Below are 288,358 nucleotides of genomic sequence, written 5' to 3'. Positions count from 1 at the left end.
CCCATTTTAACATTCCAAAAGAGGTTCCCCATACCAATGTGTCCATCTTGTCAAGTTCAGGTCTATCCAGCCAAAAGTCATTCATGTGTATGGTAAGAGTTACTTGATATTTTAACAAAGATAAATTGATGAATGGCTTTTTGTATTTTTGCCTGTTTCATCTATAAAGAGCTTACATTATATTTTAATAGCTTCAGCCTGCTACAATAATTTAAAGAGCCTTTTGAAACTTGTAACATGCCACGTCCAACAGGATCTAGTAAAAAAATCAGTAGTTCAGAATCCAAAAAAGCTCATTTAAAAGTTTCATTACCGCCAATACTTACACTTCAAAGACACCAATAACCAACATGTCATTTCTTCCTACTGCAGAATTTAATAGGTTATTACCTTCTGGTATCATCCAAAAGCATAATTAGGATGCTATCAGTAAAATGTATTTTTTAATAAGAAATATTAAAAGTAATGATTAAACTATTAAACTAAATGATTAACTAAATATGAAAACTAATGACAACTAACCATCTTTTATCTTTCCCTATGGTTTATCTTTTCTAGAATATTATATAAATGAAATCCTACCATATTTGACCTTTTGACCTTGCCCATTGTCAGTCAAATCAAAATTTCAAACTTCTTGTTCTATGGGCTTTCCAAATCTAAATTCTTACAATTCTAAATGAGTACGGAGACAAAACAGACACTACATACAACTTCCAAAATCCTCCCTTTTATCCAATTTTAATTTTTGCACCGACTTCCAAGAAATCTTTTCAACTGAAACCAAAATTCCATACACATTACGTCAATCATCAATTGATCAGTCATCAGTCTAAGTTAACAGAAGGTGAGTTAGTATTAGGAAGCTACACAATTTGCACCAAAGATTGTTTAAAGCTCCTTTCATTAAATGCAGTTTACAACAATTCACAGGCTTCAAAGTTCACCTTGCCAATATAGAGTCAATTATCAGAAACCATGAATGCGATCAGGCTTTTCTATAAAGGTGGTCCCAAGGGTGTAGAAACCGTTCATTTGTTTAATGAAGGCAATGAGGAGCCCAAGAGCCTGAGCAGAGTCATGCAGAGGAGCGCTGACCACAGGCCCTCTTCCGAAGGAAAGCTTTCACCCAGAGATGTCGTGACCTGGCCTAGACGAGGTCCCTGGGGATGCGAACTCAAGGTCGGGCGCACAGGGCAGACGACTCCCTGTCGCCCCCTGCACCTCGGGTGGGTGGGCAGGAGGCCCCGTCAAGGTGAGGCCCCTCTGAGGTGGGGCGCCGCCAAGGCACAGGGACAGGCTGGCCAAGCGGTCCTCTTCTGCTCCTCCAAGGGACAGAGGTTGGGCTCCCCCGCCTGGTGCAGCCCGCCAGCAGCCCCAGCGCCCGACCCCATCTGCCGCCCCGGACACCACGCTCCCGCCATATGTGGCGGAGGTCTCCACGCCGAGCCCGCTGCCCACCGCCTACCTCAGCGCTGCTCCTGCCCAGTGCTCCTCCACACTGCAGAAAGGAGAGCTCCCCATGCTGAAAATCCTGGAGGAAGGATCCAGAAACTTCCCGAGCCCCCCACACAAACTCCAGTGGCCACCACTTCCGCATCAGGGACTCCGCCCCCAGTGCATGCGCCCCAGGGATTTCCAGCTCACCGGCCCCTCTGCCACTCTGAGCACTGGTCCTGCGCTTGCGCGGGACTCTGAGGATACAATAGGAACCCTTGAGGTGGGGGCACTGGGAGGGGTGTCAGGGATTGGGGACCGAGGTGTCCATGAGATGGAGAGCAGGAGCAGGCTGACGCCGTGCAGCCCTTGACTCTGCTCTCCATGGATGACCTTCAGCTCCTGGAGAGGTTCTGCTTCCCTTGAGGTGGCTTTTCCTGTCCTGAGAAGCCCGTTACATGATCTAACATCTGTTTATAAAAGAACAATGACATCCTTAACACCCAATGTGTTGTGTCTCCAGAATAATTCTCTGCTTCCCCAGAAGATGAGACAGGGAGCAGCTGGGACCGGGTTCTGACCAAGGAAGGAAGGATGCTGAGGGCACAGCTGACTCTCCTCCACTGGCTCCTTCCCCTGAGCCATGGACCTGATGCGGCAACAGCGCTGGGGACTCCTGCAGGTGACAATGCTCAAGTGTTTGCCCATGGTATTACATTTCTTATGGTTTAATGGTTAAAACGGGGCTAGCTGTCAGTTTTTCAGACAATTTCATTTGCAGAAATGTCTTTGGACAAAGAAGTTTGTTTTCTTCATCTCTGATTTTTAAAATCAATAACAATAATTAAAATACTTATTTTCTTAATCTCATTGGCATGCAAAAACAAAAAAGTCACTTGCATTTCACCAAATTGGCCACATTTTCATTAAAACTTTGAAAGTATTGCTAATTGAGTTAAAGAAAGCATTTGGGAAGAACAATTAACTTCAGATTGTATCTTCCAGTCTGAGTTTTAAAATGGATCGTCCAAAGTACAGATTAAATTAGTAATTTTCTGAGGAGTTTTAGAGTAAATGTTCATGTCGCCTTCATCAAATAGGTCTGGTGATTTAAATGAAGGTTGAGCTAAAGATAAAAGTTTTCAAGAGACTGAGAAATATTAGGTAAATGTACTTAAAAAAAGGTGCAAATTAAAGTAAATCTGCCATTATCCTCTTTAAAACAGATTCAGAGTAACATTATTGTCAAGGTATAAGAAGGGATTGAAATGTTTTATAAAAACAATTCACTTCTAAAGGACCTAATGTAACATTCTAGAAGTCTCCATAGTCTTTCACTCATCTAGATTTAAATTGTTCAATTAATACTTTAAAGACTAATGAATCTGAGAGCAAAATATTCAAGGTCATTGTTTAATTGTTTTTCATTGTTGCAAAGTAAATGGGTATGAAGTGTGGCTAAAATCCAAGGTCTTGAAGAAGAAAAATATATAGAACTTATTTATCACTCTCACAGTGTGTCCTGACTTAATCCTACACATGTCCCAAGAATAAAGCCTCAAGGAATTCCATTATGTTATTAGAAATGACATCTTTCATTCACCATGAATATTCTCTAATTAATTCTCTAGCTAGTAATTATGTTCCTGATGCAAATAGGCAAGTAAAAGAATGCGTGCCTGATTAAATTGGGTTCATAACATGTATACATGGGAGACACATGACAAATGGAGTCTCTCAAAAGAATGGCAGAGATGCTCCTCTTAAATACTATCTTCAGATAAGATAAAGGAGGATGTTGGGGGTGGGGTTTGGGATGTGAGACTGGCAGAAGACAATTCTCATGGAGAGGGACATGTAAATGTTTGTCTGAACCAACTCTCCTGCACTGGGCTCTGGTCCTGAAGGGACAGCAGGGAGGTGACCAGGAACAGGCCTCGCAGTGGTGGTGCCTTCCCCGGGGTGGCATGGGGATGCTGGGGGAAGGGGGATGGTGTGTGACATGGCACCAGCGGTGGAGGCAGCAATGCAGAGGTCAGGGATCTCTCTTGCTCTCTCACTCTCTCTCTCTCTCTGCCTCTCTCTCTCAGGGACATGAGAAGAGGAAGTTGGCACGGTCTGCACCCCTCACATACCTCTCTCATGGGCCCTTCTTTCTCTGGCCACTATGGGAGCCCTGCGGCCTTGGGTTTAACCCATGAGGCCAAGGGCACATGCACAGCCACCGGGCCTATGGGGGGGTTGGGGGTCCTCAGTGAAGGCCCCACCTGCCCACGAGGCCTTGACACGGTGACACCACCTGAAAATAAAGCAAACACATATAAGCATATGTAGTTTTAAAGGGAAAAGCACACAACTAAAAGAATTGAGATCATTAAATACACTATTCTATTTGTTTATGTGTCAAATTACTGATAGGAAATAGCCCAGCGTAGTGATAGTAGAATTGATCAATTTCGTAGAGAGTTCTTTTAACGGATGTTCGTATCTTGTATTTTATATCATTGATTAGGGTAATATTTTCATCTTTTTCTTTCCTAGTGTCTCCATCAATCAGCCTTGAAGTGGAACTGAGTACATGCTTTTCAGAAGCAGCATCATTCTCTACTCAGCCAGAACATTGGGCCTGACAATAGCTGGATCCAGCAAAAAACTGCACACTCTAGGCGATGTCGTGTGGAGATGTGCCTGGCTGGACTAATAGTCACGTGGATATGATTTTTAAAAAAATCTCTCAGAGCTTTCCCAAAATCAAATAATATTCCTAAGTTGCTTTAGTAGACGAGACATTAGTTAGTGTCTTTTTAATTTCCACAGAAGCTTTTTTTATGTTACTAAAGAAAGTAAACATTATGTCTTTTTTCTTGTTACCAAAATGGACTTGGTATTAAAAACAAGAAACCTACAAGAAAGGAAACACTCATATGGAATAGAAATTGTGGGTGGCAATTGCTACTTTTTTATATAAAATCATGTTTTATTTATCTACAATTTCTCTCAACTGTGTTTTTGAAAATAGTATTAGAAATTACCAGTAAGAAGAGAGTGTGCTCCCTTGAGTGTGGTCCAGTAGAAGTCAGGTGACTCAGACTTGAGTTCTAGGCCCAGGTCTGTTTCTGGTTAGTGTGTGACAGTGTACTTAGGCTCTCTGGAATGTAGTATTCCTTTCTATAAAATTAAAGAATTTGATGATTTTTGAGAACTTTTCCAAATATTAAATGACATCTCTTTTATATTTTTTATAATTTTATTTATTTATTTTTCCCCCAAAGCTCCAGTAGATAGCTGTATGTCGTAGCTGCACATCCTTGATGTATGTGGGACACGGCTTCAGCATGGCCGGAGAAGTGGTGCATCGGTGCGTGCCCGGCATCCAAACCTGGACCTCCAGCAGCAGAGCGTGTGCAGTTAACCACTAAGCCACAGGGCCAGGCCTGACTTCTCTTTTAAAAAACAGAAAGATCCTTCTCAAACTTATACATTATCAAAATTTTTTCTGAACTTTCACTTACCAAGAACAACTGATGTCCCTTCAATTATATTGATTGAAAATAAATATCATAAAAGTATAAATTTGGTAATCTAATAAATGAATTAGCATAAAAATGAGCCAGGAAAAAATTTATGATCAATCAAGATATTACACTATGAAAATATTACTGTTTGTTACAGTACATAAAGTTATGACACTAAAATAGTATCTTTTTGCAGTTTGTAAGTTTATATTGTTACTCATTTATCACTATTAATTCTATTATGTTTTACAAGTAATAAAATGTCTTGAAAGGAGAGAACAATAAAACAGCAACCCTGCATTACTCACGAAAGTTGTGTTCCCCCTGGAGGGAAAGTGAAGATACAACATTGGTCAAGTACTTTATTTTGTAATCCACTGGTGCCTTTCAAAAATATAGCTATTATTGTAAGAGTAAAGATATTCTTTTTTTTATAATTTTATTTATTTATTTATTTTTCCCGCAAAGCCCCACTAGATAATTGTATGTCATAGTTGCACATCCTTCTAGTTGCTGTATTTGGGATGCGGTGTCAGCATGGCCAGAGAACCAGCATGTCAGTGTGCTCCTGGGATCAAAACCCGGGCCGCCAGCAGCAGAGTGCACACACTTAACCTCTAAGCCACAGGGCCAGCCCAAGAGTAAAGATATTTTTAAGAATAGTGCCACAAAACAGGTTTTCCCAGCTACTTTTTGTCAGAGGTGAGACAGACATTAGGCTGGGGCACTTGAAGAGGCATGGTGGAGTCAGCTGAGGGTGATTTAATTACTGTGAGATGCTTAGCCAATAGCGAATAAGACGGAGAAATACTAAAAAGAGGTAAAGGGAAATAAAGTTGGAAATAATTAAGAAAAATAGTGCCTTCAAAATATCCTCTCATTATTTTCATAGCTTTTTTTTTTTTTGAGGCATGACTAGAATAGTATGTTAGATTTTTATAAACCCTTTTCTCCTGGGCTTATATTACTGAGTTCTTCATTATTTATGATAATGCCAAAGAAAACCTGGACAAAAGTATTCTGTACTATCAACAAGCACAAAACATGTACAACATTGCTCTATATATTAAGAGTCCAGCTGTAATAGTCAAGACATATTCGTGTGTGTAAAATTATAATGATTTTCTTATTTTCTCCAACTGTGAACCATGTTAAAATATATAGTAATAAGCAGAAAACCTGAAAAACTAGGTGATTTAAAACACCTGTTGTTACAGCTAGGCCATTCAAGGGTGAAATTAATTTCAATTTCACACTTCTCCTTTCCTTGTAGGCAGTGAAATGTCTGGAAGACAGAAAACACATAAAATTAATTGAGAGTTAACAGTATTTGGAGGCAGTTGAGGTTAAGCACTCAACAATGATGTCTCTTACTTCAGGAGCCATTGACTCTGTCATAAGTTTACTTTATACACGGGTTCTATTCTTAGATTATTGCTGTATGTTTCTTAGAAGAGAGACAGGGCAGGAGAATTAACTATCAATCTACTGTGCGCCAGTTCCTTTACTGTATTCCCTTATGCAATTCTTACAGTAATCCTTTAAAGTAACTGTTATAATTCATATTTAACTGATAAAGAAAACCATGTTTACAAAATTGATCAAGGGTAAGAGGGAAGATCTGAACATCAGTCTGTTGGGCTTATGCCTTGTATTCTCTCCACTGTGATAAAAATGGTGCTTCAACATGGGTACTCACAATCTGGCTATTTAATACCGGCTCCTGCTGACAGCATTGGATGAGATGAGATGAGAACTTTGTTTCCAAAGTTATTCTATTATATTTAAACTTTACTATTTATGAGTAGGATGTCAAGATATGTTTTAGAGGCATAGAGAGCAACTGATTAGTTCACCTACACATTTTTCAGGTTTACTATAACTTTCGTGTGCCACATTATGTGAACTTTACCAATTTTAATGCTTCACTGTTCCGTTTTATAAAACTCTGAAATTCACTTTTCATGTAAAGCACTTTGCTGCTCTCTTAGTCACTAGATGGCAGTTCTGTATCTCTGTAAATTACCACTGCAGCAGGAAATGAAAGATCTTAAGCCAATTTGCTCTGTACAAATGATGGACATAGGAGGACTTCTGGTTCATCAAGACTGTCTGTGTTATTCCGTGGCTGTAACGGGGATGTCCAGGACTGCTTAGTCAGAGGCACGAAGCAGAGTCAGAAAGCATCCTCTAAGCTCTTCTTCAGATGTGAGTCCCGGCACCTGTCTTCTCACCTGAGCACATTGGAGTTTATTGAATGTGTTCAGACTCTTACTCTCTCCCTGTACTTAATAACTCTGGGAGTTCCATAGCCCTAGAGAAAACACATGACACATAAAGCCTTTTCTCAACTAAACAGAGTTGAGGGCTACAGTGTTGTCCGAGAGTTTGATGCTTAAAGAAAATACAGCTGGTGCTCAGGAGGAAGGAAAGAGCATCAGCTACTCCTGAAGGGCTCTTATTGATGCTCCTATGGAATGAGCAAGTTTAAAATAAAACCACATGGCTTAAACCTCACTAACTGATTGTTTTATTTTCAAGTAATATGCTCTGAAAATCTGCTATGTCTAAAAAGCTATTTCATAAAACTGAAACAGTTCTGTTTTTTATTCTCTGGTATTTGAAATACTATTAAAACTGTAAATCCTTTAACATTCTACAATATATAAATAGGCAAATATCAATTACATTCTCTAAAAATGTGTGCTCCCATGTTAAAGTTTAATATATAACAGCAAAATTGGTTACCACCCAATTTTTAACTCATTTTTTGCTTTTGAAATTACATATGAAACTTGTATTTTGAAGTATTTTCCTAAAACTCAACATCTTTCTGATATAAATAGACTAGTTGAAAAGTAACTAGAATAAAGTTAGATCATTAAAACTTTAGCTTTGTGTAAGAATTAATAACAAGAGGCAGTTGGGTCTCTCCACGTTATGATAATTATTAATTGTGAATAGCCACATCTATTACAAAGTGGTGAATAATAAAAAGAAATTAAACAATATCAGCACTCTCTCACCCCACAGGTACAGTTTATATGCAAATAAATTCTCAAAGGTCAGAAAAATGCCTATGATTTCAGATAACTGGTAAAATACTATCTCATTCCAGTTTTAACCTTCTTTGAAATTGACTTAAAACTCTTCTCTTAGATTCCTGCTCTGATCAGTGCCCCCAGGTCCCCTCAATGCCTCATTTGATTGCAAACTTATCTGAGGAATTGAATATTCTTTTCCATTTGTTCTCTTTAAGGTATCTGTGATAGTGCTTTTTATGCAATGACCACTTGGTACAATTCAGTATTAGTTTCAGAAACATCTTTAGTTAGGAACAAATCAAGGAAACAGATGTGAGGAATGTGGGGATGCCTAGCTGATGGTGCTTCAGGGATTCCTCACGTGAGTCTTGCCATAGAAAAGTTTAAAGAGTAAAGCAGCATTGGTCAGTTCAAAAGTGTGGGGTGAACATAATTCTACATAATGATGGAGACGTAAAAACAAGAAGCCACTTGAATTTCGTTGAAAGGTATTAGACACATCAAAGGGCTGGGAAAAAAACATTGTTTAATGTAAGTTCTTTCTAAACTCTAAGGCAACAAGTAATATGAATTTACATGTTAATTATAAACCACAAAACAACAATTCACAAGACAAGTAAACAACTAAAGTAGAAACCAGAGTAAGAAAAATAGAGGTTAAAGCAGAGATGGAGAGTGGTGGTTGGGGTCAGAAACCATGGCTTAGTCATCCTTGAGGTCTCCCTCAGACTCTGATCATTCCTAGTGCTCAGTAAACAGTTTGACCCCATGAGCCTGGGGAGGGCCAAAGTGAGAGGTGGTTGGGAGGGGAGACAATGCAAGGATACCCTTGCGGAGGCACTGACATTGAAAATCAGTGACATTTTTGCCAAGGTGTTTACCATATTCAAGATTATTCTGGAAAGTTAAGGATTTTTCTGGAATGTACATTTTCATTTTATGGAAACTCCAACTAGCCCAGAGAAAGATTTAGACATTTTAGCTTTAGAAATAGAGAGAGGGGCCAGCCCGGTGGTGCAGCGGTTAAGTGAGCACGCTCCGCTACAGCGGCCCCGGGTTCAGAGGTTTGGATCCCGGGCGCACACCAATGCACCGCTTGTCGAGCCACGTTGTGGCGGCATCCTGTATAATGTAGAGGAAGATGGGCACAATTGTTAGCCCAGGACCAATCTTCCTCGGCAAAAAGAGGAGGATTGGCATTGTAAGTTGGCTCAGGGCTGATCTTTCTCATAAAACAAAAAAAAGAAAGAATGAGAAACTTTTTTGTCAGTTTTAATAATGAAAACCAATTAGCAACTGGGAAACAGTTACAATTTGAGATGAGAATGTGAAGAAAGAATTAGACGTCACATGTTTTTGCTTTTCTCTGGGGCAGTAAGTCTTGCAAGGGGAATGAAGTTCCATCTTTGCTCTATTGAGTTTGAGAAGGTGTAAAATTCATTTGTGCTGGGCAACACTGTTGATCTGTGGAGAAAAACAAATGGTTCAAGCAGCTGATCTAAAGAAATAACTGAACTCATAAAAGTTTTAGCTTATAAAGTGTGCTATAACTCTATTTAACTTTACTGGACATCCATTGACCTCTATGTGCAAGGTATTTGTGGTAGGTATCGAAGGAAATATAAAGAATTATAAGGTTCCAAGCTCCTCCACATACATGAAATTGTTTGCAAGATATAATTTGATTCTGTCAAGGTATTTAGTGTATGTTGTATTACAGAACCTTAAAAAAATGAGAATGTTATCGAGAAATTGTAATTAAGGACAGCTTCTTAGGAGAGGTGGACTAGATCAAGTCCTCAAAGGGACCACTTTTGAGCAGGTGGAGGGAAGAAAGAGTGAGGATTTCAGATGGGAGAAGAGAGGAAAGGTACAGAAGTAGAAAGGAACATGGCATTTGGGCATGGGGGTGGGGAGGCCATGACAGGCACAGTCTTCCCGTGACTGAGAGGCAGCTCAGTTTCCTCCTGCAGGAGCCCAGCACTGCTTCCCACCTCCTGGTCTCCTCCACCTGCAGACTCCGTGCTTGAGTCAAGGCCTATCTTTTTTATTTTTTTGTGAGGAGATCAGCCCTGTGCTAACATCTGCCAATCCTCCTCTTTTTTTGCTGAGGAAGACTGGTCCTGGGCTAACATCCGTGTCCACTTTCCTCCACTTTGTATGGGATGCTGCCACAGAATGGCCTGCCAAGCGGTTCGTCGGTGCGCACCCGAGATCCTAACCGGCGAAGCCTGGGCCACTGCATTGGACCGCGCACGCTTAACAGCTTGCGCCACTGGGCCGGCCAAGACCTATCTTATCTGGATCGCTGCCTAGTCTTCCAACAGGTCCCTTTCCTTCAGTCTTAATTTCTTCTAATCTTTCCTTCACAATGCCTCCAGAGTTACCTTCTAGAATCCAAATTTGCTTAATTCTGATATCTGCTTAGACTCCTTCAGTGACTGCTCAGAGCGTCCAAGAGAACATTCAGACTCCTGAGCTGGACACGCAGGCTTTCTATTGCTGTCCTCATCTTTAACCTCATCACCCACTGTGTCCTACATGTTCGCTTTCTTCCATCCTTAAAAATACCCCTATTTTCTGAAAGCTTTAGCATCCTTTATATCTGTCTTTTTATATGTGTTTCTTCTGCACTCCTACCCCCTTTATTAATCAACTTAATTCCTATTTCTTGATCTAAACTCATATCAAATGTTCCTTCCTCTTGGAGATATTTCTTGAGAGGTCTCCATCTAGAGTCCCATTTTGATGTCCCCACTCTGGGACCCTGTACTTATTTCCTTTTCCATAACTGTTGTTTTATTTTTGTCTCATAGACAGTGAGCTCCTTAAATCTGAGACAATCCTACTTCTTGATAAATAAATGGCAAGCAACAGGATACATTGGAGCATACGAGGAAGCCATTTGGTGTAAAACTAATTGGGCCTGACCTTGTTTTTTTTCCTTTTCCCCAAAAGGGGCCTGTAGCCTCTGTTCATCCATTGTATATCTGCTTTAAGCAATTAACGTGTCCCAAAGACAAAAGCAATGCCCTTAAGGTTTAAATGCAACTTCCCCCACATTATCATTTCCTTAAGGATAAGCATTTCTCCACAGGCTAGGATTTGATTGCTGCGCTCATTCCGGTCATTCCGTGACCACCAAACTTGAGACAACAGCCACACCCACGGAGACAGCAGACCTGATATCCACAGTGTCCAACAATTCCCGTGCCAACAGGTCAGTGTCATGGCTATTGTAAAAGGGACATTGCAATCACATGTGGTACATGCTCTTTGATGGTATATAACCACGCTGTACACCCCACTTCTTTGGAGTGCTCCATTTCTTTGTGAAAGGACTCTCCTGGGCTATATGATCCTCAAAGCTTGGCTCATAATAAACTCACCCCAATTTTGATTTATTGGTTGGTTATGGATTATTTGCGACAACATTCTATTTGTCCCTCCAGTATCTAAACACTGTACCTGACACCTTTGGTGCACTCAGAAAATGTTTGATGAGTGAATAAGTATATATGAGACCACACAGGTTGGATCAGAAGGGACATTTTAGAGAGTGTCAGAAAATTCGCTCACATTCCTACCATAGTGGTTGAGGCTGTGGGCTTTGGACTAGTTTGTCTGGACATCAATTCCAGTTATTCCACTTTTAACTGGAGAAACTGTGGAAATATTTACTCTCTGAACCTTAGTTTCCTCATCTATAAAAAGGGGCTACTGAAAACTCCTGTCTTGTAGGGTTTTAGTGAGATTTACATGCATTAACTTATGTAAAGTACTTAGAAGATCTCCTGGCACATAATAGGTACTTAAATGTTAGCTGTTATGTTATCATTATTGCTCTTATATATAAACAATATTCTGGTTTTGAAAATATGCTTTCATAATATAGTTGATCCTCATTATTTGTGGATTCTGTGTTTGCACACTTGTCCACTAGCTAAAATGTACCAGCAGCCCCCAAATCAACACTCTCAGGGCTTTCATGTCCATTTTAAGATATACACAAAGTGGTGAGAAATTTGATTCACTCCACGTGCATGTTCCCAGCTGAGGGGGAACAAGGTGCTGCTCTGCCCTCTTGTTTCAGCCCACATTGTAAACAAGTGTCCTTCTTGCAGTCTATTTAGTGCCTCATTTCTTATCTTTTTGTGCATTATGTTGGTGACCTTGCCATTTAATATGTCCCCCATGTGTAGTGCTGCAATGCTGCCTGGTGTTCCTCAGGGCAAGAGGCTGTGACGTGCCTTTACTGAGAAAGTATGTGTGTTCGACAAGCTACTATCAGACACAAGTTACAGTGCTGTTGGTGTGAGTTCAATGTTAATATATCAACAATATATATTAAATAAGGTGACTTTAAAGAGAACACACAGAGAACAAGGTAATGTACTGACAAGTTGAAGAAAATGTGTCTAAGGCTTACAGGAACCTAACACTGCATTTCCCGTAGGAGCAGTGGGTCATATTCACTGATTCAGTGTACACAATGACCTTATAGAATGTCACACTGTGCATAAAGAGAATTGACTGTATCTTATGTAATCCTCACATATTCCTTTATAGCAGGCCAGGTATGGAACAGGGTGTCCACATTTTACTATTAAAGTAAGGCTAGCAAAGACCTTGTGAACCAAGTGGAGAATTTAAAATGTCTTGTGTTCAGCATAAGAGTCAAGAGTTTTTGAGAGAGGAAGATCTATGATGCACTGATGATTAACGAACAGTTACCTGGCAAGAGAATGTGGTATTCAGAGGAAGAGGGAGAACTGACCTGGAAAAGAGAACCAGCTGTTAAACTCTCCACGTATTCCCATTGCTAGGTGAGGAGAATCAGAGCTAAGGTGCTGATGTGATAAAGGAAAAGTAGCAGCCAAAGGATAAAACAATGGATTTGGTAATCATATATAGGGTGTAAATCAGGCTGTGGTTCTCAAAGTGGAGTCCTTGGACCAGCAGCATCAGCATCACCTGGGAACTGGGCTGAAATGCCAATTGTCAGGTGCTGCTGCAGACCTGCTGAACTGGCAAGTCTGGGGTGGGGCCTGGCAATCTGTGTTTCAACAAGGCCTCCAGGTTCTTCTGGTGCCCATCAAGTTTAAGAACCAATGAATTAGGGGCCGGCCCTGTGGGTTGGCAGTTAAGTGCGCACGCTCCACTGCTGGTGGATCAGTTTCGAATCCTGGGCGTGCACCAAGGCACCGCTTCTCCTGCCGTGCTGAGGCCGAGTCCCACATACAGAAACAAGAAGGATGTGCAGCTATGACACACAACTTTCTACTGGGGCTTTGGGGGGAAAAATAAATAAATATAATCTTCAAAAAAAAAAAAAGAACCAATGAAATAGAAAAACGATTCCAGCACATCGTGATGTCCAGGTAAGCTGCAAGGCAGGGAGGTGGTATTTGTTTGGAGGATAAGATACATTTTATTTTTATTTTTTTTGTGAAGACGATCAGCCCTGAGCTAACATCCATGCTAATCCCCCTCATTTTGTTGTGGAAGACTAGCTCTGAGCTAACATCCACTGCCAATCCTCCTCCTTTTATTTTCCTCCAAAGCCCCAGGAGATAATTGTATGTCATAGTTGTACATCCTTCTAGTTGCTGTATGTGGGATGTGGCCTCAGCATGGCCAGAGAAGCAGTGTTTCGGTGTGCGCCCGGGATCCAAACCCGGGCCGCAAGTAGCAGAGCGTGCGCACTTTACTGATAAGCCACGGGGCCAGCCCAAGGTGCATTTTAAGTTTCAAGAAATAGTAGTTCAGCATCTGTTTCATCGTAAGTATTCCAGAGATGCCATTTTAGCTCTCTGGTGTGAAGCTCTTTTGTCCACAATATGTTCTACTTTAGAGAGCCCTTGGTAAATTATTTACCACTTCCCACATGTTCTGAGAGTCTCTTCTTTCTTGAAATCCCCTTTCAGACTTGAAAACGTACTTTATTTTTGTGCATAATCTCCTCTATTTAAAATCTGGATATCTCTTCCTGTAGGATCCTGTGTGGCACATGTAGCCTTACTGTAAATTTGGAATGCCATTGATTTGTTCCAAAACCTTTGAATGTTTTAGAACTTAGAACCTGATGAATAGAGAATTTATATGCTTCTGTTTAGGAATCATATTTTTCAGATGTCTAGAGGTATCCCAACTTGCCAGTAATGTGGCTTTAGGTTTAGCAGAACTAGAAAATCTGAATATACTAGAAAATGAATTACATCTCTCATACTAACATTTACAAAATAAGGGATCACAATGTTAACTTACCAATAAGCACTTTCTATATTCTAGGCTCTATATAATGCTTACATAATAAACATGATAAAGTTTCAAAGAGGAGCCAATTAACATTTGAGCAAAAGCTTGACTTGAGTGTATCGTGGCTTCCTTTTTGACAGTTGTAGCCTTAATATTATAGTAATGTTTTCTTTTTCTGGGAATCAGATAATCTTGTTGTTGGGGGAAGAGGGAGAATCTCCCTCTGCCCTTTCCCTTAAGGTTCTTATTGCTGGCCAAATAATTAACAAGTCATGTTAGCAGGAGAAAATAATACCAAGTTCAATAACATGTATACATGGGAGAAACTCAGAAATGAGCAACTCATCCCTCTGTCTAAGCTGCCTGCTTAAGTATTGCAGTTAAAGGCAAGGAACGTGTTGGGGATGGGTAGTGGTCTGGGACCTCAGAGGGCAAGAGGCAACTCACATGGAGATAGAAATGCAAATGTTTGCCTGACAACTCCTCTCAGGGTCATCTATAGATAATGTGGTCAGGGAGAGATAGAGTTTTTGATATAAGGGGCTTAGTGTCTTTCCTGTTGTAAACTCTATCCTACATTATATTTACAGCCATCATGATAATAACTCCTTCCTGAAACAGATCTTTTGTTTTAAATTCTTTAGGCAGTTTGGGATGGGAAACTCAAATATTCTTCCTGAGTTCTCTGAGTCCTTATTGTCTTCAGCTAGAAATAATCTGCATACCAGAGTGCTGCCTCCTGGGGTAACTTGCCCTGAGCACCATCAGTTCCCTCCTCTGAAACTTCCCTAGAAGTTTCACAGTCCTTTTGAAAATTAAAGACGTTTCATAGTCCAGAAGCTGAGTTGGTAGATTGTTTCATCTCACTGAGCACATTTCTTAGTCCTGATAATAGATAGTTCAATTAAGTACATTTTAGAAGGTGGTGATTCAGCTGGGCTCTCAAGGTTACACCTATATTGTGGAAGCAAGCAATCAAGTATTTAATGGAAGCATTTCTATGTAAACAAAAGAAAAATAAGGTTAATGCTTGGAGCAAGTTGTAAAGCAGTTTCTGAGTTTAGAGGACAGCCAGATAATATTTTTAGATGTCAGCGTCAAAGCAGCTTTTGCAGATTAAAATATCTCTCATGATGTCATCGGGTAATCTCTTAAGTTTATATCAAGTCCATCAGCTTCAGTTTGTAAGGCTTCAGGAAAAAGGGCAGGTTCAGTTTTCAGTGATTCCAAATGAAAATGATGGAAAAAATCAAAAACGTTAGTTTGGACATCTGTAGCCAGATATTTTAGGAGACTAGAAGAAATCAGGATCCAGTCAAGTTAACAATATAAAACAAAAAGCTTAAAAGACAATTAACAAAACTAGGATCTAATATCCGCAAATGTACACTATAGTTTTCACTGAAATATAATTTGTCTTTCTAAAATCACCCTCATTTTTATCAAAGATAGACAAATTAAAACTAAGTAGTTTGCAAAATAAGTCTAGTCCCAATAGAGTTGGCCCAATTATTTACATAAGTACAGCAAGACTAGCAATTGATCACATAGGCTCTTTTAAATCTGCTTTGCTGGAACTTTTAATAAGGAATCTCAGATTGAACTTCAAAGGCCTCTCCAGGCCAGGAAAGCCAAGCCAAGGATTTTGTTATCAGACTTTGTCTGTAATACCTACAGATTTGGGTGAATTCCTCTCTTCCGAGGGTCCCCCAAAATATTTCGAGGTTCCTTGTGCTTGCCAGATAAGTGACATTCTTTACTTATCCTGGTAAGTGCAGCTTGGAACATAAGGATCAGGCCAATATTTCCACGTGGCTTTATTCCATAAAGTCCAATCTTCATTCCTCAAAAGCTGTATGGTTATATCGCAAATATGATGTTCCAGTCACAGCCTTGGTAATATAACCAGTGTTTCCAATTGTGTCCTGTTATAAGGAGAACAGATTCTTATTGAACTTATGCAAATAACTATATTGCCATGAAAACAATACTCACTTACTAAGAGTTTCCAAATTCGAGGGATCAGATAGAGAGAGAAAGATAAATATTTCAATTTTACTTACAAAAATATCATTTACCAAATTGTTATAAGTCATAGCTAGCTCAGGAGAAAAGATAAAAAATTTTCCTTAAATCTAAAAAAACAAAACATTAAAAATTCAGCAATACTTCAAATGAAAAATCATAAAAATTATAATTATCCTTATCAGTTCATTCAGTCCTGTGTAATCTATTCTTGATCCCAATCTTTTTGTTAGCAGCTTCATGAAGATATCAGTCTTTCCATCAGATTTCTGTAATTTCTTACCAAGTTCAGTTTTATGATCAGAAAGTTTGTCAGAAACCTGTACTCCAGCGTAAATGTCAGAGTACTTTCCATGAATTTTTCTGAAGTTGAAACATTTTGCAAAACCATTAGAGCAAAGAAATAAGTCTGTAAACAACAAGACCTCAAAATGGCAATTGAGAGAGAAATTTGGTTAATTTTGTGACATATAACACTTTAAAATAATATTAACCAGAATTATGACTGATAATCAGAACAGATCAGAATTTCAGTAATGTTATACAATTTTAAAACACCTATGTCAATAACACTTTCCCACATAACAACACCTAAGCAGATTTATCATCACTTGTCTGACAATGCTTTCCATGTAATTTAACATACTGAAAAAGCCTAATAAATTTAGTATGTTTGTCCTTGTAGGAAGAGAGCAAATTTCTTTGAGAATTTCCAGGGCCCTTTGAAAATTCTCAAAGAAAAAAAGTAAAAAAAAGACTTTATGTATATGAATTTTGGGGAGCTTCTCAAAAATATAAAACGTTAAATCAAAGAGAGTATTGACAGTCCAAAAAGCTTAATAGAGAGACCTCAGTCTTTTGAACACAGGAAATTATTTTAACAGTTTTTTTTTTTTTCAGACTTTTAGGTAGATTTACACAAAGGTAAAGAAAAATCTTTTATAACCTCTTTATCAAGTTCAAGAAAAATATCCTTTTAAGAGAAATAAGACCAAATTTTAATTTTGTACCAGCTTCCTTCTGATATTAAAACTCATTTACTTAATTAAATTCATTTCAATCTTAGCCAACTTGACCATACAAAAACTGCTTTTCCAGAATTCCTCTTCCACAAACCTATAACTTTCTTTTCACATTCAGAATTTGTCCCATGTCTTGCTTTTCCTTCCTAGTACTTGAAGACAAATTTATCTTTCTTAATCAATCAAATAAAATATCTCCATTCTTTGTTCCTTCTTTATACATCTTACTTTCCTTGTACACAGACATAATTTTCTTAATATTTAGTAGCTTCAATCACATATACTAATTAGAAATTTTAACTCTTAGAAACCCCAATTTGTAAGTAAAAACTAAGTAAACAATTATAAATTTTCTTTTACATTAAGATCTTGTGGCTTCGAAAATTTATAAACACTTCATAACTTCTAGAAATATGTTACTTTATAGTACAGTCTTTTAATAAAACACACGTTTACCAATAGACCCAAAACACCTTTTAGTTTTCCTGTAATGAAAAGCCAAAAGTAGACAAACATAAGGTTAGAAATCAATGTCTAATATCTTATCTTATTTGGAAATGATGATACTCAGTGAATTTTTATCACAAAATTTAGCAAAACTCTAAAGTTTTATGTCACCAAAAAGAGTTTGGAAGCTGTAACCACCATAACACATAATTATCGTTTAAAGTTCACCCAACATTCATCTTTTTCAAAACTATTTAGTTACTTGTTCCCAATAATTATTTAGATTGTCTATAAGACTTCATAGGACAGTAGATAAAATTAGCCATCATTTAAATTACTATTTTTGTTAACCAGTTCTGTAATAGAAATAACATCAGTTTTTTGTACAAAACTTCATGTAAATTTCATCACCTCTTATACTTTTAACCATAGTTATCATTAAGATTTTTATTAATAGGTTTGGGTCTTCTGAATTTGGACAAGGGAAGAATTCCCAGTCAGACATTTTAAAATATACTCAGGCAAAGTTGATGTAACCTCTTTATATAAAATTAGCTCAAACATTCCAACCTTTATAATCTTATTAACACTTACACTTTTACATGTTCTCAATTCAATTGTAACCTGAGTCAAGCTCTTAAGGCTATTTAAATTTTCCCCTTCCTTTTTCTGGTCCTTTTTTAGGTACCAATTAAACAATTGTGTGAGAACTCTCAAAACCTGTTTTTTTCCCCCAATTTAGAAGTTTTCCCAATTCAAAGAATCCGTCCTCTGGCCATTGACTAGTAGGAACTTCATTTGTACATTTATTCCAATAGTGACTCAATCTAATAAGACTTTTCAAGGAAATACCCGGAGGTAACTTTCCACGCTTAGAATAAATCTTTACCGTGGATGCAAGAGGCGTCCCTGGCGAGGGCGCAGATGATGTAGCCCCCAAGATCCACAGAATTCACTCCCAAAGATATTCAGAGAAATTAAAGACCTTCGTTGCACAGGCGGTAAGGATGGTGTAGTGAAAACGGTGTCTCCGGTCTCCCACAATAATGTGGGCCGCCTCCAGTCACAGACCCGCTAATCTGTGACACCGGGCAGACGATACTGGAATGGGATTTTTCCAGCACTAACAAGCAACGACGGTTAAGATGACAAAAGCCCTTATGGACTGGGCCCTTTATGACAAACTTCTCTGAGAGCTTGGCACAGCCAGACAAAGAGACAGTTCAGAACCCCCGTCTACTCTACTGGCCACCAAGGGGCACCCTGGTAAATGCACCATCCGTATGGTGGAGACCAAGGAGAATATTCTCACTTGGCACAAAGCCAAGTTGTCTCAGGACAGAACAAGACAGAAGGAAAAACCTCACCCGGTTTTTTTCTTATGTTCACAATGACAGCTTTAGCCATGCCTTAGGTTTGTCGGAGCCAGAATAATACCTAGGGGGGGTGCCACGGGGTTGGGGACTGTGCTTTACAGACTACCTCGTCATTGCATGGACATTTTCTTGCAGTTGGTGGGGGACCTGTGTCATCTACCCCGTTCCGTGACCTAACTTATCCTGTCACGGGAGTCTCCTGAAAGTGGCGAGCGCCCTAATGGCTCTTAACTGCTCGACCCGTGCCCACCAAATTTGTGGCCTTTTTGGCTTCCAAGATGCCCTTGGCAATGGCCTTCACTTCATGTGCATATTAACCCACAGCAAAGTTTGTCTAAATAGACGACAGTCTGGTGAGACCCGCAAACTCACCAGTCTGTGGGGCTGGCCTGGACAGTAGGCTTATAGGGCCTATGCCTGCATTCTACCCTATGGTATTTCCTTCTTATGACACAGGATACAAAAGACAAAGACAAAAGAGAAAATCAGAGACTATCTCTGGGAGGAAAAGGGATCAAGATCAAAACCAAGAGTACTCTACCAAATGTACCAGCGTCACTAAAAGCACAAGAAACTATTTTCCCAAATATTTTCTCCTGTCAATCTAAATTTAGAAAGAGAAAAAAGTTCTCACCACATCCTTCCACCGGACTCCACAGATAGAGATTCTGGGAGGCTGATGTGGTAAGATGTTTTACATTTTGCTGGCTTTCATCCGGTGTTCCGGTATCTCATCATCTGCAGTAATCCAAGGAGAAGGCAGTTCTTCCAGCCAGAGAACGCAACATGCCAGCCAGTGTAGCCCCACGTTGGGCACAAAAACTGTTGGGGGAGAGAGAGAATCTGCCTCTGCCCTTTTCTTAAGGTTCTTATGGCTGGCCAAATAATTAACAAGACAGGTTAGCAAGAGAAAATAATACCAAGTTTAATAACATGTATACATGGGAGAAACTCAGAAATGAGCAAGTCCCTCTGTCTAAGCTGCCCGCTTAAGTATTGTAGCTAAAGATGAGGAAGGTGTTGGGGATGGGTAGTGGTCTGGGAACTCAGAGGGCAAGAAGACAACTCACATGGAGATAGACATACAAATGTTTGCCTGACAACTCCTCTCAGGGTCATCTATAGATAATGTGGTCAGGGAGAGATAGAGTTTTTGATAAAAGGGGCTTGGTGCCTTTCTTGTTGTAACCTCTATCCTACATTATCTTTGCAGCCATCATGATAATAACTCCTTCCTGAAACAGATCTTTTGTTTTAAATTCTTTAGGCAATTTGGGAGGGGAAACTCAAATATTCTTCCTGAGTTCTCTGAGTCCTTATTGTCTTCAGCTCGAAATAATCTGCATACCAGAGTGGTGCCTCCTGGGGTAGCTTGCCCTGAGCACCATCACCTCCATTTATGAGGATGCACCCATTATATAGATTCTGTACAAAATTGCAAAGATCACTTTTTCCTTTTCAAAATTTGTTTTAACTTTTAATAGTGAGAACCTTAGTGTTGGGTAAACTGCTGCACAATTACTGGAAATGCTGAGAGTCTTTTTGAAAAGTGTAGAAGTCTAAAGATATTGACAAGTATATTTCTCGAATGTCAAGTCCCTTGATAATTTGATAGGCATCTGTCTAGTTGTACCCGGAAGAGATGGAAGATTAAACACCAGCACAGCACACAAGGAAACAGGCTGCAAACTTGAGGGTTTCCCATGGACCACAGAGTGCCTGGCTGACACTTTTAGATTAAATGTGGGCTTTGTCCATAGGTGGACCCTGAGTTGAAAACTTTGCTTAAATGACCAGAGAATAGACCAGGTTTTATATTGATAATAATACATACCATGTAAATTTCTTTATAAATCTCTGAATAAAATAAAAATATATAACCCGCATAGAAATCAACTCTTACTGACAAGCCCCACAGCCTTCTCTGGAAAGCTCAACAGAAAATCTCTCCGCTGACTGTGAATTGCTCTTCTCTGAAAGCCAGCCAACACTTCACTGATAGCCCTGGATAAGGAAGGCCATATATAATTCTTTGAAGTTGTTTAGCTGAATTCAGAACCAAAAATCCTACCTCCAGTAGGCTCCTCTGTGAGAATGGATGGCCGGCCTTTTTTCACAGCCTGAGCAGTTGAGGTTTCAGATGAGATAAATTTCTCTGTTCTCCTAGGATGGAAAAGCTGGACTGTGACATCGATTCAATGTTGAGATTTTGCAGGTAAAGATAGGGTCATAGAGGGGAATAAAGATTTCAGCAAATTGCTCAACAGTGGAAATAATTTAAGAGGCAGATATTCTCTCACTCCAACTTCTCTTCCTTGTTCTCTATCTGTCATATCACTGTAAAAACTCTCTCTATGAGAATTTCAATCTTTTTTCTTTGAAGTGTGTTTATTATCATCTTTACAAATTCTTTGACTTCACCACCTTTCTGACACCACAACATTAGCCATTGAGATATTATTATAGATTCAGTTTTGCAATTTCATCCCCTTATCTCTATTTCCTCTGCCATTTAGTAGTTTTAGTTCCTATTGTATCTTATGCTTGAAAACATTTAAAGCTTACAGTGTGTAACAGTTCCTTATTTTCTCAACTTTTATCTAAGTACCCTCAACTATCACTTTTTTTTAGAAAAGAAGTGAAATACATAACAGAACAATACACTGTACTAAATTGACCACTTATAAAATTAAATTCAACCTGAAATCCCTCCTCACTTAACAGAGATCATCTTTTATAATTCACCATGATTTAGTCTGGGCAGGATCAGTTTATCAATGATTTTTGCTTGTTTTAAACCACATGAGATGAATACAATATAAGGTAAAATTGTTAATCTTGCAGAAGTTGTAGAATTTCCTGATGCTTAGGGAAGATTTTGGTGGAGAACCTGAATCATATGAAAAATAGTTGATTAATTAGCACCTGAGTTTGTTAATTTGGTAAAGATGATGATGATACATACTTGTTGAAAAGATAACTTTGCATATGAGAGTTTTGTCAGAGGCCACTGGGAAAATTCATAATATTCTCAAATACTACAAAAAATGATCATTTTTTCATAAAAGATGTCATACATGATGGCATCATATACTTCTGTCAGAAAATTTGCAATGAAGAAAATTAACACTTCAGTCATTTTAATTCTAACAATTTGTTCATGCTTACTAATAGGTAAAAACTTTTTAGAAATAAAGTGATAAGTGATGTACTTGCTTAATTTTTTTTAGTAAGAAAACTTTTTCATATTTTTAAAAAATATTTATTTGTAGTTATTTTATGCTGAATTTATTCCTGGGTGAAAGACTTTTTTTTAATTAACTGACACCAATTCTCTTCGGACTCTTTCAAAAAGTTGAAGAGGAGAGAATAATTCTAAAGTTATCCTATGGGATTAGCACTTCCCTGATATCAAAGTCAAAGACACTAAGAGAAAAGAATACTATAGGTCAATAACTTAGATCAATATTGATATAAAAATCCTCCATAAAATAGTAATAAACTAAATTAATCAGCATATTAAAATGATTATACAGCATGTTTAAGTGTGATTTATTCCTGGAATACAAGGATGTTTCAATATATGAAAATGAATCAATGTAATAAACCACATTAACAGAATGAAAGAAAAAAAACACATGATCATCTCAATGGATGCAGAAAAGGCGTTTGACAAAACTAAACATGCTTTCATGCTAAAAACACTAAAAAACACCTCAGTGTAAAAGTAAACTACTTCAACATAATAAAAGCCATATATAGAAATCCACAGAGAACATCATATTCAAGGGTGAAGGAATGAAAACTTTTTCTCTAAGATCAGGATCAAGGCAAGAAGGCCCATTTTCACCACTTCTATTCAACATGGTATTAGAAGTTCTAGCCAAGGCAAGTAGGCAAGAAAATAAAGAAATAGCATCCAAATTGGAAAGGAAGAAGTAATATTATATTTGTTTACAAATAGTATCTTATATGTTGAAACCCCTAAAAATTCCACCAAAAATTTGTTAGAACTAGAAAATTCTGCAGAGTAGTGGGACACAAAATCAGCATGCAAAAACTAGTTGTTCTTCTATACATTAATAATAAGTAGTCTGAAAAAGAAATTTAAAAACTTTAGATTTTTATTAACAATAGCATCAAAAAGAGTAAAATACTTAAGAATCAACTTACTCAAAGAGGTAAAAATTCCAATGATGGTTTTCAAAGTTAGAAAAATCTATCCTAAAATTCATATGGACTCTCGAGGGACACTGAATAGCCAAAACAATCTAGAGAAAGAAGAACAAAGTTAGAGAACTCACACTTCCTGATTTCAAAACTTACTACAAAGTAGTAAAAACAGTTTGGTATTGGCATAAATACACCCACTATACTAATGGAATAGCACAGAGACCTCAGAAATAAAACTTTGCGTATATGGTCCAATGATTTTTGACAAAGGTACAAAGACTATTCATTGGAGAAAAGATCAGTTTTTCAACAAATGTTGTTGGGAAAATTGGATATCCACATGCAAAAGAATGAGGTTGGACCTTTACTTTACACCATATACAAAAATAAACTCAAAATGGATCAAAGATATAAATATTAGAGTTGAAGCTATAAAATCCTTAGAAGAAAACACATGGTAAAAGCTGTGTGTCATTGGGTCCAAATGCAATTGTAACAATGATTTCTTTAATATGACTTCAAAGACATAAGTAACAAAAAAAATAACAAATTGGACTTCATAAAAATGAAAAAGTTTTCTGTATCACAAGATACTATCAACAGAGTAAAAAGGCAAACCATGGAATGGTTGAAAATATTTGCAAATCACAAATCTGATAAGGAATTAATATCTAGAATAAATAAAGAACTTCTACAACTCAACAATAAAAAAACAACTCAATTTAAAAATGCACAAAATACTTGAATAGACATTTCTCCAAAGAATATAAAATGAACAGGAAACACATGAAAAGATGCTCAACATCACTAAGTATCAGGAAAATGTGAAATAAAACCACAATGAGCTTCCTTTTCACACCCATTAGGATAGTTACTATCACAAAATCAGAACATAACAAGTGTTGGCAAGGATGTTGAGAAATTGGAACCCTTGTGCTCTGATGGTGAGAGTATAAAACTGTGGAAAACAGTATGGAAGTTCCTTCAAAAATTAAAAATATAATTACTATATGACCTAGAAATTCCACTTATGGGTTCTGAAATAATAAAAAACATATTTATCAGCCTCTGCGTCCAGTTCTTGGCACAGAGCTCCTAAAGTCTTTGTAATTTCCCCAGTGATAAGAACACTAAGAGAATCTTTTGTTCTATTGAGACAACTCTGAGTGGGTTCCTGGATGCCTCCTGAATGGGGGCTGGTCACCAGAAAGACCAAGCCCTGATTAGAAGCGTGGAATTTTTACCCCTAACACTTATCCTCCAGAGAGAGGAGAGGGGCTGGAAACTGAGTTAATAATTGATCATGCCTATGTGAGAATGCCTCCATAAAAATCCCAGGAGAAAGTGGTTCAGAGAGCTTCCAGGTTGGCAATGACAAGGACTGCTTGGAGAGTGGTCCACCTGCAGATGGCATGAAAGCTCTGTGTACCATCTCCATACCTTTCCCTATGCACCACTTCCAACATGCTGTTCTTGAGTTATATCCTTTTATAATAAACTGGTGATCTAGTAAATGTTTCTCTGAGTTTTGTGAGCCACTCTAGTAAATTAATTAAACCCAAGGAGAAGGTTGTGGGGACCTCTGGTTTATCGCCAGTAAGTCAGAAGTATAGGTAACAGCCTGGGCTTGTAACTGGCATCTGAAGTTGAGGTGAGGTTGGGTGGGTGTGCAGACTTATAGGACAGAGCCATGAACCTGTGGAATCTGATGTATCTCTGGGTTGTCAGCATCAAATTGAGTTGAATTATCTGGCGACAAGCTGGCATTCCAAGAATTGCTTGTTGGAGGTGTGGGGAACCCTCCTACATGTGAAAAAGTGAATCGGAGAACACCATTTATTGTTATACACCCAAAAAAGCTGAACGCAGAGGTATAAAGACATATATGTACACCCGTGTTCTTAACAGCTTTATTCAAAATAGCCAGAAGCTGGAATCAAGCCAGGTGTCCATCAATGGATGAACTGACAAAAAAATGTGGTTTATACACACAGTGGAATACTCTTCACCCTTAAAAAGGAAGGAATTCTGACACATGTTATGACATGGATGAATCTTGAGGAATTTATGCTAAGTGAAATAAAGCCAGTCACAAAAGGAAAAATACTGTATGATTCAACTCATATAAGGTACTTAGAGTAGTCAAATTTATAGGAATAGAAAGGAAAATGGTGGTTCCCAGGGGCAAGAGGGAGAGATAACAGGGAGTTGTTGCTTAATGGGCACAAAGTTTCAATGTAAGGTGAAAATAGTTCTGTGGATGGTCAGAGGTTATGGTTACACAATTATGTGACTGTATTGAATGTCACTGAACTGTACACTTAAAAATGGTTAAAATTTTATATTATGCATATTTTATGACCATTGAAAAATTAATTATTTTCAACAAATGAACAAACACTAGCTACATGCAATAGCATGGATGAATATCACAACCATAATGCTGCATAAAATAAATTATATTAAAAAGGTTATATATATTATAATTCCATTTATATAAAATCCAAGAAAGAAACAAAACCGAGGTCTGACTTTTAGTAATGGTGGAGTAGCCTGTTGAACTAACACTCTCACAGATAACAATGATAAAATCTGCACAAAATATTATATATATTTATACAGACTCGTGTGGCTATATGTAACAGACATATAATAAATGTGTATTTGTGTGTATGTATAAATCTCTTCCAAAAGCAAGCAGAACTGAGAGGGAATCTTCCCTTAAATGATGGGAATTGCACCAGGAGATATTTGCAAGCTTGAGTCTTTTGCCTCAAAGCATTCTAAAATCTGTTCATGGCCTACACAGGGGAGAAACTACAGTCTTACTTGTAATGTTAGAGGATGTATTTTTGGGCTGGCAGAGTAGCTGGAAAGTTAGGGGAGAAATTCTGGAAGGGAGGGAGCCACAAAGAGGAAAATCGCAAAATATATATGTAAGTCTCTTCCCCACACACTCCAAATTGGCAGATCTTTGAACAACACACATGCAGGGTAGGCCCCAGAAGGCCTAGTGTAAAAACAGCAGTTGGAAGATGAAAGAACTAAACTAGGATTTCAGCTATGCCCACTGTAAATGAGAAAGGATTGGAATTTCAGTCTAGCCAAGTTGATTCCCTGCTAGAAAAATAACAAAACTCTTCCAAGGAATACAATAGAATCTGGAGCCTCTATACCTATCTTTCATGATTTCCAGTACACAATTTAAAAGAAGCATGAGATTTGAAGAAACAGGAAAATGTAATCCATATGTGACCAAAAGCAGGCAGTAGAAACTCTCCCCAATGTGTTGTAATTATCTGACAAGGATAAGAAAGAAGTTATTATAAAGATGATCATGGTGGTAAAGAAAAATATTCCCATAATGAATGAACAGATGTGGGAACTTAGCAGAGATGTGGAAATTACACAAAAGAGCCAAATAGGAAGATGAAATTAAAAAAATACTTTTGAGTTTACCGGTAGATTAGAAATAGTAGAAAAAACATGAAGATACAGCAATAGAAATTATCCAGTCTGAAGAAAAGAATGTAAAATTTTGAAGAAAAATGAAGAGAGGCTTATGACCTGTGAGATGATTGAGTCCCAAGCTGAGAGGAGAGAGAAAGAAAAATTAAATGAGGCAGAAAGGCAAATCAATAGGTAGTAGCATAAAACTTCCAAAATTTGGTGAAAAATCTAAAATTTCAGATCCCAGAAAGTCAGCAAACCCACAAAATAAAATATAAAAGAAAAGCATACTTAAGTACACGATAGTCAAGCTACTAAAATCCAAAAATAAAAAGAAAATCTTGAAAGCAGTCAGGGAAATACACACATACAGTGGAAGACATTACATACAGGGAGAAATAATGTGAATGATGGATGGTGTACTATCAAAAACAAAAGAGACAACTCAACAACAAAATGACATCATTCAAGTGCAGAAAGAAAACTCAAAAGTCAACACAAAATTCTGTATTTAGCAGAACTCACTTTCAAAAAGGAAGTAGAAACCATAATAAGATACTGCACACCCATTAGATGGCTGAAATAAAAAATAAAATTGCATATACCACGTGCTGGTAAGGACTAGAAGCAATTAGCAATTAGAACTGGGAATGCAACATGATAGTTGCATTCAGAAAACAGTTGAGCAGGTTCTTATAAAGCTAAACATACATTTATTATATGACTCAGATATCCCACTCCTAGGTATTTACTGAAGAAAATTGAAAACTAATTTTTAAACAAAAATCTTTGTGGGAATCTTTATAGCCATTTTATTTATAATTGCCAAAAGCTGGAAATAAACTAAATGTCCTTCATCAAGTGAATGGAGAAAGAAACTTTGTTGTATTGGTACATTATAATACTACTTGGCAATAAAAAGGATAAACTCTTTTTTGTGTGTGTGAGGAAGATAAGCTCTGAGCTAACATCCATTGCCAATCCTCCTCCTTTATCCCCCCAAAGCCCCAGTAGATAGTTGTATGTCATATTTGCACACCCTTCTAGTTGATGTATGTGGAACACGACCTCAGCATGGCCTGAGAAGCGATGTGTCAGTGCGCACCATGGATCCAAACCTGGGCCGCCAGTAGGGGATGAAAGATCCTGACCTAAGTTACTTTGGAAGACAGTGTTTTGACGGGATACTGTAAAACTAAAGTACTGGACAAAAACACTGTACTCTAGGTGGTAAGTTTGTTTTTCATAAGGGTATGGATTAGCAATTCTGAAACTAGTTGACACAGTAAACATATTGTAGCTAACTGGAGTTAAGTTTCTCACTGTTGGTGAAAGAAGTTACAAATAAACAAAAGGAGAATGCTAGAAAAAAACCCAGTGGTGCTGGCTTGGAGTTGGAAATATCAGTATGAATCCATGCCTCTTTTAATATATCTATCAAAAATGATAGATAGATTGATAGATCAATAGACAGATGCGTATACTTGAGTTTATATTCATACATACATTTCCAAGCTCTGCTGAGAGGGACTAGAAGCAGTGACACTCTACTATTAATGAGCACATCTAGCTCCCAGATCTCGTTTTCTAAATATCATTCTCCAATGAAAGGAAACAGATTTTCTTGGAGAAATGGTTAATTCTAGGGCTGGAGATAGAAAACACAAAATGAGCCTGGATCATCTTGTAGTGCCAGAAAGTAGGAAAGTGCTTTAAAAAACACACACACACACACACAGAAAATGATGGGATGTGTCAAAATGAATCAGTCTAAAAGACTTCCCAATGACTCAAGCTGGAAAACTGTGAGCAACAAAATAAATAATGGTAACATTGGATTATTATGCAGAGAATAAAATACATATCCACGCGGCTATACTGATATAAAAAAGATTAAATAAGAAAGAAAGGGAAGGAAGAAAGAAAAAAGGGGGAAAAAAAGAATGAGAGAAAGAGAGAAAGGAAGGGACAAGGAAGGGAGGACGAGGGTAGGGAATCTTCCTCACAGAATTCCAAATAATAAATGCACTGGATAGCATGAAATTGAAAATCGCCACTAGAACGCTACAGTAATAATTACTGTTGGAAAGATTGACTGATGAATGCAAAAACTGTGGAGGAAACTTAAAGAAGAAACAGTACAATTGCAGAGTCTCAAAGCATTTCCTTCCAAACACTTAACTTATTTCTCTTATTTCTTTAAAATACCTATGACTATTTAAAGCAAAAATTGTAACACTGTATTATGGGATTTATAACATGGGTAGATGTAAAATTTATGACAACAATAGCACAAAGGACAGACAGAGGTAGATGGAACTGTTCTGTAGCAAGTCTTCCATATTTTACATTGATTAAACTGGTGAACTATTAAGTCTAGGTAGGCTGTGATATCTTAAAGATGCATATTGTAATCTGGACCAACCAGTAAACATGCAAAGTTGTGTCACTTAAATGCTAATAAAGGAATTAAACAGCATACCAAAAAACGTTTGTACAAGACTGTTCACAGGAGATGACCTGTACGTCCCCAGGAGGAAGATGAGCGCACTTTGGGACATCCACAGAGCACAACGCCCTCGGCCATGCCAAGGAGCAAAAGCTGACACACACATGCTGAGAGAGACTCATCAACCTCGTGCTGAGGGAGGCAAGCTGGACAGAAAACAACACACATGGGATGATTTCAGCCAAGATGAACCTATGCTGAAAAAACCAGAACAGGGGTTGCATCGTGGGAAGGAAAAATTGCTTGGGAAGGAACAGGAAGGAGTTTTCTGGGGGTGATGGAAATATCCTATTCTTAAAGGGATGAAAGTTATATGGGCATGTTTATTTGCCAAAACTGTACGGTTGAGATTTGTGCCTTTCAGTGTTCATACATCTTACTCACCACACACGCACAAAGGCTTAAAAGAATAATAAAGAGAGGTGGGAATGGAATGGCGTGGGATGAAACAAAAATGGCAGATAATTAGTAGTCGTTGATGCTGGGTGATGGGCCTACTATGATGTTTTGCTTATTTTGTATATTGTTTAAATTGTTCTGTAATAAAACACTTGTATAAGAAGACAAACTCGATATACAGTGTTCACTGGTAAGATATCAGTTACCTTTCGGGAGGAAATAGGGAGAAAGGGATTGTCGGGGCCTGAGTAAAGCTGGTGCTAGCTCTTGGTCACACAAGTGTGTTCACTTTGTAATAATTCTTTGAGATTTACGTGGATGACTTCTCCATATATTTCTGTACGCATGTTATACATCAGTAAACATTTTAAATCCTGCATATTTGCACAAAGATACTAACTCAATATCTCAGAATAACAGCAGTGTTTTGTTTTAAAGTGGAACACATTCATTCATGACACCATTAGATGGATTTTAATACGCCCAAGCATCTAGTAATGCTATCACTCTTGCGTGGCTCCTGAGTCTTTCCATTTTTGCCTCAGTTTTGTAAGTGGCATGGATTTCAGTTTTTATTATGCCATCTTTCTCCAGCAAGGTCCACCCCCACCACAATGCTCACCAAGGCCTCGACACCTAACACAGTGCCGTGTTCACAGCATGCACTCAAGACCTGTGGGACTGGGTTGAATAGGAACAAAATGAGGAGCACATGGTGTTCGTAACTTTTGTCTAGGTGCCATATTGTGACTTAGGAAATTGGTAGAGTTTTTCAATAGATTTGCTATGCCTTCTAATTTTTCCTATTTAAAACAATGGGAAATAGGGTCTCACAGTTCTTTCTCTGAGAAAGTCTGACATTTCAGACACAGACTACTGACAATTATTAATGGCATATGACTTTCCCACCTCATCTTAGTGTTAAGTTTTTAATTCCTTACCTTGGAAATGACCTAACTTTGCTTCTTCCAAATCTTGTAGTAATACCGATGCTCTGGAAAGTCAGGCTACGGATATTCTGCTGTTGTGCGTCCTCCCTGCAAAGAAGTGGAGCTGTGCATCCACCAGTCTGAGAAGCGTGTGGTGCTGTAGTATTTGTAGTCAATCAGAAAAGCTAAATGGAAAAACAACTTCAGAGAATTATCACCATAACACCCCACAGCAATAAATTATTTTGTGATTCTTAGGGTATATTTAAACAGGGATATTAAAACTAGTTCCCAAGGATCCAGCCCTATAGTAGAGCAGAAATTGCATATTACCTTCCTGCACAAACTTGCCTAACATTGTGGGATGGACCAAAGGGAATTTTCGGTGTTGTTACCTATGTTAACCAGGCCAAGAGGTCCACACTGGGATAAGGAAGTCCAGTGAACCATCCTGTGTGCAGCATGGGAGAAGGGACATGTGTGTGGTCCCCTGAAATGGCTTAGCAGTCACTTACCAGTGCGCTTGAGTTTCCTGTCTGTGTAATGCAGGAATTGGGGCTGTCCAATGTGATGTTTTCTCCTTTTTATGACATGGCTCAGGGCAGTCCTTCAAAGATTTCTGACGAAGGTATGGGCCCTTCAGCCAGACTGGGTCCAAAGGGAGGATCTCTGCAGCGACCCTGACCACGGGTCCAGAGGGAGGATCATGGCAGCCTGGAGGGATAGGGGGTATGGTAGGACAGGTGGCCTTGAACAGGCAAATTCCAGGATCCCAGGCACCTGGTATTTCCGTTATAGATATTGAATTTACTTTTCAAATACTGACCAGGGAGCTTCCACCAGGGCTGCAAGCAACCTCAGCAATAGCCATGCTGGTGAACCCCACCCCTACCTGAGTACCGGCCTCAAGGGATGCAGCCCAACCACACTGCGCATACTCTGGGAGGTGGGCAGGGCATGGAGAATGGGCGTGGTATAGAGAAGAGGGTGGGATGGAGACTCAGAGGCGTGGAGCCCAGGGCCCAAGTGACAAGGCACAAGTTGGGGCCACGGGCTGTGCATGCTGGGAGCATTTCTCTCTTAACTGCTCCCAGCAGGCAGCCCGCAGGGCTGCAGGACTAGAACTCCCAGGATCCTCTGTGCACAGGGCTGTGCCTAGCCCTGGGACGAGGAACAGTGCAATGTGAGCTTGCCCGAGGGCCAAACCCCCATTGAATCAGGACTCTGGCCCTGCACTCGCTCCAACTGGACTGAGTCCCAGAGGGATGTGACGGGATGAGAGGGACCAAGGAGTTAGGAGGGTGTGCCGGTTGCATTGGCAACCGCGGGCCTGCAATGTGCAACTGCTTTTGTCCAAAATCGAAGCTGGACTCGCACCTCTTCCCAACCACCTCCCTCCATTGCTTGATTCCTCCTCCCACCTGCATGCCTGTGGGTCTTTCCACAGCCTCCTACCTAGTCCAGGGCCAGGTGCTTCTCTAAAGTGCTTATGGGAACTGGCTTGACATCCCAGAAACTTTCCAGTTTGCCTGTTGCCCTCTGCCTTCTCCAGCCAAAGTGCCATCACTTCATCAGCTTTTGGGAGACTTTCGCCCTTGTGGCCCCTCTTGCAAGCACAACTTAAGAGTTTGCAGGGTGGTAACATTGGTTGTTGCTTGCTTTTTTCACAGATGTGGAAGTTGAGGCATCCTTGGTGTTAATCATTGGTTTCCCCAGGATCCACTAAGAGCAGAGGAGAACAAATCAATTCCCAGGCAAGTATCTAGTAGGCCATTTTCACTAACCCATTCCAGTGCAGAGGCCTCTGAAACAACATCCTTAAGATGAGAATAGCTTAAGCATTTTGCCCTTTAGATTGATCACCTAATCTCAGCTCAGGCCTGAGTGGCCAGTCTCTCAGGGTCATGAGTGATGACTCTGATCCTTCAGGAAGAGACCGGTGGTCCAGCTTTGGGAAAGGGATGTTCATGGTAGACAACACCTGGGCAGCATTTGAAACCCGTCAGCTTTAACATCTCTGCTTTGGATTCTGACAAGGTTACAGGATAAACATGCCCAGGGATAGTCAAATGTACCGTATTCTTTAAAAATTGATTAGAGTAGTGAAAGGAACAGAGCATAAATTATCCTGATTATTTGCAAAAGATGAAATGCAAGCATGATCTTCTTGTTAATTTTTTTCTCCTCATTCTCTTGGCTGTACTGTATGCCTGAATGCAGAAACAAAAAATTTGAATTGCCAAGTTATCTTTTCCTGAGATTGGTAAATTAACTTAAAAGTCTTATTGAAACTTGTGGAGGAATGGTTAGCAGCTTTCATGATTCATATCCTCCCTAAAACCCTGGGTGTTGATCTACATGAAAAAAAGTCCTTGTTTACATTACAGGTCCCTATAGGTTACACTTCCGATTCCTGAATGTGAGATATTATCTAACAACTGAAAAAGCTGGTCTTGGAAACTGGACCCTGTCACTATGTGTAGAATTTGCCTCTTTATGAACTAATGACTCGAATTCCTTAACATTTTTGTAAAGAACGAACGAGAAACTCTGCAGTGTCTCTGAATGTGGCAAGACGGGGAATTCTCCTTAGACCACATCCTCGAGTTCTTCTCTCGTGTTCAATAGGCCCAGGTGATAGTCGGGATGGTCAGGTGCAGCGCCACTCCCCCAGCCCCCATTGTTCCATCCTACTCTGGCCTGTGACCTCTTCAGGGGGTTCTGATGACACTCATCCACAAGGGTTGGAAGGAGACATTGTAACATGAGGATATTCATCATCTTAAAACAACGATTAATGGAGAGGAAAGTCTCGGGTTCTGTGTGCTCCGATGCAACTGCTGTTGGGGTGTGGCTTCAGTGACCACTGTGCTCTTGGCAGTCCCCACAATGACTGTCTCAGACATTTGATCTCCTGGTGCAACCACAGCAGCTGTTGACAGAGCTGAGCGCTCATGGTTCAGTGTCTTCCGTCAGATTTTGTGGCTCTGACCCTCCTATGCACGTCCCCTTCCCATTCCTATCTGCTGAGTTGATTGCTTTGTAGTTGTTTCCTAGGAGCCACTGTGTGTAACTGGATTTCACAGTGTCTTCAGGGACCCACCCTCACTACACGAGTCACTGTACAACAGTGACTTATCCTGGTGTAGCCCGTGTTCATCGTCTCCAATGGAGCTATGAAGAACCCTGCTTACTAGAAGCCTCTCTCATTCTCATGCTGCTGGGGCTGCTTATGAAGTTGAGCATCCCGTCTTTGGTCTCATTGCCATTATTCTTTTCATCGATTATTTTGAAGTCGGATATGACTTTGTTAATAATGTGGACACTTGCTGTCACAGGGACTTTTATGTAACTACCCAACAGCTCTTTGAAGTAGTCCTGTGATCCCCATTTTACAGGGGGCGACACTGAAGCTCAGAGAGATGGAGTAGCTTCCTTCACATCACACAGTTTCTTGGTATATTTTGTGTCTCCATCTGGAGCTCCGCTTCGCAGGTGTGCGCACTTAGCTGGTGTTCCAATTTATGCCTCTCTGCCAGTCTCCCCAAAGGCACACGCCCCATCCTGAGTCCATTGTCTGCTTGATGGCAGTCACCCTGCACAAACAGGCTCCGGGCAGGGATTGGACTAGCGGAGCGTGGTCCTCCGGCTTACTCTGGGCAGGTACTAGGTTCATGGCGAGAGCTGGAGCAGTGGAAGATACTGACTGTCACTCACCTGGAAGGTTTGTTATGTAGAAATACTCCACTGACTTTTTGCAGGTGTCATGTCTTCTTTGTCTTCATTGCTCCTCTGGGCTTTCTCCTACAGTCCGTGCTGTGCAGTAACATAGAGTAGAGAGACTGGTGAACATAATGCTGTTGCCCTGCACCAAATGGTCACATCACTCATTTTTCTAATTATGAAACAAATACACATTGTAAAAAAAGTCAAATTGCACTGATTTATGTAGAGTGAAGTGAAACATTCCCCTTTCATCTCCTTCCCTGAAAACTCACTCTCCTACTCAGAAGGGACTATTGTTAAGAGGTTGCGGCTTATTCTTCTGGAAATTTCTTATGAATTTATAAATACACAAAGTTTTTTTAAACATAAATTACATAACTACATCGTTTTGCAATTTGCTGTTTTCCAAACCATATATCATAGACCTCTCTCCTTATCAGTGCACATCACTCTAACTTACCTTTTTAGAAGTTTTAGAGGTATTCCAAAGAATAGGTATACCATGATCTGTTTATATCTTCTTTGATAGCAAAGGGATTACATCCAGTTTCACTATTATACATAATGCTGCTATAAGATCCTTGTGTGGAATTTATTACATTGCTTTCAACTGCTCAATATGCTTTGTTTCCCTTTAATCAGAGACTATGATATATTTTTAACAATTTTATGGGAATTATTTTATAGGGAAATTAATTTTATCACTGAATAACAACATTTATGCGGAAGCTGGACTTCAAGGTCATCCATCTCAGTATTCTGCAGAAAAATCATGAAGCTTAGAAGGTATTATGCTTGCTCCATCACATTCTAACAAGTCATGCTAACAATGTGAGTTGAATCTTTGAATAGCCTATACTCTCTCTGTTCAGATGAAGGATGACTTTTTCTTGTCTTGAAAACTTCTGACTCCAGGGGCTCTCAGTTAGGCTTCAGAGAGGGTAAGATATTGGTGTTGTATCTATTTCTCTTCAGCTGTAGGCTGCGTCTTCTAAAGATCATAGAATTGAACATGGTCCAATTGATATATGTGATTTGGTTCAAAAATTCAAAGTAATGAACTCAACATTGGAATCTATATCTTTTGTTCTTAATAAAGAATTTGCTTTGATATCCTTAAGTCTCTGTGATTACTAGTAAAAACTCACCTATGGGTGAAGAGATGTGGTTCTGCTGGCAATGTCTGGCTTGAACATCCATAGGTAAGCCTGCCACATCTGTAGGTAGGTTAGACTTGACCTCTTGATGACCTCTGCCCTTGGTCTTTGACCTGGGAAAAATAAGAATTTAAAAAGCTGCTGTTATTAGCACTGAATGCTAGAAATGTCCATTAAAGAGTGATTTGGGTTTGGTAAACCAAAGGGAATATAAGAAGAACAAAGTCATTAATATCTCTAAAATTTCAAAAAATTCTAATTTTTAAAAATATAACTCTATGTTTGCCACAGTGTAAACTGTGTATATATGAATGAAGTATCCCTCTGTCCATTTCTTAAGTTGTTTCCATTGATTTGATGGATTTATCTTCTAACCCGGATTCCAAGTGTGAAAGAACCTCTTGGTCCTTCAAAAAAAGGAAACCATTGATATTTAATTTTCTTTTAGCTCGGCATCCCACAGGTTTGAGGAATAAATGATCATGTAATGATACAATGATTTTGAAATCTAATTGTTAATTAGAGAGATGTAAGAGATGATTGAATGGTGGTTCATCACCATGGTCAAGGGTATTGTACACATGGACATGTAAATTAGATTCAGGACGCTGCTTCAGCACCGTGACATCCCTGAGAACCACAGTGCAGGGGGATCTAGGCACAAAGCCGTCTGCCTCGGTCTCCTGGGTTACATGTAGATCCAGGTGTCTTGACAGTGGCTTCAGAGCAGGTAACTTTTATCTATTTCTCTCCCTTCTTATCTACAGTTTCTCTCAAACAGTCCTGACTACCATATTTTAAAGTAAGGCCAATTATAGTTATCTACATGAGTTTCTTGTTCATTATTAGAGAGTGATAATCAAGGATACCATCAAATATCATTCAATTGACCTAATTAAATTTGTTGTACCTTATAATTGATTACAACACTACGTTTAGTTGAACGTTTGATATTCACCAAGTGTGTTAATCTGCTTACAACTGCTATGTGCCTGACTCCTCGTAGAAGTGTTTCTTTGGCCCATCGCAAGATTTTAATGACTCAAATCATCATAAATTAAGATAACGTACTGTCTTTTGGATGATAGGGAGGCATATGGGTCCATTTTGGAAATATGCCCATCTGTCTTTGCTGCCCATGGGAAGTTGCTGGTTACTAGGTCTCCAGGTGGCCTGCACAAGCCCTAGGTCTGTAATAGCTTGGTGCTTCTCCTTATAATTGGGGTAGAAATAAAAGAGATCAGAGAGACTTATTAAAGTTTTGGTTGCATGAATTCTTCTATGAAGACCATCCATGCATATTGTTCTGGATAGCTCTCTGTTCCTAAGACTACTAGATACTTTAAGGGCTTGTCGGGAACTGTGAAAGGTCTGATATTTTACCTTTCCTGCAAGCTAATAAGTTAGCCTACAAAGGTTTTACAGATGCTGGCAAAAGACACGAGACCCATGGGTCAGAGGCAAAGGACTTAATGACACAACCATAGCAATGGCCAGAGTATCAGCATTTGCACTGGTTCACTAAATCTCACTTCCTACAGGGTGATACACAGTGGGCCAGGGGACATGCAGAGAGATGTAATATCTCAGAACCTAAGGAACTCAAATCTTGGATAACGGTCAGGATGGCTGCTAACCTTTGCCCTGAGGAGGTGTTATTTTTATTATACTGGGCAGTAAGTAAATCTACTCTTTGCTCCAGAGGAGGCCACTATTTCTATCTTCCAAGGCTCAAAGCTCTACACACATCCTTGAAAAGATAACCTGGTCTTACTGGCTTTCAAAGATAAGCTTGAATGAGACTTGATCATCATTCAGTTCTTCTGTTTCCTTTATTGGGATTGTGCAAATATGCTCTTTCCTCTGTAAAGTTCACTAACTTTATTAATACATAAGGGATGCTTTTGGTTTTATTTATTAAGTTGAAATTGTCTTATTAGAGGAAATGATGAAACTTTTGTCTATTTCTCCCCTTCCTTCTCCCCAGTTTATCTCAAACAGTCCTGACTATCATGTCTCAGAGTAAGACCAATTATAGTTATTTACATGAGCTTCTTGTTCATCATTGAAGAGTAATAATCAGGCATAACATTAAATATCATTTAATCTACCTAAATAAATTGGTTGTACCTTTTAATTGATTAGAACACTAAAGTTGGTTCAGAGTTTGATATTCACCAAGTGTGTTAATCTGCGTACAACTGCTATGTGCCTCATTCATCTTATCAGTGTATCTTTGGCACATCACAAGATTTTAATGACTCAAATCATCATAAATTAAGATAATGCACTGTCTTTTTGATGACCGGGAAGCACGTGGGTCCATTTTGGAAATATGCCCATCTGTCTTTGCTCCCCATGGGAAGTCTCTTGTCACTAGGTCACCAGGTGGCTTGCACAAGCCCAGGTCTGTAATAGCTTGGTGCCTCTCCTTCTATTTGGGGTAGAAATAAAAGAGGTCAGAGAGACTTATTAAAGTTTTGGTTACATGAAGTCGTCTATGAAGACCATCCATGCATATTGTTCTGGATAGCTCTCTGTTCCTAAGACTACTAGTTATTTTAAGGGCTTGTCAGAAACTGTGAAAGGTCTGATGTTTTACCTTACCTGCAAACCAATAAGTTAGCCTACAACGGTCTTACAGATGCTGGCAAAAGTCACGAGACCCATGGGTCAGAGACTAAGGACTTAATGACACAACAATAGCAGTGGCCATAGTATCAGCATTTGCACCGGTTCACTAAATCTCACTTCCTACAGGGTGATACACAGTGGGCCAGGGGACATGCAGAGAGATGCAAGATCTCAGAGCCTAAGGAACTCAAATCTTTGATAACGGGCAGGATGTCTGCTAACCTTTGCCTTGGGGGGGGTGTGTTATTTTTATTACACTGGGCAGTAAGCAAGGCTGTCCTTTGCTCCAGAGGAGGCCACTATTTCTATCTTCCAAGGCTGACAGCTCTACACACATCCTTGAAAAGACAGCCTGGTTTTACTGGCTTTCAAAGATGAGCTTGAATGTGACTTCATCATCATTCAGTTCTTCTGTTTCCTCTATTGAGATTGTGCAAATATGCTCTTTCCTCTGTAAAGTTCACTAACTTTATTCATACATAAGGGATGCTTTTGGTTTTATTTATTAAGTTGAAATTGTCTTATTAGAGGAAATGATGAAACTGTTACGGGTTGGATCTGAAAGCATGCTTTTCCAGGAAAATTGTGAAAGAAGTTCAGTGCTCACAGAACTTTGCCACAAGGAGCTGATAGCAACTAAAGTGATTTTAATTTGAATAGTGATTTGTGCAACTTTCTTCCATTTGCTTCATCCTCTCTGCTTCCTGTAACACTCATATGGGAATGGGGCACTTTCAGGGATTCACTGAACTCATTTACAATATTCAAATGGATTTGTTTGTTGTGGTTTTTTTATTGAGGTAAAGTTGACATACAACATTATGTCACTTTCAGGGCTACAACGTAATGATTCAATGTTTGAATATATATTGAAATGATCACCACAATAAGTCCCGTTAACATCCGTCCCCATACATAGTTACAAATGTTTTTGTCTTGTGATGAGGACACGGCATATTTCAAGATGCAGAAGAATCAACGATGGTGTCATACTTTTCTATATACAGCTTGATGAATTTGGACATAAGTATACACCCTTGAGACTGTCATCACCATCAAGGCCACAAACATATCTGTCACCTTCCAAAGCTTTCTCTCACCTCCTTTATTACTATCATTCTGTGGTAAGAACTCTTAGTATCTACTCTAGTAGCAAATGTGACGTATGCAATAGAGTTTTGTTAGCTGAAGGCACTACGCCATATCCTACATCTCCAGAACTTATTTATCTTGATAACTGAAACTTTGTACCCTTTGACAATCAGCTCCCCATTTCTCCATCTCCCCAGCTCCTGCCAACCACCATTCTAACCTCTGCTTGTATGAATTTCACAATTTTAGATTCCACATATAAGTATTTGTCTTTCTCTGTCTGCATTATTTCACTTAGCATAATATCTTCTAGGTCCCTCATGTTGTCAAAAATGGCAGGAATTCCTTCTTTTTTCAAGGTTGAAGAATATTCCATTTCTTTATCCATTCATCCATCAGTGACATTTAGGTTACTTCCATATCTTGGCTATTGTGAATTAGCTGCAATGAACATTAGAGTACAGGTATCTTTTTGAGACCCTGATTTCAATTCCTGTGGGTATATACCAGAAGTGGGATTGCTGGATCATATGCTAGTTTTCTTTTTTGGGGGAACCTCCCTACTGTTTTTCATAATGGCTGTACTAGTTTATATTCCCACAAGGGTTCCTTTTATTCACATCTTCACCAATATTCGTCATCTTTAGTTTTTCTGATAATCGCCATCTTAACAGGTGTGAAGTGATAGCTCATTGTGGTTTTGATTTGTATTCCCTGATGATTAGCGATGCCAAACACCTTTTCATACACCTATTGGCCACTTGTATGTTTTCATTTGAGAAAGTCTATTGTGGTCCCTTACCCATTTTTTAAATTGATTTGTCTTTTTCTTATTGAGCCAACACAAAAAAAGGAGAACAAAATTTCCAGGCATTATGGATGCTTCCCAGTTGATGCAGATGTTTTTGTGTTTACAGTGGTACCAAAAGATCATGTTTCGTGCTTTTTCTTCAGCTTGTTATAAGACCAACAGTAGCTGCAGCATGGCAGATAATCGGGATCTTCTGCGTTTGGAGGTTTACAAAATAAATGAGCGGTAAGGATTTTTTTATTTCTCCAAGGAAATTATTGTGATCATAGTCCATGGAATCCAGGATTAGATACGTGTAGGAGAAAATTAAGGTGAGGATTACTGATCTGGCATTACTTCTGATCTTGAGGGACAGGTATTTACTGTATGATTGTTTGAATAAAAATATTAGAGATCAGGAATTTGTGGTGGGTGAATATGTTTTCTGAATTATTTACTTTTGAACATAACCACTTGGATTATGTGAACATCTGGGATATGGGAGTAAGTATTTAGCAGGGGGTGGTTGATAATATCATTATTGATTTAACTTCTATGAACACCAAGTGGTCAATGGATTAAGTAAATGAGTAGACAGAAAACACAGAAATGGTAAGAATTGGGATTTAGTAAAGGACTGGAGACTTACTGTCCTGAGTGGGAGTGCCAGGACTTGTGCGGTTGAGAGTGACAAGGACAAGAAGAGAATAGAATCACACTCAAACAAGGAGGGGGTGTTAACAGGATGGAGGGGGAGAAATGATCTGGAGCAGCCTTGAGTTTTGACCTTGAGCTTTCTGTTCTTGATGCAAATCTGCCTGATGACATCCCGGGACACAGGTCAGATCTATCCCCAGGGGATCGAGGGAGGGTGGAAGTACAACACAGCCAGGATAATTCTCCTAAAAAGGCAGGCTTCCTTTACCATTTGACACACTTTCATGATTGGTTTTGGTAGGGTAAGTGGAAAAGAAGGATGATAAGAAGGATGACAGTCACGTCTTCGCAGACGTGGTGAGCACAGAAGGAGCAGCAGGGGCCTGGCTTCCTGAGGACAGGTTTAGGCTGAGGGCTAAACCCATCGCAACAGCCTGGAAGAAGCTACATTCAGCAGGATGGACTTGCACGGAAGCCAGAGACCTGCTGATGGCACCAGCTCGGCAAATCCTCCTGGAACAGCCCAGCCAACACCATTGTGTCCCATGACCAGGGCCTCCTGCCCAAAAATGGCACCTTGCTGCCCATGGGCTGAACAGATCCCCCTGCTTGTTAACCTGGACTAGACAGACGGGAATATTTCAGAGAAAGTTCAAGTGAGAAACTATCAAACCCACAGCCTGCCCAGACACCCTGACCCTCTCCCCCTCCTCTCTTTCCAGACCCACAGCCGCCACTCTATCTTGGTCATCAGTTCTCTGCTCCAGGACTCGTCTTGGCTATAGAGCTCCTTAAGTTTTTCAGAGCTTTACCTGAGTGGAGGGGAAAGAGGGAAGGATAAATTTAGGGATAATATGCGGAGTCTGAGTGCAAATCCCTTTTCTTTGACAACCCAAGAGATTCAACCTGCCTGGAGGAGTGTTCTCACTGGGCTCCTCTGAGTGCTAAGGTCTCATGGGACTGGGAGGTGACTCTGCTGTTGGTCACTGGGGTCTCCACTCCTCAGCTCTACAGAGCAGCTCTGTTTTGACCACGATGAGTTTCAACTGGCCATAGAGTTCTGTTGTTATAAACACTTGAAGATCTCCAATGTGGCTCAACCCAGTAGCTGACATTTAGGGAAACCGAGTCCTGAAGCAGAACGGGTTCACTAAGGACACCAGGAGACTTAGAGACCAACTACCCACTCCCAGGCCCTGTCCCCAGCATTTGCTGCCTCCCAGGAGTTCCCGGCTGACTGAGGCGCCAATGACAGTCATACAGGAGATCCCTCATTCATCCTGGTCCTCCTAGGGAGAGAGGCCTACTCACAGGGAAACTTCCCCCGATGTGTTCTTCAGGTGGCTTGTGGAGGTTTTCTGCAGAGCAGAGATGACAGTGCGGGGCGAGGAGAAGTTCTTCCAGATCTCGCAATCTTGGGGAAGGGAATAGAATGAGGTGTGAGGTTGGGCACTGGAGCCCTGCTTGCTCTAGCTTCAGTCCCCTTTTATTTAAATCTCCCCTCCTAGATGAGACAGATGTTCAGGGAGCCCCAGAAGGACATTTAGGACCCAGAAAGTAACACTCACAAGGAGGAGGAGTTTAGATAAATCCAGGGAATTAGCCAGGTAGGAAGTGAGCATCCTCCCACTGGGACCTGGAGTCAAGGTCAGTGGGCCCCTGGCAGGAAGGGCCTAGTGACTTGCAGGAGCTTAGACCACACACTGCAATCCTGGGAGCTGATAAAGGTGGAGAGGCAGTTCCCAAGTCCCCAGAGAAGGGCTCCACTGGGCCTCCCACTGCACACCTGGGCCACCTGGACCTAGTGCTCTACCACCCTCGCCCTGTCTTGCGCTGTCATGCTCGGGTCACCGAGGCAGGTGGTGATGACAAGGCTGGCCACCCTTCTGAACTGGTCGATGGTGGCCTGGATGGTGGGTGTCTAGTGCTCACTGCCAGGTTTGTTCTTCTTCTGCCAGGTAGATCCCAGGCACTGAGAGGGCACCACCTTCCAGAAGAGCTCCTGGGGAACAGGGGGAGTGTCATCCAGCATTGCGACAGGCCAGCTCTGTGTCCAAAGCCCCTAAAGTCTGACACAGGTGTCACAGTTTAGAGCTGGAGCTCAGGAATCTCAGGATGTGGCCTGAGCCTTGTGAGAGTCCCTGAGTTTTCTTCTCTGTCCACCGAGAGTACCCAGCACAGGATGACCCAGGACCCAATGCTGACAGGGAAGGTAGAGGGGCATTTGCACCCAGCCCATCCTGGCTAACTCCAAGCTCCAGATGGTAGCTCAACTCTGTTCATGCCAAGGGGGCATCTTCCACCACCCTGATCTCCACTCTCGTCCCACTCCCCATTCTGATGCACATTCCCCCGTGGCAGCTACAACCACTGGCCTTGTCTGTCTCCCTTGTAGTGAAACACACATCAGGTGTCAAGTCCTGAGGCTGTTGAGCCTCCTGAGGAGACGGCTGGGCCACCGTAGACCTGGCTGCACACAATGAGTTCCCTTCCACCACTGATGGGCCAGGCCCTGCCCAGCTTTCCATCTCTTCTACCTCATGGAGCCGGCACAGGCACTCTGTGGAGCAGGTCCTGTTACTGTCCACCTCTACGGTCTGCAGGTGGACAGCAAAGGCTTGGGGGTTCCAGAAGTTGCCCAGATCATATGGTTGGTAAGGGGTGGAGCTGGGATTTGGGCCCAGATCATGGGAGTCTGGATCAGGTCTGGGGCAATGATAGCAGAGGGAAGGCCTATTCCACCCCGCCCTGAGAGCCCAGCTGCTCACAGCTTCCATCACGGTCAACCGCTCTACCACCTGCTTAGGAGGGAAGGCCGTGAGGTTGGGCTTCTTCTCATGCTCCTTAACAGCCACAGGTGGAGACGGACTTCCCACTAGAAATGATGGTCCAGGTGACTCCAGCTCAGCAGCTCCCACTCCTGCTGGAGACGATGTTGGCCCTTGCTCCAGCTCCAACACTGCTGATGGAGGGGACGCTGGCTCCAACGCTAGAAGGGGTGGTGTCAACGCGGCTGTAGCCAGCTCTACCTCCACCACTGCCCACTGCTCTGCTTCTGCCACTGGCTGAAGCTCTGCAGCTAGCGCTACAGTGGGATAAAGAGAAAGATTCACCCACATAGCTGACTTTCCATGTGTCCTTCTAAACACAGGAAAGATCCCACTTCCCTTCCAGGAATATCCAGCCTGCAGTCCCCCTTACCCTCTGCCTCTGCCTCAGTGGCCTCCAGAAGCTCACACTGGGCAAGGGTAAGAGGGTCATGGCAGCTCAGCTCCGAAACAGGCAAGGTTACCTGCGTGTACATCCCCTTTAGCTTGAAAAAGGGACAGCCCCAGTCTGGTCATGCCCTAGTTCTAGTCCAACCTGGTCATCTCAAGGTCCTGAGTGTGGAGACCTTCTGCTCCTGCTCTCATCTCAGAGCAGCACTGGATGGTGTTTGTGGCCTCAGGCACCTTCCCCTTGCCTAGTGAGTTGGTGAAATTGAAACCATTGGTCAGATCCTTGATGACCTTCTTACTGGAGTTCTGCAAAGACTGTTCTGGAGCTGGGCCAGAAGGCATCAGGGGCTGCCTGCACACTGCCACTGGGGTCAACCCCCACGAGAAAGTCTGTTCCTCAGTTAAGGCACAGAGGTACATTCCTGCAAAGATCTGTGGTCAGGCAGGAAAAGAGATAAAAGATCTATGGTTCAATAACATAAGAGTAGAGGAGCTCACCTTCTCATGCTACCAGCCATGACCTGGGCTATGAACACGACAGGCCCACCATGCTTCTGACACCTAACAACCAGCTTCTGCCTAGGAATGACCTGTCCCACGTACCCTGCCTTCTCCCCTCCACACAAACACACACAGACCCACACACACACGGTGAATGGTAAGTGGTGTGGGGCTGATCAGGTGGGATCACAGTTGTGTCCTTGCCTGCACTAGCCTTTCCTGGGCTGCCCCGTGTTACCCTTCACTGCCTCCTGCCAGACGCCCAGAGGCGTCGGGGATGAGGGCTGAGCCAACGTCGGCAATGACCAAAACTTTCTCTTTTGGGGTTTTTTTTGAGCCTAGATCCTCCAAAAGTTGGGATACAACAACAAAATATTTTTTCCTGTTGATTGTCTCCAGTCAAGTGAGCTGGATGGAGGGCTGTGTGTGCCTGGTTACCAGAGTTCTAAGATCTGTTGAGGTCTATGACCAAGGAACTGAGGTCATTTTTCAAGATTCCTTTACCTGGCCCCCTTACCTCAATCAGACTTGTTCAGAGCTGCCCCCTGTGCCCTGGTTGCTAACCCTCCTCCCCCATGTCATCTCCTGAACTGTACACAAGGAGCCTACACAGCCCTAGCCACAGCTCCCTGGAAACCTAAGTCGAGTCTTAGCTTTGAGGAGACAGAGATGAATGTAGACCTCCTTTTTCTTACCAGTTCTTCATCTTGAGAAAGTCCCTGTACTTCTCAGATCCTCCCCAGTCTCTAAACCTGCACCATGGGGATCAGGCTAGAATCTACTTCCTAAGGATGTCACCCGGTGTATATGACATAATATCTATTACCCCTGTGGGCTGGTGTCACATGTACCTATGGCACAAACTTAGAAATGGAAGAAAAACAAGAAGGGGTGACAGGTAGCACAGAACACCACTCAAAACAGGCCTGGATACTAGCAATGTGATATTGGAACAGTCGCTTCCAACTTTGCCTCATTTTCAGGTCAGCATCATGAGGGTTTTGAAACTAATGGAAATTTAGATACTGCCATTCTGTGGCATAAAACCATTCAATTGTTTCCTGTTTAATGGAGAATGCGACCCAAGTGCCTCATCTTGGCCTATGAGATGGGCAATCTCCACAGTGGTACCCAGTAAGCCCCACCCTGGTATAGCCATCCCAGTGGAACCACTAAGTAGTTAGTAACTGGCTTCTTAACATAATAAAAGCCAAAGTGATGGGATGTATTGTCTAAATTTTGACTAAAAAAGTCTCTCACTTCCTCTTACTCCCTCTTTCATGTTCCATCACTCTCTCTCTCTCTCTCACTCTGTCGAATCCCTGTAACTGAGGAATCAAATACCAGTGTTTTTGGGCTGCCCAATGTAGACGTTAGAGAGGAGAGAAGCACGAGATTGCCCAGGCCAACAGACAGAAAGAAACTCAGGCTCTCAGTCCAAACTGAACCCTGAAAGCTAAGAGTGAACTTGGGGGCCAGTCCTCCCTCGGTTAAGCCTCACTTGCAGGCCTCACAGGGTGGTGATGAGGTAAGAGGGAAGAAAGGACTGTGGGAGCTTTCTGCCTGCTCCACCTGGAAGGGTGAGGGCGAGAACAGTGTCATGTGACACTGAGTCCTCAGGAGAACCTGTGAGGTAGCTGGAGTTCTCACACCTTCCAGATGAGGAAACAGGCTCGGGGAAGACTGGCCCAAAGGTCAAGCTCACACCCAGAGTGAGAGTTGGAGTTTGGCTTGTTCTAGAATCTCAACACCTTGGAGGATGGAGTGCTATTGGTACCAGTTGCCTGTAGTCAGATGTCCAGGGTCAGAGGCCAGTGGTGCTGGAGAGAAATGGGGTGTGGGGACTATGGCCTTACTGACACTCTCCTCGACCCTGGCAGCAGGGGCACTCCACGTTTGCCCCCCACAGATCAGCCTCCAGAGAGTGCAGGAGAAGCAGCAGCAGCAGCAGGTGAGTGTGCCTGTGGGAGAGGGTCTCTGTCCTCCCAGCTGGAGGCCCTCATATCAATAGAGGATGCCCCTTCCTCTTGGTGCCACAGTGCCTGAATGCCCCAGGAGGAGGGCCTGGAAAAGCTGGTGCAGGATGGGTTTGTTGTGGGGAGGGCCAGGGACCACACACCCTGTGATTTGTCAGAAGCTGGCCCTGGGAGGTGAGGAGGAGGTGTGTGGTGTTCTTGGGCTGTGAAAGGAAGTGGAGTTGAGGGGAGGCTGCTAAGGGTCCTAGGCTGCTCCCCGTGGGAACCCTGGGGTCAGCCAGGAGGCTGAGGGTGAGGACTTTTCTGGGGAGGGTCTGCAGGGGGCCGACGAGAGCAAGGACTCATCCAACCCACACACCGATGTCACAGAGTGTCATCCCATATCTTGGCACTTTCCTTGGTCACCTGCTGATGCTGCACCTGCTGATGGGTGATAATCTCGAGGTGGGTGCACCTGAGGACCAGGCAGGGAGGACGAGGATCCTGAGCCTTGGGATGGGGAGCCCCCGAACTGATCTCTGAGCTCTCAGCACTTGGCACATCTCCTGTCATAAGAGCCTCTCAGCCACCCCTAGGAGCTGGGGCATCAGGCCCATCTTAGGGATGAGTGAAGAGAGGCTCCACCTGAGACACCCATTCCGGTTCCTCAGGCTGGGGAAGCTCAGAGCTGCCTGACAGCACCGCTGCATGAGGTTTTATCTGAGCTGGACTCAGCCTCTCCCTCCCACGCTGCCCATGGAGGGAGAGAGTATTGGGACCCCTCCAAGTCAGGCAGCACATAAGTGGCTGAGCAGTCTCGTCTGCCTGAGGCCTCAGCCTCCATGTCTGTCAACAGAGAGGGTTGTGCTGTCAGGTCCCTCAGCCTCTCCCCCATGTCCTGCTTCTCTGGAGCCCAAAGCCCGGCCTAGGTCCAAGTCCTGCTTTCTGTGCATGCCCGGCTCCCTCTGGTGACCTGGCAGTAGTGCAACTTGAGAAGGGGTGGGCATAGGGGCCTAGTCAGTCTAGGGGGCTCTGTCTGATGGACTCTGGCTCTCTGCCTTCCAAGGGAATGAGATCAACCTGAGAAGAGGACTGAAGTGAACAGCTGCCACACCCCCTGCAGGGGAGGGGAAGAAGGAGGAAATCAGAGACCCTCTGGGCAGAAAAGTCCCTGGATCCACCCCCTGTATCTTACATTTAGTGGAAGAGTTTGATAACAGAGAAGTGGGAGACTCAACCAATTGGCGGGTGGGTTGAGGGGAGGATGAACTCAAGGAAAACTTCCTGGAGGAGGGGCTGATTATTCCCATTCTGCGAACAGGTAGAGCCTGGATGGAACTGGAGGGAAGGAGGGTTCCCAGGACTGGTCCCCTGCCCCACTTCTCACCACCCACAAGGTCCATGAAGCATACCCCACCCAGGCCCGATCTGAATCCTCTCCTTCCCTCTGGTCCCAGGAATACCCAGTCCTGAGGGAGATCCTGCTGCTCCAGTTGGCCGCAAAGAATGACAACCTAGAGCCCAAGGAGCGATTTGGGGCCTGGTTCCAGGACATGGAGCTACTCAACGAGAATGATAGGTGAGGCCGGGTAGGAGTTGGGTGAGAGCAGGGGTGGACTCTCCCTGTTGGCCAGTCCACAGAGCCTGTCTCCGTGGTACCCCACTATGCCTCAGGCCTTATTGCATGGCGACCTCTGGGACACCTAGACTCCAGCTGCTGGGCAGGCAGTGGGTGGACACCTGAGGTGTGGCTCCTGGTAGGCTCACAGGTATCTCTCTGTACTGGAGCTACAGCCTGTCCTGCCAGCTGGACCCCCAGACCTAGTTGGCCAGCAGATAGTCAAGGATAACAAGAACCCGCCATCATCAGGGTTAAGGGTGAATGAGTGTCTGGGCCGTGGTGACTGAATCCTAGGGGTTCAGTAAAGCTTCGGGCTAAACGTGCCCTTGGGAAGTCAGACAGCTGGCACTGGAAGAAGTGCCAGCCCCTTCCCTGGTTAGTGGGGATACTCCCAGGTCACCCTAATTCCGAAGACCAGTTCATTTCAATATCATTCAGCTCCTCCAGGAGCAGACATGGCCCCCGCCCGTTCTCTTGCGTTTTTAAGGTTGAAGGTACTTTCACAGGCAGAGCAACAACCACTGAAATGTGGGTGTCTTTAAAACAGCATTACCCAGGACAAAGTCGTAACACAGGCAGGGGCTGCCTTTCTCCATTCTTGAGGAACAGGGAAAGTTTTCTGCTTCTCGTTTTGAGATTTCTTTTGACTAAATTTTAGGAACTTCTAGTTTTCTAGTTCAATCTCCGGAATTGCAACAGCCCTATGTGGAGCAAACAATGTAAAAAGATCAAAACTTGCACATTGAGAGGACTAGGCCCAAGGAAGCTCATTTGCATATGGACTAAAGACAGGCAGGACCTAGCTCCTGAGGCCCCTCTAAGGGCTCCGTGTTCACCACTGAACTGGATTTGAATCCTGCTGTGATCCTTGTCCAGGACTCTGAATTCTTTTTCCTGCTTGTTCTGTATCCAGGAGGAAAGATCTGTAACCCAGCTTTTAAGGCTACTACTGGGCTTTGTTCCATAAACATGACTGCTCCCTGTAAACTAGGATTTTCAGCACCCCTGCCTTCCTTATGCAATTCCCTTTAGGGCAGAAATTCCCCAGAAGGCCCCAAGCCTCCTCCCTCGCTTGGCCTTATGGATCCCCGGTGATCTCTACTTTGCCAGTATAAGGAACCATAATCCTGGCCAGTGAGTGACCTCACACTGTCCCTTGCTGTCCAAGGTGACTTCTGAGCCCGGGTCATTCTGAGGTCCATGGTCTTGGACAATCCTCCAGTTTACACACTAAGTGTTGGTGTTACCAACTCGTCCAAATGGGGCAATTGGGCCCGAGCCCATAAACTGTGTCGCCCCTGGGTTTTTGTGTTTTTGTCCCCAGTCCTGTGCTGTTGTTACATTACCACCACCTGCTTGGGTGTGAATACTGTTTGGAGCTTTCAAAGATGAGGCATGACAAGGGTGTGGGGAGATACAGCAGGGAATGCCACTGAACTGATGGTCCATGGACGTGCATGAACACAGCCTTACCAATTAAAATACTGAAATGCTTCCTATCTGGCCGTGAACAGACACTGCTCTGAGCTCGCACCGAGAACCCACCCCATGACTAGGAGCTTTCAAATGGTTACCAAGTGGCATTTTGAACCTCATCCCTTGGAAACACCATGTAAGACAAGGACCAGACGAATCGCTTGGCACTTGTGAGTTATCCCCTCATTTCTGAGGGCTGCAAGTGTCACCCAGACACACAGGCTGCACTCTGTCAGGGAAGTCTTCTCAGGACAAACAGAAGCTGAAAATGAATCCTGGTTCCCGACATCTCAAACCCTTCCTGACACGGCCCAGCCACCCAGGAAAGTGATTTGGTAACAGAAAGACTGGGAAGGCTGTACTTTCCCTCCAAAGAGAAAGAGAAGTGCCAACAGTGAAAGCTTGATCCCTCAAATAGACAATTAAATCCCAACAAGCAGTGGGTTCTTCCAGCATTACTGATGCTGAAAAGATCTCCTTTGATAATAGCATGATCCCCCAACTGCCATGTTCATGTCCATGAATCAAATTTCCAACACATATGGATCTATAAAACTGAGGGAAATCTGGTATTTCCTTAGATGAAACTATGAATTAACATGCAACAGAGAACAGAAAAATGGAGACCTAGAAGTACATATCTAATTTGAGAACATGGACACAAAAGTGCGTTTGAAATAATATTTTGGAATCTATTGGAATATTATACAAAAAGAATAATCCATTTTTAGTAGGTTTTACTGTCACTGTGAGGGGAAAACCTGAATCATCCCGTGACATTGATAACTCGCTGCTGACTTTAAAGTACATATAAATAATATACATAGTAAAGGAAAATGAGAGAACAGCATGAAAAAGGAAGATCTTTCTCTCCTCAGCTGAAACTCAACCTCTCACCTAAGAAAGAAACTGTTGTCTACATTTTATATGTCTCGAAGCAGAGTTTAATAAAAGAAAAGTATCAATATATTTTAAAGTTTCAAGAGCTCAAAGCAAGGAAACATTAGGGATGCTGCCAAGAGACCTCACTGAGGTGCCTGCTCCATTTCATCTGCTGTCAGGATGGCCTTCTTAGACCCTCACTTTCTCTGCCTTGCTAGCAAGTCTGTCCGCCATCAGGGCTATCACCAGTCTCGCTCCTGTGCTCTTCACTGCCCTTTCCTCCTTCCTGATACCTCCACAGTGGAGCTGTGGAATTCACAGATCAGTTCCTGGAATCATCTCTGCCAAATCTGAAGACCAGCAGGCGTGGAAATGGGACCTGGAATGCAGACCACCTGCGAGCACACCTGGCAGGGATTCACATGTGTGACTAGGTGCAAGTTTTTACAACGTTTTGGCAAGATTGAAAGGACTTACGTGTTGTCCCGTGCTGCTGCAGGCCTGGAGTCCTTGCGGTCTCTCGGGCCAGCAGATCTGGTGAGGCTGGTCCAAGTTGTCCTCTCAGAGACCAGTCATTGCCAGGATAGGATGGGATTCTAGTAACTGGCCTCTTGAATATGTCGCTGGACATCCTCAAAAGAATGGAAATGCTTAAACCTGGCTTTGGTTTGGACTGGTTCCCACAGTTACGCTGCTTCCTCTGTGAAGACGTGACTTATCATTCTTCTTTTCCTCTTACCCTATAAAAACAAATCATGAAACTGGGTCAAATGATAAAGGAGGCTTGCCTTTTTAGGACAATTATCCTGGCTATTTTGTACTTCCACCATCCCTCTACTCTCTCGGGATATATCTGAACTGTGTCCTGGGATGTCATCAGGCAGATTTGCATCAAGAACAGAAAGCTCAAGGTCAAAACTCAAGGCCCCTCCAGATCATTTCCCCCCTCCATCCTGTTAACATGCCCTCTTTGTTTGAGTGTTAGTCTATTCTCTTCTTTTCCTTGTCACTCTCAACCGCACAAGTCCTGACACTCCCTCTCAGGACAGTCGACCACCAGTCCTTTACTAAATCCCAAATCTTACCATTTCTGTATTTTCTGTCTACTCATTTGCTTAATCCGTTGAGCTCTTGCTGTTCATAGAGAGGTTAAATCAATAGTGACATTATCAAACACCACCTGTTAGCAACTTACTCCCATATCCCAGATGTTCACATAATCCAAATGGTTATGTTCAAAGGTAAATAATTCAGAAAGCATATTCACCCACCACAAATTCCTGATCTCTAATATTTTTATTCAAACACTCATACAGTAGATACCTGTCCCTCAAGATCAGTAGTAATGCCAGATCAATGATTCTCACCTTAATTTCCTCCTACACCTATCAATCCTTGATTCCATGGACTATGATCACAATAATTTCCTTGGAAAAATAAATAATTCCTTACCACTCATTTATTTTGTAAACCTCCAAACCCAGAAGATCCCGATTATCTGCCGTGTCTCAGCTACTGCTGGACTTATGAAAAGCAGAAGAAAAACCACGAAACATGATCTTTTGGTACCACTGTAAATACAAAGCCATCTGCATCAAATGGGAAGCACCCATAATGCCTGGAAATATTGTTCTCTTTTTTTCTTTGGATCAAAAACAAAAAGGCAAATCAATTTAAAAAATGGGCAAGGGACCAGAGTAAAATTTTTCCAGTGAAGACATAGAGGTGGCCAGCAGGTGTATGAAAATTTGTTCAGCATCACAAATCAGGGAATGCAAATCAAAACCACAATGAGCTATCATTTCACACCTGTTATGATGTCGCATATCAAAAAAACTAAAGATGACAAATGTTGGTGAGGATGTGGAGAAAAGGAACCCTCGTGGGAATATAAACTAGTACAGCCATTATGGAAAACAGTATGGAATTTCCTCCAAAAATGAAAACTAGCCCATGATCCAGCAATCCCACTTCTGGTATACACCCACAGGAAATGAAATCAGGGTCTCAAAGAGATATCTGCCCTCTAATGTTCATTGCAGCAAATTCACAATAGCCAAGATATGGAAGTAACCGAAACGTCACTGATGGATGAATGGATAAAGAAATGGAATATTCTTCAACATTGAAAAAAGAAGGAATTGCTGCTATTTTTGACAACATGAATGCACCTAAAAGACATTTTGCTAAGTGAAATAAGGCAGACAGAGAAAGACAAATATTCCCTTATTTGTGGAATCTAAAATAGTCAAACTCACACAAGCAGAGATTAGAATGGTGGTTGCCAGGGGCTGGGGAGATGGAGAAATGGGGAGCTGATGTTCAAAGAAACACAGTTTCAGTTATCAAGATAAATAAGTTCTGGAAATCTAGGATACGGCATAGTGCCTACAGCTAACAAGACTGTATTGCATACGTTACATTTGCTAATAGAGTAGATATTAAGAGTTCTTACAACAGAATAATAGTAATAAAGGAGGTGAGAGAAAACTTTGGGAGATGATAGATATGTTTGTGGCCTTGACGGTGGTGACAGTCTCAAGGGTGTATGCTTATGTCCAAATTCATCAAGCTGTATATGGAAATGTATGACATCATCGTTGATTCTTCTGCACCTTGAAATATGCCATGTCCTCATCACAAGAGCAAAAATTTGTAACTCTATATGGGGGCGGATGTAATCTGGACTTATTGTGGTGATCATTTCAACATATATACAAACATTGAATCATTATGTCCTATCACTGAAACTAATTTAATGTTGTATGTCAACTTTATCTCAATTAAAAAAACACAACAGACAAAACCATTTGAATGGTGTACATGAGTCCAGTGAATCCCTGAAACTGCCCCGTTCCAATATGGGAATTACAGGAAGCAGAGAGGATGATGTAAGATGGAAGAAAGTTGTACAAAACAGTGTTCAAATTAAAATCATTTAATTTGCTATCAGCTCCTTTTGGATAAGTTCTACGAGCAACGATCTACTTTCATATTTTTCCTGCAAAAACATACTTTCACATCCAACCCATAATAGTTTCATCATTTTCTCTAATAAGAAAATTTCAACTTAATAAATGAAACCAAAAGCATCTCTTATGTATGAATAAAGTTAGTGAACTTTACAGAGAAAAGAGCATATTTGCACAATCTCAATACAGGAAACAGAAGAACTGAATGATGTTGATGTCTCATTCAAGCTCATCTTTGAAAGCCAGTAAAACCAGGCTGTCTTTTCAAGGATGTGTGTAGAGATGTCAGCCTTGGAAGATAGAAATAGTGGCCTTCTCTGGAGCAAAGGACAGCCTTGCTTACTGCCCAGTGTAATAAAAATAACACCCCCCCCCCGAGGCAAAGGTTAGCAGACATCCTGCCCGTTATCAAAGATTTGAGTTCCTTAGGCTCTGAGATCTTGCATCTCTCTGCATGTCCCCTGGCCCACTGTGTATCACCCTGTAGGAAGTGAGATTTAGTGAACCGGTGCAAATGCTGATACTATGGCCACTGCTATTGTTGTGTCATTAAGTCCTTTGTCTCTGACCCATGGGTCTCGTGACTTTTGCCAGCATCTGTAAGACCATTGTAGGCTAACTTATTGGTTTGCAGGTAAGGTAAAACATCAGACCTTTCACAGTTTCTGACAAGCCCTTAAAATAACTAGTAGTCTTAGGAACAGAGAGCTATCCAGAACAATATGCATGGATGGTCTTCATAGAAGACTTCATGCAACCAAAACTTTAATAAGTCTCTCTGACCTCTTTTATTTCTACCCCAAATAGAAGGAGAGGCACCAAGCTATTACAGACCTGGGCTTGTGCAAGCCACCTGGTGACCTAGTGACAAGAGACTTCCCATGGGGAGCAAAGACAGATGGGCATATTTCCAAAATGGACCCACGTGCTTCCCGGTCATCAAAAAGACAGTGCATTATCTTAATTTATGATGATTTGAGTCATTAAAATCTTGTGATGTGCCAAAGATACACTAATAAGAGGAATGAGGCACATGGCAGTTGTACGCAGATTAACACACTTGGTGAATATCTAACTCTGAACCAACTTTAGTGTTTTAATCAATTAAAAGGTACAACCAATTTATTTAGGTAGATTAAATGATATTTAATGTTATGCCTGATTATTACTCTTCAATGATGAACAAGAAGCTCATGTAAATAACTATAATTGGTCTTACTTTGAGACATGATAGTCAGGACTGTTTGAGATAAACTGGAGAGAAGGAAGGGGAGAAATAGACAAAAGTTAGCTGCTCTGAAGCCACTGTCAAGACCTCTGGATCTACATGTAACCCAGGAGATCGAGGCAAAGGGCTGTGCCCCTAGATCTTCCTGCACTGTGGTTCTCAGTGATGTCACGGGGCTGAAGCAGTTTCCTGCATCATGTTTACATGTCCATTTGTACAATACCCCTGACCATGGGAATGAACCACCATTCAATCATCCCTTACATCTCTCTAATTAACAATTAGATTTCAGAATCATTCTATCATTACATGATAATTTATTTCTCAAACCTGTAGGATGCCAAGCTAAAAGAAAATCAAATATCAATGGCTTCTTTTCTTTGAAATACCAAGATGTTCTTTCACACTTGGAATCCTGATTAGAGGATAAATCCATCAAACCAATGGAAACAACTTAAGAAATGGACAGAGGGATATTTCATTCATATATATACATTTTGCATTGTTGCAAAAATAGTGTTACTTTTAAAAAAATTAGAACTTTCTGAAATTTCATAGATATTAAAGGTTTTGTTCTGCTTACACTCCCTTTGGTTTACCAAATCAAACTCACGCTTTAATGGGCATTTCTAGCATTTAGTGCTAGTAACAACAGTTTTTTAAAATTCGTATTTTTCCCAAGTCAAAGAACAAGGGCAGCGGTCATAGAGAGGTCAAGTCTAATCAACCTAGGGATGTGGCAGCCTTAATTATGGATGTTCAAGCCAGACATTGCCAGCAGAACCACATCTCTTCATCCATAGGTGAGTTTATACTAGTAATCACAGAGACATGAGAATATCTAAGGAAACTCTTCATTAAGAAGCAAAGTAATAGGGCCGGCCCCGTGGCTTAGTGGTTAAGTGCTCGAGCTCCACTGCTGGCGACCCAGGTTCGGATCCCGGGTGTGCACCGACGCACCGCTTCTCTGGCCGTGCTGAGGCCGCATCCCACATACAGCAACTAGAAGGATGTGCAGCTATAACATACAACTATCTACTGGGGCTTTTGGGGAAAAAAAAAATAAATAAAAAACTTTAAAAATGAACCAAAGTTATAGATTCCTATCTTGGGTTCATTACTTTGAATTTTTGACACAAATCATATATACAGATTGGACCATGTTCAATTCTATGATCTTTAGATGATGCAGCCTACAGCTGAAGAGAAACAGATACAACACCAACATCTTATCCTCTCTGAAGCCCAAATGAGAGCCCCTGGAGTCAGAAGTTTTCAAGACAAGAAAAAGTCATCCTTCTTCTGAACAAAGACTGTAGAGGCTATACTAACATTCAACTTTATTTATTTTGTTTTTTATTTTTGCTTTGTGAGGAAGACCGGCCCTGAGCTAACATCTACCAATCATCCTCTTTTTGCTAAGGAAGACTGGCCGTGGGCTAACATCCATGCCCATCTTCCTCCACTTTATATGGGACACCGCCACATCATGATTTGACAAGCAGTGCATCTGTGAGTGCCCAGGATCCGAACCCACGAACTTTGGGCAGCCGCAAACCCCGGGCTGCCACAGCAGAGCACGTGCACTTAACTGCTTGCGCCATCGGGCCTGCCCAAACATTCAACTTTAAATTGTTAACATGACTTGTTAGATGTGATGCAGCAAGCATAATATCTTCTGAGTTTCAGGATTTTTCTCCAGAATACTGAGATGGATGACCTTGAAGTCCAGTTTCCCCATAAATGTCTTGATTCAGAGATAAAATTAATTTCCCTATAAAATAATTCCCATAAAATTGTTACAAATATATCATAGTCTCTGACTAAAAGGGAACAAAGCAAATTGAGCAGTTCAATAGCAGTGTAATAAATTCCATACAAGGATCTTACTGCAGCATTATGTATAATAGTGAAACTGGAAATAACCCCATCTCCATCAAAGAAGAAATAAACAGATCGTGGTATTCCTGGTCTTTGGAGTAGCTCTAAAATTTCTAAAAAGCTAAGTTAGAGTGACAGGCACTGATAAGGAGAGACCTCTATGATATATGTTTTGGGAAACAGCTAGTTGCAAAACGATGTAGTTATGTAATTTATTTATGTTAAAAAATACTTTATGTGTATTCATAAATTCATAGGAAATGTCCAGAAGAATTAGCTGCCACCTCTTAACAATAGTTCCTTCTGAGTAGGGGAGTAAGTTTGCAGAGAAGGGGATGGAAGGGGAAGGTTTCATTTTACTCTACATAGATCTGTGTAATTTGACTTTTTTTACAAAGTATGTAATTCTTTCATAATTAGAAAAATGAGTGATGTGACCGTTTGGTGTAGGGCAACAGTATTATGTTCACCAGTCTCTGTACTCTATGTTACTGCACAGCATGGACTGTAGGAGAAAGCCCAGAGGAGCAATGAAGACAAAAAGACATGACACCTGCAAAAAGACAGTGGAGTATTTCTACATAAGAAACCTCGCAGGTGAGTGATGGTCAGTATCTTCCACTACTCCAGCTCTTGCAATAAACCTAGAATCTGCCCAGGGTATGCTGGACGACAACGCCCTGCTAGTCCACTCCCCACCCAGGGCCTGTTTGTGCAGGGTGACTGTCAACTAGCAGACAATGGACTCAGGATGGGCCGTGTGCCTTTGGTGAGGCTGGCAGAGAGGGACAAAGTGGAAAACCAGCTAAGTGCACACACCTGAGAGGCGGAGTTCCAGGTGGAGACTCAAAATGCACCAAGACACTGTGTGAAGGAAGCTAGTCGACCTCTCTGAGCCTCAGTGTCCCCCCTGTAAAATGGGGATCACAGGCCTACTTCACAGAGCTGTTGGGGAAGATACATAAAAGTGCCTGTGACAGGTAGTGTCCACATTATTAACAAAGTCGTATCTGACTTCAGAATAATTGATGAAAAGAATAATGTGATGAGACCAAAGACGAGATGCCCAGCTTCATAAGCAGCCCCAGCAGCACGAGAATGAGAGGAGTTCTGAGTAAATAGGCTTCTTCACAGCTCCACTTTAGAGGACAAACATGGGCTACACCAGGATAAGTGGCTGTTGTACAGCGACTCGTGTAGTGAAGGTGGGTCCCTAAAGATACTGTGAAATCCAGTTACACACAGTGGCTCCTAGGAAACAACTACAAAACAATCAATGCAGCAGTTAGGAATGGGAAGAGGTTGAGCAGAGGAGGGTCAGAGCCACAAAATCTGACGGAAGACACTTAACAACGACGAGCGCCCAGCTCTGTCAACAGCTGCTGTGGTTGCACCAGGAGATCAAATGTCTGAGGCAGCCATTGTGGGAACTGCTGGGAGCACAGTGGTCACTGCAGCCACACCCCAACAGCAGCGCATCGGAGCACGCAGACCCAGAGACTTTCCTCTCAATTAATCCTTGTTTCAAGATGAGGATTATCCTCACGTTACAATATCTCCTTCCAACACTTGTGGACGAGTGTCATCAGAACCCCCTGAAGAGGTCACAGGCCAGAGTAGGATGGAACAATGGGGACTGGGGATTGGCACTGCAATTGACCACACGGACTATCACCCGGGCCTGTTGAACACGAGAGAGGAACCCGAGGATGTGGTCTAACAAGAATTCCCCGTCTTTCCACATTCAGAGACACTGCAGAGATTCTCATCGTTTCTTTACAAAAACGTTGAAGAATTCATGTGTCATTAATTCATAAAGAGGCAAATTCTTGACATAGTGACAGGGTCTAGTTTCCATGACCAGGTTTTCCAGTTGTTTTGATTATATTCCACATTCAGGAATCGGAAATGTAACCTATTGGGGTGTGTAATATAAACAAGGACTTGTTTTCATTTAGATCAACGCCCAGACTTTTAAGGATGACATAAGTCAGAAAAACTGCTAATCATTTCTCCACAGGTTTCAATAAGACTTTTAAGTTAATTTACCAATCTCAGGAAAAGAGAATATGGCAATTCAAGTTTTTTGTTTCTGCATTCAAGCGTACAGTACAGCCAAGAGAATGAGCAGAAAAAAATTAACAAGAAAGTCTTGCTTGCATTTTATCTTTTGCAAATGAGCAGGATATTTTATTTTCTGTTCTTTTCACAGATGTAACCAATTTGTAAGTATACGGTACATCTGACTATCCCAAGGCATGTTTATCCGGGAAACTTGCCTGAATCCAAAGCAGAGATGTTAAAGCTGACAGGTTTCAAATGCTGCCCAAGTGCTGTCTACCATGAACATGCCTCTCCCAAAGCTGGACCACCGGTCTCTTCCTGAGGGATCAGAATCACCACCTATGTCCCTGAGAAACTGGCAACTCAGGCCTGAGCTGAGATTAGGTGCTCAATCTAAAGGGCAAAATGCTTAAGCTATTCTCATCTTAAGGATGCTGTTTCAGAGGGCTCTGACCTGGAATGGGTTAGTGAAAACATCCTACTAGATACTTGCCTGGGAATTGATTTGTTCTCCTCTGCTCTTAGTGGATCCTGGGGAAACCAGTGATTAACCTCACAGATGCCTCAACTTCCACACCTGCGAAAAAGGCAAGCAACAGCCAATGTTACCACCCTGCAAACTCTTAAGTTGTGCTTGCAAGAGGGGCCACAAAGGCGAATGTCTCCCAAAAGCTGATGAAATGATGGCACTTTGGCTGGAGAAGGCAGAGGGCATCAGGCAAACTGGAAAGTTTATGAGATGTCAAACCAGTTCCCATAAGCAGTTTAGAGACGCACCTGGCCCTGGACTAGGTAGGAGGCTGTGGAAAGACCCACAGGCACACAGGGGGAGGAGGACTCAAGCAACGGAGGGAGGCGGTGGGGAAGAGGCACGAGTCCAGCTTCAATTTTGGACAAAAGCAGTTGCACGCTGCAGGCCCGCGGCTGCCCATGCAGCTGCCACACACTCCTAACTCCCTGGTCCCTCTCGTCCCATCACATCCCTCCGGGACTCAGTCCAGTTGGAGCATGTGCAGGACCAGAGTCCTGAGTCAACGTTGGTTTGGTCCTCAGGCAAGCCTTCACCGCCCTGCCCCTCCCCCCAAGGCTAGGCACCGCCCCGTACCCAGAGCATCTTGGGAGTTGTAGTCCTGCAGTCCTGTAAGCTCCCAGCTGGGAATGGTTAAGAGACAAAAGCACCAAGCATGCACAGCTAGGGGACTCAACTCCCACCTGTCCCTCCACCCCTGGCCCACGCCCCTCTGCTTCTACACCCCATCTTCTACCCCACCTCTTCTCTATAAGATGCCATCTCTCCATGCCTTGCCCATCCCCCACAGTTGGGCAGTGTGGTTGGGCTGCATCCTTTGAGGCCAGTACTTGGGTAGGGGTGTGGCTCACCAGCCCGGATATTGGTGAGGATGCTTGAAGTCCTGGTGGAAGCTCCCTGGCCAGTATTTCAAATGTAAATTCAATATCTAAAATGGAAATACCGGGTGCATGGGATCCTGGAATTTGCCTTTTCAAGGCCATCTGTCCTACCATCCCCTCCATCCATCCAGCCTGCCATGTTCCTCCCTCTGGACCCCATGATCAGGGTTGCTGCAGAGATCCTCCCCTTGGAACCCACCCACCTTAAGGGCCCATACCCATCATAAAATCTCAAAGCCACGCCACTTGCCAAATTGAGGCAAAAATGGAACGACCCATGGGGGCCAATCAAGGGTGAGGGAATTACTAGATTCTTGGGAGTATTAAAATCCATCTGATGATATCATGAGTGAACGTGTTCCACTTTAAAACAAAACACTGCTGTTATTCTGAGATATTGAGTTAGGATCTTTTTGCAAATATGCCAGATTTAAAATGTTTACTGATGTATAACATGCATATAGAAATATACGCAGAAGTCATCCATGTAAACCTCAAAGAATTATTACAAAGTGAACACACTTGTGTGACCAAGAACTAGCACCAGCTTCACTCAGTCCCCGACAATCCCTTTCTCCCACCTTCCTCCCCAAAGGTAACTGACATCTTACCAGCGAACACTATAAATCGAGTTTGTCTTCTTATACAAGTGTTTTATTACAGAACAATTTAAACAATATGCAAAATAAACAAAACAGCATAGTAGGCTCGTCACCCAGCTTCAACAACTACTAATCATCTGCCATTTTTGTTTCTTCCACACTCCATCCCATTCCCACCTCACTTTATTATTCCTTTAGTCCTTTGTGTGTGTGGGGGGGGCGTAAGATGTATGCACACTGAAAGGCACATATCTCAATCTTACATTTTTGGCAAATAAACATGCCCATATAACTTTCACCCCTTTAAGAATAGGATATTTCCATCACCCCCAGAAAACCCCTCCCTGTTCCTTCCTAGGCAATTTTGTCCTTCTCCCGAGGAAGCCACTGTTCTTGTTTTTTCAGCATAGGTTCATCTTGGCTGAAATCATCCCACCTGTATTGTTTTCTGTCCAGCTTGCTTCCCTCGGCACGAGGTTGATGAGTCTCTCCCAACCTGTGTGTGTCAGCGTTTGCTCCTCGGCACGGCTGAGGGCGTTCTGCTTTGTGGATGCCCCGCAGTGGGCTCATCTTCCTCCTGGGGACGTGCAGGTCATCTCCTGTGAACATTCTTGTACAAACCCTTTTTGTATGCTATTTAATTCCTTTATTAGCATTTAAGTGACACATCTTTGCATTTATTAGTGGTTGGTCCAGATTACAATATGCGTCTTTAACATATCACAGCCTACCTAGACTTAATAGTGCACCAGTTTAATCAATGTAAAATACGGAAGACTTGCTACAGAAAAGTTCCATTTACCTCTGTCTGTCTTTTGTGCTATTGTTGTCATAAATTTTACATCTTCCCATGTTATAAATCCCACAATACAGTGTTATAATTTTTGCTTTCAATAGTCATAGGTCTTTTAAAGTAATTAACATACAAAACTTATGTATTTTGTGGCAAATGATTTGAGGCTCTGCAAATGTATTTTTTTTTTAAGTTTCACCCACAGTTTTTGCATTCATCAGTCAGCTTTACCCACAATAATTATTACTGTGGTGTTCTAGTGGCGATTTTCTATTTCATGCTATCCAGCCACATTTATTATTTGGAATTCTGTGAGGAAGATTCCCTCCCTCCCTCTCCGTTCCTTCTTCCTTTCTTTCTCTTATTTTTTTTATTCCTCTTTCTTTCTTCCTTTCTTTTTTTTTGTTTTTAAAAGATTTTATTTATTTATTTTCCCCCCAAAGCCCCAGTAGATAGTTTATGTCATAGCTGCACATCCTTCCAGTTGCTGTATGTGGGACGCAGCCACAGCATGGCCGGAGAAGCGGTGCGCGCCGGGGATCTGAACCCGGGCTGCCAGCAGTGGAGTGCGTGCGCTTAACCGCTAAGCCATGGGGCCGGCCACTCTTCCTTTCTTATTTAATCTATTTTATGTCAGTATAGACTCATGGATATTTATTTTATTCTGTGTGCAATAATCCAATGCTGCCATTATTTATTATGTTGCTCACAGTTTTCCAGCTTGAGCCATTGAGAAGTCTTTCAGATTGATTCCTTTTGACACATCTCATCATTTACTGTGTTTTATTTAAAGCACTTTCCTACTTTCTGACACTACACGATGGTCCAGGCTCATATTGTATTTTCCATCTACACCCTAGAATTAGCCATTCCTCCAAGAAAACCTTGTTCTTTTTATTGGAGAATGATATTTAGAAACCAAGATCTGGGAGCTAAGTGTGCTCATTGATACTAGGGTGTCACTGCTTCTGGACCATCTCAGCAGAGCCTGGAAATGTATGTATGAATATAAACTCAGGTATACACATCTATCTATTGATCTATCAATCTATCCATCTATCTGGATATATATATTAGGAGTGACATGGATTCATACTGATACTTCCAACTCCTATCCAGCACCACAGAGTTTATTCCAGCATTCTCCTTTTGTTTATTTTTAACTTCTTTCACCAACAGTGAGAAACTTAACTCCAGTTAGCTACAATATATTTCCTAATGTGTCAACTAGTTTCAGAATTGCTAATCCATACCCTTATGAAAAACAAACTTACCACCTAGAGTAGAGTGTTTGTGTACATTACTTTAGTTTTACAGTATCCCATCAAAACACTGTCTTCCAATGTAACTTAGGTCATGACCTTTCATCCCTACCCATTATGTGTGGCTATGTCACATGCTTGTAATACAGTGAGATTCATTTGTCACTGCATTTCATCTGAGTTCCCCAGCATCCTGATTGATTTTTAAAATTTGCAGAGTATAATTCACTCTTTGTAGTGTACAGTTCTGTGGGTTTTGACAACTTTATGGTCATGTATCCACCTCCACAGTAGCATACAGAGCTGTTTTTTTCACTCCCCAAAATTCTCTCATACTGTCCCTGTGTAATCAACCCCTTCCCCAATTCCATCCCTTGGCAACCACTGATCAATTTTCATCTCTGTAATGCTGACTTTTCTAGAAAGTCATACAAATGAAACCACATACTGTATAGCCTTTTGAAGCGGGCTTCCTTCACTTAGAGAAATACAGCCAAGATTCATCCATGTTGTTGTGTGAATCAAGATTTTATCCTTTTTATTGCCAAGTTGTATTCTAATGTCCCAATTCACCACAGTTTCTTTCTCCATTCACCTGATGAAGGACATTTAGTTTATTTCCATCTTGTGGCAATTATGAATAACATGGTTATGAGCATTCACCCAAAGATTTTGTTTAAACCTTAGTTTTCAATTTGCTTGAGTAAATCCCTAGCAGTGGGATATCTGAGTCATATAATAAGTGTATGTTTAACTTTATAAGAACCTGCTAAACCGTTATCCGAATGCAACTATCATGTTGCATTCCCTGTTCTAGTTGCTCCTTGTCCTCACCAGCGCTTGATATTTGCAATTTTATTTTTTATTTCAGCCACCTAATAGGTGTGCAGAATATTATTGTGGCTTCTGCCTCCTTTTTGAAAGTGAGATCTGCTAAATATAGAATCATGTGTTGACTTTTGGGTTTTCTTTCTACACTTGAAGGATGTAATTTTGTTGTTGATTTGTCTCTTTTGTTTTTGATAATATATCATCCACCATTGACATTATTTCTCCCTGTATGTAATGTCTTCCCCTGTATATATGTATTTCCCTGACTGCTTTCAAGATTTTCTTTTTATCTTTGGATTTTAACAGCTTGACTATCATGTGCCCAGGTGTGGTTTTATTTTGTATTTTATTTTCTGAGTTTGCTGACTTCCTTGGATCTAAAATTTTAGATTTTCTACCAAATTTTGGATATTTTACGCTATTACTTATTGATTTGCCTTTCTGCCTCATTTAATTTTTCTGTCTCTCTCCTCTCTGCTGGGGACTCAATCATCTCACAGGTAAGGCTCTCTTCATTTTTCTTCAAAATTTTTACATTCTTTGGTTCAGACTGGATAATTTCTATTGCTCTATCTTCATGTTTCTTCTACTGTTCCTTTTTATTTTTAATTTTATTTATTTATTTATTTTTTGCCCCAAAGCCCCAGTAGATAGTTCTATGTCATAGCTGCACATCCTTCTAGTTGCTGTATGTGGGACGCAGCCTCAGCATGGCCAGAGAAGCGGTGCGTCAGTGCACGTCCGGGATCCGAACCCCGGGCCGCCAGCAGTGGAGCACGCACAGTTGACCGCTAAGCCTCGGGGCCGGCCCTCTTTTATTGTTTCTAATGTACATGTAAACTCAAAAGCACTTTTTTAAATTTAATCTTCCTATTTGGTTCTTTTTTGTAATTTCCATTTCTCTGCTGAGTTTCCAGATATGTTCATTCATTATGAGAATATTTTTCATACCACCTTGATCATCTTTATAATAGCTGCTTTCTTATCCTTGTCAGATAATTGCAACACCTTGGGGAGAGTTTCTACTGCCTGCTTTTGGTCATATGTGGATTACATTTTCCCATCTCTTCAAATTTCATGATTTTTTAAACTCTGTACTAGAAACCGTGAATGACAGTTATAGAGACTCTGGATTCTATTGTATTCCTTTGAAGAGTGTTGTTATTTTTCTAGCAGGGAGTTAACTTGGCTGGACTGAAACTCGAATCTTCTCTCCTTTACAGTGGGCATCGCTGAAATCCTCATTCAATTCTCTCCTCTTCTAACTGCTGTTTTTACACTAGGCCCTCTGGGGCCTACCCTGCATGTGTGTTGTTCAAAGATCTACTAATTTGGTGTGTGTGGGGGGGAGACTTACATACATATTTTGAGATTTTCCTCTGTGTGGTTCCCTCCCTTCCAGAATTTCTCCCTTAACTTTCCAGCTACTCTGTTAGCCCCAAAATACATCCTCTAACATTACAAGTAAGACTGTAGTTTTTCCCGTCTGTGCCATGTACAGATTTTGGAATGCTTTGAGGCAAAAGACTCAAGCTTGCAAATATCTCCTGGTGCAATTCCCATCATTTAAGGGAAGACTCCCTCTCAGTTCTGCTTGCTTTCAGAAGAGATTTATACATACACACATATACACATTTATTATATGTGTATTACATATAAATACATGATTCTATATAAATACATATAATATTTAATGCAGATTTTATCATTGTTATCTGTGAGAATGTTAGTTCAACAAGCCACTCCACCATTACTGGAAACCAGACCTCGGTTTTCTTTCTTTTTTGGATTTTATGTAAATGGAATTAAAATATATATAGCCTTTTGAATATAATTTCTTTTATGCAGCATTTTGGTTGTGATCTTCATCCATGCTATTACATGTAGTTAATGTTTGTTCATTTCTTGAAAATAATTAATTTTTTAAATGGTCATAAAATATGCATAACCTAAAATTGATCATTTTAACCATTTTTAAGTGTACAGTTCAGTGACATGCAGTACCTTCCCATTATTGTGTAACCATAACCTCCAACCATCCACAGAACTATTTTCACCTTGCACTGAAACTCTGTGCTCATTAAGCAACAACTCCCTGTTGTCCCTCCCTCTTGCTCTTAGGAAACACCATTCTCCTTACTATTCCTATGAATTTGAGTACTCTGCATACCGTATATGAGTGGAATCATACAGTATTTTTCCTTTTGTGACTGGCTTTATTTCACTTAGCATAAAGTCCTCAAGGTTCATCCTTGTCATAGCATGTGTCAGAATTTCTTCCTTTTTAAGGGTGAAAGGTATTCCCCTGTGTGTATACACCACCTTTTTTTTGTCACTTCATCTGTTGATGGACACCTGGTTTGCTTCCAGCTTCTGGCTATTGTGAATAATCATGTTAAGAACACGGGTGTACATTTATGTCTTTATACCTCTGCATTCAATCATTTTGGGTGTATGCCCATAAATGGTGTTCTGAGATTCATTTTTTCACACGTGAGGGTGTTCCCCACACCTCCAACAAGCAATTCTTGGAATGCCAGCTAGTCGTCAGATAATTCAACTCAATTTGATGCTTTCAACCCAGAGATACATCAGATTCCACAGGTTGAGGGCTTAGTCCTATAAGACTGCACACCCACCCAACCTCACCTCAACTTCAGATGCCAGTTGCAAGCCCAGACTGGCTATAAACCAGAGGTTCCCACAACCTCTTCATTGGGTTTGATTAATTTACTAGAGTGGCTCACAAAACTCAGAGAAACATTTACTAGTTCACCAGTTTATTACAAAAGGAAATGACTCAAGAACAGCCTGATGGAAGTGGTGCATAGGGAAAGGTATGGAGAAGGGGCACAGAGCATTCATGCCATATCCAAATGCAGCACTCTCCAAGCCCTCCTTGTCATTGTCAACCTGGAAGCTTTCTGAACCTCCTTCTATTGGGATTTTAATGGAGGCTCCGTCATGTAGGCATGATCAATTATTAACTCAGTTTCCAGCCCCCCTTCCCTCTCTGCAGGATAAGGGGTTAGGCTAAAAATTCAAAGCTTCTAATCAGGGCTTGGTTTTCCTGGTGACCAGCCCCCATCCAGGAGCCATCCAGAAGCACACCCAGAGTTGCCTCAATAGAACAAAAGCTTCTCCTAGTGTTCTTATCAATTAGGAAATTACAAGAAGGTTGGCCCCCTGGCTTAGCAGTTAAGTGCACACACTATGCTACTGGCGGCCCAGGTTTGGATCCCGGGTGTGCACCGATACACCGCTTCTCCGGCCATGCTGAGGTCACATCCCACATATAGCAACTAGAAGGATATGCAAATATGACATACAAATATCTACTGTGGCTTTGGGGGAAAAAAAAGGAGGAGAATTGGCAATAGATATTAGCTCAGAGCCGGTCTTCCTCAGCAAAAAGAGGAGGATTACCACGGATGTTAGCTCAGGGCTGATCGTTCTTAAAAAAAAAAAAAGGGAAATTACAAGGGTTTATGGTCTCTGTGTCAGTGATGATGTCAAAGACAAATATTAGAATAAGAGTTGCTCCTAATGTTCTTATCATTTGGAAATTACAAAGTTTTAGGAGCTCTGTGCCAGGAACTGGAAGCAGAGACTGATAAATGTGTTTTCTATTATTTCAGAACCCATAAGTGGAATTGCTAGATCATATGGTAATTCTATTTTTAATTTTTGAAGGAACTGCCATACTGCTTTCCAGTTTTATATTCTCACCTTTCTTGCACAAGGGGTCTAATTTCTCAACATCCTTGCCAACACTTGTTATTTTCTGATTTTGTGATAGTAACTATGCTAATTGGTGTGAAGATGTATCTCATTGTGGTTTTAATTTGCATTTTCCTGATACTTAGTGATGTTGAACATCTTTTCATGTGTTTACTGGCCATTTTATAACTTGTTTGGAGAAATGTTTATTCAAGTCATTTGTGCATTTTTAAATTGGATTCTTTTATTTTTGAATTGTAAGAGTTCTTTATATATGCTAGATATTAATCACTTATCAGATATGTGATTTGCAAATCTTTTCAACCATTCTGTGCATTGCCTTTTTACTCTGTTGTTAGTATCTTGTGATACAGAAAACGTTTCATTTTGATGAAGTCCAATTTGTTATTTTTTTTGTTGCTTATGTCTTTGGCGTCATAGTAAAGAAATCATTGTTGGCAATGGCATTTGGACCCAACGACATGCAGCTTTTACCCTGTGTTTTCTTCTAAGGATTTTATATCTTCAATTCTAACATTTATATCTTGGATCCAATTTGAGTTAATTTTTGTATATGGTATAAGGTGAGGGTCCAACATCATTTTATTGCATGTGGGTATCCAGTTTTCCAGCACCATTTGTTGAAAAACTTATCCTTTCTCCAAAGAATGATCTTTGCACCCTTGTCAAAAATCATTTGACCATATATGCAAAGGTATATTTCAGGGTTCTCTATAATATTTCATCAGTATATTGTGTGTATTTATGCCAGTACTGCACTGTTTTGATTACTTTGTAGTAAGTTTTGAAATCAGGAAGTGTGTGTTCTCTAACTTTGTTCTTCCTTTTTGTTTTATAATTTTATTTATTTTTTTCCCCTAAAGCCCCAGTAGATAGTTGTATCATAGTTGCACATCCTTCTAGTTGCTGTATGTGGAACGTGGCCTCAGCATGGCCAGAGAAGTGGTGTGTCGGTGTGCGCCCAGGATCCAAACCCAGGCCACCAGCAGCCGAGCACACTCACTTAACCACTAAGCCACTGGGCCGGCCCTTGTTCTTCTTTTTCTAGATTGTTTTGGCTATTCAGGGTCCCTCGAGAGTCCATATGAATTTTAGGATAGATTTTTCTATTTTTGCAAAAAAATCATTGGAATTTTTACCTCTGTAAGTTGACTCTTAAGTATTTTACTCTTTTTGATGCTATAGCAATTAAAAATGTAAAGATTTAAATTTCTTTTTCAGATTACTTGTAATTAATGTATAGAAGAACAACTAATTTTTGCACGTTGATTTTGTGTGCCACTACTCTGCATAATTTATTAGTTCTAAAATTTTTTGTGGAATTTTTAGGGGTTTCAACATATAAGATATTATGTGTAAACAAATATAATATTACTTCTTCCTTTCCAATTTGAATGCTATTTCTTTCTTTTTCTTATCTAATTGCTTTGGCTAGAAATTCTAAAAGCATGTTGAATAGAAGTGATGAAAGTGGGCCTTCTTGCCTTTCTCCTGATCTTAGATAAAAAGATTTCAGTCTTTCACCCTTGAATACGATGTTCTCTGTGGATTTCTATATATGGCTTTTATTGTGTTGAAGTAGCTTCCTTTTACTGTGAGGGTTTTTTAGTGTTTTTAACATGATAGCATGTTTAGCTTTGTCAAACGCCTTTTCTGCATCCATTGAGATGATCACTTTTTTTCCTTCATTCTGTTAATGTGGTTAATTACATTGATTCATTTTCATATATTGAAACATCCTGGTATTCCAGGAATAAATCCCACTTAAAAATGATGTATAATCCTTTTAATATGATGCTGAATTTGCTTTTTGTATCAATATTAATGAAAGATATTGACCTGTAGTTTTCCCTTCTCTTAGTGTCTTTGGCTTTGATATCAGGGTAGTGCTAACCCCATAGGATGACTTTAGAAGTATTCTCTCCTCTTCAACTTTTTGAAAGAGTTTGAAAAGAATTGGTGTTAGTTAATTTAAAAAAAGCCTTTGGACCTAGGAATAAATTCAACATAAAATAAATACAAATAAATATTTTTTAAAAATGTGAAAAAGTTTTTTCCTAAAAAAATTAAAATTTAAGCAAGTACATCATTTATCACTTTATTTCTAAAAATTGTTTTTAACCTAATAATAAGCATGAACAAATTGTTAGAATTAAAATGACTCAAGTGTTAATTTTCTTCATTGCAAATTTTCTGACATAAGTATGTGATGCCATCATGTATGACATCTTTTATGAAAAAATGGTCATTTTTTGTAGTATTTGAGAACATTATGAATTTTCCCAGTGGCCTCTGACAATACTCTGATATGCAAAGTTATCTTTTTAACATGTATGTCTTATCATCATCTTTAACATATTAACAAACTCTGTCAGGTGCTAAGTAATCAACTACTTTTCATATGATTCAGGTTCTCTGCCATCAACTTCTCTAACCATCAATGAATTCTACAACTTCTGCAAGATTAACAATTTTACCTTATATTGTATTCATCTCGTGTGGTTTAAAACATCCAAAAATCATTGATAAACTGACCCTGTCCAAACTAAAGCATGGTGAATTATGAAAGATGGTCTCTGTTAAGTGGAGAGGGATTTCAGGTTTAACTTAATTTTATAAGTGGTCAGTTTATTAAAGTGTATTGTTCTGTTATGTATTTCACTTCTTGTTTTAAAAAAGTGATAGTTGAGGGAACTTAGATAATAAAAGTCGAGAAAATAAGGAACTGATACACACTATAATCTTCAAATATTTTCAAGCATAAGATACAGTAAGAACTAAAACTAAGAAATGGCAGAGGAAATAGAGATAAGATGATAAAATTGCAAAACTGAATCTATATAACATCTCAATGGCTACCGTTGTAGTGCCAAGAAGATGGTGAAATCAAAGCATTCATAAAGATGATAATAACCAGACTGCAAAGAAAAAAGACTGAAATTATTTTTTTTGTGTGTGTGTCAGGAAGATCAGCCCTGAGCTAACATCGTGCTAATCCTCCTCTTTTTGTTGAGGAAGACTGGCTCTGAGCTAAAATCTGCTGCCAATCTTCCTCCTTTTTTTCCTCAAAGCCCCAATAGATAGTTGTATGTCATATTTGCACATCCTTCTAGTTGCTGTATGTGGGACGCGACCTCAGCATGGCTGGAGAAGCGGTGGGTCCGTGTGCGCCCAGGATCTGAACCCGGGCTGCCAGTAATGGAGCACACGCACTTAACCACGAAGCCACAGGGCTGGCCCAAGACTGAAATCTTTAAAGAGAGAATTTTTACAGCGATATTACAGATAGATAACAGGGAAGAGAAGTTGGAGTCAGAGACTATCTGTTTCTTAAATTACTTCCACTGTAGAGAACAAAAAACCAATTTGCTGAAATCTTTATTCCCCTCTATGACCCTATCTTTACCTGCAAAATCTGAGCACTGAATCAATGTCACATTCCTCCTTTTCCATCCCTGTGGAAGAGAGCAATTAAGTTCATCTGAAACCTCAACTGCCCAGCCTGTGAAATAAGGCCGGCCATCCATTCTCACACAGGAGCCAACTGGAGGTAGGATTTTTGGTTCTGAATTCAGCTAAACATCTTCAAAGAATTGTTTCTGGCCTTCCTTATCCAGGGCTATCAATGAAGGGCTGGTTGGTTTTCAGAGAAGACCAATTCACAGTCAGCTAAGACATTTTCTGTTGAGCTCTCTAGAGAAGGCTGTGGGGCTTGTCAGTAAGAGTTGATTTCTATACGGGTTATAATTTTGTTTTATTCAGAGATTTATAAAGAAATTTACATGGTAAATATTACTTATTATCCAGAAAAAAGGTGGTCTATTCTCTGATCATTTAAGCAAAATCCTCCTCTCAGGGCCCAGCCATGGACAAAGCCCAGATTCAATCTCCAAAAGTCTGCCAGGCACTCTGTATTCCATGGGAAGCCCTCAAGTTGGCAGCCTGTTCCCTTGTGTCCTGTGCTGGTACTTAATTTTCCATCTCTTCAGAGTACAACTAGACAGAAGCTCAAAGGACTTGACATTGGAGAAATGTACTTTTCATTATCTTTAGACTTCTACACTTTTCCAAAAGACTCTCAGCATTTCCAGTAATTGTGTAGCAATTTACCCAACACTAAGGTTCTCACTATTAAAAATTAAAATAAATCAATTTTGAAAAGGAAAAAACTGATCTTTGCAACTTTGTACAGAATCTATATAATGGGTTCATCCTTATAAAGGGAGGAAAGATAACAAATTTAACTATTTTGGTTAGTTAACACAGTAAGTGATATACTTTATATATTAACATTTTTGACATTACTTGTATTTAAAGATACTGCTTCAAACCTCTAAATCATTGCATGTGGTAGAGACTACCATCTGCTTTGGCTGAACTATTATATACAGTAAGTCAGCCAAAATTCTTCCATTCCTGTATAATCTTATATGTGGGTGGTAATGGTTAGTTCTTATAGATTATTTGAACACGTGCATATCACAAAATACAAGTGACCACTAAAAATTAAAGTGTTCACCAACTAGAAGATTATCTGATTCCCAGAAAAAGAAAACATTACAGTGACATCAAGGCTAAAACTGTCAAAAAGGAATCCAAGATACACTCAAGTAAAGCTTTTGCTGAAAAGTTAATTGGCTCATCTTTGAAACTTTATCAGGTTTACTATGTAAGCAAGATACTTTCAGAGCCTAGAATATAGAAAGTGCTTATTGCTACGTTAACAATATAATCATTTATTTTCTAAATGTTAATATTACAGATGTAATTAATTTTCTACTATATTCAGGTTTTCAAGTTCTGTTAAATCTTAAGGCCACATTACTGGCAAGTTGGGATACCTCTAGACATCTGAAAAATATGAATCCTACACAGAAGCATATAAATTCTCTATTCACCAGGTTCTAAATTCTAAAACATTCTAAGCTTTTGGAACAAACCAATGACATTCCAAATTGACAGTAAGGCTGCATGTGCAGTACATGATCCTATAGGAAGAGAATTCCAGATTTTAAATAGAGGAGATTGTGCAGAAAAATAAAATACATTTTCACATCTGAAAGGGGATTTCAAGAAATAAGGGACTCTCAGAACATGTGGTAAGTGGTAAATCACTTACCAAGGGCTCTCTAAAGAAGAACATATTGTGGAAAAAAGAGCTTCACATGCAGAGAGCTAAAATGGCATCTCTGGAATCCTCATGATGAAACAGACACTGAATTACTTTTTCCTAAAATTTAAAATGTGTCTTATCCTCCAAACAAATACCACCTCCCTGCCCTGTGGCTTACCTGGGCATGGTGACGTGTTGGAATCATTTTTCTATTTCATTGGCTCTTAAATTTGATGGGCACCAGAATCACCTGGAGGCCTTGTTGAAACCCAAGTTGTCAGGCCCCACCCCAGAACTTCCAGTTCAGCAGGTCTGCAGCAGTACCTGACAATTTGCATTTCTTCCCAGATCCCAGATGATGCTAATGCTGCTGGTTCAGGGACCCCACTTTGAGAACCACAGCCTAACTTACACCCTATATATGGTTACCAAATCCATTATTTCATCCCTTGGCTGCTACTTTTCCTTTATCACATCAGCACCTTAGCTCCGAATCTCCTCACCTAGCAATGGGAATACTTGGAGAGTTATCAGCTGGTCCTTCTTTCTGGCTCAGTTCTCCCTCTTCCTCTCAAAACTACATTCTCTTGCCAGGTAATTTTTCCTTAAACATCAGTTCATCCTACATCTTCCTTGCTCAAAAGCTCAGGGCTCTTATGCTGAACACAAGACATTTTAAATTCTCTACTTGGCTCATAAGGTCTGTAGTAGCCCGTAGAATGTGGACACTCTGTACCCTACCCTGCCTGTTATAAAGGAGTGTGTGAGGATTACTTAAGATACAGTCAGTTCTTGTTATGCACAGTGTGACATTCTACAAAGTCACTGTGAACACTGAATCAGTGAATATGACCCACTGCTCCTACAGGAAATACAGGATTATGTTCCTGCAAGCCTTAGTCACATTTTCTTCAACTGATCAATACATAACCTTTTTCTCTGTGTGTTTCTCTTTAAAGTCACCTTATTTAATATATATTGTGGATATATTAACATTGAACTTAGAATAATAGCACTGTACCTTGTGTCTGAAAGAAGCTTGTCGAACACAAATACTTTCTCTGTAAAGGCACGTCACAGCCTCGTTCCCTGAGGAACACCAGTCAGCATTGCAGCACTACACATGGGGGACATGTTAAACAGTCGAGTCACCAACACAAGGCACAAAAAGATAACAAATGAGGAACTAAATAGACTGTATGAAGGACACTTGTTTACAGTATGGGCTGAAACAACAGGGCAGAGAGTCACCTTGACCCCTCAGCTGGGAACGTGCACTTCGAGTGAATCAAAATTTTCACCACTTTGCGTTTATCTGCAAATGGACATGAAAGCCCTGAGAGTGTTGATTTGGGGGCTACCAGTACATTTTAGCTAGTAGGCAAGTGTGCAGACACAGAATCCACAGATAATGAGGATCAATTATATTATGAAAACATCTTTTCAAAACCAGAGTATCGTTAAGATATAAGAGCAATAATGATAACACAACAGCTAACATGTTAATGCCTACCATGTGCCAGGAGCTCTTCTAAACACTTTACATAAGTTAATGCATTTAAATCTCACTAAAACCCTATGAGACAGGAGTTCTCAGTAGCCCCATTTTATAGATGAGAAAACTAAGACACAGAGACTAAATACTTTGCACAGCTTCTCCAGTTAAAAGCGGGATAACTGGGATTGATGCCCAGACAAACTGGTCCAAAGCCCACAGCCTCAACCACTATGGTAGGAACGTGAGTGAATTTTCTAGCACTCCCCAAAAAGCCCCTTCTTCTCCAGCCAGTGTGGTCTCCCACATATTTATTCACTCATCAAACTTTTTCTGAGTGTCCCCAAGGTGTCAGGTACTGTGTTTAGATACTAGAGGGACAAATAGAATGTCGACACAAATAATCAATAAAAAATCTATAAAACCAACTTGGGGTGAGTTTACTATGAGCTAACCTTTGAGGACCATATAGCCTGGGAGAGTCCTTTCACAAAGAAATGGAGCACTCCAAAGAAGTGGGGTGTACAGCGTGGTTATATACCATCAAAGAGCATGTACCACGTGTGATTGCAATGTCCCTTTTACAATAGCCGCAACCTTGACCTGTCAGCACCTCCATTGATGGACACAGTGGGTATCAGGTCTGCTGTCTCCATGGGCGTGGCTGTTGTCTCGAGTTGGGTGGTCACAGGATGAACGCAGCAATCAAATTCTAGCCTAGGGAGAAATAATTATACTTAAGGAAATGCCAATGTGGGGGAAGTTGCATTTACACCTTAAGGGCATTGCTTTTGTCTTTGGGACATGTTAATTGTTTAAAGAGGATATACAATGGATGAACAGAGGCTACAGGCCCCTTTTGGAAAAAAAAAAAAAAAACAATGTCAGGCCCAATTAGATTTACACCAAATGGCTTCCTCATATGCTCCAATGTATCCTGTTGCTGGCCATTTATTTATCAAGAAGAAGGATAGTCTGAGCTTTAAGGAGCTCACTGTCTATGAGACATGAATAAAACAACAGTTATAGAAAAGTAGATAAGTATATGGTCCCAGAGTGGGGACATCAAAATGGATCTCTAGATGGAGACCTCTCAGGAAAAGTCTCCAAGAGAAAGGAATATTTGACATGAGTTTAGATTAAAAAATAGGAATTAAGTTGATTAAAAAATGGGGTAGGAGGACAGAAGCAGCACATATAAAAAGACAGGTATAAAGGATGCTAAATCTTTCAGAAAATGGGTGGTATTTTTAAGGCTGGAACAAAGCAAACATGTGGGACAGAGTGGGTGATGAGAGTAAAGATGAGGACAGCAAGGGAAAGCCTGCGTGTCCAGCTCAAGAATCTGAATGTTCTCTAGGCTACTCCGAACAGTTATTGAAAGAGTCGAAGCAGATATCAGATTTAAGCAAATTTGGATACTATAATGTAACTCTGCAGGCGTGGTGGAGGAAAGATTAGAAGAAATTAGGACTGGAAGTAAAGGGACCTGTTGAGAAATTAGGCAGCGATCCAGATAAGATAGGCCTTGGCTCAGGCGTGGGGTCTGCAGGTGGAGGAGGCCAGGAAATGGGAAGCAGTGCTGGGCTCCTGCAGGAGGAAACTGAGCTGCATCTCAGTCACGGGACAACTGTGCCTGTTATGGCCTCCCCACCCCCATGCCCAAATGCCAAGTTCCTTTCTACTTTTGTACCTTTCCTCTCTTCCCCCATCTGAAATCCTCACTCTTTCTTCCCTCTGCCTGCCCAAAGTGGTCTCTTTGAGGACTTGATCTAGTCCATCTCTCCTAAGAAGCTGTCTTTAATTACAATTTCTCAATAATATTGCCATATTTTTTAGGTTCTGTAATACAACATACACTGAATACCTTGGCAGAATTAAATTACATCTTGCAAACCATATCACATATGTGAAGGAGCTTGGAACCCTATAATTCTTTGTATTTCCTTCAATACCTACCACAAATACCTTGCTCATGTAGGTCAATGGATGTCCAGTAAAGTTGAGTAAAGAAGAACCACCCTTTATAAACTAAGAACTTTTATAAGCTCAGTTACTCCTTTAGATCAGCTGCTTAAACCATTTGTTTTTCTCCACAGGTCAACAGTGTTGCCCAGCACAAATGAATTTTACACCTTCACAAACTCAATAGAGCAAAGATGGAAATTCATTCCCCCTGCAAGCCTTACTGCCTCAGAGAAGCAAAAACAACGTGTGACATCTAAATCTTTCTTCACATTCTCATCTCAAATTGCAACTGATTTCCAAATGCTAACTGGTTTTCATTGTTAAAACTGACAGAAAAAAATTCCCATTATGGCTTTGTTTCTTTCTTTTTTTTGTGTGTGAGGAAGATCAGCCCTGAGGTAACTTTCGATGCCAATCCTCCTCTTTTTGCTGAGGAAGATTAGCCCTGGGCTAACAACTGTGCCCATCTTCCTCTACTTTATATGGGATGCCGCCACAACATGGCTTGACAAGCGGTGTGTCTGTGAGCACCCGAGATCCTAACCTGTGAACATGAGGCCACTGCACTGGAGTGCGTTCACTTAAGCGCTGCACCACGGGGCTGGCCCCTCTTTTTATTTCTAAAGCTAAAATGTCTAAATCTTTCACTGGGCTTGTTGGAGTTTCCATAAAATGAAAACGTACATTCCAGAAAAATCCTTAACTTTCCAGAATAATCCTTAAAATATTATGGTAAACACCTTTGCAAACATGTCACTGATTTTCAATGTCAGTGCCTCCACAAAGGTATCTTGGCATTATCTCCTCTCCCAACCACGTGTCACTTTGCTCCTCCACAGGCTCATGGGTTCAAAGTGTTTACTGAGCACTGAGAATGTGCAGAGTCTGAGGGAGACCTCAAGGATGACTAAGCCATATTTTCTGACCCCAACCATCTCTTTCCATCTCTCCTTTAACCTCGATTTTTCTTACTCTGGTTTCTACTTTAGTTGTTTACTTGTCTTTTGAATTGTTGTTTTGTGGTTTATAACTACCATGTAAATTCATGTTACTTTTTGCCTTAGAGTTTAGAAAGAACTTACATTAAACAATTTTTTTTCCCAGCTCTTTGATGTGTCTAATAACTTCCAACGCAATTCAAGGGGTTTCTTGTTTTTATGTCTCCATCATTATTCCTTCAGAATTATGTTCACCCCACACTTTTGATCAGACCAATACTGCTTTACCCTTTGAAATTTTCTATGCCAAGATTCACATGAGGAATCCCTCGAACACCATCAGCTAGGTGACCCCACATTCCTCACATCTGTTTCCTTGATTTGTTCCTAAATAAGCATGTTTCTGAAACTAATAATAAATTGTACCAAGTGGTCATTGCATAAAAAGCACTATCACAGATACCTTAAAGAGAACAAATGGAAAAAAATATTCAATTCCTCAGATAAATTTACAAGCAAATGAGGCATTGAGAGGACCTGGGGGCACTGATCAGAGCAAAATCCTAAGAGAAGAGTTTTCAGTCCATTTCAAATGAGGTTAAAACTTGAATGAGATAGTATTTCAACAGTTATCTGACATCATAAACATTTTTCTGGCCTTTGAGAATTTATTTGCATATAAACTGTACAACATGTGGGGTAAGAGAGTGTTGATATTGTTCAAATTCTTTTTATTTTTCAGCACTTTTAATAGATGTGGCTATTCACAATTAATAAATATCATAATGTGGAGAGACCCAACTTTCAACTGCCTGATATTACCAATTCTTACACAAAGCTCGAGTTTTAAAGATCAAATTTCGGGCCGGCCCCATGGCTTAGCAGTTAAGTGCACGCGCTCCGCTGCTGGCAGCCCGGGTTCAGATCCCCGGCACCCACCGCTTCTCCGGCCATGCTGTGGCCGCGTCCCACATACAGCAACTGGAAGGATGTGCAGCTATGACATACAACTATCTACTGGGGCTTTGGGGAGAAAATAAATAAATAAAATCTTTAAAGATCAAATTTCATTTTAGTTACCTTTCATCTAGTCGATTTATATCAGAAAGTAGTTGAGTTTTAGGAAAATACTTCAAACCACAAATTATATATGTAATTTCAAAAGCAAAAAATGAGTTAAAAACTGGATGGTAACCTGTTTTGCTACAATATATTAATCTTTAACATGGGAGCAAACCATTTTAGAGAATATAATTGATACTTGCCTTTTTGTATATTGTAGAATGTTAAAGGATTTACAGTCTTAATAATAATTTCAAATACGAGAGAATAAAATTCAGAAGTTTAAGTTTTATGAAATTTTTTTTATTTTTTTATTTATTTTTTTAAAGATTTTATTTATTTATTTTTCCCCAAAAGCCCCAGTAGATAGTTGTCTGTCATAGGTGCACATCCTTCTAGTTGCTGTACGTGGGATGCGGCCTCAGCATGGCTGGAGAAGTGGTGCGTCGGTGCGATGCCAGGATCTGAACCCGGGCAGCCAGCAGCAGAGCGCACGCACTTAACCGCTAAGCCATGGTGCCGGCCTGAAATGTTTTTTTAGACATAGCAGATTTCACAGCATATTACTTGAAAATAAAACAATCAGTTAGTGAGGTTTAAGAATTGTGCTTTTCTTTTAAACTTGCTCATTCCATGGGAGCATCAATAAAAGCCCTTCGGGAGCGGACTCTCTTGCCTTCCACCTGAGCACTAGCTGTATTTTCTTTAAGCACCAGACTCTCGGGCAACACCATAGCCCACAACTCCGTTTAGTTGAGAAAAGGCTTTATGAGTCTTGTGTTTTTTCTAGGGGTATGGAGCTCTCAGACTTATTAACTACAGGGAGAGAGTAAGAGTCAGAACACATTCAATAAACTCCAGTGTGCTCAGGTGAGAGGACAGGTGTCTGAACTCACAGCTGAAGAAGAATTTAGAGGATGCTTTCTGACTCTTCTTCGTGCCTCTGACTAAGTAGTCCTGGACATCCCCGTTACAGCCACAGAATAATACAGGCAGCCTTGATGGAGCAGAAGTCCTCCTATGTCCATCATTTGTGCAGAGCGAACTGGTTTAAGACCTCTCATTTCCTGCTGCAGTGGTAATTTACAGAGATACAGAACTGTCATCTAGTGAATAAGAAGAAAACAGCAAGGTGTTTGACACGAAAAGTGACATTCTGAGTTTTTTCAAAAAGAACAGTCAAGCACTAAAGTTGGTAAAGTTGACACGATGTGGTACACGAAAGTTATAGTGAACATTAATAATGTGTAGGTGAACTAACCAGTTGCTCTCTGTGCCTCTAAAACATGTCTTGACATCTGACTCATAAAAAGTACAGTTTAAATATAATAGAATAGCTTTGGAAATAACTTCTCATCTCATCTCATCCAATGCTGTTTGCAGGAGCCGGTATTAAATAGCCAGATGGTGAGTACCCATGTTGAAGCACCATTTTTATCACAGTGGAGAGAATATGAGGCATAATCCCAACGGACTGATGTTCAGATCTTCCCTCTTACCTTGATCAATTTTGTAAACATGTTTTTCTTTATCAAATATGAATTATAACAGTTACCTTAAAGGATTATTGTAAGAATTGCATAAGGTAATACAGTAAAAGAACCGGTGCACAGTAGATTGATAGTTAATTCTCCTTCCCTGTCTCTCTTCTAAGAAACATACAGAAATAATCTAAGAAGAGAACCCGTGTATAAAGTAAACTTATGACAAAAAGTCAATGGCTCCTGAAGCAAGGGACATCATTGTTGAGTGCTTAACCTCAACTGCCTCCAAATACTGTTAACTCTCAATTAATTTTATGTGTTTTCTGTCTTCCAGACACTTCACTGGCTACAAAGAAAGGAAAAGGTGTGAAATTTAAATTGATTTCACCCTTGAATGATCTAGCTGTAACAACAGGTTTTTTAAATCACCTAGTTTTTCAGGTTTCCTGTTTATTACTGTATATTTTTCCATGGTTCACAGCCCGAGAAAATTAGAGAATTATTATAATTTTACACACATGAGTATATATCTTGACTATTACAGCTCGACTCTTAATATATAGAGCAATGTTGTACATGTTTTGTCCTTGTGGATAGTACAGGATACTTTTGTCCAGGTTTTCTTTGGCATTATCATTTATAATGAAGAACTCAGTAATATATGCCCTGGAGATAAGGGTTTAGAAAAATCTAACATACTATCCTAGTCATGCCTCAAAAAAAAATAAAATAAATAAAAAGCTATAAAAATAATGAAAGGATATTTTGAAGGCACTATTTTTCTTAATTATTTCCAACTTTATTTCCCTTTACCTCTTTTTAATCTTTCTCTGTCTTATTTGCTATTGACTAATCATCTCACAGCAATTAAACCACCCTCAGCTGAGTCCCCCATGCCCCTTCAAGTATCCCAGCCTGATGTAGGTCTCAGCTCTGACAAAAAGAAGCTGGAAAACCAGTTTTGTGGCACTATTCTTAAGAATATCTTTACTATGACAATAATAGCTATATTTTTGAAAGACACCAGTGGATTACAAAATGAAGTACTCGACCAATGTTGTATCCTCATTTTCCCTCCAGGGGGAGCACAAGTTTCATGTGTAATGCAGGGCTGCTGCTTTATTGTTTTTTCCTTTCAACACATTTTATTACTTGTAAAACATAATAGGGTTAATAGTGATATATGAGTAACAATATAAACTTACAGACAGCAAAAAGATACTATTTTAGAGTCATAATTTTATATACTGTAACAAACAGTAATATTTTCATAGTGTAATATCTTTATTAATCATAAATTTTTTCCTGGCTCATTTTTATGCTAATTCATTTATTAGATTACCAAATATATACTTTTATGATCTTTATTTTCAATCAATATAATTGAAGGGACATCAGTTGTTCTTGGTACGTGAAAGGTCACAAAAAATTTTTGATAATTTATAAGTTTGAGAAGGATCTTTTTACATTTTATAAGAGAAGTCATTTAATATTTGGGAAAGTTCTCAAAAATCATCAAATTCTTTAATTTTACAGAAAGGAATACTACGTTCCAGAGAGCCTAAGTACGTTGTCACACACTAACCAGAAACAGACCTGGGCCTAGAACTCAGGTCTGAGTCACCTGACTTCTACTGGACCACACTCAATGGAGCACACCCTCTTCTTACTCGTAATTTCTAATACTAAGGTATTTTCAAAAGCACAGTTGGGAGAAAGTGTAAATAAATAAAACAGATGATTTTATATAAAAAAGTAGCAATTGCTACCCACAATTTCTATACCATATGAGTATTTCCTTTCTTGAAGGTTTCTTTTTTTTAATAGTAAGCCCATTTTGGTAACAAGAAAAAAGAAATGAAATTTGTCTTCTTTAGTAACAAAAAAAAAAAAGGTTCTGTTGAAATTAAAAAGACTCTAACTAATGTTTAATCTACTACAGCAACTTAATAATATTATTTGATTTTGGAAAAGCTCTGAGAGATTTTTTTAAAACTCATATTCACGTGACTATTAGTCCAGCCAAGCGCATCTCCATATAACATCTCCTAAAGTGTCCAGTTTTCTGCTGGATCCAGCTGTTGTCAGGCCCAATGCTCTGGCTGGGTACAGAATGATGCAGCTTCTGAAAAGCATGTGCTCAGTTCCACTTCAAGGCTGATTTTCTCTGCAAAGTCTAAGTGGAAGAAAACATGCCCGTCCACCTGACTGGATTCCCCTGCAGGCTTAGAGAAACAAGGTTGCCTAGTCAGATGGGCAGACAGGAAGATAAAGGAGAGTCTGTCACAATTTTATGATAAATAAGAGAGAAAAGGATTTGACATCAAACACGATTTTCTTACCTGTTGAACAGCATTTGAGCATATTTTTCAGAGTTTCCAAAATAGCAGATTGAGATTCTAGGTTGGAAAGGAAGAAGATAGTCAATATATTAAAAAATAAATTTTCTCATTTCCTCAATCGGAAAACAAAACTAAATAAAATATATCTTTAACCATAAGTACCAAAAACATCTAGTTTATCTTTCAGTTATAATTCTGTGTTATGAGAACATGAATACTTTTCAATATATTTAATATGTACAGTGACTGACACTCTTGCCTTTAATTACTTTTGAATTAGACTAGCCCTATGCCCTTATTGACAGACATCAATCATAATTACTTTTCTCAATTCCTATTTTCTATTTTGTGTCAGAGAGTACCTGCTGAGACCTTCACTTTTTATATTATTCACTTAGCATAAGTCTGTAAAATTATGGACGACAACTCAGCCATCTTGAAGGATGGGGTCTCAAATGCTATATCTCACTATTGACAGATCACCTTCTGGTTTGAATGAGAGACAATGAGCACTGTCACAAGAGACACTCGGGAAAAAAAGTATCTTGCTCCTTTTGTCTGTCCTTTGGGAGTCTGTGAGACTGCAAATTCTTCATACTAGAAAACCTTAGTGAGGAACAGGTCCAGGAATCTTTTTAAAGCTAGGGGAAACTTTCCTCTACGTGAAGCGTGCATCGAAGTTTATAAGCATAAGAAGAAAAACAAAGAGCCTTCAGGACCAGCTGGGTGGGGCAAGCGGTTAAGTGTGCACGCTCTGCTGCAGCGGCCCAGGGTTCGCCGGTTCGGATCCTGGGAGCGCACCGATGCATCACTTGTCAGGCCATGGTGTGGTGACATCCCATATAAAGTGGAGGAAGATGTGCATGGATGTAAGCCCAGGGCCAGTCTTTCTCAGCAAAAAGAGAAGGAGTGATAGATGTTAGCTCAGGACCGATCTTCCTCACAAAAACAAACAAACAAACAAAAACCAAGAGCCTTCAGGAATATCCAGTGCTCCATGGATCGGTGTCTGAAAACCACTCATCTTTTCCGTCCTCCGCATTTTACAGATGAAACGTAACACAAACAGTTGATGACAACCTGAAGAGTTCCTCTCCTGACTGTCACATCACTCCTACCCCCAACTGCTGTGCAGACCAGACACCTGACAAGATACAGCAGTCACTCCTGGGGATAATTTAGACATTCCCAATTTAGCAGCATTTTATTTGATGTGCTTGACAAGACTATAGAAAAACAAAAGGTATTTACTACTTAAATTGTATAACGTATAGTTAAATGACATTGAAAGTTTTCATTTCACTTACAGCACAATTTTGATGGGCCCAGGGGCCTTCTTTCATCTGCTCACCCTCCCCGGCTTCTCAAACCTTCTCTGCCTTTCCCCTCTTGCTCACTGTGCTCCAGCCACACTGGCTTCTTGCTGCCCAACAACATCCGAGTCACAGTTCCTCCACAGCATCCCTGCAGCCCTGGGATATCTGCATGTCCTCCTGCTCTGTCCCTTCCCTCTGGTCCTTTCTCCAGCCTCCCTGTGCTCTCTAATTAAAGTAGCAACCCATTCACTCTCTAGCTCTCCCCATTGCCTGTCACTTACCTTCTTCTTGACACAGATCATCACACGATAGACTAAGTAATTCACTTGTCTGCCTACTTATCCATCATCTCACTTAGCCAACAAAAACAAGCTCTGTGAAGACAGAGATTTTGTAGAAAAATTTTTCCTTAGTGTATCCCAAGCCTGGCATACAGTAGGTGTTTAAATATTTGTTGAGTAATTGTAAGAGGGAATGAAAGGAGTGATCAGAAGAATGATCACACCATGGAAGTAAGTGCCACCATGAATAGTGGACATCCTGGGAAGGGAAAGAGGGAGGAAAGATTTTATATCAGGCAACATGGGTACCACTGTGCCTTTACTGCTTCCTGCACCTAAGCTTGTCGACGTAAATAATCCATAATCAATCTATAAATCAAAATTGGGGTGAGTTTATTATGAGCCAACTTTTGAGGACCATGGCCTGTGGCCTTCCTTCCCTAAGGAAGCAAGGACACCGAAGAAGTGGGGTGTACAGAGCGGTTATATACCATCAAAGAGCATGTATCGCAAGTGATTGCAATATCCCTTTTACAATAGCCACGAGATCAGCCCTGCCAGATTGCCCTGCCAGAACAGCTATTGATGGACACAGCGGGGAGCAGATCTGCTGTCTCGATGGCCATGGCTGGTGTCACGTCTGTTGTCTGGAGCTGGGTGGTCACAGGATGACTGTAACAATCAAATTCAAGCCTAGGGAGAAATGCTTATCCTTAAGGAAATGTCAATGGGGGGGAAGTTACATTCTTATCTTAAGGGCATTTACTCTTCTCTTTGGGACATGGCAAAGCTTATACACAGTGCAGGCGACAGATCCTTTTGGAAAAACAAATTCAGGCTGAATTAGCTTTACCCCAAATGGCTTCCTCATGTGTTCCAATATATGCTATTGCTTGCCATTTATTTATCAAGCTCAGTATGTCTTTCAAACAGAAATCATCGAGAATAGCATCAAGTAGTCACTTACCAACAGATGTCACTGTGGCAACAGAATATGAACAAGTGACCTTCAAATATAACCATTCTCCCAAATACTGTATTTCAGTGACTTAATCAAAAAGGGATTCTTCTCTCTTATACTGACAAATCTCCACTCTGAACTTAGCATTAGAGGTAGTCAATTTTGAATCAAGACCTTTAACATCAAAGCCAGCAAATAGTTCTTGTTAAAGCAAATCCAAACTCGGGAACAATTTTGTTTTCAGTCACCTCCAATCCTCTTAAACTCAAGATAAGTTCCTGGTTTTTTGCAGATGGAGAAAAGCTTCTCTTCCTCTTTTTCTATTCAGATAGTGCAGGGAAGAGCCCAAGGTGTCTCCTGGTGGAACACTAACAGTTCTTCACATTAGAAATGCATGCAATGTTTCCTAGTTTCTTTTGTATAGGCCGAGGTGTGATGAGATGACCCAAGGAGCAAACATCTGGGCTCCAGCAATAAATAAGACTGTGTGCAGTTTACCACAACAATGAACTACAAAGATGTATCAGGAAATATTTTGAACACCTACACTTAAGCTCTCAGATTCCCTCTGTCTAATTCCATGGCTACCTGAAGTGAATTCACTCTTCATCCCCATCCAATTTGTGATAGTTTTTATTTCCTTGAATCAGCATGTTATAACATCTAAGAGAAATTTATCAAAATACTCTCTTCAAAATAGCTAGCTGAGGGCCGGCCCCGTGGCTTAGCGGTTAAGCATGCGCGCTCCGCTGCTGTTGGTCCGGGTTCTGATCCCGGGCACGCACCGACGCACTGATTCACTGGCCATGCTGGGGCCGCGTCCCACGTGCAGCAACTGGAAGGATGTGCAGCTGTGACATACAACTATCTACTGGGGCTTTGGGGGGAAAAATGAAAAATAGATAAAATCTTTAAAAAACATAGCTAGCTGAAGTATAGGAGTTGTAGAGGGTCAAGATTTTAAGTTGAAAGTGATGTACAGAGTAACTGTACTACAAAATAAAAATAAAATGAATGAGAACAATAAGAGACAAAAAAAAATGATAAGGAGAAGGAATATAATAGAGAGTAAAAGTAAGAAAAAGAGAAAAAAGAAGAAAGAAGGTGTAAGCAAAGAGAGAGGGTTAGGAGAAGCATGAGAAATGGCAGAAAGGGGCACGAACAGAGGGAAGACACCAGGCTCAGAGCGAATGACAAGTCAACTGGCTTCTGAGCAGGGCTCAGGTCTAGAGTCACTGGGCTGCATCTGAGAACTCCACTCAGTTCTAACATCCTGAGAAAGACCATGCCTCATCCAAACTCTAACGGCACTGGTTACCAGCGCTCTCCTCTCCCAGGACATGCTGGAGCTTTGAGAACTGCCTCTCTCAGCTCTGGGACTGACAGAATCCCCATTAAATATTCATCAACTGAGATGGTTGTTTTGAAAGAGTAACCCAAAGAGAGCTCTATCAAGGGTACATTTAAACCTGCCAAATCCATCACTCATCTTTCCAAAGATTTAAGAAACTAAACTGTTAAAAAAAAAAAAAAACCTACTGTTAAGCAAAGTAGCAGAAAACTTTCCTGGCAAACTTTAAATGTTCCATCTTTTTTGAAGTTACCTCACAAAATTCTGAGCATAGTCTAAAATTCTGGGCTCCCTACAGTTCCAAATATGTTTCAGAAATGATCTCTTTTTCATCAAAAAATAAGCCTATGGCTTATGAAGCAAAATAAACTTGGATGAGTTTTATCTTGTAAAGAGAGGGCAGCAAGAAAAAGAGTAGGATGTGCCTCTCTGCTATGAAGGATAATTAATAAAATCACACCAAAATATACAAAATATGCCTCTAAAACTGAATGAAGCAGACTCTAAAGAGTTTTACATTTTAAGTAAAAATGCACTTATATAAAATTATACATCAGTTTGACTAAAATATAATCAATTTTATAGAAGAAGTATTCATTAAGTTTCATTTAAATAGCATGACGTGATTAGCTGCATAATAAATGGTAGATATTTTAATTCGGGTATACCATGTCCTTCCACCAATGAGGGTGGGCTTAAACCTGTAATTTTCCTAAAAGGCATCAACCGTATGTTCCGCTTATTTGATTATTTAATAGTATGGATCTGTCCTCATTGCCAATGAAGGATGTCTAGCCACACGCTTTAGCTTGCATAAGTAAGGGGAAATGCAGGGTGAGTTTATAAAAAGAAAAATTGAAAATGAACATTGTCTTTAGGAGACGTGGTCAATCTGTTCAAGAACATTTTCTCCCTTGGTCAAGTGAGAAGCTGAAAGAGAGAATGCTATCAGCCTCTTCCATGACTCCTAATAGAATTATGCATTACCTCAATTAAACGTGTGCTAAAGTGTTTGTAATAAACTTGGATGTGAGTTGATGATACTGTATTCACATTACATCACACAGACTCTCTTTCATTAGGCACGATTCAAAACATTTTTTTGGACATTAGATGCCATACAAGTTTTTCTTCTCTGACAGACTGTAGCTTTTAATCTTATGGACATGAAATGATAGAAAATTGTTCCCCTTTCCCTTTCTACTTTAAACCTAAGTGATAAATTTCCAACTACCTTTAAAAACTACAGGTCCTTCTGAAACACATTTTAGTGTGCTGGTTTACTTTAGCTTCATTTCTTTGTTCTATCCTAAACTCCTTTCAGTGTGATCTATGTTCCTTTGTATTCCTTTTGTATACCTAGATATTTAAAATATGCTCTAACCTATATTGGAGGAATGTTGGGTTACAAATCTTTCACCCAGCATGTAAACTCTATTTTTAGGGTTTCTACACAAAAAGTTTCTGCCATGTTTCTACCAGCTCTCCTTCCATATATTTTCCTCCAGGTTTTCCTGCGACAAAATTGCCTTTCTAAAAACCAATCCTCTGCTCACCCTCTTGGCCTGTCACATTTTCATAGAAAAATAAAGGACTGGATTTTCCAAAGATGCAACAAGAATGATCAAGTGCTGATTCACACCTAGGTATCCTGCTCCTGTTCTCCATGAATTTTAAAACTATAGTTAATTATCTCTTTCATTTTCTCTCAATCTATTGAGTAACCTTGGCACTGAGCCCCTAAATTAGTTCACAGCCTGCTTCAGCAGACACAAAACTCTCTCTCAAATGCTTGCATTCATGTGCTGAGTAGGTATTGTATTTATTTAGATCTTATTCAACAAGAGATCTTCATTGATTCACTCAAATACTTAAGTATATATTATGTGCCCAAAGGTCTTGAAATGTTGGGGGTCTGCAAGAAGACAGATATGTATAAACAGATAAATTACGTTATGGAAATAATTTGATAGAAAGAGATATGTATAAAATGCCATGGGACTCCAGGAAAAAGAACCACTATTGGTTGACCTACAACTAAGATATATAACAATGTACTGGGGCTTTGAGGGAAAAAAAAAACAAAACACCATGGGTGGTGGATAGGGTTTATACCATATAACTAAAGGAAAATGAAAAGAGAGAAGATAAAGAGAAAACAAGATAAACGGAAAGGTTTTCTTCTTCTTAATATTTCTGCCACCAACTTTTGGAGTACACTGCTTGCTGATGTCCTTTCTAGCCAGTCTTATCCTTCAGCTGGCTTCTAGAGACTTCAAAAATTCAATTGTAACAAGCTGGGGTTCTCCACGCAGAAAATGACAAGCATGTAGGGAGCCAGGAGGTGAGCAAAAGATTCACAGGACTCTGCAGCCATTCTGCAGCTCAATGGTGGGGAGGGACACCAAGGCATCACCTTGGACATTATTTCCAAGTTCACATAAAGGAGGGTCGGTTCCTTCCACAATATATGAAGATGGAGATAAACCTCTTTCACAGAATGGATTATGGAAAAATTAGTGTGAGAGCCATGAAAAAGACAGAGGAGATAGCACCATGAATCTGAAGTAACTGGACATGTGAATTAGTAATCAATATAAAGAAGAGCTGAAGACAAGAAAAAGGGCTAAAAACAAGCTCATAATTTTCTACGATGGAAATGCAAGTCTTTCTTCTTCAAAAGAAAAATGTCATTGAACCATTTCCATTAAAATAAAATTGAAAGGGGCCACATGTTGCAAATAATGGTTTTAACCATGATGTCATTAACACAATAATGTGTAGCAATCAGTTGTTAAGTGCACTGCAAATTGTTCATTCCTTAACAATTATGTTATCAAATTTTGCAATTGATATATATATTTTAGTAAATAGTAGACTGTGTGCAAATTTGTCACCATATTATTGACAATGTTACTCTTACAACTGACAGCATGACTAGGAGCTAGAGGGTGGTGTGACCCCAGATTGCTAGAGTCACAGCAAGAAAAGTTAAGAAAGTGCTATCAGGTCATTTGGACAAAAGAATGTTATATGGCTGTTGGGTTTATAACAGATAAATTGGAGAAAAACAAGTCACTACAGTAAATTATTGTCTACTTACCTCAGTCACCCTCTCCAAGAACACGTATTTTAAAATGAGACAAGTTATTATATTTAAAATTACCGGTTCTGGCATTTTAGAAACTATATCAAATAATGAAGTAAAAACTAGGTTACAAACATCCTGGTATCAATTCCAACTACCATATTTTACCAAACTAAAACTCTAATTATCACTAATTCACTTGCAATCTAGTCCTCCTCCAATATACAAAATCAACAACTTCAAATGTTTCATAACTTTTTTTAACTTTCCCTAAAATTTTAGAAGATAATATAAATATATCTCTTGGAAAAGTTGAGAAAGATAGAGACACAAGGAAAAGTAAAGATGAAAATATTACCTTAATAAATGATGTAAAACACAAGATATGAACAACTGTTAAAAGAATTCTCTGTGAAATTGATAATTCTACTATCTGTACACCTGCTTATTACCTATCAGTAATTTGATACATAAACAAATAGAATAGTGTATTTAATTGGATCAATTCTTTCAGTTGTGTGCTTTTCCTTTTAAAACTACATCTGCTTTTATGTGCTGGCTTTATTTTCAGGTGGTATCACATTAGAACACCCTCATCTCTGAAGATTTTTGCAATAAGGAACTCTACCTTGGCCCTTGATCAACTGTATTCTGTGTTATGATAAAATCAGAGCCCTACATGGAACAATGTTTCCTAAATCCTATCTCCTATGCGTTGTTCATGTCAGGGAGTGTATTCCACCAAGTAAACACTAAACACTGTTTCAAAAGCATGGGATATTAAATGGAGGACATACAGTGTTGGGTGTGGGACCCCATTCAGGGCCTCAGTGCCAAGAAGAAAGAGTTCCAGAGACTAGGATAAAAATAAGAGCTTATGAGCGGGAGGATCCCTCTGCAGGCCATTAAGCAAGAGCCTGGAATAAAACTGTTGACACCATGGACCATGGTTGGTTTTACAGGGAACTCACGAGGAAGTGAAGGACATGAAATAATGATAATTATAATAACAGCAGCAAACACTTCTACTGAGCCAGGCACTACACTCTGAATGTTAATTCTGTGCTTGAAGATACATTAACACACATAATCCTCAAAATATCCCGACGTAGTAGATGTTGGTCTTTTCACAATTATATAGATGAAGAGACTGGGTGCATTGGCTAGAAAACTCATCCAGGTTACACAGCTCATGAATGGCAGAGCCCAAGCTAAATGCTGTGATGATATGCTCTTTTACTACAACTCCAAGTTAAGTCTCTAATGACTATTTCCACTGGAAACTGCCAAGACCTTAGTAGTCCCTCCATGGAGGTAAGCATGGGCATGGCAGGAACACAGCTGAGGGAGGCTAAAAGACCCGAGGTGTGGCACAGCAGTTGCCAAGTGGTTCCCTTCACAGAAGGGGGCAAGAACACACCCAAAAAAATTGGCAGCAGGCACCAAGGCTCTTTCCACCGGACATGATCCCCCAAGGAAAGGGGCCCGGCACAGTTGGATGAGCGAATAGGCAAGCCTCCTTTGGAAAGAGCACGCAATCTGCGCCAGCCTTCATGTCGCCCTGGGTGTGGCACTTGTGCCCTCAGGCAGAGGGCCTCATGCCACACTCCGGCGCAGATTTCTCCCCAGAGCCATGGACAGGGATTAGGAAGGCCAGACCTTCCCAACTCCAGAGAGGAGGCTGGGACCTGTTGTGGGAAGGGATTGCCCAGTAGGGCCAGTAGGGCCCTGGCTCCCTAGCCCTGCAGTGCCATACGTCTGTCTCGGCACTTCTGACTTCAAGAGCGTTTCCTACACCTGGCCTGGCTACACTCGCAAAGTGCAGGCATGGGGTGAAGCCATAGCTTTGTCTTTCCAGGAAGAAATGAGCCACGGGACAAAGCAGCTGGCCAGGCAGAGCCTTGAGCTTGAAGCCCAGTACACCTGTGGCCATAAAGGCCAGAGCAATGCTTTCAAGCAAGGGAATCGGCCTTCAAGCTGAGTGGGAGTGGGGGAGGAGAGGGAGACAGCAGCTGAAGCCAAGTCCAGAAGGGCGGCAATGGAACAGCTGCAGCTGGGTGGCGCCAGCCGGTCAGTCAGAGTCTGCCGGGTGGGCGGGGCCTTCACTGAGGACCCCCGAGGCCAGCCCTAGGCCCCGCTGATCATGCACGCGCCCTTGGCCTGTACGGGGGTGTGGGGGGTTGAACCCAAGCCCACAGGGCTCCTGGAGCAGTCAGAGAAAGAAGGGCCCATGGGAGAGGTAGTGAGGTGGGCAGGGCGCAGCACCTTACTCTCCTCAGTTCCCCGAGGCAGGGAGAGAGAGAGAAAGACAGAGAGAGAGACAGAGAGAGAGAGGGAGAGAGAGAGAGACATCTGAGCTCTGAGTCGCTGCCTCCACCGCTGGCTGGTGCCAACTGACACGCCATCCCACTTCCGCCTACCACCCCCACGCCCGCCCCGGGGCCAGCCACACCACAGACAGGCCTGTTCCTGGTTACCTCCATGCTGGCCCTTCCGGACCTGACCCCAGTGCAGGGGAAATGGTTCAGACAAGCCTTTACATGTTCATCTACATGACAATGGCCTTCTTCCCCTCTCCCATCCCCCAGGCCCACCCAAGACATATACCTTTGTCATTAGCTCAGGAGAGGATGCAAGATGAGAATCTCTGCCCTGTGTGGAGAGACTCAGTTTCCCGGGTTTCTCCCATGGACACATGTTCTTCAGCTGGGTCTGATTTTCTCCAGCCAACCTGTTTTGTTAAGGATTTGGCCAGCCATCAGAACCTGAAGGGAAAGTGTGGAGAGGGAGTCTCTCTCTGCCCCCAACAGCCCTGAGCTGGGTCGGTGCCTCAGACCTGGCCAGGGGCAGCCCACACCCCGGCGCCCTCTCACGGGTCATCCAAGCGCAGGCTCGGTGCCAGGCCCACCTCACTCGCCACTGCCACGACCATCGTCCTCCCTCAGGAGGCCTGGGCAGGACAGGGACCCAGGTGTGGAAGGCCTCCAGATCTCAGGTCTGGCACACTGCTTGGCAGGCTGCTTCCTCCTCTGAAGGGGCCCAGCACACGCCCCAGGAGACTTGGCAGCTGTACCCAGGGCTATGTCCTCCACAACTCGTCCCCTTGGAAGGGGTCTGGCCCAGGTGCCAGGTTTGGCTGGTTGGCCAGCCTCCTTTGGAGGAAGCAGCGAAGCCAAGCCAGGCTTGCAGTGGCCCTGCGCGTGACACCTGCGACCTCAGGCAGAAGGCCTCACGTGTGCCCTCCCTGGCGGATTTCTCCTTGGAGCCGTGGTCTGGACACTAGGAAGGCCAGGCCTTCCCGACTCCAAGGAGGAGGCTGGGACCTGTCGCCAGAAGGGCTTGCCCACTTGGCCCTGGCTCCCTAGCCCTGTGGTGCCATCTACCTGTCTCTGCCCTTCTGACTCCACAGAGCCTTTCCTACACCTGACCTGGCTGCAGACACAAAGTGCAGAGGTGGGATGAGGCCATGGTTTTTTTCTTTCCAGGAAGAAAGGAGCCCCTGGATGAAGCAGCTGGCCCAGGCAGATCCTTGAGCTTGAAGCCCAGTATGCCTCTGGCCATCAGGGCCAGAGCAATGCTTCCAAGGAAGGGAAGCGGCCTTCAAGCTGAGTGGGAGTGGAGGAGGGGAGGGAGACAACAGCTGAAGCCAAGTCCAGAAGGGTGGCGATGGAACAGCTGCAGTGGGGAGGCGCCAGAGGTCTGCCCTCGCCGGTCAGAGCCTGGCGGGTGGGTGGGACCTTCACTGAGGACCCTTGACGCCAGCACTAGACCCTGGCGGTCGCGCATGCACCCTTGGCCAGTGCGGGGGTGTGGGGGTTGAACACAAGCCCGCAGGACTCCCAGAGCGGTCAGAGAAAGAAGGGCCCATGGGGGATGTAGGCGAGGTGGGCAGGGTGCGTCACCTTCCTCTCCTCAGGTCCCCGAGGGAGAGAAAGAGAGAGAGAGAAAAAGAGAGAAAGAGAGAGAAGGAGGGAGAGAGAGAGAGATCCATGACCTCTGAGTCGTTGCCTCCACTGCTGGCTGCTGCCAACTCACACGCCATGCCACTTACACCCACTGCCCCCACGCCTGCCCCAGGGCCAGCCCCACCACAGAGAGGACGGTTCCTGGTCACCTCCGTGCCAGCCCTTCCGGACCTGACTCCAGTGCAGGGGAAACTGGTCAGACAAACCTTTTCCTGTCTCTCTGAATGACAATTGTCTTCATCCCTTCTCCCATTGCACAGGCCCACCCACGACATCCACCTTTGTCATTAGCACAGGAGAGGATGCAAGATGAAATTCTCTGCCATTGTGGCGAGAGACACAGTTTCCCGGGTTTCTCCCACGGACTCATGTTCTTCAGCTGGGTCTGGTTTTCTCTAGCCAACCTGTCTTGTTAAGGAATTGGTCAGCCCTAAGAAGCTGCAGGGAACGGTCAGAGGGGGATTCTCTCTCCCCCTTTCCTCCCCTTCTCTCTCCCCCTCCAGGTTTGCAGGAGGTGATTCCCCTCTCCTCCTCCCTTGCTGAGATATTTTCCCTCGGAACAGACAGTTTTCTTCTCTTCTTCCTTTCTCTCGCATCTCTCTCCAGGGCTCCTTGCTACTCCTTCATTTATTTATTTATTTATTTTTAATTTTTGTTTATTGCAGTAACATTGGTTTTTAACACTGTATAAATTTTAGGTGTATATCATTATGCTTCTATTTCTGCATAGATTACATCGTGTTCACCACTCAAATACCAATTACAAACCATCACCACTGCTTTCTAATCATTGGTTTGATTTCCTGCTTGACCAAACAGTTATTCATGAGAGTGTTTATTGGCTTATAAATTGTCTGATTTGCTTAAGATATGTTGGCAGTTAATGAGCATTTTTGCGTGCAATTTGGTTAAGGAACTGGATTTCAATTCTGCCCGTTCCTCTGATGAGCTACTGAGTCAGAATATCTGTGGTTGGCCATGTATCTCTCTTCTGGCAGCTTCAGGAATTGATTACTATGTCGAAATTGCTTGCTGAACAAGGATAGGACCTTATTTTGTAATAATATGCTTTCTTTGCTTTGAAGTAGGGTGTTTGATATTTATATGCAGGCACGTGTGTGTGTATGCTCCAAACATATTTAATGATAAATCAAGATTAACAATATATATGATTCTTATATTGACTTTTTTTGGACAAATACTGAGAAGTTAATTGAATACTCTTACTTTGGTTGTAGTTAAGTTCACTTTACTTCATATTTTTAAAATCCTTTTTTAAAAATGTGATACTATAATTGAACATATACATTTTGACTGCTAACCACCTTTTAGTCCCTAAATATTTTGCCTTCAGATATGTGTACATTATACACATTCATATATAAAAGTTTCATATTAGTTGTGGCTTTACTTTTGTGAACACGTGTATGGAATATCACTGACTATCTCCTTTCTTTCAACATCTATGTTCAGTGTTAGTTTCCTATGTCTTCGTGGAATGTAGAGTAACAGTCAATATTGAAAAAGTGATTTAAGTAACTTCAGTATAGTATAACTGCTATATGTAGCATTATCTCTGTGGTTCTATTTTTAAATTTTGTACTTTGCTTTTTTTCTTTTTTCCTTGTTTTGCTCCATTTAAAGTAATTTTCCTTAGTAAACTTTTCTCCACGATATTGGATATATACATATTTTTCACATTCTATTTTAGAATTTTTTTTTTCTGCTGAGGAAAATTGGCCCTGGGATAACATCCATGACCATGTTCCTCTACTTTATATGCGACACCACCACAGCATGGCTTGATGAGCGGTGCAGAGGTCCGCACCCGGGATCTGAAGCCATGAACCCTAGACCACCAAAGCAGAGCGTGCAAACTTAACCACTATGCCACCTGGGTGGCCGCTATTTTACAATAATTTTAATTTGAGAAATAAGAAGAACCCAGAATCTGAAGTCTTGCCTCACTGCCTCCTCAATGTTAGATGAAAAATTAATTAGTATTTTACTTCTTTTCTTTTTCTCCAAATCCAGTGTCTCTAAGTATAGATTAAGCTCTTGGTTCAGGATGGTTTTAAATTTCATGCACATTCTTTAAAGTAGTTTGTGTTTTGCATTTTTTAAAAATCACATTAACACAAAGTACTGAGACAATTGTTCTAATTTTTCAGTGTTCACTTATTTGGTACGGTGTTTTTTTTTGAAACCCGTCAACCTCAAACTTGATTATGGATCTGAATTATCTGGAAGGCTTGTTAAAACACAGAAGGTTTGTTGGAAAACACCCCAAACATTCTGATTCAGGAGGTCTTGGGTGGAGACTAGCATCTACAAATTGTGATTCAAAGCTCCTGTGCCTAACATTCCTTATTTTTTTTTCATTTCAGAGGCAGTAAAATCCGTATCTGAGTGTGCTGGCTGTCCCTACCCAAGCCTTTGATTTTTCACAGGTGTTATGCCACAATAATCTTCTTGTACTCCTAACTCCACCTCAGCATTTGGAGGCCCCAACTGACACAAAAGTGTTCTTCATTTTTCCTCTAAAGGGGTGCTTTATCTTCAGAAATGTGACAAAATCTGCAATAAGTTTAATGTGGATGCTGTTCTCTGCTCTTTAGAAATTGCAATTTATTTATACAACACCTGCACCATTCTTCCTTGTTCTCAGTATTTAATGCTCTAACATTGGAAACACATGGGGCTTCTGGACATTCTGGACACTCTCCCTTCTCCAAGTTTAATTGATCATATCACACCTGAACTAAGTTGAACTAAAGTTGGCCATATCATGGTTTGTCACATGATGATCAGGTATATTTGTAGTATGTGTGCACCTCACAGAAACAGAATGTTCCTGAAGTGTGCATCTCAATGATTCTTCTCCTAAAACTTGATTAAATATGTTCTAAATAGAGCTTCTTAGTTTCAGTTAAATGTACCTAATCCATACATACATTACTGTAAAATTTTCTATATCTTAAACTTATTTTGTTGAATAGCATGTAAATTATTTCTATACCCCCAAGCTCACACGTTTGGTTTTAAAATTTATTTTCTTTTCAAGTTAAATAAAGAATTTTTATTAAAAGAAAGAAATGCAAAGAAGTATCCAAAAGAATGAAATACTAGGAGTATGGAGGAGTAGATACCTCAAAGGAGTTTCCCTCCAAAAAACACTATCTTCCATAAAATATAATGTTATTGTATTCTTGAGTTCACATGATATAAGCCAAGTCTCAAAGGACAGAAGAAGGAAATTGTAAGCACTAGACAAATTTGGATTCACCCAGTGGTCAAAGGCCAGTATGATCCTCTAATGAAAGGATTTGTCTTTGAGTCACCAGTGACTTGAGGGAATGAATCTGGGACTCACAGATTAGTTGTGAGTCACACAAAAAAGGCACTTAACTTGGTGTCATCTCACATGACTGTGAGCAGAAACCAGTGACATACTTTTCTGGAGGAAAGAATCTAAACTAAAGCCTTACATTCTGTACACATTAAAATCAGACAAATATGAGCTCATAATCAAAGTTCTCCAAACAAATAAGGAATACATGCCATTGTCGATAAGAGTCATAAGACATAAGAAAATTAAAAGTAAAACAATAGATTTAAACACTAAAACCTTCACTATTAGACTTACCAACTTCAAGATATAAAATAACTGTGCATAAAAAGTGGAACAACAAAAAATGGAATAACAAAATCAAACAGGAGACTCTAGAAATGATCTGACATATTTGGCAAAGTGCCTTATAGAACTTTAAGAGAGGAAAAATACATAACTGTTGAGTTTTAAAACTTCATAGATGGGTTCTACAACAGAAGAGAGAATAGAAAACCAAATTTGAATTCTGAACGAAATAGAATGCAGCATAGAAAGACAAGGAACTAAAAAACATGAAAGATAATTTCGATATGGATATGATGAGAGAGAGTAAAGAAAAAGGAGAAATAAATTACTGTACAACAAAAACAAGTGAGTCATGAGGGTAAAACTGAAAGTTAAAGGGTCTATAAATTTCTCAGGAGATGAGAAACTATATCCACTTCAGGCAATGTGGACTGGTGGTAAAACAGAAGTAGAGAATATAATTCTCACCCAAATAGAGGAGATACAATAGAATATGGAAAACCAGTATAAATCAATAAATTTTAAAGATAAATGACATAATAAAACTTGTGGAAAAAATAGAAGGAAAACATAGTGAGAACAAAAGAAGGATATAAATAATCACAACAAATGTAAATGGAATACATTCTCGAGTTAAATACAGATTGTTAAATTTGATGCGACAATGATAAATTTAGCTATATCTTGTTTACAAGTCATGTGAAAACTAAAAAACATGAAAAACTAGAAATTCAAAGCAGAATAGAAGATATAAAGATATGTTAGGAAAATATCAGTCAAAAATCAACCCAGGGTAGCTATAATAATATGAGATAAAACAGATGAGGGAAAAAGCATCATTAGGAATTAAGTGGTTAAACCCCAATGGTATATAAGTTCAACTTATCATGAAGATATAGTCGTTGTACTACACACGATGTCATGTGAAGATAATATAGCCTCAACTAGGAAAGGAAGGAGGAGAAGGAAGTGGAGGAGAAGGAGAAGAAGGAGAAGACAAGAAGAAAAATCGGAGGAGGAGGAGGAGGAGGAAGTACAGGAGAAGGATGCAGAGGAAGAGGAGAGGGAGACATAATATATCATCATAGTGAAGAATTTCAACTTTCCTCTGAGACAAAGAATAACATATATCTAATAATAGAGTATTTGAAAAACAAATTAGCAAGTTGGATTTAATGGATACACATCGAACCCTATACCCAAGAAGTGAAGAACACCTATTCTTCACAAGGACAGTGGGAGCATTAACAAGCAGTGAGCATGAACTAGGGTACTAATCAATCCTCAAATAATAGAACACTTGAAATAAGTACAAGTGACTGCTCTATTTTATTGTTCATGCTATTACAAATCCCAGGCAATAGAAATGCAGAGAATTTTCTTTGGCTTAGGTGCTATTTGTGTGTAGAATGTCTGTAGAAAAGATGAAGACAATATGGGCTATCGGGAATAGGTACCGTTAAAGATGTTAATGGTTAATTTTAATTTTATATTTTTAAAGTAAGAAATGGATGAGAAGCTTTTTAAACTTTACAGTGCTCTCTCTCTTAGATTCCTAAGTGTTTCTAGTCCCTTCAGTCCTTCTTGATTCTTTCAATTGTTCCTGCCTGTTGATGATTCCTCCTTCATTGGATCTCTGAAGTTCACCTTAGTTTCCTGGTTTTGATGGTGGCAGACGCACAGGTTTGAGGGGACAGAGGTTTAGGCAATTTGATTGACAGCCTTCTGTTGCACCATTCTCAACGTGCACATGTCATGCGTCTATGCTTGTCAGGTATCTTCCAGTTGCAACTATTCTTCCTCCCCAGGGCTTTCTCCAATCTCATGCTAATATTGTTGCTCTTCTAGGAAGGATTTTATGGTGTGCTCATATAAACAAGCATTTTGGATTCTGAACCAAAGAGCCATTTACAAGTCTACTCTGAATGTGATCTGTTTTTCCATTCATTGTACTTTCTTCTGTGTATTTAACCAGTTTCTTTCATGAGTGTGTAATTCAGTAAGGACGTTCCACAGCTGGAGTCATGTGATTTTCTTTACTTATAAATTCTAAGGCTTCAGGAGTGCCATCTGTTGCCACAGACATTCGAATCAATAGCAAATTCATTTTAATAAAGTCATTGTATTGCATTTGAAGGAAATCATTTTGAGTATTTTCCCTAAGGATCCTTATCCCTCTATGCAGGTTTCAGTACAAGAACTACCAGTATGTTCTTGCCTTGGTTTTTGCCATTGAGGAAATCAACAGGAACCCTCATATCTTGCCAAACATATCTCTGGGATTTGATCTCTATAATGCCCTGCTCAGTGAAAGGAGGACATTGGAGAGTTCCCTGATTTGGCTCTCAGGGTTGGGCAAGGACATCCCTAATTACAACTGCAGGAGAGAGAGTAAGTCTCTAGAAGTCCTTACAGGAACTACCTGGGCAATTTCTGCAGAGATTGGAACACTGCTGGAACTGTACAAATTTCCACAGGTAAGACTGGGTGGGATGGGGAGAGATGAAACCACGTCTCCTTTGGTGCCATTCTCAGGGGCCTAAAAAGGAATAACGGAGGAGACTGGGTTTGTGCATCTCTCCAAGGATATGGTCTCAAAGGGTCCGTGTACAGGACCTTGATCGAGTATGACATTTCCTTTATTTGGAGTAGAGAGAAGGTTGAGGGGGAGGGAAACAAAGCAGTTTCCTGGAACTCTGACTGATCTTATTTTATAGAAAGCTTTCAGGGAGTGGAAAATGATAAGAAAATGAAATGAGCAATTGTCCCCTTCTACCATTCCAGGTGTTGCTGAACCGACTTCAGGACTGAGAGTGTGATTTTTGCCAATCCCCTTCCTCATATTGCTTCCAATTGTCGTTTCCTTTTAGCTTACCTTTTGTCCTTTTGATCTTACCCTGAGTGATGAATGAGCAGTTTCCATCTCTCTATTAGATGGGCCCCAGGGACACATCTCTAGCCATTGTCATGGACTCTTTGCTGCTTCATTTCAGTTGGAGCTGGGTGGGTCTGGTCATCTCGCAAGACAAGAAAGGTGTTGTGTTACTATAAGACTTGAGAGGAGAGATGGACAAGAATGGAATCTGTGCAGCCTTTGTGGAAAAGTTTCCCGTGACTGAAAGGTCATATTACTCAAGGACATGGCCATATGATTTGCAAGTAGAGGAAACAGAAGGGAATGTGGTTATCATTTATGGTGATGCCAACTCTCTCATAAGCTTGAGCTTTTCTACTTGGGAGTATTTAGTGATATGGAAAGTCTGGGTCACGACATCAGAGTGGGATTTTATCCACAGTGAGAGAGATTTCATCCTCGATTCATTCCATGGGACTCTCATTTTTTCACACCACCATAGTGAGGTCCCTGGCTTTGGAAATTTTATCCAGACAGTTAACACTTCCAAAGATCCAGAAGACATTTACCTCACTATGTTGTGGTTTCCCTTTATTCCTTGCACGATTTCTGAGTCTTACTGTAAAACACTGGAGAATTGTCCACCTAATGCCTCCTTAGGATGGCTGCCTTGGCAGATTTTTGACACAAGCATGACTGAATGGAGTTACAGTATGTAAAATGCTGTGTATGCTGTGGCCTGGAACCTTCACAAGCTGTTTCTTCCACATGCAGAAATGCAGCCAATGCAAAGTGGGGAAGGTTTGGTGTTTTGTCCCTGGCAGGTAAAGTCTCTTCAACTTAACAGAGTGTACACTCGTAAAAGTGACTTTCTTATGGTTCCACAGGTGCTCAAACCAAGCAGTTAGGATTCTTTCTCCAAGAAAAGAACAAGAGTTTCTATACTTGTTTCACTATCTAGGAGGTATATCTAGTCCTGGATAGTAAGTCATCTACAAGAAGGTTCTAGTGGCAACGAGGAAGTGAGCTATGAGTCAATATCAATGCTTTGTGTTACAAAGGATCCCAACATCCTTCTTGCCTAACGTTTCAATAGGGAATATCCTGTCTTCTCCCATGAAGCTCCTCAATGACAAGAAGAGAACTTGTCCTTTATGTGCCTATCTGGTGCTGAACATCATAGTGAATACTTTACATAAATGATCTCATTTAATTCTGCAACAACTTTAAGTATTGCTAACATCATTTTGCAGATTGATGGTCTGGGAAAATTCAGAGAGTGCATGAGGGTGGCTAGATTGGACCTTGTACTCGAGATTTGTCTGAATCTTATCACCACTGATCATCTTGATATTCTTGTCTTAAGGCATTTTCTCTTGAAACTAACTGACATTTTAGAAACATTATGATATTTTAGTTCTCCATATGATTTCCTTTACTTTACTTCATTGGATACTTGTAATAAAGGTAAATTATGAAGCACGGATTACAGACAATGAAAGGCTGTCCCCAATTCAGGGTTTTTCTCTTTAACACCCGGGCCCACTTCACCACAGGATGATGTGTCTCTTTTAGCTGCACCTCTTTCTGAGGAACATAGAACTTAACAATCCTGATGGTGACTCAGTGAATTTGGCTGATGAAGGAAAATCAGATTCAGAGTAAAAAATTCTCAGCTTTTGGAATTTTCCCGAAGGTCTTGGACTTAAGGTGAAAGTAGGAGAATATTCCCAACAGGCTCCACGTCGTCAAGAATTGTCTTTATCTGAGACGATGATTGAGTGAGACACAGGAATTACTGAGGTGGGTTGAACCCAATCACAATTACTTACACCACACACGAATAACCAAAATCTTGTTGGGGTTTTGTGTCCCCTAAGAGCTTCATCAAGGGCCACATATGGGAATTTAACAATTCACTTCCAACTGAAGTAATTTTTTTATTTACCAACAATCCAAGATGGAAGCAAGACCTTCATAAGCAAAAGATTGCAAGTTGCTGAAGGTTCAGATGGTGGTTAGTAATTTTTAGGAATAATTTTTTTTTTTAAATTAAGTTATGTACATGTTTTCTAGAGATAATGTTATTGCACACATAGTACACTACAGTATAGTGTATACATAACTTCTTTATGCACTAGGAAATCAAAAAATGGTGTGACTCACTTCATTGCAATATTTCATTTATTGTGGTGCTCTGGAAACAAACCCACAGTATTTCTGAGGTGTACCAGTGTTTGATATCATACAATAAGCATGGCGTCCAAACAATGAATTGGATTTAGATATTTCAAGATTAAGTTTGTTAAGGCCCAATACTCTAAAACACTCTAGTTACTTGAAAATTAGGCAAAAGTCACAGCTGTTACCAAGTGTTATCTGATTTTCTCCAGACTCCACACTCTGTATGCAGTGAGAGTTGCAGTCCGGGATTCAGGAAGAGCCCTCAAGAGAGCAAGGCTGCCTGTTGTATTGCTTGCATTCCCAGCACAGAGAATGTGATTTCTAATGAGATAGGTGAGTATATGCCTTGCAGCGACATTCTACACTTCAATTTTTTTTTTAAGGGAAACATTTGTCCTGAGCTATCTAACATCTGTTGCCAATCTTGTTCTTTTATTATTGTCCCCAAAATTGTAGTACATAGTTTTATATCCTAGTTGTAAATCATTCTAGTTCTTCTATGTGAGCCACCACCACAGCATGGCAATTCACAGAGAGATGGTGTGCTTTCATGACCAGGAAACCGACATGGGCCACCGAAGTGGTGAGCACTGAACTTTCACCACTAGGCTATCAGGGCTGGCTCTCCACCTCTCTTTTGTATGCACCGTTCTCTCAAAGAAAAGGAAAAGCTCTGATGAAGACTGCAGGGTCAAAATGTTGCCTTCCTCCATTTAGTAATTTAACTTTTATAGCCAATAAGATTTTCTCCCAAAATGATACACTCTCTCTCTACCTTGAACTAGCTTGCTTGTCTCATTTTAGCATCTTTGCAGGCATTATGATCTTAAGGAAACCGTTTATGAGCACTCCACAGTAACTAACTTAAATCTCTCTCATGGAATCTAACACATGGTATTGTAACTCCTTACTTTTAATCTTCTTTAAAGCTACATTTAGATCACATTGAACAAATCCTTATTTTTCCAGTGCCTGATGTTGTTCTTGGCACAGAGCAGGAGCTCAGAAAGGTTGTGTTTGATTTAAGAAGTAAGTATTTCCATGGTGTACAATGAGCTTATGGTACAGCTTGGTTTCTGATCTCCTCGAGTTCACAGGTGAGTAGGGGAGACAACATGCAGTGATGCAAATTCAAGGTGGTGACATAGGGCTGCAATATAGGTACACAGAGACCCATGGGATGAAATAAGTGATAGTATATATGTTTGTGGGGAGGGAAGTGTCATGGACTTCTTCATAGAGGCAGTAGCATTAGTATTATATCAGACTAATGAAAGCGGATTAAATTCTTGGTGGAATTCTTAGAAATGGCAGAAACTGGCAAATTAACCATGCATTTAATATTCTAGGGAGCTGAGAAAAGGTTCAACATGACTAGAACACAGACAATGTGGGTTTGTGAGTTGGGTCATGAAGCAGAAGAGGGACAGAAAACCAAAACTGAAGATTTTTCATACAATAATTAACATCTTGGAATTACTCAGATTTATGATATTAAACGGTGCAATGCTGGAATCCCCTCAATGTTGGCTTTATCTAATTTTATTTTTGTGATTGATATGAAGCTTAATTTCACAACATCTTTTGTATAATTTCAATTTTTTTGAAATGTACTGAGATTGATGATATAGTCTGGCATATCGTCAATTTGGATAAAGCTTCCACGTGCACATTTGGCATGTGGTAAGTTTGGGTATATGTTCCATATGCACATCTAAAGAACACTACGTCCACTAACTTCAATTCCTACATGCTTGGAGATTAATAAATACACTTGTAAACAACCGATGATTAACGAGTAAACTATGATGGAAATTAGAATGTATTTCCAATTAAAAATACTATTCATCAAATCTTAAGGGGTGGAGTTAAATCTATCCTTAAAGAGAAATATATAATCCTAGATTATATATATTTATATATTATTGTGTATATTTAAATAAAGAAAGGTTGAATTTCTAAGTTCTAAGCATTCATCACAAACTAGAAAAAGAGCAGAAAAGTAAACACAAGGAAAAGAGAAAACACAAAATGATAAATATTAGAGGAAGTGTTAACAAAATAAAAGACAAATATCAAAAGGTTAAATAAAACTAAATTAGATTCTAATAAATGACAAATATGCTCAATAAAATCCTAGTACCTGTGTTCAAACAAAGAGAAAAATTACAACAAAATAAAACCAAGGTTGAAAAGGGAGTAATCTGTGCAGATCATATGGAAAATTTTTAACATGAAGAAAACATAAATATCATGTTGATACAATGAAAATTTAGAGGAAATTCACAAATTTCTATGCAAATAAAAGTGACCAAACTGCCTCAAGAAAAAATGAAATATCTGAATATTGCCATACCTATTACAGAAATTGAGACCATCCTTTAAAATATTTCTGCAATATTTTATTGTAAGCTATTTATTTGGTGCAAAGATGATGAATCTGCCCAAATATTCAAGAAAAAAATAATATACATCTACTCAAACTCTTCCAGAGAATAGGAAAAACTGAAAACTTTTTGACTCACTTTGAGAGACGAGATTAACATTGGTACCAAAATCTAACAAAATCATTGTAGGAAAGGAAATTACAGGCCACTCTCTTTCTTGGATTAAATTCATTTATCCTAAAAAAAAAATCAAATCAAATCAAGGTTCCAAATCTAGCCATATTTTATAAGAAGGACATATCATGACCAAATTAGGTTCATGCAATGTAATTCAGTACACTAACCTCTGAAAAAAGAGAAATAATAATCTCAATAACTGTAAGAAAAACTAGTAAAATTAAACACCTATTCATATTTTAAAACAAACAACAACAACAACAGAAAAAACAGTTACCAAATAAGGAACAGAAGGAAACTCTCTTACTCCCATATACAGTATTCACAGAATGGAACTTTATCTTACACTGTTGAAAGCAAGATTAAGAGAAGAATGTTCAACATCACTGCCTCTATAAGCCGTTTTGCTGGAGGTCTTGCCTGATACAATATTGGCAGGAAAAGAAATAAAAGGAATAATTTACTTCAAATGAAGTAGTAAAATTGATGTTATCTTAAGATGATATTATGGTATAAATGTAAAATCCATATAAATTAAGATATTAACTGAGTTTATTGGTGGCTGAATACAAGGTTAATATAGAAAGTTTTGATTCCATCTACCCGTCATAAGCATTCAAAATTTAAATTTTAAAAAATGACGTTTACAACATCTTAAAGTATGAAGTACCTAGAAATAACTTTAATGAGACTTTCAAAAGATTTCTGTCCATAAATTTATAGAACAGCATTTAGAAAAATGGAGGAAGACTGAACGAAGTGGAGGGATAAATCAAATTCGTGACTGAACAGACTCAAAATTCTACAGATATCAAAACTGTCCAAATTAATCTACAGCTTCCACAAAATTGCAGCTAAAATGATGACCCGTTCTGTGGAAATTACAATTGATACAATTCTTATGGAAATGATAAAGGAAAAACTTAGCTACGAAAATCTTGAAGACAATGAATAGAGTGGGAGGACTTACCCTACCTGACATCAAGTATTATAGCATCACAATAGAGGAGGTTCATCAAGAGGATAAACAAGAAAATCAACGGAACCAAATGGTAAGTTCAGATACAAGCTGCTCATATAGGGTCTCACGTATAGACGTCTGATTTACAAGGAAACACTGAGGAGGAGTGGGAAAATGAAAGACTTTTCAAAAAACCATGTTGGGTAAATTGGCTGTCTTCATGAAGAAGACAATGACTCGCCAACCCTAACTCACACCATCCACAGAAAACGTTATCAGGCAGATTGTAGTTCTAAACGTGAAAAGTGAGAGAATTTAAAGGGACGTAAAGAGGAAGGAGCAATGCCCCTGTAGAAGGTATGTATTGCTACCTGCAGGGATGAGTGGGCACGGAACAGTTTCAAAACCACATGAAGATTTGGGAATCTTAAAAATCAGAGCAGAGGTAGTAGAGGTAGGCAAGACCAAGGTTATACAGTCTTTTTGGTCTTCCTAAGAGTTTGTCGGATTTTTTAATGGAGGATAAACATGATCCCACTTACATGTAGAAGTATCACTTGTGATGCAGGACAAGGGCAGGGAACCAGAGTAAAAGGATCTTATGATAACATAGGAGAGAAGTGACGAAAATATTAACAGAAGTGGTGGAAGTGAAATCAAGATGAAATGTTTTGGAGATCATTTTAGATGGTAGAAAGGGTCTCATTTTGACACTGCCAAGGAGTGAGGTCTATGACTTGGTCATCTGTGTTTCCCTAGAATGCAGCATATTATCTGCCTCATGGAGGTTTTCCAATAACTGCTTGCTCATTGAACTAGTAAATCTAGGCCATAGCTTACAGGGGTATAGCTCAGAGAGACAGGGAGGACATTTGGTTTTCTGCTAAGAAAAAAGTGCTTTCATGAATATGCAAGATAAATACTGAGAAGGATAATAGCTTTGTTTACTTAACCAGAAAGAAGATGGGCAGTATTAACTGGCAATGGTTCTCTGCAGAGCATTCTGTTATTTGGTGCTTGGAGCAACAAAGGAAGACAATTGGCTAAACTTACCCAATGCCTTCTTTGGGGGCATGCGAATGAGAGAGAATTACTGAACCTGGGTTGAGGAAACTTTGCATCTCTCCCCAGACATGGATCAGTGTGTGAAGTGTTCAGATCATCAGTATGCCAACAGAGGGTGTGATTGCTGCCTCAAAAAAGCTGTGACCTTTCTGGCTTATGCGGACCCCTTGGGGATGGCCCTGGCCTGCACAGCTCTGTGCTTTTCTGTCCTCACAGCTGTGGTTCTGGGGGTCTTTGTGAAGCACCAAGACACTCCCATAGTCAAGGCCAATAATCGGACTCTCAGCTACATCCTGCTCATCTCCCTCACCCTCTGCTTCCTCTGCTCCTTACTCTTCATTTATCGTCCCAAGACAGCCACCTGCAGTCTTCAACAAATCACATTTGGAGTTGTAGTTACTGTGGCTGTTTCCACTGTATTGGCCAAAACTATGACTGTGGCTGTGGCCTTCAAGGTCACTGCACCAGGGAGAAGGATGTGGCAGTGGTTGGTGTCAGAGGAACCTAACTTCATCATTCCCATCTGCTCCTTTATCCAGCTTAGTCTCTGTGGAATCTGGCTGGGAACCTCTCCTCCCTTCATTGACACAGATGCATACTCTGAACACCGCCACATCTTCATCGTGTGCAACAAGGGCTCGGTCACTGCTTTCTACTGTGTCCTGGGATACCTGCACTCCTTGGCCCTGGGCAGCTTCACTGTGGCTTTCCTAGCCCGGAACCTGCCTGACACATTTAATGAAGCCAAGATCCTGACGTTCAGCATGCTGGTGTTCTGCAGTGTCTGGGTCACCTTCCTCCCCGTCTACCACAGCACCAAGTGCAAGGTCATGGTGGCCGTGGATGTCTGCTTCATCTTGGCCTCCAGTGTGGGGCTATTAGGCTGCATCTTTGCTCCAAATTGCTACGTTATTTTCCTAAGGCCAGAGAGAAACACATCAAATGTGTTAACGAATTAAACACATTCAGCGAGAAAATAATCAAAATGTAAGTTATTTTCATAGGTCACAAGAACTTGTCTACACTTGAAAAATAAACTACCACATTTTTGCAGATTCACTTTAAGTACCAACTAAACTTATCTTACATCTCCACTTAACTTTTTGCTTTACGTTTGTTTTGGCTTTGTACAATTTTCCTCGGGCATTCAAATGAACAAATACAAAAACATTCATACTAATTCTCCTCTAAAATTATGTGTGAAAGATTGCGAAAATGGCCACACATTAGTCTTCTCCCACTGTCTGTTTGGTCGTAGCATCCCACGTTGACTCTGGGTAGACTTGGCCTTGTAACTTGCTTTGGCCAATGGGACATTAACAAATGACATAAACAAAGGCATGAAAAACACTTGCTCTTTGTTGGTACTTGTCCTTCTCTGTCTGCCCTTGGGAAGCCTGAGGCCATCAATATGTGAATGAGTCTAGATAGACTTCACATCTCTATTACTCCAGGTGACTACAAGTCAACAATCAGATATATGAGTAAGGCCGTCCTAGACCAGCCAATTCCAGCTGAGCCACCAATAGGTCCAGATCAAAATAACTGCCCTGTTAGCCCACAGAATCTTGAGAAAAAATAAACTATTCTTATTTGTAGCCACCGTATTTTAGGGTGGTTTGTTATACAGCAGAAGCTAGTTGATACATTATGCTACCATTTATATATGTCCTCTCATTATTTGTGTAATTATCACAGATTTCTATTTCTTTATCTAATATCGTAGACTGGAATATTTTTCTCTAGATTAAGTCACTGAAAGAAAATCAGAGACCATATCACCTTGCATTTTACTTTTTCTCCTTCTTTTCAACTAGACATTTTTAACCATATATATTAAGAATATCTTCACTAATTTTAAGATTATGGATATTCTTATATATTGTCATCCACCACTGCTATACGTGGGGGATTTTTACTTTTAATTTTCAATCACAAGTATAGTATATCTCTGCATTTAATCAGAGCTTTTACACGCTTTGTATCTCTTTATAATCTTCTTCATATAACTAATGTGTAGTTCCAATTATTTTAACTACTCTTCTTAAATAATTCATTGCTCTTAGGTATGGAATAATTATTTACATGTTTAAACTAATTCTTGCTCATGTAACAGTATTTTTGATGTTTCATATAGGAATCTAGCTTCCTTATACATTATTACACTTATTTACCAGTTCTAAACTTTATAAGTTATGTCCCACTAAATTAATAGATTTTTCTCTTCTTCTCTAATATTATTTACCTCTTATTCTTTTGATTCTCATTTTTTTATGGCTGTGGTCGCCAGTGCCACACTGAATCTCAAGTGTTTGCCAGAAGCATTTTCATCTTCTTAAGTTTAGCATAAACATCAGATAAATTCTTTGTCAGGGCAGAGCAGGCATCTAAGGGAGAAAAAGTAAAAACGTGAAGGGGAATCATTTCTGTCTGGAAATCAACAGACTTGCTTCTCTTGGCTGTTTGGAGCTGGAGATCTTATGACAACGTGGCCAGCTGAGAATCAGAGGATCTTTCTCTAGTCCCAGGCATTAGTCTTGGTCAAATCTCTCAACCTCTTTAGACCTCAGTTTCTTCAACTGTAACATGAAGAGTTGGACGAGTCTTTTTGAGTTCTGAAATCCAGTGACAACAAGATATCCTTCACCCAGATGCACTTGACAGAGACCAGAGAGAATATCCACTTGTCTTCTTCTGCATCAACATTACTATCCATATCACCCCTTAAGACATATCAAATGTCTACTTTCGCATGACACTGATAAAACAGGTTCCATACCAAATCGCTGTTCATTGGGATAACAAATCTATAGTTAATTGTTTAGAGGTAAGTATAGAGATGGGCCCTGCTTGAAACAGCAATCAACGGGCCAAAAAATATTGCTTTATTTTACAGAAAGGCTGTGGAAACACTCCCTAATACACCAGAATGCTTAAGTACTTAGAAAGTATGAAATAAATGGGAGCCTTGTATCCATGGTTACGAGCTAATAAGGATATGATTTTTAAAATTTTGTTAATGATGCCATGTGCCTGCTATGGGGCTGTTCTCTGGTGAGTAAAGAGCAGATGTATTCAAGGCCACTTTCATTCCTTTAATAAATATTTACTCAGCGCCTACTTCTTGCTGCACGATAGCACTGATCTACCCTAAGAGCATTTATATTCTAGTAGGGTGACACAGACCGTAAATAAAAAGAGAATCTTGAGGAGATCCATAAAGTTACATATACGTCAAACTTTTTACATTCTGGACTATTATTCACCCTTTCCCTTCTTTGATTGTTTTCCAGAAGTCTAATCATAGACTTGAAAACCCAGAAAGCCTTGGTTCCAAGTTACTTCTCGCAACACCCTGTTTCAAAGACGTAGTTTTTATCATCTGAGAGTATGTCTCTTTAAGAATAAGTTCCTATGAATCAGCATTATTTCATCATTTTCTTGTGAGGACCGATGATATTCTGAAGGGGAAACAAAATATCATATGGGATTTATACTTGAAATGATGTTTCCTCTCTAATTGTGTTATTTTATGTGGTGTGATTTGGGGCAAGTCAGTTACTCCTTCAGAGACTGGGGTAATAATACCCTGAAAAGCATTCTATAGAGATTAAATGAAACAAAGTATGAGAAACTGGTTTGTAAATTACGAAGCAATCAATTTCAGCTTATTTTTTCTAATAATATTTTCATTTATCCAATCCTTTTTGACTCTACCAAACCTGCCTAAACTGAGTTTTATCATTTATTCAACAATAATAATGGGTCAAAATGGTTGAATATTAGAAATTTCATATTGGTCAACTTAATTAATAGGCCATCACAATATTTAATTTGGTTATAATTACAGTTAAATTTTTCATGTTGCCTTATCATGTGCCAGGCACATTCTAGGCATCAGACATGTATTCACTCATTTAATGCTCACAACAATGCCATGGAGACAATACTATTAATCTCTATTTTATGGATGAGGAATATTAGAGGTTATATAATTGACCAAGGTCACACAGCTGGTACCCAGGCAGTCCACCTCCAAAATCTCTTTTAGGGATCCATTAGCTGTTGTTGCGCTTATGTTGTAAAAGGATCACCCTGGGTCCTGGTTGGTGAATGGACCAGAGGCGACTAAGCAAGAAAGCACATGGCTACTGAAATGATCCAGGCAAGCAATTCTGAATACAGGATTACCTTCATTTTTAAGGCTGAATAATATTCTATTGTATAGATGCCCCAGATTTTCTTCATCCTTTCACCCACGGATGCACAATTAGGTAGTTTCCATCTCTTGGCTATTGTGAATAATATTGCAGTGCATTTTGTCAAATGATTTCCTGGCACTTAGTGAGTTTGAAAAAATTCTTCTTATACATGTTAGTTACTGTAATGAACTACCGTTCTAAATGTCTAAAGTTTATATATTTGTCATTCTACAGAAATACCTTGCCTAATCATGATTTGTGTTGTTATCAGTTCATGAACGATCTAAGATTTTCGTACAAAAATTTGTTATAATGTCTTTTTTTGCATGTATTCAGGAACCTTGCATAATATGGGTATTCCCTGATGCTTTATTTTTAGTAGAGTTTTCTAGTAAGCCTTTAGGATAGGAAGTATCTTCATAGATGTGAGGCAGAGAGCAGAAAAATAATAAAGTGATTGTTATATTTAATTATATCAAAAGAAAACTGTAGTTTTGCTAAATTGTTTTTACACAGCCTTTGCTTATTTCTAAGAGTGGCACATATTTTATTAATGAAAAGAAAATTCAATAAACAATTTTAACATAAAACAATATCTATTGAGAACTTATATGAAAATTTTAGCAATATGCTGTCACCAGTTTCCTCATCTGCAAAATGGAGATTGATAATACCATCTTCCTTATGAGTTGCTGTGAGAAAACTCAAGAGTAATGTATATAAAATGCTTATCACCCTGTGGGTTGGAAAGTGATGCCTCATTCATTTTTCCTCCGGGATGATGACAGCTTTTTTAATGCATGAAGTCTGTAATTTTCAAAATACGTTCTACTGTTGTAAAGTGAATCATTTTTACAAATTCTTTGTAGAGTTAGATGATCACTTTGGAATACAAATTCAGGCTCCCGTGTGTGTGTGTGTGTGTGTATGTATACGCACATCTCTCAAATAATACTCCAAGCCTTATAATGAAAAGCTACCTTCCCCACTCTTGACTCTGGTTCCAAAAACAACAACTTTAAATTTCTTGTTGAAAATCTATATTTCTAAATTAGCTACTCATACAGCTTTTTCATTTTTCAGCTTTTGACTATTTATAGTTGCTTTCTTCTCTGAAAAAATCAGCATGAAATGTTAGTACATATGTGAAAAACATAATTCCCCTTGCCCAATATAACTATTTAATGTATTAGGATAAATCAAAATTCGATGTCTACTGTTTTATGACATAATTGTTTACCATTTTATAGCATATGAATCTTATCCAGAGATGTGCTACGTCAGATATTATGAATACATTTTCTTTCTCACTTTTTCCTTTGACCTTTTAAATGGTAAAATTTTCTTGTTTCTTTGTTGTCTTCCTATGGATTCATCACTGGTTCATCTACTTCCACCAGAAAATTAAATCTCTTCTCATTAACTTCTGATGCATGAGACAATTCATGGGCTTCAGGTTTTGCTTGAGGACATCCCTCTTGGGCTTGAACATATACACAGTCCCACATATATACAGTATGTCTGGAAGGATAGAGCAGGAAAGGATGTTTATCTCTGTGCAAAAGTAACGGGAGACAGTGGTAAAGTGAGAATATTTTATTGACTTTGCACCACTCTGAAGTTTTCCTATACATGCACTTACGACGTAGGTCTCCCTCCCCCCAGATTTTTAAAATTAAAATAGCGTTATATCCTTATCTACTGGCTTGGAACAGCAAGTTGTAGATAAATGTGAATATATGATCCAATTTTTTAATGAAATTAACAATAGCAAATGCACAAAAAATTTAGAATTCTAAGTATGGGCACATCATTCTATGAGGCTGTGTAAAGGTGGGGAAAGGAATGAAGAACAGCTGTTCAACATCCAGCTACATGTACAGTCTAGGGGTACACGGAAACCCTTGCCTCCAGCCCCACCCCTGGAGCTGATTTCCTCCCCCTGTGAAGTCTGCCTGAATTATTCCAGCCACAACCCCACCTCGTCCCGCCCCTGGAACTGGTCTCCGCCCACAACGTTCGGGTCTGGCTCCGCCCACAGCCTGGACCACGCCCACAGCCTTGTTCTGTCTCATTGCCCCGCCCACAACCTCGTCCCCGCCCACAGCCTGGTCCCGGATCACTGCCCCACCCGCACCCTTTTTCCCGCCCACAGAACCGCCTCCCAGGCCTGCTGTCACTCACAGCCTTGTCCCCGCCCACATCCCGCCCCTAGAACTGGTTCCCGCACACTGCCCCGCCCCTAGATTTTGTCCCTGTCCCTGATGCTGACCCAGCCCGCTTTCCAGCTTCTCACTCACTCTAGAAACTAGACACTTCCCCCAAGCCTGGGGTGTGCAGCCTCGCCCCGCCCACCGCCCATCCCGCAGCCCCCAAACGTTTGTCCTCCCCGAACGCCCGCCCCAGACCGGAACCGGAAGCGCGTGTGGCGCCGTGGATGGAGCAGGCGTTCTGTTCGGTGTGTTCCGTCTTCTTGGCGCTGACAGCATTCCTGTGGACGTTCACCCTCATGGGCGGGGCTCGGTGAGCGGTGGGCTCTCCCAGCTCCAGTCGCGGTCCAGGGAGGGGCCTGGGCCTGGAGAAGCCCCGTCAGGGGCCGGGGTCCCTCCGTCCTCCCGGAGCCCCGTTTCCCCCGAGGCTGTTCGCTCAGTGCACCCGAGGCTGCTGTTCCTCCTGGCTCCGGGAGCCGCTGTCCCCTCCTCAGAGTCCCCGTCATCGTTCTCCATGGGATTTTGTCCCCAGAGGGCTTATCCGCGTCTGCAGACGGTGTTTGGGTTGTTACAAATGGGGTGCTCCTGGCATCTAGTGGGGGAGGCAGGGATGCTGCTCAGTGTCCTCCAGGGCCCAGGAACGCATGACAGAGATTTATCCGGCCCGAAATATCAGTTGTGCCGAGGTTGGGAAACCTGCTCCAGGGCCTGAAAATCTCCCGAGCCCTGAATGAAGTGTGGAAATTGTTGACAAGTCAGCGAGTCACTTACAGGGTCCCTAAATGACAAGCTTGTTTAAAGGGTCCAGAGTCATCAAAAATCTCTGTCCAGCCAAGTGAGTTGAGCGACTCAAGTGCACACAGCACAAAGCTGCTTTCTCCCATCTCGGGGAGCAGCAGGTGGCTGGATAGGAATTGGGAAAATACAGTCACAGCCAACAGTTACAGTTAAATCAGTAAATACATAAAAAGAAAAGTGAATGGGGTGAACTTTCCATCCAACACCCTATAAAAGGCTTCAAAAGATTGTTTGCACTTTTTTCCCCCCTCAGACACGAAAAGCATCCGTGGAGATCAAGTTTGAGGTGAAAACAGTCTCAGGGTCCACCTGTCCTCGCTGATCCGTGGATTTCTGTGTGACCAGGTGAGTACCCTGTGGACCTGGTACCAAGAGGTTCCGGCAGCCTCCGCTGTGCAGAAGACCTGCCAGTGGCCTTTCCTGGGCTCAGGTTGTCACCACATGGAGTCATTGAGAGTGAAGGTATCTTGAGAAATATTGTTGATGTTTGATGGATGGAAACATGGTAAGCTGTGTGTGGTTCTGTGTGGTAAATATTTCAGTAAGTACAGTTATATGCAAATAAAACCACATGAAACAAACGTAAATAACTGCAAATGTGTATTATAGTAAAAAATATAGATTTACTTGCATTGCATAATACTCAAAAGTCAGGATTTATATATAAGATAAATACAGAAATGTTTTCGTGTGTATGTAGTATTAGAAAACATCCCATGAAATATTAGCAGGGATACTCAGCAACATTCCTACGACCCATTCAATTTGACATCTAAAGTCCTATAAATCCTCCACATAAATTTGAAATAAAGGAACATTCAGGGAAAAAGATATTTGGAACTTCTTTGTATTAATAACAAATTTAAAATTGAATTTGCCAGTAGCCAGATTTATTTTGAGCATTTTTTTCTTTATGACATTTCACATCATTTGGAAGAGTACTAAGCAACACTGTAGGTTGAAGGGAAGGGCGCTAGTCTCCAAAAAGACTGTCCTCTCCACCTTGCCATCTAAAGGGAATTAACTTTGTTTCTTGAAACTTTTCTGAAATAACGGTCTGGTGATTCACGTTGCAGAGAATCTTGTTAAGTAATTTTGTATTTAGTTGTTGGCCTCTACTAATTGTGTGTGTGTGTGTGTGTGCATTTTTCATTCTAGCTTTCCTGTGATGTTCTTGAGGGGAATGTGTGCTTGTCATGCAATAGATAATCTTTGAGTGTATAATTTATGGTGACCAACCATCCTCGTTTCTTCAGGACAGTGGGGTTTTCCAGGACACAGGACGTTTAGTGTTCAAACAAGGGCAGTCCTACACAAACCGGGATGGTTCCTCATCTCATGAGCCAGGCCCTGGGCCACATGCATGGGGACCTGGAGAACCAGAGAGACCTTGTCCCATCTCTATGGAATTTATATTGTATTTGGGAATTTGGATTTTGAAAAGTTAATGATGAGAGTGATGTAGGAGTTTGGCACAAGGGGAATCAACGTGAGGGGGCAGTGAAGCCCTCTTGAGAAGGACTGATATTTAGCTTGAGAGCTGGAGTTGGGACTGGATTTAGCTGGTCGGAGGGTTAGACTGGAGTGAGGGTGTGGGAGTGTGTTCAAGAGAGCGTTTCAGGCAGAGGGACCCGCATGAGGACACCCTTGAAGCAGAGAGACTGGTGTGTCCATGAACTGAGAAGAAGGATGGCTGAGCCGAGTCCACACAGGGGGAGGGGTGTGAGCCACACCAGCGAGGGCGGGACAGGCAGGACCAGATCAGGCGTGACTTGGGACTCTGTTCTAAGACCAGTGGGAACACTCTGGAGAGATGCGAGTAGAAGGATGATGTGATTAGGGTTTGGTCTAAGCATGTGGGTAAAAATGGACTTCATGGTAAAGAATGAAGACTTAATATGCAAGATGGGAGGTGCTGGGAATAAGATTAGGAATAAGATGATTGTTCCCTAGGCCTGGGTGATGGCTGTGGAGTAGGAAAGAAGTAGAAAGAAAAGATCTTGGAGTGTAAACCGAGAGAACATAACGGTACTTTCTTGCCTGCATGTGTCAGATGGCACAGGGCACTGACTGTGCTCCTCGCTGCTGTCCGTGTAGACCTGCAGGCGCCTCACCCACGTTTGTGTGTTCACCCCTCTTTGCCACTCACAGGCCCACCTCCACATCCTAAAAGAAGTCAGGCCTTACTTGTGAGGTGGTTGTCTCACACGGGAGACACCTAGGAGAGCCCCTGCAGGCATCAGAGCAGCCCCTTCAGCATCTCCATCAGCCTCCTCCCTTCCCCTCTCTCGCTTTCCACACCCAGAATGACCCCTGCTCAGTATTCCACATGCCCATGATCTTCCTCCCCCAGGCTTGAGAAGGGTGGGGCAGCCACTGTGGTGGACATCATCTGCACATTCCCCTCTGACCCCTGCAGGTCCCAGGCTGGACAGAGAGTGACTGTACTGGGAGCTGAGCCATGAGACCCAGAGCATCACCCATCTGGGCTCCTTCATCCTGGACGGGGACAGCCTCTACGTCAGTGGTGAGGGGCTGTGATACAACCACGCTCTCTCTCCCAGTCGGAGTTCTGTGTTCCCTCCGTTGCTCTAAAGTGAGCTATGATCCATCTCTCTATCCTCCTGGTCTGGGTTCAGTCTTCTCATCACTGTGTGATCACTGGGTCCAACCACCTTCCATCTCGTTGCGTTCCCCCTGAACACCCCTCCACTTATCCCCTCTGCTGTTCCCACAAAGGTCCCTACATCCTTCCTTTTCCTTAATTCTTTATGTTCACCCCAACTCTTGCTCAGCTCCTCTGGCCTTCTCTCCACAGGTTACACCTATGGAGCCATGGCCCCAACTACCAACAGTGAGTATTCCTGGCCCTGAACTCCAATGTCCCGTCTGCATTTGGGGTTGGGGAGCACTTGTTCTCCTTCACCTGCTGTCCTTGATGAGGGAGGCACCTGAAGTGCCCTAATTCATCCCTTCTCTCCCTCCCGGGTTCTGGTGGAGAGTCCCAGCCCAGTGTGAGAAAGCCTTAGACACAGATATGTTCTCCACTACATTCTGATCCCACGTGGTTTTCACTTTAATTCTACTAGAGCCCCACCCTTGGTCCTCCTTTTCCAGGTATCCCATCCATCTTCCCATTTTTCTACCTGTCTATCTGTCTCTATTCTGAGTTCAGTCTCTCTTGTTCACCTATCTCTCTCTCTTGGGCTCCTCTCATCCACAGGCTTGCTCATCCCTCTGCTCACACAGTCACCCGTCACCTCACTTTCATTTATGCTTCACCTGTGAATGGTGGTCCTGAGACAGCCAGTGCTGGAGCCCGTGTGAGCCTGGGGGCTCATCCCACTCTGTCCCTCCCTGCTGACAGCCTACTCCACAGCTCCCGAGCCGGCCACCAGGTCCCTGCATACTTGCTCATCACCTGTGCCACCAGAAGCCACCACAAGTATCTGGGGGTGCCTTTTCCTTCCCAAGAGAAGCTCTCTGGCCCCACTCCCCCACGAGCCAGTTGTGATCCAGGAGCTGGGAAGCCAGGGTGTGAAATTCTGGTTTTAGGGCAATCATGCTGATTACAAAGATTATACCAACGATTCAGTCTAAGGCCAGACCTCAGAGAACCCCAAGTCTTGTGAAATTAACACACCATTATAATACAATATGGGATATTTCGGGGAGAGGCACCTGGCATAATTTGGAGGGGAAGAGCTTGCTAGAGAAATTTTCACCAGAATGAAGTCTTTAAGAATGAGTAGGAGGGACCCTGGCAAATAGAGGATGAAGGGTTTTCCTGGAAGAGGGGATTCCATGAACAAAGGCTCCGGCCAGAAACAACATTCCGTATGGGGAGAATTGAAATGAATTTGGGTTGCATGATTCATAACCTTTAATGCGCAGTGGATGGATAAAATGAGACTGAAAGGTCAGCAGGAGCCAGATTGAGTAGAGCCTTGAGTGCCAGGTCAAGAAGGTTGAACTAAACACTGAAGGCCATAGGGAGCCATGGGTGGTACTAGAGCAATTGTGGCCCTAGTGGTGTATTCATTTCAGAAAGATTCTTCTAGTAGTCCACGTAGAACATCCTTTAGACAGAGCATTCTGTGAGCCTGCTGGGGTGTTTGTCCGGGTGAAGGAAGTTAAGACCTGAGCTAGGACAGGGGTGGATAGAGGGAGTGTATGTGAGGCCCAGTTTGCAAGGTGAATGGGTGTTACTGGGAAGGAGGTGGAAGTGAGCAGATATGCTGGTTCTGACTTGGGTGACTGCACGTGTGGATGGTATTGCCACTGGGACAGAAGACGACAGTTTATAATGAGTGCAGGACTCTGGTGTGGTCTCAGGCCAGATTTCAGAGACGGCCATCGCTCTCCCTCTCGTCTTGCAGCTTTGAGGCACAACCTGAAGACCCTCACTGTCAACGTCACCATCTCCACCCTCTGGTATTCCTCAGACATGAGCAAAGACTAAGCCAAGATCAACTTCACTGAGAGGGTCCTGCAGAGCCTGGGGAGACCCTGGTCCCAGCAGCTCCTGGTGGGTTAAATCCCACCCAGCCCCTCCCTAAACCCCTGTCCCTCCTGCTCCTCCTCCTCCTCCTTCCTCCCTAGCTGGATCCTTCTTCAAGAAGAGCAGCCTGGACCCATTCTACTCGAGTTGCAGACTGGTCTCCCTTAGGTGAGACCCTCCCCTGAGCATTTGCCCCTAATGACCACTTTTGTGACCACCCCTCTCTGTCTCCCCACTGTCCTCCCATTTCCTCCTTCCTGTTCTGACCCCCAACCCCAGAGGTTACAGGACCTCTCTCTAGAGTACCCACATCCCTCTCTCCCCAGACCTGAGAAGGATGGGGCAGCCACCAGTGTGGACGCTGTCTGTACCCACCACCCTGACCTCGTGGGCCACCATGCCTCTGTGCTGGGAGCTGAGAGTCTCCACCTGTCTGCTCTTCCTCTCGGTGGCTCCAGGCTCTGCAGCCCAGAGTTTATCCATCCAGAGAGAGCACCAGCTACATTTCTGCATCATCAGCTGGAACCTCAGCAACTCGGAGCCCACATCCTTGGAATACACCGCCTTGCTCGGGGACACCCAGGACCAGGTGGGGTCTCCCTCTCCCGTCTCTCCTTGCCCTAAGGGCACAATCATTCCTCCATCTGACTTACATCTCTTATGTGATTGTTTCAACGCTTCACTTTCCCTGCATGTCTGGGTTTTCTCAGTGTCCAGAGGTGATGTCCTAGCTGCCATCCCCATTTCTCACATGGGTAAACTGAAGCTCAGAAAGGGGAGTATTGTGCCTAAGGTCACACAGTGAGTTAGGGAGAGAGCCAGGATTTGAAGTCAGGTCTCCCTTGCCCCAAGGTCTGTGATCTTTCACTGGCTCCAGTGGCGCCCTGCATCCCCAGGAGACCTCCACCTCACCCACTCTCCCTCGCGTTTGTTCTAGGTCACCAAGCTCTACAGAGGCAGCCAGCTTTGAGACATATTTCACTCCTGCCTGGTCACCGACTTGATGTAGGTTGAGGAGATTGGAAGCATTGGCTGAGCTGGTGGCTGATGACTCTGAGCTCCCGTGACACATCATTGATCTGGAAGTCACTTACATCGTGCCCATTCTGCCCCACATCCCTGTCAGCTAATCCTAACATCTCCTTCCATAGGTTTTCGGGGGATGAGAAAAGCATTAACATTTGGTGCCACCAACCTCCAGCATCCTACTCCTCATCCTCTTCTGGAGACTTTCAACAAATATCAGCAGTCTAACTGTGCTATCCAATAGCGGAGCCACTAACCACATGGGGCAATTTAAATTTTTTATACACCTATTAGGATACGATTCACATATTATGTGTGGGGAGGAGTGTATTTTTTAGGTTTTTCTATATACAATATCTTCTCATCTGCAAAACAAATAGTTTTACCTCTTCCCTTCCAATCTGGGTTTCTTTTATTCCTTTTTCTTGCCTAATTGCCCTCATTAGAACCTCTAGTACCTGTGATTAACATACGAGATATGGGAAGACATCATTGTCTTGTCCCTGGTCTTAGGGGGACATTTTCAGTCTTTCACGATTGAATATGGTGTTAGCCATGGGTTTTTCATCGATGCTGTTTATAGGTTGAGAAAGTTTTTTTTTATTCCTAATTTGTTGAGTGTTTTCTTTTTTAGACATGAAAGGTGTTGTATTTTGTAAAATTCTTTATATATGTGGTCGAGATTGCGTGGTATTGGCCCTTACTCTTCTAATATTGTGTAATACATAATCAAGTTTTCAGATATTAAGCCAACCCTTCAACTAGAGGCGAGAGATTAAGATGGTCTCAAGTCTTTCCTGGGCGTGCCACAGCAATGAGCACTTGTGGCCTTCTAGATGCCCGCAAATACACTGGAGATTTTCAAAGCCCCCTGAGGACATCTCATTCCCTCAATTTTTCTTCTAAGTTTTTGGCTCACCATTGCCTGCCTCAGCTGATATCACTCCCTCAGGCAGCTACAATAAAAAAAAATTAGCCCTGAATATTTTTAGCAAGTGCCCTAGGGACAGACTTTCCTCCCTGGGCAAGCTCTGAGTCAAGTAACGTCAAGCCCTGAACATGGGGCTTTTTCGGGAAGCTGCCAGGCAGGTCAGCTAGTGACAGTTCAATGGTGATGGCTCTTTTCAAAGCTCCAAACCCATCATGTCTGCTTGGCTGCTGGTTGTCTCAGCTACCAAGGTTCTGAGACTGATGGCTTTCAAAGTTATGCAGGATATTGTGAGAGCAGGATGGGAATAGTGCAACTTATAATGCCACAAAGTTTGCTTCCGTTATCAAGATTCCACCATGTTTCTTCACTAAACCCTCCTCAGATTCTTACAAGCCGTTGATTAATTTCTAGACTTCTGAAAAGTTGATTTTGACCTTATTTTACCAGTGTTCTCATTGTTTTTATGCATTTGCAGAAGTCCTTTCTCAAATGTTTCAAAAATGTTCTCCCTGTGGTTATTTATTTATAAATTAATTACTTAAAATGAAATTACGTGATAAATTGAGTTCCTCACTCACACACACTAGCCACATTTTAAGTGCTTGATAACAACATGGGGCTAATAATGAGTGTATTTGGTAGTGCAGACAAACGTTTACATTATTGCAGAAAGTTATCTTGGACAGGACCCAGAAGCAGGGAATCTAGAATCAGAGTAGAATTCTAGACACTCTTTTTCATCCCTTGTACCCTTCCAGGTCTGTCCCCCACAGTAACCACACTGGAGTGGACTCCCTGTGTACCTTGCCGCCTTGGCACAGAGGCTGGACAGAGTTGCCATCTATGAGGAATTCCTGTGGCTGACCCAGAATGGACCCAGCTGCAGAACTTGACCCTGGTCAGGAAGAGTTTCCTTGGGAATGATAAGACTCCCTGGTCATTGTGAAAGGAAATGAGGACTTTCTGGGGAATCTGGATACCTGGGGCTGAGAAAGCATTGAACTTTCTCAGGCTGGCAGGAGGTGGCATAGTCCCCCAGTCTTTACCCACCATTGAGAGAGAGAAAAGGACACCAGTGTAATATAGGAGGCCGTCACCTTCTTCTAGACAACTCTGTTACCTCAAGCTAGGCACCTCCCCTCTCTGGACTTTTGTTTCCTTATCTCTGCACTGAAAGCCACTAGGCCAGATGGTCAGTGAGGGTCTCCAGCTGTGTGTGAGGAAGACTTACAGGTTTGGGCGTCATGTGGCTTCTGATCCACAGGCTATAGTTTACCCAGTCCCACTCCAGATGAGCACCAATGCGCTAGAACTTTCTGCAGTGTTGGAATGTTCTATATCTGTGCTCTCCAGTGCATAGTCACATGTGGCTGTTGAGTACTCGAAGGATGGTATTGTGACTGGTCTTTATTTGTACTGATTTTTAATGTTACTGAGGTACTAGATTTTTTATTTTATTTAACTAAAATTAATTTTAATTCAAAAAGAGACTTGTTGCTGCTCCATATCAGACAGCACACCTCTAAGAGTTTGTCTGGATAGAGGTACAAGTAGAGGGACCTACACACCTCCCCCCATGCCCACTGGGTGCTGTGTGTCCTCCCCTTCTGGAGTTTATGTTGTAGCTGGCAATAACAAGAATAGAGAATTGAAACTTCTCAATTATTTGATGTGAACAAACTCATACTTGGAGGCCGTAATCAGAGAAGACTTCCTGCAGGATATTACATTGTAGGTTAATCCTAGAAAATGAATATGAAGCAAATAGATAAAGGAGAAGGGGATGATGTGTTTCCAGGCATGGAAGAACACATTTGAGTGGGATTTAACAAATTTAGAGAGATCCCATAGGCTTGCCAACTGTGATGACCCATTCTCCCCCCAACCATCCTAAGAAAGTCCAGCCCAAATTCAGTCCTCTGTGCCCAGAGGTATGAATTTGGTTTAATTTATTACACTTTTGTTCTGTGATAATGGTCTTGGATTTTGTAACAAAGTGTGCTCACTTTTTAGAAATGGAAACTAAAATTGTGTGAAACATCATGATGTCTACTTGACTTTAATATTTCATTGAAAACATGGGATGAATCAAGGGTGGCAAGTGTTAATAATTTATACATTGATGAAATATTGTTTTAATTGGCTGGAATATACGTTGTTAAATCTAGATGGTGGATGTTTATGAAACTGTTCCCTTTATTTTTCTGTGTCTAAAAAGTTTTATTAAAAAGAGTGAAACACATTCACATGCATTCTCCATTTCATTCACTTCCAGAATATTTTCCCAATAGAGATGACACCTTGACTGAGAAACCTGGTAAACCTGCAGGAAGTCCTAGCCCATGGTAGAGGACGAGTATCTTGATGCTGTGTCTCATCGAAGAGAACCATGTGCACAGTGTCTTGGATGATGAAGAATGTTGGCCAACCCTTGTCAAGGAGAGTTGAGGCACAGTGGGGTCACCAGGAGCCCTGGGGTGATGACAGGACGTGGCTCACCACACCAATTGTCTCCCCAGACCTCCCCTTCTGGGCCCTCATCCTCATCTGCTTGGCGGGCCTCCTGGTGCTTATCACAAACCTGATGTGCTGTCTCCTGGCAAGCCATGACGTGTTGATTGTCTTCTTACTATTGGGTTGTAAGAGCTCTTTATATATTATAAATACACATCCTTTTCTAGGGATATGATTTGCAGATGTTTTCTCCCAGTCTGTGTGTGGCTTGCCTTCTCCTTCACAACATGAGTCATTGGGGAAATGTAAGTGACAGTCATCATAAGATTCCACCACACTTGAGAATGGCTAAAATTAAAAAAACTAACTATAGCAAATATTGTTGAAGATGTCAATTCACTGAAACTCTCATCAGTACTGGTGAAAAATAGCTTGGATGCGTCTTTAATAATTACATACGTCTACCCTGCCATTCCTCTCCTAGGAATCCATCTAAGGGAAATAAACACATATTTCTATACACAGACTTGTACACACATGATGATAACAGCCTAGTTATAGTAGACAAAAACGGAAAACAACCCAAATGTCCATCTACTGGTGAACGGATACACAAAGTGTGGTATATCCCCACAGTGGAATACTATTCAACCATAAAAAATAATGAATTATTTTTTTCTTTTTTAATTATTTTATTGAAAATATAAAGGGTTTTAACATTGTGTAATTTCAGGTGTTCATTATTATCTGTGAATTTCTGTATAGACTGCATCGTGCTTACCACAAGTAGTCTGACTTTTATCCATACCATGCACATGTGCCCCTTTAACTCTTTCACTAAACGCCCAGCCCCCTTCCCCTCTGGTAAGCACTAATCTGTTCTCTTTATCCCTGTGTATGTTTATCTTCTACATATGAGTGAAATCATACATATTTCTTTGTCTGGCTTATTTCATTTAACATATCCTCAAGGTCTATCCAGGTTGTTGCAAACAGGACGATCTTGTCTTTTTTTTCTGGCTGAGTAGTATTGCATTGTATATAATACATACCACATCTTCTTTATCCATTCATCTGTAGCAGGGCACTTGGGGTGCTTCCCATCTTGGCTATTGTGAATAATGCCACAGTGAACACAGGGGTGCGTAAATCTCTTTGAATTGTTGATTTCAATTTTTTTGGATAAATACCCAGTAGTGGGATAGCTGGAAGTTATGGTATTTCTATTTTTAATTTTTGAGAAATCTCCATACTGTTTTCCCCGGTGGCTGCAACTGTGTGCATTCCCACCAGCAGTGTGTGAGGGTGCGCTTTTCTCCTTATCCTCTCCAACATTTGTTATTTTTTGTCTTGGGAGTTATAGCCATTCTGACAGGTGTAAGGTGATAACTCATTGTAGTTTTGATTTGAATATCCCTAATAATTAGTGATGCTATACATCTTTTCATGTGCCTGTTGGGCTTCTGTATATCTTCTTTGGAAAAATGTCTGTTCATATCCTCTGCCCATTTTTAGATTGGATTATTATTTTTTTTTTGTTGTCGGGTGTATGAGTTGTTTATATATTTTGAAAATTAACCCCTTGTCAGATATATGATGTGCAAACATTTTCTCACAGTCGTGGGTTGTCTTTTCGTTTTTTTATTTTTTTGAGGAAGATCAGCCCTGAGCTAACATCCGTGCTAATCCTCCTCTTTTCTTCTGAGGAAGACCGGCTCTGAGCTAACATCTATTGCTAATCTTCCTCCTTTTTTGTTTTCCCCAAAGTCCCAGTTGATAGTTGTATGTCATAGTTGCACATCCTTCTAGTTGTTGTATGTGGGACGCGGCCTCAGCATGGCCGGACAAGCGGTGCGTCTGTGCGCGTCTGGGATCCGAACCTGGTCCGCCAGTAGCGGAGCTCGTGCACTTAACCACTAAGCCACGGGGCTGGCCCTGTCTTTTCGTTTTGTTCATCATTTCCTTTGCCTTGCAGAAGGCTTTTAGTCTCATGTAGTCCCATTTGTATATTTTTTCTTTTCTTTCCCTTGCTTGAGTAGACATAGTATTGGGAAGGGTGCAGAAAAGAGCGATGTCAAAGACTGTACTGAGTATATTTTCTTCTAGGAGTTTTATGATTTCAAGTGTTAGATTCAAGTCTTTTATCCATTTCGAGTTAATTTTTGCGTATGGTGGAAGATAATGATCTACTTTCATTCATTTGCATGTGGCTGTCCAGTTTTCCCAACAGCATTTATTGAAGAGACTTTCCTTTCTCCATTGTATGATCTTGGCTCCTTTGTCAGAGATTAACTGACCACAGATGTGTGGTTTTTTTTTCTGGGCTTTCAGTTCTGCTCCATTGATCTATGAGTCTGCTTTTGTGCCAGTACCATGCCATTTTCATTACTATAGCTATGTAATATATTTTCAAGTTAGGATTGTGATGCCTCCAGCTTTGTTCTTTCTTCTCAGGATTTCTTTGGCAATTTGAGGTCTCTTGTTATTCCATATATATTTTAGGATTCTGTGTTCTGTTTCTATGAAGAATGTCATTGGGATTCTGATTGGGATTGCTTTGAATCTGTAGATTACTTTAGGTAATATGGACATTTTAACTGTCTTTATTCTTCCAATCCATGTGCATGGAATATCTTCCCATTACTTCAGGTCATCATTGATTTCTTTCAATATTTTCTTATAGATTTCATTGTATAGGTCTTTAACTTCTTTGGTTAAATTTATCCCTAATCACTTTTTTCATTTTGTTGCAATTGTAAATGCGATTGTACTCTTGAGTTCTCTTTCTGTTAGTTAATTATTAGAGTATAGAAATGCAACTGCTTTTTGTTAGTTGATTTTGTACGCTGCAACTTTGCTGTAGTGGTTGATTATTTCTAATAGTTTTCTGATGGATTGTTTTTGGTTTTCTATATTTACAATCATGTCATCTGCAAACAGCAAGAGTTTCCTTTCTTCCTTTCCAATTTTGATTCCATTTATTTCTTTTTCCAGCATAATTGCTCTGGCCTAAACCTCCAGTACTATGTTGAATGGGAGTGGCGAGAGTGGGCAACTTTGTCTTCTTCCTGTTCTCAGAGGAATGGCTTTAAGTTTTTCACCATTAAATATGATGTTGGCTGTGGGTTTGTGATATATGACCTTTATTGTGCTGAGGTACTTTCCTTCTATACCCATTTTATTGAGAGTTTTTATCATAAATGGATGTTGTGTTTTGTCAAATCCTTTCTCTGCATTTATGTAGAGGATCATGTGATTTTTACTCCTCATTTTGTTAATGTGGTGTAGAACATTGATTGATTTGCGGATGTTGAACCTTCTCTGCATCCCTGGTATAAATTCCACTTGATCGTGCTATATGATCCTTGTAATATATTGCTGTGTTCGATTTGCTGATATTTAGTTGAGGATTTTTGCATCTGTGTTCATCAGCGATATCGGCCTGTAATATTCCTTGTTTGTGCTGTCCTTGCCTGCTTTTGCTGTCAGGGTGTTGTTGGCCTCATAGAATGAATTAGGAAGTGTTCCATCTTCTTCAACTGCTTGGAATAGTTTCAGAGGCATAGCTATTAAATCTTGTTTGAATATTGTGTAGAATTCTCCAGAGAAGACATCTGGTCCTGGACTTTTGTTTTTTGGGAGGTTTTTGATGACCATTTCGATCTCTTTACTTGTGATTTGTCTGTTCATTTTCTCTGTTTCTTCTTGAATCAGTTTTGGGAGGTTGTATGAATCTAATAATTTATCTATTTCTTTTAGGTTATCCAATTTGGTGGCATGTAAGTTGTTCAGTGTATTCTTTTATTGTCCTTTGGATTTCTGTGGTATCTGTTGTAATTTCTCCTCTTTCATTTCTAATTTTATGTGTTGAGCCTTCTCTCTTTTTTTCGTAGTGAGTTTGGCTAAGGGTTTGTCAGTTTTGTTTCAATCTTCACAAAGAATCAGCTCTTTGTTTCATTGATCCTTTCTAATGTTTTTTGAGTCTCTATTTCATTTATTTCTGCTCTAATTTTTATTATTTCCCTCATTCTGCTGACTTTGGGCTTCATTTGTTCTTCATTTTCTGGTTCTTTTAGGTGTAGTTTAAGGTTACTTATTTGGTATGTTTCTTGTTTGCTGAGATGCGCTTGTATTGCTATGAATTTCCTTCTTAGAACTGCTTTTGCTGCATCCCATGAGTTGTTTTGTTGTCTTTTCATTTTCATTTGTCTTCAGGTATTTTTTGATTTCTCCTTTGATTTGTTCATTTATCCAATGTTTCTTCAGTCGTGTGTTCTTTAGTCTCCACATATTTGTAACTTCCCCATCTTTTGTCTTGTAGATGATTTCTAGTGTCATAGCATTGTGGTCAGAAAAGAAGCTTGATATGATTTCAATCTTAAATTTATTCAGGCTTGCCTTGTTTCACAACATATGGTCTATCTTTGAGAAGGTTCCATGTGCACTTAAGAAGAATGTGTATTCCGCTTTTTTGGGAGGGTATGCTCTATATATATCAAGTTCATCAGATCATATGTTTCATTTAATTCCACTATTTACTTGTTGACTTTCTATGCATGATCTATCCATGGATGTAAGTGGGATGTTCAGCTCCCCTGCTATTATTGTGTTGCTGTTAATTTCTCCCTTTAGGTCTATTAATAGTTGCTGTATATTCTTTTGTGGTGTTGCGTTAGGTGCATATAACTTTATAAGCTTTATGTCCTCTTGGTGGAAACTCCCCTTTATCATTATATACTGCCACTCTTTGTCTCTCATAGTCTTTTTTATCTTGAAGTCTGCTTTGTCTGATATAACTATGGAAACACCTACTTTGTTTTATTTGCCACTTGCTTGGAGTATTGTCTCCCATCCATTCATTCTGAGCCTGTTTGTTTTGAGTGCTGAGATTTGTTTCCTGGAGGCAGCATATTGTTGGGTCTTGTTTTCTAATCCACCCCACCACTCTGTGTCTGTTGATTGGAGAATTCAATCGATTTACATTTAAAGTGATTATTGATACCTGAGGGCTTAATCCCACCTAATCTATAATTCCATTGTTTCTCTTCCTTTCTGTTTCGGACTACTATTTCATTTTGGGGGTTTTCTGTGGAAGTTTTCTCTTTTTTTATGATCTATGGCTCTGCTCTGATTCTTTGTTTGCTGGTTACTGTGAGGTTTGTATGAAGATCTCATAGATGACATAGTCCATCTTCTGAGACCCTCTTATCTCCATTAGCCTAAACAGGTTCCATCCCTTTCCTCTTCTCCTTCTGAGTTCTTGTTGTCACAAGTTATTCATTTTTGTGTTGTGCATTTGTAACTATGCTGAAGTGTTTATAGTTAGTTTTTATGCTTTCCTTCTATTCTTCTTTCAAGTAATAATTAAGTATTTGCTACCCTGTTGTGAAACAGAGCTGTAGCTTTCTGATTTTGTCTGTCTATTTATATCTTTGCTCAAAGCTTTGTAGACATTTGTCTTCTATTTGTTGCAGGTATGATGGCGTTCTTGATCATTGCTTGTATGGGACATCTAGTGACGATGAACTCCCTCAGCCTTTGTTTATCTGAGAAAACTTTTATTTCTTCATTGTATCATAAGGATCATTTCACTGGATAGAGTATTCTTGGCTGAAAGTTTTTGTCTTTCAATATTTTTATTATATCATTCCATTCTTTCCTTGCCTGTAAAGTTTCTGCCAAGAAATAAGCTGAAAGCCTGATAGGGGTTCCTTTGTAGGTTATTTTCTTCTGTCTTGCTTCCCTTAATATTTTTTCTTTGTCATTGTCTTTTTGCCAATTTTACTGTTATATGCCTTGGAAAAGGTCTTTTAGCATTGATGTTATTAGGCCTTCTGTTGGTTTCATGTATTTGTAAGTCCGGTTCTTCCCCAGGTTTGGAAAGTTCTCAGCTATTATTTCTTTTAACAAGCTCTCTGCTCCTTTCTCCCTCTTTTCTCCTTCTGTGATACGTATAATTCTTAGGTTGCTTTTATAATTGAGTCATATATTTCTCCAAGAATTCCTCCATTTTTTAAAAATCTGAGTCCTCTCTCCTCATCCACTGAAAGAATTTCTGTATTTCAATCCTCTAAATCACTAATTCTTTCATCCATAATATCAGCAGTTTTTTAATGATTCTAGATTAGTTTTTATCTCATTAATTATGTTTTTCATATCCATAATTTCTGCTTGTCTTTTTTTAATAGTTTCAGTTTCTTCGATGAAGTATTCCTTTACCTCATTAATTTTATTCCTGAGTTCATCGAACTGTCTGAACATTCTTGTAACTTGATGAGTTTCTTTAATGACAGTTATTTTGAATTCTGTGTCATTTAGATTGTAAATGACTGTGACTTCAAGGTTCGTTTCTAGAGGTTTGTCATTTCCTTCTGCTCTGAATTGTTAGTGTAGTTTCTTATGGTCTTTGATCAACTAATCTTTTGCCTGCGTATTTGTGGTAGTATCAGGTCACAGATTCCACCTGCTACCGCTGTGGGGGAAGCATGAGCTGTGTTTCTGATCCCACCCTATATGCTGAAAGTTGCGTTGGTACAGTGGGTGTTCCCATCCGCTGGGAAAGCATTCACACTGAGCTCAGAGCTGCAGCCACACGGAGACACCTACCCAGTTGTGAGACTGCATCACTACTATGGGTATTTGTGCCATCTGGGAAAGCATTTGCATGTGCGCATATATCTGCTGCTGCCTTTTCTCATGCTCATGTCAGCCTCTGTTCTTGGTGGGTGGGACTTCTTCACGGGTTCTGAGCACTGGCCAATCATTGGGACTGCAGTGGCACGGTGGGCTTTCCAACCATCCAGGAAAGCATTCATTTGCGGGTCCAGGGCTGCCGCCAACACCTCCCAGAGTTGCACCAAGGCGCATTCTTACTTTTGGGGATGCAGGAGTACTATTGGCTCTCACTCCAACCTGGGAAGCACTCGGGTGTGTGCACAGTGCTGCCAGGGAAGGGTTGGGAATAGGAATTAATTCATAGTACATGCAATGACAAGCATAAATCTCAAAATAATTATGCTGAGTGAAAGAAGCCAGTAAAAATTGAGTACATAGTATATGATCCCATTTATAAAAATCCTTGGAAAATACACGAAAATCTATAGGGACATATACCAGACATATACTGGTTACCTGGGGATGAGAATGTGTTTGCAAACGGCAGGGAAGGAGGAATTAAAATGAGCATGAGGAAATTTGGGGAGGATGGGCGTTCCTTTTCTCGATTGAGGTGATGGTTCAATATGTTATAATCAAAATGTGTCAAATTGTTCACTTTAAATATATGCAGTTTACTGTATTTCGTTAATACATCAATTAAGCTAGAATATGTAGAAGAAAGAGAGGGAGAGAGAGCCAAGAGAGGGAAAAGGAAAGGAAAAGAGGACTGAGGGTGAAAATTAAGTGGACAAAAGGAAGAGGGAGACACAGGAGACACTGGGTCTCTGTGGCTTTGGCATCTCCTTCCCCTGGAGTCTCCCATACTGGGCAGCTGACTGGACCATTCTGATGCGCTCTCCTCACCTCACAAGTCACTGTCTGCCGGCGGAAGAAGGAGGGCGACTATGAACTCCAGTGACGATGTCTTTGCTATTACCTGCCTCATGGCAACCTACGGAAGCTCCGATGACTAGATCAGACTATATCTGAGGTCCCCTTTTCCCAGCTGGGGTCCAGAGGAGCTGGGCTGGAACAGTACGAAACCACATTGGACGGACTCTGGCTCCAAGCCTTTTTAGACTTGACCCCTGACTGGCTCACAAGGGACTAAGCTGAAATGTTTCACCTTCCTTAAGTCCTGAAAGTGACTGCAACTTCTGTCCTGTGGTGTCACACCAGTTCATCCCTCAGGGACACCAGAATTGGTGAAACCAGCACAGACATTTCCATCATGTAAAATCTTATCCCCACTTCAGTGCAAGGTTTCTCTTCTTAGGAAACTTTGGAACCTCCCTCCCCTTCACTCTGTGCAGGCATCACACCCCTCTCGGTTCCTCCATATTCCTCCCCCACTTAAGCCCTGGCAGTCTCAGGTTCCCCTTTTCTGCTTCATTCTCTGAAGCTCAGATTCACCAGGACTTCCAGATCAATCTCCCTCAATGGCTCCTCTCCCCACTCATGGGTCCTCCATGACGGGAAACAGGCCAAGATGGGATGAGTGGGTGAGACATGACTCTGCAGTCACCTTGGGCCTTGGGAGCTGAAATGACTAGGTGTCTGGGAAGCCTGAATCCCAGAGTAACACCAAGGCTCTGGGAAGAGAGTATCTGCTCTGGATGTAAAAGTGAATAAAACTCTGGGGGAGAAATCTGAGGGAAAAGAAAGAGTCTTTTTTCATCTTTCTCTGTAAAGAGTCCAACTAGCCTCACAGCAGAGGCTCCCCAACAGGCAGCCCAGAGCAACCCAGGCATGAGGCAGGCTGCGCTCTTCTGCCTTGGGTCTGTGGGAACAGATTACCTTATCTGTACACACTGTGCAGACGACCAGAGCTGAAGATACCCAAGGGCTGAGAATTAAAGTCACAGTCATGGCACTCTCTCAGACTTTTTGTGTGTGAGCTTCACATTCTCAATCTTAAGCAGTGATTCTCTGAGAATACACACTCTGAGGATTATAAAGATTAATAATATTAATATATTATTATTATTCATTGCATACATTATACACTGTACATTATAATTATAAATTAAAGTATAATTATTATTATACATTAATATATCATTATTATATATTACATTATTATGATATCATTATAATGGTTAATAATCTTTATCATTATTGACTATTTAATTTCTCCTAAGCAACATGACTGGCAAGCTCTGCTTGTACTATCTCAGTTACAGTCACAATATTTAGGGTTTTATTTCCATTTTAAGGTAAAGATGCGGAGGATCAGAAATATTAAATAACTTGACAAAGAAGGAAAAAATTACTACAAAGCTAAATTAAACACCTATTCGCACTATGTCTCAAAGAAAGAAAGACGTTATCTGACTTACAAACAGACTCAAAGTTGACCTTCCTCAGGCCTGCAGTGAAAGAACCGGTAAAGAATGTACATCAGGAAGAAGAAATGTGAACCCAGGAAACCATAACAGGAGTCACAAGGAAAGGAAAAAAACCGTCTGTCTAATTTAGTATTTTAAAACAAGACATTAAAATCACATTCGAACCAATATTCCAGATGATTACCACATGGAAGAACAGAGGAGAGAAGATTTAGGTAAAAAATAACATATTTTTTAGGAAATATATACATACTAAGATACTCTATTATTAACACATTGCTCTCAGAAACTGATAAATCTGTGGAACAAAAGTAAGTAATGATAAAGAGGATTTGAAGGTGCAACATACTCGATCAGACAAATAGACAAATCTTAACACACTGGCTTATTGTGAGACTTGTGATGCTGAAAACAGTCGTTCTCCTGACAGCATGATACCGCAATGTCATATCAATTTTCATGAATCATATTTCCAACGCATATAAATCTAAAAACAGGGAAAATCCAGTATTTCATTGTATGCAACTAGTGATTCAACATGCAACAAATACCAGAAAAATAGAGACACAGAAGTAGGTGTGTTTTTAGAGAAGACAGATATAACAGCTCTTTAGTGAAATGTTATGTTGGAATCTATTGCAATATTACATAAAAAGGACAATCCATTTGGACTAGGTATGTTTTCTCTGTGACTGTGAGGGCAAAACTCTAAAGAATCCCCTGACTGTGATAACTCTCTGTTGATCTTAAAATACAAATACATAACACTCAGGAAAGGAAAGGAAGGAAAGATCACCTTTCTCTCCTCACCTGAAACTCAATCTCCTACCTCAGAAGCATCACTGTCTGTATCTTCTCTGTCATGCAAAGGAATCAAAGAAAAGAAATTATTGGAATATATTAAAGTTTCAAGAGCTCAAAGCAAGAAAACCTAATGACCCCTGCAGAGGCATTAATGTAGTGTGAGCTCCATGTCATCTGCACCGTCTTGTCTTTTATCACCGTATTTGTCGGGACGTCCTTCTTTGCCCCTCACTCTCCCTGCCTCTCTAGCAAGTCTGTCTGCATCAGTGCTACCGCCAGTCTCTCTCTTGCCATCTTCACTTTCTCTTCCTGTTTCCTGATATCTTCCTGAGTCACCAGAAGTTGTTTTCAAAGGAGCTGTGGGATGTACAGTCCAGCTCCTGGGATCGCCTCTACTGAATCTGAAGACCAGGCAGTGGTGGGCATGGGACTGGAGTTCAGACCACCTGCAAGCAGACTTGGCAGGGATGCACCTGTGCAACTAGGCGAAAGATTTAGCAGGGCTTTGGCAAGGTCTAAAGGACTTAACGGTTCTTCTGCACTCTGCAGACCTGGAGACCTTGCAGTCTCTTCTGTCAGCAGAGTTGTTGGGGCTGCTCCAAAGTTTCCTCCCATTGATGGCATCTGACCTCGTTGCAAGGATAGGATGTGATTTTAGTAACTGGCCTCTTGAATATGTAACTGGACATCCTCAAAGGGATGGAGATGCTCAAACCAGGCTTTGGGTTGGATTGGTTTCCACAATCATGTCGCTTCCTCTGTGATGATTTGACCATCATACTTCTTTTCCTCTTATCCTATAAAAATAAATTATGAATGTGGATCAGAGTGATAAATGAAGCCTGCCTTCCCAGGAAAATTATTTCAGATGCCTTGTACTTCTACCCTCCCTCTCTCCCTGTGGGGATTAATCTGACCTGTGTCCTGGGACATCATCAAAGAGATTTGGGTCAAGAACAGAAAGCTCGAGGTCAAAACTCAGGACTACAGCAGGTCATTTCTTCTCCCCCATGTTGTTAGACACTTATCAGTATGACTTTATTCTCTTTTTGTCCTTGTCACTCTCAACAAGAAAAACTCTGGTGCTCCCTGTCAGGACACACGGTCCCCATTCTTTTTCTAAATCCCAAATCATGCCATTCTTCTGTACTATATGACTATTCATTTGATTAACCTATTGACCAGTTGGTGTTCATAGTTCCATTACAGTTTAAATCAGTAGTGAAATTATCATCCACCCCACTCCTAGTGACTCTTATTTGAAAACTGTGAACATTAAATCTCAGTACAGGGAATGTATGTCTGAAAAAACTCAACTTCCAATTGGAGATTGTGCTGTAAGTGGGAAGTACACACTGAATTTATCAAACTCAGGAAAAAAATGTAAACTCCCTCATTATTAAGTTTTGTATAGACTGCACCCACATTGATGATATCTTGGTTATAGTGGGTTAAAATATACTATTAAAATTAGTTTCACCTGCTTGTTTTAATTTTTTAAAATGTGGCTACTAAGAAAAAAAATTAAATTCTATAATATAGAGTGCTTAATGTTACTATTGGACAGTGCCGATGAAGCCATTAGTGAAAATAAATTACAGAGAAAATGGTTAGGGAAATTTTTTCCGTAGAAAAGGAGTCTACACTGGCCCACACTTCAAGATGAAGCAAAAAAGTGTCATACACACACACACACACACACACACAAACACACAGACAGTGACAGAATGAAAAAAAACACTTCCTAGAGTCACCACTTCTCACATGACATGAGGATGCACTCCTACTTAGTTCTAAGTGGACTAATCTCAAGAAAGAAGGCAGAAGTCAAGGTAATTTACCAGTTAGGAAGATCTAAAACCAGAGACTAAAGCTCAAGATATGTGGTGAATTTCCTGTCCTGGCTTCTGTTATTAATTCAATATGTTAGGGAGACTTTTCCAAGGAGGGTTGTTTTAAAAAACAGCTTTTTTTACTATGTAAAAATAGACAGGCTATGTAAAGAATAATTACTCTAGCCAATCAATGAAAAGGAGATGATAGAACACGAATACCCTTCTTATAAGTCACTACTGGATTAGAGAGTCAGGGAACAGCTGACATTGGGTTAATTTGGCCTTAATTAGGCTGATTCTGATTTCATGACCGTCATATTGATTGTATTATGCTAGAACCTATGAAACTTCCCTGCCCCCCTACTATTTAATCACCAAGGCCCACCAACCAGACTAGTCCTTGCTGACACATTCCCTGCCGCCATCCCTTCTGACAAGACCTGGAGGATTTTCCCCAAATCCCACTCTGTCCCTGCGCTCTTCTACCTGCAGCAGGGCCAGGGAATCATTTTCTCCAAGGCTCAGGCTCTGCGTGTGCCCAGCTCTGGAGATGGCACTTCTCTTTCGAGTGAAGACAAGGATCAGAACGCAGACCCTGTGAGCTGCAGCAATTGGACAAAGATTGGGGTTTGCTGACAGAAAAGAACCTTTAGTGGGCACGGTTACCAGGGTCCAAGAAGCCCCAATGATTCCTCCAGGGAATGTGATGCAGGACAGAGTAAGAATGTCTGCCAGTGGTTCGGCTTGGGAATGCCTGTAGGATGACATAGGTGACATTGGTAATACATTCGCCAATGTTGTTCATTCATTTATTCATCGTATGTCTTGGAGTGCTTTCTGCTTACATCCAGACAACAGGCTCATCCTCTGGGGCTCACAGGCAGAGTCAGAAGAATTTCTAATTGTACTTCTAATATATAGGTACAGCACTGGTAATACACTAGGTGTTCCAAGCATTTTCCAAACATTAACTCCTTTAATACTCTCCATAAACCTAGAAAATATGTATGCTGATCATTATTGCCAACTGACAGATCAAGAAACTGAGGCATCAATCAGGTAAAGAACTCAGTCAATACAAATATCTAGTAAGGGATTGAGCTGGAATTTGGACATGAGGAGTTAGCTCCATACTCTGTGCTCTTAACCACGATATTTACTCTCTAAAGACTTCACATCATGAAAAAATTTGATCAGTTATCCATTTTCTTGGTGCATTGAGTAGCCACACTATTTTATCTGTGTCTGAAAAATAGAATACCTGCGTAGAAACTACTGCACACACACACTCAAATTACATCTACCAATAACCCCAGTACCTCAAAATTAATACAGAGAACATTTCAGAATGTTTCTTGCCTAGGTAGGGAGGACTCTGAGGAAATCTCAGTGTTACTGTTAGAAGCTGAGGACAGGCTGGGAGTGGGTCTCAGGGGAAAGGTGTCCTCAGGAGTCACCATTGAATGACAACATTGATGGGAGGGTCTCAGCAGTGACTGAATTCAGGATCTGGTGGTGTTTTAACCCGGTGCTTATCTTCTGGCTGTGGGTTTATGGTGATGCAACACAGGGAGAGGGGATGGTTCACTGTGTTCTTGGGGAAACCAGACCCATGAAAGAGAGGGAATGACGGTTTCCTTAAACAATGGATTCGTGGTGGGAAAAATTCGGCCTGGAAGAGACAGTCGTGTTCCTGGTATAACCAGAAGGAGTTGCCTCTGCATCAGCCAAAGCAGACTGCCCTTCCCCGTGCACTCATTTTATCTCGATGGGAGGAAGGAGGAGGAAGTCATGTAATGCTCTTCTGGATGTAAGATCTGTGATGGTAGAGACTGTACTAGGAGGTTCTGAAAGGCCTCTCTGAGGCATTTCAGACCTTTGCTGTGACCAGAATGACAAGTGTAAGCACCCCTGTGTATGTCTGGGAACAGTTAGTGTGTCAAGGAGAAGACTCCCTGGTGCAGAGACTCACAGGAAGAAGCGAGTTTGACCAGGGAAGGTCAGAAATGTGGCCAGTGTGGCTGGAGGGAGTCTGAGAAGAGAGAGTGAGGGGAGAGAGGAGGGTGATCAGGCTGGATCCTGGGACATGGTAGACTGTTACTTTCTGTTCCTTTGTGACAACATTACTCCAAAACCTGCCACCTATAAAGTACAAATATTTAACATCTCACAATTTCTGTGAGCCAAGCATCAGGCATGGCTTAGCTGGGTGCCTCTGCCTCAAAGTCTCTGTGAAGCAGCGTTGTGGTCTCAACAGGGCTCAACTGGGGGAGGATTCCCACCCAAGATCACTCCCATGGGTTTTCTCAGGATCTATTTGGACTGAGAGTCTGAGCTCCTGTCTGTCTGTTGGCTGGACACTCCCTCAGTTCTCTTCTATGGAGCCTCTACATAGTGCAACTGAAAACATCAGCACTTGCATTCCCAGTTCTGGTGATTTGATAGAGAGTGAGAGCGAGAGAGAGAGAGATGGAAACAGAAGGAGGGAGGTAAGTAGGGAACCCAAGTAAGCCAGTAAGTAGGAAGTGACTGATGTTTTGTAATTAAAATTTTGAAGTGACATCCCATCACCTTGGTTGTGTTTTGTTGTTCATAAGCCAGATACTTACCACTTAGTGATGACAAAAGGATGTGCACTTCAGGAGGCAGTGAGCATTGCGGCCATTGTGGAGGCTGCCCACCCCATAGGCCAACGTGAGACACTTGGGACTGATTCTGAGTAAAACAGGGGACCGTGGAAGGGTTAATGCCTGTGGATCACAATGTCTGAATTTCCTCTAATTTCAACCCCTTCAGGATGCAGACCTGAAAATGAGGCCCAGAGGGGCAGTGACTTTCCCAAGATCACACATCTGGAACCCAGAGAAGTTCTGACTGGTATTCTATGTGATGTCCTACTCCTTCTTGTACTTCCTCCATCTCTAAATGTTTACATTAGACACATGTGACACCAACCCACAGGTGTTGTACGTATTATCACATGTACCCTGACACGGTCCATAGGAAGCTGTTTTTAACCCAATCCTCATTGTGCAGCTTGGGAGACTGGACAGATCTTGAGAGGCACAGCAGCTTTTCCAGGACACAGAACTAGTAGGAAAAAAGAGGTCTGACTTCAACTCTGTCTCCTCAAAGCTAGCCCCCTGGATCCACTCCCAAGGAGCTGTGGGTAGGGTGGTGATGGGTATTTGTGTACAGTGATGGAGATGACATGGGCAAGCAGGGAGAGCAGTCAACAGCCTAGAGGGGCTTTGGGTGGGTCTGATTGAATGAAGGGGCCATGTAATAGAACCTTGAAGAAGTGACCTCACTTCCTTGGTGACAGCCCCCAATAGAACTTAGAACTTTGGTAACCAGGCACCCACTTTGTAATCACAGCCTCCTTTCCAGTTCATTTGAGTGGAGACACTCGACAGAGTAGGATGTTCTCATGTTGTCCCGTGACTTTCCGAGGCTCTGGCCCCCGGAAAACCCAGAATGAGAACATGTTAAGTTGCTTTAGACATTGGCTCAGCCCTCACCTCGAATGTGTGTGGCCTTTTGGCACGAGGAACCATCAGGTAACAGTGTGGGCCAGGGCAGGCCACTCTAGATCAGGCCAGAACTGTGATCCCAAAAGGACAGCCCCACACCCCTTAACACTCATTGTGTGTGTGGGGGTGGGGGGAGGTGGAGTTAGGGAAGCTGGGCATGAGGAGGACCCAGCCTGGGCAGGAGCAGGAAACTAGATGGTGGGAGTCAGGCAGTGTGTCATGTTCATACTCAATGTCTTGGCTGCAGGAGAGTCAGGTGAGTGCTGGGGACCAAGTTCCTCTATCTGCATGTGAATCCCGGGTCCTCAAGGTGTCCTCGCATTCCTTCCCTGGTGGTGTCTATGCAGATTCCCCTCTGTGCCTGATCTGTGGCGGGGTTTCCCCCTGTGGCAAAGTCCAGGCAGGCCCCGATCCCTCCTGGCCTGACTGCTGGGCACTGTCACTGCAGAGTTGCACTCAAGAGATGGTCGAGGAGCTGGTGGATGGTTTCCAGTTGACCCTCTCCCTGGAGAGAACACAAGTGCACCAATCCATCAACGACCAGGGCTGCTCTGAGGTGAGTGTGGATGAAGAGGGGTCTTCACACCCAGGACTCTGAGATAACCAAGGCAGTGCTAGAATGCAGACTTAAATCTGAGAACCCCCTGGACTCCCCACCACCAGAATTTTCTCACTAGAGTACCCCACAGCCCCACTCCCAAAGGAATCTGGACCTCCACTCCTCCCCACCAGCTACACAGGAGGGTAGAAAGTCACCTCAGTCCTCCTGGTGGTTCACTGTGATATCACTGACTGTATGTCCCTCCTCCTCTCCCCCAGTGTGAGGATGAGTTCACTGTGAATTTAAATGAGGCCTGCAGGATGCGTGCCCTCCAGGCAGCGTGATGGAGAAGCTGACAGAGTCCATGGCACCAGCTTTCCTGAGTAGGAACATGTCCAGCTTCACCACCTTCATGATCAACTACTCGGCCTTAGACACATCCCACCGGGTCCTGGACCAGCTGTTTACTAGGTGAGTAACCACTCCCTCCTCTGCACAGTGGTGACTCTGCCCACTGCCAGCTGTGTACCTTGGGCAAATCCCCACATCTCTCTGAGCCTCAGTTTGCTCTTCTGAAAAGTTGGGGGGGAGGATAAATTTCATGGTGATTTTGTAGGGACTAATGGGATCAGCAATGGCAGGTGCTTACCTGGTGCCTGGATCTGCAGAGAGGGCTGTGGACGTGCTGTGGTTGTCCATGGTGTTTATTTTTCTCTTCCCCGTGAAAAATAGTCTGCCTCACTGATCTCTAGGATGTGATTTTTCTGAGTGTGGAAAAGCACATGGAAAGCACCCTGTCAAGGAGTTGAGATTGCATCCAGCTGATCCTGATCCTTTTCCTTTGGGTAGCCAATTAAGGATCTCTGGGGCACCAGAGAGGCCCTAGGCCCACTCAAGTGTCTGGGATGGTCTGGCTGCACTTCATTCATTCAAGTGTGTATATTAAGTACCTACTACATGCAGGACTTTTGGAGACACTTAGTAAAGTCAGTGAATGAAGGACACACAATCGCTGTGCCTCAGTTGTCGTCTGAGAGTCAGACAGTGACATTAGACATCTTTCGCAGGTCCTGTCTTCCATGGAACATCCCAAGTGATGCCCTGATAGCCTCCTTTATAGCTGGAGGCATCTTCCCTTATTCCAGCCAGGAGGGCAGAGCACAGGCCCATCTAAAAAAATGAGTGGTCTTTGGGTCCAGAAGAAGGGCTTCCTGTCTCTACAGAACAATGTGTGGAGGGAGAGATGGGGGCTGTGGTTGTGGTAGGCCTGTCAGAACCTTGTGTCTCACACATCTTTTGATTCCCAAGGGAAGGCTGTGGTCTGGTGGCTTCCACTCCCGGAGGACAGGAGTCAAAGAGCTCTGGATGGGTGCCAGGACCCCTGGGAAACAGAGGGGTGGCTAGGCTGAGTTGTCTCCAAGAGACCCATTCCCATCACAGACCCATCTTAATCTGTCTCCCCTTCTCCATATCCACATCTTCTGACCACCACCTCCAGGCCCAAGACAGGAGGTCTGTGAACAACCCGCTCAAAAAATGGCCTCTGCTCAATCCCGTTCCACAAGTACATGGAGGGCTGGGCTGGGCTGTGTCCCGGCCCTTCAGGAGAAGAGTGTCAGCAGGAAGAGAGTCGCGACAGGCTCTGTGTTATACGTGCTGTATGAGCAGGGGCTCATCCCCAAGATGGGAAGGGGCAGATATCGGTGCCTTGCATGAGAAGTGTGGAGGGAAAGGCCAGGCCTCTGACTCTGTTGCCAAATTGTCTCCCCCAGTGCCATCTCTTCTCTCGTGGGAACCTTCCTGGACCCAGGGCAGGATTTCTGGGAACCCCTGCACTTTCCCTGCTTCAGGATGAAGCTGATATCTCTGCATCTCATCTCGCCTGGCTCGGAGCTGGGGACCACGCCTACTTTCTCCAGGTCCATCTGGAGCATCCAAAGCCCATTGAGGCAGATCTGGAAGGTGAGGAAACTGCAGTATGGGAAGATGATTTGCAGGGTCTTCAAAGGCTAGGTACCCTTAAAGGCAGTGGTGTCTTTCCTGGCTTTGACAGGGACCGAGGAAGTCAACTACTTGAGTGAAACTGTTTCTTTCTCCTGCTGCAGTATCATCTCCAGAGATCCCTCCAGTTCCAGAGCCAGAGCAAGGACCAGCTCCACGGCTAGATCCAGCTCCAGCTCTTGTTCCACCACCTGTGCTATAGCTGGAGCCAGTGTCACCTCCATCAGTCCCTCCAGGGCCAGAGCCACCACCAACATCAGCTCCAGCCCCAGTGCCAGCTCCTGAGCTGGAGCCAGCTGGACCATTAGCTCCAGGGAGAATCCTCCCTCCACCTGGAGAGATAACAGCAGAGCCAAACCCAGCCCCAGAGCCCACCTGCCGCTGAGATGTGACCAGCAAGAACCTGCTGAAGGAGGAGAAGCCTGACTTCTTGGAGATCCTTCCCAGGCTAGTGGCAGAGCAGTTGACACTGATTGATGTGGTGAACAGCAGGGCGCTCACGGCAGGTGGGGTCGGCCTTCCCTGTGCCATGAGCTGCCCCACACCTGCCATTTCCTGATCCAGAATCCCATGATGTCGGTCCAGCTTCCCTGCTTACCCTCATGTGACCTGAGCAGCTTTCTTAACTCCCAAGCCTTTGCTGTCCTCATGTGGACAGTAGAGATGGACACTGAGAGCAGCTGCCATGCAGAGTGGCTATGCAGATGGACGAGGTGGAGCAGAGAGGAAGTTTGGCAGAATCTGCACTTTGGTGGGGGAGGGGAGCACACTGAAGTGCTGTCTCGTCCTTGGGTAGTTCACTCATTTGACCAGGAGGCCTCAACAGCCTCAGCAATAATAAGCACCTCATGTGTTCATGACTGCAAGGCAGACAAACAAAGCCTGTTGGTTGTTGCTGCCTTGGGAGAATGTGCATCTGAAAGAGGAGTCAGACCCCAGGATGGTCAGAATGGGTGGGAGATGCCCCTACAGACGGTCAAGCAGGAGCCGAGTTCTGGTGCTTGGAGGAAGTGAGACTGGGCGGCGAACAAATGTCACTTCCCGGTGCCACAGTATCCGGTCCTGGGTCATCCTGTTCTGGGTACCCTCAAGGGACACAGGCAACACCCAGGGACTCCCACAAGCCTCAAGCCACATTCTCAGCTTCCTGAGCTCTAGCTCTCACCACTGACCCGGCCTGGGACTGGGGGCTGCGGACGCTGAGCTGGGCTGTGGCAGGGCTGGGTGACATGCCCTGTCCTCCCCAGGAGCTCTTCAAGAAAGTGATGCCCCACAACTTCCTGGACTCCATCTGGTCCCAGTGTGACAACAGGGGTAATGAACACCTGACACGCACCATCCATGCCACCACGACCCGCTTTAACAGAGTGGTCGAATGTGTCATCACCACTTGCATTGGGGATCTGAGCATGACAGCCTAGGAGAGGGCCAGGGTGGTGGAGCTCTGGATCCAGGTGGCCAAGGTAAGATGTGGGAGTTCCTGAGAGCTCCTCTCTGGAGTCAGGGGAACTGCCCCTTCTCCTTTCTCAGCTCTCATGTTTGAAGTCTGTGGTCTGAGTCTTTGCAAAATTATTAGGCCCCTCCTGCCAGTGCCTCGATGACCTGACTCCTGGTCCCAGTGGTGGGAATCTCACCCCTTCCTGGGCTCCTTCCTTACCTTGAGCTAAAATCCTCCTCCCTGGAAGTATTCTTCATCAGTTTCCAGCTGTGCCTTTCCCGGATTCCCTGAGTTACTGTCTCATCCAGGACAGGAGACGTCAATGAGGTGACAGAAGCCAGAGGAAGCAGGGCTCCAGTTCCCCCTCACAGCTCATTCTCTTCCTTTCCCCAGGAATGCCAGGGCCTGAGGATCCTTTCCTCACTCCATGCGATCCTCTGGGCTCTGCAGGTCCCCTCCATTCAGCGTTTAAAAGAGACATGGAGCTGGGTGTCCAGGTGGGTAGGCCTCTGTCCATTTGAGCACCACCTGGGTGGACCAGACACCCCCCACAGGGCTAGCATTGCCCTTCAGTCAGTTGGGACCTCCTGGGAGACAGCAAACCCTGGCGATAGGGTCTGACCTGGTTGGAGGCTTGGAGTCTTTCTGAAAACTTAGGCCAGTGGTTCTGCTTCAGGAATCAGTTTCCCTAAGTGACAGATCCTGGCTTGAGCCAAATTGAAGATTTTCAAGTGTTTTCAACAAAAGAACTCTCTGTCCACATGTAATTAAGACTGTTTAAAACACATCTGCTGAGAAGATAAGAGAATGGAGGCCCCAGGTGACAATAAGAGAGCCCCCTCCCCAGTCCCAGACACCTCAGGGCTCAGAGGACACAGTGAAAAGGCTCATCCAGGCTGTCTGGATCTTCTGGGTTTTCAAACAAAAGGGATTTACCCTCAAACCACTCCACAGTGTCTCTTTCCTTTTTTCCCTCCTCAGGAAGAACTGGACAAAACTTAAAAAGTTGATGAAAACAAGCCAGCGGGAGAGCAGGAAGCTGCTCAAGGAGGTGAGTGGAGGCTGGAGATCTGGAAGGAGGGGAGGTGAGGTGGGGAGGGACAAGGCAGGATGTGCTTTGGGAAGTTTTTCACTTAAGGTTCCCTGAGAAATAACGGTCTGTCTTGTCCAGCTTGACAGGAAGCGTGGGGTGTGAGCTGCAGGGGCAAGTGGGGACTGTTTGGGGAAGGAGGCCTTGGTCACGGGATACAATGATGTCGGCTGGACTCTTCCAGGAGGTGAAGAGCTGGCAGAATGAGCAGGTCTCTGGTTTCCATGTGGACCCAACAGCTGGCCCTCTTCCTTCAGGCTCGTGGGTGGATGGAGTGGGTGGGGGTTCCTTTCTTCCTCTAGCAGCCCAGCCTGTCCTCAGGAAGCCAGGCCCCTGCTGCTCCTACTGTCTTCACTGCACCTCGCAGGGGTGGGCACTCTGCATGCCCCAGGGATGGGCACTGTGAGGTCACACAGGTCTTGTGGACACAGGGGCTGCCCAGCCTTGGGCCAAATGGTGGATCTGGGACAGAACTGTGTGGTCTCTGGGACTGTGCACTCTAGCTAGATAGTGGTCACTGCTGACAAACCAGTGAGTCTCACCCGGTGCCTTGTTGACAAGGATATGCCCCAGATGGCCATGAGAATTATCGGGGAACCTACAGATTCTTAATGGACCTTCCTGACAGGACGTTAGAAGCTTCCAAGTAAAAAAGGATGCAAATGTCACCATTACACAGTGCTGTGGTAACCCCCTACACTGTCACTCAGATGTGGCACAAGGGGGATCCTTCCTGAGTGAATAAAGGAGGAGTTCTGTACAGGGTCCATCATGAGGGGATCCTAGGGAGCTGAGGCCTTTGACATGGCCTCAGGTCCAGCGTGGTGTCAGAGAATCCCAGGGGGCTGGAAAACACAGAATCCACTTTGATAGGACCCCGAGACACCTTGTGCCTCCCAATCCATGGCTCAGGCTGACTGAGGGCCACAAGACACCCCGAGAGTCCAGAGGCCAGGACATTGGTCAGAGGTGTGTCTGGAGGAGGAGTGAAGGCCGGGGGCCAGGCCCTTTGGCTGGGAAGGGGGACGGTCTCCTCTGTGGGCCCCTGAGCAATTCATTGCCCCTCTGTGGGCCTCAGTCTCCTCATCTGGGAAACGGAAGTTGATGATCTGTGGTGCAAGTCTCATAGGGGTGATGAGGTACAAGGGGGAGACGAATGAGCAGGAGCTTTGTGCTTCTCCTCCTCGAGGGGTGGAAGGGAGAGTACTGATGACAGTCAGATGACACTGAGTCCTCAGGGCACCCTGGGAGGCATGGGAGTCCTCCTCACACTTTCCTGATGAGGAGAGAGGCTTAAGGGCCTGGGAAGGATTGAGAGCACAGAGGAGGGAGTGTTGGAGCTGGGAGTGATCTAGAATCAGAGCACTCTGGAATGGGATCAGCCATAGACACCAGATGTCCAGGGTCCAGGATCAGCGGCCTGGGAGACATGGGGAAGGGAGCATGGCCTCCCTGAGCCTGTGCTTGACCTTGCAGGAGGTGAACTCTGTGTGGGCCACCCTAGAGATGGATCCCCAGGGAGCCCAGGAGAGGCAGCAGCAGCAGGTGAAGGAGCCTGAGGGGGAGGGTCCAGGTGTTAGAGGAGGGGGTCTCTCTCCCCACGGCTTGAGGTCTCCTTAAGAGAGGAGTCCCTCCTCTTCCAGCCCAGCTCCTGGAACCCCAGAGCCTGAAATGACTGCCCTGGAAGTGACCAGGATGAGGCCTAGAAGGGCTGTACCCAGGATGGATTAGGGAGGGGAGGGGCAGGGAACACATGCTCTGGGATTTGCCAAAAGCCGCCCCTGGGAGGTGATTGGGGAAGTTGAGTGGTCCTGGAGGGGGCAACTGGGGGCAGGCCGCTGAGGGTCCTAGGCTGCTCTCTGTGGGAGTCTGTGATGGGCAGGAGGCTGGTGTGAAGGGATTTGGGGGAGGTTCCATCGGGCACCTGAGAGGTGGGACTCATCTCACCACTCCCACCCTGACTTCACAGGATGTCGTCCCCTTCCTGGACATGTTCCTCTATCACCTGAAGCTGCTAAACATTGGGAGGGAGGATGATCTGGAAGTGAGTGAGCCTGGAGGTGGGACCAAGGAGCAGGATCCTGAGGTTTGGGAGGCGAAAGCCCTGCACTGGGCCCTGAGCTCTCAGTACCTGGCAAACCTTCTCTCATGAGAGCCCCATGGCCACCCATGGGAGCTGGGGAGTCAGGCCCATTTTAGCAATGCATGAATAGACGCTCCGCATAAGCCCCCCACCAGGCCCCCTGGGCTAGTGAAGCTCAGAGCTGCCTGTCTGCAGAGCTGCAGGAGGCTGTGTCTGAGCTGCACTCAGCCTCCCCCTCAGACCCTGCCCCTGGGGGAGTGCCATCAGCCCCTGCAAGTGAGGAAGCACTTCTGTGGTCCAACTGTCCCTTCCTCCCTGAGGCCTCAGTCTCCCCATCTGTCATCAGAGATGATGTGATACATAAGGTCTCTGGCCTCAGCTCCCCTGTCCCTCCTGTTCTGGGGCCCAGAGCCTGGCCCAGTGTCAAGTTCTCTTTGTGGAAGCTCTGCCCTCTGCTGGGCCCTGATGTTCTTGCAGCCTGAGAAGGGGTGGGATGGGGGTTGGTTATGGGTTTAGGGGGCTGTTTCTGATGGACATTAGCTGTCTCCCTTCCAGGGAAATCGGGTCAACTTCCAGAAATGGTATGAGGTGAGCAGCTGTGTGAGGGTGGGGAAGTGGAAATCACAGACCTCCCCTGGCAAGACTTTCCCTGGCCTCATCCCTTGGGTCTTACGTTCATTGGGAGAGTCAGATCCACAAAGCTGGGAATCCCATCACATTGGCGTGTGTGTGAGGGGCTGACATCAAGGACACCTTCCTGGATAAGGAACAAATTCCAACCAACTGTGAGGACAGGCAAGTCCTGAATGGAGTGGGAAGGAAGGAGGGTACCCGAGTGAGCACAGACCCAAGACCAAATCCTCAATCCGCACAAGTCGCTGGCAGGGTTCCCCACCCAAGCTCTGTCTGCATTCTGTCCTTCCTCCCAGAAATTAAAAGTCATCAGGAGGATCCAGCTGCTCCAGCAGGCTGCAAATGCGTATGACCTGGAGCCCGAAGAGCGATTTGGGGCCTGGTTCCAGGCCATGGAGCCAATCAGTCTCCATGAGAGGTGAGGGGGACAGGAGTTGGGTGAGGGCAGGGCAGACTCTGTCTGATGGCCAGCACCAGAGCCTGTGGCCTGGTTCGCTAATCAGCCTCAGAACTCGTAGCGGGGTGGCCCATGGGGCACTGGGATTCAGCTGCTGGCAGGCTCTGGGATGGGCACCTGAGGTGTGGCTCCTGGTAGCTCACAGGTCCACTCTGTCCTGTAGCTACTGGGTCTCCTGCTAGCCGGAGCTTGCACACCAGAAGGCGAGCAAAATGCGGCTCTTCAAGAGAAAGACGAACCGGACATCCTCCAGTTTAGGGCCGAGTGAGTGTTGGGACCAGCAGCGACTGAATCCAGGGGCTCAGTACAGCTTAGGCCTAAGCATGGGCCTGGATCCCAGCTCCACTGCTGACCAGGTCTGGGACAGGCTGCTCCCCTCTCGTCTCTGGGATTCAGTTGCCTCCTCTGAAATGGGTGATGATAAATGATGCCTCCTGCATCAGGGTCAAATGAGGTGCTGTTGATGGAATGAGCACTCTGCACAGGGTTTGGATCAGAGTGCAGGGGGGCAGGGAGGTGTGCCATGAATATCAGGGAGGGACCCCAAAATAGTCTGTTTCTTCTCTTCAGCCACCACGCCCTTGTCAATGAACCGTCACACTCTGGAGACCACAAGTGCAGCTCCTCCTGACCAGCAGGGACACTGGCGCCCTCGGGGTGCCCCGGGCCAGCTCTTCCCACCCTGAGTGGAGGAGGACATCCTAAGACTTTCCCCGGTTTCCCCTAAAGCCCCAGAGGGAGGGAACCACCACCTCCAACTCCCTGAAATCTGCACCCCAGCGACTGTTAACCCATTGGGGAGGAGTGATATTATTTCTTTAATAGTAAACGGTAGATTTGACTCTTATGATATATCCTGTTTCTGTCACAGCCTGGGTGTTGTGGTGTGGTTCTTTCACTTCTTATGCTCATGTAAATGAGACACAGAATCTCACTTTCCTCCTTGAATTAAGAACTTGTGTATGCTCACAGCTTATTTTATGTGGGAGAAGGCAGGAGGGCCAGCCTCCACCCTGGCTACTGAATGAAACCCTCAAGTCTCCCTTCCTCAGAGGACAGGTGCATTTCTGTGTGGGTCACCTGGGCCAGGAGCAGAGACAGCCCCTCAGATCTCCCTGGAGGTAGAGGTTGGAGGGACTTTCCCAGGCAGAGCAATAACCACTGAAGTGTGGGTGTCTTTCAAATAGCACCTACCAGGACCATGTCCTTCCCCAGGACAGTGGCTGTCTTTCTACAGCTTTCCAGGAAGAAGGAATGTTTTTTGCTTCTCTTGTTGAGGTTTCTTTGATCAGATATTGGAACTTGCCATTTTCTAACCAGTCTCTGGATTTGCATCAACACTAAATGAGAAATAAATGAAAAAAGATAAATGTTTGCATGTGTAACGGACAAGGACAGAGGAAGACCATGTGCAGATGGACTAAGGGCCCACAGGACATCCCCATCAGGTCGCCTCTAGGGCTCCCTGTTCACCCTTTGCCTAGATTGGAATCCTCCTGTGATCCTGGCCCATGGACTTGGAAGTCCTTTTCCCGCTTGTTTCATATCCAGAGGGAAAGATTCATGATGCAGCTTTTAAACCTACAACAGGACTTTGTTCCATAAACCTCACTGCTGCCTGTGAACTAGGATTTCCAGCATCCCTGCACAGCTTTGTATGATTCTATCTGGGCAAAAATTCCCTAGAAGGCCCCTAGCCTTTCTGTCAGGCACACCGTAACCATTCCTCCCCAGCTGGGCCTGATGGATCAGGGGTAAGCTCTGGTTTGCCAGGACAAGAGACCTTAATCCTGTCCACTGAATGACCCACACCGTCCCTTGCTGCCCTGGGTGACATCTGGGCGCATGTGGTTCTGAGGTCCCTGGTCTCAGACAATCACTAGTTTACGCACTCAGTCTTCTTGCTACTGACTTGTCCCAAAGGGGCAGCTGGGCCTGAGGGAATAGAGCACGTAGCCCCTGGGACAGCTGAGTTCTTTTCCCCAGTCTGTGCTGTGGTTATATGGATTTGTGTTACAGGGATGTGAAACTTTCCTGTTGGGAGTTTTGAAAGATGAGGCAGGAGAGGGGAAGGTATAGAAGTGGGTCCAGCAGGGGAATGTCACCAATCTTAGACACCACAAACACAACCTTACCAATTAAAATGGTGAAATGCTCTCCAGGTGGGTGGTTAGAAGACACTGCTCAGAGCTCATGCCGAGAACCCACCCCACGACCTGGAGCTAAAGGGTGAGCACCCGGCATTTTGAACATCATGCCCTGGAAACACCCTGTAAGACAAGGGCCATTGTCTTGAATACCTTGGTACATCTTCCCCCTCCTTTCTGAAGGCTGCAAGTGCCATCCAGGGAGGCCTTTTCAGTTCAGCCAGAAGCAGAGTGGAAATCCTAGTTCCCAAAGCCCAGGCCCTTCCTTTCAAGGCACTGCCATCCAGGAAAGAAAGAATTCACACATCGGTGTAGACAACACAAACACACACACTCATGTCCCACTCAAATCCCAAGATACATGAACTACTAAGAGATTAAAAGTGACTTCAGACACAGTTCAACCAATTGCAAAAGAAGGGTTTCCTTAAGATCCTGACTCAAATAAAATGTAAAACCAGGAAATAACCTTGACAAAACTGGGAGACTTTGGAAACTGACTAGATAGTTGATTATCAGAATGACAATTTTATTTTTGTATGTGATAACGTTATTGTGTTTGTGTTCCAAAAATCCCTCATCTGTAAGAGAAACTGAAATATTTACAGCTGAAATGATGTGCTCTCAGCCATCTCCTCTGGTTAATTCTTGGGGTCTTGGTGTGAGGATAAACAAAGTCAGATGGTATACGAGTTGACAATGTTTGAAGCAAGTAACAGGTTCACAGAGATTGATATTTCTCTACTCTGAGTTTTAGAGATTTTTGAAAAGCTTCAGAACACAATTTTGATAAAAACATTATACTTGGTGTCCACATTACAATGTTACAAATTAAAACATCACAAATATAAAGGAATGCTTCTCCTTCCTGACCTAAGGAAGTTCTCTCTCAGTCTGGCTTCTGTGAATGACCTGATGATGCCACCAATTATTCACTTATCACATGTTTGTTGAGTAATTCCTATGTGCTCTGTGCTGTGTGCAAGGCGAACACATTTCCACGACTCTGGATCTAGTGTGGGAAGGAAGGCAATGAGCCTGTTGCCAAGGTTCTCTAAGTGGAAAATAATGACACCAGGGGGTATGCTCATTCTTGAGATTCCAAAATCAAAGCTACACAAGTTTGCCAAGTAACAGATAAGAGATGCTTAATTCATGATATAGAAATCACCTATGTCTGAATTACCGTGGGACCATGAAGAGAAAGACTGATGGATTTTACGTTATAATTAGATGCAAAATAATCGTACTGGCCCCTGGCCAAGTGGTTAAGTTTGGCATGTTCTGCTTTGGTGGCCCACGTTCAGTTACTAGGCACGGACCTACAATACTCATTAGCAGCCATGTCGTGATGGTGATCCACACAAAAAGTAGAGGAAGATTGGCAGCAAATGTTAGCTCATGGTAATGTTAGCTCAGCAAAAAAAAAAAAAAAAAATTAGATACAAAATCATAATAAAAATTTATGGAATCGGATTTAATATACATTCAAATACAAATCTCATTCTAGTAGATATCATCACTTCATTGAGTGTAAGTTCTAGAAAAAACAAATGTAAGTTCAAAACACTAATTCCTCAGCTTCAATTATCCTATCAATTTTAATATAAAAAGGAGAAAACTCATGGTAAAGAAAAATTGAGGTTTACCATGAAAGGTCAAGATCATGATGGACGTTACAAAGAGATGCTGTGAGAGTCAAGCCTGTCTCATGGGGAATTTCTCAACGGCATCACTCACCTTTTCTTCAGCACCAATGTTGCTTTCCTCACTGTTTTCAGGATGCCTTTCTTGGCTCCTTGCTCTCTCTGCCTCCACGGCAATCTCGTCTGTCCTCGAGACCACAGTCAGTCTCTCCCATGCTTTTCTTCACGTTCTGTGTCTGTCTCCTGATATCTCTAGAAGATGCTTGTTGCCTGCAGAGGGTCTGTGAGCGACCCAGACCCATTCTTGGACTCATGCCTGCCCAATATGTACAGCGAGCCAGTGTGGGATCAGGGCTGGTGTGCAGATCCCTCGGCCCATGCATGGTCCAGGGATTCACATGGACCAGCATGTGTGACTGTTTTGAAGGTATTTGCGACTCCAAAGAACTTAAGAGTTCTCCTTCACTGCTGCAGGCCTGGAGTCCCTGCAGTCTGCTGTACCCACAGACTTGCTGCGGCTTCTCCAGGGTCTGCTCCCACTGACTGCACCTGACCTCACCACCAGGATGGGAAGTTATTCCAGCAACTGGCCTCTGGAATATGCAGCTGCTTAGGCTTCAGGGTGCATAGATCATCAGTTTTCTGATTGGGTTTAGTTTCATGGTCGTACTGTTTCCACTATGAAGTCGGGGAATATTTTTGGAGTTTTCTCTTTCAAAACAAAATAAAATGTGAAATTTGAACAAAATGGAGGATGAAGACTACCATCCATGGAGAACATTCTCAGCTGACGTGGATATTCCACCCTCCTCCTCTCCCTGGAAACATGTGTCTCAAATCACACTGTGCATCACAATCATTGGAGAGTTTTTAAAACTCAGATTGCTGGATCTGAAACCAAGTAGGTCTGGGGAAGGAATAGAGAATTTTCATTTCTAAGAGGTGATGATCAGCTGCTGGTACAGGGACCACACATGGAGAACAGGATTCAGTGACATCATCAAGTTGATGTGAGACAAGGACAGAAAGCTCAAGGTCATTATCCAGTGTCAAATCCAGACCAACTTCCCTCTGCCATCTTGCTTCAGGACGTTCCTCTCCTCTGCTCTCTGTCATGGTCAAATACACACATGCTGGTGTCCCACAGCACACTGTTATTGGGACACAGAGTTCCAAGGACTCAAGAGCTCCTTTCACTGCCTCATCTCTAATGAAATTATTCACTACTCCATCCTTAGTCATTCACTTCCACACCCCGATCCTATCTTCATCCAAAATTCTCCTGCTCACCAGTCAGTAATTCAGAAACACCATATTCCCAACACAAATTTCCACATTTCCAGTTTTTACACAAAGAAATCCACTCTAAATAACCGTTCTTCAATAAACTAGATTACTCCCATAGGAATATCTTCACAAGCCTCTTACTTTTCTTCTCCTAATCCTTTCTAGTAATCTCAGATTCACAGTCCATCATTTCAATCATCCACTGACCATACTCCCAGATACTTTATTGCCATCATATCCACCCTGCACACTTCAGATGATTTCAAATACCTGCAATGTCATGTTGACACTTGCACTGAACAGAGAATGCACCAGGAGCCTGTGGATCCCAACAGAGAATCAACAGCAACCAATGGACCTATATGCATTTTTCTAATGCTTCCTGAATGCTCTGCTCATTTTTTCCATTTCTTGAGTTCCATAAGTCTCTATATTCCGACCTCCTCCATATTTCACAGATAAATTGTTAACCACAGGACAAGAACTATTTCACTCTCTAGTCATCAGATCTACAAATATTCCTCATAAGGAATTCATTTATCACAACTTTTCTGTCGTTATATCCAAATAAATTGATTTTTTGGCTGAAACCACTCTGATTTTTATCTTATCCTTCCATTTCAATGACATTATGTTCTCAATATTTGTTGTGCTTTCCATAACTTCCCTACTGGAATCATCCCTCAAGTTTCAAATATGCACAAATCTCTACCATCTACAAACTAATCTCTCAGCCAGCGTTCCTAATAGTCCTCACCCTCCACGCCCCTCCTCTCTTTCTCCTGCCAGGGATCCATTGTGAAAAGTTCACATATATCCCAATGCCTCTGTTTCCACAGTGCCCACCCAATCCTAGCCCCATTCTGTGGATGCTTCTCTTGCTAAGCTCACAAGCCGTGTCTCTTACTAATCCACTGGGGACTTTTCATGATTTTCTGACATGCTCTGCAGTAGCACATGACATTGCGGACTCCAATGTCCTTTTAAAAGACCATTTGTCCTTGGGATCCACCACCCTACACTGTCCTGCTCTTGCCTGTCTAAACTTCCTGAGCAACTTCCAGGCTTCTCTTTATTACCACCCCACAATGACTGATGCTTCCCAAATTCGGCACTGCTCTGGCACCTGTTCCCCATCTGCACCCTCCTTCTGGGGCAACCCCATCCATTTCCCTGGCTTCAAATACCGATAATGAGTCAAACATGTCCAAAGAATCAGCAGAGACCTAACTCTGAACCCCAGACCCATTTATCTACCTGCACATTCACCACATCTGTGATAATTCACAATGATCAGTTCCCAAGTTGAACAAGTCACTTCCCCAAATAATTTGCTTCTCTCTCAGTGTCCCCAAACTCACTTATTTTTGGTAATAACCTGTCTACCCCTGGATGTCACCCTGGACACCCTGCCACCCCACACTCACATAGCAATGAACCATCCATCCACCATTCTGAATCTACCTACAGGTTATCCACTTCTGATTTATTTCTAATCACCTTTCAGACCTCATACAAAATATCACTTCCAGACAATGAACACTCCTGCTCCAGTAACCTAAATTACAAAACTCCATTTTTCCTCTTAGTTGATTTTTTTTCTATTTTAGTTATATGTGCATTATTATCTATTTCTTTCAAGATTTAGTTCTTTCTTACTAAATTAGATATTCCATGAAGACAAGACTAATGTGGATTTTCCAAATTTTCCCACAATAGTGTTCACATATGGCTTTGCACACAAAAAGAGCTCACATATATTATGTGTACAATATATAATTTATATTCATATACATATAAAATTCAAACACTAAAACTTTGCTTCATGAAATATTTTAAATCCATCCACTTAACTATTCTTTTTTTTTTCCCAGAGGAAGATCAGCCCTGAGCTAACATCCATGCTAATCCTCCTGTTTTTGCTGAGGAAGACCGGCTCTGAGCTAACATCTAAAGCCAGACCTCCTCTTTTTTTTCCCCAAAGCCCCAGCAGATAGTTGTATGTCATAGTTGCACATCCTTCTAGTTGCTGTATGTGGGACTCGGCCTCAGCATGGCTGGAGAAGCCCACCTGGGGTTCCGTACCACAGTCACCAGCAGCGGAGCACACACACTTAACCACTAAGCCACGGGACCGGCCACTCCACTTAACTACTCTTGTGCAAAGATACCACCTTTAGGTGCTACACTGCAATAAATTAGGAGAAGTAGCTTAAGATTCCAAATCCTTTCTCCTCGTAATCCAATCATGAGATTCTAGTCACAATGATCTGTTTAAAATGCAAAAGTGATCAGTTCATCTTAACTTTTAAATCCTCCATTTCTGTCTTCAGCACATATTTCTCCTGTTGTCTTATCATAATTATTAATATTACGCTTTTCATTCCCTGATATGTTCCAGTTTGGAGGGAAAACTATTTGGTCACTCTATTTTTAGAGCACTTACTACATGCAAAGCTCTGGTGTAAAACCTGTGATCTACAAAATAACTAAATAGACTCACTGCCCCTGTTTGATTTAGTCTTAGTTGATGGAAAGAGATCATAAATGTCAAAGGATGTATAACATGCCGTGTAGAAATCACTGCTGTGATGAACAATAAGGCAGAGAGTGAGAGTTTGAGCTTGAGCGCATATTCAAATTACTTGTGTGTGTATGTGTGTGTGTGCGTGTGTGTGTGTGTGTTTGCACGTGCTCATGCCTGCTGCCTGGATGGGATGAGTTGCTTCCTCCTGGGGGTTGGGGGAGCCTCCTATGCCTCGGGAAAGTTCCTCCATGTGCACTTAATATGCAGTTTGTTATCCATGTGTATTAGTCAGGATTCTCTAGAGAAATACAACCATAGAATATATATAAACATATAGAAGTGGAAATTTATTGTAAGAATTAGCTCACAAGGTTATGGAGGTTGAGAAGTCCCACAATATGCCATCTGCAAGCTGGAGAACCAGAAAAACCAGTGATATAATTCAGTCAAATTCTGAAGGCTTGAGAACCAGGACCTCTGATGTCCAAGTGCAGGAAAAGATGGACAACTCAGCTCAGGAAGAGACAACTGAGTCAGTCTTTCTTTGTTTTTTTGTTCTATTGAGCCCTCAACAAATTTGATGATGCCCACCCACTCTAGTGAGGGTGAGTTTGTTTATGTAGACCATGGAATCAAATGATAATGTCTTCCAGAATCATTCTCACAGACACACCCAGCAATAATGCTTCACAGTCTATCTGGGCACCCCTGTGTCTAGTCAAGTTGACAGCTAAAATTAACCATCATATCATGGCTCTATCCAAACAAGATCAACAGAGATATCACAATGTGACATATGTCATTTAAATTTTCCAGAACACATGTTAAAGTAAGTAAATACAAACAGATGAAACCGGATTTTATAACATTTTCTTTAACTCAAGAAATATAAATATTATCATTTCAAAATGCAGTCCACATCAGTACAAAGAACAAGAAACTCAGGTTTTCGGCCCCCTCTGTCTTGCTGGTGAATTTTAATGAATACTGGCTCCTCATATATCTTGATATGATCCAATATATAATATTCTCCCATCTATTTGAGCTTTATTGCATCAAAAGGAAATCATTTTCTCATTGTCAAACTGCTCTGCTATCTCTTTTTTAATAAATTAAAGCGATATATTGTGTTTATGTTAGAACTGAAATTAAGAATTTAAGTAATTAAGAAGGACTTGATTCCAGCAAAAGGCTGGTTTACTAAAATGGAAGACAGTTCACGAGCAAATGTCCCAAGAAAACCATAGGGCCAATGGCATTGGAAATTTCAGGGTAGAATTAAAAGACCCATGGGATGTGATTAAAAGGAGAGTAGAGAGAATGTGAGGAGGAATTGATATCAGAAGTGAAAATACACAAGCATGTTCCAAGTTGATGAAAGACATCAATCCACAGATTCAATTAATTCAACATTTCCTAAGCAGAGTGACTACACAGGAAATATTAATGAACTAAACTATGGTCTAAAAACCAAAGTTAATATAAAGTATTTTAGGGACAAGAGAGGCCAAATAAGCAAGAAAAAGGCCAATTGGTGATTTCTAACCATAAAGAAAATAAGATAGACATCCACAGAGCAGCATTTTTAAAATGCTAAAAGAAATCTCATGTCAAACCAGAATTCTACACCCAGCAACAATAGTGCCCCAAATTACAATGTTCTAGAAAATCTTAAAGTGAAACTTTTCATTGTTAGCAGCCTTGAATTAGACAAAATACTGCAGTGAGTTACCACATCCAAAGGAAAATTAACCCAGCTTGAAAACCAGGAATGCAGGAAGGACTGAAGAGGAAAGGAAAGGATAATTTATAAATAAATATAAATGAATTTTATTTCGGGAAGTAATTCTAGAAATCTCTCATGGAGATTAAAATATATGTAGAATGATATGCATAAAAACAGTAATACAAATGACACGAAGGTTAATAACAGAATTGAAAGTGTTGAAGGTGTTAGCATTTGGGGGAGATGGTAAAAGTAATTATTCATATTAGACTGTATTAAGGATTCAGAATTTAACCATTAGTGCAATTAAAGATTTCTATATGATTCCAAGTAATAAGTTTATAGAGGAAATAACAGAATATAAAAAGAGTTAAATCAACATCAGTGAAGTAAAGAAAGTAAAGGAACATTAATTATTCAGGTCAAAGGGAAGGGAAAGAGTAAGACGGTTGAAATAATTACAAGTTTACTGGTAATTACATGAGATGTAAATGCACAAAATACTAATTTCTTGTTAATGCCTGTGTGATATATTCTAGAGACTTGTTAGTAAATATTTTGGACATTCTTTCATTGATAAACGTTTACATAGTCTCTATTTTTTCCTATTAAAACATAAGTGGTTTGGACATTTTTGTACATATAAACTTCCATTCCTATTTTTATTGAAAGTGTCATTAGTGGAAGAAAAAGGAAACATTAAAATGTTGATAGAAACTGCAAATACCACCTACCCACACAATTGTATTAAATGTTTTCATACCAAAAGTATCTGACAGTGTCAATAACCCAACATTATTTTTTTAAGTATAAATCTTTAGGAATCTCTCAAATCCCATTGATAAGAGACAGGATGTCTCCCCTGGATTATCCACTGATTGGATTATCCACTCCTTTCCTCAATAAATGGGGAATCAGAGGCAGAAGTCCTTGCATTTTCCAGCATTCCACGGGCTGTCTGCATATCAGGAGTGGTGTGAGCAGGACAACTCTGAAGCCATGGAGAAACCTGCATCAGCCTGTTTTCCAAGCCAGCCTATTCTGGTGAGAGTGGAATCCATATGGACAGCAAGAGTGTCCATTTGTACACTTTGTGCTTCTGTGAAACCTCTTTAAGTGAGCAGGCAGTAGCTCTTAAAACAAGAAGATACCTTATTCAAAGTTGTTTCCTAGGTGTTAATGTTTGTTAAGTAATGATCAACGTGTTGTACTTTTCTGTATAGGGAGCTTCCTTGGGATAATAGGCCAGACATTTGTTTTGTTTTGTTTTTAACCAAAAACATCACTGGGAAGTGGAAGTAGTATTCATCTCTGCACTGTTGACATTGTTCTCGTCTCTGGAAAATCTTTTACCCACAGTGTGATTGGTCTTTTTAAAAAAACATTCAGTTCTGTGCTCAAATATCACCTCATCAGTTAGTCCTTCCCTAATCTCTGCATCATCTAATTGTAGGTGGGCCGGCCCCCCTGGCGTAGCAGTCAAGTGCTCACGCTCTGCTGCCGGCGGCCCAGGTTCAGGTCCTGGGAAAGCACCAACGCACCACTTGTCAGGCCATGCTGTGTTGGCGTCTCATATGAAGTTGAGGAAGATGGGCACAGATGATAACACAGGGCAAGTCTTCCTCAGCAAAAAAAAGAGGAGGATTGGCATGGATGTTAGCTCAGGGCTGATCTTCCTCACAAAATAAATAAATAAATGAAATAATTGTAGATAATTTCTTTCCCTTTATCCCTCCTTACTGTTCTTCCTCCATCCCTTCCTCTGTCTCTGTATCTTTGCGTAGCCCTTACTGTTTATTACAGGACCTAATTATACCTAACACTATATTAGACATTCATCCATCTCTTTATTAACTCATTCCTCTCACCAAGATTAAAATAAACAGGGGAAGTGAATTTTTAAGTTAAATTCTGGATCATGGATTTTAGTACATAACTTAGCTTATAATAGGTGCTCTATAACTGGGAGGATCAAATAATTTTCCCTCCAAACTGGGACATGTTGGAGAGTGAAAGGGATGGTATAAATGATTATCGCAGGACAACAGGGATGAAGTCAGATGTATGATTTCACTTTTTAAAAGGATCTGAAAACAGAAATGAGAGATTGTAAAGGAAAGGTGCACTTATTAGGTTTACATTTTAAATAGATTATTGTGGCTAGAGTCTTAAAATGAATTACAGACAGAAAGGAATTGCAATCTTAGTGATAATTTATTGCCGTATACCACCAAAGAGATTCTATCCTTGTATAACTGTAGTTGAGTGAATTTGTTTGAAAGATTTAGAAAGTACTTTTTGGAGTTTGAATAATTTCTTTCAATAAATATTTTGTGCACCTTCTAAGGGCAAAGCAGTGAGAGAATACAGCAGTGTAAAACATTACAGTCCACATCAGTCTTCACTTCTTGGAGTATCCAATTTAGTGAGAAAAACACTATGAGAGAAAGAGATGATAATACACATACAATTAAAAACTTTAAAAATTAACAGAGAAAATGACATTAATTTTGATGGCGGGATAAGGAAAGGTCACTCTGTGGAAATGGTATTTTGTAGGAAATCTGAAAGGTGCTCAAGAATTATTCAAAAGTGGAGAATCTTTAGGTGGATTCAGGAGGGTAGATGGATGGTTCACTGATATATGAGTGGGGGTGGCAGGGTGTCCAGAATGACACTCAGGTGTAGACAGGATATCAGTACAAACAAGTGAGATTAGGGGACCCTGAGATATGGGTGATTATTTGGAGAACCGATTGGTTCAACTTGGGACCTGCTAACTGTGAGCTGAGTCATCAAGTTATCACTGATGTGGTGAGTGGGCAGATGGGTATTTGGATCTCAGGGTTGAAGCCAGGTCTATGCTGATTCTATGAGCATTTCGAGTTCATTAATGGTATTTGAAGCCAGGGAAATGGATGGGATGGCCTAGAAGAGGGTGTGGATGTGGAACCAATGTGAGAGCAGGATTGACTTCTAAGAAGCGTCTATTGTGTTAAGTCAGATGGTGGAGCCCAGATTAACAGGGAGGACTAGGAGGAGAGAGGAAGTGTCAGGAGAGGAAAAATGGTTTTTTACAGTAGCTAGAACTATGTGATGGGAATATGGCAGGTGTGAGTTATTTATTTATGAACAGGAGAATATTTGAGTGAAGATGGGACTTGGGTGTGCAAGTGAAATGAGCATCAAATTGCTGAGAGGAACGTGATTTCATTAGAGATGAGGCACTAAATTGCTATGCTCTGGGCACACAACCATCTAGTCTTCATAGTCCTTTCTGTCCTTGACTCATATCAGCTTGATGTCCCAGGACCTAGTTCTCAATGTGTGGTGCCTGTGCCAGCAGCATCAGCAGCATCTGGGAACACTTAGAAGTGCAAATTCTTGGCCCTCCCCAGGCCTACTTGGGTTGATGTCCACCAATTGGTGTTTTAACAACCCTCCAAATGATTGTGAAGCACAAGGAAGTTTGAGAGATACTTCTTCAGGATACAGGAGGGTGCAAGATCCAAATGAGGTGAGAAAATTCTCCATGGCTGGCAGTCTGCATTCCACATTTTATTCAAATTTCACATTTCATTTTGTTTTCAAAGGGAAAGCTCAAAAGAAATATGATGCCCCAGACGTCAGAGAAGAAAAGACAGGTCCATTTAACCAAGACCAAGCAGAGACATCGTGAAAGGTCTGCACTTCCTATAAGTGCATTTTAAGAGGTCAGTTTCCTGGCTGCATTTTCAAGAGGACAGTTACAAGGATAACTTCCCACCCTGGCAATGAGGTCAGGTACAGTCAACGGGAGGAGACCTTGCAGAAGCCCCAGCAAGTCTGTGCACACAGGAGACTGCAGGGACTCTAGGCCTGCAGCAGTGAAGGAGAACTTTTAAGTACTTTTGATAGCACAACTACCTTAAATATAATTGCACCAGGTGGTCCAGGTGAATCCCTAGGCTGTGTTGGTGCCTGGTTTCTAAACCCCAGCCTCAAGCCCACTGCCACACAGTCTGCAGACTTGGCAGACATGATCCCAGGAGTGGGTCTCAGTCTCCCCCACCCACTCTACAGACAGCCTGTAACTTATGGAGAGATCCGCAGACAGAGTCAGAAAGTGAAAAAAGCAAGGGAGACTGGCTGAGGCCCTGAGGGCAGAGAGGTTTGCCAGGGAGGCAGAGAGCAAGGAGCCAAGAAGGATGTTCTGAGACCCGATGGAAAATAGGACAAGGTCCTGCTGAAGAAGCCAAGAAGTGTGGCCCCAGAGAAGTGGTTCCCCATGAACAGCTCCCAGTTTCACTCGCCTGATTTAATATCACTCTCTCTACTTGCTCTGGACTGTGATGCTTTGTCATTTTATAATTGCACTTTATTAAACTCTTTTGAGAGACATAAATGTGAAGAGTAGACTGTTGTGTGGGTGAGAGAACGCGTTTCATGGGACAGGAAAGAAGATCTTTACGTGTCCTGGTGTACAGCAATTTCTGCTTATCATGATTTAACTTCACTTTTATATTAAAGGTTATTTGGCCTCAGGGATCATTTAGTATTTTTAGTTATATTTTTTTAGAATACTTGCACTCAGGAAAAGATGATACCTATTGTAAAGAGCTTATTTTTTAACCTTAAATTAATTTGATTCCATAAATGTCTTACTTCACTAAGCTTGCCTTTATATCTCATTCTAACATAAGTTCTATCCTTTTTTTGCTAAATGCTATCTCATATACAAAGAATTTTCTGGACTTTCTTGAAGACTCTTGATTGAACAGTCTTAGCAGTCATGGGGAAGGAAGCCCATTTCAGAGGGTCAAAGAGTGACTGAGAAACAGAAGGGCAGAGAGTGAGCGGAGGTGGATAGCTGTTCCTTGTGCCTCCTGACAATGGCCTCTGGATTTAACACAGTGATGGCTCCCTCCCAGAGCCCACAGCTTTGGTGTGGGGCTGACTGTTCCCTAGGATTAGGGTGTTCTAATTCCTCATTGTGAGCTAATCTGCATATTCCAACCCCCAGATGTCCTAGGACGGGGGTGTCAAATGACCTTCTCTGATCCTACAGGATCCAGGCACAGGCCCCTTTACGGAACAGGAAGAGGATCAGGGTATACACGGGGTTATTACCTGCCAGACCTGGAGTTATGGGGAGTGGAGCTGAGTGAGGTCACAGTATAGGAGCCGCTGACGGGGTCTGAGGCCATCTGGGAGGAGAGAAGAGTAAGGGTGGCCATGGGGGATGGTCAGGCCAAGACCTGCCCCCTCATTTGTATGCTGCATCTGTGTGCTTGGTCACAATCTACTCCTCAAGTCTCATTAACATGAGCCAATTTCTTCCCTCATTGCATCTTTTCTTCCCTCGTATATTCTGTTAAATTGTTTTAGGTTAACGTCAATTCAGTTTTTGCTCCCATACCTCTAAATTATTCCTGACGAATTTGTAGATGTAGACCATGATTTCAGTGAGTTACATTGAAAAATGAAAATGTTCACATGTGATAATTGCAGACGTGAGAAATTTAAATGATGGCATCGGGCGTGGTCCATGATCCTCAGGACATCCATATAAGCCACGTGATAATCAGAATTTTTAAGACAAGGTACTATTAGGATTTGATGGTTTGAGTGAGAACAAAGGGGAGCCATACAATTGATTCACAGTTTATCAACAGCAGAGAATCCTCCCCCCACCTCTTCCAGCTCCTGGTGGTACCTGCTTCCCTGTCTTGTGACAGCAGATCTCCAGTCTCTGCCTACGTCTTTCATGTGATCTTCTTCCCTCCATGTCTCTGTGTCGTCTCTTCTTCTTATAAGGACACCAGTCATTGAATATAGGGCCCACCCTAAATCCAGGATGAGTTCATCTGAGGATCTTGAATCACATCTGCAAAGACCCTGTTTCCAAATAAGATCAGATTCTAAGGTTCTGGGTGAACTTGAATCTTTGGGAGACGTTATTCAACCGACTACATCCTCTACCCTCAAGTTGAGGTTGGGAGCTGGCTCAGGCAGACCAGAATGTTAACGATATCAGAGGAGTTGTTTTCACCAACAATATTGGAGTCGTTTTCCTCAAAAGTACTTGATGCAATGTAATAAACTTAAAAATCATAATTATTTGAAATCGTGATAGTGATTCTTAAATCATACGGGAGAGAAATTTTACAAAATGAAAGAAGAATTTTTGAGAACCAACCACCAAACAAAATAAACATGAAAGAGAAAAAGGACAAAGGGACGTATCAAAACATCTCCCTAGTTCTGTTAACAAATCGGCAAATTAAGGTACTCACAGAACCAGTCTCTCCACTGAAGCAACCGTTCAGTTGGACAAAACTGACAGAATCAAGTGTTTCAGAACTGGGCAATATAATAAAAAACTTACAGCATCCAGAGGAGTGATTAATGAGGGAAAACGTGGCTGAATTTGGGTAAGAAAGCACTGTGGTGTTTTTGCTTAATGCCTACCCGCTGCCATTCTCTGGTACAGCAGAGGATGTGAAGATGGGAGCCAAGAATCCTTACATGGCTCCCTCGAGCCAGGAGACAAATACTAACCTGCTTCTTAAAATAGGGTGATTATGTGACTGGGGGGTAGTGATCTGACTTTTGGGTCCCTGAAGGACCAGCACAGAAGTTGACAGGTATTTTTCCCCCTCAGAGTGGAGGGACTTTCCAAGTGATGTCATTGTCTGATGAAACATTTAAAGACCTATGCTACTGGTAGATGACTGGGCAATTGGCTGGGGCAGGAGAGAGACATAAAAATCTGGAAAGGAGGCATCTGAGGAGGAAGTTTTTTGGGGAATGAAAGCTTAGAATGGCCACTGCATCTACCGGGGAAAGCTGGAGTGCAATGTGCAAGCCCAGGATTGGATGGGTGCTCAGACAAGACCTGAGAAGACCTGGGCTGGCACCTCTGGCAGATTTGTGGGCCCCATGCAGGTAGGGGGTGAAGTCTAAGGAAGAGCTACAGGGGACCAGCTGCAAAGACTGGAGAGATTTTAATTTTTTCTTTTTTTAAAATGTATTGTTTTGGATTCTTGCATTTAAAGAAATCTCTGTCAGGTCGCTTGCTCATTGTTAAGATAACTGAAAAGTGATTTCAGTGACCACACACATCAAAGAACATAGTCTTTGCAAAAATCGTTTGAAAAGTCGCTAAACAAAAGGATGATTGCAGCTCATAAAAAGCCACAACAGCAAAACCTGGAGAGCAGGAGAATCTGATTCTCACAACGACCACATTGTAATACGCAAAATGTCCAGTTACCATTACAAAATTACAAATGATATGAAGGTACAGGAAAGTATAGCCGGTTCATATGGAATAGAATGGAAATTGACAGAAGTTTTTCCTGAGGAAGCCCAGGCATTGGACTCATGAGACAAAGACTTTAAAACAACTCTCTTGTATATGCTCAAAGGGCTAATGGAAAGTAGGGACAAAGGACCCAGGAAAATAAAGAGAATGATGTCTCAATTCACAGAGAATATCAATAAAGAGATAGAAACTGTAAAAAGAACCAAAGAGAAATAATTGAGTATTACCCCTGCACTTCTCCCACCTCCAACCTTAAACAACCACAAATTTACTTCCTGTCTGTACAGATTTGCCCATATTTGACATTCCATGTAAATGGAATCATGTAATACGTGGTCTTCTTTGACTACTTGCTTTCACTTAGCAGGTCTTCAAGGTGCATCCATGGTGTTGCACGTGTCCTTCATATCTTTATGGCTGCAAAACATACAATGTAGAGAAATACGGATCACCTTGTGTTTATACATTCATTAGATGATGCATATCGAGGCTACTCTGGTCCACCTTTTGCTTGTCCCACTCTCATCTTCAGAGCCCAACATCAATGTCTCCCATCACCCTTCAGTATTCACTGCCATCCAGTCAGCTCAGGTCTGCTTAGGCACTAGGTCTTCTCAATGTAAACACTGTTGGATCCCTTAGCAATGGCCCTAAAAGGCAGAGGTTGGGACGGGTAGTGGCCACCTCGCTGAAGACTGCCAAGTCCAACACATGCTTTCTAGAGCTGCAACTTTAACATAAAAAAATTAGAGCGGAAATTCCCAAGGTTGCTGACACAAGAGGTCTCCAGTGGTTACTCTCAAAACACTTAAAGTACAGGGCCTCCTAGTAGACATCTGTCATCCTTCTTGGTTTCTCAGCCACTGAACCCCTATCCTATGTTTGAGGGCTTCCCTCACTTTATGATCCTGGGGGGAGACAACACGAGCTTCCAGATTTAAAAGCAGAAAATGCCAGACACGTCCATTTGCATCCTCCCTGCTGCAACCAGGGCACAGTTCTGTGGATCAGATGCACCCACGAAGACTGACCCAGGAGGTGGGACCTACGCTCTGATGAGGATGGATTTGGACAACAGTTAATAGAAGCAGCCTCAGCGGGGCTCCAGCCTGTCCCCGTCCTCCCAGAGGCTCCGTGATCCATCACCGTATCAATCCTTCTGTTGCACACAATCAAGAGCCCTGAAAGAGAGCCTGGCACTGGTGTTGGAAGTGGGGAGATGGTCAGGAGGGGCCCACTGTTCTCATTCCAGCCTTGGTCTAGGCTGGGGCCCTCTTCCCAGACCCCCGGTCAGCCGGCGTGGTCACTGGCCTCCAGCGGCCTTCCCCACGGGCTGGGGCCGCGGGCTCAGCAGGGGTTAGAGGCTACACCCCCGGGGTCAGTCCCCGCAGCGGACATCAGCGCCAGACTCCACGGAGCCATCACGTCTGGAGGATGCAGCCGTGGGGACATGCGCATCCTCGTCGTGGGCGGAGGACACGCAGCTGTCCGGTCAGACTGCCCCGCGCCATGGGTAGCGGTTGGGCCGGAGGAGCGTGGAGGAGGGCAGGGGGGACCGGGTCCACGACCCTCCGGGGGGTCGCTCGGGGAAGCTCGGACGCGTGAAAGGCTCTGGGCTCCGCGTCCACGGCCCCATCCAGCGCGGTCGCCTTCATTCTCTGCCATCCGCGACTCCGCTTCCTTCTGCGGCGCGGCCAACAATCTCTCTTCTCTGGGCAGCCCGCGACCTCTCAGCTCTTCCCAGCGGCCCCTCGGCTCGGCTCTCTCCGCCGCCTCTCGCTGCTTTTCGGCTGGGCTCGGCTCCTCCAACCAAGCTTTGGGCCCTTCCGCCTGGCCTCCGCTGTGTCTTCACATCTTCGGCTCTTTCCATTTATCTTCGTCTCTCTCCGCCTGGTTTTGGCTCCCGCCGCCTCTCCCCACGATTCCTTGGCTCAGCGGTTCGGGTTCGTCTCTCTCCATCTGGTTTGGGCTTTCTACAACTTCACTGCCACAGTTCGGCTCTTTCCGTCTCTCCCCGCCAAGTCCCGGGCTCCGCTGGGCTCTCTCTGTCTGCCAAGGTCCTCTTGTACATGGGTGGAGGTGGTTCAAATTCCTCCCTCTTCACTGTGGTATGGGAGTGTCACTTTCTCTACATCCTAATACATCAACATATTAAGCAAAGAGTAAATGTTCCTAATCTGATAAATAAAAACAAGAATCTTGGTGTTTTACTTATTTTTCCTTTGGTGGGCGAAGTTGAGAATCATCTCTTATACTGAGAGCATTCTGTATTATCTGTGAACTGTTCTTTGCCATTTGTCCATTTCTCCAATGGATTCTTGGTCTTTTTTGGTTGGTAAGAGTTCCTTAATATTAATAAATTAGCTTTTTGTGATGAGTTGCCAACATTCTCCTTTTTTCCTTTATTTGTCTTTGCCTCTAGTTGTTTCTGCCATGCAGATTTTTTGAACGGAAATCAAACGTGTTGATTTCATTTCTTGTTTTATGTTATACATTTAAAAGATATCCTTTGGTTTTTTCTAGAACTTTCACAGCTTTAATATTTACATTTAAATCTATGATAATCCCTATTCCACAGAACAACTGGGGGTTCCAACATGATTTTTTTGTTAACCATTCGTTTTTTCTTTCCTGCTTTAGCACACCACCCGCACCCACTTTATTGGGAAAAATGTTCAGGCATGGAGATAATTTGAAAGAGTTGTACAGTGAACAGTCTCGTTATGGACAGAATTCTGTCCCCTCAACAGTCATGTGTTGAACCCCTAATCCCTAGTACCTCTTATTGTAACTTTATTTGGAGGTTGTGACTTAAAAGAAAGTAACTGAGGTAAAATAGGGCAATTAGGGTGGACCCTAATCCAATGTGATCAGTGTCCTTATAAGATGAGATTAGGACACTCACACCAAGAGACGCCAGGGGCACGCATGCACAGAAGGATGACCACGTGAAGCAGGAGCAAGAGCATGATCATCTGGAAGTCAAGGAGAGAGTACTCAGGAGAAACCAATCCTGCAGGCACCTTGGTCTTGGACTTCCAGCCTCCAGAATTATGAGAAAATAAATTTCTGCTGTTTACGCCACCCCGTCTGTGGTACTTTACTAGGGCAGCCCTAATGAAGACAGTCCACACTTATATTGCATCAGTTACAATTTACTATGTTTTCTTTGCCACCTCCATCCATTTATCACCCAAGAATCCACCTCTGTTTAATGCATTTTGAAATAGGTTGCTGATAGCAGTAGACTTCACTCCTAAACATGTTAGCATACATAGTCATTAAAGTTCAAAATTTGACTGAGGCTGGAGGATCTTCCAAAGTGGCTCACTGAATGGTGAGCACTTGGTGCTGACAAGTTGGTTCCTCTCCACATGGACCTCTCCAAAGGGTTACTTGATCGTCCTCATGGCATGGTGGATGGCTTCCCCTAGAGAGGGCGCTATCTAAGAGACCAAGGAGGAACCTTCTGTGTTTTATGATGTAGCCTCAGATGTGAGACCCTGTCATTTCTGCAGCACTGTATTGATCACTTGGGTTCATGACAATTCACGGCTAATTGAATGTGGGAGGAGACTGCACAGGGCATAAAAACAGGTGGAAAGTACCATTGGTGGCTATCTTGGCTGCTAGCCTACTCACCCACCTTTCCTCCAGGCCAACTCTCCTCATCAGCCCAGAATTCCTTTTCTTCTGCACCAGCTCACCCCTGAGAACCTGGTTTGATTGGAGCTGTTTGGGGCCTCTGGAGTTCCTTGCTGTGTTTCGGACAACGTGGAAGGTCTCATCTTTCCATTTACTCTTGCTCCTCTCCCCTCTCTATCCTTCTCAGCCTCTCCCCCAGATCCAGCCTTCCTTGGCTCCTAGTGATTCTTTTAGCAGTAGAGTATATTCTGAAGGTCAGCAGGATGTGCAACAGATAAGAGGGGTTTGCTGGAGCAGGAAATGTTGGGGGAAAGTTTGCTTCCTGGGCTCCTGTCACCTTCTGTAGAAGGGGAGCTTGGGGGTTGTTGGTGGCTTGTCAGGACAACTTTTGTGTTCCCCATTCTGAGACTGGGTCCTTCACATTCCCCAGTGCAGGGGATATTAAATGGGGCTCCATCTATCCACTACAGTTGAGGACAGAGACACCTACACAGCAAGAGGAAACTGAGGAGCTGCCAGCTGGGGCTCAGAATGTTCCTTGTGTTTGGGATTAGGGAGGACTCACCACACAGGCTGTCGTCTCCTGTTGGGGGGGACTTGAGGGACTTGCATTGTGGGATCCTCTCATTTGTGTTGAGTACTGCTTGCTGATGCTTCTATAGACTCTTATCTTTTGATAATGGGAAGAGAAGGAGTTTTCTTTTTCTGTACCCTAATAATTTAATAAGGATCTAGCCATTTCTTTTATTTTAAAAAATAGAATTTATTATATGAACTCTATGTAAAGCAAACTGACAAGCCTTCCCTAATAATACTTGTTACTTAAAGAGCTCAGTAATAACTTTTACAGTCTCCCAGTTGACAATTCACATCATTCTTGTTATATGATATACACTGTTTCATTGTTTTTTCTGAATTCCTTCTCTTTCCAGCTGACTTTGTAGAAGTATATGTTTCCCGTTGTTGCAGATTGTGTTCTTCAGGAAGCAAATGCTGAGATGGAGTTAGGATTGCAAAAGGTTTAAGAAACCTTTTGGCAACCTAAGGGCCCATCAAGGGGAGAGTAGATAAAGAAGATGTGGTATATATACACAATGGAATACTACTCAGCCATAAGAAACAATGAAATCCAGCCATTTGTGACAACATTGATGGACATTGATGATATTATGCAAAGTGAAATAAGTCAGAAGGAGGTCAAATACTGTATGATCTCACTCATTATGTAGTAGATAATAACAACAACAAACAAACACATAGAGACATTGATTGGATTAGTGATTACCAGAGGGGGCAGGGGGAGGGAAGAGGGTGAAAGGGATGATTCGGCACATGTGTGTGGTGATGGGTTGTAATTAGTATTTGGGTGGTGAACATGATATAATCTATGCAGAAATAGAAGTATAATGATGTACACCTGAAATTTATACAATGTTATAAACTAAAATTACTGCAATAAACAAAAAATTAAAAAAACAAAAAAAGAAACCTCTTGCACTCCTAACTCCTGTGAAAGTAACGAACCGCAGGATTGGGCCAGGGGAACAGCAGAACGTTATACACACCTACCAAAGTCTCCACCAGTCTTATGGGGACCTGCAAAGCAAAAACTGCCCTTTAGAGGAGTCCATGTTGGGCAGAAATGCTAGGCCCTTGTACCGACACCTTGCTCGGTCATTGCGTGTGGGCAACCTCAAGAAGAGAAAAACCCAAGGAAAGAGTGACCTGGGCTTGAAAGCCAAAGCAGAGTCTGAAAAAATGACAGCAGGACACCGTCAGCTAATCACACGCCCGGCAATTGGGCAAGTCCTTTCTTGAATGCTGCGTGTCCATGTCAGCCACGTGTGTGTCTGAACCTCCCTCACAGACTGGCATGGCACCTTGCATATAGCCCTTGCACTAGTAAAGATTGGTTGGTTGCTAAGAGTATGAACTTAACTATTTACTACAACCAACCCTGCTGTGTCAAGGTGTCACTGCCCAAACACACCTAGTATTACCTCCTGATGTGGTCCCATCTGAGTGTGGGAAGAAAAATTAACAAATCCACCTGGACCCATGATCCAAATGCTGAAATATCACAGCAAAATCACAGATGAAATACCTTTCCCAATACCATATGTTGTATAGTTGAGTTGAGGAATTTCTTTCCCTAATTCCAGAATATCGATTTTCCTCTTATATTGCTGTAGACGTAACAAGATCAACTTCCCCACCTCCACTGGCCACTAAAGGAATAAAGAGAGATCATGAAGACAGAGAATTAGAGACACCAGCATGGGAGAGGTCAACCATTATAGAAAACAGAAAGTGGATAGAGACGTGGCAATTAATATGGCAGAACATAGAAAGCTGAAGCCCAAGTTCTAGAGTGGAGAAAGCCAGCAAGAAACAAGCTGATTCCTATTGCAGAACTCTCATCAGCTCAGAAATGAGACCCCTGATCCTCTGAACCGGGAGAGACTGAAAACGCAAAACAGCTGTGAGTCTTTGAAAGACGCATTTGAGCCCAGTGATCTGCCTCACACCACGAGCCCAGGTCACAAACCCACTGACACCTTGAAAGAAGACCAGAGTGAAAGGTTACTCCTGAGGTTAAACTTGACCTCAGGGACACCAAAAAACATAAAGGCAAAGAGTAGAGCTGGAAGAAAGCTGAGGAATCACCCAAAAAGATAAATGAGAAGCAGTTGAGCAAAGAAAATTAGAATATCAACCTGGAGGTCAAATATCTAATTAGGTGTTTCAAGACAAACAAAAACAACGGCAATGGTGGGAAGAAATGATCAAATAATCTAGCAAACATTCCACAAGCCAAGACTACACATTTTCAGGTCTAAAAGACCACAAATATCCAGAACAATGAATGAAAAAAGACACACCACCATTAAAGAAACAACAATTTAAAAACCTTCCTATAGAAGCACCAGGCCAGATAGGTTTACCATCAAATTCTACCAAACATTCCAGGAATCCGAGAGGTAGTTTTCTGAGGATCTGTTTGACACTTAAATTGGAGAAGCTGGCGTGTTGCCTAGTGAGACTCTGGTGACTGCTTTTCTGGGGGTGTGGAGACTGGGTTACTCTTTGCTGGGGATACTCATATCTAGTCTGAGGAGTCAAGAGACAAGCTGGGGTTTGTGTCGGTGAAAATGGTGTGGTATTTGTTGGCGCTCCTTTCTTCTTGGTGTATAGGGGGTTGTAAGTTGCTTTTTGGGGTTTCCAACATCTCTAATCTGGCAGGAATATGGGGGATCAATTGCTGAAGCTTCCATCATTTGATGGAGCCCTCATGATGTTGGGGATAACTGGGAGGCATGAGACTGAGGTTCCTGTTGTCTCTGGTGCTTGGAGGCTGGAGGACCACTGCTTGTATGGGGAACCCACTTTTCAAGTGTTGGGGTGACAGGAGGGGTCACTGGATGGAGGGCCATTGTCTCTAATTCAGAGAGAGGATTGGGATAATTGCATGAGATTCCACTTATCTTTAGTCAGGGGGCTCTGGAGGGGTCTTTATAGATCTCCTTTTTTCTGGTGCTGCGGGAGAGTAGAAGTCTCACTTTCTGGGTCTGCCTTTGTCTGTATTGTTGGCATAGACAAGGTGGGTCACTGGGCTGGGGCTTCTCATTCTCTAGTGTTGAGGAGCAGCAAAAGGTGTGACTTATGGGGCTGCTGTCATTTCTAGAATTGGAAGTGACTAGGGAGTGCTTGCTGGAGTCCCATAATTTCTAGTTTTGGGGGAATGGAGGTCTTGATGCTCAGACCCCAACATTTGTGTTTGTGGATGACAGTTGTTATCTGGGGTCCGGTTGCCTCTAGTTTGGGAAGGAACTGGTGGTGTCTTGCTAGGGCTTCTGTCACATCTGCTGTTGGATGCAGATTGTGAGCACCATTTGCTGGGGCTCCATAATCTCTAGTCTTGGGGGGTGGAGTTAGATTCCCTTGGAGGGGCTTCCATCATCTCTAGTTTTTGGGTTTCAGTTCAACGTGTTTTTAAAAGCATTTCATTTTGAAAATATTTAGACTTACATAAAAGTTGTAAAAGTATTCAGGATTGTTTTATTCAGTCAATATTCATTATATTTATGTACATTTTGTTTCCTGCTGATGATCATTCCAACATTATGTGTCTTTGTGTGGAATTATTTTCCTTCAGCTTGAAAATTCTCTTGAGTTTCTTGAAGTTCAGTTCTGCTGTTGTTTAATTGTTCTAGCTAGGTTTTTTTAAACGCCCTTTGGAAAATATCTTGAATTTGTCTGAATTTTTGAAGAATATTTTTCCTAAGTCAGAGAATTTTAAATGGGCAGTTTTTTCCCCCTGCCATTCAACCCTTTAGCTGTCAGATGTCACTCATGTCTTCTGCTTCCAAAGTTTCTTTTGAAAAGTTTCCAGACTTACTATTGCTCTTATGAAAGAAACGTGTCCTTTTCCTTTGGTTGCTTTAAAGATTTCTAGTTTTTCTTTCATTTTCTACAATTGTCCATGTTTCTTTGCTTTGATTCATAGTTATTTTGAAGTCATTGTTTGCTAACTCCGGTATCTGGATTGTCTCTGGGTCTGCTTCTACTGATTTATATATTCATAATTCAGAGCATTTTCCTGCTGCTCTGCATGTCTATTAATCTTTTATTGTGTGCTGGATCTTGTGAACAATACCTCGTAGAAGGTCTTAATCATGTTGCCTTCCTCTAACGATTAGGTTTCTAGTACGAATGGATCACCTTGAGCCTCTTAAGGCTAGGTTTTAGACCCTAAAAGGACATATATATTTCAGTTTTGCACTGACTCCCAAGAAGTAATCCTTACTCTTAGTGTGTGGCACTGACTCTCAGGCTGTGACATTTCTAGGGTCATAATTGAAAGCCAGGGCTTTTTTATTTTATCAAGGTCATTCCACTTCAGAAGAGTCCAAAAGCCTCCTGGCATGTGTGATTTCTGACATTTCTGCACAATATTCAGTTTTCAGTGGCTTTTCTCTTCTAAGTCTCCTAGATTCGTTCCCTGCACATGCACAAGTGAGGTGTTATTCAAGGACCTGAGGGGGGATTTCTTGGCAGATTTTGGGGGCGTCTGTTTGTGAATATTTATTTTCCACTAAAATATCCTTCAGAGATATTTCAGGGTCAGGTTGTATTTCCTCTACCATAGCCCTGGAATCCAGTATTCTTCCAGAGAGCCCTGGTTCCTTCCTTTTTCTTTAGAATAGTATCTTAGAAACCAATTTCTGGGTGGTTGATAAGTATTCTCATTATTACTGAAGTGTCGTTCTTCTAGGCCTTCTGACCTCACATGCTTTGGAAAGATATGAAGCTATACTATCCTCTACATACACACATTATTTATCTATCTATGTATCTATGTATGTATGTATGTATCTATCTATCTATCTATCTATCTATCTACCCATCCATCCGTGAAAATCATGAATTGATAATAGTAGCTCTTATTCCAATCAAATGCCTCAGTTGGAGTGGAATAAGAGCTAGCCTTCTCTCTTTCTTTGTTTATAACATCTTTCTTTGACTGTGATACACTGGCTCTCATCATCTACAATATATTTACTTAGTTGTTCAGATCTGGTATACGCATAAACTAGTCTCAGAATTGCTAACCCATACCCTTCCGAGAAACATTTTTCATGAATTAGAGTACAGGATTTCTGATCAGTTCTTTTGATCCAGGCTTACAGGATCTGGTAAAACATATTTTTCCAAAGTAAATTTGCTTTCGTTATCATAGCCTTCATTGTGACAATGTTATTCATTTGCAATACATTTAGATTCATTTGTTATAGCTTGTTTTCCGTTTTACGTTCCATTCACTACCGGGTGGATTAATTTTTTGAACCTACAGTAATATCCACTCTGGGGTGTACAGTTCTATGGGCATTGGCTAATGCATAGAGTTGTGTATCCATCAACACAGTCATGATCGAACATGACACACACATGAACTGTCTTCATAGGAAAATTCCATCACTCCAAAATTCCTTTGTGCAGTCCCTTTGTAGTCATCCCCTCTCTTACTCTTTGCCCTGGAAACCGTTGATTTGTTGTCCTTCCGTACAGTTTTGTCTTTCCCCAAATGGCGTACAATGGAATCTACAATAAATGGCTTTATGTCTCTGGCTTCTTTCACTTAGGAAAATGAATCTGATTTAAATTGAGGCATATGTTACACATAGCACAATGCATAGATCTTAGATGTAGAACCCAATGCATTTTGACAAATGTATACACCTATGTAACCTATACTCCTTTCAAGATATAGAACGTTCTCCTGACCCCATAAAGTTCCTCCATGTCCGTTCTTGGTCAATCCTTACTCCTGCCTCACCCCTTCTCCACAATCTGAGGTTAGATGCAACCACTGTTCTGATTATTTTTCCTATCACAGATTATTTTTTGACTGTTCTTGGAACTCATACAAATAGAATCATACAATATTACTCTTTTTTGTATGTGGCCGATTTGCTCAGTATAATCCTGCAATGGATTTTAATTAATTCACAATAAAAGATGAAGTATAATGTTTCCTATATACTGGGAGTCTCATAAATGTTTTACATATATTAGCTGATTGAATCCTTAATACAAATCTGTGAAGTAGGCACGCTCATTGTTCTCATTATAAAGATGAAGAAACTTTGGCATAAATAGTTTGTTACTTGCTTGAGGTAACTATCTCTAAAGAAGAGAACTGAGATTAGGCAGAAGAGATTGAACTGTGATAAGTTAAAAATGGAGACCACAGTTGATCCCAATGGGAGCACTGGAGCTGAGGTGGACCTTCAGGGGTCTCTCAAGTGAGGCAAAGGAATTGGGCCTTTGTATCCTCCCCCCATGAACCAGTCATTGGAAGTGGGCTGCCATTGGGAGTGGTCACAATCTTAGGTGTGGCACTTTCCTTTGGCCCAAGGAAATTCCCTGAGAGGTTGGCCGGATGAGCCCTTAGAAGACTTTCTGCAGTTACAAGAGCGAGAGACTTAATCCTTAAAGAAGAATCTAGAAAATATATCACTGTCTCCATTGTGGTCCATCACTTATGCCACTCAGATGCATTTGCTTCTTACAGTCAGTGCACTAGGATTCTGGTCGGTTATGTTGACTGAGGAAACTTAGAAGAGGAAGATCAGTGGGACAAATTACAGACAGCTCTTGACTGCACCTTTTCTTCGTGCTCCAACTGATACTTACCATCCCACTACTTCTACTGTCACATTTAGCTTCCCTTCACCCTTGACAAGCACCTTTGGTGGTCTGGGTGGCTTATCAGGAGGGAGGATCCAGTTCCTCATACCTGAGTCATCTGAACACCTGATCACCACTCCCTTCACAGGATACAGCTGCTACACTTAATTATTGGGGAAAGAATATCAAAAGATATCCCAATGGATTACCTGAAGGCCAAATGTCTTCTTTGCCCTCACTCTATAACAGAAGCCCCATGTCCTCTGGATGAATTACTTGTGCCAGAGGCCATAGTGACTTCTTCCCTTCTGTTGGTCTCATAAGCAGTAGTAAAGTTCAATGGGACTCTGACTTTGTTTCCTGGTAGAAGTATCCACCTCTGGGAATTAGGACCTGTTGGTTAATTATTGTTTGAAATTCTTCCCAAGAACGCCATAACCCATCATACGTGAAGAACACCTGCAAAGGCAACCTATTTTATACTACACCTGGGAGTATCCATGCTTGGATTGCACCTAGGACAGTGCAGTAGCTGATGGGATTCCTGGGCAGGGCTATGAACTTTCCACCCAGGTGATTGACAAGAGTATATTCTCAGGAAAAAAGGGCTGCACAGTTCAGAATATCTTCCATTGCCCCAGTAGATCCGCCTTCTCTATCTTGATGCACCCAGGAAGGTTAATGAAGATGAACTATGTCAGCGGGCTTTCTTGCTTTAAGGCTTTTGGCTGGGTTTAGTCAATGGAGAGCCTAGACATGAAATCAGAAGGATGAAAGAGAGTGACATCTGGTCCTGGATATTTCTTGCAGGAGAACCTGGGGCTGGATGCTACTTCTGACCTCCTTTCAGCTCCTGGAATGCAATTCCCTCCTCTCTTGTTTCTAGAATTGGATAATTGCTCACTCTCCTTACCCCTTCAGGCTCATGGGTGTTAATAGAGCCCTACACTTACCAGCTTACTGGGTACCAACCACCTTTTGTGGTTTTCTTACATCCTGTCCACAACTCCGAGAAGCCCTTGTAGGAAAACTCTTCTTGAATCATCCTAGTCTCAGTGTGTCCTCTGTTTCCTGCTGAGATTCCTACTGATATGCCAACTCATTGATAGCATAAGGAAAAGACCTAATAGTGAACCATAAAGCCCAACAAGATCAGGACCCATCATGTCTCTGACCACATCATCTTCTACCACTCCTTCCCTGTCCCCACCATGATGTACTCCAGTCACACTGGTCTCCATGTTGTGGACCTTTGCATGAATAAACTGCTTTAGCCACACAAATTCATATGACTCACTGTCCCAACTCGTGAAGGTCTCTGTTCAAGTGCCCCTTAATTAAGACTTTTTCCCTTCTTATTCCATGTAAAATAGCAAGATCCCAATCCCTATTAACTGTCTTAAAATACTTTCATTTTCTACATAACACTTATAGTAACATATTTTCTTGATTTTTCTATAATCTGTCTTTCCCCTATTAGAACTTAAGTGCTCCAATAGCAGAAGTTGAGTTTTATTCATTGCTGCAGACACCAGTGTCTCCAACAGTGCTTGGCATATAGAATATACTCAACAAATAGGCTGGTGGTTAAGGGTATCGACTGTCTGGGCTCAAATCTGGGCTCTACCATTTTCTAACCAGATAGCTCAGGCAAGTGACATGCCAGTTTTCTCATTATTATCAATTATCAAGCATTTAACGGTGAATAAAACAAAGAGGTTACAGTACAGGAGATCAGGAGAGAGATACACACGAGGTAGGAGAATATGGAGAACTTAGAAAAAGTAAAACACTTAGAAAGTAGTGTCCTAAGGATAGAGCAGTCAGCTGGGTGAAATGATGCTGCGTGGTGAAGTAAAATGAGAGTAAAAAATGACCACTGATTTGGACCTCATAGAAGCTGCTGATGTCCTTGACAAGAGCAGATTGAGTGACATACTTGGACAAATCTGATTGAAGTGAATTGAAAAGAATGGGAATTGAAGAAGAGGATTATTTGAACACTAACAACCCTTGCAAATGTTTGCCTTGAAGATTAGCAGAGAAACGGCAAAAGAGCTGTTGAGAGGGACTTTGGGTTTAGGAGAGACAGAATTTAAATGGAAGATACTGGAACATGTAGTAAGTAAGTGTTGGAGTCCTGGCACAGGACATAGGTCTAAGGAATAGGTTAGGTGTAAATATATGTGAACTTAGACTTTATCCCATGCCAAACTGGTACGAACTGGATAATGGATATCTATTCCCTGAACTGTGCATGAGACCAGTTCTTCAGATAATGGTCAAAAAGTCCTAAGGGTGAGGTTGGCGATATAGGCTGTAAAGTACCCTTGAGGGTTACCCAAGGCATGGTCAATGACCTCCTCCTTGGGTATCACAGGAATCATGCTGGGCTGTTTATGCTGATTGTAATACCAGCTCTTTGTAATACTGTGTTTTGTTGGATGCAACAACTTTCAGTCAATTGCAAGAAACAGAATGTTTGCCTGGGAAAGAAAAAATCTAACCTCCGTATGGGGTTGTTCCCAGAGCCTTGCTGACCCCCAGCCCTGATGACATCTCTGGCACCTGCAGTGGAAGATGTTGCCCAAACATATTTTTCACCTTTGTCTTTACCAGGGCTCAGGGTCCCAGGAGCAGAGCCCCAGGGCAGGGAGGACCCCAGAGCTCCTTACTGAGAGCAGTGACCAGTTAGGCCTGGACTGGGGGAGTGACAGCAAGAGGAGACCAGAAGCAACTCTGATCCACAGTGACATTGAGGGAAGATCTGAGCCAGTATATATCGCTGCTGAAAATGCCATAGTTCTGATCAATAACTAATCTTCTTTCCATGGTCTTGAATGGCAGAGCACATTTAGACACGTGTACCCTGCACGAGAGTAAAATTTCCCTGCAGAGGGCTACACTGTAGGTCTCCTTCCAGCTCTGCTCCCCCAGTCACAACTGACTAGAGGCCTTGCCTCAAGCTGGTGAGTCAGCTGAGATGTTCTTTCTGCTTCTTCTGCCCCTCCTTGCGAAATTTCCACATTCCATGTGCATGATGAGTTATTATGATGGCTTTGATTACATAAGGCCCAGGGTCTACATGGAAGGGGACTTGCTGGCCAGTGGGTTTTCCCCCTTCTATACATTGACCCAGGATTCAGAAATGCAACAGAAATTTCTTTGTGATTCGTCCAAGCAAAGATGTCACATTTTACCTGTAAGTTCATGTGTGTGTGTGAACCCCTCTGACAGTTATGAAAGTTGAATATAAAAGCTGTGTTGAGAATCTCCCATAAACTGTGAATCACCAGCTCCTTTTTTTCCTTTAATAATTATTTGTGGCTTCCTTTTTTTTTCCCTTCTGGAATATTTTCCTTCTAAACAGAAGACAGAAATAAGCATCTTTTATTTTCTCCTGCCTTGGAATAATCTCCATTAGTGATTATTTTCTGAAAGCCTAAAGGATGCAAGTTGCAGGCAAAAAAAACCACGATCTCACTGTGGTGATCCTCATGCCATCCTGCTCCAGACCCACGAAGTGGGAGGGGAGAGAATCCTTGTGCACACCATATCTTGGCTAGAAGTTAGTGCTAAGAACAAGTCTCATCAAAGTATATAGATTATTCAAAAAGGAACTTTTTATTGACATGATATTCATTTTTCTTCAAAATGCATTTACTGAGTATCCTTTATGGTCTAAAATAATTTGGAGCATTCCCTGAAAAAGATCTGTTGTTTTCTAGTTTAATGAGATATAATTGAAGTTCATCACTGTATAAATTTAAGGTGTACAGCATAATGGTTTGACTTAGATATTTCGTAAAATGTTGACCACAATAAGTTTAGCTAGCATCTATCATCTCATATAAATATAATAATAAGAAAAAGCAAAAAAAAGAAAAGATATTTTTTTGCTTGTGATGAGAAGTCAGGTTTTATCTCTTAACAACTTTATTTGTACTATACAGCAGTGCTAACTATAGTCATGGTGTACATTATTTCCCTAGTACTTATCAAAGATCAAGTGTTTAACATATATATATGATGAAATTTTCTAGATGTCTTTTTATTAATTGCTAGGCTAATGATACTGTGGTCAGAGAATGCACAGTGTATAATTTCAATGTTCAAAGGCTTACTTGATGGCCCAGTGCATGGTTAAATGTATGTATATTCTTTGGTGTTCATAGAATACCACCGTTATTGACATTTTTATGTAAATATCTGTTAAGCTTAAGTCTTCCATAACTTTGCATATTTTCTTCATCTTTAATTTGACCAGAGGTTGTGTTAAATCTCCAAATCTGGTTGTTCATATATGTACTTATGCACATTGATCTATAAATAATAGCTCTTTTTCACTTTGGGGGTATGTATATTGACTTTTAGCACTTGATCTTCTCTTCCTTTCACCACATATGGTCACCACATATGTCACATATGACATATGGTCACCACCTTTGATATTTCACATGCTTTTTGCTTTGAACTCGGATTTTATCAGATATTAACAAGGATACCCATGCTTTCTTTTTGTTCATATTTAAATGGGATATCATTTCTAGATACTTTAATCACTTCTGTGTTTTGCTTCAAGTATTGGAAAGTATGTAGTTGGATCCTGTGGTAGGTGGAATGTGCCCCCAAAGGTGACCAAGTCCTAATCCTTCGAATCTGTGAATATGTTACCTCACATAGAAAGGAGACTTTGCAAGTGTGATGAAGTCAAGGATCTTCAGATGAGGAGATAATCCTGAATTATCTGGATGGGTCCGATATAATCACAAGGGTGATTTCACAAGTGAAAGAATAAGTCAAGAAAGTCAGAGTCAGAGAAGGAGTTCTGACAACGGAAACAGAGATTGAAGTGATAAGAGGCTCTTACCTAGGAGTGGGAGCAGCCTCTAGAAGCTAGAAAATGCAAAGAAATGGACTCTTGTCTAGAGCCTCCAGAAGGAATGCAGTCCTGCTGACACCTTGATTTTCACCAGTGAGACTCATTTTAGATTTCTGACCTCCCAAAGTATAAGATAATAAATTTGTCTTGTTTTAGGTCTCTAAATCGGTGGTAGTTTCTCAGAGTAGCAATAGGAAATTAATAAAAGTCCTATTTGTAATCCAATCTGAGTGTTTCTGTGTGACTCAGAATTATAGCATCCCAACATTTTGGTTTTTAAAGCTGTATTCACCAATGAAAATAATATTTTAATATTAGAGCGACAAAAGCCTATGTTCTACTCTGCAATATTCTGGAATTGCATGCTGTACCTTGTCAATTAAATTGTTTGAAAATTAAAGTTGGACTGAACTTAGACGTTGAAGAGAGGCATCAACCCAAAGATAAGCTCTAAAGCTCACTGTCTATGATGGTTTTCTAATCTGTAAAGAAATAGATGAAAGGTGCAAGTTTGCCTTGCTCCTTGGACTCTGAATTGTTTTTACACTTTTAGAAAAAACATAGAGTCATAAATTGCTTCTTCCTCTTATTTTCTCCCTAAGACTATCTCCTTATTTATGATGGTACATTTCCCTGCTTCTGCTAGTATGTATTTCCTAAGTCTGTGAGGCAGGCAGTTTTAGAAAGATATATTGCAAGAGTTTTGATGACACCATTCTATATTCGACTTGCCCTTCCTCCAAGCTTTTCTTATGCACTTCCCTGACCTAGCTAGTTTCTTTGTATGGATCATGAACTTTTGCTTCATCTCATTATACCAGCACTTGGCCATGACCAACCTCATGTTGCTGGCCTGCATGAAGTAGTGTTTGACTTGTAAACAAATATGTAAATTGGTCCTTTCCCCTTAAGCACCCTTCCAACTAACTCATTTTAGGACATTGGTCTATGTCTTTTGAGTGCAGAGCGGTAGTGCTGGATCTTCCAATGTTTTGGGAACCCCATGTGCACGTGCTTTGGATTCCAAAGTCATGAAGAGACAGTAATTGCTCTGGAATGGACAAGTTGCTTGAGTCAAAATGCCATGCTTTTCCTCTTTTTTTTCCCACAGGAGTTACTCCTAAAGTGCATCACTTGATCATTATTTCTAATACTATGGCTTTGGTACAGGCTGAACTACAAAAATTATCGTTATGTCTTGGTCTTTGCTTTTGCCTTCAAGGAGATCAACAGGAGCCCCCAGCTGCTCTCCAACCTGTCTCTGGGTTTCCATGTCTACAATTCCTTTCACAGTAATGTCAGCACCTTGGAAAGCACCATGAGGTAGTCATTGGGTTGGGGCCAGAAGATCCCTAATTACACTTGCCAGACACAGAACAAGGATGTGGCTGTCACTGCAGGAACCACACCAGCATTCTCTGCCCAGATTGGGACACTGCTGGAGCTCTACAAATACCACAGGTATGAGCATGTTGGGGGGATGGATCTGGAGCGACTGAAGTTTTCCTCCTTGGTGAAATTTTGTGGCCACTCAAGTGGAAAAGAAGAAAGTGCGTTTGCATATCTCCCTAATAGGAAAATACCTACCACAGATAGTTCTTGATATGGTGGATTCATTATTTTGGTGTGTGAAGCTGAGAAGGGATGAAGTAGCCTGAGGCTAGCATCATTGGTTAAAGCAGACCACAGTAGCTTCTGGAAATGTAGTTGCCCAAATTCCCTCAAAGGAGTGGAAGCTGAATATTCTGAAATAACCACACCTTACTTATTTATCTTCTCGTTAGTAAAATTTTATATGTAAACATGTACTTAAAATCATTTTAGTTGGGCAAAAGTCCTGAACAGACATTTATCCAAAGAAGATATACAGATGGCCAACAGACACATGAAAAGATGTTCAAAATCATTCACTACCAGGGAAATGCGAATCAAAACTACAATGAGATATCACCTTATGCCCATTAGAATGGCTATAATTAACAAGACAGGAAACAACAAGTGTTGGAGGAGATGTGGAGAGACGGGAACTGTCATACACTGCTGGTGGGAGTGCAAACTGGTGCAGCAACTATGGAAAACAGTATGGAGATTCCTCAAAAAATTAAGGATAGAACTACAACATGATCCAGCTATTCCACTGCTGGGTATTTATCCAAAGAACTTGAAAATACAAATGCGTAAAGATACATGCACCCCTGTGTTCATTGCAGCTTTATTCATAATAGCCAAGACTTGGAAGCAACCTAAGTGCCCATCAAGGGATGAATGGATAAAGAAGATGTGGTATATATACACAATGGAATATCACTCAGCCATAAGAAATGATGAAATCCAGTCATTTGTGACAACATGGATGGACATTGAGGGTATTATACAAAGTGAAATAATTCAGAAGGAGAAGGTCAAACACCGTATGATCTCACTCATTAAGTAGTAGATAATAACAACACCAAAAAAACACATAGAGACAGAGATTGGATTGGTGGTTACCAGAGGGGAAGGTGGAAGGGAGGCGGGCGAAAGGGATAATTCGACACATGTGTGTGGTGATGAGTTGTAATTAGTATTTGGGTGGTGAACATGAAGTAATCTATGCAGAAATAGAAATATAATGATGTACACCTGAAATTTACGCCATGTTATAAACCTATGTTACTGCAATAAACAAAATTTTTTTTAAAAATGAAAAAATCAATGAAAAAATTTTACACTCTTCAAATGCTTTACGAATAGTCACAAATTTAATCCTAATAAAAGGCAATGAAAATGTACCATTATTATGGGAATTTTTAGAGATATAGAAACTAAGATGGGTAGACGTTATGTAACCTTCTCAAGATCGTGAAGCTAGTCATATTAGAGTCAGGGTTTGAATCCAGGCAGTCTGGATTCAAAGCCAAGCTTACACTCAATCATTTCTACCATCAGATAATATTGCTTCACATTCACAGTGTTATGGCCAAGAATATAAGTTTAGCTACCTGATCATATGAATTTTCTGAAATTCTGCTTATGTTGTTTCCAGAGAACTCAATACAGAACCTTTTTACTCTTTTGATTCAGATAACCTATGGAGATATTGATCCTGTACTGAAAGGTAAGTACTAGATTTCCTCTCTATCAGATGGCTTCCAAGAACATATCTTTAGTCTTCAGAAGGGTCTCGCTGTTGATACATTTTGGCTGGACTTGGGTGGAAAATTTAGTGTCAGTTGATATAAAAAGTGAGCAGTTCCTCTGGGTACTTAGAAGAGAGGTGACTATGAACGGTGCCTGCCTGTTACTAAGATACCTGTGACCAAGGGGACGTACACTTCAAAAGATTGGACCTTCATTGTCAGAATCATATGCTCATCAGCCAATACGTTTACCATGTATGCTGACACAAGTATACTAATAAGTGTGAGCATTGCAGGAAACTATTATTTAACCACTCAGAAGGTGTGGATCACTACATGCACAATGGGATTCTACTTTTATTCCACTTCACCACTTTTTAGATACTTACCATGGGAGTCTTTCCTTTGCACACCAGAACTTTGAGATATATGGATTTAAACACTCTCTATGGACAGTTAGCCCCTCTAAATACCAAGAAGACTTTTTCTTTACCAAATTATGGCTTGAAATTTTTAACTCCTCATTTGCAGAACCTGAATGTGGAAAATTTTGGAGTGTCCACTCAATGTCTCCCTTGATTCTCTGCCAAAGGACAAAATAGACACGACCATGTCTGGATCCAGCTACTACACCTATCATGCTGTGGATGTGGCGGCCTCAGCCCTCCATGAAATGCTTTTGATAAAAGCAGAAGTGATGTCCATAATGGATGCAGGCCAGCTCATGTTTCTCCCTTAGCAGGTAAAATTTCTCCCTTAAATGTGATCCCATTATTGTTTTTTTAGGAGCAGAGAGTTATTTTATTTGGATATAGAATTGTGATTGTGACATTGTGACAGATCAGCAGTGACTTGAGCATAATGAATTTCTGTTCTTTCTTTACAGGTTGCAAGTAAATCTTTAATAATTGTAAGGGCTAATTAGCAACAGTGTCAACTCTTTTAACTAGAAATAATCAATTAAAAACTTTCTCTGTGAGAGGTAAGTTTGTAAGATAAAACTTGATGACAATTTATCCCAGGGAATTTAAAAATTCAGGGATTTGCAAAATCTATTTCTGGCCCCATCCCATGATATCTTAAATGCCACTGGGGATAGGACAATTTATTTTAACTTCCTGCATTTTTCTAGAAAGGCTACTGATAGCTAAATAAGTATTTCCTCATTGAAATTTAAAATGACTTTTGGAAGAAAGGAGATTGATCCCCTTTTTACAGATGAGAACCCCAATACGTTGAAATATATTTTAATTTCCCCAAGAGCTTTTCAATTCTACTTAGATGAACCTAGATTTTTATAAATCCAAAACCTATGCATAATGTGTCTTGAAACTCTTGCTCTCAGGTACAAGGAAGTTAATGTGATATCAGATCTAAATACACACATTTATTGTGAATATACATTTATTTATGAATATAGAACTTTATATATATGTGTAGTATATAAATATTAGTTATACATTTATATATAAATTATATCAATTAATGTATGAATATTCTTTACTAGTAGCTTTTATATCTCTCTCTCATTTAATAAATTATTTTGTTCGTTAGTAAGAAGCAAGCTTTCTTTCTTTGTCTCTTCTTGAGTTCAAGGAAACTCCCTAGCACCACTAAAGCAAACCTCATTGCTCAAGGTGCTCAGGTTTAGCTCTACAGCACTCCCTGGACATGGAATCTTCAGGAATAGTTTAAACAAATCACCATGTGCTCTCTGAGGGCAGACAAGAATGCCTTCTTCCTTAAGCACGCAGAATAGTAAACACTCCCCAAATTGAACTTATTCAGAAGATGACTAATATAGAGGGGAATAAATCTAATTGCTGGGCAACTGAGTATCCCCACCAGTTCGCATCTGAGTTTTCTGTCCTCACTTTCCATGCTCATTTCATTTCACAACTATGTCCCCCTTTCATCTCCACCCATTCCTAAAAAACACCCAATTTAAAAACAGCACTGGAGCTCATGAGACACTGGATGAGAAAAGAAACTCTGTGTCATAGCATGAAATTCTGAACTATGTCATTTTCCTAAAGGTCTTGGACTTCAGGTGAAAGTAAGGGAGTTTGTTTCCCAGGATCCACGTGGTCAAGATTTCATCATACATGAGGAGCTGATCGACTTGGCCGTCGGATTCAAAAAGGTTGCAGAAAACACAATCTTGGATTAATTCTTCATCTACATCACAAGATAGAGACCATATATGAAAATAATGATAAAATTATTTAACTCATAACAAAATCCCAATTAATTGATATAATTTTTCTTACTGTCCAAGAGATATTGAAAGTACCCATTTAATTAAGGAGAAATTCCCAAATTTTGAAATGCTTTCTATGCTACAGCAGGAGAGTGAGGCTACCAATTTAGTAGGAGGAGCTGATAAAAAATTGATGATTTAAATTCCTATTTAAGCTGAAAAAGTGTCAATATCATTGCTTGCAAATTCATTGCTGTCCATGCGTTGTGCCTTGAAGACATAACAGATGCTGACGATCTAGACATTTGATGACTTGTAGATAAAATTCAAATTGTCTTTGGCCATTTGGTTTTCTTCCAGAAAACAGATTTTATTCTCTTTAACTAGAATCAAAGGAATTGACATTAAGGTTTTTTTTAATATTTAAATATTTTATTAATATTCCTTATATTTCCATCTCTTCATACCACCTTTATACATTCTTGTAGAAAAATTCACCATCAGAAAAAAATATTCCTTTTGCTCTTCCAGGAACTACATTCTTCCTCTTCATCAGATTTCCCTTTAAAACTCAGTCCTGTAAGTCATACCTCAAGATGCTATATTATATCATTCAAGCCCATCCCTGTGTCTTTTGTGTATAATCTACCTGACATTAAATATATTACTAAATAAATTCAGTAACTGCAATTTGTACTAATCAAACAATTCTCATGTTAATATATTGTATGAATTTAAATATTATTTATTATTAAGGTAAAATCTGCTTATAGTTCAAAAACGTAATCCAGAAATACCATATTCAGAATCACATTTGGCAATAACAAATATGATTCATGTTCAAGTGCCCCATTTGCTTAAAACAAACAAGTGTCCTAGTCATTGAGATGGAAAATGTTTTAAAACATTATGTATCTTCATGTTGGGAATTGTTTTCTGCAGATTGACCTTGATTTTATTTTGCTTTCCCTGGGTGCATCAAGCATGTCATATCTTAGAGGTGATCTTTAAGAGAGTTTTTGAGACAATTTAAATAATATTATCAATTATTCAATATTATAAAATAATAAAATATTATCCAATTATATAGTATTGTTCATTATTATCAATAATTCTCTTCTTTCAAACTCACCCCTATGGGTGTAGGATGTTCTGTCAGCCAGGATTCAGGAAAATCCCTCAGGAAGAGAGCAACCTGCTGTTTTGACTGTGTATTGTGTCGAGAGAGAAAAATGTAATCAGACAGGTATGAACTGGCAAAATTACACAATCACTTTCTCTCAGGTCTTCTTTGTCTCCAAATAAAATGTAAAGGGTCTAGGATTAACCAACAGCATCTCATTTCTTCTTTATTTTCTATTATTTCATTCACTCATTCAATAGATTCATTTAGGTAATCAATACATCATTTCCATGTTGGGAGTTACCTTGATCTGGTTTCTTGATACTCACATTGTTAGGTTCTGCTGAAGCAGCTCTTCTCAAGGGAATACAGCTCTTAAACTACACGTTGTGTTAGACAAACACTTAGAGATTCCGTAGCACCATATACTAATCTTGATCACAGAATAACACACATGGTATTAAGATGGAAGTAAGTGTGGGTGTCTTTAGGACATTCTTCCTATTCATATATTTACACCCAAGGTGACGAGCACTGTGTCTTACAAATAGTAGGTGTGCAAAAACCAGAACTAAAGATTCAATAAATGAATGGATATATTATATTATTATTGCTCTGGTAGAAGATATAAACAATGAACCGAGCATGCAAACTTGATAAGATAAAGGCCCTGCTTTCCAAGAAATCATAGTGAGGTACATGTGAAAAAAGAATAGCAGGGCAATTTGAAAAGTGCCATAATAAAGGTAGTTAGAAGTTAGCAGACTCAACAAGAGTAGATAGTCTTACTTGGATGAATCAGATAATTCTTCATGGAAAGCTGATGCTTGAGTTGAGTTTTTAAAAACATGTGGGGATTTGTCAGTTCAAGATGAAGAGGGATTCCTGGCAATAGAAGTTCGGACAACAAAAGTTATGCAGGATGGATAAGTTTTGGCAACCTACGGTCCAACATGGGCCTATAGTTAACAATATTGTATTGTAGACTTAAAAATTTATTAGGAGGGTAGATTTATGTTAAGTGTTCCTACCTCAAAAGAAAAAAAGTATTTTCAAAAAGGAGGTTAAAATAAAAAAATAAAGAGGACAGGAGGAAGCATTTGGATGTGATGAATAAGTTTAAGAGCTTGATTGTAATGATGGATTCACGGGTGTATATTATCTCCAAACACATTAAGTTGTACACATTAAGTATGTACAGCTTTTTGTATGTCAGTCATACCTCAATAAAGTGTTTTTAAAATGTTTTTATGCGGTGTATTCAGACATATGGAATAAGACTAGTATGGCTGGAATGAGATGATAAAAGACTGATCGTGGATGATGATGGAATAGGTAAATAATTAAAAAAAAATCCCATCATATTTAAAGTACAATATTCCAGTCTTAACAAACAAAACAGCAAGGAATTCATACGTACTAATTACCAAAGTTATCTCTTGACATTGCTAAATGTTCTGTCCAGTAAAATAATGCAAGAAATAACATATTACAGAAATAAATAAGGGCTGGAGGAGAGAGCATGTTTACAAATTATGTTTGTTGTTAGAATGCATCTGGCTATAAATTAAAAAGAAAACAACTAAATGTGTGTTTTAAAAAATTTTTATTATAGCCCATAAAAAAGACCAAAGTAATTTACTATGATGATTCTTTGTGCCAGAAAAAAATAAAAGCACAGTGTTGCATTATAAAGATGGAGAGGGAAATATGTTTCATTCTATTTGTTATTTACTTAATGAATATTGTCATAAATATCACTTTTCAAAAATTAAAAAAAGTGAAACAATTAAAAAAATGGCCAGAGATAGAATGACTCGAGGATTAGAGAATTCAGCAGCTCAAAACTATAATCAAGCACAGATGATATTCTCATATTTTGTTCTATCATCTTGGGTTCCCAGCTTTCTCTTCAGGCTGGGCTCCTAGTGGTCTCAAAGGCTGAGCTGTTTAAAGTATTATACCATAGTAAGAGAACAGAAAGATGAAAAAGAGTGGGCATCTACTCCCCCTGACTTTGTAAGAGTAACTCAAAAACACATCCTCAAAGTGGAGTCAATTATAATTGATTTAGAGCTGTCAGCCTCCCCTCAATCACACGGCCTCATGGAAGAAGTTGAATGTCAAAGTACAACTGAGCTGCTGGTAGAAAGGGGATAGATGTGTCATAAATAGGCAACCAGTGGAATCTGCTTCAATGTTTACTTACATAATGCAAAAAATATTTTAAATTAGAATGCAAAAATACCTAATCAATTAGTGGGATCCAAAAAATGTATCAGGCCGGCCCTGTGGTGTAGTGGTTAAAATTCAGCATGCACCACTTTGGTGGCCCGGGTTCATGGGTTCAAATGACAGGCATGGACCTACACCGCATATCAGCCATGCTGTGGTGGCCACTCACATACAAAATATAGGAAGACTGGCACAGATGTTAGCTCAAGGCTAATCTTCCTCAATCAAAAGATAAATAAATAACCGAATAAATAAATAAAAGATGAAATTAATGTATCAATAGTAATGATTTTCCCACATATCAATAGTAAAGTGTTTGATAATGCAGTATTAAAGTCTCATTTCTCACTCTCAAAAACACAAAAACGTAATGCACAAAATACGTTAGTTAGAATTTGTTCAGCTCAAAGTGATAGAGAACCTCATAGCGGCCTTAAATCATGACATTTGTTATTTATGTTACAAGAATTTCAGACATAGACAGATGCAAAGGTTTTTTTTTGTCTATCAACCTTTTGATAACAAAGACTCAGGCTCCATATAACTTTTGCTTCAATATGCTTAGTGTGTTGGATTTTATTTTTACACGTGTCTGCCACTGCTCATCATCCACAGGGGAAAGAAAGAGGAAGAGTGAGCTATAGCATCCTATTAGATGCAGGTTTTATTTAGTGCAAGAAAGAGACCATACAATCAGATTGTCATTGATTTAGGCCCATGGCACATAGCTGACAAGTGAGGTGGAGCACACTCTGGCAAAAATTAGCTTAGATCTGCCACAATTGGCTTAGGTCACTCAAAATTGGGGTTCTAATAGCTAGGTACAATGGAGGAAGTGTACTTGTAGGCAGTTGCTGTATGTTATGCGAAGCATAGTTTTAATTTTTGCTAAAAATGTGTTTGGGAAATGCAAAAGAAAATGAATACATTTAGTGCCATTAAATTTCCCAAATGGAATGTCTGAATATTACAAAAGTCTGTATCCTTTTCTAAATAATTTTTAGCTTTACCGCAATTCAAACCACTTTATCAAAGGAATTTACTTTGAAAGTTAAGAATTTTACTACGTTTTTTATCAAACAATAACCGAGTTAGAAAAATGGAGAAACAAGATTTATATAGAAAAGTGATTCAAAAAGAAAAGCTGTAATTACGGTAATTGCATTGTTCTAATATTATTTGTAGAAATAGGGACGAGAAAAGAATGCCCACTTTCAACAATAAGAATCGCTGCTTCATGCCCTGAGGTCAGAGATGTGTAGTTGTGGCAGAGACCCTATGGCCCACAAAGCCTAAAATATTTGTTCTCTGTCACTTTACAGTAAAAGTTTGCCAAATACAAATTCATAGGCCAGGGCGTAGCCCTTGAATGATGGCTGATGTTCATGCATGCGTATGTGTTGCAGCTGCCTCATCTTCAGCTGAGATGACTTGTTCCCATGTGTTCCTCTTGCCTCACAGTGCTCCCCAGAGAGATTGAGCTCTAGGTGAGCACAGTGGTAAAGCACTTGATGTCCCTGATGCCCTGCCTTCCTTTCCCTGCCTCACTTTCCCAGTACCTCACTGGTGTGTTGCAAAATCCCCAGCACCTAAAATATTCGCCCTTAAACTCTTAAGTTTATGGAAACATCCAACTAACACAAGACCCAAACTTGGAACTTCTGGAGGTGGATTATCACCTACTTCAAGCTAAAAGCATTCTGGCATAGAACGGAACTCTTTAATGCGAGTATTTTTAACGTAAGTCTCTGCAACTTTGTGTCTCACAACCAAATAAAGTGTGGGCAATGGGCCCTATAATGCCAATGAGACTTTTGTTTTTTGTCTTGGGAATGTGGAAGAGTGGCTGACTGACACACCAAGACTTTCCTTTCCTTTTCAAATAGAGATCAATGTATAGGGCGTCCAGGAAGCCAGTATGCAAACAATGAGAGAAATCGCAGCCTGCTGAAACTTGTGACATTTCTGGCATTTGAAGATTCTTTAGGGAAGACTCTGGCTTGCACAGCTCCTTGTTTCTCTGTTGTCACAGCAGTGGTCCTTGGGGTCTTTGTGAAACACCGAGACACTCCTGTAATCAAGGCCAAGAGTTGGACTCTCAGCTACATCCTGCTCATCTCCCTCACCCTCTGCTTTCTCTGCTCCTTACTCTTCATAGGCTGACCCAACACAACCACCTACATTATTCAACAAATCACATTTAAAGTTGTTTTTACCGTGGCTGTTTCCACTGTCTTGGCCACAACTATTTCTGTTGTGGTGGCCTTCAAGGTCACTGAACCAGGGAGAAGGATGTGGCAGTGGTTGGTGTCAGGGGCACCTAACTTCATCATTCCCATCTGCTCCTTTATCCAGCTGAGTCTCTGTGCGATCTGGCTGGAACCTCTCCTTCTTCATTGATACAGTTGCACACTCTGAACACGGCCACATCCTCATTGTGTGCAACAAGGGCTCAGTCACTGCCTTGTACTGTGTCCTGGAATACCTGTGATCCTTGGCCCTGGGCAGCTTCACTGTGGCTTTCCTGGCCTGGAACCTGCCTGACACCTTTAATGAAGCCAAGTTCCTGACGTTCAGCATGCTGATGTTCTGCAGTGTCTGGGACACTTTCCTCCCTGCCTGCCACTACACCAAGGACAAGGTCATGGTGGCCGTGGAGAGCCTCTCCATCTTGGCCTCAATTGTGGGGCTATTAGGCTGCATCCTTGCCCCCAAGTGCTACATTAACTTCCTAAGGCCAGAGAGAAACCCATCAAGAGAGTTAAGGAATACAACTGGTTCAAGTGAAAATAATCAATATATATATTTTTTCACCAGAATTTGCATACACCTGAAAAATAAACTACCAAATTTTTGCAAGCAGACTTTAAGTACCAAGTAAAGGGCCGGCCTCGTGGCTTAGTGGTTAATTGTGCGCGCTCCGCTACTGGCGGCCCGGGTTCGAATCCCGGGCATGCACCGACGCACCGCTTGTCAGGCCATGCTGAGGTCATGTCCCACATACAGCAACCAGAAGCATGTGCAACTATGACATACAGCTATCTACTGGGGCTTTGGGAAAAAAAAAAGGAGGAGTATTGGCAAGAGATGCTAGCTCAGAGCCGGTCTTCCTCAGCAAACAGAGGAGGATTAGCATGGATGTTAGCTCAGGGTTGATCTTCCTCACACACACACACACACAAAAATAGTAAAAAGTAAATTTACCTTACATCTCCAATTAATTTATTGCTTTATTTTCTTTTGGCTTTGTACAATGGTCCTCGGCATTCAAATGCACAAATACACAAATATGAATATTACCTCAGATTAATTTTCCTCTAAAATTATCTGTGGTAGATTGCATAAATGCCCACACATCAGTTCACTCCCTTCATCTGTGTGTTTTAGTAGAAACCTCCCACTTTGACTCTGTGTGAACTTGGCCTTTTAACTGGCTTTGGTCAATTGGACACTAGTAAATGACAACAACACATCTTTAAGAATATATATTAAGGAGAGGCAGAGTCAAGATGGCTGCGTAAGCAGACTCGGAACTCACCTCCTCCAGAGGACACAGCCAATTTACAACTACTCGTGGAAAAATTACCCCTGAGACAGAACTGAAAACTGCATAAGAGGAACTCCTGCAACAACGGACAATCCTAACTGAGGTAGAAGAGGCAGAGACTCCCTTCTGGAGAGGAAAAACACTGCCTTCACAAGCCGCCAGCTTCACGGCTGCCGGTAGCAGCTCACAGGTACACAGTCTCCCTGGAGGCGCGGGGCCCTGAGCCGGGGAGAGCCCCCACTGTGGGCATTTTGTGGACCCAGCACAATGGAGATTAGTGGCATAATATCTGACTTTGCCTGCTACTAAAACACTGGGGAGTACCTACAGAAAACCCAGTTCACAAAGAAACTAAAACTGGTTCTTAAAGGGCCCACGTGAAAACTCACCCGTTTTAGAAAGCATCCTAAAATCACCAGAAAGAAAGGTGCACAGTGCTGTGGTGAAAAGAAACTCACCTAATAGGTCCTGAGTGCATCTTGGTGAGGGGTGAGACCTCTCCAGGGACTGGGACATTGGCGGCAGCCATTGTTGTGGCCTGGTGTGGGTGTACTGACACAGAAGCCATTGGAGTTCTCCCTGAGGCCTACTAGCCCAGGTCTGCCCCACCCGCTAGAGCACCGATTTAATACAGCTCAGCCAGGGCAGGCAGCCCACCCTAGAGACTGGCCCCACCCAACAACAAGCCCTCAGGCAACTTGTGGGCCTGCATAGATTGGTGACTGGATTCTCTGCAGCCTGGCAACTGAGCGGACTTGAGAGGGGCAGGGTGTGCACAAGGAGCGGGTGGAGAGTGTGGGGCGGTGGCAGAGTGTGCGGGGCTCCCGCCGTGGAGAGACTGGGTCTGTTTGGGGGGGGGTTGGGGCGCTCACACGGGGCAGGACTGTGTTGACTGTGTGTGTGGACCTGTGGTCGGCAGGGCTTATCAGCTGCAGAAGACTTGTGCTTCTCAAAGACCTACATAGGAGGTTTGCCCCACCTTCCAAAACCTGAAACGGTTGGGTGCTCCTGTGCCTGAGGTCAGCCCCACCCAGCTGCAACCTCAGAGAGCTGACAAGAGACCTAATAGGCTAGAGGCTTACAGCAATTGTAAGGCCCTGAGCCTAACAACCTGCCATGCTGGGGGCCTACTCACTTAAAAGAAATACTGCAACACAAATGTGGTATTAGAAATTGCAGCCAACTGTGCTGGGGCTCCCCACACCTGATAAAGAAACTGAAGAGCCCACAACAACTACAAGCAGCTGGGCATTACAACAGTTGGCCAGGAGCATAACTCGGCCGCCCTGGGGGCCTACAGGGAGAACAAACAGGCCACAACAGAAGGACACACGTAGCCCACAGAGAGGTCACCCCTGGAACATTGAGAACTGAGGGAAGCACACTGGAAGACTTCTAAGGCACCACTTACATAAGGTCACCTATCCAAGAGCAGGAGACGTAGCTGACCTACCTAATATGTAGGCACAAGCACAGCGAAAGAGGCAAAATGAGGAGGCAAAAGAATACATTCCAAGTAAGGGAACAGGACAAAACCCCAGAAAACGAAATAAGTGAAACAGAAATGAGCAACCTACCTGACAGAGAGTTCAAACTAAGAGTGTTAAGGATGCTCACTGATGTGGGGAGAAGAATAGATGAACTCAGTGAGAATGTCAACAAAGAAAGGGAAGATATAAAAAAGAACCAATCAGAAAGGAAGAATACAATACTGGAAATGAAAAATTCATTAGAGGGACTCAAAAGCAGAGTAGAGGATACAGAAGAACGGATCTGTGAGCTGGACGAAAGACTAGAAGAAATTACCCAAGCTGAACAGGTAAAAGAGAAAAGAATTAAAAGAGTGAGGACAGTCTAAGGGACCTCTGGGACAACATCAAGCGCACTAACATCCGTGTTATAGGTGTCACGGAAGGAGAAGAGTGAGACAAGGAGTCAGAGAATCTATTTCAAGAAATAATAGATGAAGACTTCCCTAACCTAAGGAAAGAAACAGACATCCAGGTACAGGAAGCACATAGAGCCCCAAACAAAATAAACCCAAAGAGGCCCACACCAAGACACATCATAATCAAAATGTCCAGAATTAAAGATAAAGAGAGAATCCTAAAAGCCACAAGAGAATGTCAAGTTACATACAAAGGAAACCCCATAAGGCTATCAGCTGACTTCTCAGCAGAAACCTTACAGGCTAGAAGAGAATGGCATGATATATTTAAAGCGCTAAAAGGAAAAAACTTACAGCCAAGAATACTCTACCCAGCAAGGTTATCATTCAAAATGGAAGGAGAGATCAAAATTATCCCAGATAAGCAAAAATTAAAGGAGTTTGTCACCAAGAAACCAGTGTTACAAGAAATGTTAAAGAGACTGATTTAAGGGGAAAAGAGAAGACCACAAACAGGAAAAATTATCTATTTCTATGATTAGAACATAATGGATACAATTACACAAGGAAGAGGTTAGATCTGATATCAAAAACATAAAAGGAGGGAGGAGGGGAGTTAAGAGTACAGCTTTCAGACAGAGGTCAAACTAAAGTGACCATCAATTCTGTATAGAAGAAGAAAGGAACAGAGGAGGACTACTAAAACACTGAGAAAAAGAAAAGTTAAAAAATGGCAGTAAGTACACACTTATAAATAGTTACTTTGAATGTCAATGGACTAAATGCTCCAATTAAAAGGCATAGGGTGGCTGACTGGATAAAAAAAGAAGACCCATATATATGCTGCATACAAGAGACACATTTCAGATCTAAAGACACTCACAAACTGAAAGTGAAGGGATGGAAAAAGATACTCCACGCAAATGGCAATGAAAAGAAAGCTGGGGTAGCAGTACTCATATCAGACAAAATAGACTTTAAAACAAAAACTGTAAAAAGAGACAAAGAAGGGCTTTACATAATGATCAAGGGAACAATCCAACAAGAGTATATAACATTTGTAAATATCTACACACCCAATGTAGGTGCACCTAAATATATAAAGCAATTATTAACAGACATAAAGGGAGAAATAGACAGTAACACAATAATAGTAGGGGAATTTAACACTCTACTTACACCAACGGATAGATCATCCAAACAGAAGATCAATAAAGAAACATTGGCCTTAAACGACACACTAGAACAGATGGACCTAGTAGATATATACAGAGCATTCAATCCAAAAACCGAAGAATACACGTTCTTTTCAAATGCACATGGAACATTCTCCAGGATTGATCACATATTAGGCCACAAAACAAGTCTCCATAAATTTAAGAAGATTGAAATAATACCAAGCATCTTTTCTGACCACAACGGTATGAAACTAGAAATCAACTATAGGAAGAAAATCAGAAAAGCCACTAATACATGGAGATTAACCAAATACTGCTGAACAACGACTGGGTTAACGAGGAAATCAAAGAAGAAATTAAAAAATAACTGGAGACAAATGAAAATGAAAATACAACATGCCAGAATTTATGGGATACAACAAAAGCGATTCTAAGTGGGAAGTTTATAGCGATACAGGCCTATCTCAACAAACAAGAAAAATCTCAAATAAACAATCTAACAATGCACCTAAAGGAAATGGAAAAAGAAGAACAAACCAAGCCCAAAATCAGTAGAAGAAGGGAAATAATAAAAATCAGAGCAGAAATAAATGAAATAGAGACCAAAAAAACAATAGAAAAAATTAATAAAACCAAGAGATGGTTCTTTGAAAAGATCAACAAAATTGACAAATCTTTAGCTAGACTCACCAAGAAAAAAAGAGAAAAGGCACAAATAAGTAAAATCAGAAATGAAAAAGGAGAGGTTACAACAGACATCTCGGAAATACAAAAGATTATAAGAGAATACTATGAAAAGCTATATGCCAAACAATTCGACAATCTGGAAGAAATGGATAAATTCTTAGAATCATACAACCTTCCAAAACTGGATCAAGAAGAAGTAGAAAATTTGAATGGACCTATCACCAGTAAGGAGATCGAAACAGTAATGAAAAACCTCCCCAAAAATAAAAGTCCAAGACCAGACGGCTTCCCTGGGGAATTCTACCAAACATTGAAAGAAGAATTAATACTACCGTTCTCCAACTCTTCCAAAAAATTGAGGAGGGGGGGGAAGCTCCCTAACTCATTCTATGAAGCTGACATTACCCTGATACCAAAACCAGACAAGGACAACACAAAAAAAAAGAAAATTACAGGCCAATATCACTGATGAACATCGATGCAAAAATCCTCAACAAAATACTAGCAAATCGCATACAATAATATGTTAAAAAGATTATACACCATGATCAAGTGGGATTTATTCCAAGGATGCAGGGATGGTTTAACATTCGCAAATCAATCAACGGAATACACCACATTAATAAAATGAAGAATAAAAATCACATGATCATCTCAATAGATGCAGAGAAAGCATTTGACAAGATACAGCATCCATTTATGATAAAAAACTCTGAATAAAATGGGTATAGAAGGAAAGTATCTCAACATAATAAAGACCATGTATGAGAAACCCACAGTTAATATCATCCTCAATGGTGAAAAATTTAAAGCCATCCCTCTAAGAACAGGAACCAGACAAGGATGCCCACTGTCACCACTCTTATTTAACATAGTACTGAAAGTCCTAGCCAGAGCAATCAGGCAAGAGAAAGAAATAAAAGGGATCCAAATTGGAAAGGAAGAAGTGAAACTGTCACTATTTGCAGATGACATGATTTTATATATAGAAAACACTAAAGAATCCACCAGAAAACTTTGAGAAGTAATAAACGAATATGGTCAAGTTGCAGGATAAAAAATCAACATACAAAAATCAGTTGCATTTCTGTACACTAACAACGAAGTAGCAGAAAGAGAAATTAAGAATACCATCCCATTTACAATTGCAACAAAAAGAATAAAATACCTAGGAATAAACTTAATCAAAGAGGTGAAAGATCTGTACACCGAAAACTATAAAACATTTCTGAAAGAAATTGAAGAAGACACAAAGTAATGGAAAGATAGTCCATGCTCTTGGATTGGAAGAATTAACGTAGTTAAGATGTCCATACTTCCTAAAGCCATCTATAGATTCAATGCAATCCTTATCAAAGTTCCAACAACATTTTTGACACAAATAGAGCAAAGAATCCTAAAATTTATACGGAACAACAAAAGACCCCGAATAGCTAAAGGAATCCTGAGGAAAAAAAACAAAGCTGGAGGTATCACACTCCCTGATTTCAAAATATACTACAAAGCTATAGTAACCAAAACAGCATGGTGCTGGCACCAAAACAGACACACAGATCAATGGAATAGAATCGAAAGCCCAGAAATAAACCCACACATCTATGGACAACTAATCTTTGACAAAGGAGCCAAGAACATACAATGGGGAAAAGAAAGTCTCTTCAACAAATTGTGTTGGGAAAACTGGATAGCCATATGCAGAAAAATGAAAGTAGACCCTGACCTTACACCATACACAAAAATTAACTCCAAATAGATCAAAGACTTGAATGTAAGACCTGAAACTGTGAAACTTCTAGAAGAAAACGTAGACAGTACGCTCTTCGACATTGGTCTTAGCAACATCTTTTCAAACACCACGTCTGACCGGGCAAGAGAAACAATAGAAAAAATAAACAAATGGGACTACATCAAACTAAAAAGCTTCTGCACAGCAAAGGAAACCATCTACAAAACGAAAAGACAACCTAACAATTGGGAGAAGATATTTGCAAACCATACTTCTGACAAGGGCTTAATCTCCAAAATATATAAAGAACTCATGCATCTCAACAACAAAAAAACTAACAACCCAATTAAAAAATGGGCAAAAGACCTGAACAGACATTTCTCCAAAGAAGATATACAGATGGCCATCAGACACATGAAAAGATGTTCAAAATCACTAACTATCAGAGAAATGGAAATCAAAACTATAGTGAGATCTCATCCCACGCCCGTCAGAATGGCTGTAATTAACAAGACAGGAAACAACATGTGTTGGAGAGGATGTGGAGAGAAGGGAACTGTCATACACTGCTGGTGGGAGTGCAAACTGGTGCAGCCACTATGGAAAACAGTATGGAGATTCCTAAAAAAATCAAGGCTAGAACTACCATATGATCCAGCTAGTCCACTGTTGGATATTTATCCAAAGAACTTGAAAACACCAATTTGTAAAGGTACATGCACCCCTGTGTTCATTGCAGCGTTATTCACAATAGCCAAGACTTGGAAGCAACCTAAGTGCCCATCAAGGGATGAATGGATAAAGAAGCTGTGTTATATATACACAATGGAATACTGCTCAGCCATAAGAAACGATGAAATCAAGCCATTTGTAACAACATGGATGGACATTGAGGGTATAATGCAAAGTGAAATATGTCAGAGGGAGAAGGTTAAATATTGTATGATTTACTTCATTAAGTAGTAGATAATAACAACAATAAACAAACACATAGGGACAGAGATTGGATTGGTGGTTACCAGAGGGGAAGGGGGGAGGGAGGAAGGAGGAGGGTGAAAGGGATAATTCGGTACATTTGTGTGGTGATGGGTTGTAATTAGTATTTTGGTGGTGAACATGATGTAATCTATGCAGAAATAGAAGTACAATGATGTACACCTGAAATTTTTACAATGTCATAAACCAATGTTACTGCAATAAACAAAAAATTAATAAAAAAGAATATATATTAAGAATAATTTTACTAATTTTATGATCATGGATATTCTCCTGTATTGTCATCCATCACTATTATGCACTGAGTATTTCTACTTTCAATTTTAGCCCTATAATCCATTTGGAGTGATTTACTTGTGAATAATGTTAGTCGATGGTCCAGTGTTTTATTTTGCAAAGGGATATCTTATTGTCTATAAAACAATTACTGTATCATTTTAAAAGTTGATTTTAAATACAGTGAATCTGAATGATGCTTGGAAAATGGATATTATTTTCCTTCATAATTGTAGTATGTCTCTCCATTTCTTCAGAGCTTTTATGTCCTGTGGTATATCTTTATAATCTTCTTCATTTATCTTACATAACTTATATAACTACATATGGCATCATGTTGCATAAATCCAATTATTTCAAATATTTTATTTATCCTAAGACAGAATAATTACTTATAGGTTTAAAATAGTTCTTGCTAATATAAAGATATTTTTATGTGGTTATCTAGTATCTTTTCACATTAGTCAACTTATTTAAAATTCTAAATTTTATAAGTTATTACCCACTAAATTAATAGATTTTTCTCTTCTTCTTTAATATTATTTACCTTATTCTTTCTATTCTCATTTTTAAATGTCTGGGCTCTGGTGCCACACTGAATCACAATAATGTTTGCCAGGAGCATTTTCCTCTTCTGATGTGTAGCATAAACACCAGATAAATTCTTTGTCAGGGCAAAGCAGTCGTATAAGAGAGAGAAAACAAAAACGTGAAGGGGAAGCATTTCTACCTGGAAGTCAACAGACTTCCCTCTCTTGGTTATTTAATGCTAGATATGTTATGACAATGTACCCACTGAGAATTAGAGGATCTCACTCTAGTTCGAGGAATTAATCTTGGTCAAATAGTTTAACCTCTTTAAACTTTCTTCATCTTTATTATGAAGAGCTTGAAAAGTGTTTTTGAGTTTTAATGTTCTATGATTCCAAGGTATCCTTTACCCAGATGCACCTGACAAAGAACAGAGTGAATTATCAGTTATCTACTTCTCCATCAACATTGTCACTTAGGGAAGAAGAATGCCCCTGAGCTAACATCTGAGCCAATTCTTCTCTAATTTTTCTCTGTGGGATGCACCACTCCTCAAGAATGGCTTGAGGAGTGGTGTATTAAGTGTCTGGTGGTGCATAGGCATGTGCCCGGAATCAGAACTAGTGAACCCCGGGCCATGAAAGCAGAACACGGGAACTTGACCACTACGCAACTTGGCCAGGCCCCAATATTATTTTTGTTTGAGGAAATGGATGTATGGAAACACTTAACTATGGTTTGTAAATAGATAGTTCATAGGGGAATTTTGTCTGCAAGAATGCAAAGAGAGGATACATAGTTGCAATATGTCTTTGTACGTAAATATCTAGATGGAAACTTAACGTGGCTGCGCCAACGAAGGATATGACAACATGATACAACTAGAACTAATACATCTACACATACAAAGAAGAAAAAAACCCACTATGTATTAGATCAGGATACATAGCATTAGGCTAGACTTGTTCAAAGACATTGAAACACTGACCCCAAATTCTCACTTCCTCCACCCTACAAGGGATCCAGCTTTGGGTCATTCCGGCGACCCAGAAGTCCCAGGTTCAGCTGTTGCCCAACCTGGAGGGGCTCCACAAAGTCCCTTGACTTGTCATCATGAGGTTAAGGGTAGGAGTGTGCTAGACTTCAGACTAGGGGGATAAGTATGGAGACAATGCATCTCAAAAAGTTAGCAGTTGTCCTAGCATCTTTTCAATGCACTAGATGCTGGACTTCCTGGTGGTTCAGAGTCAGGCCGTCATTGGAGCACTTGTGGCTGCACCAGAAGTGAACCAAGACGTGCACCGGAAGTGGACCGAAACCAGCAACAGAAGGTGAACACAGGCTTGCATGTGGGAAGTGGAACATGGCTCCCACCAGGATGAATTGTGTGGCAAGTGGTAGCATCTTAATGTAGAATGTTCTTGTGCCAGCAGTTGGCAGGAAACTGGAGTGGTGGGTTTGATGTAAGGGCTGAGTAGAGGGGATTTTTGAGGACTGGGGGGACCAAATCAACCCATAACACTAGCCTTGTCTCAAGTCAGAAGAAGTTGGTTTCAGTGTGGTAAGTCATAATTTGATGTGGTGGTTGCAAAACCAAGAAGCCCTTGCCTCTGCCAGAGTCTCATGTCTGTGTGCATTGGATGCATTTTGCAATTCCCAACTCAGTAGTCGTGTATACTTTAATATTTTTATCTTAATAATATATTTTACTTGACCCAGTATGTCAAGAAGTATTATGGTCTCAATGTATAATCAATATAAACATTATTATTTAGATGTTCTATATTCACTTTTGTCATACAAATTTTTTTAAATCCATGCATATTTTACACTCATAACATAGCTGAATTTAGATTAACCATATTTTAAATGCTCAATAATGACATATGGCCAGTGGCTACCAGATTGGCTAACAAAATAATTAATAAATATTATGTTTTTGGAGCTGTTTTAGATTTATGGAAAAATTTAGATGAGAGTATAGAGTCCCCGTATACTCTTCCTCCCTGCACACACGCACGGTTTCCATTATTATTAACATCTTGCATTAGCGTAGTATATTAGCTATAATTCAGGAACCAAGATTGATACATTATTATTAACCAAGAACTATAGTTTACGTTAGGGTTCACTCTTTGTCTTGTACATTCTGTGGGTTTTGGGAAATGAATCCTGTGCCCACCGTTACAGTATCTTACAGAATAATCATTTTCCTGCCATAAAAGTGCACTGTGCTCCAGGGCCAGATATATGTATAGATGTGGCCCTTGTCATTGATGTTTGGGGTGATGGGAACATAGGTGTTTTCCAGCATGTATCTGCCACTTTAGGATGAAAAAATAAAGGAATTTCCCACATAGTCCCATATTCTCACAACAGCATAAATAGTGGAGGAAACTAATCCTGAAGGTGTGGAAGTGGATCATCACACCATATTGATTCCTGGGATTAACAAGGTTAAAAGAACTGAGGAAGAGGAAAGGAGGAAGATTTTTAAGAATAAAAAATGTAGCTTTATTTCTGCATTGATCTTGAGCTATGGCTTTGGAATTTTCTGAATTCAGCTTGACTATTGCTTCCCCAGGCAGGGACTCACGTGCTTATGGTGTTTCTGCACTCATGATTGGTGTGCAGTCCTGCACGGGTCACACGTGAAATGTTCAGTGACTGCCCTGGACCCTGGGTGTATGAAGCTGTCCCTCCCTATATTGGACTTTGGAGGGAGAGATGCTGGAACGTTCTTGGCTAAGGCTTGACTGACATGGATACTGTCTGAACCTTTCACCTTACACTTGATATCACATCCTCTGATGCAATTATTTTGAAGCATCACAAATGGCATTCATGTGGATGGCTTGTTGACAAAGGTTTGGGACCCCATCTGCCCAAGAAGAGGTGGTCCCTGGAGCCTTGCTATCCATGGACCTGGATGAAATCATAGTGCCTAACGCTGGAGAGGATGTTCCTCAAACATGTTTTCCAACTGGTGTTTTTCACCTGGACACAGGACCTCAGATGCAGAGCCCCTGGACAGAGAGGGGTCTGGATCTCACCAGGGGAGAGGAAGAGACTGCTGAAAGGAGTCAGAGAGCATTAGAATTGCTTTTCCAGTCCACAAAAACCACATATACACGCGTGTGTGTGTGTGTGTGTGTATGTGTTACTATATGTGACATGTGTCGATATCTTCTTAGGCTGCATGTTCCACCTCTTCTTCTGCTGCGTCACACCTCACACAGAAGCAGGGATTTGCAGAGGCTTCTAAGATGTTCCTTTTGATTTTCTTCTTCCTGTTCCTGCAGTTTCCTCTCTTTGTCTGTCGTTTGGCTTATCCTGACTGCTTTTTCTGAATTGAACCCAGTGCATAAAAGGATGGAAATGTGGTTATTGGTGGGTTTTTCCCCTTGTATACGTATTTCTTACACAGAGGGATCAAGAAGCCTAGCAAGGATGTCACTTTGCAGTGGTAAGTGCCTCTTTATTTATATTCTGCTTGATTATTATGATGAATTATGCCTATGGGATCTGTGGATGGATAGACCAAGGCGCTGTGCATCACCTGTCCTGTCTTTCCCCGGCATCCCCACCTTCCCAGAATTGTCCATTATTATCTCTATCTCTTCCCGCTGACTTGTTGCTTCCTTCAAAGCAGAGAACAGTAGTGTTTTAATATTTTACAGTTTTTTTCCTTTTAGTGTCCAATTTTCAGGGCTAGAAGCTTAGTGAGACAGCACTCTCCACCAACATACTCCATGAACTCTGCCCTTCCTCATGCCTCAGCTGCCGCTGCATAGTGTTCTAACTTCTGCTCTTTTGGGGGGAGAATCTCAGCCTGTACAGAGGAGCCCTTGGGTGGGGGTGATCCTGTGTGCCTGCCCCTCACACATCTTTAGTTGTGACTTATTGTCTTTGTTTTAAGCAAGGGCTCGAGAGCGCTTTTTTGTGGTGTTTATTAGTTATTTTAACAAAAGCATGTTAAGGAAGTGCCCTCCAAAAAGAATGTGTTTTAGAGAAGTGGATCCTGAATTTTATCAAATGCTTTATACACTTCATGAGCATATTGTGTTTTTTTTTCCTGGCAGAACGGTGAGGACATTAAATGTGAGGGTATTAAAAGATTATCTAATTTTCTAATAGTCTGTTTAAGATGATTCCTTGTTCACATTTTCTTTTTGGTCCTGGTAACAGGCTCATGTTAATTTCATAATTAATAGAGATATGCCTTCTTATTCTATATTCTGGAAGAGTTTCCTGGTAGAGTAAATATCTATTCTTAAGTTTTAGAAACAATTCATCTGTAAATACATCTAATCCACCATATATTTGGAATTTTCTTTCTTAAAAACTCTCTTGAAACCATAAAGAACATTTGTAAAATTTTCTATTTTCTATTTGAGCCAGTTTGAGTAATTCCAGTTTCATTTAAAAAGCAGCTTTATCACTGAGATCCCAAAAGGCATCTCCACGTGCAGATGCACAACATTCTCTCTGACTTCGCACCTTGTCCGATTTTCTCACCTAAAGTTGTTGATGTTTGTCTTCCCCAAATAGTTTTTCTTTATCAGACTTGTCTGTATGATGCCTATTTTATTGAGCTTCCCAAAGAATCAGAGTGACTGATTACTTTTCCTCTGGACTTATTTTATACTAGTTTTATACTTTTATTTCTGCTTCTATCTCTCTTTCTAAATTATATTTTTTGTTTTCTTTCTCCGTTCTCCTTTTTTTGAGTTGAGAGTTTAATTCACTTTCATTTTTATTTACTATTCAAGATATTTATTGCACAGATATTTCCTTTCAGAACAGAGAGTTTTCTTCTCTTCTTCCTTTCTCTCTCCTCTCTCTCCAGGTATCCTTGCTAATCAATGGTTTTATTTCCTGTTTCACCAAAGAGTTATTCATAAGAGTGATTATTGGCTTATAAATTGTCTGATTTGTTTAAGATAAGTTGGCAGTTAATGAGCATTTTTGCGTGCAAGTTTGTTAAGAAACTGGATTTCAAATCTGCCTGTTCCTCTGATGAGCTACTGAGTCAGAATTTCTGTGGTTGGCCATGTATCTCTCTTCTGGTGGCTTCAGGAATTGATTACTATGTAGAAATTGCTTGTTGGACGAGGATAGGACCTAATTTTAAAATAATATTATTTCTTTGCTACGGAGTAGGAAGTTTGAGATTTATATGCAGGCGTATGTGTGTGTGTATGCTCCAAAAATAATTAATGATAAATCAAGATTAACAATATATACGATTCCTATATTGACTTTTTTTTGGACAAAGACTGAGAAGTTAGTTGAATACTCTTACTATGGTTGTAGTTAGGTTCACTTTACTTCATATTTTTAAAATCCTTTTTTTAATATATGATTGAACACATACTTTTTGACTGCTAACCACCTTTTAGTCCCTAAATCTTTTGCCTTCAGATATGTGTACCATTATACACATTCATATATAAAAGTTTCATATTAGTTGTGGCTTTACTTTTGTGAGCACGTGTATGGGCTATTACTGACAATCCCCTTTCTTTCAGCATCTACGTTCAGTGTTAGTTTCCTATGTCTTCATGGAATGTAGAGTAACATTCAATATTGAAAAAATGATTTAAGTAACTTCAGTATAGTATAACTGATATACATAGCATTATCTCTGTGGTTCTATTTTTTTGTACTTTGCTTTTTTTCTTTTTTCCTAGTTTTGCTCCATTTAAAGTAATTTCCCTATTAAACTTTTCTCCACTGTGTTGGATATATAGATCATTCTCACATTCTATTTTAGATTTTTTTTTTTTTTTGCTGAGGAAAATTGGCCCTGGCCTAACAACCATGCCCATCTTCCTCTACTTTATATGTGACACCGCCAGAGCATGGCTTGATGAGCGGTGCATAGGTCTGCACCAGGGATCCGAACTCATGAACATTAGGCCACCAAAGCAGAGTGTGCAAACTTAACCACTACACCACCAGGAGGGCCCCTATTTCACAATATTTTTAATTTCAGAAATAAGAAGAACCCAGAATCTGAAGTCTTGCCTCACTGACTCATCAATGTTAGATGAAAAATTAATTAGTATTTTACTTCTTTTCTTTTTCTCCAAATCCAATGTTTCTAGGTATAGATTAAGCACTTGGTTCAAGATGGTTTTAAATTTCATGCACATTCTTTAAAGTTGTTTGTATTTTGCATTTTTTATAAATCACATTAACACAAAGTACTTAGACAATTGTTTTACTTTTTCAGTGTTCACTTATTTGGTGTGGTGTTTTTTTTTGAAACCCGTCATCCTCAAGCTTGATTAAGGATCTGAATGATCTGCAGGGCTTGTTAAAACACAGAAGGAGTGCTGGACCCCACCCCAGATATTCTGATTCAGTAGGTTTCGGGTGGGGCTGAAGGACTGGCATCTCCATATTGTGATTGGAAGCTCCCCTGCCTAATATTCCTTATTTTTTTTCATTTCACAGGCAGTAAATTCCGTGTCTCAGTGTAGGGCTGTCCCTCCCCAATCCTTTGATTCTTCACAGGTGTTATGCCACAATAAACTTCTTGTACTCCTAACTCCACCTCAGCAATTGGAGGCCTCAACTGACACGCAAATGTTCTTCATTTTTCCTCAGAAAGGGGTGTTTTATTTTCAGAAAACTGACACAATCTGCAATAAGTTTAATATGGATGCTGCTCTCTGCTCTTTAGAGATTGCAATGTATTTTTACAACACCTGCACCATTCTTCCTTGTTCTCAGCATTTAACGCTCTAATATTGGAAACACATGGGGCTTCTGGACATTCTGGACATCCTCCCTTCTTTAAGTTTAATTGATCATATCACATCTGAACTAAGTTGAACTACATTTCGCCATATCATGGCTTGTCACATGACCATCAGGTATATGTATAGTATGTGTGCATCTCACAGAAACAGAATGTTCCTGGAGTGTGTCTCTCAATGATTCTTCTCCTAAAATTTGATTAAATATGTTCTAAATAGAGGTTTTCAATTAAATGTACCTAATCCATACGTACATTACTGGTCTGTAAAATGTTCTATATCATAAACTTATTTTGTTGAATAGCATGTAAATTATTTCTATGCCCCCAAGCTCACACATTTGATTGTAACATTTATTTTCTTTTCAACTTAAAGAAAGAACTTCTATTAAAAGAAAGAAATCCAAAGGAGTATCCTAAAGAATGAAATACTATGAGTATAGAGGACTAGATACCTTGAAGGAGTTTCCCTCCACATAACAATATCTTCCATAAAATATAATTTTATTGCATTCTTGAGTTCACATGAAGTAAGCCAAGTCTCAAAGGACAGAAGAAGGAAACTGTAAGCGTTAGACAAATTTGGATTTACCCAGTGTTCACAGGTCAGTATGATCCTATAATGAAAGGATTTGTCTTTGTGTCACAAATGACTTGAAGGAAAGAATCCGGGAGTCACAGATTACTTGTGAGTCACACAAAAATGTCACTTAGCTTGGTGTCAATGCACATGACTGTGAGCCGAAACCAGTGACATTCTTTTCTGGAGGAAAGGATCTAAACTAAAGCCTTTCATTCTGTACACATTAAAATCATACAAAAATGAGCTCATAATCAAAGTTCACCAAACAAATAAGGAATACATGTCATTGTCGATAAGTGTCATCAACACATAAGAAAATTAAAAATAAAACAATAGATTTAAACAGTAAAACCTCAAATATGAGATTTATCAACTTCAAGATATAAAATAACTGTGTATAAACTGTTTATAAAAAATGGAACCAGAAAAATTGGAATAACAAAATCAAACAGGAGACTCTAGAAATTATCTGACATATTTGCCAAAGGGCCTTATAGAACATTAAGAGATGAAAAAGAGTTAAGTGTTGAGTTTCAAAACTCCACAGATAGGTTCTACAACAGAAGAGAGAATACAAAACTAAATTTGAATTCTGAAGGAAACAGAATGCAGCATAGATAGACAAGGAAGTAGAAAACATGAAAGATATGGTAGATATGGAGATGATGCGAGAGAATAAAGAAAAAGGAGAAATATAATACTGTACAACAAAAACAAGTGAGTCATGAGGGTAAAACTGAATGTTAAAGGGTCTATAAATTTCTCAGGAGATGAGAAATTATATCCACTTCAGGCAATGTGGGCTGGTGGTAAAATAGAAGCAGAGAATATAACTCTGACCCAAATAGAGGAGATACAATAGAATATGCAAAACAAGTATAAATCAATAAATTTTAAAGGGAAATAAAATAATAAATCTTGTGGAAAAAATAGAAGGAAAACATAGATAATGGGGGCAAAACAAGGATATCAATGGTCACAACAAATGTAAATGGAATACATTCTCTAGTTAAATACAGATTGTTAAATTTGATGGGACAATGACAAACGTAACTGTATCTTGTTTACAAGACTTGTGAAAACTAAAAAACATGGAAAACTAGAAATTCAAAATAGAATAGGACATATAAACATATGCTAGTAAACTACCAATCAAAAATCAACCCAGGGTAGCTATAATAATATGAGATAAAACAGATGAGGAAAAAACCATCATTGAGAAGTAAGTGGTTAATTCCCAATGGTATATAAGTTCAACTGATCATGAAGATATAGTCGTTGTTGTACTACACACGATGTCATGTGAAGATAATATAGCTTCAACTCGGAAAGGAAGGAGGAGAAGGAAGAGGAGGAGAAGGAGAAGAAGGAGAAGACAGAAGAAACAAAAGGAGGAGGAGGAGGATGAAGTATAGGAGAAGAAGGCAGAAGAAGATGAGAGGTAGAAATAATATATCTTCATAGTGAAGAATTTCAACATTCCTCTGAGACAAAGAATAACACATATCTATTAATAGAGTATTTGAAAAACCAATTAGCAAGTTTGATTTAGTGGATACATATTGAACCCTATACCCAACAAGTGAAGAAAACCTATTCTTCACAAGGACAAGGGGAGCATTAACAAGCAGTGAGCATGAACTAGGGTACTAATCAATCCTCAAATAATAGAACACTTGAAATAAGTACAAGTGACTGCTCTATTTTATTCTTGATGGGGTTACAGATCCCAGGCAATAAAAATACAAAGAATTTTCTTTGGTTTGGAGTTATTTGTGTAGAAAGTCTGTAGAAAAGATGAATATAATATGGGTTATCAGGAATAGGTGCTGCTAAAGATGTTAAGGATTAATTTTAATTTAATATTTGTTTAAATAAGAAATGGTACCAAAACCAGGCAAAGACAGTACAAAGAAAGAAAATTACAGGCCAATATCGCTGATGAACATTGATGCAAAAATCCTCAACAAAATATTGGCAAACTGAATACAACAATACATTAAAAAGATCATACACCATGATAAAGTGGGATTTATACCAGGGACGCAGGGATGGTTCAACATCTGCAAATCAATCAACGTGATACATCACATGAACAAAACAAAGAATAAAAACCACATGATCATCTCAATAGACGCTGAGAAGGCATTTGACAAGATACAACATCCATTTATGATAAAAACTCTCAATAAAATGGGAATAGAAGGAAAGTACCTCAACATAATAAAGGCCATATATGACAAACCCACAGCCAACATCATACTCAATGGGGAAAGCCTGAAAGCCATTCCTCTGAGAACAGGAACGAGGCAGAGCTGCCCACTCTCACGACTCCTGTTCAACATAGTACTGGAGGTTTTGGCCAGAACAATTAGGCAAGAAAAAGGAATAAAAGTAATCCAAATAAGTAACCAGGAAGTGACACTCTCACTATTTGCAGATGACATGATTGTATATATAGAAAACCCTAAAGAATCTGTTGTAAAACTATTAGAAACAATCAACAACTACAGCAAAGTTGCAGGGTACAAAATCAATCTACAAAAATCAGTTGCATTTCTATATGCTAATAATGAACTAACAGAAAGAGAGCTCAAAAAGATAATACCATTTACAATTGCATCAAAAAGAATAAAATACCTAGGAATAAATCTTACCAAGGAGGTGAAGGACCTATACAATGAGAACTACAAGACATTATTGAAAGAAATCCATGATGACATAAAGAAATGGAAAGATATCCCATGCACGTGGATTGGAAGAATAAACATAGTTAAAATGTCTATATTACCTAAAGCAATCTACAGATTCAATGCAATCCCAATCAGAATCCCAATGACATTCTTCACAGAAATAGAAAAAAGAATACTAAAATTTATATGGGGCAACAAAAGACCACGAATAGCTAAAGAAATCCTAAAAAAAAACAACAAAGCAGGAGGCATAACAATCCCTGACTTCAAAACATACTACAAAGCAATAGTAATCAAAACAGCATGGTACTGGTACAAAAACAGACACACAGATCAATGGAACAGAATTGAAAGCCCAGAAATAAAACCACACATATACGGACAGCTAATTTTCGACAAAGGTGCTAAGAACATGCAATAGAGAAAGGAAAGTCTCTTCAATAAATGGTGTTGGGAAAACTGGACAGCCACATGCAAAAGAATGAAAGTGGACCATCTGCTATCGCCATTCACAAAAATTAACTCAAAATGGATCAAAGACCTGAAGGTGAGACCTGAAACTATAAAACTCATAGAATAAAATATAGGCAACACACTATTTGACATTGGTTTTAAAGGAATATTTTCAGATGACATGCCTACCCAGACTAGGGAAACTAAAGAAAAAATAAACAAGTGGGATTTTATCAGATTAAAGAGCTTCTATAAGACAAATGAAACCAGAATCAAGATGAACAGACAACCAACCAGCTGGGAGAGTATTTGCAAAACATACATCTGACAAGGGGTTGATCTCCATAATATATAAAGAACTCACACAACTGAACAGCAAATAAACAAACAACCCGATCAAAAAATGGGCAAAGGAGGGGCCGGCCCGGTGGCGCAAGTGGTTAAGTGCGCGCGCTCCGCTGCGGCGGCCCGGGGTTCGCTGGTTCGGATCCCGGGCGCGCACCGACGCACTGCTTGGTAAGCCATGCTGTGGCGGCGTCCCATATAAAGTGGAGGAGGATGGGCACGGATGTTAGCCCAGGGCCGTCTTCCTCAGCAAAAAAGGAGGAGGATTGGCGGATGTTAGCTCAGGGCTGATCTCCTCACAAAAAAAAAAAAAAAAAAAAAATGGGCAGAGGAAATGAAGAGACCTTTCTCCAAGGAAGATATACAGATGACCAATAAGCACATGAAAAGATGCTCAACATCATTAATCATCAGGGAAATGCAAATGAAAACAACACTAAGATACCACCTTACGCCCGTTAGAATGGCTATAATCACCAAGACAAAAAACAACAAATGTTGGAGAGGATGTGGAGAAACAAGAACCCTCATACACAGCTGGTGGGAATGCAAATGGGTGCAGCCTCTATGGAAAACGGTATGGAGATTCCTCAAAGAATTAAAAATAGAGATGCCCTAGGACCCAGCCATCCCACTACTGGGAATCTATCCAACGCACATGAAATCAACAATCCAAAGAGGCTTATGCACCCCTATGTTAATTGCAGCATTATTCATCATAGCCAAGAAGTCGAAGCAACCTAAGTGTCCCTCGACTGACGATTGGATTAAGAAAATGTGGTATATATATACAATGGAATACTACTCAGCCATAAAAAAAGACAAAAGCGTCCCATTTGCAACAACATGGGTAGGCCTGGAGCGTATTATGTTAAGTGAAATAAGCCAGAAAGAGAAAGACAAACACTGTATGATCTCACTCATATGTGGAATATAAACAAACCAACACATGGACAGAGAAAACTGGACTGTGATTACCAGGGCAGAGGGGATGGGGGGAGGGGGGTGGGTGGTCGGAACAAGGGGTGAAGGGAGTCATATATATGGTGATGGACAAACAAAAATGTACAACCCAAAATTTCACAATGTTAGAAACCATTAAAACATCAATAAAAAAAAAAAAAGAAATGGATGAGAAGCTTTTTAAACTTTACAATGCTGTCTCTCTTAGATTCCAAAGTGTTTCTAGTTTTCAGTTCTTCTTGATTCTTTCAATTTTTCCTGCCTGTTGATGATTCCTCGTTCATTGGATCTCTGAAGTTCACCTTAGTTTCCTGGCTTTTGATGGTGGCAGATGCACAGGTTTGAGGGGGTAGAGGCTTAGGCAATTTGATTGACAGCTTTCTGTTGCACCATTCTCAACCTGCACATGTCATGCGTCTACGCTTGTCACGCACATGTCAGTTGCGATTATTCTTCCTCCCCAAGGCTATCCCCAATCTCATGCTAATATTGTTGCTCTTCTAGGAAGGAATTAATGGTGTGCTCATATAAACAAACATTTTGCCTCCTGAACCAAAGAGCAATTTACAAATCTAATCTGAATGTGATCTGTTTTTCCATTCATTGTACTTTCTTTTGTGTACTTAACCAGTTACCTTCATGAGTGTGGAATTCACTAAGAACATTCCACAGCTGGAGTCATGTTATTTTCTTTAGTTATAAATTATAAGGCTTCAGGAGAGCCACCTGTTGCCACGGACCTTCGAGTCAATAGCAAATTCATTTGAATGAAGTTATTGTATTGCATTTGAAGGAAATCATTTTGAGTATTTTCCCTAAGGATCCCTATCCTTCCATGCAGGTTTCAGTACAAGATCTACCAGTATGTTCTGGCCTTGGTTTTTGCCATTGAGGAAATCTAGGGGAATCATCATATTTTGCCCAACATATCTCTGGGATTTGATCTCTATAATGCCCTGCCCAGTGAACGGAGGCCAGTGGAGAGTTCCCTGATTTGATTCTCGGGGTTGGGCAAGGACATCCCTAATTACAACTGCAGGAGAGAGAGCAAGTCTCTAGCGGTCCTTACGGGAACCACATGGGCAATTTCTGCCCAGATTGGAACACTGCTGGATCTGTACAAATTTCCACAGGTAAGACTGGGTGGGATGGGGAGAGATGAAACCATGTCTCCTTTGGTGTCATTCTCAGGTGCCTAAATAGGAGGAGAGGAGAAGACTGGGTTTGTGCATCTCTCAAAGGATATGATCTCAAAGGGCACGTGTACAGGATCTTGGTGGGGTATGACATTTCCTTTCTTTGGAGTAGAGAGAAGGCTGAGGGGGAAGGAGATAAAGCAGTTTCCTGGAAGTCTACTGATCTTATTTTCTAGAAAGCTTTCAGGGAGTGGAAAATGATTAGAAAATGAAATGATCTATTGTCCCCTTCTACCACCTCCAAGTGTTGTTGAACAGTCTTCAGGACTGAGAGTGTGGTTTTTGCCAATCCTCATCTTCATATTGCTTCCAATTGTCTTTTCCTTTTAGCTTACATATGGTCCTTGTGATCTTATCCTGAATGATGAAGAGTAGCTTCCATCTCTCTATCAGATGGCCCCCAGGGACACATCTCTAGCCATTGGCATGGTCTCTTTGCTGCTTCATTTCAGTTGGAGCTGGGTGGGGCTGGTCATCTCAGAAGACAAGAAAGATGTTGAGTTTCTCTCAGACTTGAGAGGAGAGATGGACAAGAATGGAATCTGTGCAGCCTTTGTGGAAATGATCCCTGTCACTGAAAGGTCATATTCCTCAATGACCTGGCCATATGATTTGCAAGTAGAAGAAACAGAAGGGAGTGTGGTTATCATTTAAGGTGATGCCGACTCTCTCGTAAGCTTGAGCTTTTCTACTTGGGAGTATTTAGTGATATGGAAAGTCTGGGTCACGGCATCAGAGTGGGATTTTATCCACAGTGAGAGCGATTTCGTCCTTGACTCATTCCATGGGACTCTCATTTTTTGACACCACCCTAGTGATGTCTCTGGCTTTGAAAATTTTATCCAGAGAGTTAACCCTACCAAATATCCAGAAGACATTTACCTCACTATGTTGTGGTACCCCTTTATTCCTTGCACCGTTTCTGAGCCTGAATGTAAAACACTGGAGAATTGTTCACCCAGTGCCTCCTTGGGATGGCTGCCTTGGCAGATATTTGACACGACCATGACTGAATGGAGTTACAATGTGTACAATGCTGTGTATGCTGTGGCCTGGAGCCTTCATGAGATGCTTCTTCAACGTCCAGAAATTCAGCCAATGGGAAGTGGGGAAGATCTGGTGTTTTCTCCCTGGCAAGTAAAGTCTCTTCCACTTAATAGCATGTACCCTTGTAAAAGTGACTTTCTTATGGGTTTCCATAGGTGTTCAAACCAAGAAGTTAGGATTCTTTCTCCATGAAAAGCAGAGGAGTTTCTGTACTTGTTTCACTCTCTAGGAGGTAAATCTTCCTGGGTAGTAAGTCATCAACAAGAAGGTTCTAGTGGCAACGAGAAAGTGAGCTATGAGTCAAAATCAATGTTTTGTGTTACAAAGGATCCCAACATCCTGCTTGCCTACTGTTTCAATAGGGATTATCCAGCCTTCTCCCATGCAGCTCCTCAATGACAAGAAGAAGAGAACTTGTCCTTTCCGTGCCTATCTGGTGCTGAACATGATGGTAAATACTTTACATAAATGATCTCATTTAATTCTGCAACCACTTTAGGTATTGCTAACATGATTTTGCAGATTGATGGTCTGGGAAAATTCAGAGAGTGCATGAGCGTGGCTAGATTGGACTTTGTACTTGAGATTTGTCTGAATCCTATCACCACTGGTCATCTTGATATTCTTGTCTTTAGGCATTTTCTCTTGAAACCACCTGATATTTTAGAAACATTATGCTATTGTAGTTCTCCATATGCTTTCATTTGCTTTACTTCATTGGATACTTGTAATAAAGTTACATTATGAAGCAAGGATTACAGACAATGAAAGACTGTCCTCAATTCAGGGTTTTTCTCTTTAACACCTGGGCCTACTTCACCGCAGGGTGATGTGTCACTTCTAGCTGCACCACTTTCTGAGGAACATAGAATTTAACAATCCTGCTGGTGACACAGTGAATTTGGCTGAAGGAGGAAAATCAGATTAAGAGTACACTATTCTCAACTCTTGGAATTTTCAGAAGGTCTTAGACTTATGGTGAAAGTAGAAGAATATTCCCAACATGCTCCACGTGGTCAAGAAGTGTCTTTATCTGAGGAGGTGATTGAGTGTGCCAAAGGAATTACTGAGAGGGGTTGATCCCAATCACAATTACTTACACCACACATGAATAACCAAAATCTTGTTGGGGTTTTGTACCCCCTCAGAGCTTCATAAAAGGACACATATGGGAATTTAACAATTCACTTCCAACTGAAGTAATTTTTTCTTTTACCAATAATCCAAGATCGAAGCAAGACTTTCACAGGCAAAAAGACTGCAAGTTGCTGAATGTTCAGAAGGTGGTTAGTAATTTTTAGGAATAATTAAAAAAAATTAAGTTATGTACATGTTTTTTAGAGATAATGTTTTTGCACACTTAGTACACTACAGTATAGTGTAAACATAGCTTCCTTATGTACTAGGAAATCAAAAAATTCGTGTGACTCACTTTATTGCAATATTTGATTCGTTGCGGTGCTCTGGAAACAAACCTACAATACGTCTGAGGTGTATCAGTCTTTTATATCATACAATAAGCATGGCATCCAACCAATGAATTGGATTTAGATATTTCAAGCTTCAGTTTGTTATGGCCCAATACTCTAAAACACTCTAGTTACTTGAAAATTAGGTAAAAGTCACAGCTGTTACCAAGTGTTATCTGATTTTCTCCAGACTCCACACTCTGTATACAGTGAGAGTTGCAGCCCGGGATTCAGGAAGACCCCTCAGGAGAGCAAGTCTGCATGTTGTTTTGGTTGCATTCCTTTCCCAGAGAATGAGATTTCCAATGAGATAGGTGAGGATATGCCTTGCAGCGACTTTCTCCACTTCTATTTTATTTTTTTTTTTGAAGGGAAACATTTGTCCTGAGCTAACATCTGTTGCCAATCTTCCTCTTTTATTATTGCCCCCAAAACCCTAGTACATAGTTGTATATCCTAGTTGTAAATCATTCTAGTTCTTCTATGTGAGCCATCACCACAGCATGGCAATTCACAGAAAGATGGTGTGATTCCATGACCAGGAAACCAACCGGAGCCACCAAAGTGGTGAGCACTGAACTTTCATCACTAGGCTATCAGGGCTGGCTCTCCACCGCTCTTTTGTATGCACCGTTCTCCCAAAGAAACGGAAAAGCTCTGGATGAGGACTGCAGGGTCCAAATGTTTCCTTCCTCCATTTAGTAATTTAACTTTTATAGCCAAAAAAGCCAACTTTTTTATCATTTCCACCCAGAAAGATACACTCACTCTCTACATTGAACTAGCTTGCTTGACTCATTTTAGCATCATTGCAGGCATTATCATCTCAAGGAAACCCTTTTTGACCACTCCACAGAAACCAAACATAAATCTTTCTCATGGAATCTAACACATGGTATCATAAGTCCTTACTATTCATCTTCTTTAAATCTACATTTAGATCACATTGAACAAATCCTTATTTTTCCAGAGTCTGGTGCTGTTCTTGACACAGAGCTAGAGCTCAGAAAGTTTGTGTTTGATTTAAGGGGTAAGTATTTACATGGTATGCAACGTGCTTAGAGTCCAGCTTCCTTCAATGAGTACATACATCTTTTCTCTGATGTCCTAGAGTTCGCATGTGAGTAGGGGAGACAACATGCAGTGAAGTGAATTCAAGGTGGTGACATAGGGCTGCAATATAGGTACGCAGAGACCCATGGGATGAAATAAGTGATAGTATATATATTTGTGGGGAGGCAACTCTCATGGACTTCTTCATAGAGGCAGTAGCATTAGTATTATGTCAGACTAATGAAGGTGGATTAAATTCTTGGTGGAATTCTTAGAAATGGCAGAAACTGGCAAATTAACCCTGCATTTAATATTCTAGGGAGCTCAGAAAAGGTTCAACATGACTATAACCCAGAAAATGTGGGTTTGGGAGTTGGATCATAAAGTAGAAGAGGGACAGAAAACCAACACTGAAGATTTTTCATACCATAATTAACATCTTGGAATTACTCAGATTTATGATATTAAATGGTGCAATGCTGGAATCCCCTCAATGGTGGCATTATCTTATTTTGAAGCTTAATTTCACAACATCTTTTGTATAATTTCAATTTTTTTGAAATGTACTGAGATTGATGATATAGTCTGGCATATCGTCAATTTGGATAAAGCTTCCACGTGCATATTTGTCGTGTGGTAAGTTTTGGTATATGTTCCATACACACATCTAAAGAACACTACGTCCACTAACTTCAATTCCTACATGCTTGGAGATTAATAAATACACTTGTAAACAACCGATGATTAATGAGTAAACTATCATGGAAATTAGAATGTATTTCCAATTAAAAATACTATTCATCAAATCTTATGTGGTGGAGTTAAAACTATCCTTAGAGAGAAATGTATAATCCTAGATTATATATATTTATATATTATTTTGTATATTTAAATAAAGAAAGGTTGAATTTCTAAGTTGTAAGCATTCATGACAAGCTAGAAAAAGAGCAGAAAATTAAACATAAGGAAAATAGAAAACACAAAATGATAAATATTAGAGGAAGTGTTAACAAAATAAAAGACAAACATCAAAAGGATAAATAAAAATAAATTAGATTCTAATAAATGACAAATATACTCAATAAAATCCTAGTACTAGTGTTCAACAAAAGTGAAAATTTGCAACAAAAACATACCAAGGCTGAAAAGGAGTAATCTGTGCAGATAATATGGAAAATTTTTAACATGAAGAAAACATAAATAACATAATGTTGATACAATGAAAATTTAGAGGAAACTCACAAATTTCCAGGCAAATAAAAGTTACCAAACCGTCTCACGAAAAAATGAAAAATCTGAATATTGCCATACCTATTAGAGAAATTGAGACCATACTTTAAAACATTTCTACAAAATTTTATTGTAAGCTATTTATTTGATACAAACCTGATGAATCTGCCCAAATATTCAAGAAAAAAATAATATACATCTACTCAAACTCTTCCAGAGAATAGGAAAAACAGAAAATTTTTGACTCACTATGAGAGACTAGCTTAACATTGGTACCAAAATCTAACAAATTCATTGCAGGAAAGGAAATTACAGGCCACTCTCTTTCTTGGATTAAATTCATTTATCCTAAAAAAAAAATCAAATCAAATCAATGTTCCAAATCTAGCTATATTCTATAAGAAGGACATATCATGACCAAATTAGGTTCATGCAATGTAATTCAGTACACTAATCTCTGAAAAAAGACAAATAATAATCGCAATAACTGTAAGAAAAACTAGTAAAATTAAACACCTATTCATATGTTAAAACAAACAACAACAACAGAACAACCCTTACAAAATCAGAAACAGATTGAAACTCTCTTACTCCCATACACAGTAGTCACAGAATGGACATTTAAGGTGCAGTGTTGAAAGGAAGGATAAGAGAAGAAAGTTCAACATCACTTCCTCTATTAGACGTTACACTGGAGGTCCTGCCTGATACAATATAGGCAGGAAAATAAATAAAAGGAATAATTTACTTCAAAGGAAGACGTAAAATTGATGTTATCTTCAGATGATATTATGGTATAAATGTAAAATCCATGTAAATTAATGTATTAATTGAGCTTAGTGGTGGCTGAATACAAGGTTAATATAGAAAATTTTGCTTCCATCTACCCGTCATAACGCATCCAAAATTTAAATTTTAAAAAATGACATTTACAACATCTTAAAGTATGAAGTACCTAGAAATAACTTTAATGAGACTTTCAAAAGATTTCTGTCCAAAAATTTGTAGAACAGCATTTAGAAAAATAGAGGAAGACTGAAAGAAGTGGAGGGATAAACCAAGTTCGTGACTGAACAGACTCAAAAGTCAACAGATACCAAAATTGTCCAAATTAATCTACAGCTTCCACAAAATTGCAGCTAAAATGCTGACCCGTTCTGTGGAAATTACAATTGACACAATTCTTATGGAAATGATAAAGGAAAAACTTAACTAAGAAAATCTTGAAGAAAAGAATAGAGTGGGAGTACTTACTCTACCTGACATCAAGTATTATAGCATCACAATAGAGGAGGTTCATCAAGAGGATAAACAAGAAAATCAACGGAACGAAATGGTAAGTTCAGATACAAGCTGCTCATATAGGGACTCATGTATAGACGTCTGATTTACAAGGAAACACTGAGGAGGAGTGGGTAAATGAAAGACTTTTCAATAAAGCATGTTGGGTAAATTGGCTGTCTTCATGGAGAAGACAATGACTCGCCAACCCGAACTCACACCATCCACAGAAATCATCAGGCAGATTGTAGTTCTAAACATGAAAAGTTAGAAAATTTAAGGTGACTTAAAGAGGAAGGAGCAATGCCCCTGTAGAAGTAAAAACATGTATTTATACCTGCAGGGATGAGTGGGCACGGAACACTTTCAGAACCACAGGAAGATTTGGGAATCTTAAAAATCAGAGCAGAGGTAGTGGAAGTAGGAAAGACCAAGGTTAGACAGTCTTTTTTGGTCTTCCTAAGAGTTTGTCGGATTTTTAATGGAGGCTAAACATGATCCCACTTACATGTAGAAGTATCACTTGTGATGCAGGACAAGGGCAGGGAACCAGAGAAAAAAGATCTTATGATAACATAGGAGAGAAGTGACGAAAATCTTAACAGAAGTGGTGGAAGTGAAATCAAGAGGAAATGTACTGGAGATCATTTTAGATGGTAGAAAGGGTCTCATTTTGAAACTCCCTAGGAGTGAGGTCTATGACTTTGTAATTTCTGTTTCCCTAGAACGTAGCATATTATCTGCCTCATGGAGGTTTTCCAATAACTGCTTGCTCATTGAATGAGTAAATCTAGGCCATAGCTTACAGGGGTATAGCTCAGAGAGACAGGGAGCACTTTTGGTTTTCTGCTGAGAAAAAAGTGCTTTCATGATTATGCAAGAAAAATACTGAGAAGCATAATAGCTTTGTTTACTTTACCATAAAGAAGATGGGCACTATTAACTGGGAATGGTTCTCTGCAGAGTATTGTCTTATTGGGTGCATGGAGCAACAAAGGAAGACAGTTTTTAAACTTACCCAATGCCTTCTTTGTGGGCATGCAAATAAGAGAGAGTGACTGAACCTGGGCTGAGGACACTTTGCATCTCTCCCCAGACGTGGATCATTGTGTGAAGTGTCCAGATCATCAGTAGGCCAAAAGAGGGCAAGATCGTTGCCTCCAAAATGTTGTGATCTTTCTGGCTTATGAGGACCCCTTGGGGATGGCCCTGGCCTGCACAGCTCTGTGCTTCTCTGTCCTCACAGCTGTGGTCCTGGGGGTCTTTGTGAAGCACCAAGACACTCCCATAGTCAAGGCCAATGATCAGACTCTCAGCTACATCCTGCTCATCTCCCTCACCCTCTGATTCCTATGCTCCTTACTCTTCATTAGTCGTCCCAACCAGCCACCTGCCTTCTTCAACAAATCACATTTGGAGTTGTATTTACTGTGGCTGTTTCCAGTGTCTTGGCCAAAAATATGATTGTGGTTGTGGCCTTCAAGGTCACTGCACCAGGGAGAAGGATGAGGCAGTGGTTGGTGTCAGGGGCACCTAACTTCATCATTCCCATCTGCTACTTTATCCAGCTGAGTCTCTGTGGAATCTGGCTGGGAACCTCTTCTCCCTTCATTGACACAGATGCACACTCTGAACACGGCCACATCTTCATTGTGTGCAACAAGGGCTCGGTCACTGCCTTCTACTGTGTCCTGGGACACCTGGGCTTCTTGGTCCTGGGCAGCTTCACTGTGGCTTTCCTGGCCTGGAACCAGCCTGACACCTTTAATGAAGCCAAGTTCATGACGTTCAGCATGCTGGTGGTCTGCAGTATCTGGGTCACCTTCCTCCCCGTCTACCACAGCACCAACGCCAAGGGCATGGTGGCCGTGGTGGTCTACTCCATCTTGGCCTCAAGTGTGGGGCTATTAGGCTGCATCTTTGCTCCCAAGTGCTACGTTATTTTCCTAAGGCCAGAGAGAAACACATCAAAAGTGTTAAGGAATAAAACACATTCAGGGAGAAAATAATCGAAATGTAAATTTTTTTCATAGGTCACAAGAACTCGCATACACTTGACAACAAAACTACCACATTTTTCCAGACCCACTTTAAGTATCAACTAATCTTACCTTACATCTCCAGTTAACTATTTGCTTTACGTTTCTTTTGGCTTTGTACAATCTTCCTCGGACATTCAAATGAACAAATACAAAAACATTCATACTAATACTCCTCTAAAATTATGTGTGAGAGATTGCGAAAATGGCCACACATTAGTCCTCTCCCTCTATCTGTTTGGTCATAGCATCCCACGTTGACTCTGGGTAGACTTGGCCTTGTAACTTGCTTTGGCCAATGGGACATTAGCAAATGACATGAGCAAAGGCTTGAAATACACTTGCTCATTGTTGGTACTTGTCCTTCTCTGGCTGTCCTTGGGAAGCTTGAGGCCATCAATATGTGAATGAGTCTAGATAGACTGCACATCTCCATCACTCCAAGTGACTTCAAGTCAACAATCAGACATGTGAGTAAGGCCATACTAGACTATCCAATCTCAGCTGAGCCACCAATTGGTCAAGATAAAAATAACTGCCCAGTTAACTCACAGAATCTTGAGAAAAAATAAACTATTCTTATTTGAAGACACCAAATTTTCAGATGGTTTTTTATACAGCAGAAGCTAACTGATACCTTATGCTACCATTTATATATGTCCTCTCATTATTTGTGTAATTATCACAGATTTCTATTTCTTTAACCAATGTCGTAGACTAGAATATCCTTCTCTAGATTAAGTCTCTGAAAGAAAATCAGAGACCATATCACCTTCCATTTTACTTTTTCTCCTTCCTCTATTCAACCAGACATCTTTAAGCATATATATTAAGAATATCTTCACTAATTTTAAGATTATGGATATTCTTCTATATTGTCATCCACCACTGTTATACATGGGGGATTTTTACTTTTAATTGTAGCCCTATAATCCATTTGGAATGATTTACTTGTGAATAATGTTAGTTGATGGTCCAGTGTTTTATTTTACAAATGGATATCATTTAGTCTATAAAACAAATACAGCATCATTTTAAAAGTTGATTTGAAGCATATGGAATCTGAATAATGTTTGGAAAAACTGAGATCTTTAAAACACTTTCAGTCACAGTATAGCATATCTCTCCATTTAATCAGAGCTTTTACATGCTTTGTATCTCTTTATAATCTTCTTCATATAACTAATGTGCAGTTCCAATTATTTTAACTACTTATCTTAAAGAATTCATTGCTCTTGTGAATGGAATGATTATTTACATGTTTAAATGAATTCTTGCTCATGTAACAGTATTTTTGATGTTTCATATAGGAATCTAGCTTCCTTTCACATTATTCCACTTATTTATCAGTTCTAAACTTTTAAGTTATGTTCCACTAAAGTAATAGATTTTATCTTCTTCTCTAGTATTATTTACCTCTTATACTTTTGATTCTCATTTTTTTCATGACTGTGCTCTCCAGTGCCACACTGAATCATACCAGTGTTTGCCAGGAGAATTTTCCTCTTCTTAAGTGTAGTGTAAACATCAGATAATTTCCTTGTCAGGGCAGAGCAGGCTTCGAAGAGACAGAAAGTGAAAACATGAAGGAGAATCATTGCTAGCTGGAAATCAACAGACTTGCTTATCTTGGCTGTTTGGAGCTGGAGATGTTATTACAATGAGGCCAGCTGAGAATCAGAGGATCTCTCTCCAGTCCCAAGAATTAGTCTTGGTCAAATCTCTCAACTTCTTTTGACCTCATTTTCTTCACATGTAACATGAAGAGTTGGACGAGTCTTTTTGAGTTCTGAAATCCATTGACTCCTAGATACCCTTCACCCACATGCCCTTGACAAAGACCAGAGAGAATTTTTAGTTGTCTTTCTCTGCATCAACATTATTATCCATATCACGACTTAAAGACATACCAAATGTCTACTTTTGCATGACACCGATACAACAGGTTCCATACCAAATCACTGTTCATTGGGATAACAAATCTATAGTTAATTGTTTAGAGGTAAGTATAGAGATGGGCCCTGCTGGAACCAGCAATCAATGGGCCAAAAAGTCTTGCTTTATTTTACAGTGAGGCTGTGGAAACATTCCTTAATACACCAGAATTCTTCTGGACTTACATGTAGGAAACAAATCGGAGCCTTGAATCCATGATTACGAGCTAATAAGGATATGATTTTTAAAATTTTGTTAGTGATGCCATTTGCCTGGTATGGGGCTGTTCTCTGGTGAGTAAAGAGCAGGTGTATTCAAGGCCACTTTCATTCATTTAATAAATATTTACTCAGTGCCTACCCTTGCTTCAAGATAGCAGTGATCTACCTTAAGAGCATTTGTATTCTAGTAGTGTGACTCAGACCATAAACAAAAAGAGAATCTTGAGGTGATCAATAAAGTTACATATACGTCAACCTTTTTTCATTCTGGACTATTTTTCACCCTTTCCCTTCTTTGACTGTTTCCCAGAACTCTAAGCATGGACTTGAAAATACAGAAAGCATGGGTCCCAAGTTTCTTCTCGCAACACCCCTGTTTCAAAGACATAGTGTTTATCATCTGAGAGTATGTCTCTTTAAGACTAAGTTCCTATGAATCAACATTATTTCATCACTTTCTTGAGAGGACGGATGATATTATGAAGGGGAAACAAAATATCATATAGGATTTATACACGAAATGATCTTTCCACTCTAATTGTGTTATTTAATGTGGTGTGATTTGGGGCAAGTCAGTTACTCCTTCAGAGACAGTGTTAATAATACACTGAAAAGTATTCTATAGAGATTAAATGAAACAAAGTATGAGAAACTGCTTTGTAAATTGCAAAGCAATCTATTTCAGCTTACTTTTTCTAATAATATTTTCATTTATACAATCCTTTTTGACTCTATGCAACCTACCTAGACTGAGTTTTATCATTTATTCAACAATAAAATGGGTCAAAATGGTTGAATATTAGAAATTTCATATGGTTCAACTTAATAGGCCATCACAATATTTAATTTGGTTATAATTACAGCTAAATTTTTTATGTTGCCTTACCATGTGCCAGGCACTCTAAGCATCTGACATGTATTCCCTCATTTAATCCTCACAACGATGCTATGAAGACAATACTATTAACCCCTATTGTATGGATGAGGAATATTAGAGGTTATATAATTGACCAAGGTCACACAGCTGGTACCCAGGCAGTCTACTTCCAAAAGCTCTTTTAGGGATACATTAGACGTCATGGTGCTTACACTGTAAAAGGATCACCCTGGTTCCTGGTTGGCGAATGGACCAGAGGGGACTAAGCAAGAAAACACATGGCTACTGAAATGATCTGGTCAAGCAATTCTGAATACAGAATTTCCTCCATTTTTAAGGCTGAATAATATTCCATTGTATGGATACCCCAGATTTTCTTCATCCTTTCACCCACGGATTCACAATTAGGTAGTTTCCATTTCTTGGCTATTGTGAATAATATTGCAGTGCATTTTGTCAAACGATTTCCTGGCACTTAGTGAGTTTGAAAAAATTCTTCTTATACACATTAGTTACTGTAATGAACTACCTTTCCAAATGTTTAAAGTTTAAATATTTGTCATTCTACAGAAACACCTTGCCTAATCATGATTTGTGTTGTTATCAGTTCGTGAATGATCTAAGATTTTTGTACAAAAATTTGGTATAATGCCTTTTTCGCATGTATTCAGGAACTTTAGTAATATGGGTATTCCCTGATACTTGATTTTTAGTAGAGATTTCTAGTAAGCCTTTAGGATAGGAAGTATCTTCCTTGATGTGAGGCAGAGAGCAGAAAAATAATAAAGTGATTGCTATATTTAATTATATTAAAAGAAAACTGTCGTTTTGCTAAATTGTTTCTACACATCCTTTGCTTATTTGTAATAATGGCAAATATCATTTTATTAATGAAAAGAAAATTCAGTAAACAATTTTAACATAAAACAAGATCTATTGAGAACTTATATGAAAATTTTAGCAATATGCTGTCACCAATTTCCTCATCTGCAAAATGGAGATAGATAATACCATCTTCCTTATGGGTTGCTGTGAAAATACTCAAGAGTAATGTATGTAAAATGCTTATCACCCTGTCGGTGGGAAAGTGATGTCCTATTCATTTTTCCACAGGGATGATGACAGCTTTTTTTATGCTTGAAGTCTGTAGTTTTCAAAATACGTTCTACTGTTGTAAAGTGAATCCTTTTTACAAACACTTTGTAGAGTCAGATGATCCCTATGGAATACAAATTCAGGCTCCTGTGTGTGTGTGTGTGTATGTGTGTCTATACGCACATCTCTCAAATAATACTTTAAGCCTTATAACGAAAAGCTACCTTCCCCGCTCTTGACTCTGGTTCCAAAAACAACTTCTTTAATTTTCTGGTTGAAAATCTGTATTTCTAAATTAGCTACTCATACAGCTTTTTCATTTTTCAGCTTTTGAGTATTTATAGTTTCTTCTTTCTCTGAAAAATCCAGCATGAAGTGTACTTACATATGTTAAAAACATAATTCCGGGGCCGGCCCGGTGGCGCAAGCGGTTAAGTGCGCGTGCTCCGCTGCGGAGGCCCGGGGTTCGCTGGTTCGGATCCCGGGCGCGCACAGACGCGCTGCTTGGTGAGTCATGCTGTGGCGGCGTCCCATATAAAGTGGAGGAAGATAGGCACAGATGTTAGCCCAGGGCCGTCTTCCTCAGCAAAAAGAGGAGGATTGGCGGATGTTAGCTCAGGGCTGATCTCCTCACAAAAAAAAAAAAAAAAAAAAAAAAAAAACATAATTCCCCTTTCCCAATATAACTATTTAATGAATTAGGATAAATCAAAATTCAATGTCTACTGTTTTATGACATAAGTGTTTACCATTTTATAGCATATGAATCTTATCCAGAGATGTGCTACGTCAGATTGTATGAATACATTTTCTTTCTCACTTTTTCCTTTGACCGTTTAAATGGTAAAATTCTCTTGTTTCTTTGTTGTCTTCCTATGGATTCATCACTGGTTCATCTCCTTCCACCAGAAACTTAAATCTCTTCTCAGTAACTTCTGATGCATGAGACAATTCATGGGCTTCAGGTTTTGCTTGGGGACATCCCTCTTGGTCTTGAACATATATACAGGCCCACATATACACAGTATGTCTGGAAGGATAGAGGAGAAAAGGATGTTTATCTCTGTGAAAAAGGACTGGGGGACAGTGGTAGAGGGAGAATATTTTACTGACTTTGCACCACTCTTTGAAGTTTTCCTATACGTGCATCTTCGACGTATTGGCCTCCCTCCTCCCAGATTTTTAAAATTAAAATAGCGTTATATCCTTATCTACTGGCTTGGGACTGCAAGTTGTAGAGAAATGTGAATATATGATCCAATTTTTAAACGAAATTAAGAACAACAAACAAGCACAAAAATTTAGAATTCTAAATATAGGCACATCATTCTATTAGGCTGTATAAACGTGGGGAAAGGATTGAAGAACAGCTGTTCAACATCCAGCTACCTGTGCAGTCTAGGTGTCCACGGAAAGCCCCGCCTCCAGCTCGGCACGTGGAGCTGATTTCCTCCCCCTGTGAAGTCTGCCTGACTTATTCCAGCCCAACCCCGGCCTCTTCCCGCCCCTGGAACTGGTCTCCGCCCACAACTTTCGGGCCTGGCTCCGCCCACAGCCTGGCCCACGCCCACAGCCTGGTCCTGGATCATTGCCCCTCCCATACCCTTGTTTCATCCACAGAACCGCCCCCTGGGCCTGGTGTCACTCACACCCTTGTCCCCACCCACAGCCCACGGTTAGAACTGGTTCCCGCACACAGCCACGCCCCTAGATTTTGTCCCTGTCCCTGGTGCTCACCCAGCCCGCTTTCCAGCTTGACACTCACTCTAGAAGCTAGACACCTCCCCCGAGGCCGGGGTGCCAGGCCCGACCAGCCCGCCGCCTCAACTGCAGCCCCCAAACTTTCGTCCTCCTCGAATGCCCGCCCGAGACAGGAAGCGGAAGTGCTGGCGGGGCCTTGGATGGATGGGGCGTGTTTGCGCGGTGTGTCCCGTCTTGTGGGCTCCAACCGGATTCCCGTGGACTTTCGCCCTCAGGGGCGGGGCGCGGTGAGTGGCGGGCAGTCCCGGCTGGGTAGGGGTCCAGGGAGGGGCCTGGTCCTTGGGCAGCCCCGTCAGGGCCCGGCGTCCCTCCATCCCCACACAGCCCCCGTTTCACCTGGGCTGTTTGCTCAGGGCCCCCGAGGCTGCTGTTCCTCCTGGCTTCGGATGCCGCCATCCTCTCCTCAGACTCCTCGTCACCGTCCTCCTTTTGATTTTGTCCCCAGGGGGCTTTAGCTGCTTTTGGAGGCGGTGTTTGGGTTGTTACTAATGGGGGCGCTCCTGGCGTTTAGAGGGGGAGGCAGGAATGCTGCTCACTGTCCTCCAGGGCCCAGGGCGGCCCGACAGAGAATTATCCGGCCCCAAATGTCAGTTGTGCCAAGGTTGGGAAATCTGCTCCAGGCCTGAAAATCTCCCGAGCCCTGAATGACGTGTGGAAAATGTTGACAGGTCAGCGAGTCACAAAGTCCCTAAATGACAAGCTTGTTTAAAGGGTCCAGAGTCACCAAAAAGTCTCTGTCCAGCCAAGTGAGTTGAGCGACTCAAGTGCACACAGCACGAAGCTGCTTTCTCCCATCTTGGGCAGCAGGTGGCTGGATAGGAATCAGGAAAATCCAGTCACAGCCAACACTTACAATTAAATCAGTAAACACAAAAAAAAGAAAAGTGAATGGGGTGGCCTTTCCATCCAACACCCTATAAAAGGCCTCAAAAGCTTGTATGCGCCTTATTTTCCCCCCTCAGACACAAAAAGCATCCGTGGAGCTCAAGTTTGAGGTGAAAACAGGCTCAGGGTCCACCCGTCCTCGTTGATCCATGGATTTCTGTGTGACCAGGTGCGTACCCTGTGGACTTGGTACCAAGAGGTTCCGGCAGCCTCCGCTGTGCCGAAGACCTGCCAGTGGGCTTTCCTGTGCTCGGGTTGTCACCACATGGTGTCACTGAGAGTGAGGGTATCTTGAGAAAAATTATTGATGTTTGTTGGATGGAAAGATGGTAAGCTGTGGTGGTTCTGTGTGGTAAATATTTCAGTAAGTACAGTTACATGCAAATAAGAACACATGAAACAAATGTAAATTACTGCAAATGTGTATTATAGTAGAAAATATAGATTTACTTGCATAATACTCAAAAGTCAGAATTTATATATAATATAAATACAGAAATGTTTTGCGTGTGTATGTAGTATTAGAAGACATCCCAGGAAATATTAGCAGGGATACTCAGCAACATTCCTACGACCCATTCAATTTGACTTCTAAAGTCCTATAAATCCTCCACAAAAATTTGAAATAAAGGAGCATTCAGGGAAAAAGATGATTGGAACTTTGTATTAATAACAAATTTAAAATTGAATTTACCAGTAGCCAGATTTATTTTGAGCATTTTTTTCTTTATGACATTTCAAATCATTTGGAGGAATACTAAGCAACACTGTAGATTGAAGGGAAGGGCACTAGTCTCCAAAAAGACTGTCCTCACCACCTTGCCTTCTAAAGGGAATTAACTTTGTTTCTTGAATCTTTTCTGGAAGAACAGTCTGGTGATTCATGTTGCAGAGAATCTTGTTAAATGATGTTGTATTTAGTTGTTGGCCTCTACTAATTGTGTTTGTGTGTGTGTGTGTGTGTGTGCCTTTTTCATTCTAGCTTTCCTGTAACGTTCTTGAGGGGAATATGTGCTTGTCATGCAATAGATAGTCTTTGAGTGTATAATTTATGGTGACCCACCATCCTCGTTTATTCAGAACGAATGGGTTTTCCAGGATACAGGATGTTTAGTGTTCAAACCAGGGCAGTCCTAGACAAACCAGGATGTTTCCTCATCTCATAAGCCAGGCCCTGGACCACATGCATGGGTTCCTGGAGAACCAGAGAGACCTTGTCCCACCTCCATGGAATTTATATTGTATTTGGGAATTTGGATTTTAGACAGTTAATGATGAGAGTGATGTGGGAGTTTGGCTCAAGGGGACTCAACCTGAGGGGGCAGGGAAGCCCTCCTGAGAAGGACTGATATTTAGCTTGAGAGCTAGAGTTGGGACTGGATTTAGCTGGTCTGAAGGGTAGACTGGAGTGGGGGTGTGGGAGTATGTTCAAGAGAGCGTTTCAGGCAGAGGGACCCACATGAGGACATCCCTGAAGCAGAGAGCCTGTTGTGTCCATGAACTGAGAAGAGGGATGGATGAGCGGAGTCAACACAGGGGGAGAGGTGTGAGCCAGACCAGCGAGGGGGACAGGCTGGATCAGGTCAGGCGTGACTTGGGACTCTGTTCTAAGACAAGTGGGAACACTCTGGAGAGATGCGAACAGATGGCTGATGTGATTGGCGTTTGGTCTAAGCACTTTGGTTAAAATGTACCTGAGGGTTAAGATTGAATACTTATGAGGCAGGAGGTGTTGGGAAGAAGATTACGAGTGAGATGATTGTTCCCTAGGTCTCGGTGATGGCTGTGGAGTAGGAAAGAAATAGAAAGAAAAGACCTTGGAGTGTAGAACCGAGAGAATGTAACGGTACTTTCTTGCCTGCATGTGTCAGATGGCGCAGGGCACTGACTTTTCTCCTCGCTGCTGTCCGTGTAGACCTGCAGGCGTCCCCTCACCCAGGTCTGTGTGTTCACCCCACTTGGCCACTCACAGGCCCCCTTCCGCATCCTAAAGGAAGTCAGGTCTTACTTGTGAGGGGGTTGTCTCAGACGGGAGACATCGAGGAGAGCCCCTCCACACATCAGAGCAGCCCATTCAGCCTCTCCCTCAGCTTCCTCCCTTCCACTCTCCCACTTTCCACACCCAGAAGGACACCTGCTCAGTATTGCACAGCCCCATGTTCTTCCTCCACCAGGCTTGAGAAGGGTGGGGCAGCCAGCGGGGTGGACACCGTCTGCACCTTCCACTCTGAGCCCCGCAGGTCCCGGGCTGGACAGAGAGCGACTCTACTGGGAGCTGAGCCATGAGAACCTGGGCGACACCCACCTTGTTTTTCTCACCCTGGACCGGGACAGCTTCTACATCAGTGATGAGGGGCTGGGCTACAGCCATGCTCTCTCTGCCAGTCAAAGTTCTGTGTTGCCTCCGTTGCTCTAAAGTGAGTTTTGATCCATCTCTCTCTCCTTCTGGTCAGGGTTCAGTCTTCTCATCACGGTGTGACCGCTGGGTTCAGCCAGCTTCCACCTCGTTGACACCTCCCTGAACACCCTTCCCCTCTTCCTTTCTGCTTTTCCCTCTGCTTTTCCCTCAAACGTCCCTACATCCTCCCTCACCCTTAATCCTTTATGTTCACCCCAACCCTCGCTCAGCTCCTCTCGCCTTCTCTCCCCAGGTTATACCTATGGAGCCGCAGCCCCGACTACACCAGTGAGTATTCCTGGCCCTGATGTCCTGGGTCTCATCGCATTTGGGGTTGGGGAGCACTTGTTCTCCTTCACCCGCTGTGCTTGGTGAGGGAAGGACCTGGAAGGGTCCTAACTCATCCCTTCTCTCTCTCTTGGGTTCTGGTGGAGATTCCCAGCCCAGGGTGAGAAAGCCTTAGACACAGACATGTTCTCCACCACATTCTGACCCCACATGGTTTTCACTTTTATTCTCCTGAAGCCCCGCCCTTGGTCCTCCTTTTCCAGGTATCATATCCGTCTGTCCAGTTTTCTGTCCGTCCATCTCTCTTTCCTCTGTGTTCAGTCTCTCTTATTCACCCATCTCACTCTCTCATCCACAGGCTTGCTCATCCCTCTACTCACACAGGGACCCATCCCCTCACTCTCATTTATGCTTCACCTGTGAATGGTGGTCCTGGGACAGCCACTGCTGGAGCATGGGTGAACCTGGAAGCTCCTCCCACTCTGTCCCTCCCTGATGACAGCCCTCTCCACAGCTCCCTAGCCGGCCACCACATCCCTGCATACTTGATCAACACCTGTGCCACCAGAAGCCACCACAGGTATCTGGGGGTGCCTTTTCCTTCGCAAGAGAAGCTCTCCAGCCCCTACCAGCCAGTTGTGATCCAGGAGCTGGGAAGACAGGGTGTGAAATTCTGGTTTTAGGACAATCATGCTGATCACAAATATTATACCAATGATTCAGTCCTAAGGTCAGGCCTCAGAGAGCCCCTAGTCTTGTGAATTAACACACCATTATAACACAATGTGGGAGGATTCAGGGAGTGGCACCTGGCATAATTTGGAAGGGAAGAGCTTGCTAGTGAAAGGTTCACCTGAATGGAGTCTTTAAGAATGAGTAGGATGGACCCTGGCAAATAGAGGATGAAGAGTTTTCCTGGCAGAGGGGAATCCATGAGCAAAGACTCCAGCCAGAAACAACATGCCATATGGGGAGAATTGAAACGAATTTGGGTTGAGTGAAGCATGAAGTTTAAGTCGCAGTAGATGGATAAAATGAGACTGAAATATCAGCAGGAGCCAGATTGAGTAGAGCCTTGAGTGCCAGGTCAAGAATGTTGAACTAAACACTGAAGGCCATAGGGAGCCATGGGTGGTACTAGAGCAGTGGTGGCCCTAGTGAGGTATTCATTTCAGAAAGATTCTTGTAGTAGTCCATGTAGAACATCCTTTAGACAGAGCATCCACTGTGCCTGCTGGGGTGTTGGTCTGGGTGAAGGAAGTTAAGATTTGAGTTGGGACAGGGATGGAGTGTATCTGAGGACGAGTGTGCAAGGTGAATGGGTGTTACAGGGAGTGAGGAGGAGCTGAGCAGATATGCTGGTTCTGACTTGGGTGACCACACGGGTTGGTGGTGGTGCCACTGTGAGAGAAGACGACAGATGATAATGAATGCAGGACTCTGGTGTGGTCTCAGGTCAGCTCTCAGTGATGGCCATCGCTCTTCCTCTCGTCTTGCAGCTTTGGGGCACAACCTGAAGACCCTCACAGTCAATGTCACCATCTCCACCTTCTGGTATTCATCAGACAGGAGCAACAGCTCAGCCACGTTCAACTCCACTGAGAGTGTCCTGCAGAGCCTGGTGAGACCCTGGTCCCAGCAGCTCCTGGTGGGTTAAATCCCACCCAGCCCCTCCCCCAACCCCTGTCCCTCCTGCTCATCCTCCTCCTCCTTCCTCCCCAGCTGGATCCTTGTTCAAGAAGAGAAGCCTGGGCTCCTTCTCCTTGAGTGTCAGACTGGTCTCCCTCAGGTAAGGCCCTCCCTTGAGCACTTGCCCCTAATGACCACTTTTGTGACCACCCCTCTCTCAGTTTCCTCACTCACCTCCCATTTCCTCCTTCCTGTTATGGCCCAAACCCCAGAGGATTCAGGACCTCTCTCTTGATTCGCCACGTCCCTCTCTCCCCAGGACTGAGAAGGATGGGGCAGCCACCAGTGTGGACGTTGTCTGCACCCACCACCCTGACCCCGTCGGCCACCATGCCTCTGTGCTTGGAGCTGAGAGTCTCCACCTGTCTGCTATTCCTCTCAGTGTCTCCAGGCTCTGCACCCTGGAGTTTATGCATGCAGAGAGAGCACCAGTTACATTTCCGCAGCATCAGCTGGAACCTCAGCAACCCGGAGCTCACATCCTCGGAGTACACCGCCCTGCAGAGAGACACCCAGGACCAGGTGGGGTCTCCCCTCTCCCGTCTCTCCTTGCCCTGAGAGCACCCTCATTCCTCTGCTTGACTTACATCTGTTACATTATTGTTTCAATTCTTCACTTTCCCTGCTTGTCTGGGTTCTCTCACTTTCCAGAGGTGATGTCCTAGCTGCCTTCCCCATTTCTCACGTAGGTAAACTGAAGCTCAGAAAGGGGAGTATTTTGCCTAAGGTCACACAATGTGTTAGGGGCAGAGCCAGGATTTGAAGTCAGGTCTCCCTTGCCCCAAGGTCTGTGATCTTTCACTGGCTCCAGTGGCCCCCTGCGTCCACAGGAGACATCCGTCTCAGCCACTCTCCCTCCCATTTGTTCTAGGTCACCAAGCTCTACAGAGGCAGCCAGCTGTGAGACATATTCCACTCCTGCCTGGTCACCGACTTGATGTAGGTTGAGGAGATTGGAAGCATTGGTTGAGCTGATGGCTGATGGCTCTGAGCTCCCGTGACACATCCTTGATCTGGAAGTCACTTACATGGTGCCCATTCTGCCCCACATCCCTGTCAGCTAATCCTACCATCTCCATCCATAGGTTTTCGGTGGTTGAGAAAAGCATTAACATTTGAGGCCACCAACCTCCAGCATCCTCCTCCTCCTCCTCTTCTGGAGACTTTCAACAAATATCAGCAGTCTAACTGTGCTCTCCAATAGTGAAGCCACTAACCACATGGGGCAATTTAAATTTTTTATACACCGTTGGGATACGATTCACATATTGTGTGTGGGGGTGGTTGTATTTTTTAGGTTTTTGTATATACAATGTCTTCTCCTCTGCAAAACTAATAGTTTTACCTCTTCCGTTCCAATCTGGGTTTCTTTTATTCCTTTTTCTTGCCTAATTGCCTTCATTAGAACCTGTAGTACCTGTTATTAACATATGAGATGAAGGAAGACATCTTTGTCTTGTCCCTGTCTTAGGGGGAAATTTTCAGTCTTTCACATTGAACATGGTGTTAGCCTTGGGTTTTTCATTGATGCTATTTATAAGTTGAGAAAGTTTTTTTCTATTCCTAATTTGTTGAGTGTTTTCTTTTTTAGGCATGAAGGGCATTGTATTTTGTGAAATTCTTTTCTATATATATGGTTGAAAATACGTGGTATTGGTCCTTAGTCTAGTAATATGGTGTATTATATAATCAAGTTTTCAGATATTAAGACAACCCTTCAACTAGAGGTGAGAGATTAAGATGTTCTCAAGTCTGTCCTGGGCCTGCCACATCCCTGAGCCTTTGTGGTCTTCTAGATGTCCGCAAATACACTGCAGCTTTCAAAGCCCCCCGTGGACATCTCATTCCTCCAATTTTTCCTCCAAGGTTTTGGCTCGCCTCTTACCCGCCTCAGCTGGAATCACTCCCTCAGGCCACTACAATAGAAAACAATTAGCGCTGATTGTATTTACCAAGTACCTGGGGACCTACATTCCACCCTGGGCAAGCTCTGAGTCAAGTAAGGACAAGCCCTTAACATGGGGCTTTTTCAGGGAGCTGCCAGGCAGGTCAGCTAGTGACAGTTCGACGGGGATGGTTCTTTTTAGAACTCTAAACCCATTATGGCTGCTTGGCTGATGGTTGTCTCAGCTACCATGGTTCTAAGACTGATGGTTTTCAAAGTTATGGAGGATATTGTGAGAGCAGGATGGGAATAGCGAAAGTTATAGTGCCGCAAAATTTGCTACCTTTATCAAGATTCCACCGTGTGTCTTCACTAAACCCTCCTCAAAATCTCACAGGCCTTTGATTAATTTCTAGGCTTCTGAAAAGTTGATTTTGACCATTTTTACCAGTGTTCTCATTGTTTTTATGCATTTTCAGAAGTCCTTACTCCAAAGTTTCAAAAATGTTCTCCCTGTGGTTATTTACTTATATATTACGTACTTGAAATTAAATTACATGAGAAATTCAGTTCCTCACTCACACACACTAGCCACATTTTAAGTGCTCGATACCAACATGGGGCTAATAATGAGTGTATTTGGGAGTGCAGACAAATGTTTACATTACTGCAGAAAGTTCTTTTGGACAGGACCCAGAAGCAGGGTATCTAAAATCAGGGTAGAATTCCAGACACCCTTGTTCATCCTTTGTGCCCTTCCAGGTCTGTCCCCCACAGTAACTACACTGGAGTGGACTCCCTGTGTACCTTGCCACCTTGGCACAGAGACTGGACAGAGTTGCCATCTATGAGGATTCCTGTGGCTGACCCAGAATGGTACCCAGCTGCAGAACTTGACCCTGGACAGGAAGAGTGTCCTTGGGGATGGTCAGGCTCCCTGGTCATTGGGAAAGGAAGTGAGGCATTTCTGGGGACTCTGGATACCTGGGGCTGAGAGAGCATTGAACTTTCTCAGGCTGGCAGGTGGTGGCACAGTCCCCCAGTCTTTCCCCACCATTGAGAGAGAGAAAAAGACACCAGTGTAATATAGGTGGCCCTCACCTTCTCCTAGACATCTCTGTGACCTCAAACTAGTCACCGCCCCTCTCTGGACATTAGTTTCCTTATCTCTGCACTGAAAGCCACTGGGCCAGATGGTCAGTGAGGGCCTCCAGCTGTGTGTGAAGCAGACTTGCAGGTTTGGGGGTGGATCTGTTTCCTGATCCACAGGCTATAGTTTGCCAAGTCCCACTCTAGATGAGCACCAATGCTCTAGAACTTTCTGCAGTGGTGGAATGTTCTATATCTGTGCTGTCCAGTGCATAGCCACATGTGACTGTTGAGTGCTCGAAGGATGATATTGTGACTCGTCTATATTGTTACTGATTTTTAATGTTACTGAGGTACTAGAATTTTTACTTTATTTAACTAAAGTTAATTTTAATTCAAAAAGAGACTTGTTGCTGCTGCATATGAGACAGCACACCTCTAAGTGGTTGTCTGGATAGAGGTACACATAGGGGGACCTGCACCCCTCCACTCATTCCCACTGGATGCTGTGTGTCTTACTCTCCTGGAGTTTATGTTATAGCTGGCAATAACAAGAATAGAGAATTGAAACTTATCAATTATTTGATGTGAACGAACTCATACTTGCAGGCGGAAATCAGAAAAGACTTCGTGCAGGAAATTACATTGTAGGTTAATCCTAGAAAATGAATATTAAGCAAATAGATAAAGGAGAAGGGGATGATGTGTTCCTAGGCACGGAAGAACACTTTTCAGTGTGAATTTACAAATTTAGAGAGATCCCATAGGCTTGCCAACAGTGATGACCTATTCTCCCCATGGCTGTCGTAAGAAAGTCCATTCAAATTAACTCATCTGTGCCCAGATGTATGAATTTGGTTTAATTAATTACACTTTTGTTCTGTGATAATGGCCTTGGATTTTGTAGCAAAGTGTGCCCACTTTTTAGAGATGGAACTAAAATGGGGTGAAACATCATGATGTCTACTTGACTTTAATATTTCATTGAATACGTGGGATGAATCAAGTGTGGCAAGTGTTAATAATTTATACATTGATGAAATATTGTTTTAATTGGATGGAATATACATTGGTAAATCTAGATGATGGATGTTTATGAGACTGTTCCCTTTATTTTTCTGTGTGTCTAAAAAGTTATATTAAAAAGAGTGAAACACACTCACATGCATTCTCCATTTTATTCACTTCCAGAATATACTCCCAACAGAGATGACACCTTGATTGTGAAGCCTGGTAAGCCTGCAGGAAGCCCCAGCCCAGGGTATGAGGCGAGTATCTTGATCCTGTGCCTCATCCAAGAGAACCAGGTGAACAGGTTTTTGGATGATGAGGAAAGTTGACCAAACCTTGTCAAGGATGGTTGAGGCACAGTGGGGTCAGCAGGAGTCCTCGGGCGATGACAGGAGGTGGTTCACCCCACCACTTGTCTCCCCAAACCTCCTTTTCTGGGCCCTCATCCTCATCTTCTTGGTGGGACTCCTGGTGCTTATACAGGCCTGACCTGCTGTCTCCTGGTTAGACATGACGTGCTGCTTGTCTTCTTACTATTGGGTTGCAAGAGCTCTTTATATATTATAAATACACGTCCTTTTCTAGGGATATGTTTTGCAGATGTTTTCTCCCAGTCTGTGCGTGTCTTGCTTTCTCCTTCACAACATGCGTTATTGGGGAAATCCAAGTGACAGTCATCATGAGATTCCACCACACTTGAGAATGTCTATAATTAAAAAGACTGACTATAGCAAGTGTTGTTGAAGATGTCAAGTCACTGAAACTCTCATCGAGTGCTGGTGAAAAATAGCTTGGATGTGTCTTTAATAATTACATACGTCTGCCCAGCCATTCCTCTCCTAGGAATCCATCCAAGGGAAATAAACCCATATGTCTATACACAGACTTGTACACACGTGTTGATAACAACCTATTTATAGTAGACAAAAACGGAAAACAACACAAATGTCCATCTACTGGTGAACGGATATGCAAAGTGTGGTATATCCCCACCTTGGAATACTATTCAACCATAAAATAGACTGAATTATTTTTTCTTTTTTAATTATTTTATTGAAATTATAAAGGGTTTTAACATTGTGTAATTTCAGGTGTTCATTATTATTTGTGACTTTCTGTATAGACTGCATCGTGCTCAGCTCCAGTAGTCTAACGTTTATCCATCACCATGCATATGTGGCCATTTAACTCTTTCACTCAACACCCAGCCCCCTTCCCCTCTGGAAACCACTAATCTGTTCTCTTTATTCTTGTGTATGGTTATCTTCTACATATGAGTGAAATCATCCATATTTGCCTTTGTCTGGCTTATTTCATTTAACATCATACCCTCAAGGTCCATCCAGGTTGTTGCAAACAGGACGATCTTGTCTTTTTTTTCTGGCTGAGTAGTGTTCCATTGTATATAATGCATACCACATCTTCTTTATCCATTCATCTGTAGCAGGGCACTTGGGTTACTTCCATGTCTTGGCTATTGTGAATAATGCTGCAGTGAACGCAGGGGTGCATAAATCTCTTTGAATTGTTGATTTCAATTTCTTCGGATAAATACCCAGTAGCTGGAAGGTATGGTATTTCTATTTTTGTTTTTTTGAGAAATCTCCATACTGTTTTCCCTGGTGGCTGCACCAGTTTGCACTCCCACCAGCAGTGTGTGAGGGTGCGCTTTTCTCCTTATCCTCTCCAACATTTGTTATTTTTTGTCTTGGGAATTATGGCCATTCTGACAGGTGTAAGGTGAACTCTCATTGTAGGTTTGACTTGACTATCCCTAATAATTAGCGATGTTATACATCTTTTCATGTGTCTGATGGCCTTCCATATATCTTCTTTGGAAAAATGTCTGTTCATATCCTCAGCCCATTTTTAGATTGGATTGTCTGGTTTTTTTTGTTGTTGGGTTGTATGTGTTGTTTATATATTTTGGAGATTAACCCCTTGTCAGATATATGATTTGCAAATATTTTCTCCCTGTTGGTGGGTTGTCTTTTCGTGTTTTTTTTTTTTTTACTTGTGAGGAAGATCAGCCCTGAACTAACATCCGAGCTAATCCTCCTCTTTTTTTCTGAGGAAGACCGGCTCTGAGCCAACATCTATTGCCAATCCTCCTCTTTGTTTTTTCCCCCAAAGTCCCAGTTGATAGTTGTATGTCATAGTCGCACATCCTTCTAGTTGCTGTATATGGGACGCGGCCTCAGCATGGCCGAACAAGCGGTGTGTCTGTGCGCGTCTGGGATCCAAACCTGGGCCGCCAGTAGCGGTTCGTGTGCACTTAACCACTAAGCCACGGGGCCGGCACTGGCTTTTCGTTTTGTTCATCATTTCCTTTGCCTTGCAGAAGCCTTTTAGTCTCATGTAGTCCCATTTGTATATTTTTTCTTTTCTTTCTCTTGCCTGAGTAGACATGGTATTGGGAAGGGTGCAGCAAAGACCAATGACAAAGACTGTACTGCGTATATTTTCTTCTAGGAGTTTTATGGTTTCAACTGTTAGATTCAAGTTTTTTATACATTTCGAGTTAATTTTTGTGTATGGTGGAAGGTAACGATCTACTTTCATTCTTTTGCATGTGTCTGTCCCGTTTTCCCAACAGCTTTTATTGAAGAGACTTTCCTTTCTCCATTGTATGATCTTGGCTCCTTTGTGAGAGATTAACTGACTACAGATGTGTGGATTTCTTTCTGGGCCTTCAGTTCTGTTCCATTCATCTATGAGTCTGCTTTTGTGCCAGTACCATGCCATTTTGATTACTATAGCTATGTAATACATTTTCAAGTTAGGATTGTGATGCCTCCAGCTTTGTTCTTTCTTCTCAGGATTGCTTTGGCTATTGGAGGCCTTTTGTTATTCCATATATATTTTAGGATTCTGTGTGTTCTATTTCTATGAAGAATGTCATTGGGATTCTGATAGGGATCATATTGGATCTGTAGATTACTTTAGGTAATATGGACATTTTAACTGTCTTTATTCTTCCAATCCATGTGCATGGAATATCTTCCCATTACTTCTGATCATCATTGATTTCTTTCTATAATGTCTTATAGTTTTCAGTGTATAGGTCTTTAACCTCTTTGGTTAAATTTATCCCTAGAAACATTTTGCTTTTTGTTGCAGTTGTAAATGAGATTGTATTCTTGAGTTCTCTTTCTGTTAGTTCATTATTAGAGTATAGAAATTCAACTGATTGGGGTAAGTTGATTTTGTACGCTGCAACTTTGCTGTAATTGTTGATTATTTCTAATAGTTTTCTGATGGATTCTTTAGTGATTTCTATATTTACAATCATGTCATCTGCAAACAGCAAGAGATTCCTTTCTTCCTTTCCAATTTGGATTCCTTTTTTTCTTTTTCGAGCCTAATTGCTCTGGCCAAAACCTCCAGTAGTATGTTGAATGGGAGTGGCGAGAGTGAGCACCTTTGTCTTCTTCCTGTTCTCAGAGGAATGGCTTTAAGTTTTTCACCATTAAGTATGATGTTGGCTGTGGGTTTGTGATATATGACCTTTGTTGTGTTGAGGTACTTTCCTTATATACCCATTTTATTGAGAGTTTTTATCATAAATGGATGTTGGATCTTGTCAAATCCTTTCTCTGCATTTGTGGAGAGGATTATGTGATTTTTATTCCTCATTTTATTAATGTGGAATATCACATTGATTTGCGGATGTTGAACCAACCCTACATCCCTGGTATAAATTCCACTTGATCATCTTATATGATCCTTTTAATATATTGCTGTGTTCGATTTGCTGATATTTAGCTGAAGATTTTTGCATCTGTGTTCATCAGTGATATTGGCCTATAATATTCCTTTTTTGTGCTATCCTTGCCTGCTTTTGCTGTCAGGGTGATGTTGGCCTCATAGAATGAATTAAGAAGTGTTCCATCTTCTTCAACTGTTTCGAATAGTTTGAGAAGCATAGGTATTAAATCTTGTTTGAATATTGTGGAGAATTCTCCATAAAAGCCATCTGGTCCAAGACTTTTGTTTTTTGGGAGTTTTTTGATGACAATTTCGATGTCTTTACTTGTTATTGGTCTGTTCATTTATTCTATTTCTTGTTGAGTCAGCTTTGGGAGGTTGTATGAATTCATCTATTTCTTTTAGTTTATCCAATTTGGTGGCATGTAAGTTGTTCAGTGTATTCTCTTACTGTCCTTTGGATTTCAGTGGTATCTGTTGTAATTTCTCCTCTTTCATTTCTAATTTTATGTATTTGAGCCTTCTCTCTTCTTTTCTTAGTAAGTCTTGCTAAGGGTCTGTCAATTTTGTTTCAGTCTTCTCAAAGAACCAGCTCTTTGTTTCATTGATCCTTTCTAATGTTTTTTTTAGTCTCTATTTCATTTATTTCTGCTCTAATTTTTATTATTTCCCTCATTCTGCTGACTTTGGGCTTCATTTGTTCTTCCTTTTCTGGTTCTATTAGGTGTAGTTTAAGGTTACTTATTTGGTATTTTTCTTGTTTGTTGAGGTGCGCTTGTATTGCTATGAATTTCCTTCTTAGAACTGCTTTTGCTGCATCCCATAAGAGCTGTTTTGTTGTCTTTTCATTTTCATTTGTCTTCAGATATTTTTTTGATTTCTCCTTTCATTTGTTCATTGATCCAATGTTTCTTCAGTCGTGTGTTCTTTAGTCTCCACATATTTGTGACTTCCCCATCTTTTTTCTTGTAGTTGGTTTCTAGTGTCATAGCATTGTGGTCAGAAAAGAAGCTTGATATGATTTCAATCTTAAATTTATTCAGGCTTGCCTTGTTTCACAACATATGGTCTATCGTTGAGAATGTTCCATGTGCACTTAAGAAGAATGTGTATTCTGCTGTTTTGGGAGGGTATGCTCTCTCTATATCGATTAAGATCATCTGATCATATGTTTCATTCAATTCCACTATTGTTGCCTTTCTCTGCATGATCTATCCATGGATGTAAGTGGGGTGTTCAGGTCCCCTGTTATTATTGTGTTGCTGTTAATTTCTCCCTTTATGTCTATTAATAGTTGCTTTATATTCTTTTGTGCTTCTGTGTTAGGTGCATACATCTTTATAAGTGTTATGTCCTCTTGGTGGAAAGTCCCCTTTATCATTATATACTGCCCCTCTTTGTCTCTCATAGTCTTTTTTATCTTGAAGTCTGCTTTGTCTGATATAAGTATGGAAACACCTACTTTCTTTTATTTGCCATTTGCTTGCAGTATTGTCTCCCATCCATTCATTCTGAGCCTGTTTGTTTTTTGTGCTCAGATGTGTTTCCTGGAGGCAGCGTATTGTTGGGTCTTGTTTTCTAATCCACGCCACCACTCTGTGTCTGTTGATTGGAGAATTCAATCGATTTACATTTAGAGTGATTATTGATACATGAGGGCTTAATCCCACCTAATCTATATTTCCATTGTTTCTCTTCCTTTGTGTTTCTGACTACCATTTCATTTTGGGGGTTTTCTGTGGAGGTTTTCTCTTTTTTTATGATCTATGGCTCTGGTCTGATTTTTTGTTTGCTGGTTATTGTGAGGTTTGTATGAAGATCTCATAGATGAGATAGTCCATCTTCTGATAGCCTCTTATCTCCATTAGTCTAAGCAGGTTCCATCTCTTTCCTCTTCTCCTTCTGAGTTATTGTTGTCACAAGTTATTCATTTTTGAGTTGTGCATTTGTGACTAAGTTGAATTGTTTATAGTTACTTTTGATGCTTTCCTTCCCTTCTTCTTTTAAGTTATAATAAGTATTTGCTACCCTGTTGTGAAACAGAGCTGTAGCTTTCTGATTTTCTCTGTCTATTTATCACTCTGGTCAAAGATTTGTAGACATTTTCCTTCTTTGTGTTTTAGGTATGAGGGCATTCTTGATCATTGCTTGTATGGGAGCTCTAGTGGCCATGAAATCCCTCAGCCTTTGTTTATCTGGGAAAACTTCTATTTCTCCATTGTATCATAAGGATCATTTCACTGGATACAGTATTCTTGGCTGAAAGTTTTTGTCTTTCAGTGTTTTTAATATATCATTCCATTCTTTCCTTGCCTGTAAAGTTTCTGCCAAGAAATATGCTGAAAGCATGATAGGGGTTCCTATGTACGTTATTTTCTTCTATCTTGCTTCCCTTAATATTTTTTCTTTGTCATTGGCTTTTGCCAATTTTACTATTATATACCTTGGAGCAGGTCTTATAGCATTGATGTAATTAGGCGTTCTCTTGGCTTCATGTACTTGTAGGTCCAGTTCTTCCCCAGGTTTGGGAAGTTCTCAGCTATTATTTCTTTGAACAAGCTCTCTACTCCTTTCTCTCTCTTTTCTCCCTCTGGAATACGTATAATTCTTATGTTGCTTTTATTATTGAGTCATATATTTCTCCAAGAATTCCTTTATTTTTTAAAAATCTGAGTGCTCTCTCCTCGTCCACTGGAAGCATTTCTATATTTCTATCCTCTAAATCACTAATTCTTTCATCTATAATATCAGCTCTATTTTTTAAGGATTCTAGATTCTTTTTTATCTCATTAATTTTGTTCTTCACATCCAGAATTTCTGCTTGTTTTTTTTTAATAGTTTCAGTCTCTTTAATGAAGTATTCATTTTCCTCATTAATTTTATTCCTGAGTTCATCGAACTGTCTGAACATTCTTGTAACTTGGTGAGTTTCTTTATGACAGTGATTTTGAATTTTCTGTCATTTAGATTGTAAATTTCTGTGACTTCAAGGTTCATTTCTGGAGATTTGTCATTTCCTTCTGCTCTGAATTGTTAGTGTAGTTTCTTATGGTTTTTGATGAACTAATCTTTTGCCTGTGTGTTTGTGGTAGTATCAGGTCACAGATTCCACCTGCTGCCACTGTGGGGGAAGCATGAGCTGTGTCTCTGATCCCACCCCATATGCTGGAAGTTGTGTGGGTACTGTGGCTGTTCCCACCCGCTGGGAAAGCATTCACAATGGGCTCAGAGCTGCCGCTACACAGAGACACGTACTCAGTTGTGAGACGGCAGCACTACTATGGGTATTTGTACCATCTCGGAAAGCATTTGCATGTGCACGTATATCTGCTGCTGCCTTTTCTTATGCTCATGCCAGCCTCTGTGCTTGGCGTGTGGGGTTTCTTCATGGGTTCTGAGCATTCCCAAATCATTGGGACTGCAGTGACATGGTGGGCTTTCCAACCACCCAGGAAAGCATTCATGTGCAGGTCCAGGGTTGCAGCCAACCCCTCCCAGAGTTGCACCAAGATGCATTCCTACTTTTGCGGATGCAGCAGTACTATTGGCTCTCACGCCAACCTGGGAAGCACTCGGGCGTGTGTACAGTGCTGCCACGGAAGGGTTGAGGATAGGAATGAATTCATAGTACATGCAATGACAAGCATAAATCTCAAAATAATTATGCTGATTGAAAGAAGCCAGTAAAAAATGAGTACATAGTATATGATCCCATTTATAAAAATTCTTGGAAAATACAGGAAAATCTATAGGGACATATACCGGATCACTGGTTGCCTGGGAATGAGAATGTGTTTGCAAACGGCAGGGAAGGACGAATTAAAATGAGCATGAGGAAATTTGGGCTGGATGGGTGTTCCTTTTCCTGATTGTGGTGATGGTTCAATATGTTATAATCAAAATGTATCAAATTGTTCACTTTAAATGTATGCAGTATACTGTATGTCGTTAATACCTCAATTATGCTAGAACATGTAGAGGAAAGAGAGGGAGAGAGAGCCAAAAGAGGGAAAAGGGGAGGAAAAGAGGACTGAGGGTCAAAATTAAGTGGAAAAAAGGAAGAAGGAGACATAGGAGGCATCGGGTCTCTGTGGCTTTGGCATCTCCTTCCCCTGGAGTCTCTCATACTGGGCAGCTGACTGGACCATTCTGATGCGCTCTCCTCACCTCATAAGTCACTGTCTGTCAGCGGAAGAAGGAGGAAAACTATGAGGTCCACTGATGACGCCTGGGCTATTACCTGCCTCATGACGACCTACGGAAGCTGCGATGACTAGATCTGACTAGGTCTGATGTCCCGTTTTCCCAGCTGGTGTCTAGAGGAACTTGCCTGGAACACAACGAACCTACATTGGACGGACACAGGCTCCGAGCCTTTCTAGACTTGGCCCCTAACTGGCTTACAGGGGACTATGCTGAAAGATTTCACCTTCCTTAAGTCCTGAAAATGACTGAATTTCTGTCCTGTGGTGTCACACCAGTTCATCCCTCAGGGATACCAGAATTGGTGAAACCAGCAAAGATATTGCCATCGTGTAATATCGAATCCTCACTTCAGTGCAAGGTTTCCCTTCTTAGGAAACTTTGAAACATCCCTCCCCTTGACTCTGTGCAGCCATCACACCCCTCTCAGTTCCTCCATATTCCTCCCCCACTGAAGCCCTGGCAGTCTCAGTTTCCCCTTTTCTGCTTCATTCTCTGAAGCTCAGATTCACCAGGACTTCCAGATCAATCTCCCTCGATGGCTCCTCTCCCCACTCATGGGTCCTCCATGATGGGAAACAGGCCAAGTTGGGAGGAGTGGGTGAGACATGACTCTGCAGTCACCTAGGGCCTTGGGAGCTGAAATGACTAGCTGTCTGGGAAACCTGAATCCCAGAGAAAAACCAAGGCTCTGGGAAGAGAGTATCTGCTCTGGATGTAAAAGTGAATAAAACTCGGGGGGAGAAAACTGAGGGAACAGAAAGAGTCTTTTTCATCTTTCTCTGTACAGAGTCCAATTAGCCTCACAGCAGAGACTCCCCAACAAGCAGTCTAGAGCATCCCAGGCATGAGGCAGGCTGCGCTGTTCTGCCGTGGGTCTGTGGGAACAGATTACATTATCTGTACACACTGTGCAGACGACCACAGCTGAAGATATCGAGGGGCTGAGAATTAAATTCACAGTCGTGACACTCTCTCATACTTTTTGTGTGTGAGCTTCACATTCTCAATCTTAAGCAGTGATTCTCTGAGAATGCACACTTGAAGATTATAATGATTAACAATATTATTAATCATTACATACATTATACGTTATACACTGTACATTATAATTATAAATTAATATTTAATTATTATTATACATTAATATATTATTATATATTACATTATTATAATAATATCATTATAATGATTAATAATAGTTATCATTATTGACTAATTTCTGCTAAGCAACATGACTGGCAAGCTCTGCGTGTATTATCTCAGTTACAGTCACTATTTTTAGGGTTTTATTCCCATTTTAAGCTAAAGATATTGAGGCTCAGATATATTAAATAACTTGACAAAGAAGGAAAATAATTACAACAAAGCTTAAATAAACAGCTATTCAAAATATGTGTCAAAGAAAGTAAGACGTTATCTGACCTACAAACAGACTCAAAGTTGACCTCCCACAGGCCCGCAGTGAAAGAAGCGGTAAAAATGTACATCAGGAAGAAGAAAAGTGAACCCAGGAAAAGATAACAGGAGTCACGAGGAAAGGAAAAAACAGTCTGTCTAATTTAGTATTAGTTTTAAAACAAGACATTAAAAATACATTAGAACCAAAATTCCAGATGATTACCACATGGAAGTATAAAGGAGAGAAGACTTAGCTAAAAAATAACTCATTTTTTAGGGAAGATATAAATACTAAGACACTCTATTATTGTTTAACACATTGCTCTCAGAAACTGATAAATCTGTGGGACAAAAGTAAGTTATGAAAAAGAGGATTCGAACAGTGCAACATACTCGATCAGGCAAATAGACAAATCCCAACACACTGGCTTATTGTGAGACTTGTGATGCTGAAAACAGTCGTTCTCCTGACAGCATGATACCGCAATGGCATATCAATTTTCATGAATGAAGTTTCCAACACATATAAATCTAAAAAAAGGGACAATCCAGTATTTCATTATGTGCGGCTGTGATTCAACATGCAACAAATACCAGAAACATAGAGACCCAGAAGTAGGTGTCTTTTTTGAGAAGACAGATATAACAGCTCTTTAGTGAAATATTATGTTGGAATCTATTGGAATATTACACAAAAAGGACAATCCATTTGGACTAGGTATGTTTTCTCTGTGACTGTGAGGGCAAAACTCGAAAGAATCCCCTGACTGTGATAACTCTCTGTTGATCTTAAAATACAAATGCATAACACTTAGGAAAGGAAAATGAGAGAACAAAATGAGAAAGAAAGATCTCCTTTCTCTCCTCACCTGAAACTCAATCTCTCACCTCAGAAGGATCACTGTCTGTATCTTCTCTGTCATGCAAAGGAATCAAAGAAAAGAAAACTATTGGTACATATTAAAGTTTCAAGAGCTCAAAGCAAGAAGACATCAGGACCCCTGCAGAGGCATTAATGTAGTGTGAGCTCCATGTCATCTGCACCGTTTTGTCTTTTCTTCATCGTGTTTGTCGGGATGTCTTTCTTGGCCACTCACTCTCCCTGCCTCGCTAGCAAGTCTGTCTGCATGAGTGCTATCGCCAGTCTCTCTCTTGCTGTCTTCACTTTCTCGTCCTGTTTCCTGATATCCTCCTCAGTCACCAGAATTTGTTTGCAAAGGAGCTGTGGGACGTACAGAGCAGCTCCTAGGATAGTCTGTGCTTAATCTGAAGACCAGGCAGGGGTGGGCATGGTACTGGAATTCAGACCACCTGCGAGCACACCTGGCAGTGATGCACCTGTGCAACTAAGTGCAAGATTCAGCAGGGCTTTGGCAAGGTCCAAAGGACTTAACAGTTCTCTTGCACTCTGCAGACCTGAAAAACTTGCAGTCTCTTCTTTCAGCAGATTTGTTCGGGCTGCTCCAAGGTTTCCTCCCTTTGATGACATCTGACCTCATTGCCAGGATAGGATGAGATTCTAGTAACTGGCCTCTTGAATATGTAACTGGACATCCTCAAAGGGATGGAGATTCTCAAACCAGGCTTTTGGTTGGATTGGTTTCCACAATCATGTCGCTTCCTCTGTGATGATTTGATCATCATACTTCTTTTCCTCTTACCCTATAAAAATAAATTGTGAATGTGGATCAGAGTGATAAAAAAAGCCTGTCTTCCCAGGACAATTATGTCAGATGCCTTGTACTTCTACCCTCCCTCTCTCCCTGTGGGGATTAATCTGACCTGTGTCCTGGGACATCATCAACGAGATTTGAGTCAATAACAGAAAGCTCGAGGTCAAAACTCAGGACTACTGCATGTCATTTCTTCTCCCCCATCTTGTTAGACACTTATGTGTACGACTTTATTCTCATTTTGTCCTTGTCACTCTCAACAACAAAATCCCTGGTGCTTCCTGTCAGGACACACTTTCCCAAGTCCTTTTCTAAATCCCAAATCATACCATTCTTCTGTACTATATGACTATTCATTTGATTAGCCCATTGACCAGTTGGTGTTCATAGCTCCATTAGAGCTTTAATCAGTAGTGAAATTATCATCCACTCCACTCCTAGTGACTGTTATTTGACAACTGTGAACATTAAATCTCAGTACAGAGAATATGTTTGAAAAAACTCAACTTACAAATGGAGATTGTGCTGTAAGTGGGAAGTACACACTGGATTTATTAAACCCAGGAAAAAGATGTAAATTCTTTCATTATGAAGTTTTGTGTAGAGTGCACCCACATTGATGATATCTTGGTTATAGTGGGTTAAAATATACTTTTAAAATTAGTTTCACCTGTCGGATTTCATTTTTTAAAATGTGGCTATTAAGAAAAAAATTAAATTCTATAATATAGAGTGCTTAATGTTACTATTGGACAGTGCCGTTGAAGGCATCAGTGAAAATAAAGTCCAGAGACAGTGGTTAGGGACATTTTTTCCCTAGAATATGAGTCTACACTGACCCACACTGCAAGATGCAGCAAAAACTGTCATACACACACACAGACACACGCACACACTGACAGAATGAAAAAAACCTCTTCCTAGAGTCCCACCTCTTCTCCCATGGCATGAGGTTGCACTCCTACTTAGTCCTAAGTGGACTAATCTCAAGAAAGAAGGCAGAAGTCAAGGTAATTTACCAACTAGGAAGATCTAAAACCAGAGAATACAGCTCAAGATATGTGGTGAATTTCCTGTGCTGGTTTCTGTTATAAATTCAATATGTTAGGGAGACTTTTCCAAGGAGGGTTGTTTTAAAACTCACTTTTTCTTTACTATGTAAAAATAGACAGGTTATGTAAAGAATAATTACTCTAGCCAATCAATGAAAAGGAGATGATAGAACACGAATACCCTTATTATAAGTCACTACTGGATTAGAGAGTCAGGGAACAGCTGACATTGGGTTAATTTGGCCTTAATCAGGCTGATTCTGATTTCATGACCATCATATTCATTGTATTATGCCAGAACCTACGAAACTTCCCACCCCCTCCTACTATTTAACCACCAAGGCCCACCAACCAGACCAGTCCTTTCTGACACATCCCCTGCCTCCATCCCTTCTGACAACACCTGGAGGATTTTCCCCAAATCCCACTCTGTCCCTGAGCTCTTCTACCTGCCCCAGGGCCAGGGAATCATTTTCTCCAAGGCTCAGGCTCTGCGTGTGCCCAGCTCTGGGGATGGCACTTCTCCCTCGAGTGAAGACAAGGATCAGAGCATAAACCCTGTGAGCTGCAGCAATTGGACAAAGACTGGGGTTTGCTGACAGAAAAGAACCTTTAGTGTGCACGGTTACCAGGGTCCAAGAAGCCCCAGTGATTCCTCGAGAGAATGTGATGCAGGACAGAGCAGGAATGTCTGCCTGTGCTTCGGCTTGGGAATGCCTGTAGGATGACATAGGTGACATTGGTAATGCATTCGCCAATGTTGTTCATTCATTTATTCATCGTATGCCATGGAGTGCTTTCTGTGTACATCCAGACAACAGGCTCACCCTCTGGGGCTCACAGGCAGTGTCAGAAGATTTTCTAAAATATAGGTACAGCACTGGTAATACGCTAGGTGTTCCAAGCATTTTTCAAACATTAACTCCTTTAATACTCTCCATAAACCTACAAAATAGGTATGCTGATCATATTGCCAACAGACAGATGAAGAAACTGAGGCACCAATCAGGTAAAGAACTCAGTCAATACAAATATCTAATAAGAGATTGAGCTGGAATTTGGACGTGAGGAGTTAGCTCCATAGTCTGTGCTCTTAACCATGACATTTACTCTCTAAAGACTTCACATCATGAAAAAATTTGATCGGTTATCCATTTTCTTTGTGCATTGAGTAGCCACACTATTTTATCTGTGTCTGAAAAATAGAATACCTGCGTAGAAACTACTGCACATACACACTCAAATTACATCTACCGGTGTCTCCAGTCCCTGAAAATCAATACAGAGATCATTTCAGAATGTTTCTTGCCCAGGTTGGGAGGACTCTGAGGGAATCTCAGTGTTGTTATAAGAAGCTGAGGACAGGCTGGGAGTGGGTCTCAGGGGAAAGGTGTCCTCAGGAGTCACCATTGAATGACAACATTGATGGGAGGGTCTCAGCAGTGACTGAATTCAGGATCTGGTGGTGTTTTAACCCGGTGCTTATCTTCTGGCTGTGGGTTTATGGTGATGCAGCACAGGGAGAGGGGCTGGTTCCCTGTGTTCTTGGGGAAACCAGACCCATGAAAGAGAGGGAATGACGGTTTCCTTAAACAATGGACTCGTGGTGGGAAAAACTCGGCTTGGAAGAGACAGTCCTGTGCCTGGTATAACCAGAAGGAGTTGCCTCTGCTTCAGCAAAAGTAGACAGCCCTTCCTCATGCACTCATTTTATCTCAATGGGAGGAAGGAGGAGGAAATCATGTAATGCTCTTCTGGATGTGAGATCTGTGATGGTAGAGACTGTGCTGGGAGGTTCTGAAAGGCTGCCCTGAGGCATTTCAGACCTTTGCTGTGACCAGAATGATAAGTGTAAGCACCCCTGCCTATGTCTGGGAAGAGTTAGTGTGTCAAGGAGAATGCTCCCTGTTGCAGAAACTCACAGAAATAAGCGAGTTTGACCAGGGAAGGTCAGAAATGTGACCAGTGTGGCTGGAGGGAGCCTGAAAAGAGAGAGAAGGGGAGAGAGGAGGGTGATCAGGCTGGATCCTGGGACATGGCAGACTGTTACTTTCTGTTCCTCTGTGACATTACTCCAAAACCTGCCACCTATAAAGTACAAATATTTATCATCTCACAATTTCTGGGAGCCAAGCATCAGGCATGGCTTAGCTGGGTGCCTCTGCCTCAAAGTCTCTGTGAAGCAGGGGCTGTGGTCTCCACAGGGCTCCAATGGGGGAAGATTTCCACCAAAGATCACTCACATGGGTTTTGTCAGGATCCATTTGGACCGAGAGTCTGAGCTCCTGTCTGTCTGTTGGCTGGACACTCCCTCAGTTCTCTCCTATGGAGCCTCTACATAGTGCAACTGACAACATCAACACTTGCATTCCCAGTTCTGGTGATTTGATAGAGAGCGATAGTAAGAGTGAGAGAGAGAGAGAGATGGAAACAGAAGGAGGGAGGTAAGTAGGGAACCCAAGTAATTCAGTAAGTGGGAAGTGACAGACGTTTTGTAATTAAAACTTGGAAATGACATCCCATCACCTTGGCTGTGTTCTGTTGTTCAGAAGCCAGATACTGACCACTTAGTGGTGACACAAGGATGTGCACTCCAGGAGGCAAGGAGCATTGGGAACATTGTGGAGGCTGCCACCACATAGGCCAACATGAGGCTCTTGGGACTGATTCTGAGTAAAACGGGACCGTGGAAGGGTTAATGCCTGTGGATCACAATGTCTGAATTTCCTCTAATTTCAACCCCTTCAGGACGCAGACCTGAAAATGAGGCTCAGAGTGGCAGTGTCTTACCAAAGATCAAACATCTGGGACCCAGAGAAGTTCTGACTGCTATTCTATGTGATGTCCTACTCCTTGTACTTCCTCCATCTCTAATTGTCTGCATTAGACACATGTGACACCAGCCCACAGGTGTTGTACGTATTATCGCATATACACCTGATGAGGTCCCTAGGAAGCTGTTTTTAGTGCAATCCTCATTGTGCAGCTTGGGAGACTAGGGAGATCTTGAGAGGCACAGCAGCTTTTCCAGGACACAGAACTGGTAGGAAAAAAGAGGTCTGACCTCAGCTCTGTCTCCTCAAAGCTGGGACCTGGATCCACTCCCAAGGAGCTGTGGGGAGGGTGGTGATGGGTATTTGTGTACAGTGATGGAGATGACATGGTCAAGGAGGGAGAGCAGCCAACAGCCTAGTGGGGGATTAGGGTGGGTCTCATTGAAGGAAGGGGTCAAGTAATAGAACCTTGAAGAAGTGACCTCACGTCCTTGGTGACAGCCCCCAACAGAACTTAGAACTCTGGTTACCAGGCACCCACATTTTAATCACAGCCTCCTGTCATGTTCATTTGAGTGGAGACACTCGACACAGCATGATGTTCTCATGTTGTCCCGTGACTTTCCGAGGCTCTGGCCCCCGGAAAGCCCAGAATGGGAGCATGTTAATTCACTTTAGACATCGGCTCAGCCCTCACCTCGAATGTGTGTGGCCTTTTGGCAGGAGAAACAATCAGGTAACAGTTTAGGCCAGGGCAGGCCACTCTAGGTCAGGCCAGAACTGTGATCCCAAAAGGACAGCCCCACACTCCTTGACCCTCATTGTGTGTTTTTGGGTGGGAAGTGGAGTTAGGGAAGTTGGGGATGTGGAGGATCCAGGCTGGGCAGGAGCAGGAAGCTAGATGGTGTGATTCGGGCAGTGTGTCATGTTTGTACTCAAGATCTTGGCTGCAGGAGAGGAAGGTGAGTGCTGGGGACTAAGCTCCTCCATCCGCATGTGAATGCCAGGACCTCAAGGTGCCTCTCATTCCTTCCCTGGTGGAGTCTGTGCTGATGCCGCTCTGTGCCTGATCTGTGTTGGGGTTTCCCACTGTGGCAAAGTCCAGGCAGACCCCTGATCCCCCTTGGCCTGACTACTGTGTACTGTCACTGCAGAGCTGCACCCAGGAGATGGTCACGGAGCTGGTGGATGCTTTCCAGTTTGCCATCTCCCTGGAGTGGACACAGGTGCACCAGTCCATCAATGACCAGGGCTGGTCTGATGTGAGTGTGGGTGCAGAGGGTTCTTCACACCCAGGGCCCTGAGATGATCAATGCAGTACTAGAATCCAGACTCAAATCTGAGATTCCGCTGGGAACAGCTGCCCCGAATTTTCTCACTAGAGTGCCCCACAGTACCACTCTCAAAGGAATCTGGACCTCCACCCCTCTCCACAAGTTTCACAGGAGGATAGAAAGTCACCTCAGTCCTCCTGGTGGTTCACCATTGTGTCACTGACTGTATGTCCCTCCTCCTCTCCCCCAGTGTGAGCATGAGTCCACTGTGAATTTAAATGAGGCCTGCAGGATGCGTGCCTTCCAGGCGGCATGATGGAGAAGCTGACAGAGTCCATGGCACCAACTTTACTGAGTAGGAACATCTCCAGCTTCACCACCTTCATGGTCAACTAATCAGCCTCAGACACATCCCACCGGGTCCTGGACCAGCTGTTTACTAGGTGAGTAACCACTCCCTCCTCAGCACAGTGGTAACTCTGCCCTCTGCCAGCTGTGTACCTTGGGCAAATCCTCGCATCTCACGGAGCCTCAGTTTGCTCTTCTGAAAAGTGGGGGGGGGGGATAAATTTCATGGTGCTCATGTAGGGACTAATGGGATCAGCAATGGCAGGTGCTTACCTGGTGCCTGGATTTGCAGAGAGGGCTGTAGACATGCTGTGGTTTTCATGATTATTATTTCTCTCTTTGTCACGAAAAGTAGTCTGCCTCATCCTTTTCTGGGATGTGGCCTTTCTGAGTTTGGAAAAGCACATGGAAACCACCCTGTCAAGGAGGTGGAGATTCTGTCCAGCTGGTCTTGGTCGTTTTCCTTGTGGTAGCCAATCAGGGATCTCTTGTGGTAGCAGAGGGGCCCCAGTACCACTAAGGTGTCTGGGACGGTTCTGGTTGGACTTCACTCATGCAACCATGTAGATTAAGCACCTACTACATGCGGGACTTTTGGAGACACTTAGTAAAGCTCAGTGAATAAAGGAGATACAATGGCTGGGCCTCAATTGTCGTCTGAGAGTCAGACAGTCACATTGGACATCATTCGCAGGTCCTGTCCTCCATCGTACATCCTAAGTGGTGCCCTGATAGCCTCCTTTACATCTAGAGGCATCTTTCCTTATTCCAGCCAGGAGGGCAGAGCACAGGACCATCGGAAAACGTGAGAGGTCTTTGGGTCCCGAAGAAGGGCTTCCTGTCTCTACAGAACAATGTGTGGAGGGAGAGATGGGGGCTGTGGCTGGGGCGGGCCTTTCAGAACCCACATCTCATGCATCTTTTTTTTTTTTTTTTTTTTTTGTGAGGAGATCAGCCCTGAGCTAACATCCGCCAATCCTCCTCCTTTTTTGCTGAGGAAGACGGCCCTGGGCTAACATCGGTGCCCATCTTCCTCCACTTTATATGGGACGCCGCCACAGCATGGCTTACCAAGCAGTGAGTCAGTGCGCGCCCGGGATCCGAATCAGCGAACCCCGGGCCGCCGCAGCGGAGCGCGCGCACTTAACCGCTTGCGCCACCGGGCCGGCCCCCTCATGCATCTTTTGATTTCCATGGGAAGGCCGAGGTCTGGTGGCTTCCAATCCAAGAGGACAGGACTTAAAGAGCTTGGATGGGTGTCAGGACCCCTGGGAATCAGAGGGGTGGCTTGGCTGAGTTGTCCCCAAGAGACCCATTCCCACCACAGACCCATCAAAATCTGCCTCCCCACACCCACCTCTTCTGAAATCAACCTCCAGGCCCAAGATAGGAGATGTGTGAGCAACCTGCTCACAAATCTGCCTCAGTGCTCACTCCAGTTGTACAAGTGCATGGAGGGCTGGGCTGGGCTGTGTCCCAGCCCTTTGGGAGAAGAGTGTCAGCAAGAAGAGAGTCACTACAGAGTCTGTGTTCAACCTGTTGTATAAGCAGACCTGCCACTGCCAGGATAGCCTCACAGGGACCACTGCTGTCGTGGGGCTCTCCCTTGGATGGGAAGGGGCAGGCATAGGGGCCCAGTCCCAAACCAGTTGCCTTGGGGGAGAAGTGTGGAGGGAAAGGCCAGGCCTCTGACTCTGTTGCCCACTTGCCTCCCCCAGTGCCATCTCTTCTCTGGTATGAACCTGCCTGGACCCAGGGCAGGATTTCTGGGAGCCCCTCCACTATCCCTGCTTCACGGTGAAGCTGGCCTCTCTGCATGTCAGCTTGCCTGGCTCAGGGCTGCAGGGCCACGTGTACCTTCTCCAGGTCCAGCTGGAGCATCCACGGCTCATTGAGGCAGAGCTGGAAGGTGAGGTGACAGTAGTCTTGGAAGAAAACTTGCTGAGTGTTCAGAGGCTTTGTTCCCTTCAAGACAGTGGGGTCTTTCCTGTCTTTGACAGGCACAGGGGAAGTCAGCTACCTGAGTGACATTGTTTCTTTCTCTTGCTGCAGTACCATCTCAAGAGCTCCCCCCAGCTCCAGAGCCAGAGCAAGGGCCAGCTCCACGGCTAGATCCAGCTCCAGCTGTAGTTCCACCACCTGTGCCAGAGCTGGAGCCAGTGTCACCTCCATCAGTCACTCCAGGGCCAGAGCCACCACCAACATCAGCTCCAGCCCCAGTGCCAGCTCCTGAGCAGGAGTCAGATGGACCATTGGCTCCAGGGAGAATCCTCCTTCCACCTGGAGTGATAACAGCAGAGCCAGATCCAGCCCCAGAACCCACCTGCCCCTGAGACGTGACCACCAAGAACCTTCTGAGGGAGGAGAATCCTGACTTCTTGGAGTTCCCTCCCTGGCTGGTGGCAGAGCAGTTGACACTGATGGATGTGGTGAGCAGTGGGGCTTTCAGGGCAGGTGGGGCCGGCCTTCCCTGTGCCATGAGCTGCCCCAGACCTGCCATTTCCTGATCCAGAATCCCATGATCTCGGTCCAGCTTCCCTGCTTACCCTCATGTAACCTGAGCAGCCTTCTTAACTCCCAAGCCTTTGCTGTCCTCATGTGAACAGTAGAGATGGACACTGAGAGCAGCTGCCATGCAGAGTGGCTGTACAGATGGATGAGGTGGAGCAGAGAGGAAGTTGGGCAGAGTCTGTGCTTTGGTGAGGGAAAGGAGCACACTGAAGTGCTGTCTCGTCCTTGGGTAGTTCACTCATTTGCCCAGGAGGCCTCAACAGGTTCAGCAATTATTAGGCACCTCATGTGTACATGACTACATGGCAGACAAACCAAGCCCGTGGTTGTTGCTCCCTTGGGGGAATGTGCATCTGAAAGAGGAGTCAGACCCCAGGATGATCAGAATGGTTGGAAGATGTCCCTAGAGATGGTCAAGCAGGAGCCGAGTTCTGGTACTTGGACGAAGTGAGACTGGGCGGTGAGCAAATGTCATATCCCTGGGCCACAGTATCGGGTCCTGGGTCATCCTGTGCTGGGTACCCTCAGGGGACACAGGCAACACCCAGGAACTCCCACAAGTCTCAGGCCGCATTCTCAGCATCCTGAGCTCCAGCTCTCATCACTGACCCGGCCTGGGACTGGGGGCTGCGGACGCTGAGCTGGGCTGTGGCAGGGCTGGGTGACACTCCCTGTCCTCCCCAGGAGCTCTTCAAGAAAGTGATGTCCCACGACTTCCTGGACTCCATCTGGTCCCAGTGGGAAAATAGGGCCAATGAGCACCTTGCACCCACTATCCATGCCACCATGACCCACTTTAGCAGAGTGGTCAAATATGTCATCACCACCTGCCTCGGGGACCCGAGCATGACGGCCCAGGACAGGGCCAGGGTGGTGGAGCTCTGGATCCAGGTGGCCAAGGTAAGATGTGGGAGTCCCTGGGAACCCCTCTCTGGAGTCGTGGTAACCGTTCCTTCTCCTTACTCAGTTCTCAGGATTGAAGTCTGTGGTCTGAGCCTTCACACAATCCTTAGGCCCCTCCTGCCAGGGCCTCGATGACCTGACTCCTGGTCCCAGTGGTAGGAAGCTCACCCCATCCTGGGCTCCTTCCTTGGCTTGAGCTAAAATCCTCCTCCCTGGGAGTGTTCCTCCTCAGGGTCCAGCTGTGCTCTTCCCGGGTTTCCTGAGCCTCTGTCTCATCCAGGACAGGAGACGTCCATGAGGGAACAGAAGCCAGAGGAAGCAGGGCTCCAGCTCCCCCTCACAACACATTCTCTTCCCTTCCCCAGAATTGCCAAGGCCTGAGGATCCTGTCTTCACTCCATGCCATCCTCTGGGCAATGCAGAGCCCCTCCATTCAGCGTTTAAAAAAGACATGGAGACGGGTGTCCAGGTGGGTAGACCTCTCTCCATGAGAGGCACCACCTGTGTGGACCAGACACCCCCCACAGGGCTGCCATTGCCCTTCAGTAAGCTGGGACCTCCTGGGAGACAATGAACCCTGGGGACAGGGTCTGACCTGGTTGGGAGGCATGGAGTCTTTCTGGAAACTTAGGCCAGTGGTTCTGCTTCAAGAATCAGTTTCCCGAAGTGCCAGACCCTGGCTTGAACCAAATTGAAGATTTTCAAGTGTTTGCTTTGCAGCAACAGAACTCTCTGTCTACCTGAAATCAAAACTCTTTAAAACAGGTTTGTTCAGTAGATAAGAGATTGAAGGCCCCAGGTGGCAACAGGAGAGCCCCCTCCCCAGTCCCAGAGACCTCTGGGCTCAGAGGACACATTGAAAACGTTCATCCAGGCCGTCTGTATAATTCTGCATTTTCAAACAAAAGAGATTTACCTTTAAACCACCCCACAGTGTTTCATTCCTTTTTTCCCTCCTCAGGAGGAACTGCAAAAAATTTAAAACCTTGTGCAGAATGGACCAGTGGGAGAGGAGGAAACTGCTCACGGAGGTGAGTGGAGGCTCGAGATCTGGAAGGAGGGAAGGTAAAGGGGGAGGAGGGACCAGGCAGGGTGTTCTTTGGTAATTTTTTCACTTAAGGTTACCTGAGAAATAACGGTGTGTCTTGTCAAGATTGACAGGAAGCGGGGGGTGTGAGCTGCAGGGGCAGGTGGGGACTGTTTGGGGTAGGAAGCCTTTGTCATGGCGTAGAGTGGTGTTGGTTGGACTGTTCCAGGAGGTGAGGAGCTGGCAGAATGAGCAGATTTCTGGCTTCCATGCGGGCCCATCAGCTGGCCCTCTTCCTCCAAGCTGGTGGGTGGATGGAGTGGGTGGGGGTTCCTTTCTTCCTAAAGCAGCCCAGTCTGTCCTCAGGAAGCCAGGCCCCTGCTGCTCCTTCGGTCTTCACTGCACCTCGCAGGGAAGAGCACCCTGCCTGCCCCAGGGACGTGCACTGTGTGGTCACACAGGCCAGGTGGACACACGGGCTGCCCAGGCTTGGAATGTATGGTGGATCTGGGACAGAACTGTGTGCTCTCTGGGACTCTGCACTCTATCCCGATAGTGGTCATTGCTGAAAACCCAGTGAGAGTCTACCCCGGTGCCTTGTTGACAAGGATACTCCCCAGATGGCCATGAGAATTATCGGGAAACCTACAGATTCTGAATGGACCTTCCTGACAGGACATTAGAAGTTTCCAAGTAAAAAAGGATGCAAATGTCACCATTACACAGCACCCTGGTCACCCCCTACACTGTCACTCAGATGTGGCAGAAGGGGGTCCCCTTCCTGAGTGAATGAAGGAGGAGTTCTGTGCAGGGACAATCCTGAGAGGATTGTAGGGAGCTGAGGCATTTGGCATGGCCTCAGGTCCAGCCTGGAGTCAGAAAATCCCAGGGGCTGGGACAGGCAGAAGCCACTTGGATATGCCCCCTGAGACACCTTTTGCCTCCCCATCCATGCCTCAGCCTGACTAAGCACCTAGACACACCCCGAGAGTGCAAAGGACAGGATCTTGTTCAGAGGTGTGTCTGGAGGAGGAGTGAAGGCCGGGGGACAGGGCCTCTGGCTGGGAGGGGGAGCGGTCTTTCCTCTGTGGGCCCCTGAGCACGTCACCGCCCCTCTGTGGGCCTCGGTCTCCTCATCTGGGAAATGGAGGGAGATGATCTGTGGTACAGGCCTCACAGGGGTGATGAGGTACAAGGGGGAGAGGAATGTGGAAGAGCTTTGTGCTCCTCTTCCTTGAGGGGCGAGGGGAGAGTTCTGGTGACAGTCAGATGACAGTGAGTCCTCAGGGAACCCTGAGAGGCATGGGGAGTCCTTCTCACACTTTCCTGATGAAGAGAGAGGCTTAGGGGTCTGGGAAGGCCTGAGGGCACAGAGGAGAGAGTGTTGGAGCTGGGATTGACTAGAATCAGAGCACTCTAGAATGGGAGGAGCCATAGACACCAGATGTCCAGGGTCCAAGTTCAGGGGCCTGGGAGACACGGGGAAGGGTGCATGGCCTCTGGAGCCTGTCCTTGAACCTGCAGGATGTGACCTCTGTGAGGCCCATCCTGGAGATGGACCCCCAGGGAGCCCAGGAGAGGTAGCAGCAGGTGAGGGGGCCTGAGGGGGAGGGTCCAGGTGTCAGAGGAGGGGGTCTCCTCCCTCACGGCTGGAGGCCTCCCCAAGAGAGGGGTCCCTCCTCCTCCAGCCCAGCTCCTAGAGCCCCAGAGCTTGAAATGCCTGCCCTGGAAGTGATCAGGTAGAGGCCTGGAATGGCTGGGCCGAGGGTGGATTTGTGGGGGTGTGGCAGGGACCGCACAACCTGGGATTTGCCAAAAGCCGCCCCTGGTAGCTGATGGGGGACGTTGGGTGGTCCTGGAGGGGGCAACTGTGGGGAGGCTGCTGAGGGTCCTAGGCTGATCTCTGTGGGAGTCTGTGGTGGGCAGGAGGATGGAGTGAAGTGACTTGTGGTAGGGTCTCTTTATTAACTCATCCCTTTCACTAAGATTAAAATAAACAGGGGCAGTGACTTTTTAAGTTAAATTCTGGATCATGGGTTTTAGTACATAACTTGGCTTATTATAGGTGCTCTATAAATGGGAGGATCAAATAACTTTCCCTCCAAACTGGGACATGTTGAAGAATGAAAGGGATGGTATTAATCATTATGGCAGGACAACAGGGATGAAACGAGATTTATGACGTCACTGTTAAAATGTATCTGAGGGGCTGGCCTGATAGCTCAAGCAATAAAGTGAGTGCGCTCTGCTGAGGCAGCCCAGGGTTCACCGGTTCGGATCCCGGGGTGCGCCATCGCACCTCTTGTCAAGTCATGCTGTGGCGGCATCTCATATGAAATAGAGGAAGGTGGGCATGGATGTTAGCCCTCAGCAAAAAAAAGAGAGGATTGGCAGATGTTAGCTCAGGGACGATCTTCCTCACACACACAGAAAAAAAGAGTATCTGAAGACAGAAATGAGAGATTGTAAAGGAAAGGTGCACTGATTAGGTTTACAATTCAAATAGATTATTGTGGCTAGAGTCTTAAAATGAATTACAGACAGAAAGGATTTGCAATATTAGTGATAATTTATTGCAGTATACCACAAACCATGTTATATCCTTGTATAACTTCAGTCGAGTGAATTTGTTTGAAAATTTTAGAAAGTATTTATTGGAGTTTGAATAATTTCTTTCAATAAATATATTGAGTATCTTCTAAGGGCACAGCAGTGAGTGAATACGGCAGTGTAAAACATTACAGTCCACATTAGTCTTCACTTCATGGAGTATCCAATACAGTGAGAAAATCACTATGAGAGAAATAGATGATAATACACGTACAATTAAAAATTTTAAAAATTAACAGAGACAATGTGACATTAATTTTGATGGCTGGATCAGGAAATGCCGCTCTGTGGAAATAGAATTTGTAGGAAATCTGAAAGGTGCTCAAGCATTATTCAAAAATGGAGAATTTTTAGGTGAATTCAGGAGGGAGGACGGATGGTTCATTGATGTACAAGTGTGGAGTGGCAGGGTGTCCAGAATGACACTCAGGTGTAGACAGGATATCAGTACAAACAAGTGAGATTAGGGGACCCTGAGATATGGGTGATTATTGGGAGAACTGGTTTGTTCAACTTGGGACCTGCTAACTGCAAGCTGAGTCATCGAGTTATCACTGATGTGGTGAGTGGGCAGATGGGTATTTGGGTCTCAGGGTTGAAGCCAGATCTGTGCTGACTCTATGGGCATTTCTAGTTCATTACTGGTATTTGAAGCCAGGGAAATGGATGCGATGGCCTAGAAGAGGGTGTGGAAGTGGAACAAATGTGAGAGCAGGATTGACTTCTAAGAAGCGTCAATTGTGTTAAGTCAGATGGTGTAGCCCAGATTAACAGGGAGGAGTAGGAGGAGAGAGGAAGAGTCAGGGGAGGAAAAATGGTTATTTACAGTGGATAGGACTGTGTGATGGGAATATGGCATGTGTGAGTTATTTACTTATGAACAGGACAGTATTTGAGTGAAGATGGGACTTAGGTGTGCAAGTGAAGTGAGCATTAAATTGCTGAGAGGAACGTGATTTCATTAGAGATGAGGCACTAAATTACTATGCTCTGGGCACACGACCATCTAGTTTTCATAGTCCTCTCTGCCCTTGACTCATATCATCTTGATGTCCAAGGATCTAGTTCTCAGTGTGTGGTGCCTGTGCCAGCAGCATCAGCATCATCAGGGAACAATGAGAAGTGCAAATTCTTAGACCTCCCCAAGGATCCTTGGGTTGAGGTCCAGCAATCTGTGTTTTAACAACTCTCCAGATGATTGTGATGCACAGGGCAGTTTGAGAGATATTTCTCCAGGATACAGGAGGATGGAAGATCCAAATGAGGTGAGAACATTCTCCATGGCTGGCAGTCTGCATCCCCCATTTCATTCAGATTTCACATTTCATTTTGTTTTCAAAGGGGAAGCTCAAAAGAAATATGATGCTGCAGACTTCAGAGAAGAAAAGACAGGTCCATTTAACCAAGAGCAAGTGGAGACATCGTGAAAGGTCTGTACTTCCTATAAGACTCACCAGGTGCATTTTCAAGAGACCAGTTACAAGGATAACTTTCCACCCTGGCAATGAGGTCAGGTACAGTCAACGGGAGGAGACCTTGCAGAACCCTCAGTAAGTCTGTGCATACAGGAGACTGCAGGGACTCCGGGCCTGCTGCAGTGAAGGAGAAATTTTAAGTACTTTCTATATCACAAATACCTTAAATATAATTGCACCAGTGGTCCAGGTGAATCCCTGGGCTGTGTTGGTGCTGGGTCTCTAAATCCCAGCCTCAACCCCAGTGCCACACAGTCTTCAGACTGGGCAGAGGTGATCCCAGGAGTGGGTCTCAGTCTCCCCCAACCACTCTACACACAGCCCGTAACTTATGTAGACATCTGGAGACAGAGTCAGAAAGTGAAAAAAGCAAAGGAAAGACTGACTGAGGCCCTGAGGGCAGACAGGTTTGACAGGGAGGCAGAGAGAGCAAGGAGCCAAGAACGATGTTCTGGGACCTGATGGAAAATAGGAGAAGGTCATGCTGAAGAAGCCAAGAATTGTGGCCCTGGGGAAGTGGTTCCCCATGAACAGTCCCCAGTTTCACTCGCCTCATTTAATGTCAACCCCTCTTCTTGCTATGGACCGTGATGCTTTGTCATTTTATAATTGTACTTTATTAAACTCTTTTGAGAGACATAAATGTGAAGGGTCGACAGTTGTGTGGGTGAAAGTTCGGGTTTCATGTGACAGGAAAGAAGATCTTTACTTGTCCTTGTATACTGCAATTTCTGCTTACCATGATTCTTATTCACTTGTATATTAAAGGTAATTTGGCCTAAGGGATCATTTAGTATTTTTAGTTATATTTTTTTAGAATTCTTGCAATCAGGAAAAGATGATACCTATTGTAAAGAGCTTTAACATTGTTTAACGTTAAATTAATTTGATTCCATAAAAGTCTTACTTTACTAAGCTTGCTTTTATATCTCATTCTAACATAAGGTGTATCCTTATCTTTGCCAAATGCTAACTCGAATACAAGCCATTTTCATATAAGTTAACTAGCCCTTAGTCTACCTGTTACAGCCTTATCTGTTACCTAAAATAACCTCGGTGATTTTTTTCAAATAGAGTTTACCTTAGATTCTTAACAAGGAAAATGTTGTTTGGGAGCATTTTGCACTGAGTGAATCTTGGCAGCAGGCTCCCTGCCTTCACCTTGACACTAGGTCCTGAGTCAACGATACTTGTCCACCTGCTCACAGAGTAGGTCACACCATAATTATTCAATAAACATGTGATGAACAATATTTGGTGGAAAAATGGGTCAAGTTACAGAAGTCAGATGGTAGGACTCTTTTACTAGGTCAGGATGGAAAAGAACTGATGTGGTTTTGGAAGGATCTGGAATTTTCTGGACTTTCTTGAAGAGCTTTGATAGAGCAGTCTTAGCAGTCATGGGGAAGGAAGCCTATTTCAGAAGTTCATAGTGATTGAGAAACAGAAGTGCAGAGAGTGAGTGGAGGTGGACAGCTGTGCCTTGTGCCTCCTGACAATGGCATCTGGATTTGACACAACGATGGCTCCCTCCTGGAGCCCACAGCTTTGGTGTGGGGCTGACTTCTCCCTAGGATTAGGCTGTTCTAATTCCTCAGTGTGAGCTAATCTGCATATTCCAAACCCTTTGATGTCCTGGGACAGGGGGTGTCAAATGGCCCTCTCTGGTCCAATAGGATCCAGGTACAGGACCCTTTATCTAACAGGAGGTAGAGCTGGGTATACATGGGGTTCTTACCTGCCAGACCTGGAGTTCTGGGGAGTGGAGCTGAGAGAGGTCACAGTGTAGGAGCCACTGACAGGGTCTGAGGCCACCTGGGAGGACATCAGAGTAGGGATGGGTTTGGCAGACGGTCAGGACAAGACCTGTCCCCTCATTTGTATGCTGCATCTCAGTGGCTGAACACAATCCACTCTTCAAGTCTCATTACCATGAGCTAATTTCTTCCCTCATTGCATGTTTTCTTCCCTCTTATATTCTGTTAAATTATTTTAAGTTAACATTAGTTGGGTTTTCTTTCCCATACCTTTAATTTATTCCTGATGAATTCTTAGATGTAGACCACGATTTCAATGAGTTACATTGAAAAACGAAGGTGTTCATATGTGATAATTGCGGACATGAGAAATTTAAATGATGACATCGGGCGTGGTCCATGATCTTCAGGACATCCATATGATAAGCCACGTGATAATCAGAATTTTTAAGACAAGGTACGATTAGGATATGATGGTTTGAGTGAGAAAAAAGGGGAACCCTACAATTGATTCAGTTTATCAACAGCAGAGAATCCTTCCTCACTTCTTCCAGCTCCTGGTGGTACACGCTTCCCTGTCTTGTGGCAGCAGATCTCCAAACTATGCCTACGTTTTTCACGTGATCCTCTTCCCTCCATGTCTCTGTGTCGTCTCTTCTTCTTATAAGGACACCAGTCATTGAATGGGGGTCCCACCCTAAATCCAGGATGAGTTCATCTGCGGATCTTTAATCACATCTGCAAAGACCCTGTTTGCAAATAAAGTCATATTCTGAGGTTCTGGGTGAACTTGAATCTTTGGGAGATGTTATTCAACCGACTACATCCTCTACCCTCAAGTTGAGGTTGGGAGCTGGGTCAGGCAGATATGAATTGTAACAATATCAGAGGAGTTGTTTTCAATAACAATATTGGAGGAGTTGTTTTCCTCAAAAGTACTTGATTCAACATAATAAACTTAAAAATAACTTTTTTTGAAATCGTGTTGGTGATTCTTAAATTCATATGGAAGAGAAAGTCTATGAAATGAAAGAAGAATTTTTGAGAACCAACCACCAAACAAAATAAACATGAAGGAGAATAAGGACAAAGTGACATATCAAAACATTTCCCCAGTTCCGTTAACAACAAAGGCAAATTAATGTGCTCACAGAATCATTCTCTCCACTGAAGCAACCGTTCAGTTGAACAAAACTGACAGAATCAAGTGTTTCAGAACTCTGAATTATAATAAAAAACTTACAGCATCCAAAGGAGTGATTAATGAAGGAAAACGTAGCTGAATTTGGGTAAGAAAGCACTGTGGTGTTTTTGGTTAATGCCTACCTGTTGCCAAACCGTGGTACAGCGGAGGATGTGAGAGGATGGGAGCCAAGATTCCTCACATGGCTCCCTCGTGACAGATGACAAATAATAACATACTTCTTCAAATAGGGTGATTGTGTGACTGGGTGGTGGTGATCTGTCTTTTGGGTCCCTGAGGGACCAGTGCAGAAGGTGACAGGTATTTCTCCCCCTCAGGCAGGAGGGACATTCCAGGTGGTGTCATTGTCTGATGAAAGATTTAAAGGTCTATGTTACTGGTAGATGTCTGGGTAAGGGATGATGACTGGGTCAGGAGAGATACATAAAAATCTGGAAAGGAGGCATCTGAGTAGGAAGTTTATTGGGGAATCAAGGCTTAGAACGGCCACTGCATCTACCAGGGAAGCCGGAATGCAATGTGCATGCCCAGGATGGACGGATGCTCAGAGAAGAACTGAGAAGACCTGAGCTTGCACCTCTGGCAGATCTGTTGGTTCCATGTAGGTAGGGGGTAAAGTCTAAGGAAGAGTTACAGGGGGCCCAGCTGCAAAGACTGGAGATATTTTGGGGCCGGCCCAGTGGCGCAAGCAGTTAAGTGCACGCGCTCTGCTTTGGCTGCTCAGGGTTCGCAGTTTTGGATCCCGGGTGCACACCAATGCATCGCTTGTCAAGCCATGCTGTGATGGCGTCCCATATAAAGTAGAGGAAGATGGGCATGGATGTTAGCCCAGGGTCAGTCTTCCTCAGCAAAAAAAAAAAAAAAAGAGGAGGATTGGCAATGGATATTATCTCAGGGCTGATCTTCCTCACAAAAAAAAAAAAAGACTAGAGATATTTTAAGTTTTTCTTTTGTTAAAATGTGTTCTTTTGGATCCTTGTATTTAAAGAAATCTCTGTCAGGTCACTTGCTGATTGTTAAGACAACTGAAAAGAGATTTCAGTGACCACACACATCAAAGAATATAGTCTTTGCAAAAATAGTTTGAAAAGTCACTAAACAAAAGGATGATTGCAGCTCATAAAAAGCCACAACAGCAAAACCTGGAGAGAGAGAAGAATCTGATTCTCACAAGGACCACATTCTAATACACAAAATGTCCAGGAATCACTACAAAATTACAAATGATCTGAAGCTGGAGGAAAGTATAGCCGGTTCATATGAATAAAATGGAAACTGACATAAGTTTTTCCTGAGGACGCCCAGGCATTGGACTCATGAGACAAAGACTTTAAAACAACTCTCTTATATACGCTCAAAGGGCTAATGGAAAGTAGGGACAAAGGACCAACGAAAATAAAGAGAATGATGTCTCAATTCACAGAGAATATCAATAAATAGAAATTGTAAAAAGATCCAAATAGAAATAATTGAGTATTACCCATCACTTCCTTCTCCCACCCCCAAACTTAAACAACCACAAATTTAATTCCTGTCTGTACAGATTTGCCCATATTTGACATTCGATGTAAATGGGATCGTATAATAAGTGGTCGTCTTTGACTAGATGCTTTCAATTAGCAGATGGTCTTCAAGGTGCATCCATGGTGTAGCACGTGTCCTTCATATCTTTATAGCTGAAGAACATACAATGTACAGAGATACAGATCACATTGTGTTTATACATTCATCAGATAATGATATTTGGGTTGCTCTGGTCCACCATTTGCTGGTCCCACTCTCACGTTCAGTGGCCCAACATCAATGTCTCCCATCACCCTTCGTATTCACTGCCATCCAGTCAGCTTAGGTCTGCTTAGGCACCAGGTCTCCTCAATGTAAACACTGGTGGAGCCTTTAGCAAGGGCCCTAAAAGGCAGAGGTTTGGACCAGTAGTGGCCACCTCGGTGAAGACTGTCAAGTCCAATACACGCTTTCCAGCTGCAGCAACTTTAACATAAACAATTAGAGTGGAAATTCCCAAGGTTGCTGACACATGTGGTCTCCAGTGATTCCTCTTAACAAACTTCAAGTACAGGGCCTCCTAGTAGACATCTGTCATCCTTCTTGGTTTCTCAGCCACTGAACCCCTATCCTGGGTTTGTTGGCTTCCCTCACTTTGTGATCCTGGGGGAAGACAACACCAGCTTCCTGATTTAAAAGCAGAAAATGCCAGATACGTCCATTTGCAGCCTCCACACTGCAGCCAGGGTAACAGTTCTGTGGATCAGAAGCATCCACACAGACTCTGAACCAGGAGGTGGGAGCAACGCTCTGATGACGATGGATTTGTACAACAGCTAATAGAAGCAGCCTCAGCGGGGGTCCAGCCCATCCCAGTCCTCCCAGAGGCTCCATGAGCGATTACTCTAGCAATCCTCTGCTGGACACAATCAAGAGCCCTGAATGAGAGCCTGGCATTGGTGTTGGAAGTGGGGAGATGGTCAGGAGGGGCCCACAGTTCGCATTCCAGTCTTGGTCTAGGATGGGGGCCTCTTCCCAGACCTCTGGTCAGCCAGCGTGGTAACTGCCCCCCCAGCGGCCTTCCGCACAGGCTGGGGCTGCGGGCTCATTGCGGGTCAGACTCTGCACCTCCAGAGTCAGTCCCCGCATTGGACATCAGCTCCAGACTCCACGCAGCTATCACGTCCGGAGGATCCAGACGTGGGGACACCCGCGTCCTCGTCGTGGGCGGAGGACACGCCGCTGTCCGGCCAGACTGCCCTGCGCTGTGGGCAGCAGCGGGGCTGGAGGAGCAGGGAGGAGGGCAGCGGGGACCGGGTCGACGACCCTCCAGCGGTGCGCTTGGAGCAGTTCGGGCGCGTGGGAGGCTCCGGGCTCCCATCCAGCGCGGTCGCCTTCATTCTCCGCTGTCCTCGCCTCCGCTTCCTCCTGCGGCGCCGCCAGCCTGTCCTCTCTCCGCCGCCCACGACCTCTCAGCTATTCCCAGCGGCCCCTGGGCTCGGCTCTCTCCGCCACCTCTCGCCGCTTTTCGGGTGGGCTTGGCTCCTCCAACCAGGCTTAGGACCCTTCCGCCTGGCCTCTGCTGTGTCTTCACATCTTAGGCTCTTTCCGTTTCTCTTCAGTTCTTTCCGCCCGCCTCTGCTCCCTCCACCTCTCCCTGCCACTCCTCGGCTCAGCGGTTCCGGTTACTCTCTCTCTGTCTGGTTTCGGCTTTCTCTGAGTTCACTGCCACAGTTCAGCTCTTTCCCGCCAAGTCCTGGGCTCAGCTGGGTTCTCTCTGACTGTCAAGTTCCTAGTGTCTGGGGGCGGAGGTTGTTCAAATTCACCCCCTCTTCACTGTGGTATGAGAGTGCCACTTTCTCTACATCCTAATAGATCAACATATTAAACAAACAGTAAATGTTCCTAATCTGATAAATAAAAACAAGAATCTTGGTGTTTTACTTCGTATTTTTCCTTTGGTGGGTGAAGCTGAGAATCATCTATTATACTGAGAACATTCTGTGTTTCCTGTGAACTGTTCTTCGTAATTGGTCCATTTCTCCAACGGATTCTTGTTCGTTTTTGGTTGGTAAGTGTTCCTTAATGTTAATAAATTAGATTTTTGTGATGAGTTGCCAACATTCTCCTCTTTTCTTTTTTTTTGTCTTTGCCTCTAGTCAGTGCTGCCATGCAACGACTGCCATGCAGATTTTTTAAAGGAAATCAAACATGTTAACTTCGTTTCTTGTTTTATGTTATACTTTTAAAAGACCATCTTTTCTCTGAGATTCTATATAAAATACTTATCCCTTGGTTTTTTCTAGGACTTTCACAGCTTTAATATTTATACTAAATCCATGATAATCCTTATTCCACAGAACAACTGGGGGTTCCAACATAATTTTTTTGTTAACAATTATTTTTTTCTTTCCTGCCTTAGAACATCACCTGCACCCACTTTATTAGGAAAAATGTTCAGGCATGGAGATAATTTGAAAGAGTTAAACAGTCAAGTTATGGACAGAATTCTGTCCCCTCAACAGTCATGTGTTGAACCGCTAATCTCTAGTACCTCTTATTGTGAATTTATTTGGATGCTGTGACTTAATAGAAAGTAACTGAGATAAAATAGGGCCATTAGGGTGGACACTAATCCAATCTTATCACTGTCCTTATAAGAGGAGATTAGGACATATAGACCAAGAGACGCCAGGGGCATGCATGCACAGAGGGATGACCACGTGAAGAGGCGGCAAGAGGATGGTCATCTGGAAGACAACGAGAGAGGACTCAGGAGATACCAATCCTGCAGGCACCTTGATCTTGGACTTCCAGCCTCCAGAATTATGAGAAAGAAAGTTTCTGCTGTTTAAGCCACCCGGTCTGTGGTACTTTCCTATGGCAGCCCTAATGAAGACAGCCCACACCTACATTCCATCAGTTATCATTTACTATATTTACTTTGCCACCTCCATCTATTTATCACCCAAGAATCCATCTCTGTTTAATGCATTTTCAAGTAGGTTGCAGACAGCAGTATACTTAACTCCTAAACATGCTAGCATACATAGTCATTAAAGTTCAAAATTTGACTGAGGCTGGAAGAGCTTCCCAGGTGGCTCACTGAATGGTGAGCAATTGGTGCTGACAAGTTGGTTCCTGTCCACGTGGACCTCTCCACAGGGCTACTTGAGCATCCTCATGGCATGGTGGATGGCTTCCCCTAGAGAGGGAGCAATCTAAGAGACCAAGGAGGAAGCTTCAGTGTGTTTTAGGATGTAGCCTCAGATGTGAGACACTGTCATTTCTGCAACACTGTATTGATCATTTGGGTTCATGACAATTCACGGCAAATCGGATGTGAGAGGAGACTTCACAGGGCCTAAATACAGGTACAAAGTAGCATAGGTGGCTATCTTGGCTGCTAGCCTACACACCGACCTTTCCTCCAGGCGACCTATCCTCATCAGCCCAGAATTCCTTTTCTTCTGCTCCAGCTCACCCCTGAGAACCTGGTTTGATTGGAGCTATTTGGGCCCTCTGGAATTCATGGCTGTGTTTGGGACAACATGGAAAGTCTCATCTTTCCCTCTGCTCTTGCTCCTCTCCCCTCTCTATCCTTCTCAGCCTCTCCCCCAGCTCCAGCCTTCCTTGGCTCCTAGTGACTCTTCTAGCAGTAAAGGATATTCTAATGGTCAGCAGGATGTGCAACAGATAAGAGGGGTTTGCTGGAGTAGGAAATGGTGGGGGAAAGTCTGCTTCCTGGGCTCCTGTCACCTTCTGTAGAAGGGGAGCTTGGGGGTGTTTGGTGGCTTGTAAGGACAACTTCTGTGTTCCTTATTCTGAGACTGAGTCCTCAACATTCCCCAGGGCAGGGGATATTAGATGGGGCGCCATCTCTCCACTACAGTTGGGGACAGAGACATATACCTAACAAGAGGATGCTTACGAGCTGGCAGTTGGGGCTGAGAATGATCCTTGTTTTTGAGATTAGGGAGCAATCACCACAGGGGCCGTCGTCTCATGTTGATAGGGACTTGAGGGTCTTGCATTGTGGGTTCCTCTTATTTGTGTTGAGTGCTGCTTGCTGATGCTTCTATAGACTCTTATTTTGTGATAATGGGAAGAGATGGAGTTTTCTGAGGATATGTTTGACACTTACATTGGAGAGCCTGGTGTGTTGCCTAGGGAGACTCTGGTCATTTCTTTTCTGGGCAGGGACACTGGGTTACTCTTCACTGGGTATACTCATATCTAGTCTGAGGAGTAAAGAGGCAAGCTGGGGTTTGTGTTGGTTAAAATGATGTGGTATTTGTTGGGGCTCCCTTCTTCTTGGTGTATAGGGGGTTGTAAGTTGCTTTTTGGGGTTTCCCACATCTCTAATCTTGCAGGAATATAGGAGATCACTTCCTGAAGCTTCCATCATTTGATGCAGTCCTCATGATGTTGGGGATAACTGGGAGGTATGAGAGTGCGGTTCCTGTTGTCTCTGGTGCTTGGACGCTGGAGGACCACTGCTTGTATGGGGCTCACACTTCTCAAGTGTTGGGGTGACATGGAGCGGTCACTAGATGGAGGGCCATTGTGTCTAATTCAGGGAGAGGATTAGGATAATTGCATGAGATTCGACTTATCTTTAGTCAGGGGGCTCTGGAGAGGTCTTTATAGAACTCCTTTCTTCTAGTGTTGGGGGAGATCAGAAGTCTCTCTTTCTGGGTCTGCCCTTGTCGGTATTGTTGGCATAGACTGGGTGAGTCACTGGGCTGTGGCTTCCCATTTTCTAGTGTTGAGGAGCAGGTAAGAGTGTGACTTATGGGGCTGCTGTCATTTCTAGAATTAGAAGTTACTAGGGGGTTCTTGCTGGAGTCTCATAATTTCTAGTTTTGAGGAGATGGAGGTCTTGCTTGCTCAGACCCCAGCATTTGTGTTTGTAGATGACAGATGTTATCGGAGTTTCGCTTGCCTCTAGTTTTGGAAGGAACTGGTGGTATCTCGCTAGGGCTTCTGTCACATCTGCTTTTGGATGCAGATTGTGAGCACCATTTGCTGGGGTTCCATAATCTCTCGTCTTGGGGGGTGGAGTGGGGATTCCCTTGGAAGGGATTCCATCATCGCTAGTTTTCGGGTATCAGTTCAACGTCTTTTTAAACGCATTTTATTTTGAAAATGTTTAGACTTACGTAAAAGTTGTAAAAGTATACAGGATTGTTTTAGTAAGTCAATATTCATTATAAAAACTTACATTTTGTTTCCTGCCAATGATCATTCCTAACATTATGTGTCTTTGGGTGTAATTGTTTTCCTTCAGCCTGAAAACTCTCTTTAGAGTTTCTTGAATTTCAGTTCTGCTGTTGTTTAATTGTTTTAGCTACATTTGTTTCCTGCCGATCATCATTCCTAACGTTATGTGCCTTTGCGTGTAATTGTTTTCCTTCAGCCTGAAAACTCTCTTTAGATTTTCTTGAATATCAGTTCAGCTGTTGTTTAATTGTTTTAGCTTGTTTTTTTAAACCCCCTTTGGAAAATATCTTTAAATTGTCTGCATTTTTGAAGTATATTTTTCTTAAGTCAAAGAATGTTAAATTGGCAGGTTTTTTTTCCCTCCCATTCAACTGTGAGATGTCATTCATGTCTTCTTGCTTCCACAGTTTCTTTTGAAAAGTTACCAGACTTCTTATTGCTCTTTTGAAGGAAACGTGTCCTTTTCCTTTGGTTGTTTTAAGATTTCTAGTTTGTCTTTCACTTTCTACAATTGTCCATCTTTCTTTCATTCATAGTTATTTTGAAATCCTTGTCTGCTAACTCCGGTATCTGGATTGTCTCTGGGTCTGCTTCTACTGATTATATGTTCATAATTGAGAGCATTTTCATGCTGCTCTGCATGTCTATTAATCTTTTATTGTGTGCTGGATCTTGTGAACAATACCTTGTAGAAGCTCTTAATCATGTTTCCTTCCTCTAAAGATTAGGTTTCCAGTACGAATGGATCACGCTGAGCCTCTGAAGGAGAACCTAAAATGACTTATTTATTTCAGTTTTGCACTGACTCCTGAGATGTAGATCTTACTCTTAGTGTGTGGCACTGACTCTCAGGCTGTGACATTTCTAGGGTCATAATTGAAAGCCAGGATTTTTTTTTTTTTATCAAGGTCATTCCACTCCAGATGACTCCAAAAGCCAACCTTCAACTCCTGGCATATGTGATCTTAGAAATTTCTGTACAATATTCAGTTTTCAGTGGCTTTTCTCTTCTAAGTCTCATAGATTCATTCCCTGCACATGCACAAGTCCGGTGCTATTCAAAGAGCTGAGGGGGGATTTTTAAGCACATTTTAGGGGCTTCTTTTTGTGAATTTATTTTCCACTAGAATATCCTTCAGTGATATTTCAGGATCAGGTTGTATTTCCTTTACCGTAGCCCTGGAATCCACTATTCCTCCAGAGAGCCCTGGTTTCTTCCTTTTTCTTTAGAATAGTATCTTAGAAACCAATTTCTGGGTGGTTGATATGTATTGTCATTATTACTGGAGTGTCGTTCTTCTAGGTCTTCTGAGCTGAGAGACCTTGGAAGGATATGAATCTATACTATCCTCTACATGCACACATTATCTCTCTCTTTTTATCTACCCATCCATCCCTGAAAAGCCGGAATTGATAACAGTAGCTCTTATTCCAACCAAACGTCTCAGTTGGAGTGTAATAAGAGCTAACCTTCTCTCTTTCCTTGGTTATAACATCTTTCTTTGACTGTGATACACTGGCTCTCATTGTCTACAATATATTTACTTAGTTTTTCAGATCTAGTATATGCATAAACTAATTTCAGAATTGCTAACCCATACCATTCTGAGAAACATTATGTATGAACTAGAATACATGATTTCTGGTCACTTCTTTTGATCCAGGCTTACAGGATCTGGTAAAACATAGTTTTCCAAAGTAAATTTGGTTTCCTTTTCATAGCCTTCATTGTGGCTGTGTTATTCCTTTTCCACAACATTTAGATTCATTTGTTATAGATTGTTTTCCATTTTATGTTCCCTTCACTACCTGGTGGATTAATTTTTTTAACCTACAGTAATATCCACTCTGAGGTGTACAGTTCTATGGGTCTTGGCAAATGCATAGAGTCATGTGTCCATCAACATAGTCATGATCGAACATGATACACACATGAACAGTCTTGATAGGACAATTCCATCACTCCCAAATTCCTTTCTGCTGCCCTTTTGTAGACATCCCCCTTTCTTACTCTTTGCCCCAGGAAACATTGATTTGTTGTCCTTCACTACAATTTAGCTTTTCCCCAAATGGCGTACTATGGAATATACAATAAATGGCTTTTTGTCTCTGGCTTCTTTCACTTAGGAAAATGAATCTGATTTAAATTGAGGTATATATTAAATATAGCACAACACATAGATCTTAGGTGTAGAACTTAATGCATTTTGACAAATGCATACACCTATGTAACCTACACTCCTTTCAAGATATAGAACGTTCTCCTCACCCCATAAAATTCCTCCATGTCCCTTCTCGGTCAATCCTTGCTCCTGCCTCACCCCTTCTCCACAATCTGAGGTTAGATGAAACCACTGTTCTGATTATTTTTCCTATCACAGATTATTTTTTGACTGTTCTTTGAACTCATAGAAATAGAATCATACAATATTTACTCTTTTTTGTGTGTGGCTCATTTTTCTCAGTATAATCCTACAATGGATTTAAATTAATTCACAATAAAGATGTAATATATAATGTTTCCTATATACTGGGAGTCTCATAAATGCTTTACATATCGTAGCTGATTGAATATTTAATACAAGTCTGTGAAGTAGGCACTCTTATGGTTCGCATTATACAGATGAAGAAACTTTGGCATAAAAAGTTTGTTACTTGCTTGAGGTAACCATCTGTAAAGAAGAGAACTGAGATTGGCAGAAGAAGAGATTGAACTATGATAAGTTAAAAATGGACACAAGAGTTTATCCCAGTGGGAGCTCTGGAGCTGAGGTGGTCCTTCAGGGCTTTCTCAAATTGAGACAAAGGAATTGGGCCTTTGTATTCCCCCGTGAACCAATCATTGGAAGTGGGCTGCCATTGGGAGTGGTCATAATCTTAGGTGTGGCACTTTCCTTTGGCCCAAGGAAATTCCCGGTGAGGTTGGCAGGATGAGCCCTTAGAAGACTTTCTGCAGCTACAAAAGCGAATGACAGTCCTGAAAGAAGAATCTAGAAAATATACCACTGTCTCCTTTATGGTCCACCACTTATGCCACTCAGAGACACTGGGCTCAAATCCGGGCTCTACCACTTGCTAGCCAGAGAGCTCAGGCAAGTGACATGCCAGTTTTCTCATATCTAAAGTGGGGATGATACTAGTACATACTTCTTAAGTTTATATTTAGTACTCCCTAAGTTAATATTCATAAGGCATTTGGAAGAGTGCCTGGTCTATCAGAAGAAATGTTTGATCATTTATTAATGTACTGAAATACTTTGCTATGAAAAAATAAGGCCGCATTACATAAAGGAACAATTGACAAGAAAAGACCTAATCCTGTATGTACTTATTTACATTACATCCAAATATATAAAGAAAAAATGACAGAATGACAAAAAAGAATTTGTTGATCTATACCCGTAGTAGAAGACTTCAATACACCTCTATCACTAAATAAGTTTGAGGGAAAAATCTGAATGTAATAATATATCCAAAAGCAAAATTAGCTTGAGTTACTGGTCCTGTACTCTATAACCAAACGTAAGAGAATACACGTTGCTTTCAAAGAAACTTGGAGCATTTATAAAATGCTACTCTGATTCATAGTGACTTTGAGGGGAGCGCTGAGCCAATATATATTGATTTATTAATTTAATAGCAGATGAGAGGCTAAAAATTTCAGAAAATAAAACATACCCAAAACTGAAGCAGAAAGAAAAGCAAATAGAAATTACAGAATAAAGAACATTAGAGACATGTGTCATACAATGACAAGGGCTGGATCAACAACATTTACTACTGTGAAATAGAATTAAATCTAATGAGAGATGTGCAAAGTCTCTCCAAATAAAAGTACCAAATGCTTCTGAGAAATTAAAGAAAATATAAATAAATGGAGAGAAATACCAACATCATGCATTGCTAGGATCACTTATTTAAGGACATTGTCTCTCATTGATTTATAGATTCCACATAATCTCAATCAAAATCTTGGCAGGATGATAGGTAGAAACTGATAATCTGATGATAAAATTTATTAGGAAATGAAGAGGATCAAGAATTTTCAAGGTGTTTTTTAAGGAAGAAGTATTTTAGAGGATATACACTGCCAGATATCAAGACTTACCATAAAGCTACAGTAATTAACACTGCCTGGTATTGTGATATAAAATATGGAACTGAGCATAGAGTCCATAAACAGACATGGTGACATATGGAACTCTGATTTATGTCAAAGACACCACTGCAGAGAATTAGACAGAGGACAGTCTTTTCAATTAGTAGTGCTCCACTAGTTGGATGTCTTTATTCAAAAATGAATCTTAACTCCTACTTCGCAACGTACATAAAAATCAATTCACAGTGGATTTTAGATCTAAAAGTAGAAGGTAAAACAACAAAACTTTAGAATATAGCAAATATATTCATTGTTTGAAGTGGAATAAAAATACTCTTAAATGGAGCGAACACAGGATGCATGTAAAAAAATATCAAGCATTTAAAGGTGAATAAAATAAAGAGACTACAGTACAGGAGATCAGGAGAAAGTTATACATGAGATAGGAAAAATATGGAGAACTTAGAAAAATGAAAACACTTAAGAAGTAGTGTCCTAAAGATAGAGCAGTCAGCCGGGTCAAATGATGCTGTGTGGTGAAGTAAAATAAGGGTAAAAAATGACCACTGATTTGGGCCTCATAGAAGCTGCTGATGTCCTTGAGAAGAGCAGATTGAGTGACATACTTGGACAGACCTGATTGAAGTGGGTTGAAAAGATTGGGAATTGAGGAAGAGGAATATTTGAATACTAACAGTCCTTGCAAATGTTTGCCTTGAAGATTAGCAGAGAAATGGCAAAAGATCTGTTAAGAGAGACTTTGGGTTTAGGAGAGACTGGCTTTAAATGGAAGATACTGGAACATGTAGTAACTAAGTGCTGGAGTCCTGGCATAGGACGTAGGTCTAAGGAATAGGTTAGGTGTAAATATATGTGATTTTAGACTTTATCTCATGACAAACTGATATGAACTGGAAAATGGATATCTATTCCCTGAACTGGGCATGAGACCAGTTCTTCAGACAATGGTCAAATAGACCTAAGGGTGAGGTTGGCGATATAGGCTGTAAAGTACCCTTGAGGGTTACCCAAGGCATGGTCAATGACCTCCTCCTTGGGTATCACAGGAATCATGCTGGGCTGTTTTTGCTGATTGCAATACCAGCTCTTTCTGATACTGTGTTTTGCTGGATGCAACACCTCTCAGTCAATTGCAAGAAACAGAATGTTTGCCTGGGAAAGGAAAAATCTAATCATCTCAGAATGGGGTAGTTCCCAGATCCTTGATGACCCGCAGCCCTGATGACATCTCTGGCACCTGCAGTGGAAGATGTTACCCAAACAGATTTTTCACCTTTGTCCTTACCAGGGCAGAGAGTGCCAGGTGCAGAGCCCCAGGGCCAGGGGGACCCTAGAGCTCCTTTCTGACACCAGTGACCAGTTAGGCCTGGACTGGGGGAGTGACAGAGAGAAGAGACCAGAAGCAATTCTGATCCACAGTGACATTGAGGGAAGATCTGAGCCAGTATATATCGCTTCTGAAAATGCCCTAGTTCTGATCAATAACAGATCTTCTTTCCATGGTCTTGAATGGCAGAGCACTTTTAGACACGTGTACCCTGCACAGGAGTAAAATTTCTCTGCAGAGGGCTACACTGCAGGTCTCCTTCCAGCTCTGCTCCCCGAGTCACAACTGACTAGAGGCCTTGCCTCAAGCTGCTGAGTCAGCTGAGATGTTCTTTCTGCTTCTTCTGCCCCTCCTTGAGAAATTTCCACATTCCATGTGCATGATGAGTTATTTGGACGTCTTTGATTACATAAGGCCCAGTGTCTACAAGGAAGGGAACTTGATGGTCAGTGGGTTTTCCCCCTTCTATACATTGACTCAGGAATCAGAAATGCAACAGAAATTTCTTTGTGATTCTTCCAAGCAAAGATGTCACATTTTACCTGTAAGTTCATGTGTGTGTGTGAATCCCTCTGACAGTTATGAAAGTTGAATATAAAAGCTGTGTTGAGAATCTCCCATAAACTGTGAATCATCAGCTCCTTTCTTTTCCTTTAATAATTATTTGTGGCTTCCTTTCTTTTTCCCTTCTGGAATATTTCCTTCCAAACAGAAGACAGAAATAAGCATCTTTTATTTTCACCTACCTTGAAATAATCTCCATTAATGATTAATTTCTGAAAGCCTAAAGGATACAAGTTGCAGGCAAAAACACCAAGATCCCACTGCAGTGACCCACATGCCATCCTGCTCCTGACCCATAATGTGGGAGGGGAGAGAATCCTTGGGCAAACCATATATTGGCTAGAAGTTAGAGCTAAGAGCAAGTTTCATCAAAATATATAGATTATTCAAAAACGAACTTTTTATTGAGATGATACTCATTTTTCTTCAAAATGCATTTACTCAGTATCCTTTATGGTCTAAAATAATTTGGAGTATTCTCTGAAAAAGGTGTTTTTTTCCAGTTTTAATGAGATGTAATTGACGTTCATCACTGTATAAATTTAAAGTGTACAGCATAAGGGTTTGACATATATATTTGGTAAAATGATGACCACAATAAGTTTAGTTAGCATCTATCATCTCATAATAAAAAGAAAAAGCAAAAAATGCAAAGAATATTTTTTCCTTGTGATGAGAACTCAGGTTTTATCTCTTAACATATTTCATATCATACAGTGTTGTTAACTATAGTCATGGTGTACATTAGATCCCTAGTATTTATCAAAGATCAAGTATTTATCATATATATATAATATGTATATAATATATTATATATATATAATTATTTTATAGATGTCCTTTTATTAATTGTTAGCCTAATGATACTGTGGGCAGAGAATGCACTGTGTATAATTTCAATGTTCAAAGGCTTACTTGATGGCCCAGTGCATTGTCAAATGTATTTATATTCTTTGGTGTTCATAATATACTAGTGTTATTTACATTTTTATGTAAATATCTGTTAAGCTTAACTCTTCCATAACTTTGCATATTTTTTATTGTCTTTAATCTGACCAGAGGATGTGTTAATACTCCAAATCTGGTTGTACATATATGTACTTATGTACATGGGTCTATAACTAATAGCTTTATTTTACTTTGGGGGGCTATATATATTGACTGTTAGCACTCGATCTTTTCTTCCTTTCACCACATATGGTCATCACATATATCACATATGACATATGGTCACCACCTTTGACATTTCACATGTTTTTGCTTTGAACTCGGATTTTATCAGATATTAACAAGGATACCCATGCTTTGTTTTGGTTCATATTTAAACGGAATATCATTTCTATCTACTTTAATCTCTTCTATGTTTTGCTTCAAGTATTGGAAAGCATGTAGTTGGGTCCTGTGATAGGTGGAATGTGCCCCCAAAGGTGACCAAGTCCAAATCCTTCAAATCTGTGAATATGCTGCCTAACATAGAAAGGAGACTTTGTAAATGTGATAAAGTCAAGGTTCTTGAGATGAGGAGATAATTCTGAATTATCTGGATGGGTCCAATATAATCACAAGTGTCCTTACATGTAAAAGGGTAAGTCAAGAAAGTCAGAGTCAGAGAAGGAGTTATGACAATGAAAACAAAGATTGAAGTGATACGAGGCTATTACCTAGGAAAGTGGGCAGACTCTAGAAGCCAGAATGTGCAAGGAAATAGGACCCTTCCCTAGAACCTCCAGGAGTAATGGAGTTCTGCTGACACCTTGATCTTCACCAGTGAGACTCATTTTAGATTTCTGACCTACCAAAGTACAAGATAATAGATTTGTGTTGTTTTAAGCCTCTAAATCTGTGGTAGATTCTCAGAGTAGCAATAGGAAATGAATACAAGTCCTCTTTTAATCCAATCTGAGTGTCTCTGGGTGACTCAGAATTACAGTATCACATTTTGTTTTTTAAAGCTATATACACCAGTGAAAATATTTTAATATTAGAGCAACAAAAGTCTATGTTCTATTGTGCAATCTTCTGGAATTGTGTGTTGTACCTTCTCAATTAAATTGTTTGAAAATTAACATTGGATTGAACTTAGATGTGCAAGAGCGGAATCAACCCAAAGATAAGCTCTAAAGCTCACTGCCTATGATGGTTTTCTAATCTGTAAAGAAATAGATGAAAAGCTGCAAGTTTACACTGCTCCTTGGACTCTGAATTGTTTTTACTCTTTTAGAAAAACATAGAGTCATAAATTGCCTTTCTCTTTGTTTTCTCCCTAAGACTATCTCCTTATTTATTATGATGCAGTTTCCCTGCTTCTGGTAGTATGTGTTTCCTAAGTCTGTGAGGCAGGCAGTTTTAGAAAGGTATATTGCAAATGTTTTGATGACACCATTCTATTTTCGACTTGCCCTTCCTCCAAGCTTTTCTTCTGCACATCCCTGTCCTACCTAGTTTCTTTGTATGGATCGTGAACTTTTTCTTCATCCTATTATACCAGCACTTGGCCATGATGAAACTCATGTTGCTGTCACTGCATGAAGTAGTGCTTGACTTGTAAACAAATATGTAAATTGGTCTTTTCCCCTTAAGCACCCTTCCAAGTAACTCATTTTAGGACATTGGTCTATGTCTTTTGAGTGCAGAGCAGTAGTGCTGGATCTTCCAAGGCTTTGTGAACACCTGTGCATGTGCTTTGGAATCCAAAGTCATGAAGAGACAGTAATTGCTCTGGAATGAACCAGTTGCTTGAGTCAAAATGCCATGCTTTTCCTCCTTGTTTTCCCACAAGACTTACTCCTGAAGTGCATGACTTGGTCTTTATTTCTAATACTATTGCCTTGATACAGGTCAAACTACAAAAACTATCGTTATGTCCTGGTCTTTGTTTTTGCCTTCAAGGAGATCAACAGGAGTCCCCAGCTGCTCCCCAACCTGTCTCTGGATTTCCATGTCTACAATTCCTTCCACAATGAAGTCAGCACGTTGGAGAGCACCATGAGGTGATCATTAGGAGGGGGCTAGAAGATCCCTAATTACACCTGCCAGGCACAGATCAAGATTGTGGCTGTCACTGCAGTAAGCACACTAGCATTCTCTGCTCAGATAGGGACGCTGTTGGAGCTCTACAAATACCACAGGTATGAGCATGGTGGGGGGATGGATCTGGAGGGACAGAAGTTTTCCTCCTTGGTGAAATTCTTTGGCCAGTCAAGTGGAAAAGAAGAAAGTGGGTTTTCATGTCTCCCTAATAGGAAAACACCTGCCACAGATAGTTCTTGATATGGTGGACACATTATTTTGGTGTGTGAAGCTGAGAAGAGATGAAGTAGCCAGAGGCTAGCATCATTGGCTAAAGCAGATCACAGTAGCTTCTGGAAATGTGGTTGCCCAAATTCTCTCAAAGGAATGGAAGCTAGATATTCTCAAATAACCACACCTTAGTTATTTATCTTACAGTTAGTAAAATTTTGTATGTAAATATGTACTTAAAAGCATTTTACATTCGTCAACTGCTTTACAAATTACTCACAAATTTAATCCTAATAAAATAAATGAAAAGGAACCATTATTATGGGAATCTTTAGAGACATAGAAACTAAGATGGATAGAGGTTATATAACCTTCTCAAGATGGTTAAGTTAGTCATATTACAGTCAGCATTTGAACCCAGGCAGCCTGGCTTCAAATCCAAGCTTCCCCTCAATCACTTCTACCATCAGATAATATTGCTTCATATTCACAGTGTTAGCACCAAGAATATAAGTTTAGCTACCTGATCATATGACTTTTGCTGAAATTCTGTTTATTTTGCTTCCAGAGACTCAATATGGAGCATTTTTTCTCTTTTGATTCAGATAACCTATGGAGATTATGATCCTGTACTGAAAGGTAAGGACTAGTTTTCCTGTCTATCACATGGCTTCCAAGGACATACATTTAGTCTTCAGAAGGGCTTCATTGTTGATACATTTTGGCTGGACTTGGGTGGGAATCTTAGTGTCAGTTGATATAAAAAGTGAGCAGTTCCTCTGGGAACTTAGATGAGAGGTGACTATGAAGGGTCCCTGCCTGCGACTAAGATACCTGTGACCAAGAGGACGTACACTTCAAAAGATTGGACCTACATGGCCAGAATCATAGGCTCATCAGCCAATATGTTTACCATGTATGGTGACACAAGTATATTAATAAGTGTGAGCATTGCAGGAAACTACTACTTAACCACTTAGAAGGTGTACATCACTACATCACGATGGAATGATTCTTTTTTTCCACTTCACCACTTTTTAGATACTTACCATGGATGTCTTTCAGTTGCACACCAGAACTTTGAGATATCTGGATTTAAACACTCTCTACGGACAGTTAGCCCCTGTAAATACCCAGAAGACTTCTTCTTTACCAAGTTATGGCTTGAAATTTTCAACTGCTCATTTGTAGGTACTGAATGTGAAAAATTTTGGAGTGTCCGCTCAATGCCTCCCTGGTGTCTCTGCCAAAGGACAAATTAGACACGACCATGTCTGGATCCAGCTACTACATCTATTATGCTGTGGATGTGGTGGCCTGAGCCCTCCATGAAATGCTTTATATGAAAGCAGAAGTGGTGTCCATAGTTGATGCAGGCCAGCTTATGTTTCTCCCTTAGCAGGTAAAACTTCTCCCTTAAATATGATTACCATTATTGTTTTTTTAGGATCAGAGTGTTATTTTATTTGGGTATAGAATTGTGATTGTGACATTGTCACAGATCAGCAGTCACTTGAGCATAATGAATTGTTGTTCTTTCTTACAGGTTGCATGTAAATCTCTAATGATTGTAGGGTCTAATTGGCAACAGTGTCAACTCTTTTAACTAGAAATAATCAATTAAAAAGTTTCACTGTGAGAGGTAAGATTTTAAGATAAGACTTAATGAAAATTCATCCTAGGGAATTTAAAAATTCAGTGATTTGCAAACTGTAGTTCTGGCCCTATTCCATGATACTTAAATGTCTCTGGGGAAAGACAATTTATTTGAACGTCCTGCATTTTTCTAGAAAGGCTAATGATAGCTAAATAAATATCTCCTCATTGAAATTTAAAATGACTTTTGGAAGCAAGGAGTTTGATCCCCTTTTTACAGATGAGAACCCCAATACTTTTAAATATGTTTTAATTTCCCCAAGTCCTTATCAATTCTACTTAGAGGAACTTAGACTTTCATAAATCGAAAATCTATGAATAATGTGTCTTGAAACTCTTGCTTTCAGGTACAAGGAAGTGAATCTCATGTTAGATCTAAATACACGCCTTTATTCTGAATATAAATTTATTTATGTGTATATATAACCATATATATAGTTATGTATTATATAAATATTAGTTATACATTTACATATAAATTATATCAATTAATGCATGAATATTCTTTACTAGGAGCTTTCATCTCTTCTCTCTCATTTAATAAAATATTTTGTTCAAAGGTAGTAAGAAGCAAGATGTCTTTCTTTCTTATCTCTTCTTGAGTTCAAGGAAATTCCTAAAGCAAACCTCATTGCTCTGGGTGCAACTCAGGTTTAGCCCTACAACACTCCCTGGACATGGAATCTTCAAGAATGGTTTAAACAAATCACCATGTGCTCTCTGAGGGCAGACAAGGATGCCTTCTTCCTTAAGCATGCAGAAGAGTAAACACACCCTAAATTGAACTTATTCCTAGGATGACTAATATAGAGGGGAAAAAATCTAATTGCTGGGCAACTGAGTATCCCCACCAGTTTGTATCTGGGTTTTCTGCCTCCAATTTCCATGCTAATTTCATTTCCCAAATTAGTCTCCCTTTCAGTTCCACCCATGCCTAAAAAACACCCAATTTAAAAACAGCACTGGAGAGTGACGTCAGCGTCATGGCAGAGTGAGATTTCCCCTAAACTCCTCCCCCGACAAGATACAACTAAAGAACAGTCACAGACCAACAACAGAATCCTAGACAGTGAAAAGCAAGATCAGAAAGATCCACACTGCCACACTTCTGAGAGTGGACCGTGCTGGGCCCTGCGAGGAAGTGGGGAGAGGTAAGGAAATCTCCTCTCCCTCCTCATCAGATCAGCAATCCCGGTCCTCGGGGCTCCCAGAGAGGGGGGAGGGGCGGCCCTCTGCTGGGAAACCATAGCTCTTCGGGCTTTCTCAGCCAATGGGAAACTCCCACACTTAGGAATCAGAACTGCTATGGGGTACCATCAACATCTGAGCAGCCCAGAGAGTGGATAACGAGGGGTGAATGAGAAACCCCCTATGCCAGGGACCCAGTGGGCAAAAGAGAGAGCCCCCCCTCCCCGCAAACCGGACCCTGCAGCCCAGCAGACCAGACCACACCAACCGACCTGTGGATCACAGGGAACAGCCACAGCAGAACGCAGGGGAATCAGATTACACAGCCCTTTACCCCCACAGTGGCGTGGTGGAAATTACAACCAGATATTTCCAGGATGAGGAAAAACAAAGCCAATACAAGAACCGCAATTCAATGATAAGTAAAATCACCACACCATAAGGAAAATGACAAGCACCCAGAAACCAACCATGATGACACAGAAATTCATATCCTAAACGACAGAGATTTCAAAATAGCTATCATAAAAACACTCAATGAAATACAAGACAACACAGACAAACAATTCAATGAGATTAGGAGTTTCTTCACAAAAGAGATTGAAATCATAAAGAAAAACCAATCAGTGCTAATGGAGATGAAGAACACATTGGAGGAGATAAAGGAGAATCTGGAGTGTTTGAAGAACAGAGCTGACAATATGGAAGAAAGAATTAGCATTATAGAGGATAGGAATACAGATATGCTCCAGATGCAAGAGGAGAAAGAACTAAGACTGAAAGGAAATGAAGAAAGTCTCCGAGAAATATCTGACTCTATTAGTAAATGTATCATAAGAATTATAGGTATTCCTGAGGGAGAAGAGAGGGAAAGAGGAACAGAGAGCCTATTCAAGGAAATAATAGCTGAGAATTTCCCAAATCTGGGGAAGGAGCAGGAAATACAAGCAAGCAAATCCAACAGATCACCTAAATACATCAACAGGCAAAGGCCCACTCCGCGACACCTAGTGGTAAGCCTGGCCAAAGTCAATGACAAAGAAACAATATTAAGGACAGCTAGATAAGAACAAAAAATAACGTACAAAGGAACTTCCATCAGGCTCTCAGCGGATTTCTCAACAGAATCTTTACAGGCTAAGAGAGACAGGAATGATATATTCAAAATACTGAAAGAGAAAATCTTTCAGCCAAGAATACTCTATCCAGCAAAAATATTCTTCAAATATGATGGAGAAATAGTAAATCTCCCAGATAAACAAAAGCTAAGGGAGTTCATGGCCACGAGACCCCCACTACAAGAAATACTCAAGAAGGCCCTCAGACCTGAAAAAAAGAAGAAAAAGGGAATACAAAGCTTGGAGCAAGGAGAAATATACATAGACAAACTCAGAAAAATAGTAGGTCTTTAAAGGAATGGGTTAGCAACCACTTAAAAAACAAAATCCAAGATGAAAGGAAGGAATTCACCAAAAATAAATTTAACCTCATCACTGTAAACACACACCCACAACACAAGATAAAATAAGGTATAACAAGAATGACTTAGAAGAGGAAGAGGAAAGTGATTGAATTGACTTAATATAAGGAAAGAGGAGGCCATCAGATAATGGACTATCTCATACACAAGATTTTTTACACGAACCTCAAAGTAACCACTAAACAAATAATCAAAACAAAATCACATATGATAAACAAAGAGAAAACTAGAAGAGTCATAAGACAGAACAACCAAACTGAAATGGCAGTCCGAAACAAATGGGACAAGAAACAAAAGAAATACAAAAGAACCGGAAAATAAGTGACAAAACCGCAACATTAAGCCCTTATATATCAATAATTACCCTAAATGTAAATGGATTGAACTCTCCAATCAAAAGATACAGTGGCAGGATGGATTAAAAAGCAAGACACAATAATATGCTGCCTCCAGGAAACACATCTCAGCTATAAAGACAAGCACATCCTCAGAGTGAAAGGATGAAAGACCATACTTCAAGCTAATGACAAACAAAAGAAAGCAGATGCTGCCATACTCATATCAGGCAAAGTAGACTTCAAGATAAAACAGGTTAAGAGAGACAAAGAAGGGCAATATATAATGATAAAAGGGACACTCCACCAAGAAGACATATCACTTATAAAAGTATATGCACCCAACCTAGGAGCACCAAGGTACATAAAGCAACTACTAACAAACTTAAAAGGAGACATTAACAACAACACGATAATAACAGGGGATCTTAATACCCCACTTACATCAATGGATAGATCATCCAGACAAAAAGTCAATAAAGAAATAGTAGACTTAAAGGAAAAACTGGATGAGATGGACCTAGACATATACAGAGCACTCCATCCAAAAACAGCTGACTGCATACTCTTCTCAAGTGTGCATGGAACATTCTCAAGGATAGACCATATTTTGGGAAACAAAGCGAGCCTCAATAAATTTAAGAAGTTTAAAATCATAACAAGCATCTTTTCAGACCATAATGCTATGAAACTGGAAATGAACCATGAAAATAAAAACTGGGAAAGTGACAAAAATGTGGAGATGAAACAACACGCTACTGAACAACCAATGGCTCATTGATGAAATTAAAGGAGAAATCAAAAAGTACCTGGAAACACACAAAAATAAAAATATGGCATACCAAACCATATAGGATGCCGCAAAAGTGTTCCTGAAAGGGAAACTCATAGTGATCCAAGCCAACATTAATAAACAAAAGAAAGCCCAAATAAGCATCCTTAAATTACACCTAACAGAACTAGAAAAAGAAGAACAAACAAAGAAATAATAAAAGTCAGAGCAGAAATAAATGAAATGGAGACCAATAAAAAACAGTAGAAAGGATTAATGACTCAAAGAGTTGATTCTTTGAGAAGATAAACAAAATCAACAAACCCTTAGCCAGGTTTACTAAGAAAAAAAGGGAAAAGGCTCAAGTAAATAAAATTAGAAATGAAAGAGGAGAAATTACAATGGATACCATGGAAATACAGAGGATTATAAGAGAATACTATGAGAAATTATATGCCAACAAATTGGACCATCTAGAAGAAATGGATAAATTCTTAGACTCATACAAGCTCCCAAAAGTAAACCAAGAAGAAATGGAGAATCTGAATAGACCAATCACAAGAAAGGGATTGAAATAGTAATCAAAAACCTCCCAAAAAATAAAAGTCCAGGACCAGATGGCTTCTCTGGTGAATTGTACCAAACAGTCAAAGAAGAATGAATGCCCATCCTTCTCAAATTATTCCAAAAAAATAGAGGAAGATGGAACACTTCTTAAATCATTCTACGAGGCCAACATCACCCTGATATCAAAGCCAGACAAAGACTATACAAAGAAAGAAAATTACAGGCCAATACTGCTGATGAACATAGATGCAAAAATCCTCAACAAAATATTGGCACACTGAATACAGGACTACATTAAAAAGATCATACACCATGATCAAGTGGGATTTATACCAGGGACGCAGGGATGGTCCAACATACGCAAATCAATCAACGAGATACATCACATCAACAAAACAAAGAATAAAAACCACATGGTCATCTCAATAGATGCATAGAAGGCATTTGACAAGATACAACATCCATTTATGATAAAAACTCTCAACAAAATGGGAATAGAAAGAAAGTACCTCAACATAATAAAAGCTATTTATGACAAACCCACAGCCAACATCATACTCAATGGGGAAAGTCTGAAAACCATTCCTCTGAGAACAGGAATGAGGCATGGCTACCCACTCTCACCACTCCTGTTCAACATAGTACTGGCGGGTTTGGCCAGAGCAATTAGGCAAGAAAAAGGAATAAAAGGAATCCAAATAGATAACAACGAAGTGAAACTCTCACTATTTGCAGATGACCTGATTTTATATGTAGATAACCCTAAAGAATCCGTTGGAAAACTATTAGAAATAATCAACAACTACACCAAAGTTGCAGGGTACAAAATCAACCTACAAAAAGCAGTTGCCTTTCTGTATGCTAATAACGAACTAACAGAAAGAGAGCTCAAAAAGATAGTACCATTTACAATTGCATCACAAAGAATAAAATACCTAGGTATAAATCTTACCAAGGAGGTGAAAGACCTATGCAATGAGAACTACAACACATTATTGAAAGAAATCCATGATGACATAAAGAAATGGAAAGATGTCCCATGCATGTGGATTGGAAGAATAAAACTAGTTAAAATGTCTATATTACCTAAAGCAATCTAGAGATTCAACGCAATCCCAATCAGAATCCCAATGACATTCTTCATGGAAATAGAAAAAAGAATACTAAAATTCATATGGGGCAGCAAAAGACCCCAAATAGCTAAAGCAATCTAAGAAAAAAAACAAAACATGAGGCATTACAATCCCTGACTTCAAAACATACTACAAAGCAATAGTAATCAAAACAGCATGGTACAGGTACAAAAACAGACACATAGATCAATGGAACAGATTTGAAATCCCAGAAAAAAAACCACACACATACGGACAGCTAATTTTCGACAAAGGAGCTAAGAACATACAGTGGAGAAAGGAAAGTCTCTTCAATAAATGGTGTTGGGAAAACTGGACAGCCACATGCAAAAGAAAGAAAGTGGACCACCTGCTATCGCCATTCACAAAAATTAACTCAAAATGGATCAAAGACCTGAAGGTGAGACCTGAAACTATAAAACTCATAGATGAAAATATAGGCAACACACTATTTGACATTGCTCATAAAGGAATCTTTTTGGATGACATGCCTACCCAGACTAGGGAAACTAAAGAAAAAATAAACAAGTGGGACTTTATCAGATTAAAGAGCTTCTACAACACAAAGAAAACCAGAATCAAGATGAACAGACAACCAACCAGCTGGAAGAGAATATTTGCCAAACATATATCTGACAAGGGGTTGATCTCCATAAAATATGAAGAACTCACACAACTGGACAACAAATAAACAAACAACCCGATCAAAAAATGGGCAGAGGAAATGAACAGACACTTCTCCAAAGAAGATATACAGATGGCCAATCGGCACATGAAAAGATGTTCAACATCACTAATCATCAGGGAAATGCAAATCAAAACAACACTAAGATATCACCTCAGGCCCGTTAGAATGGCTATAATCACCAAGACAAAAAACAACAAATGTTGGAGAGCATGTGGAGAAACAGGAACCCTCATACACAGCTGGTGGGAATGCAAACTGGTGCAGCCTCTATGGAAAACGGTATGGAGATTTCTTAAAGAATTAAAAATAGAGATGCCCTATGATCCAGCCGTCCCACTACTGGGAATCTGTCCAACGAACCTGAAATCAACAATCCAAAGAGGCTTATGCACCCATATGTTCATTGCAGCATTATTCACCATAGCCAAGAAGTGGAAGCAACCTAAGCGTCCCTCGACTGACGACTAGATCAAAAATGTGGTATATATACGCAATGGAATACTGCTCAGCCATAAAAAAAGACAAAATCGTCCCATTTGCAATAACATGGATGGGCCTGCAGAGTATTATGTTAAGTGAAGTAAGCCAGAAATAGACAGACAAACACTGTATGATCTCACTCATATGTGGAATATAAACCAACACATGGACAGAGAAAATTGTATTTTGGTTACCAGAGGCAATGGTGGTGGGCACAAGGGGTGAAGGGAGGCATATATATGGTGATGGACAAACAAAAATGTACAACCCAAAATTTCACAATGTTAAAAACTATTAAAACATCAATAAAATATAAATAAATAAATACAAATAAAAAAACAAAACAGCACTGGAGCTCATGTGTCACTGGATGAGAAAAGAAACTCTGTGTCACAGCATGAAATTCTGAACTATATGATTTTCCTAAAGGTCTTGGACTTCAGGTGAATGTAAGAGAGTTTGTTCCCTAGGATCCACGTGGTCAAGGTTTCATTATATATAAGGAGCTGATAGACTGAGCTGTGGGATTCAAAAAAGTTGCAGAAAATTCAATCTTGGATTAATTGTTCATCTGCATCACAAGATGGAGACCACATATGAAAACAACGGTGAAATTATTTAACTCATAACAAAATCCCAATTAATTGATATAAGTTTTCTTACTGTCCTAGAGATAGTGAAAGGACACTTTTAATTAAGGAGATATTGCTGAATTTTGAAATTCTTTATATACTATAGGCAGGAAAGTGAGGCTACCAATTTAACAGGATGAGCTGATAAAAAATTGATGATTTAAATTCCCATTTAAACTGAAAAAGTGTCAATCTCATTGCTTGCAAATTTATTGCTCTGCATGCATTGTGCCTCGAAGACATAACAGATGCTGATGATCTAGACTCTTGATGACTTGTAGATACAATTCAAATTGTCTTTGGCCATTTGGTTTTCTTCCAGAAAACAGATTTTATTCTCTTTCACTAGAATCAAAAGAATTGACATTGAGGTTTCTTTTTTAATATTTCAAAATTTTATTAATATTCCTCATATTTCCATCTCTTCATCCCATCTTTATACAATCTTGTAGAAATATTCACCTTCAGAAAAAAAGATTCCTTTTTGCTCTTCCAGGAACTACATTCTTCCTCTTCATCGAATTTCCCTTTAAAACTCAGTCTTGTAAGCCATCCCTCAAGATGCTATATTATATCATTCAAGCCTGTCCATGTGTCTTTGGTGTAGAATCTACCTGACATTAAATATATTACTAAATAAATTCAGTAATTGCAATTTGTACTAATCAAACAATTCTCATGTAAATGTATTGTATGAATTTAAATATTATTTATTATTAAGGTAAATTCTGCTTATAGTTCAAAAAAGTAATCCAGGAATATCATATTCAGAATCACATTTGGCAATAACAAATATGATTCATGTTCAAATGCCCCATTTGCTTAAAACAAACAAGTGTCCTAGTCATTGAGATGGAAAAGGTTTTAAATCATTATGTATCTTCACGTTGGGAACTCTTTTCTGCAGATTGACCTTGATTTTATTTTGCTTTCCCTGGGTGCATATATCATGTCACATCTTAGAGGTGATCTTTAGGATAGTTTGTGAGATAATTTAAACAATATTATCAATTATTCAATATTATAAAATAATAAAATATTATCAAATTTTATAGTATTGTTCAGTATTATCAATAATTCTCTTCTTTCAAACTCCCCCTTATGGGTGTAGGATGTTCTGTCAGCCAGGATTCAGGAAAATCCCTCAGGAAGAGAGCTACCTGCTGCTTTGACTGTGTATTGTGCCCAGAGAGAGAAATATGTAATCAGACAGGCATGAACTGGCAAAATTACATAATTACAATCACTTTCTCTCAGAGCTTCTTTGTCTCCAAATAAAATGTAAAGGGTCTGGGAATAACCTATAGCATCACATTTCTTCTTTATTTTCAACTATTTCATTCACTCATTCAATACATTCATTTAGGTAATCAGTACATCATTTCCATGTTGGGAGTTACCTTGATCTGGCTTCTTTATACTCACATTGTTAGGTTCTCCTGAAGCAGCTCTTCTCAAGGGAATACAGCTCTTAAACTACATGTTGTGTTAAGCAAACACTTAGAGATCCTGTAGCACCATATACTCATCTTGATCACAGAATAACACACATGGAATTATGATGGAAGTAAGTGTGGGTGTCTTAGGACATGACCCCTATTCATATCTTTACACCCAGGTGACGAGCACTATGCCTTACACATAGTAGGTGTGCAAAAACCAGAACTAAAGATTCAATAAATGAATGGATATATTATATTATTATTACTCTAGTAGAAGATATGAACAATGAATTGAACATGCAAACTTGATAAAATAAAGGCCCTGCTTTCCAAGAAATCATAGTAAGTTACATGTGAAAAAAGAATAGCAGGGCAATTTGAAACGTGCCATAGTAAAGGTAGTTAGAGGTTAACAGAGTCAACAAGTGTAGATAGTCTTACTTGGATAAATCAGATAATTCTTCAGGGAAAGCCAATGTTTTGTTGAGTTTTTAAAAATATGTGGGGATTTGTCATTTCAAGATGAAGAGGGAATTCTCGGCAATAGAAGTTTGAACAACAAAGTTTATGCAAGATGAATAAGTTTTGGAGACTTACTCCCCAACATGGGCCTACAGTTAACAATATTGTATTGTCAACTTAAAAATTTACTAGGAGGGTAGATTTATGTTGTCTTCCCACCTCAAAAGAAAAAAAGTATTTTAAAAAAGGAAGTTAAATTAAAA

General features: G+C 41.6%; 4 long non-coding RNA genes across 4 annotated transcripts; all 4 read left to right on the top strand.

Annotated features, from left to right (window-relative positions):
* Positions 1 to 112,389: 112,389 nt before the first annotated feature.
* LOC131402139 (uncharacterized) lies at positions 112,390 to 115,751 on the top strand. Its single transcript, XR_009218308.1, has 3 exons — positions 112,390 to 112,431; positions 113,170 to 113,261; positions 115,735 to 115,751. It is a non-coding gene; the product is annotated as an uncharacterized LOC131402139 (long non-coding RNA).
* A 21,956-nt stretch (positions 115,752 to 137,707) lies between these two features.
* LOC131402138 (uncharacterized) lies at positions 137,708 to 283,323 on the top strand. Its single transcript, XR_009218307.1, has 3 exons — positions 137,708 to 138,017; positions 138,614 to 138,728; positions 283,309 to 283,323. It is a non-coding gene; the product is annotated as an uncharacterized LOC131402138 (long non-coding RNA).
* On the top strand, positions 140,963 to 142,275 carry LOC131402142 (uncharacterized). Its single transcript, XR_009218311.1, has 3 exons — positions 140,963 to 141,010; positions 141,967 to 142,036; positions 142,260 to 142,275. It is a non-coding gene; the product is annotated as an uncharacterized LOC131402142 (long non-coding RNA).
* Positions 229,819 to 233,605, top strand: LOC131402137 (uncharacterized). The gene is made up of 3 exons (XR_009218306.1): positions 229,819 to 229,900; positions 230,250 to 230,317; positions 233,544 to 233,605. It is a non-coding gene; the product is annotated as an uncharacterized LOC131402137 (long non-coding RNA).
* Positions 283,324 to 288,358: the final 5,035 nt, after the last annotated feature.

This window comes from Diceros bicornis, assembly GCF_020826845.1.
Source record: "Diceros bicornis minor isolate mBicDic1 chromosome 30 unlocalized genomic scaffold, mDicBic1.mat.cur SUPER_30_unloc_3, whole genome shotgun sequence".
In the NCBI taxonomy this organism is placed as follows: domain Eukaryota; kingdom Metazoa; phylum Chordata; class Mammalia; order Perissodactyla; family Rhinocerotidae; genus Diceros; species Diceros bicornis.
The sequence above is the reverse complement of the archived record's forward strand: the minus strand, read 5'-3'. Positions and strand labels throughout refer to the sequence as shown.